Source organism: Eschrichtius robustus, chromosome 2 (genome assembly GCF_028021215.1).
Source record: "Eschrichtius robustus isolate mEscRob2 chromosome 2, mEscRob2.pri, whole genome shotgun sequence".
Taxonomy (NCBI): Eukaryota; Metazoa; Chordata; class Mammalia; order Artiodactyla; family Eschrichtiidae; genus Eschrichtius; species Eschrichtius robustus.
Genome location: NC_090825.1, coordinates 39,622,365 through 39,910,722, shown reverse-complemented (window position 1 = coordinate 39,910,722; position 288,358 = coordinate 39,622,365). Strand labels below are relative to the sequence as shown.

At 34.9% G+C, this 288,358-nt stretch overlaps 1 pseudogene; it reads left to right on the top strand.

Annotated features, from left to right (window-relative positions):
• Nucleotides 1-144,658: 144,658 nt before the first annotated feature.
• On the top strand, nt 144,659-145,053 carry LOC137756458 (small ribosomal subunit protein eS17 pseudogene; annotated as a pseudogene).
• The last annotated feature ends 143,305 nt before the right edge of the window (nt 145,054-288,358 follow it).

Below are 288,358 nucleotides of genomic sequence, written 5' to 3'. Positions count from 1 at the left end.
AGCTTCTTACGCCGCAGCTTAGTGGTGCATGGGATCATTGGCTTCTGTCAGCCTGTACTCGTCCAGCTCTGCCCCATCTTCATAGCACCCTAATCCTAAAAGAGCATATTCCCTTAGGACCTATCTGCTAGTCACACGCAAGCCTATAAAACACCCAACACAGAAGAGCCACAGACAGTGAAAGGTTAACGAATTCCTATCTTTTGTTATTATGAATGTGAATGAATCAAAGAACAATGATATAGTAATAAGTAGTCTGTTAACTTGTGGAATATATTGTAGTTTATAAATTCTCTAGAGAGAATGTTGGAGAAGAGAGGTCACTTTGAGTTCAGGGTAGTTGAGGAAGTCGCGCCCTCCATCTAGAAGCCCCTTTTCTAACATCCACAGCATCATGATCCAACCCAGCAGACAGAACTGCTGGATAAAGACTCCCGCTCTTTAGCATACCAGTGACTAATTCCATATCTCTGCTTTTTTCCAACTATCCATGTAAGTGTTTTCAGTCAACCATAGTACTTATTATTTAAGTGGTAAATGACACCTTTACAATTCTAAGTTTTATAATTGATCCTACTTGTCATAATCCAGATTTACAGATTATTTAAACAACAATCAGCAACGAGTTCTTCAGAATACGAGCTTGTATTCTGCCTTTTAAAATAAGTAGATGAATATGTACTCATTTCCGCAAATGCCACTTGTTCCCCTCTGCTGCCATTTCTGTGACAGCAGCATGCAGGACTGTTCTTTAAGTGATTATATTCTGATGGGAAAACAGCCAAACAAAAACTGTCAGCTATTTCATATACTTTCTAAAGCTATTTCGAAATACAAATTAACATTTAATGTGAAGATCTATAAATATGGGTGAGTAATGTGCTATAAACATGCATTTTATTTTCTTAGCTTCTCTAAGCTTCTGGCAAAACAGACTGAAATTTGCCCGCTGAATCTTTTTTTGTTAGGTTACGTGGCTTTATGGCATTGATATGTGGATTGAATCATAATAAATTGAAATACCTAATAATTAAAATAAACAAAGGAAAAGGACATAGAAGAAGGACAATGACACCCGCCCCCCCGCATTTTTATTGTCTGTTGGAACAGTTACATTTTAGTTAAATTTTTTCTTAATTTATGAACTCAGACAAGATTTTCTATTGAAAAAAAAAAATAGCCAGATCATCACTCAGGGTCTTAAAGGTCTCATAGCTCAACTTCTGACAACACTAATGTCAACTGGAGAGTGCCTTGTCTTTGTTCTTTCTGGATGTGGGAGAGGCAAGTTTCTGACAGAGACAAGTTTCAATGTTCTATTGTCATTTTGGGCTTTCAATGGGTGTAATTTATAAATAGCAAATCATTAATATGCTGAGTAGTTTAAAGAGCTTTTAAAACCACTTGAGAATGGTATAAGGAGGCTGTTCTTGTTTTCTTGCTGTGAAAGAGAAGTGAGGGGAAAATATTAGTTACTGGCATGTTGCAAGAGATATCATGCACTTTTTATGTTTTCTTTAAATGGATGGGTTGTTGCACTGCAAAGAGGAGTGGAAATCGTCATTCCTAGGTCACATAATGAAACACAATTCTCTGGTTTCTGATAAACAATCCTTGTATGTTTTTCATAAAATTTAATGCTTTCAGATAAGGTGGCATAACTAACATTTAATGAGCTATGCAATTTAAAAGTGCTTGCCCTTACATTCCTAGGATTGTAGTGGTATATTCAGGTATATATTTCTACTGGCAAAAAAAATCAATTATTTTTTTGGTTCAGTGCTGGATGATAAAACTGTGACTGTGTTGATTATGAAGAAGAAGCTCTTCTTTTCTGTAGTGAAAGTTATAGGCGTAATCCAGGAACACTATTAGAGGAGACTTTGTCTCCCTTCTCTAGAGAATAATTGTGGCTTCCTGGAAGCTCACATTACTTTGTCTAGTAGGATTCTTGATCTGTGTGGTAACAGGAAGTTTTCTAAGTTTCCTGGCTATCTGATTTTGAAATGGAAAGAAACCTGTGAAATATATGAGAACACCTCTGAGCTCAGGATGCTATATTAAATTTTGTTAATTTTACCTCTTACTTGTTTCACCTGTTTCTCTCCACTGCACTACCTTAGCCTAATTTACCAATGTTTCACTTAACTGGACTTCCCACACTAACTCTAACCCCATATCCAATATGTGCTAGAGTGGGTTCGTAATGCAAATCTGATCACATCACCCTCCATTCCCCCATCCTCCACCCCTTGATCAAAGGTCTTCAATAATTGTTTATTGCTCTTGGGACAAAGATCAAAATCTCACAGGTCGTACATGGCCTGATACCTGGTTTGGCCCAGGTCTTCAGTCCTGTGTTTCACGTACACGTCCTTTACCTATGTCCAGTCACACTGGGCTTCTTTTAGTTCACCTTTTTAGGGGAATCAGTATATCCCAGTCTCTCTTCCTGGAACACTTTTCCTTTTGCTCTTTGTCTAGTTATCTCCTAATCATTCATCATTTAGCTCTATCAGGACTATCTCTGGCAAGTCTTCCCTCACTCCCAGTTGAGGCTAGGTCCTCTCATTGAATGTTCTCATTCTTCAAAGCACGTATCTGAATATGTCATTATTCATTCAGTTCTGCAACTATTTGATTCCTGTCCACGTACCCATCTGGGATGCTGGAACATAAGTTGCATGGTGAAAAAGCCATGCCTCTGTGCCATTTTCTTCCTTGCATCCAGCATACCATGCTTTGTACAATAGTAGGAACTAAGTAAATATTTGTTGAATGAATGAATAAATGACTATGGATACATAAATGTCTGAACCAAGGGTAAATTAGGCTAAGGTAGTGAGGTGGAGAGAAACAGGTGAAAGAAGTAAGAGGTAAAATTAACAAAATTTAATATAGCATCCTGAGCTCAGAGGTGTTCTCATATATTTCATGGGTTTAGAAACCAAGGTGTTTCTCATATATCTCAGATCCCTTGTCTCAGAAGAAGGTAGCCAGACAAGAGATATATTTTGGTGTAATTTTGGAATAGGTTGTGCTGTGAGACTTATTCTAAGATTTGTGGGAAGCACTAAGCAGTTAGGTGAAGAATTCAGCAGATATTGTGCCAAGAGCTGTCCCCAGCATTATTGAGGAAGGAATGACATTGAGTTCTCCAGAGACCAAGGGATGAATATTTGCTTGAGAAAAGACCACCAAGTGAATTTTGAGCATAGGTGTCTTTGGGAAGAGCCTTGCTCATTTGGGATAGATGGATGAAAATCTGAAGCTGAGCAATTGCCATGGAAGAGAGAAACCAGAAGAGAGGGGTGGTGTGCTGAGAGCATCTGCCAGAACTGAGCAGTGGAAAGCTTGGAACAGAAGAGCAGAAATGTGTGTGTGTGTGCGTGTGGGGGGGCTGTCTCTGAAGAGACAGGAATGGGGCAGAATTTTGTTAAACTAGCAGGAGGAACTATTCATCTTTTTTTAGTTTTCAAGCCAAGAATAGGGTCAGAGAACTAGGGATAACAAAGTGAAAAATCCAAACAGCACAGTCTCCATTGTTTATTCATCTTGAAAGTCCTTCATATGATGGGATTTTCCTGATGACTTTCCCATGATATGCCTGCCTGCAGAAAACTTTATATTATCTGTGAGGCAGTCCTAGAATTAAGGATAGCATATCTGAGGCCATGGAGACAGTAAAAAAACATAGCATTGTGATCAGCATAGGGGGTAAAACCAAGTTACCAGTGGAAGTTCCTCCCCTGAGGGAAAGTGATACATGATAATTTCTGCTCATGCCAATAGAAGCCCCTCAATCCCCATGAAATAAATGAGCTCCATTTTGAACACTGGAATATGTCTATTAGATATCATTATGACAGTTGGATATACTAGTGGGCCACTGAATATTCTAGACTGGCATTCAGGGAGAGGGCTAGTCTAGAGAAATACATTTTGGAATCACTGGCATATACATAGGTATTTAAAACAATGGGACTAGATAGGATAACCTAAGAAAAGTATATACTTGGAAAAGGAGAGTCAGAAATGAGCCTTGAGGAAGAGCTTGAAATGAAGGCTAAAAAAAAAAGAAAAAAGTGCCATTTGCAGCAACATGGATGGACCTAGAGATTATCATACTAAGTGAAGTCAGAAAGAGAAAGACAAACACCATATAATATCACTTATATGTGGAATCTAAAATATGACACAGTGAAATTATTTATGAAACAGAAACAGACTCATAGACATAAAAACAAACTTATGGTTACCAATGGGGAAAGGGGGTAGGGGAGGGATAAATTAGGAGTTTGGGATTAGTAGATACAAACTACTATACATAAAATTGATAAGCAGCAAGGTCCTATTGTACAGTACAGGGAACTATACTCAATATCCTGTAATAAACCATAATGGAAAAAAATATTAAAAAGAATATTCATATATGTATAACTGAGTCACTTTGCTGTACACCAGAAACTAGCACAGCATTGTAAATCGACTAGACTTCAATTAAAAAAAAAAAAAAAATAGAAGGCTGAGAGAAATCTGTGAGTGTATAAGAGGAGAAACAGGAAAAGGTAGTGTCACAGGTCTCAAAAGAGAAGTACCATGCAGGTCAAAAAGACGGGTGTGGACAAATATGTTAAATGCAGCAGGAAGTCCAATAAGGTGCAGACAGAGAAGGGTGCCTGAAATTTGTCAACAGGAATGCTAGTGATGATCCTGGAAAGGACTGTTTTAGTGTGTACTGATGAGGATAGATACTAGAATTGGGTAAATATGGAGATCTTAGTCTGCTTGGGATGCTATAACATAATACCATAGACTGGGTAGCTTAAAAACAACAACAACAACATATTTATTTCTCATAATTTGGAATCGGGGAAGGTGCCTGTGACTCGGTACTTGGTAAGCCCTCTATTCCTGGCTTACAGACAGCCATCTTATCTCTGTGTCCTCACATGACCTTCCCTCAGTGGGTGGAGAGAGAGAGAGAGGGAGGGAGAGAGAGAGGAAGGGAGAGAGAGGGAGAGAACAAACGAAAGGGAGGGAGAGAGAGATCTTTCTCTCTTCTTCTTATAAAGCCACTAATCTCATGATGAGGACTCAATCTAACCCTAGTCTCCCAAAAGCCCCATCTCCAAATACCATCACATTGGATGTTAGGGCTTCAGCATATGCATTTTAGGGGGACACAAACATTTAGGTCTTAAAAATGGACAACTTATTTGAGAAGTTTTACTGTAGAGGAAAGCAGATAATTTGAGTATTGGATAGAGAGGATGTAGGAGTCAAGAGACAGTTTTTTTGTTTTGCTTTTTTTTGTTTGTGTGTATGTTTTTAAGGTGGAGAACAAAAGAATGTTGACATGCCAGTGGACTTAACTCAGGAGAAAAGAAAGCATTAGATAACACAGTAGAGATGAAGAGCCTTTGAGAAAAAAGAAGTTGTCTCAGGGAGTGGAAACTCTAACTGAAGTGTTGTAGGATTGCTTGCAGTCCGGAATTCCCAGTTGAGATTCTAATTGTCCCAGCTGAGACACTAATTTAAAATGAAACTAATCCATGAGCCCAGCTGCCTTGCTTTTAATTTCAGCTCTGCTACATATTAGGTTTATGCTTTGGAAAAGTTGCCTAGTCGCAGTTTCCTCTACTCTAATATGGGAATAATAATAATGAAAAACAGCAGCCTGTCTCATATGGGTGTACCTCCTAGAGTATCTTACCGGTGTCTGATCATGAAGACTGAAGCTCATGTAACTTGGGGTCCATTCTTTTGGCAGTGCCTGCAGTAGGCATTGACCAGTGCTCTTGGCTAACCTGATTTTTCTTGGTATGTCATTCCCTAAGCACCTACCACTTAGTCCACCCCACGGCCTGAACTAGTGATCTACCCAGAGCCTTTCCGGGGGCTCAACTTGTTCCTCTGTGATGGGCCAGTCAGGCCATCTGGTTTCAACTCAGCATTCTTGTCAAATACAAGCTAAGAGAGATTCTAAAATATTCTAGATCAGAGCTCCCTCTAACTGTCCATGACGCACCTCTCTCTTCTGGTTGAGGCAGGGCCACTTGAAAGTGGACCCCTCTCTGAGCCCCAAAGCAGTTAGTAGCACACGAACCCTCTTCTCTCTGTATTCAGCTCAACTCACTCAAAGGGCCTTGTCTTCTCAGGCTAAACCCTTCCTTCACCTCTTCTTCACAAAATTTCCCTTGGAAAACACCCCCCATCCAACCAAAGGATCTTTTATTTTTATTTCCCATCTCTTAGGCTCCTTTTTCTGGACTCCTCTAAGCTTTAATGGTGGACTGTACCTGAAGGGAGAACACAATGAGCACGACGTTCAAAACATAGTATTGATAGGGCACCGTAGGAGAGAACTGAAAGAACCAAGAGGTCCTATCTCAACAGTAACCTAGATTGCAAAGCTATGATTGTGCCGTGTAATCCTATTTTTCAAGTGATGGTCCGTGAATATTTTCTCAGCCATCTCCCCAATTTCTTCTGTAACATGGTCTCATCTCTATCTTGGTGAATGGATACTTAAGGTAGACTACAGTATCTAGAAAAATAAGAAAGGGAAGCAAATTGATATTTTTTAAACATCACCCCTGTTAATTCAACTAAAACTTATGGATCATTTAACTATGTATTGAGCAAAATGAAAGCAAATTGAAGCAAACTGGTGTTTTTTAAACATCACCCCTGTTAATTCAACTAAAACTTATGGATCACTTAACTATGTATTGAGCAAAATGAAAGGAAATGGGATACAAATATGCTTAAAATATTTTCTGGGGCAGGGGCAAGTGAAAAGGGCAGTGCAGAATATGGCAGAGGGATGCCCTGGTTGGTTGTGTCAGAGCATAGCCGAAGACAAATGTGCACAGAGCCCACAGAAGGGTTATACTAGCAGGATACAGGTTTAGTCCTTCTCTGGCCTATCATTTAGGCAAGTTAGGTCTGTCTACTTTGATCCAATTGAATATATCTCCCTAATAATTGAATATGTGCTTAAACACACCAATACCTAGACACATAAAGTATATAACTAATATAATATTCAGCAGAATTATACACATTTCCAGAGATTGTAGTCATAAAATAAATCAGCCCAATCAATTCTGGCGCATAATAAATGTGAAGAAAGTTTTATTTATTTATTTTTTCATTAACTAAACTGTCCTTACCTAAAGGGTACATGTGTTCCTCTGATGTTTTGACTTTTGCTAACTATACAGTATTAGAAAACTGGACATTACTCAGAAAATTTCAAACAGCCTATATTGACTACTAACTGTAACAGACACATATGCACAGACATAGGCACACACACAAATGCAGTTTTGCAAAATGGACATGGGCCAAAATAATTTTAAATTAGGCAGCATCACTTACCAGCTGTGTTTTAAAAAATAATGTGACCTTAGTGTGAGTGTATGTGTTTAACGAGCTAAGGTTTTTTTTTTTTAACTTTTTGATTAACATTAGTCAGGATTTTAACATTAGCAGCTCTTAAGACTGATTATGCTTTGGACACCTTAGGATGTCAATCCTCTCCTCAGGCAGTCTGATGTATACCAGGGAGCCAAGAGGAAATACCTTGATTATAAAGTTATCCAGGTTATTTTCAAATAATTGCAAGTAAACAGGAAGCAATGAACTGACATTCTCAAATATTAAAAAAAAATTGTAGTCCTATTGTTTCTGTGATTTGCAAAGTTACTATAGCAATTACTGCTTGTTTATTCAAGAGCTGCTTAATTTCTACAAGCAAACTTTCCTTTCTGCTTGATGAGTGTTTTCTCCTACTTTTGGCCATACCAAGTAATTTGTAGTCAGCCCTTCCTATGTAAAGGGATGCCATAAAGTAGAGTCTGTGCATATCATGCAGGGCTAGTCTATCCACCAAATCCTGTATCTCTTGAAAGAGGGTGCACCTGCTGTTAAGGTTAGATGGCTTAGATTTATAATGGGGGGAAAAAGCCTGTGGAATTTAATCTAAGTGATGGCTCACCATCTCCCCTGTGTTTAATGCCTGTCTGTGAGATGATATTGACATTGCTGCCAGACATGTAAGTTTATCTGTGACAGGAAGACAGGAAATATAAAACCACACCGAAACATTGTACTTAGTCTTGACTATTTCATCACGAGAATGAAGTATACAATCTTCAAAAATGCTTGGAAGATCAACAAACATTATTAAGAACCAAACTTCTAAGGACATAAATATTTAAAATCTTTAGTCATGGGAGATAAACTCTGCTGTTAAAACATCTTTAAAAGACATGGTGTTCAGATGAAAATAAAGTTCTAGTGTCCATCTTTGGTTGCTCAGGACCCAGCAACCTGCTGACACTAACATTGTCAAACTTCAGGTTCATTCTGCCCTGTTCTTGACTAAACTGAGCCATCCTAGACAAATATTGGGATCTCCAGTTATACCAGCCTGTAGGCATCTGGAGTAATCAGATCTGGTAAGCCTGGGGGAATACAGAACTTCTTCACTCTGTCTCCTGCTTTTCATTTAATCCTCCACTTCTACTGGGCTTAATCTGTTTGAATATGCCCTGGCTTCTAGCCCAGTATTGGTTTGCTCTACAGATCCTTGCTGTAAATTTGAGTTTTATCCTGAATCACAATTAAGTAGCCTCTATTCTAATTAATATTTAACTTTTCTAAGTTTCATCTTCTCCATCGTAAAGTGGAGATGATCATAAGACTAGTATTTCCCAACTCATGTGTTCTGAGAAATACATGGGATGAAATACAATGTGCCTAATATAGTACATGCTACACAGTAGTTGTTTAAGTTATGCTCTGTCTGTAAAGACTTAGTGTGACTCTCACTGAAGGCCTAATTCAGCTGCTTCTTCACAGCACTCAAAGGAAGGAACTGTTGGGTAAGTAGGAGGTCTGCCTTATACAAAGACATTAAAGTCATTTTGCATTGACAACAAGAGGTTTCAGTGGTATTGCACCACCGTTCTTACAAGGAGTGAGCGAAATACAAAAATATTTGTTGCCTTTGACAGTGGAACTTAGTTCTTTTATATTTTACATTCCTCTTACTCATACTGAATCTGGAATAGCAGGAAAAATAAAGACAACACTCTTTACTGACAGCATGGTGTAATAGATTGTGTGTAAATTATATATAAATACTGTTGCTGTGGATCTATATGATTCAAACTTAGGATAATGTTGTAATCAAAGAACCACATTTCAACAGCCACCTCCTTCTGCCACTATCTCCAAATGAAAGAGGCAGTTTCATTTTTTAATTACACATCTTGAGGACCCAGATGGTAAATTCTAGTAATGCCTTCCCATTTTCTATTCTCCTCTCTCCATTTTTTTCGCACTCCTTCCACGTTCTCCGGAGATCAGTTTGCTACAACTCCCCAGGAATACAATGCCTTTACTCTTTTTCCCTCCTCTTGTTTTCTCTCTCCCTCTTTACTTAGATTGTCACTATTTATTTTTGCATAATTATTTCTCCCATCTCCTGCCTCCTGGGTTCTGGCCTCCTTTGTCCATTCAATAAGTCTTCATCATCAAAGTCTAGTGTCTAGTCCTGTTACGGAGTCCAAGCTCGCTCTGCTCGCTGCACAACAGGCCAGTAAATCGGGAGTTGAGGTGTTGAGGCAAAGAACATGACTTATTCGGAAAGCTGGCAGACCGAGAAGATGGCAGACTAATGTCTCCAAAAAACCATATTATCGGGATTTGGATGCCAGTTTCTTTTATAGAACAGAGAGGGGGAGGAGATGAGGAAGTAAAGTAAAGAGGCCATAAGTTTTGCAAATGTCCCCTGGAATGGCCAGCCTCGGGGAGGGGATGTGTTCATTTCTTCTTTCTTGCAGCCGTCCACAGGTGGATGGGGTCAGGATGCTTCCCTGAACAAAAGCACTTTGGTTTAACATTCAGGCAGAGGGGCAGGGTTCCCCGAGGCAGGCCATTACATACAGACAGTATCCTTTTAGTGAACAGAAGCAGCGGAGAGCAAAGGTTAAAGTAAAAGAAACAGATCCAATGTGTAAGTCAGATTTGGCTCTTCCCTGTTACGGTCCTACAAAGACAGATTCACCCTGAGGTCACAAGGCAGACCAGGTTCAAGTAGGGAAAACCAGGCTATTAACGTCAGTACTAGTCTAGTCTAGTAGACAATGAGGGGAGGGGTTTGGAGGGATGGGGAAAAATGGGGAGAAATGGAGATGGCTGGGGAGTTGTGACATCTTTACCACATCAATAATTTTTAGTCCTTATTACAAAAATTGATGTCTATAAGGTAGGCATTAATATTTAATTTGTACAGGTGAAAAAATTGAGACTCAGAAAATTTAGATTATTAGCCAATGCAAACACAATTGATATTTTTCCAAGTCAAGTCTTGTCCAATTCTCTGGTCTTTGCTTTTTCCCATCATTGTGAAATTTCCATGTTTGTGATATTCAGGATTCGGTTATAAGAGCTGTTATGTAAGCATTGTAGTCTATCAGCTTACCATACTATTCCATTATGTAAGGACATGTTCTGGACAATCTCAGAACTGGACTTACTTTATTTTAATTATAAGAAAGCCACTAAATAAAATATTAGTGCCAAAGTAAAAATAATGGAAATATTAATAAATGAATAAAATTAACACAGTTAATCAGGAGTTCTTTTGTCCCTTGAGTAAAGGAAATTTGTCAGAATGCAGAAAGATGTTATGGGCATCAAAGTAAGAAGCAGAGCCAGAGTCCATGGAAAATGGAATGATAGTAGGCATTCTCTCTCTTGGCTTCTGTGTCTCCCTTTTGGGCTTTACATGTCTCTTGTCAAGACTTATGTGTCTGCTTCATTTTTATCTGTCCAAAAACTGAATTCTTGCTATTCTGTGTGTGTATATCTCACCATGACAACCTTCAAATGGTATTCTCAGTCTTCCGGTCAATATGACCTTTCAGCACAACCTCACAACAATAAAAATAGCGCTTCCTGGGTCTTGTTTCCAAGATCCTTGGCTGGACAGTAGGGTTGGCTGGGCTCTTTTTAGTTGTTTACCCCAGCCCAAATAACTGTGGCCTGTAGGGCAGAGTTTTTTGCTAGATAGATGCTCCTTCTGAGCCTATGTGAACATGTTTCACTAAAAAGTGTGGACAGAAGTAAAATGATTGACAACTCTTGTACGATAGTGTCAGAAGAATAATCATACTTATGAGAAACCAGGCAGCCCTATGACCTAACTGAACCCTGGATATCAATTTGGGCAATTTTAGTTGCTTAGCTAAATATGCCAGGTTTTATTAGCTGGACTCTGGTGAAAGTTTACTATGATAGTATCTTCTTGGTCACTGAGTATGGGAATGTCTTAGATTTAATAAGTTTTTTTCTGGTAACTCATCAATGGAATTCAGTGATAGAAAATATTGAGAAAGAGCATTTATATTATCCTTCTATCAGGCATTTTTATTGTCAAGAATTGTGACAAATCTAAAATTCTACCCTATTTGTACACTAACAAGTTAGCCCACCATAGTTTCATGGGTGGTGATAGAAGGAATGAGACTCCTGGATCAGAGTCAAAGAACTTTACTACTCAGTGGCAACAGCAGTACCCAGAGTATCAGCATTTGCACTAGTTTTCTGAGCCCCAGTTGCAGTAGGGCATTGCAGAGAGGGATAGATGACATCTGCTCATGTAGTGGGCTGTGTGATGGGGGGGAATTCTGAGCTTAGAGAACCCAACTCTTTTATAATAAGCAGTAAGCCTAGTTGACCTTTGCCCTAGAGGGAGATATTATCTTTATTATACAGGGCTGAAACAAACCTGCCCTTTTCCCCAGAAAGGAGTACTATCTTTATTTTCAAGACTGTTTTTTATGAAAATACTCTTGGAATATTGTTCATAACAAAGGCAGTTAGTATCTCTACTTGTAAGATAAGTAGCTAAAGGAGAAAACCATAGAGAATTGTCTTCTAACAGTTATGGGACTGTCATTTTGAAAGAATCATAAAGGTGCAAATTCATGTGAAAGAGTGGACAGAATATTTCAAATACTAGGAAATAAACTTATGCCTGTTTTCATTCAAGTAATTCTTAAGATTTTCTTCTTAGTCAGTAAAGAGTTTAGAAAAAGACAACATGAGGAAATACAACTTTAAAAGACTGGTTTTGTATGTTATTTAGTGGTTAAATGAAATCAAATTAATCTTGAAAGAAGTCTATATGATATAAATAAATCAACCTTTTTTCCATTGATTTTATTTCATTCCCAAGACAGAACTTTCATAACATGAGAGGTAGGAAGCTTTACTGATTTTACTGTCAGGGTTTTAGATGTCATCAGGGTTGTACTTAATCCTTTAATATCAGAGTTCCTATCAGTTTCTGATTCATAAATGTTTGTAAATTAGTCAGAATATATGTAATGAAAATGACAATACTTTCTTTCATGATTATATTGCATAGAATTCATTACATGTGCCCACAATATTTGGAACCTCACAGCAACCTGAGAGATAGACAGGGCAGGCATTTTTTCTTGACTTGAGGGTTGAGGAAGGAAGCAGAGTATCAAGTGGTCTAACTGCCCAGGTCCACAGGACTAATTAGAGACCTAGATCCAAAGTCTCCTTCGAGTCTAGTTCTCTTTCTACCACCTGCAGTATCATTCCCTCAGAAGCCCAGTGGAAGTGGAAACTAAACTATATACAGGAACAAAGAGAATGTCCCTGTAGTTAGGGTTTGAAACACATTTGTTCAGCAGCGTGTTGATAACTATGTTGAATTGGAAACTTCACCTGAAGAGGCTCAAGAATATAATCTCCCTCCCTCACAGAGAACCTACTGAGGAAATAATGCTTTATGCTCAAAAGATCCAATGACGGAAAGCACAAAAGAACTCACTGGAACTTCTAGTTAGACTTGAAGTAGGGGACTAGGAAAAGGGTTGTTAGAGCAGCCCTCCTGTAGTTTTAACATAAAGCTTTAGGGGCGTTGAACAGACAAGAGCTTTCCAGGAGGTTTTCTGAAGTAGTACCATGGTTTTTTTTTTTTTTTTTTTTTTTTTTTTTTTTTTGAAGCTACTATGCATCTTACCAGTTTTAATTCCTTAAAGTAAATGTTAATAGAGATAACTTTAAATGATTTTTAGCTGAAGCACTACAGTTTATTTCACTGAATAAGGTATTTTACATTTGTTGATAACTCTCTACTTTGTTCCAAGTTACTTATGTGGCTTACAAAAATATATATAAGATAAAAAAAAGAATCAGTGGAGACAAAAAAAGAGCATGTTAAAATGTAACTATAATACAGTTGACCCTTGAACAACACAGGCTTGAACTGGGCAGGTCCACTTAAGTACCATGGTTTTTACTAAGCGTTATTACCCATGAAACTCTTGCGGAAAATGTGCAAATAGTTTTGGTATCCCTCAAGCTTTAATATTATGAATTACTTAGATTTACCTACAGGATATAAAATATACAGCTATTTAATAGTTAAACTGATGTACTGAAAAATATTTTAAAATGAACAGATATTTATGTTACTAAATTCAATAGCTAATCCTAGATGAAGCAGAAAAAGCTTTAATTAGAAAACACACTACAGAGTAATCAGGACACTTACTCTTTAAAATTAAATATGCGGTAACAAAAAAATGGTTAGCTACATGTGCCTGTGTGAGTGTGTGTGTCCCAGTCACAACTGTTTTGGGTTCAGTGTGAAAATTGCTCATCTTCTGATATTTGTAAAAATGAATTTGTCAAATTATTCGTTCTACACCTTAAAAGGAAGAGAAAGCCAGACCTAAGCTTGAGGGGATAATTACATAACTAGACAGTAATCTTCTATCTGGAGATAAAATGCTAGAAGCTTTATGGTGACTGGACTCAGGACTTCAGAGCAGTTATCCAGAGCACCTCAGCTCAGAGACACAAAGGCAAAGGCTACGCTTGGGCAGTGGGCCTCTGGGCGGATAGGAATGTGCTGAAAGGGAGCAGTGAACATCATGCTAGCTTTCTAATTTTTCTTCAGGTTGAGCTTGACAGGTTGTCAGAAAAGCTAGGTATGCTTTTATATTTCTTTTCTCATTTAATTATCACAATAGCCCAGTGAGAAAGATATTATTCTTATTCTTGAATATACTGAAACCTCAGAGAGTGAAAAGGTATGTGATGTGCTCAGGGTTTGAAATTTGCATCCAAATCCAGTGCTCAATTCAAAATCCTCTATTGATTTCACTTCACTAGTACTTGGATTGAGTACTAGCTCTGATCTTTCATGGATCAGAAAACTTGGGCTATACCTTTTAATTTACTTTTTAAATTATGCTTAACTTAAAGTCTTGACCCTGGAAAAACAATGTTGACAAAAGGATTATTTTTTAAGTGGGGTGGCATGGTGTGTGAGTGTGTGTTTATGTGTGTATGCATGTGTGAGAGAGAGAGGGGGAGAGAGAATTTGCTTTTCTTTTTTCTTTTCCATCGTGTATTGTATTAATGTCACCACTGACTCGATCCGGAAATTAATATATGTCATATGATATACAGAAATTAATATATGTCATATGATATATAACAAATTTATTTTTTCACAGTTCTGAAGTCTGGAAGTCTAAGATCAAGGTGTTGTCAGGATTGGCTTCTGGTGAAGTTTCTCTTCCTGGCTTGCAGATGGCCACCTTCTCATTATGTCCTCACATGACCTTTCCTGTGTGTTTGTGTGTGTGTGTGTGTGTGTGTGTGTGTGTGTGTGTGTGTGTGTGTGTGTGTAGAAAAATAGGGAGCTCTAGTATCTCTTCCTCTTCTTATAAGGACACCAGTCCTATCAAATTAGGGCCTGACCCTTAGGACTTCATTTAACCTTAATTACCTTCTTAAAGACCCTATCTCCAAATACAGTCATATTTGGGGTATGAATTCAACATATGAGTTTTGGTGAGACAGAATTCAGTCCATAACAATTGTTCATGCTCAAATATTTACCAGATGAATGAAAGAATACTAATTGTGATGTGTGTATGTGTCCATATATGTTGTTTTTATATAGAATTTACGTCTGATGTTTGAAAAATCTAAGTAGATTTTAACATGTAAAAATGGAAATAATTTGAAATTATTCTGAGATTCAAAAACAGTTTCAAAACTCCACTATTGATATGTAACAAGATAAACTTGAGCTACAAACAAAACTCCATTTCAAACTTCCAAGAAAAGCTGAAAAAATGGTTAGGATAAGAAATATGCGTAAAATAACGTTATGAGTTTTCTGCTCTTACATCTAAGCCTTCTTCTTGTGAGCACTCAGAAATTGGAATGCCATGAACACTTTATTTAAAATGCATATAACTGTTAGCAAATATTGTATGATTCTCTGATGTCTTAATATTCAAAATAAATTTCAAATATTTCAAATATATGTATTCAGTTTTCAAAATACATTTACCCTTTAGTGTCAGTGTACTGTGGTATTTGAAAACATAGGCTGAGACTTGAACTTTGGGTTCAGATCCTGGTTTCAAGACTTACTAGCTATGCAACCCTGGGAAATTAACTGTTTTGTGTTTTCATTTTCTCATCTGTAAAGTGAGGATAATGTAAATGCCTATCTCTGTGTTGTTGTGAAAATTCAATGGAATAATCTCTGTTAAGCACTTAAGTATAGTACCTGGTTAATAAATGTTAGTTCCTATTGTTATCCCCCAATGAGTACATGTGCCCATTGGCTTTCCTGAACTGCTTAGAATTGGCTGAGGGAAGCAAGTGAATTTGTAAAATTTGCAGTTCTCTAAGTGTTATTTGCGGACTCCTACTTGAGACCCTTTCACTGTGTTCTGGAGGTCAAAACTGTTTTCCCAATAACACTAGATATCCTTTGCCTTTTTCACCGTGTTGACATTTGCCCTGATGATACAAAAGAAACTGTGAGTGAAACTGCTGGTACCATAGTATAAATCAAGGCAGTGATGACAAACTGTATGGCCAGTTTCACTTAAAGTATCCTGGATGCTGTATAACAAAGTGAATCAGCTATACGTATACATATATCTCCATATCCGCTCCCTCTTGCGTCAACTAACACAACAATGTAAAGCAATTATACTCCAATAAAGATGTTAAAAAAATTAAAATTAAAATTAAAAAAAAATAAAAATAAAAATAGGTATTTCAGGAAAAAAAATATCCTGGGTGAAGGGATAAAAATTAATAATATTATTAAATCCTTATCCTTAAGACTTTTTAAATATTCTATGTGACAAACTGAGAAATTCATGGAAAGTACTTCCGCTACATACATTATGACAGTTCTTTTGTGAAAAGAATTTATGTGATTGCTCAAGTTACAAGCCAAATTAGCCACTTTTTTTCTGGGAGTACCATTTATACTTTAAAGAGCAACTGACAAACTATGGTTATGCAGACTTAGGCATTTGACAGATATTTTCTCAAAAACCAACAAAGTAAGCCTGTCACTTCAAGGGAAAAAACTGAGAGTATTTGTTGCCAATGATAAAATCTGAGCTTTCAAACAAAATTTTGAATTTAAAACTTGTATCCCCACCTTGGATTTGATGCCATCTCAACACTTAAAGACTTTTCTAATGTGATCTGCAGTGATATTTATGAATGGAATTTTTTGATATTATATAATTAAATGTGTCAATATTTGTAACATCTATGTAAGTCAGTGGACTAATATTTTCCAAAGACCAGTTTATGATGTTACAATATTATGCATGGTTAAAAGATTCATTCAAAGTAAAAAAATAAAAAAAAATTAGACTAGTGACTTTAATATAACGTATAAAAAGTTTTTCTGCGTTCAGAGTCCACACTGAAATCAACCATTAAGAAATTACCACAAGTTGAGTTTTGGAATAGTGTCAATGAAAAATGTACAGAATTATCTGAAATGGCTATTAATATACTCCTCACTTTTCCAACTACATATCTGTGTGAGACCAGATTTCCTTCATATAGTTCAAAAAAGTCAACACATTGAATCAGACCAAGTGCTGAAGCAGATAAGAGAATCTAGCTGTCTTCTATTAACCCAGGCATTAAAATGATTCTTAAAAAAATGCCATTCTTCTCACTAATTCTTTTGTTTGGGAAAATAGTTATTTTTCATAAATAACATGTTGTTTATATTAACATATAGGTTTATTACTATTACTTTTAAAGTAATAAATAAGCATTAAAATATTCTGCTTTAATTTCTAATGCATTTAATATCAATAGATATAATCCATATTAACCAAGGCTCTTTGGGGTGTTAAACATATTTTAAAAGTAAAAGGGGTTCTGAGACTAAAATGTTGGTAAACCTCTAGTAAAATCTGAACCTCTCCTGGAAGTTGGTCCCTCAGTGTGGGTGATGGCTGCTAGTTGGTCTCATCTGTATTGTTCTGTTGTGTTTTGTCATCTGCAGAGCCAACCACTGTGTGCTAGTAGTACATGCCAGATCTCAATGGAAGATGTCCCATGGCAACTGGCATACAGCTGGACTTTCAGAACTTTCTCTCCCTAAAAAAAGTAGATACATTCTTTTTACTCTCTACATCCATCAAAGCGGTCCTCAATATTTACCACACCGGTACACCTAACAAAACGTAAGCTCATATAATGTAACGACTTGGTACTTTTTGTTGTTACCCTATATAGCTGTCAGAACATTCTTGCACATCATGAAGATTTAGTTTTAAAATTTTAAATTAAGAAATCTACAAAAGACATTAATTAGGGGAAATCTTTGGGGTGCTCCTCCAGCATCAGTAGATAATGATATTTCCCCTTTTAGAGAAAAAATATTCAATCTGTATGATTTTTACAAGTTGTATTGGAACACGTGTGCTTGTTTCTTTATCAACATACATTGTAACTGAAATAAGGAGAGGGGATATGGAATGTTCAAAAACTTCTTGTGAGAGTTCCCCTTGCCCAGAAATTATGCTTGTTTATTGTTGTCACCATTGAATGTATCATACATGAGGTAAGAAAGCTGTTGATTGGAAACCACCTCTGATCCAAAGCAAGTGGTACTCCCCTCCCCATATTGAGGCAGTCATCCAGCTTTGTTTCCACTTACAGGTAAATCCTTTACTAGCTACTCATCCAAATGATCAGAGGGGTGCTAGACTACTTTGTTGTTCAAAGAAATAAAAGAAAAATCAGGTAGAGAGTAGAGTTATTTCAGGTAACATCTGAATGTCTGGGATAGAAAATGAAGACACAGTTAACCCTCGCTTATCCTTCGTGTCTCAAAACATCCATTTTATTGCCAAGAAAACAATCAAATTAAGGCATAAGCACAGGAAGAGGAGTCACTTCTAATTTTGCCAGGTCCTAAAACAGCATTACTACCTACTAAAAATCTATAATTTAACTTCTTCAAAAATAAAGTTTTGCTATTTTTATGTCTAAAATACAGGATATTTGTTTTAAGGAGGATTAACTCAAGTTGTAAATAAAGATTGACAAAATATTAGGGTTTTTTTTGTCAATTGTACGGATGATTTTATTTTACTTCATTTTTATTGAATTGGGTGCATTGATTAGGGGTGTTTTTTAAATAAAATTTACATTTTAAAAAATGAGCAATTTTTGTTTTTCTTCTGCACAGTCAAGAAATTTTTAGTGGAGGGAAAAATTTTGAAATCTGGCATTTAGAAGTTGCCTCTTCCAAAGTTATGAACAATGTTGTATTTCAAACAGGAGGATCTGGGTGACAGGGTCTTAAGGAGTAGGGAAATGCCCTGCGTCAGAATGCTTTGTGGGGGGTCTCCCAAGAAGGTCAGAAGCACTGAGTGTGTAATAAGCAGGGGGCACTGCAACAGCCATTATCTTCCCTCTGACAGAGCAGCTCACTGACCTGGCATGCTGGCAAATGGAGAGGAAAACTCTGCTCGGAGATGTAAATGCCCCATCCAGGTCCCTCATGAATATCTTGTCTCCAGGATTCAAGCAAGTGACCTGGAAAACAAGGTTCCTCCCCAGTCAAAATGACAGGCAGAGCTGGTTTCCTGTTAGGAAGACTATGAGGTGTGTAAAAAAATTATGATTTCTGAGGGGAAAAAAATGAGATGTCACACAGAGCAAAATATTACTTTCAAATGGTCCTCCGCAGTTCTTTTGAATGGCAGCTGTTAAGAATTCAATTGTGTGTATGACACGCTGGAATCCAGAATGGAAGTTCTGTTGGGGGGCAGGAATGAATAGAAATGTTCGATTTAAATACTCATTTGAGAATATTTGAATATCTGTCATTCTTTATCGCCTAAAGGTTAATTCTTGAAAAAATAATTTCCATTAGCAACACAAATTCTAACCTTGTCAACTCCTCTTATGTAATGCATCAGTGCTGAAAAGCATACTCTTGCAAAACTGTACCATTAAATATATAATCCTGGTTTATAGACAATATTTTCCTCTAGAAGTTTCATTGGTTTATCAGTTGTTTGCTTATGGGGGATTTATTAAGATATGTTCACTTTTATGTCCAACATAAAATAATCATGAATCATCAATTTTTTTTAATTATGGAAAATATTGAAATTACAAAAAATACCCAGTGTTATACATTTCGATGAAGAAGTCTAAAATTCATATAGAAAATATGACCATTTTAAAGTATTTTATTATATAATACTACATATAGTAAAACAATGCCTTAGAGTTTGGTTAAATTTTGGAAAGCATATTTATTTAAAATATTCTGCTTATTTCAAGTAATATATTTTCCTACTTTTATGATAATTTATAAAACTACAACTCAATTAAGACAAATGAATGTTTGTACAACACCATGATCAACTTGAAAGAATTAATCATCTGTCAGATATGGCAGGCAAACGTGTGTAAATCATAGTTAAGCCTGTTTTGTCTTCCCAAGAACAACATTTACACTTATACCCATTAAAATAAGATTTAAAAAAGAAATTTGGGGATTTCTAGTTCATACACATATATAAAATTTTCCTTAGAAAAATAATAGTTTAATGTTATTTGTTTTAAAAAGTTTTTGCTAATGTGATGATATATAAATCAATTTTAAAAATCTACTTTGAAGTTAAAAAAATTACTATCTGAAAGAGAAAATAGAAACAAATATTTTGGGATTTGTCACCAGGAATTTTATACACACATACACATTTTCCCCCTTGTTACTCCCGCGTGAAATTTCTGTTTCTTTATTGCAGTTTTCTTTTCCTTTTTTTTTTTACTTTTGTATTCAACATAATCTGAATGTAAATATATTTTGTATTGTTAGGATCTTTTTCCCAGAGCTAGGAATTATCTTCCAAAATATTTGCTTATCATGTGGAGGTTTTCAGACTCCACCATTGGTGCTGAGAATGGCTGGTTTTGATGTTTTGGAGTTGTTATGAGCCATTTTTGGAAAACTACAGTTTAAATTTGCACACAGAGCTGAGACAGAATGTATATGTTAATGAACTCCAGCCATGGATTGCACACTCAAATTATCGTCAATTGTGCATGAAATTTTTCCAGGCTATTTGTTCTGAAAATAAGTACTAAATTATGCATTCAACTTAGATTCAGGCATAACATAGGTTTTCACAAATATTGTCAGATAGCAATTTTTGTGTGTGCAAATACTATACAATTTTGTTATAAGGCATTTTCACTTTACTAGATTAAAATCAACATACTGGTGCCTTCATTGCCACAGAAACACAGGCAGATTTTTTTGCCACTCTTAAATTATACCTTGCAATAATAAAATTCACTATTTATTAAAACTACCATAAGCTGTCTTCTGTTCATTTCTGTGTCACTACTGAATATACCTTCAATCTAAGGAAACAACAGTTAAGCATTCGTTTTCAGTAAGCATTATAGTGGTGATAGTGAGTTCCTCTGGATTTTGCATTCAGATTTTGAAAGGACTTTAATATGTTAGAACTACATTTATCTTCTTGACTTCTACAATAAAATAATAGTTTCAGATCTAAAGATAATTTTGTATTCGTAATTATAGCAAAATTTAATATCAGAAGAATAAAAAGGTAAATGAATGACTTTCTGTGGCTAGCACTAAAAATTTCCTTATCCAAGATTATTAATTTTACTAATGAACTTATCAATTGATCATAGCCAAATAAGAAAAAGTCCAAATAGCAGATTGCAAGGCATTCTTCATTCTGTACCACAAGGATCAGAGTTAGAGAGAATATTCTCGTTTGGGGCTAAGGAAACTAAGCATGAGCTTGAAGGAATCTTGTCTCTTCTTCATTACTGCCTCTGTTGTGCATTTAAGAGGACTGAACTTGAAAGCAGATGCAGGGGAACAAAGACCTTTGTTGTGGTGTGAGACAAGGGTGGGAGATCTATAGTAAGAACATGAATAACTGGGTATTTTCTTAGGGTCAGAGTTACAGAACCCACATACTCACTCTTGGAGTATCTGAATTGACTTCTTCTGCAGCTTAGGAATCTGTTAGCGAGTGTTTGAGCTAAAAAGAACCAAAAGGAATGCAGTCTGATCTTACAATGCCTACTGAGAGCTGCGTGGGCTCTAAAGTGGTTGCAGCATGGTTGAGTCACACATAGGACTTCAGTGGCTTCCAAATAAGCTTGTTTATACTTCAGATTATACTTCGAAGTTCATCATAGCTAAAATGTCAAAAATAAAACGGTCTTTTGGTAATGTTTTAGAAACATCTAAATAAGTAAACACAGTCTTTGCAATGGTCTATTTCAGTTAGGGAGCCTGTTAAATAATTTAGTGGATGAAATACCCCCAATCTTGCATCTTCTGATGGCCTTGAAAAGATATTTCATTCTTTTGGCAGACATGAATGATCCAAATTTTTTGCATTAGAAGGAAAAAGTGTTTCATAGGCTCAGGGATAACGTCTGTTAAAACTATGAAGTAGGTAAAATTTGTCCTTGCTATCATCACTTTCATAACCTGCACCTTCCTCTGTCCAAATTTTCTTTTCATGAGAATGAATCTTTCCTTTTGATTTTCCCAATTCACTCCTCCTGGCTCCCACAAATCCATTGCTTCCAAGCCCTCCTAGTGACCCCACTATCTACGGATATGCACACTCTGGACTGAGCTCCAAACTCGACCTCTCTGCACTAACCTAACTGTCTTCTATGATTGAAGTTTATCCCTAGGTGGCTGTGTTTTCCAGGGATTGTTTGGTTGCAAGAAACTTAAACCCAATGTGTACAACTAATCTAAGCAGATGAGAATGGCCATCTGTCCAAAGCCAAGAACAGAAATTGTAGCCATGCCTTATGTGGAATTGGAAACAGGACCTGGGAGTTCTCTATAATAAAGGCAATTATCCTCTCCATCTGTTTTTCTCTGGGGCTGTATGTGTGTACATCTCTTCTCTCCATGGCTCTTTTCCTCTTTATGTTTAGAGAATATAGCCTGCTTATTTGCAGAGGCAGTCTAATCTTGACTTGCCCCACAAAGTGACCTCTACTCACTTTACAAGTCTAGTACCTGGATTTAATTGATCGGATTGTACCAATTACAGTTTTCTAAGAGAGAGAATCCGACAGACCGGATGCAGCCCCTGGATTAGGTGTCCCGCCCTGAATTAGTCAGCTAGCTATGCCTAGAGAGAAAGAGGTATCTGGTACAAAGAAGGCTGAAGAGTGGAGAGTGGAGAAAGGTAGCCTGGCTATGAAAGGTACCCTGAGGTTTATTTGTTGTTGTTGTTCTGGCAGCTTTGTTACCAGCTTTGTTTTCTTTTTAAAATCAAGAAATTGTTAGGTAATTTGATTAAATAATCTGCGTTAATGTGTTCAGAAGGTGCTAGTGAGTTACCCTCTGGTAAAGCTTTTTGCCTTTTAATGGCTCTTTTGCACCTAGGTCATAACTCGAATACTTTCAAGAGGGTGGACCAAATATTTATATAAAGGAAACATCTGGGCATAGAATAATTGTGGAGCATCTTTTAGACAATTGGAGAGGGCATGTGCAGTGTAAAAGCATTACAAACCATTTTAAAAATTATGTGTAGTATAAGTGAAACAGCTTGGCAGCCAGAAGCTGCCCACAGCCTGCTATTTTGTGATTCCTGATCTGAAGCTCTGCTGTAATTCAAAAGGATGATTCTAATGGTTTCTCTGATTGGCATCATGAAAAAGCCAGTGGAAAAGGTAGTACCGCCTTATGTAATTCCCTAAATCCATTAGGAAAAGTTCTGTCTGGGGAGTAAGAAGATCTGGGTTCTGGTTCTACTTTTGTCATTTATTGATTTTAAGGTTTTAAAGATATGAGTTTCTCCTCTTTGAGCTCACAGAAGAAGGGGTGACTACTGAGAGGTTTACAAACTTAGTATCATCAGAATAACATGGTGAAGATGATGACCAGGGCAGTGTGTCAAAGCAAAGAAGAAAATTCCTAGGTTCTATCCTAGACCAACGATTGCAAAATGTCTGAGTGCGGTGCCCAGGAATGTGTATTTTCTAAAACTCCCCAGATGGTTTTAATGCAGTTGTGGTGGTGACTGCCATTTAGGAAGCTGACCTAGCTGCTCTCTCAGCTCTGACAGTCTAAGAGACTAATGTTCGAAGACTGACCTTTTTTCATGGGCTGCTGTTCTTGAAACAGAATCTGGGATTGCCATATTGAGTAAAACCAGACTTCCCTTGGGATAGATTAACACATCTGCCATTATTTTCTTCTCAGAGGCTAATATGAGGGATTTCTGTTTTCCCACATGTTAAAGCATGCCTCTGCTAGGGATCAATCATTCAACCATTAATTCTTGATTCCTGGTTTTGTAGTGCTGTTTTGATTTTACTATTTTGTGTGTTTGTATCTTTATACTGTCTACAGTTTCCTACTCTTCAAGAAGTTAACTTTAGTTTTGAGTTTAGAAAGATTTCATACACTTTGACCTCTCCCAGTTAGATTTCTCTAAATGCTCAGTCTAATTTATGCAATTCTCTTGTATGTTTCTGTCATATCTTGCATATAGTTATACATATTTCTTATATTGAACTGCAGAACTTGGTTTATTTTGCCTTTTCTTTTGCTTTCATGCAGCAAAAACTCTACCTTACTTATTTACTATTACTAGTACTTACAATTACTAGCGTCTAACACATTGACTGAGTAAAAATGCATGTCTGTGTAATGAGTGAATTAGTGACATGAAAACTGCTGCCACCATTGCTTGTCTCACCATCACCACCACCACCATCACCGTTGTCATCATAATCATTGTCATCAGCACTATATGTGAGTAAGAGCTTTATACACGTTTTGGTTTTCACAGGAACACAATGACATGTAGTTGCTCATTTCTGTCTCCTTTTTCTTCTTCCAGATGAGAGATCTGGGTACAGCATAAAATAAATGGGCCAAGGTCAATATGTTGCTAAGCAGCAGAGCCAGCGTCTAAATCTAGTCTGACTTTGGAGCCCAAGGTCTTAACCACAAAGATCTACTCCCTCCACCATTTATTACAGTTGCTCTAAAGTCTGGAGTAAAGATTTGTTAGGCTGCTTTATTTAGAGTCAGGGTCACCAGCTTATTCACAAGAAGAGGAGTGATAGGGACATTTATTGCTTCCCAATAATTGCTCACACAACCCTAGATTTTGTCTTTTCTCCTTTTTTTTTTTTCCCCTGCATCTGCATGACTGCATCTTTGTGCAAGCTCTGGTCAAGGCAGTGCCAGTGATTCTGGTTTACAAGGTGAAAGCCAGGAAGAAAATGCACTATTCTGTTGGTTCAGGGAAAACAAAACAAAGCAAAGTAAACGAACAAAAACTTCAATTCTTCATAACCATCACAGTTTACTGGCATCCCCACAGTTTATTTAGCATCCCGTGTCACCATGTACAAATTGACGCATATACTACTATTGGTAATTTCTTACGAGTGCTGGTTAGCTTTGTTTATTGTAATCTCAAATACATTTTATAACCGAGGCAGGACTTTATTTTTGAACTGCCCACCATGTGTTCCTGCCTCTGGTTATTTCTAACAGTCTGACACAAACACAATAACATCAGTAGCAGCTAAAATGCTTTGAAAGTTTACTTTGCATCATGTACTTTACATACATGGTTTTAGTTCATCCTGAAAACAACCCTGTGAGTAGCAACTTAATACTTTTCCCACTTCACAAAGGCAGAACCTGAGGCCTAGCAAGAGCAAGTAAATTAGCATTAACATGTAGCTAATAAATAGAAGAAATGGTATTCAAATAAAATTCTGTTTGAGTTTAAAGCCTATGATATATGATAGTGACTACCCCTGTGCCCTAACTCTCACTGTTCTGCCAAGTGTTCCACACTTTCATGTCTCTGCCTGTGCTGTTCCCTCTACCTGGGTTGCCTTCCCCACTCATCTACCTGGATTTCTTCTGCTCACCCTTCAAAAATCAGCCCAAGCATCAGCACATCTGGAAGACCTTCCTTGCCCACCCTTCCACTACCACCCTTTGCACTGAGTCAAGTGACTTGTTATATCTTCTTATTTAGCAACACTCCATTATTGCATTTATAAAATCATACTTAATTTTTCCTACAGTGTATTGTGAAGGTGTTCCCTTATACTTCCAAAGCCCAGCAAAGTGTTTGGCTTGCTGTGAACATATAAGACATACTCAATGGATAAATAAATGAGCTCCATTGCCGATTTTATTTTTCTTAGAAAAATATTTTTTAACTTCCAACTAACAGAAAAGTTGCAAAAATAGGGTAAAGAATTCAAGTCTACCTTTCATCCAGATTCATCAAATATTGTTTGCTATATTTGTTATTCCTCCCTCCCTCCCTCCCTTCCTTCCTCTCTCTCTATATAAATTTTCTCATGTATCTCTCATACATATATGAGAGAATTATATATATGTATATATAGATAGACCTAGATCTAGATACCATTCTCATATGTATGTATATAGAACAAGTTGAAAATATCATGTCCTCATTCTTAAATATTCAGTGTGTATTATCTGAGAATAAGAACATTCTCTTACATAACCACAATCAAAATCATCAAAATAAAGAAATTTAACAATGATTTTGAAGTGCTTTTGCACAGCAAAGGAAACCATAAACAAAACAAAAAGACAACCCACAGAATGGGAGAAAATATTTGCAAATGATGTGACCAACAAAGGATTAGTCTCCAAAATTTACAAACAGCTCATACACCTCAATATCAAAAACAAGCAAACAACCCAATCAGAAAATGGGCAGAAGACCTAAATAGACATTTCTCCAAAGAAGACATACAGATGGCCAAGAGGCACGTGAAAAGATGCTCAACATTGCTAATTATTAGAGAAATGCAAATCAAAACTACATTGAGATATCACCTCACACCAGTCAGAATGGCCATCATCAAAAAATCTGCAAACAATAAAAGCTGGAGAGGGTGTAGAGAAAAGGAAACCCTCTTGCACTGTTGATGGGAATGTAGATTGGTTACAGCCACTATGGAGGACAGTATGGCGGTTCCTTAAAAAACTAAAAATAGAGCTACCATGTGATCCAGCAATCCCACTCTTGGGCATGTATCTAGAGAAAAACATGGTTCGAAAGGATACATGCACCCCACTGTTCATTGCAGCACCGTTTACAATAGCCAAGACATGGAAGCAACCCAAATGTCCATTGACAGATTAGTGGATAAAGAAGATGTGGTACATATAGACAATGGAATATTATTCAGCCATTAAAAAAGAATGAAATAATGCCATTTGCAGCTACATGGATGGACCTGGAGATTATCATACTAGGTGAAATAAGTCAGAGAGAGAAAGACAAATATCATATGATATCACTTATTTGCTGGAGTCTAAAAAAAACAGATACAAATGACCTTATTTACAAAACAGAAACAGACTCACAGACTTAGAGAATGAACTTATGGTTACTGGGGGGGAAGGGTGGGGAGGGGAGAGGGATAGATTGGGAGTTTGGGATTGACATGTACACACAGCTATATTTAAAATAACACGCCTTTCCATAAAAAAAGATGCATTAATTACCCAATTTATGTCGATTTTCAAATGTCACTAGTTGTCCCAATAATGTCCTTTTAGCTTTTCTTTTCCAGTGCAAGATCACTCATTGTGTTTAGTCATCATCTCTCTTTTAGACTCATGTAATCTGGAATAGTTCTTCACTCTTCTTTTTTTCCTCTCACTCATTCTTTGACATACTTTAGAGTACATGCCAGTTATATTGTAGAATAACTGAAGGCTTTGTCTGATGTTTTGTCTGATTTTTCCTCATGATTTGATTCAATTTATGCATTTGTCAAGAATTTCACAGAAGTCATACTGTATCCTTCACAGTGCATCACATCTAGGGCATATCTTGTTTTTGTTGTTGTCTATTTGTTTGTTTTGCTTTTATCTATATTATTGGTGATGTAAACTTTTGATCATTCCTTTAGGATGGTATCCTTTGTTCACTTTAAAAAGTGGGTCATTAATATGTCATATGTGAGAAGATATTTTGAGACAATGTAAATATTCCTTCCACAGATTTTTCGTTCTTCCTCAATCAGTGACCATGGTTATTGGATGGAGGTGATTTTCTAATTCCATCATTTCTTATGCATTTATCAGTTGGTGTTCTACCGTAAGGAAGATCTTTCCCTTCTCCCTCATTATTTATTTATTTCAATATGGACTCATGGCTTTTTATTTTATTCAGTGGTTTATAACCCCATACAAAAACAAACATTTTATAAAATTGTAAAATGGTCTTACATTTGGCCAGCAGGGCCCTCTTAAAGCTCTGTTGCTATTGCATGTTCTATTGATGCTATTTTATACAAATTTCTTTTTGTTACTTCTCATATAGAAATTTTCGGAGTCAACCAGGTTTTGATGTTCAGAAATAAGGAACTTTGGGATGGAAGTGAATGGTTTCCTGCATTGTTGGAGTTATAGTCAGTGGTGCTTGGCAGCTGGCTTGAGAGCCAATTGCTTGCATCTTTTCTCAGCTCCCAGTGACATCATCAAGTTGGTAGTTTGAAATCAGCCATATCACAGAAATTGTCAGGCTTCCCCTGACTCCCACACCCCGGAGAGATGGTTGTTAAACATTTCATCGCACACTGCTAGCTATATTCAAGCTCTAATTTGCCATCACTTTCTTCAGATTGGCTAAGCATCCTGAGCAGAAGTTGGTGTAGCTTTCCTTGAAATCCCGAATGTCGCACACCAGTCTCCTGCCTTAGAACAGAGTGCCGAGGAGAGGGATGGCAATGAATGAGAGATAAACAGTAACTGGGAGTGAATTTCCCTATTGGTTATCCCCACCACATGTGAAAGAGGCATCATAACCCTCGAGTCATCTGGTAAAAAGAGGTCATTCCAATTCCATGAGCTTGGCTCTTTGCAGTCTCAGAGGGGTGTGTGCCTGGAGCTGAGGAGGTCCCTTCTGAATGGGCAAATACAATTACCCAGCTTCAATGGATGTTGCTGCCATTTTAGGTTCACTGATTCCTCTTCCCCTCAACCTGGCAGCCCCACACCATGTCTTTGTCTCACTGCAGCCCATCACAGAGAGCTGCCCCAGATAACTACAAGTTAAAAATGCTTGGGTGAATTTCTTCTAGAAAGCGGGGTCTCTATCAAATTCTTATTTAAAATGTGTGTGCCCAGCTGGAACATTTATTTATCTCAGATTGATAAGCAAGCCAGGCTTGTTTTCATCAGCTCCAAATTTGCTTTGACATGGGAATGTTGACACTACCAACCTGGGCTTAAATCTGATCACATGCTTTTATCGAAAGGGTGGCCAGCAGGCTAGGATTCCTCTAATGTGACAGTACTTGAATGTACTATCCAGCTTTAAATGTAATAACATTTGAAAGGCTTCCTCTAACACTAAGAGGGGTTGTAGCATTCTTGAACAGATGCAGTTTTAAGTGCTGTGCTGTTCTCAGAAAAGTAACCAGGAATATGGAAGCTTTACTTACTATCCTCCAATCCAAAAAAAAAAAAAAAAAAAAAAAATTTCTCTCGGTCTGCTGCTTCCAAAGGAAAGTAGAGAGTATAAAGGGTATATATAAAATTTTTATTTTTCCTCTTTGCCTTGTGTCATATGAGCTGTATTTTATTTTTCAATAATAATTCATAAAGTAAAGATGGAAAAATAAAAATTTTCTCCAATTTGCTTTATTATTTGTAGGATTTTTTTTCTGACAGATCTGATTGTGACAGAGGAATATTAAAGGCTGACGCCTGCTATTAAGTTGGAATTTTTGATGAGGTTCAAAGATGGATCTCCATGACCTGGAAAAATAAATCAAGGTCACTGATTGACTCATACAAAGTCTCTTCAGCCATTTATATTACAATGTAATTATAGCAAACTGATGTACAAGCCTGGAAGAGCTCTAACCTACTCATATTGATACATATGCATTGTACGATGAATAAATGAAAAGAGAAAAAAACAATATGCAAAGGAAATTGTCTATATTCTTCATTATAAGGAGGTTCTAAGTACTGCACAGCTACCGTAAAGATTAGTTTCTGGATCCCCATCCTTCAGTGATGTTCAGATTGTCTTGATTTACTATAATTTTTCTAGTATTCACTTATTATTATTATTTGAATTTAACACATAGTCTTATTATTTTACTTGATCTTAGAAATGAGCATTATTTCAGAACTGAAACACTCTCTGACTATAATATTGAAGAAAATCTAAACATCCATTATCTTGAAGAAACATCAAAGTGTGTATTGAGGTTTCCTATGCTGCAGTGACTTTGGGAAATTGTAGGAGGAGAGAAATGCTCATACTTCCAGAAGCTTCTTCCTCATTTATTTCAGGGTTAGATTCAGTCCTATTAAGTCAGCTTTTAGCTCTCTTGTCAAGGAGTGGTAGGATAAACATACAAAGAGAAGTACTGTATGTGGCTATGTGCGTTGGGGATGCAACTTTTTCTTTGCAATGTTTTCTTCCTTGGATGAAGAGGGAAGGGTTGATTGGCAGCTACATTGCCTGAAGTATGAAAGAGGGTAGTCAGAAATGTCTTGGTTCAAAAAGTACAACAAAGGATTGCTTAGCCTTTTCCTTGGTCTTAATCAAGAGCAATTCTTTTCATTAGCTCTTCTTTCAAGGAAATTGAAAAAAAAAAACACCACACACACAGAAAAGGTAGAAAAGATCAAGCTGTGGCTATGAAGTATTGTGACAAAATTCCTGTACCAGAGAAAATGGAAAATAGAGACACAGGTAGATTTTTTTTCTTTCTAATTCCAGGAGATTCCAGTATACTGTTGAATCTCACTTAGTCACTAGGTGAATGCAATGCTTAAACGCAGTGTACGTATTTAATTATCAAATCAAACTCTTTTTTATAGGAACAGGTAAAATATATAATTTACAGCAAAGTTTCACTATTGTTTGAAACGGATTCCTCCTTTCAGTATGCATGAATCTCGTGAATCTTCCCATCTCAGAGTTTTTGATTATGTTCCTTTGGGCTGTGTCCCCTAGATGTTCTACCTGGCATCCCCTTCATCCAAGATTGAATTAAGCTTTTCTTTACCTAGTTGGTATTATTGAAACTATCTCTATCTCTCTATAGCTGGTCTAGCTATATAGCTTTCTATATATTTACTACATTATAATGCTGGGAATACCCTAACATGACCTCCTTCTTCTAGAATATATTATTTATCATTCTGGGGATATTTTTTCATGTTTACTTTAAAACCTCAACCAAGAGTCGCTGAATTCATCTTCTTATGTCTCTTTTTGTAAAGGCATTTTTAAAATTAAAAATTTACTATTTAATTTACAAAGTAATCATCTAAATATTTTCAAAGAGAAGTTGGAGTTTTTAAGATCATTTCTGGAAATTATATAGACATCAAAGTTATCTTCTATGGAACATTACTACCAAACTCAGAAGTTATGAAAATAGAAAAATAATTTATCTTTTATTTCCTGCTGATTAAAATTTTATGTCATGTCAACCTTAATTAAGACTATAATCTCAAATTTGTGTTTGCAGTCTCAAGAAGACTACTGGTAACTATGTATGTCACAAAGGTAATCTAGCTACACTTGACTAAATAAAGGAGACAACGTATTTTCTCAAGAAAATTTGTAATTCAATGGATACCACATTAGACACAGGAATAAAAGAAACGTATGAGCCAGTGAAATAAAATGAATTCTCATGTCTCTAAATATTTACATTTGCAGAATGTATGATGTAGAATGTCCTGAAAGTTGACTGAAAGGAGCATTTGTCTCCAGGTATGTGGGAGTGGGGCATAGCAACACATTTAAAAAGCTGAAGAGATTGCAAACCTAAATCACATCAGATGCTGCAGGGTAGCATAAATAGGATTGTATCTCTGTGCATTTTCAGTACTTAATATGCAGATAGAGCACTTCTGTGGAATTAGTTTGGCTCCTGTTCAGCTCCCAGCAATATCAATATTAAATCTCTAGTACAGTTGAATAAGTAGAGGATTAACATATTTCCAGATTCATTTTATTATGTTCCTTGATGGTTGATTTCTTGTACTGAAAAAAATTACTTCTGAAGTTACTCCATCGACAAATGGTTTTATTCTAAAGATGTGGAAAATTGTAGGCATTTTAGGTGTAACAAATCTATTTAGTAGCTTTAAGAAAAATTAAAAGGAAAAGGATTCCCTTCTGCATCATTTTAACATGACTAGTCGTTGATATTTTTGTACAAATAGCATTTTCTAGATACAGTTGATTAATATTAGCTTTGTTGCTAATTTATTAAAATATCACATTTAAAATGCTATTAATTACCCACTTTCTCTCTTTTTTTTCTCTTCTTTTTGTGTAGGTAGGTATAACAAAAAAGTGTATAGCTGCTATCCCTAATGTTCCCTATAGTGAGTTCTATTTTTCTTGTGCTTTGTCTGCAATTTTCCTCTTGAAATTTGTATACATAAAAATTAGAATATCAACCACTAGTATTGTAGATTCTGCCAGACAGAACCATCAATAAGAAAAAGGGGGGAAAAAACCCCACTGCCTTTCATAGATCGCCCTTCAACCATTACAGTGACAAAATAATTGTAGGACCAGTAAGATTAGTCAGACCACATGGGCACAGGACACCGAATCTGTGACAGAAGCAAATGTGCTATTAAGAAAGTAGCCAAGTAAGGGCATGCTGTTCTGACACTTCGAGTGCTGCCTTTGAATATAGAATGCCTTCTTTGAGTGAATGTCAGGGCACGGTGATTACCATAATTAAAACATACGTATATGGCACATTTGTAACTGTTTAAAGTTCCAACAAGTAAAGATTACTCACAACTGGAAATCTGCCACAGTGACTGTGGCCTAAGGACACCGCAGAGTTCAGGTGTTATAGGTAACACCCATCTAAAGAAAGCACAGCCCTACACTCAAGGGTTTTGTTTGCCTCATGGAAACATGCTACCAGAGTCGATTTATGCCTGCTATGGTTTAAAAGAACAAATAAACTCATTGGCTCCAACCAATTCTATTTTTCTTACCAGGCAGCAGAAACTGAGAAGTTGTGGGTCTTATGTTTTATAGGGAAGCCAGAAAACATTTCTCCCTTTGTGAAAGCCTAGCAATAGAACAGTCTGGAAAGTCACATTAATTATTATGCTTTGAAGGTTGAACTGATGAGCATTCCATCAGTTAGTGTCAGGGTGTATGCTAACTTTTAAAATGCACTAATATCATGAACGGCTATGTGTGGTTATATGTACCCAGTAGATTATAGGGGTTTATGTACTTACAGCACCTGGTTGACTTATTTTAAAAAAATCCACTGTTTAACTCACTGCTTTGCCTCTAACATTAGCTTTTTGGCACAAAATAAATGGTTTAATAACAGGCCAGTCTAATAGGAGATGATGGTAGTATAACACAGAAAATCATTTAATAACCCAGGTAAAGATATAGTTTTATTTTCTAAGAATGAGTATTGCCAAGGAATCTTCTAGCCTATTTTTTAAATAACTTAAACTTGGGGAAGAACTGTGGACACTAAATTCAGGCAGTTACTTGCTTTAAAAAAAAAATCTCCTCTAAACTGTACTTCATATAAAATGTAAATTAATTTCATTCACAAAACATTTTATACTAGAATTTTAAAAGAAGATATTGGAGAGACAAAAAAAATTCCTCGTTTATGCTAATTAACTGACTCATTCAGCGAATACTTATTATTAAATAGTTGTACAATATTGATCAACTATTTATTAACCAAGGGGGTGCTAACTTACCTTAGGACATATTTTGAAAATTTTGGGGCACCTTTCTTGAAGTCGCAATGAATTGGGGGCACCACTGGCATTTAGTGTGTGGAGCCAGCCCTAGTTATCTTGCAATGCATGTATTATCTGCCTCTTCCCACCTAAAGTAGGCAGTTTCCACCTCAGACATCTCTGTCTCTTCTTCTCTGGCTGAGAGTTTTCTCCAGCATCACAGGAGCTTACTCAGCCACAAACAGGGGCAACCCCGAGGTGGGGAGTAGTTAAAGACCCCAGTGGGTCATAGGAATCCATGGATAAATGTCCCAGCCTTCCCGTCCTTGGACAGAAGATACTTCTGAGGCATGTTCTGCCTGGTCTCTCAGAGGCGGTCCCGTGGGCTGGGTCCCATTTACCCACAGCAACATCCCACAGGTTAACTTACCCTGTATTCGCTTTTTTTCCTGCCTTATACCCGTGTCCGTTTCTCATTGTATGTTTTGGGGAGATGCCAGCCTATGACATAATCCCTCACAAAGAAGGATCGTTCTCAATCCCTTACAACTATTGAATGTCCTAAGTATTCTGTTGCTTGTATATGCACACATACCACTCTTATATAATGTTTTATATACATTTATATATTTATATATATATTTAATAAGTCTAGAATCTACCTATAAATATAAAGCAGACTTTGGATGTTTTCAATATATATTAAAATTTTCAGGAATACAATTATGTATGATAGGAAAAATGGGAAGATTTTACTTAATTTTGTTTCCGTCTTCACCAAGAACTTTTCAGCATTTTGGGAAATCTTGTTACCGGTGGTAGAAATTTGTCTTTTGATCAGAACATTGTGGCTGCAATGTAGAGAACTTAACAAACAGGACAGGGTTGGTGCTATAGACCAATTAGGCAGAATTGGCAATTTTTACAAAGGAAATAAGGGTAACTTGGACTAGAGATATAGTCACGGATCTGAAATAATTATATATATAATATATATTATGTATAATAATATAATATAATATATAACAATTTGGTTTGGGCAGATGGAGTTGAGCTGTCATTGAGATACTCAAAGGGAGATGTCAGGTAGGCACCTGAATATGTGAGAAAATACTGAAGAACGGGAAATTGGAGAACAGGTCAGGGTTAAAGATATAAATGTCGTATATCATCATCCTATAGATAGTAATTAATTCTGATAGCATAGCTGAGATGGCCCAGGGTGAGAATGTAGGGTGAGACAAGAAGCCTGAAAGGGAGCTCAAAGGATCTCTGATACTTAATTTTTGGGTAGTGTTCAAAACAAACTGTAAAGCAGAAGCCAGCAAGGCCGAGGAAACCAGAAAAATTGTAATCACAGCAGCCAAGGGAAGAGAGTGCTTCCAGAAAGATTAAATGTCAAATTCTGCTGAAGGGACACAATAACAACTAAAAATTACTGTGGGTGATTTTGGCTCCACCATAGAATACTTCCTCTGTAAATTTGGGAAGTTACTTAAAATTCCCCCATCTATATGGTCTAGATAGAATTACTGACCTCATAGGAATATTGTCAGGATTAAGTGAGATAGTGTTTGTCTAGGACTTAGCAAACAGTCTCAATTTATGGAAATTTCAGCAAGGAGGAGGAGGACCCTGGTTGAGTTTACAATGTCCCTATAACCTGCTCTGCACTCACTGTAACCAAGAGAAACTGAATTGCTGATTCCTAGCTTAAAAGGAAGGTGGCAAATCCAGATAGTATAAAGTGATCCCTAAAGCAATTCCAGTAGCTAAAAATTCAGAGAGCCGAGGTTGTTACAGAACCTAATTACAGTTAAACCACATTTATTGAGCATCATTGGGAAATGATGGGATCTACGTCAGGGCATTTTTCAGGTGCTATACTGTTTCATGTTACTTCAGTTACTGTGTCTGCTTTTTAAAGTGTTTCTTGTCATCTCCTCTCTCTGGTAGTCCATGGTGATTTCAAGTTGTGGTCAGGATGCCTGTGACTAACAATCATTCCTTTCTTCCCCACACAGTCACTAATTTACTGCTTTAATCAGTTATGAGGCTATTGCCTTTTCTTTTTCCCATGATATGGCTTAAGTTTGGGGTAATGAGTAGGTTCTTTATGCAAATATCAAATGCAGGTGTGTATTAAATTTATATACCAGGCAAATTTGCTGATGGTCATCTCTGGTTGATATTAAGAATTTTCACCCATGTCTTCAAAGGAACATCTTACTTTAGTTGGTCTCTTTACCTTTTGTGTACATATGAATCATCTGGGGAGCTTGCTAAAAATGCTAAAGCCCAGCCTTTGCTGCCACAGATTCTGATTCAGTAGGTCTTGTCTGGCACTCAGAAGTCTTAATTATTAAAAAGCCACCAACATAATTCTGACATATATCGAGCAGTTTGTGAAGGAGGTGTAGTGACTTAACATTGTAGAGAGTCTAACTAGATGTACTGGATTTGAATCCTAGCTCTGTCACTTACTAGCTGTGAGAACTTAAGCAATTAAGCTTGTTTCCTTATTTGCAAAATGAGACTCATAATAGTAGCTGCATTATAGGTTTATTGTGAGGATTAAATGAGTCAATCATAAAAGTACTTAGCACAGTGACTGGCATATATTATGTGCTTGTCTTAGGTTGAGTTCCTTGGAAAGCAGAGCCTAAAATAAGGACTTGGGCATAGTTGTTTATTTGAGAATTAATCTTAGGAAACGAAGTGAGGGATGAAGGAGAGAGAGAGGGAAGGGAGAAAAGCCAGTAGAGGGTAAATTAATGGGCTGGTTATGACGTGACCAGCTGGGGTTCAATACCATGGGGGCCTTCCAAGGGGCACCCTAGAATTGTCCCACCAGGAAAGAAGGAGACTGGGGAATTAATCCACTATCTCCTGTCCCCCATTGGTTGAAAGTTACGACAGGGAGGAAACTTCATTCAGTTATGGGCTGATCTGTCTTCCTTGGCTTTAGAGAAAGCTTTGAGGCTCAAAGCAGAAACACCACTGGCAATTTGAGAGGGTCCTGGCGTTATGCATGGAACTGAAACGGGGGTGGGTTATGTGATGGGTTTCATCACAGGCATCTGCTACAATTGGTAAATCCAAATGGCATGTTATGTGCTCAATGTTGATGGTTGTTATCAGATTTTAGACATAGTGCCAAGTTCTTTACATGCTTATTCCACTTACTTTCATGAAACCCTCTGTGGTATTACTATGTCCATTTCACAGAAACTGATAACTGGGAGAGGAACAAAAATTAAAATGCACAATATCATACCAAGAGGAGGTAGACAGGTTTTAAAACTAAGTTGTCTTTTGCCATAATTATCTCAGCCTCACTAGGGATAAGGCTGAACTGTGATAAGAGAGAAGAAATATATATTCCCAGAATTTAAGTTCTTGAAGGACTTGTAGGAATGGCAGCAACTTTGTATGCCTTAAGATTCCAAAAGTTAAAGAAAAACTTTACATATTTATTTATAAAACACTGGATCACTGCCAGTTTGGATTCGTGCTCTTTATAGTCAACTGAATTATTCGTGGATTAGGTTGTGTATAGCTAAACTAAGTTTTTCTTTTTTCCTCATTCCTCTTGGCATTTTGCCATTAAGCAGTTACTCTATAGAAGTCTGGTTGTGAAATCTTGGCCAGGTGAGTTTTATAACTTATGGGTAGGTCCTATCTCAGTTTGATGGAAAGGAATTTGAAGATTATGGTATGACTGGATGAATTATTTAACTAGTCAAATAATCCATGATTTATAGAATTTCAGAATTAAGTATTGCCTTAAAAGTTATCTAATTGGTTTAATTTCCTAATAGGCGAGTTGTTATTTTTGTCAACATGTTTAAGAACACAGCCTAAAATGACTGATAAAATTATTTTTGAAGCTAACAAAACCCAGAAAAGTACAGAAATAACCTATCAGTCATTAACGTCTAATGATTTTTGGCAGATATTGGTAAGAAAATAATTCTTATTATGTCCATTTTGCACAAAACACAATTCATGTAATTAAAGAAATTATGTGATGAGTTCTGGACCTACCGACTGATCATCTTGAATTAAAAACAATTACTTGAAAATTTCAGCTTGGTGTTTAATTAATACAATGAAATGATATAATGCAATATATTCCTTGTAAAACTCTTGTCTGTTCCAGCATAGAGTTGAAACAATACCTCAAAGGGAACCTTTTTTTTTTTTTCCGAAGACTATTTTGGTAAGATTGAAACGTGAAATCTCTGGTATGCTGAGGAGTGATTTTGAAGTGGGGCCGGGTGCTGTGCCTGCACTTGGGCTGAGCAGACCAGCTGTGCTAGTTGTTCTGTAGGAGGGAATACCTGCTGAGAGACTAGCCTGCATGTGTTCCTTAATTTCCTGAATTATCATATCCTTATAATCAGTACCTGAGCCGTGACGCCATTATGAAGACTGAAATACTAGGTTCCAGGAGAGTTTCTTTCTAGGAGATGTAGTTTGAAGTGGAATATTTTATTTGGCCTCTTATCACTCAATGTGTGTGTGTGTGTGTGTATGTGTGCATGTGTGCATGTGTATGAATTTATACATATATGTATATACACATAGATTTCTATGTTTGCCTTACCTAAGCCATGAGCCACTTATGTTAATTTATCATAATGAGGTTTCAGATCCCCAGATGGTCTTCAAGTAGTTAAGTAAGAAATATTATCTCACTTAAGGCTGAACCAGACAAAATATATTTGGATTATGCATACACAGAGAGAAGAAAAAAATCATGTCTTACAGACACGCTGCAGGGTCCAAAATAATGGATACACTTTTAATTGAAAATGACAGTGATATTCTTTGCAGTTTAGTGATTAACTTCTCTTTGCATGAGAGTGGATACATGAAGTAAATTGATCCATAATAACCACAGTTTTGAGGCTTCATTATTCCTTGTTTATCTTTTAAATATTCTTAAACCATGAGCTGCCATTTTTATTCCATGAAGTTGAGCACTTCATACAGACATTATGGGCTTTTGCAATTAGTAAGAATTTAAAGTTTTAAATTCAGAAAACAAATGATTGTTACTATTAGGAATACTAATTCATTTTTTAATAGAATATTTTGATAGGATTAAAGAGTCAAACGCGTCTTCCTTTATACTTTTCAATTGCAATTATCGATAAGACTAAGTATACATTGTTTGAAACTCAAAGCTTTCAAGCATGGGTGAGATGGAGGATGGTGTAATAATATAGACAACAAGATAGGGTGTCCAGGAGAGAAGCCCATGTTCAGGGAAAATTAGATGCTTAGATTAGGGCATGTTGGGTCTGAAGTGGTGAAGAGACATTCATGTGGAAGAATCAGCAGGTCATTTTTGCATGCTCTACTGAGCCAAATGCTCCGATTTCCTCAAGCAAATTAATAATGTTTACTTCATGTTTGAAGTGACCCTATGAATTCATAAAAAAAAGCAAGTGCAAATTAATTTGGTGATAAGAATCAAGCGTGAGCAACAGTAAATAGCTCAAAATAAAAAGGCTCAAAAATGTGGGCATCTGGCTTAGAGTGGGTGCAACTCTGGGCTAAGCATGAAGGCTACAGCATTAAATTGTCTAGGCCCAAACTGCACCCTGTGCTGATGACTCACACATCTATCTTTCCAGACTAGATTTCTTTGTGAAACCCCCTGGATTAGTTCACTTAAATGACCATAGAACACATTCTAAATATGCTAAAGGAAGAAGTCATACTTTCCCCATCCAGCGTCTGCTTGCCCTGCATTCTTTATGTCAGTGAAGAGCATCTCAGGCCTATAAAATTAACATCCTAGAATTTGTGTATTCTCTAGGACTTTCTTTTTTATTTTAAAAATAGTATGAATGGAATATTCCTTTATCTCTCTCAGCTTCATTTGAAGACGGTCCCCAAATAAGACTGTAGTTTATAATGTGTCATTTTTACCATATGTTGTTATTATAGCTGTGTTATTGGATTTAAAAACACACGAATAAACATCTTATTATTCTCTTCCACTATAAACCACCCCCCAAACAAACAAATCCCTCAGACTGAATTAAGTTACTCTCTACTTATGAGTAACCAGGGGTTAGTAGCTCTTGGTTCATGATAGCAGTACATTTCCCCAGAATATGTCTCCACCATATTCAATGAACAAAAACTTTCATTTCATACCTGATGATATTGGTCATGTGCTCTTCTGTGAAAAGGATTGGGGTGACAGAGGGGGTGAGGAAAACTCTTATCTGGCTTATTTATTTATTTATTTCCATGTTGTACTCGCACAATTCTTTCTGAATGTGTTCAAGCATCTTGATAAATTACGAGTTGCACAGTGCAAAATTTAAGTGCCAGGCTGCTGCCGTTCTAAGGCAACTTATGGAGGCGTCAGAGCAACAGGTCTACTTCCCACTTCAAACTTATTTCATTGCAAAAATTGGCTGCTAAAACCAGACAAATTGTAAAAAGGAAAACATTCTTAAAATTATAATTAAAAAATTATATACTGAAAACATTCCTCATCCAAATCTGCTGAGATCTTGGTCTTTATTTATTTTTGCGAGACATGATTGCTGTATGGTGAAGTACTTTAATAACTAAATTCAAAGAATGACATCTGAGTTATCACATTATTATAGTGATTTTTTAAATTAGTAAATATTTGTATTATAATGAAAACCTATGAATCAATAAACGAAATTATTCCTGTTTAATACCTTGAGTTATCAACCTAATCTTCCATTTACGTGAAAAATGACAACCACTTTCATCAAGTCAGCTAGAGCTTAAAAATGGGGTTTGGAGAGTTTGGCCAAATGTTGCATTCTTCCAAAGTTTGCTTTTTAAAATTCCCCATTTTCATATTAATATTAAAACAAGAACAAAAGTATTTGACATACTAATAGTCCCTGTCTATACATATGTTGGAGTCATTGAAAACATAGTCTAATATAGTATCTCTTGGGGTTGGAGTTATAATTTTTAATTCATTATTGGCCAAAGCATTTCCAAGACATTAATGTTGAAGATTTCCCTAGCCAGAACATCAGTACCCTAACCAGCTTGTCAGAGTGACTGAGGGTTAAAGATAGTGCATATACACACCGATTCCTTCACCAGCATCTCCAATCTAACTTCCCTAGGGAGGTGGCAGTCATGCTCTAGCTAAGCTAGTTTTCTCCTAGGCTCCATTTTCCTAGCATGTTACAAGGCCTTGGAGATGCCTTCTGTATTTGCTCCATGTCTTGTTATTATATTCCAAGAGATTCAGTGTCCTAATACAAAAAGATCCCTGGACTTGCTGCTCCTGTGACTGTTGATTTGGTAGCTTTTGTTTTCTGAGCTATACTTACCCTACTTCTTAATTTCTCTGCACAGTACCGTGCATGATATTGCTATATTATTTTTTTTAAGATTTTTTTGATGTGGACCATTTTTGAAGTCTTTATTGAATTTATTCCAATATTGCTTCTGTTTTATGTGTTTTGGTGTTTTTGGCCACGAGGCATGTGGGATCTCAGCTCCCCAACCAGGGATCGAACCCACCTCCTGTGCATGGGCAGGTGAAGTCTTAACCACTGGACCGCCGGGGAAGTCCCGATATTGCTAGATTGAATTCAAGTTTGTTTTCTTTCTTCAACTACTTATAAATTTGAGCTTTCTTCCTTTTGTTTATGTTTTCTTTTTGAATTTGGCAACTACTTTCAAGCTGATTTTTGTTTTCTTTTGTTTTATTGAAGGACATGCTTGTTCTAAAAATCTAATAATACAGAAAAATAAAAGAATATAATAATCAACCTAATTCACATCAATCACCCAGGAATACCAGTTTTAATATTAGATCTCCTCACATATATGCATATTAGTATAATTATTATGTATGATTAATAAATAATAACAATAATAAATTAACTAATATTAGTTATCCTCACATATATACATATATACAAAAAGGAAGATCATAACAAAATTTGATATATAGACAGCAAAAAGAATTTTATAAAAATTAAATCATATTATAAAAGCTTTAAAAATAAAGCATTAATATAACATAGAAACAAAACCAAAGAAAAACTGAAGGAAATTCTGTACCTCATAAATGTTTTATTTTGATTTTTTGTGTCAAAAATATATTGCTTCTATAAAGTTCTAATATTAATATGCAATACCATTAAAAAGATGGAGTCTTTTTCTTTTTAAAAACTACTTATTTCCTAGTGGACTCCTCGTAGAGTTTTTCTAGCATATTTTTCCGCTGAGCATTTAGCCCTTTGAAACTTCTGTCTTTTTGCAATTGTCTCTTTTCTACCTCATCAAGGATCTAGGCCTTATCTCATTCCCCTAAAGACATTTAAAAATCCTAGGTTCCCCAAATTTGTAACAGCTTCAGTTTGTCATTTTGGTTATCATTCATTCAGTCTGTTTTGCTTTCAGTAATACATTAAAAAGTGCTTTTAAAATAATTTAAAACACTCCTTTGTGTTTTAGAACAGGAGAATTTTTCTGAATATTTAGCTTGCCATATTGGTAGAAGTGAGATCCCCCATTGCATTTTCATCTCAGCTTTGTTTCCCCCCCTAGATTTTGGGTCCTATTTTTGTTTAGTTTCATTGATTCATAAGCTTGTTCGCTTGTTCATGTTATCTTGTATTCTCTTTCTTTCTTCCTTTTTTTTTTTTTTTTTTTTTGCTTTTGTGGTAGAATAATCTTTAAGTTTTCAGGGTATTGATCCATTTCCTTTAAGTCTCAATTAATTTTTTTTTAATTAAGATGATCTTGACTAAAAGTATCAGAGATGCAAAATAACAGTGCCTTAAATAAGATAATGTTTCTCTCTCTCGTTGAGTGGGTGGTCTAGGCTTGCCATCGTAATTCAAGTCCAAGAGACCCTTGTTTCTTTCAGTTCATCACTTCTAGCAAAAGATAGTGGGTACTGCTCCAGCCACCACTTCCAGTTTTAAGCCATAGACTAGAACAAGGGACAAAGAATTTTTAAAATGTGGAAAAGGCATACACCAGTAATTTCATAAGAAAGGTTCAAAGAAGTGACCAAATGACACTTGGTATACATATTATGGACCAAAACTTATTCATATCTTGCTGCAAGGAAGACAGACAAGTGTGTTCTTTAGTCACTGTCTAGATAAAAATCAGAGTTCTGTTCCTGGAGAAAACAGATTTTGGAAGTAGTGACTTTTTTCTGTCCCATTACTCTGATGAGAATGAATGGTTTGCAAGAGAAAGAGTAAAGAGATCCCCACAACATTCTACGGTAGGTGCTATTATCATCCTCATGTTAGAGGTGAAGAAACTAAGATGTAGAGGGATTAACTTGTTGAAAGCCACAGTGGTAATAAATGGCTCAACTGGCACTCATTCCAGAAAGTCTGGAGCCCAGGCTTTTAATACCCATATGATCCTGCCTCCTTTTACAAAATGTGACTATTCCAAGGTCTACAAAATAATAATGAGAATTCTCCATATATTTTGAACATATTAAATTTCATAACCATGAAGATTAACATGTCATTATTTTCTAAATTTATATAATACGTGAGAAACCCAGTGTTTACTCACTCAGCTTCCTGGCTGCAAGCAGGAAAAAACAAACAAACAAAAAACCCAAAAAACAAAAAAAAACAAAAACCAAACAAAAAACCTTTCAGTTTTGATTAGTCAACTAGAGGCAGCTTAAAGAGAACATCTACTCAGGGGGCCTTTTTTAATGTACCATCTTCAAATGATTTAATGTGTTTTCCATGATTATCTTTGACACTTTGAATAATTAACGAAGACATTTATAATTTTTGAAAAAGCTAGGATACTCTTCTTCCTGGATGATGAGAAAATTCAAAAGATTTAAAATTATGACCATCATCTGACTTGTGAGTGACCATGAAGTCATCTACTTACGCATCATTTGATAGAGGAAAAAATCTACCAAAATGTTTCTTCAGATAGTTGATTGACAAAGATTATGCAAAACCTTATTTTTACTTACAAGTTGTAAATATTTGGAAGCTTTATTAGCCCCTTCAAATAATCAAGATATTGCTTATTAAATAGGTACAATCACAATATTATATATAGGTATACACACATACATACATATATATATGTGTATATAATGTATATAACAAATATATGTATCATATATAATATTCAATATATATAACGTATGTATGAAATAAGATTTGGTAATGAACTGAAATGGTTAGCTTAATCAATATAATATGATAATCTTGCTCTTCTGTGCAAATGATGCTAAGGATGTTCATATAGCTACTATGTGCTCATTCTCTTATTCACAAGTCTGTCTCCCTTCATAGCATTAGGAAACTTAACTGTCTTGTTCTCCACTCTATTTCTTGCACATGTCTCTGGCTTGTAGTAAGATTTCAATAAATACTACTGATTGAATGTTTTTGTTTCCCAGCCAAAGGTCTGTAAGAAGTACATGTTTGTATTCATTCCATATTTGTAAAATCTGCCTTGTTTTTTAAAAAAGTATTTTCATATGGCTCAGAATTTAAAACAGCATATCATGAAGTATCTCTCCTATCCTTGTGTCCAAGACTTTTAATTTCCCTCCCTAGACTCAGCCCACATTACCAGTTCTCATGGGTTTTCAAGAGGTATTTTATGTACACACAAGAGAACAACTTTACATATACCTTTAAAAAAGCTTTTTCATACAAACCTGGTGGCATATTCTATATGTCAGCATGTAGTTACAGACAGTAGAAACTAGCTACATAGCTTAAAGAGAAAGTTTCTTCCAAAAAGTTATAAATAGCTCATAGAACTATTGGGACATTTAAGAAGCAGACTTTAGGCTGAAATCCAGGGATACTATGAAAACTACACCTCATCTAGGACTGGAACTGCAGGAGAAAGTTCTGTTGGCTAACTATTCAGCCACATCCATGATTGTTGACAGGAGATCCACAGTGCCTCTGTCTGGATTCACACCACAACATAGACGCCTTACATTTTGCCTCTCCCTCTCCCTAGGAAATTTCAGGTTATATTCATGTCTCACAAGATCGTTTCTTTCTCCATGTGGGTTGGTTCTGAGCAAAGGTTGAGGTGGATCTGTCTCACTGGTAGGACCCAGACCATATTTGGAACTCTAGCTCTTAGGTGTCAACAAAACACATTTTTCCCAGGTATATATATTCTGTTTCTTGTTTTTTTCTTTTCCACTTAACATACCTTGCAGCTTATTTTATGTAGTAATAAAGATAGTATAGCTTTTTTTTAATGGATACAACAATAGTCTAATACGGCCTTACTGTGATTTACTCATTCTGCTCCAGTTAATGGACAATTGGGTCATTCTAGTCTTTTGCAATTGTAAACAAAGCTGCAGTAAATAACTTTGTATCTACATTACTTTTGTCTTTTCGTTTGCATTTGAGAATATCTTTGGATAAAATGCAAAAAGTGGCATTCCTGAGTTCAAGAGCAGTCTTATAATGTGCACATGTATCTTCAGCTCAGGAGTGGAGAGAAATCAGTGTTCTGTGGGATGAAACTTTGATCAGTGGGAGAAGAAGCCAGCGGAGAAAGTCGTCTCTCTCCTTTCCCAGCATGGGCTGATCTGAGAAGCAGCTGTTTACATGGTCTGTGTGATGGTCTCAGGAGATTGAGCAGTTATGCTTGATTCCAGGTGGTTGCTGGTTTGCTAATTCACTTGGTGTTGGCTCTCCCTCACTTCTCAGTCCTATTTCCCTTTAACCTAATCCTTGTTCTCTGGGGTTGCACTCTTTAAGAAAGCAGTTGGCTCATGTTCTTCTTTTGGGACAATCCTGTATCCTGTATAAGCAAGGAGACACATAATCAACAAAATGCATAAATAAAATACATACTATGTTATATGATGTAAGTGCAGGGGAGAGAAAAAACAAACAGGGAAAGAATAGAGCTGATATTCGGCAGGTACACACTAGGGCAGTGCAATAAGTGTTGTGGTTTGCTGTTCAAATCCCTCCTTCCGGACTGAGGATTCATCTGCACTGATGGGAGTGTTGTCAGTTTTTGGGTCTCACCTGAATCTCTTTCTGAGAATTGCCCTCAGTTGAAGAGAGCCCCTTCCATAGTAATGTTCCTTTTCCTAGGGCAGCCTGTATGCAATAAATGGTTCATGTGGAATGTAAAACTTAGCCCCCCGTTGCCTTAGTTGTGGACAGTACTAAAGGGACATCTCAACTTCTGAGTTTGTGGGATCTGCCTACACCTTTGCTGGAATTGCTTTACAGTTCAACTCATCCCTTTGTTCCATCCTATTTTATTCACTTTCTCATAGGTGTTGCTCCTGTGGGCACTCCCTGATAAATTTGCTTCATGCTAGTCTCTGTTCCAAATTCTGTTTCCCAGGGAACCCTACATAAGATATTAGGCCATATGATTTGGTAGAGTATTGGAATATGGATAAGATGACTCCCTCACCGTGGGATGACTCCCATCCCATGCTGCCACCCTGAGCTCTCTCCTCTGCTGCCCTGGTCATGCCAGGACCTTCCTCAGGATCTCCAACCTCCCTTACTCTCTAGAAGTTCTGAAATTCAGAAGGAACCTAGAATAGTAAAATACGCACAGCTGCAAAACAAAGTTTGAATATAAATTTTGACTTTCAAATTCTAAATTCTTATAACATCATGTTTAGATCGTGGCATCTCCATTGCCACACCCATCCACAATTATGTGTAAATGACAATGTAAACCAATGAAAAGGCACATTCTCTTATATTTATGCAATTTACAGAATAAGAAGATAAACTATTTTATAAAGCCTGCTGATGAAGTATTTTTTTACTATCAGTAAATATATGGATAAAATATATGGATGAATGGACAAATGGATAAATGGACTGATAATAGAGACATACATGCAAATAATCATAATAGCTGTACTTTTGATTGAAAACAGAAAGATCTCATCAATTAAGTCACTAAGTATCCAGCTCTTTGATTATCTTTGTGAGAGTATGACCTTAAAGGTACTGTGTTAAAAAATTGGACCACAAAATAACCCATGACATATTTAATAATAGCAAATTTTCAGTCTTCAAAATTTAAATATGGTCAATATGATATAGCAAATATTTATTGATTTGCATAATGCTTATGTATTTAGATAGGTATTATGCAAATCCAGAAACACTAACAGAAGAGTGAGTGGTTCTGGGTTTCAACCCCCTTTAAAGTATATGAAGCCACTTCTAAGGTTCATTTTTATTAAGATTAGTAATTTACTCAGTTAAAAGGCCTATCCTTTAAGAGCATGTCTGTCCCAAATTTAGTGTTAAAATTAAAATTAGAGGATGTTCCTTTATTAAAATGATAGTAGAAGTCACTTAAAACATACTAACACTTGGCAAAATTAAAGTTGGCAATCCTGTGTCTGCCCTAGTATTGTCGTTATTGACCTTTACTCTTTTTGAAATCCCAGAAGTCTAGGCATTTGGAGTGACAAGACTCTGCTTCTTTTTCAGATGCAAATCCAACCTCAAAAGAGTATAATAATCATAACAAGAATGGTCACTTACTGGATGATTCCTCATGTAAAGCTGTATAACTTCTTTATTTGAAATATGTAAAGGGCAAGATGTATAAATTGATGCAAATATGAGATTTTAGAGACTTGAGGTATTCTCTGCGTCACCACAGGGTTAATTTGAAATTCACTCAGCTTAGGTGGATGTTCTTAGCATTAATGCCACTGATTATTTTAGGTTAAGAGAGAAAGAAGTGGATTTATGACACAATAAACACAAATGGGAAAAGAAACATGTAACAGACAGAAATGCAGCAGGGCAGTTGTTTTGTCCTTGTAATCTTGATAGTGTCTTCCAGGAGACTTCCTGGGGTTAAACTCCTCTGGAATCGGCTTTCAACTGTGGGACCTGGCAACAGATTGTGGCAAAGTCTGACAAGGCTCCCTGGAGGCCATAGCACTCTTCATCACCATATGGCCTGAAAGGGCTTTTCACATGTTACAATATTCTGAAGTAGGGTCTCTTGGCTAATCTTCAGAGTACATTCTTAATCTCATGAACCTAATTATCTGTAAAGAACAGTTTAAGGGGTCCTTCTTAGAATTATTCATACTAGTCCATGTACTTTTATCTGGGGGCGTATGTAACTCTCATTATGCAGTGATTACATTGTGGTTTTGAAAATGTATTCTAAGAAGGATTAAAAGGATTATTCATCTCCATGGTGATCCGTGCACCCATTGTTGATCATAAACACAAATGTATCTGACTCATTCAGATACATTTTCAGAATACCTTCGCTTTCACAGGCATGTTAAATACTCATGTTTCACATAGGTAAAGAAGAAGCTGTATGGAAATACTGAATTTCCTGCTAGAGACCAATATAAAATTTATATGAAATTACTTTTTAAATTTTATATGAAAATATTTGTTCTCATGTTGTATTTCAGAAACATATAATTGAGAGATGCATTGTTGATTATATTTCACCTCTTCTTCACAACTCTGCTCTGAATACCCTTTCCTTATAACAAGCATGGGCTCCAAGGTGATTGTCTTTATGGGATATTCATGGCTGTTGCTGTAATTTTAGTTTAGTTGCCATAAACTGTGCCATGTGAAATGAAGAGAGACTGGATAACATATTGTGAGCTTGTTTATTGAGAAGGGTGTTTTCTACCCCATCATGGATAGTCACATTCCAAGGAACAACACAATGACAAATGACCCTATTCCTTAACATGCAAACGTTCTAATAATAAAAAGACAAAAATAACAATCTATTATTCATGAAATGCTTAATTAAGTTTAATACAATTAAAACTTCAAAAAATCTATTACTTTAACAGATACACACGCAATACACTATTTCTAGTAAACTTTGTTCACTAAAAGTAAGTTCTCATTCTTTCCATGATATATTGAGCTGGGATGATAATGTAAGTCAAAATACATCCCCCCAAATAAAATAAGAACATTTGTAAAAATAAATGTCAAATAGCAAATAGTTCTAGCTAAATGCCTCTAGTAGCCTTAAGACCGAATTAAATAACCAATATTATTATTATTTTTTGGCTTGTAATAGCTTACCAGGAAATAACACTTTTAGAATACGTTATATTAAAAATTAAATCTTCAGCTATTTGGGCTAAGAAATACGCTTGAAGAAAATGCATGTTAATAAACTGGTAGTGCAACATTTAAACTTTCAGAATATCTTCTTAATAGCTGGACAGCCACAAGCAGAATAGTTACATCAGAGATTCCATCAAATGAAATACAGAATTGAACAGGAGGACAGTTAGTAACAGTTGTGGAACTAAATTACTGAAGACATCACTTAGACACATTGTCCCACCTCTACTCCTTTAAGTGAACCTTTAATAGGTTCATTTGGTAATAAGCTGAAAGGGGAGAAAAGTCTTGCACCCCAGCTGCACTGCTCATTCACCTGTGCAAACAACTTGAACTCGACTTCTCTCCCAACGGTTTCCTAGTAATCTTTCCAACATAAAGCTGCTATATATAAAGCATGAATTATAGTAGAGAAGGTCCTGCTGTGTTGTGAATCACAGTGCATTCGACCACACTTCAGCAGGTTATGGGATGAAAAGAATAAAATGTCTGCAGAGACCTTATTCTATCCCCTTTTCCAGCTGGTAAAGTCAACGCACAGCAGCTTCTTGGAATGCTTTATTCTGTATCCAGCTGTACTAGACGTGACCTGTCCCATTCCCTTGCCATCCTTTAGTATAAAAATAAATGGTGAGAGCATCTTTCCTTTCTTGAGGCACTGGGGGCCAAATCAATTGCCTAATCAAGTGAAAGCAAAACATCTGCGATGTATGAAATGGGAGGGTGGCTTTCTCCGGAGATTTTTATAAACTGATTAAGTCAGGGCACCGCTAATCCTCTATGCCGCACTTCAGATGTTACATTGACAAGGAAGATTAGAGTGAAAAGATAATGGTTATGTCACCAGTGTGCAATAAACAACCTGTGAAGAGCCAGCAGAGGTCCAGAAATGTTCCCATTACAAATGTAAATGTGAACCTTAGCAACTGGGCTGGAGAACGCTGTGAGAGACGCCTGCCTCTGTGTCAAGGAGATACAAAGGAGAGCAGAACAGAAAAGGAGTTTATTCTAATAACATAAGACAGCAACCTCCACGTGCTTATCAAATGCAGTTTAGGATATATGAATTTGGTATGATAACATCTGTGCTACTTAATCATAGAGTTGTTTTGGACATTAAGTGACACTTTGAAAGTGCTTTTTAATTAAAAGGAATCCCAAGCAGTGTTATTGGTAAACTGGCAGAATATTGCCTATACAAAACCAAGTTCCAGAGAAAGTAATCTTTAGAGAATAAAGCTGTGATTAGAGCTGCTCAGAGGGTCCAAGTTATGCATTGGAAGGAATCATGGAGTAAATGAGACCTTAGGGTTTCCGTTCACACACACCGGTTCATCTGTAAACCTGAGCACATACTGCTCTGTACACAAACTCCTCAGGTAACAAAGTCCATTTCAATGTTACTTCCATATTTGAAGTTACTTCCAATGTTGGAGTTACTTCTACCTTTTAATCTTACACACAGCATACGTATGAAAGGTGTTGTTTAGAAAAATTTTAAACTTGTAGCAAGCAAGAAAATATAAGAACAAAATGACATGATTATAAAAAAAAAAAAGATTATCAGGTGAGATAATTGCCTGCCTTCTGGTAAAAGGATAATTAAAAGTAAAAGTAAATGCATCTCAAAAAAGTCCTGTGCTAATTTGTACTTTTTTCTGGTCATTCAGTATTGATGGAAACAAGAAAACTAGCATTGTTAACATACTAAGAACAAAAACTAAAATACATACGATGGAAAATGATAAATGTTTTTGAGAACAATAGATATTTTCCTCAGGATAAAAGGTGATTATGGAATATCTGCTATGAGGGAATGGACACAAGGATTAAAAAGTTATTCTTCCTGTGTCTGAGAACTTTACAACCAGGCAAAAAAGAAATATGAGTAAATGTATAATAGCCACACAATGTGAAAAGCGCTCTGGAAACTAGAAACCTGTTCTCCCATAGGAGAGCATAGGAGAAACAAAATAACTGAGATAGTGGGTGGGTGGGGGGTGGATTGGGAAGGGAGGAGATGAGTTTTGATGTTAGTTTTTTTTTTTTTTTAACTTTTATTTATTTATTTTTTAACATCTTTATTGGAGTATAATTGCTTTATAATGGTGTGTTAGTTTCTGCTGTATAACAAAGTGAATCAGCTATACATATACATATATCCCCATATCTCCTCCCTCTTGCGTCTCCCTCCCACCCTCCCTATCCCACCCCTCTAGGTGGTTACAAAGCACAGAGCTGATCTCCCTGTGCTATGCTGCTGCTTCCCACTAGCTATCTGTTTTACATTTATTTGGTAGTGTATATATGTCCATGCCACTCTCTCACTTCGTCCCAACTTACCCTTCCCCCTCCCCGTGTCCTCAAGTCCATTCTCTACATCTGCGTCTTTATTCCTGTCCTGCCCCTAGGCTCTTCAGAACCATTTGCTTTCTTTAGATTCCATATATATGTGTTAGCATACGGTATTTGTTTTTCTCTTTCTCACTGATGTTGTTAGTTTTTAAATATAGAGCAAAATTATTGGAGAAAAGGTGGGAGGCATTTCAGACAGAGAATAACATGTACAAAACTGTGGATGTGTGAGATGTCATGACTCCTTCAATAGTTCAGGGTAAGAGGTTCCCAGAAAGTGAGGAGGGATTGAAGAAAAAATAAGGCTGCATATATAAGCAAGGGTCAGATCTGAAGAGCTGTGTTTTCTTCCTATGGAATTTAGACTTCTGCTTGAGGACTCAGGTATCATCTAGCAAGTACTTTAAAATATTTGCTGAATGAGTATGTGACATTTTTTGGACAGGTTTTTGGTGACATTTGTTTAGATGAGCAGTTTAGAAAGATCAGTCTGTTAGCAGTGTGGAGATTGAACTAGAGGGTTGATGCTTTAAGCAAGAGGACCAGTTAGGAGTCTTGCATGATATAGGCAAGGAGTGATGAGGACCTGAACTGAAGAGGAGGGCATGGGGTTGAAGAATAGGTCATTGATTGTACCGGAGGCAGAATCAACAGGATCTGTGGTGGATTACATTGGTGAGCTCAGAGTTCAGTGCCGTTTTGTAAATTAAAAAAAAAAAAGATGCTTATTCTAGACAGATGCAGCTCCTGTAGGCTGGCAAGCAGGAGACCACCTTGTGAAAAAGATGTCATAGCCCTCTGCCTGACAGAGCACAGGGCTTGGGAAGCAGATGGTAGTCTAGATTTCAACCCCTACTTATCATCGTAGCTGGACACCTTTGTGTGGTCCACAAACTGCACAGTCTTACATAGCACAGGGGGACTGTTCTCAGATTTCTGACTTGAATAACTTCATCACTGAGATACAATTTGCTGAACTAAGAAAATTGTCTGGAAGGGTAGATGGTGGGGAAAGAAAAATGTTTTAGACTTACTGAATTTGGTATGTCTGGGGACATTCAAAGGAAGGTATCTTGATTTCCATTCAAAATATGGGTCTGCAGTTTAGAAAATGGATTGGAAACAATTTATAAGTGGCAGAAAAATGCTGGGGTGAGGTGGCTTCAATATTTCTCTTCAGGACGATCTTTGGGATGAGAATATAGTTGGAAGTGGAGGGGGTGAGGACTTAGAGATATGGTTATTGGAACAATCAAAATCAAAAATGGAACAAGTCCCATAATGTGGTATCGAGGAAGGTCAGGGTCAAAAGCGTTTTAGGGCATTTGCCATGTAAGAAGTAATTGTGACCTTTCTAGGCAAATAAATACTTAGTGTGATGATAGAAGCAGTGGGTATGTTGGGGTGAGTTTATTTTGTTTTGTTTTTAGATAGGAGAGTTCAGATTACTCTGTCTGCTAAAAGTCCATTTTTCTTCATTCCTTTGCATTAGTAACACATATTAAAACATCATGTTTACTGTGCTTTCTTAATAGAATTTTCTCTTCAGTTTCGTCTTCTACATGTTTCAGTTCCAGCTACGTGATAGACTCTGACCTTTATTTTGGGAAATACAGCAATAAAAACATAAAACAATGGGATATTTGATATTAAGCATTTCTTCATAAATTCATGCATTTATTAATCTATCATATTCTACTTATTTATATATTTATATGACTTAGGAAGCAAATGAGGGTTAAGGATTTTGTGGTAGTCAGCCTCCAAGGTGGCTTTCAATGAATCTCACTTCCTAATATTCACATCCTTATGCAGTCCCCTCCCATATTGTACCAGGGTGGTCTGTATAAACAATACGATGTGGAAGAAGTGATGAAATGTCATTTTCGGGATGAGGTTATGAAAGACTGTGGCTCCCATTTTGGCGTTCTCTCTTTCTTGGATTGCTCCTTTTGGGGGATGCTACCTACTGTGTCATGAGCAGCCCTAAGATGAGGAACTGGGGGTTGTCAGCAACCACTATGATTGAACTTGGCAGTGGATCCTTCACTCCTCGTTGAGCTTTTCTGTGACTGCAGCCAGGCTGACAGCTTCACTGCAACACCATGGGTGACCTTGACCTAGAACCAGCCAGCAGATCAGCTTGTGGACTCTTGAACTTCAAAAGTTATGTAATAAAACAAATATTTGTTGTTTAAAACTGTGACATTTTTGGAGTAATTTGTTGCATAGCATAAAATATTTAATACATATTTGGATCATCTCAATTTGATGTTTACCGATTTCTTTCTTAAAAAATGAAAACTAGAGAATACATAATGTAGATATATTGTACATGGTTATTTTTTACTCAGTTTATTCTTCAAGACTGAAGTACAGTTTTTTATCCTCAGAATACTGAGATTTAGGTAATCCAGTTTGAGGATTCAGGTTAGTCTACCTGCAAGGTCTTAATCTTCTTAAGTTAGATAATTGATTAGTGCTTCAACAATGATCTAGAACTTAGGACTCTACAGAGTCTCTCTCCACATTGGCTGTACATGATGTTCTCCCAGCTATTCTCCTTCTCTCCAGGTTTGTAAATGGCACTATCCCTTCGGCTGGTTGTGGGGTTAAGAAGGGTGGGCACGGATCTCAGCTGATTCAAGCTCAGGCAGAAGGAATTCCCTCATCATTTTTTTTCTCTCCTACTCAACCTTTTATCTAGACTTTCTTTCCTTTTCCTTCCTCTTCTCCTTTTCCTCTCTGCTGCCCTTCCTGGCCTCTTGTTTCTCCTCTCAAATTATAAAATATTTTTGGAGTGAAGTCAGCAGTCCACGCTTGCCGTTAGGCAAGTCACACTTTCAGGTGATCGATGAGAAGACCATGAAAAAGCATTCAGCCTTTGCCTCCTCTGGTCTTTTTCAGTGAAGACAGCTACTTGCAGAGGGGGAACCAGGGACTTTCTGAGAAGTTTTAAACCTCTGGGTGGTGAAACAAACAAACAGACAATCAAATCCTTATAGGACTGTGTATATACAATGTAGATACAGATTTATACACACATACACACTCAGACACGTATATCTATATTGTATATCTATATCTACATATTTGATTTCAGAATACTTTTCATGCAAATATGAAAACATGCAAAAATTATATGACTCAATGTCTTAAATAACTGTACCATTCCATTTGATTTGAGTTTATAGAACAATATGAACTACTTAAAGTTCTTATCAAGCTAACTGTATTTTGCCCAAAAAAAAATCCTTTCTGATTGGTGACTTGGGTTAAGTACAGTTTTTAAATGCTAGGTTCAAATCAATGCAAGTGTATCATGTGCAGAGTAATTCTCAATTGTTATAAAAATTATGTCCACTGTGCTACTTGCTGGGATTCTAGTAATCATCTAAATTCCATAAAACTTAAAATTTTCAAATTATCCTCAGTAATTTAAATGTGTTATTAGGCCTTTCATGAAGCATTTTTCTTCTTTGAAGAAAACAAGCTAAGTTTCTCAAAAGCACTGCAGGATAAGTTATAAGTGACTTTCACTTGTAATTTGCAGATGCTGTAGTAGGAATTTTCCTTTTACCACCGTCTAAGTCCAACTATTTTGCATTCTAATTTGCAAGTAAAAATTTGCTTTAAAAGTTGGTATAGAAGTTTGTGCGGATTTTAAGAGATTTAAGGTATATTTTTGTAAAAGAGTCAGAAATTAGTTATGAAACTGAAGATGTGACTCCTGAAAAAGATGGTAAAGAATATCTAGAAAGGAATAAACGAGGGAATATAAGTATCTTTTATTTGACATCTTACTTTTTAGAAGCAGAAGACATCCTTAGGAGTTTGCATACGTCATATAAAACAAGCATGTTGTAGGCTCTAACTTTCCTTATTTTTTATAAGAGAAGTGAGGAAATATCAATAGACACCCTACGGAGGGAAAAAAATATCCAGATTTCTACCCCTAGTGATATTGGCCATTCAGATGTGACATTTGAGACAGAGAGTGTCCTAGTGATATTGGCCATTCAGATGTGACATTTGAGACAGAGAGTGTCTCAGTGTTACCAAAAGGATGCTATGTCGCTAGAGAGGTTGTCATCTTTTTTTTTTTTTTTAATTAACCATTTTAATTAATTAATTAATTTATTTTTGGCCATGTTGGGTCTTCGTTTCTGTGCGAGGGCTTTCTCTAGTTGTGGCAAGCGGGGGCCACTCTTCATCGCGGTGCGCGGGCCTCTCGCTATCGCGGCCTCTCTTGTTGCGGAGCACAGGCTCCAGACGCGCAGGCTCAGTAGTTGTGGCTCACGGGCCTAGCTGCTCTGCGGCATGTGGGATCTTCCCAGACCAGGGCTCGAACCCGTGTCCCCTGCATTGGCAGGCAGATTCTTAACCACTGCGCCACCAGGGAAGCCCAAGATGTTGTCATCTTAATAGGGCATACACAAGGTCCATGGCTTTGGTACTCAACCCTAAGAAAAACTGATTTCCTTCACTAGGAGTCTTAGAGATTCATATAAGAAGGTTGAATGAAAGAACATAGCCGCCACTTTGTTTGGAGTCTTTATTGCCATTAGAAAAAGGCTACTTACGGATTAAGTTAGTAATGCTTAACATTAGCAGTTCTTCAATGAGCATTAGGCTAAGAATTAATTGGTTTGAGTTGTTACCACCCTTCAAGCAATAGTTCAAAGTACTGCAATGGATTAGTTATTTCAAATGCCTGAAAATTCAGTGAATGCTGAGAATTTCATAAGAATCATAAATGCCAGCGTTGGAAGGTACCTTGTGTATTCCCAGGTCTAGTCCTGTCATTCGGGAATGGAAGCTAAATCCAAGAGGTGAAATGAGTACTACAAGAACATGTGGCTAACGAATTATTCAGCTTTCCAGACCTGTTTCGGGCCACGTGCAGAGATCCCCGATTTCTTTGGAAGAAACAAAATCCAAATAAATGTACATGGAATGAACATATAAATCAGAGAAAGATAGCATATCTTCCTCACACCTCTAATCCTTTTAAAAAGTAGGTAGGATAAAAATCCTATATAAATACAGACATCATCCCTATACGCTGCATAGACCTCAATAAACATCTCAAATTAGAAATGCCATTACCATATTAAAACTCAGGAGGCTTGAAAAAGCTGAAATTTTCTTTAATTGGTTGTGTAGTTAGTTCACTGAATTTGGTAAATAGTAAGTTTATTGTGTTGCAAGAAATGTGGTATAATGCAGTGACTTAGGACCCAGGGTCTAGAACCGTAACTTCAGGTCTATGATGACATGAGAAATTTCTGTACCTTGGGAGAAGGTATGGGACCTCCTCTCTCATTTCATCTTTTCTAAATTTATTTATTTATTTTATTTTTTGGCTGTGTTGGTCTTCGTTGCTGCACAGGGGCTTTCTCTAGTTGGGGTGAGCGGGGGCTACTCTTCACTGTGGTGTGTGAGCTTCTCATTGCAGTGGCTTCTCTTGTTGCAGAGCATGGGCTCTAGGCACGTGGGTTTCAGTAGTTGTGGCGCACGGGCTTAGTTGCTCCGCGGCAATGTGAGATCGTCCCGGACCAGGGCTTGAACCCGTGTACCCTGCATTAGCAGGCGGATTCTTAACCATTGTGCCACCAGGGACGCCCTCATCTTTTCTAAGATGGGGCAAGTGATGATATTTGCCTCATAAGGCTGTTATGGGGAGTAAGAAGCAGATGTATAAGCATAGTATATGCTGCTATATATGTATTAGTCTTATTAGCAAATAATCAATACGTTGTCACACTTTATTATTTAGAAAGATCCTTTTAATCACTAATAAAAAAGGCCACATTTAAGGGAGAGTAGAGGATTTTTACTTTGCCTTATTGCTATACTTAATCAACATAATTAAAATAGTTTTCTATAGTTTGAAAATAGGCATCATTTTAGGGAAAGAAATAATTGATTGGTGCTATTTATCAGAAATATACTTTTTGATTGCTATAAAATATAATGTAGAATAGGAAATCAGTATATATACATATAAATAAGAAATGAATATATATATGTATATATATATCCACATATATTTACAAACACACACATTTCTTATATAGTGGAGAAAGATTTGTCAAAGTTTTCTTCCTGGAATGCTTTGCCTTTAAAGGTAAACTGTAAAATCTGTTGCAAGAAAATTTTCTAAACTATGAGCCATATTATATTAAAAGGAAAACATATATGAATGTGGGCTGAAAACCCCACAATAATTGCCATGTTAATAATGACTGTATCTATGGCTATAACATGCAATATTTAGTAGCTGTGATGCAGTAGATTAACAAAAGAAAACTCTAAATGAATCAATTAGCTTTTTAACAAAGGAAATATATTTCTGCTTTTTGCACTGTAGCAATTTCCATAGATGGTAGCAATTTCCATAGATGGTAGCAATTTACAAGGATTAATAATACAAATCTGAGTTTCGTGGAAGGGGTCCACAATGCAGAGTGTTTCTTTGCCACACGGTTCTCAGAAACAATAGGTAACTATTCATTACTTTTACTGTGCATTATTATTACTTCAGCTTAAGATGGGGACAGAAAGATCCTCCACATTGGATATGGACTAAGAGGCTTGAAAGAACAATGCTTCCAAATGATCCTTACTGTGTATCAGAAGTCATGGTATGTCCAAGGAGAGTGTGTAGCTGAAGGTGGGCTGGTAAAGAGCCCCAGGAGAACGCTCAGCATCACATCGCCCACTGACATACAATTACAAGGCTTTGAATCCAATCCATGACACAATCCATGGTGATTACTCAGAGAAGCCAAAAGACAGATAAAAATGCTTAATTTGCTTGTTCTCAAATGTGGCAATTTGCCTAATGAATGAAATTGACTTCATAGAATGCCAAGGTTATCTTTTCATTTCAAATCTGGAATACAAACATACCCAGATCCCAGTGCTCGCAGCTACAGTGGATTCAAAGTGCAGCACATGGAGAGCCACGTGGCTGCAATCCTACAGAAACAGGTCAAAATAAACAGGAGTGGTCAGCACAAAGATTTTGCTAATAGAATAAGAGAGAATCTCAAATCCTGGTCAACCAAGATTATCTCTAAACACTTGCACGTAAGGATATAGAGCTGTAATTTATCAAGGCATTTTCTTTCATTTCAGCATCTTCCAACGACATATTATATTGTCTGAGTGACACATGAGTACTGTGAGGTAAGCACAAAAAGGAAGATTAACCTTTCTGTTTTACATGACAGAAAAGTCCCGGGATGTAGGGGGGGGGATCTGTGGACCTCGTGGGTAGTGCTGGTGGTGCTGCTGGTGGTGGTGGTGATGACAGTGTGCCTGAAGAAGGAGGAGTTTTGCACTTAAGCCCAGGGGATTGTTTCTGGAGCACAGAGCTGAAGGTAGAGTACTAACTGCCCAAGGTCACATACTTCATCAGGGGCAGAAACAGAGCTTGAACCTGGACCTTTAGACTTATATTCTAAGGTTCTGTATGGAATGTGCTCTCTTAAAGTTGACTCTGAATGTAGCTGCTCTTTGTAGTGTGTTCTCCACAGTTAACTGCCATAGATGGGTCCAGCTGGATGACATCTTTTCTGTAGAGATTCATTCATATGGTTTTAGGGTCTCAGAAAGATGGCTGGGAAGTATTTATATTACAAGACCGAATGACATCAATCTATTATATTATTTTAGAATTCATTTTGCAGAGTTCAAAAGAGAATAAATGAGACATAGGGCCTCTTTGAAAAATTATTGTTTTGGACAGAAATCAAAAGTGCCGAAGATTTTAGAAAATTCAGTTTTATGTATTTGTTAAGCAGAAAGAATAAGTTAAAAAGTGTAGAAGTGTAGAAAGTAGGAAACATTTAAGAGACTGAGTCATTCAGATAACTATCACCTGATTGATTCTTAAAACTGGTGAAACTAAAGGGTGGGTACTCGGCATTCATCAGTGGGTAGAGTTTCTTATAAATCAGAAAAGATGAAGCCCCCAAAACAAGGGCTGAGAAGCAATGGTGGGAACAGACTCAAAATATGCAGGTGCTGCTTTTAATTTTAATCAGCTAGCAGGTGTTTTTTTGCATAGACATTAAGTGAATTTCTTTAAGATAAAGAAAAGGACTAGACATTTCTGATTATTATTTTAAAACTTAGGTCAATAGATGAGCATCTAAATCAGGGACTGGTGATATTTTCTTTTTTTCAGTAAAGGACCAAATGGTAAATATTTTCAGCTCTGTGGGTCACTTCGTTTCTGTTGTAACAACTCAGACCTGCCATTGTAACTCCAAAGCAGCCATAGACCCAGTGTAAGTGAATGAATATGGCTGTTTTCAATAAAACTTTATTTACAAAATTGGAAGTGGATCCAATTTCACCTGCCAGCCATGGCCATAGTTCGCCAACCCCTAGTTTAACTCTTTATTAGCATTGATTCTTATTAATACTAGAAAACCAAAATTAAAGTCCTGGCAATAAGAGCATCTTTTTTTTCCTTGCCAATTATTTCCCTTTTAAATGTCCCATACATACCAACCTTCCTAAAGTAATAAGTGTACTGAGTAGAAAATAATTAGTGTGTCTCCTCTCCCTTAAGATATGAGGAATATAGTTGAAAAAGTAATATACACTTAGAGGTTCACCAGCTCAAAACATTATTTCTGTTGTAAATATGTATCAGGATGACTGAAACCCCACATACTATATTTTCTGAATATTCAGTAGGGAATTAACTAGTAGTTCTACATCATACTTAGAAAATTGAATAATATCCATATACAGTCATAAGGCAAAAGCTGAAAAAAGAAGACTAGGATTAACTTTCCCTTTCCCATGTGCAATCAGACCATGTTGGAATCAGTATCCTCATTACTTGCCCACAACACGCATAAGCATATGTATGAATACATGTGTGTTTGTAGATTTATGTATAATGCATAACTTTATAAAAATGCTCCCACTCACATAATTGTAGAAACAAACTAGTTAGATAAATGTTAATTCCATAAGCACTTTCTTTTCCTACCTAATCAGACATGGGCTTTACAAAAATTTTATGAAGAAAACTTACATGTGCTTTCTCAATTTAGAATGGCAAAAAACCAAAAAAAATCCACAATCATCTTTAGTCAAATGTGGCAGAAGACATGATTCTAAAATGACAGTGTAGGAAAAGTAAGAAGTAAAGACTAACGGCCTATATTTCAAAGTATAAAAGGCTTATTACTCTAAGTCTGTTTTCTGTCAAATGCTTCCCTGCTCATTCTTATCCATTTTTCAATTTGGCATTCCCTTATGTTGCCAAAGCAGGTGCCTTGCTCACAATAGCAGGAGTATGTGTTTCAAAAGGTCCCACAGGGAATAATTTAACATGCAAGATTACTTCATGACTAATGATGATCTCTATAAACATTCAGGTGCTGTTTGACTGCCTGGATGGTGGTGGTCCAACCTGGTGACAGTCGCCATGTGTTTTATCTCATCTCTCCTTCCACAGTCTCAACATAGTCTAATATATGTTGGAAAGAAGCTCTGGGATGTTATAAGGAATAAAGTGATGAATAGAAGCTATTAAAATTACTACGAATAAAACACTGAACGTAGAACTTTAATCATCTCTGGTTTTATCAGTGACATAGGAGGTCCTTTTAAGCTGTATTACAAACCTGAAATACTGACTGCTGGACCCCGTAAGATAACAAGAATCTCATTCCAGCCAAGCTTAGGATTGGGAATGTTGGTGGGGAGGAGGAAACTGGTAAGATCAATATGCTACCCTAGCTAAAGCTTCCAAGCTACAGATAATAATGCGTGTGAAATGCTGCATAAACACTCTATGAATATGAGGTGTTTTTTGTATTACTGTAATATTTAAATCATATATTTTTATTAGATAAATATTTTAAACGACCTAAGTTTATATTTTTTAATTTTGATGATTGACTCTAGTCATTTTGAGCTCATCCAGCAGCATCAGCAAAGGAGCAAACACAAAAAGCAAATGTGTTTCTGACCTAAAACGACACAAAGTATATTTTGATATTAGCATGTACAACATAAGAGAATACAATTTATAAACATGCTCTAAAACTGATCATTTTACTTCTTAGCATAATTAAAGCTAAAAAATAACATTTTAGTAGTAAAAATTTGACTTCTACACAATTTCCAGAAATATATCTGAAGCTGTAAACATTTTAGCTGCAGATAAATCACTATGGAAATATTTTAACCAAAACAGAAACGTTCTCCACCACCATCCCCTTATAACATCCAGCATAGTCTGGTGACCTATGCAAGCAAGTAAAATAAAATTTTCAGTTTTCTACATTTTTGGTAGATGGATTAGCGTTTTTCTACATGACTAAAATTTACCGCAAGCTCATTGTTTCTTCCCTCTTTTCATATAGATATTGAAACTACAAAGCTCTTTAAAACTTCCTAATAAATAGGAGAATTGCAGTTAAGAGCATTGATTTAGGAGTGACACTGCCTGGCTATGGACCCTAGATCTCCTACACCAGCTGCCTCATCTTGGGCAAATGACTTGGTGTCTTTGTCACCCAACTGCTTCAACTCTAAGCTAGGGGAAACAATAGTGCCCGCTTTCTGGAATTACTTTGAGCATTAGAAGTAATGCATGTAGAGAACTGGCAGTGATTTTTGACACACAGGGTGTATTCAAAATTACTTTATGTTAATATTATTATCCCTTTAATTTATTTTTAAACATATAGTTCAGTTTTGAAAAAAAAAATGGCATCAGAACTTGGCAACTTGATGAGTTGTTGTGTGGCAGCAACTGTTCAGCTCCACACAGACTTGATTAGTCTCTTTCTCACTCACCACAGCGACGCCGGGACCCAGCACAGTGCCTGACACTAAGGTGCATCAGTACCTGTCAGCTGCATGAACAAATGAATGCAGTAATGAACTTGACCTCAAGGCCAAGGGAAAAGACCGGGTTGTTTTCTCTTTGGCCAAGAACAGCCAAGGAAGCATCTGTAAACTAAGTCCTGCTTAATCTCAGATGCCTTCTGTCACTGTGTCCCATCTGTTTTGGCCTCAGAGGCTTGCTCTAACATTGAGTAAATGTTCTAATTTGGTATCCCACTACTTCAGAATATTATTTACAAACTTCTGTGTTGATTTTCCCAGCCAAGTTTGAGAACCTGGATTAAGTAGGACATGGCTTAAGAAAGAAGATATGTGCAGACCTCCAGAATGCTAATGTTAATTATAATAGCACCTATGTGTATATACTGCTATAGGCTAGGTATAAAAATATATACTCTCATTTAATCCTCATGCAAATCCTGCAAGGTTATTATTTCCATTGTACATAGAATTAAAAAATGAACACTACAAAAATTAAATACATTTTCTGAGATCCTACAGCTCAGTTAAATATCAATCACCACTACCAGCTAATATTTATTGAATGTTAAGTGCCACACATTCTTCTATGCCTTCTATATGTGTGTATTTATTTGCAGTACTCTGACCTGGGTGCTATTGTAGTTGGAGAAACTGAGGGTAAGAAAGATTATGTAATTGGACACAGGTCACACATTTAATGAATGGCACAGCTAGAATTCAAATCTAGGCAATTTCACTCTCAACCCCACATACTTAACCACTACAATGCAAGGATTGCCACTATGAGGTCAGTATTAAAACTGATTTCTGTTTTATTTCAAAGCCTATTGTTTTCTTTTATAGTGAAGTTCAACCTTGATCTCAGTTACAAATATGTTATGGACTTTAAAATATATATTCCCTTATTCATTCTGGTAATGGAATCTTTGCAAAGGCAATTTAGAGATTGATTGAATATAAAGATGAGGTTACATTATTTAGTTTTCTTATACATTATTACATTTATTATTTTTAAATTTAAGCTGAAATTAAATCATATTGGTTAAAAATTTCAAGCGTGATGGAATTTCTAACTGGCATTCCCAGCAATACCATAATCTAAAGTTAGAAATGGAGGTAGTCCAAAGCAATCTACAGATTCAATGCAATCCCTATCAAAGTACCACTGGCATTTTTCACAGAACTAGAACAAAAAAATTTCACAATTTGTATGGAAACACAAAAGACCCTGAATAGCCAAAGCAATCTTGAGAAAGAAAAGTGGAACTGGAGGAATCAGGCTCCTGGACTTCAGACTATACTACAAAGCTACAGTAATCAAGACAGTATGGTACTGGCACAAAAACAGAAATATAGATCAATGGAACAGGATAGAAAGCCCAGAGATAAACCCATGCACATATGGTCACCTTATTTTTGATAAAGGAGGCAAGATTACAATGGAGAAAAGGCAGCCTCTTCGCTAAGTGGTGCTGGGAAAACGGGACAGCTACATGTAAAAGAATGAAATTAGAACACTCCCTAACAGCATACAAAAAAATAAACTCAAAATGGATTAAAACCTAAATGTAAGGCCAGACACTATAAAAATCTTAGAGGAAAACATAGGCAGAACACTGTATGACATAAATCACAGCAAGATCCTTTTTGACCCACCTCCTAGAGAAATGGAAATAAAAACAAAAATAAACAAATGGGACCTAATGAAACTTCAAAGCTTTTGCACTGCAAAGGAAACATAAACAAGACAAAAAGACAGCCCTCAGAATCGGAGAAAATATTTGCAAATGAAGCAACTGACAAAAGATTAATCTCCAAAATTTACAAGCAGCTCATGTAGCTCAATATCAAAAAAACAAACAACCCAATCCAAAAATGGGCAGAAGACCTAAATAGACATTTCTCCAAAGAAGATATACAGATTGCCAACAAACACGTGAAAGAATGCTCAACATCACTAATCATTAGAGAAATGCAAATCAAAACTACAATGAAATATCACCTCACACCTGTCAGAATGGCCATCATCAAAAAATCTACAAACAATAAATGCTGGAGAGGGTGTGGAGAAAAGGGAACCCTCCTGCACTGTTGGTGGGAATGTAAATTGATACAACCACGATGGAGAACAGTATGGAGGTTCCTTAAAAAACTAAAAATAAAACTACCATGTGACCCAGCAATCCCACTCCTGGGCATATACCCTGAGAAAACCATAATTCAAAAAGAGTCATGCACCACAATGTTCATTGCAGCTCTATTTACAGTAGCCAGGACATGGAAGCAACCTAAGTGTCCATCGACAGATGAATGGATAAAGAAGATGTGGCACATATATACAGTGGAATATTACTCAGCCATAAAAAGAAACGAAATTGAGTTATTTGTAGTGAGGTGGATGGACCTAGAGTCTGTCATACAGAGTGAAGTAAGTCAGAAAGAGAAAAACAAATACTGTATGCTAACACATATATATGGAATCTAAAAAAATAATAATAATAATGGTTCTGAAGAGCCTAGGGGCAGGACAGGAATTGAAGATGCAAATGTAGAGAATGCACTTGAGGACATGGGGAGGGGGAAGGGTAAGCTGGGATGAAGTGAGAGAGTGGCATGGACTTATATACACTACCAAATGTAAAATAGATAGCTACTGGGAAGCAGCCACATAGCACAGGGAGATCAGCTCCGTGCTTTGTGACCACCTAGAGGGGTGGGATAGGGAGGGTGGGAGGGAGATGCAAGAGGGAGGAGATATGGGGATATATGTATATGTATAGCTGATTCACTTTGTTATAAAGCAGAAACTAACACACCATTGTGAAGCAATTATACTCCAATAAAGATGTTAAAAAAAATAATAAATGAAGGTAGTGTTCTTTGACAGACTCCTTTAATAAACTAAATGAGATGAGTATATGACATAAAATTGCATATAACTTGTGCCTTTTACTTAACCATTGTTCTTCATAGAAAACTGTCTCTGCTCCACCTCTACTCATCACCTTGTTTGGTTGACACACAGTAGTCTTTTTATTTACAAATGTGGAGCTCTGTAAAATAAAATATTCTTTTTATGAGAATACTTAACCTCATTCATACGTCTTAGAGTTTAGGTTAAGCAATAATTTAGTTCAGTTAGAGAGTAACACCTTTGTGAGACATCACAAGGAACTAAGTGAAATAAAGTAAAATTGTGCTTTCCAGAAGAATCAAAATCAAGTAGACAATCTGGGTTTGGATAAGGAATTTATATGTTTAGTTAAATTTTAAATTATTTAAATAAAACAAAATTGTCAGTCACGTTATACAGTAAAATTAACTTTTTGGTAAATCCCAATTCAAGGATTTAAGAAGGGGGAAACACTTCTTAGGTAGAACATTAAGATTAAATGTGTTTTAAATCAACATCCAAAACATCTTTTAGTGTGATATGGGATATAATGTAATTCCCCCTCCCCCCCCCCCTCCAAATTGTCCCTGGACATGTTTAAGGTTGATGAAAGCAAGTTGGGAAAATCCTAAGATACCAACGATCAATAAGAATTCCCCAACGTAGGACTGTTCATCCCCCAAAAAGGTACTTAGAAGTTTGACGTAAGTTAGATACTTATATTAAATGCTACAACCTGATAAAAGTAGGCATTATTATTACCATTCTACAAATGAACAAATCAAGCCTTTGAGATATTATAACTTCCCAGTGGGTCCACAGCTAGGCAGTGGTGGAGCTGGCATCTAATTCCAGGCTCTCTTTACTCGACAGCTTGAACTATTTATCCACATTATATTGTGTTGGCACACCAAGCAGCTGCATTCATTAACTATGTAAATAAAAACACTAATCGAACACAAATTATGTGGTGTAAGTCATGATATGTTCTTTAGATGGGAAAATAAGACAAGGCATTCTAGTTTCAGCTCTCAAGGAGTTCAAATCTAGGAAAAGAAAAAAAGCTTCTTGGACAGATACTTGTAAAGCAGTGAGATCAGTGTAACCCCAGAGATGATTGCACTGTGGAGTGAGAGCATAGATGACGAATAAGCTGTCTTAAGTGATGAGTTGAAAAATTTTCCAGATAGACCATAAGGAAAAAGATATTCCACATAAGGAAAATCATATGTAAGTCATGAAACATGGGATGCCGTGGTATATTAGGGAACAGCAAGTGACCTGTCATGGGCTGGTGTAAAGGCAGTAAAGTGAGGCGGGTAAAATCATTGGCTCTTCACACTCAAAACAGCAGTAATGTGTGTTTTACCCCCATTTTCCAACAGGATGTCCAGTCTCTTTAGAAAAATATTTAAGGCTCTTCATCCTCTGGCCCCTGCTTACACACCCCAAGTAATCTCCTTTCCCTGTTCTCTTTGTAGACAAAGATCTATCCTTTATCCCAAATAATGATCTTAAGGAGTGCATACAATGACTCAATCACTCTTTTAAGTACTTAAAATATACTAACTCATTTATTCTTTTTAGTTTGAAACAATTTTAAACTTACAGAAAAGTTGCATGAGAAAAGTACAAAACACAACTTCTTTACACCCTTCATCCAGAGGGCCCATGCGGGTTTTGATAACCAAGACTATGTGTTCTTTACAGAAAAAAAAAAAAAAAAAAAAAAAATCCAATTCAGGATCAAGCATCATCTTTTGCCATGTATCTCTAGTCACCTTCAATGTAAAACATTTCCTTTGTCATTCTATGACTTCTACAACCTGTGTATGTATGGATATTAAAGGGTCCTATTTATAAAATGTCCCATCATTTCGGTCTTTCTGATGTTTCCTCATGATTAGTTGCATGTTACTCATTTTTAGTCAGAATATTGTGGTGGTACTATGTTCTTATCATGTGATAAAATCATGCTTAAGAAGCAAGATGCTAGCATAAAAAATTTCCACTAGATTTCATGATTCAGTCACTATTGGTGATTTGATTCTATACTTCACATTATTTACTAGCAATCTGTCTGTATAACTGGAAGATGGTGAAAACACTTCAAGAGTAACGGCATATAATTTACCTACTTGGAAACCTCATACTATTCTCTGTGTAGAGCAAGTACTCAATATGAAGCTAACAAATTTATCAAAGGAAATTGAGATGAACTTGAGTCACTTAGGTAACTTTACAAAAGAGCAATTCTAGAACAGGACAGCAAAGGATAGAAATTGAGAGAGAAATGTTATAGGAGTTTGAATTCAAAAGAGAAAAGTGAGAGGAGATAGGATTTTTAGGTCTTTTGGGGAATGTCTTGGTAAAGAAAGAATCACTTTGAGGCTGCCTAATTTGCTTCCAAGCAAAAACAAATTAAGTGTTTTACTAGCAATCTGAAAAATGGTAATTTATTTAATCTTAAAAAGTACCTCAGGGTGTAAATATTGTTATTTTCTCATTTTGTAGACAAAGAAGTTATGACAAATTAAGGATCTTGTCTAAAGTCACACAACCAGAGAGTGGCAGACACAAGTTCCAAAACTACTGACCTTTCATTCTAGTTCCCTGGTTCTCTGCAAGGGGGCTTTAAGCTACATGATATTTAATACCATTTGTAGTTCAAAAGTATATGATTAATGAATCTGAATGATTTATACCTATGAGAACAGAGAAGAGAGATGGGAACTGAGGGAGAAGATCATATCTCATAGAGATGGCACAATTTGTTATTCAGGGGGTCCTTTAAGTTAAGATGAAAATCTTCCAGCAAAAATAGTAGTACTAGGTAGAGGAAGAGGAGTGGGAGGGACAGTAAAGGCAGCAGTAGTATTTGTCATAGTTGTAGTAGCTACTGAGGGTATCCACTATGTACCATGCATTGCTTTATATCATTATATAATGTTTGCTTACAAATTTTCCTTTCTGGAAGGAATTCCTATATTTTCAGACTTTGGACTGCTTTTAACTACCATTTATTTTCATGCAGGCCTGTGGCATTTGAAATGAGATGGACAAGAAAATTTTTCCTCTTTCTTTTCAAATTCTCCCCACAAAATGACCTTTAGGGCTCTAGTTCAGTTTTAATGGCAGGCAGGATGTAGCTGCTCTCATCCATGTCAAACATCCCTGAATTGTCATTGTTTTCTCTCTCCATTATCATTTAGACAATCAATACGTATTTAGCTTCTTTAGTAGATAAGTCAATGATTCCAAGCCTTCACCATTATTTGAACTCATTCTAATTTGTGTCTTTCTGGTAATGAAAGGATGAAAAACAATCATATGGTTTTTCCAGAAACAGATCATTAGTTGTGTAAGAGAAGGATTATCACCTTTTTTATGGTGCAATACCTTTTTGAACCCCACTCAGAATAGTTTGTGTGTGTGTGTGTATACTATAATAAAATTGTGTTTAATGGTGCCATATTGATACATATTACAACTTTATCTCCTAATAGTCATTTCTTTACTTTTCCGCTTGTGTATCTCTGCTTATTCCCCCCCCCGCCCAATACACACACCAGTGATAAGGGGGTAAGGTAAGTATTAGCATGTACTAAGTATAATAGAATTTCCAAAGTATACGTAGGACAAAAATAAAGTAGATATTTAAACACAAAGTTGTTTTGAAGAAAAATTTAAACAGGATAAGTCATATGTGCAATACAGTTAGCTTTTGCTACAATAAAACTTACTCAAAAGCTAATGGTTTATGATCACTTATTTATTTCATAATTTTGTGGAATGGTGGTTTTGGCTGGCCTCTGCTGGCTAGTTCTTTTGGTCTGGGACCAGCTTGGTTGATCTCAACTGGACTCATTCATGCATCTCTCAGCAGCTGGCTGTTTGGCTGTGGGCTAGCTGGTTTATAATGTCCTTGGCTGTGACAGCTGCGATGACTGGGGTCTCTCTCTAAAAGGTTTCTCACCCCTCAGCAGGCTAGGCAGGTATTCATATGATGGCAGAGTTACAGAGCTGTATGAAGTTGCATACCAATGGGCAAGTGATTTTTCTGTTCACTGTCTTATATCACATTTGTCAAACTGTGTCAGATTTGCTATTACCCATTGGTTAAAGCAAGTCTCATGGCCAACCCTAAAGTCACCATGGGAAAGCAACCACCAAAGTGTGAGGATAAAGAGGAGATGTAAACAAATTTACCATATTAAATATGGTGAATTTGTGAAAGTTGCATACAAATGCCCAATATAGGCAGCATGTTATATATAATTATAAACAGCAGTACTTCAGAAATTATGATCAAACTATATTCTACAATTTTTGTAAACCAAGAAGTGATTAAAAAAACAAATCTTACTTTCGTTATTTTTCAGGGAATCTGCAACTATTAGAGATTAAAATGTTCTAAGAACTGTAAAGACTCTAAGTGAATTATAAGACATGAACTTAGCTTGAAGAACTGTATATATTTTGGAACCAATAAGAGTGATATCCTTAAGCAAAATGTGACAGTTTATAAGAAAAAAATAGTAATAAAACATTTAATTAATTTACTAAAAATAGATTCTAATGTGGATATTTTGAGGAAAATAATATGCTTTCCTCTATTGCCTTTCTAAATACATATAATTGTTCCTATTCTACTGGTATCTGTATCTTCACGATAGATCAGTTGTTAAGACAATAGGCAATTTTAGGAAATTTAATACCTGTGAGATGAGTAGATGGAACAGCCACAGATTAGCAAAATCTACCATCCAGGGCTAAAGGTATAAAAGCTGGAAATAGTATTACCTTGATCTAGAAACCTGGGCTGTCTGGTAAGAGCTAGAACCATAGCAGGCACTGCTGATGGAGGGAAGAAAAGGAGATACCAAAGAATATGTCCCCCAAAAGAGGGAAGGAGAGGGGAAAAGTACCCTGACTTTTCCCTGTCTTCTGCTCTCCAGTTTCCTATCAGTGCTTCTGTTTGACTGAACTTAGCCAAACTTGGAAAGGGAGCTTGGGAAACTGTTTGTAGAACAAGGGAAAGGAACGGATGTGAGAAATAGGCAATGAGGTGAGTATTCTATCTGGACTGAAGAAGGGATAAGGGAATGAGAGCAGAATTTTGTTACAGGAGAAATACAAGGAGTAAAAAGGTATAGATTTTCAACCTCTGACATACAAAATAGACTTATGCAGCATGACAGAATTCTTGTAAGCCGGGCCAATGTATTAAGAGATTTTCCAGGCCTCATTATCTTTCCTTCAGCTTATTGAGGGTCAAGGCTTGAGTATGCAACCCTAGAATTCTCCAGAATTGTACAGAATATTACTACTGTTGTCGTTATGATTTGACTATGATGTTGAGGTTGGAAGAAAGGAGGATAAATCAATATACATCATATTTTCTTATTCCTCTATCATTTGCCACAACTTTATTTTTTTTCCCACAGATGAGGTACCTATAATATAAGTAAAATATTTTTATAGGATAATTTCACTTCTCAGAGACTATATATAAAAAGTAATAGCCAGTTTTCTGTCTTAAATAAACTGGAGAAATGATAGTACCATTTACTGAGAAAGAAAAGCAAAAGCGTGTGATATTCAGATGGTCTATGCTTACAAGCTCAGTTTTAGACATATTGAGTTTGAGGGGCTTGAGTCATCCAGTAGGAAATGTCATATAGGCCAGGGGTCCCCAGCCCCTGAGCCATGGACCGGTACTGGTCCTTGGCCTGTTAGGAACAGGGCTGCACAGCAGGAGGTGAGTGGCAGGCGAGCAAGCGAAGATTCATCTGTGTTTACAGCCGCTCCCCATCGCTCGCATTACCGCCTGAGCTCCACCTCCTGTCAGATCAGCAGTGGCATTAGATTCTTATAGGAGCATGAACCCTACTGTGAATTGCACATGTGAGGGATCTAGGTTGCACGCTCCTTATGAGAATCTAATGCCTGGTGATCTGAGGTGGAGCTGAGGTGGTTATGCTAGTGCTGCAAATACAGATTATCATCAGCAGAGAGGTTAGACTGCACAGAGACCATAATAAATCAACTGCTTGCAGACTCATATCAAAACCCTATCAGTGAGTGGCAAGTGATAAGCTGCATCTGGTGGCAGGCTTTTTAGTGGCAAGTGAGTTGATGTACTTCAATTGTACAGCTGCATCTGGTGGCAGGCTTTAAGTCAGAATCCGACACTTATTTTAGTCTGTGCATGGCCCACCCATTATTTTATTTGCCACTTCCATCCGTGCCTCTTTCCTGCACTGTGCACTTGTCTCAGTCACAGTTTTGGTAAGCCCACAACCTAACCCTAGCCAAAATGAGTAAAAAACAAATGTCGCTGGAGAGCTTCTTTGAAAAGGGGGGAAAGACCCAATGATGAGACAGGAGAAGAATCTAAGACTGCCCACAAAAAGAAAGCTGCATTTAAAAGAAAATACCAAGAGTTCTACTTAAATTATGAGTTCATCGCAACAGGTGATTCACATTCTCTAAGCCCACTTTGTATAATATGTGGCTATCCAACGAAGCCATGAAACCTTCAAAACTGCTTCGCCACATGGAGACCAAGCACCCTGCCTTAAAAGACAAGGCTTTGGAATTTTTCAAAAGGAAAAAAACATGAACACGAACAGAAGCAATTGCTGAAGGTCACCACTTCATCAAATGTGTCTGCACTGAGAGCATCATTCTTAGTGGCTGACCGCATTGCTAAAGCTAAGAAGCCCTTTACTACTGGTGAAGAGTTGATCCTGCCTGCTGCTATGGACATTGGTTGTGAAGTTTTAGGAGAGGCTGCAGTTCAAAAGGTGGCATGTGTTCCTCTTCTGGCTAGCACCATAACTAGACCAGTTGATGAAATAGCAGAGGATATTGAGGCACAATTGTTAGAGAGGATTAGTGAGTCACTGTGGTACACAATCCAGGTTGACCAGTCTACCGATGTTGACAACAAGGCAACAATGCTTGTTTTTGTGTGATATATTTTTCAGGAGGATGTTCATGAGGATATGTTACGTGCACTTTTGTTGCCAACACCACAGCTGAAGAACTATTCAAGTCTTTGAATGATTACGTATCAGGAAAACTGAATTGGTCATTTTGTGTCAATATATGCACGGGTGGAGTGGCTGCCATGACTCCACGGCTTTCTGGTTTCACTACTCGGGTCAAAGAGGCCGCTTCTGAATGTGAGTCTATGCACTGAGTCATCCATAGAGGAATTCTGGCTAGCCGAAAATGTCACCTGAACTTAACAACGTTTTGCAGGATGCAATTAAAATTATCAGCCACATTAAAGAACCTGCTCTTAACTCAGGTCTGTTCGCGCAGCTCTGTGAGGAGAAGGACGCAGAGCACACACGTCTTCTCTTATACACAGAAGTGAGATGGCTTTCTAGAGGTAGATCACTGGCCAGAGTTTTTGAGTTACGAGAGCCACTCCAGAGATTTCTTTTAGAAAAACAGTCACCACTGGCAGCACATTTCAGTGACATAGAATGGGTCACAAAACTTGCTTACTTGTGTGACATATTCAACTTGCTCAATGAAGTCAATCTGTCACTTCAGGGGAGAACAACAACTGTATTCAAGTCGGCAGATAAAGTGGCTGCGTTCAAAGCCAAACTGGAATTATGGGGTCGACGAGTGAACATTGGGATTTTTGACATGTTTCAAACATTAGCAGAGATTTTGAAAGAAACTGAGCCAGGACCTTCTTCCTCCCAGCTGGTGCATGATCACTTTTCTCAGCTTTCAAAAGAGTTTGAGCATTACTTCCCAACCACAAAAGATCCCCAAACTGGGAAGGAATGGATCCGTGACCCATTTGTGAATAAGCCAGGCGAATCGACTTTATCCCTGCTAGAAGAGGATCAGCTGCTTGAGATCGCAAATGACGGTGGCCTTAAAAGTATGTTTGAGACAACTTCAAATCTCCATACGTTCTGGATTAAAGTCAAGGCAGAGTATCCTGAGATTGCCACAAAAGCACTGAAAAGCCTGCTTCCATTTCCAACATCCTATCTTTGTGAAGCAGGGTTTTCTGCAGTGACAGCAGCCAAAACGAGATCATGGAGACTGGACACACTTCGGGTGTCACTGTCTCCCATCACCCCCAGATGGGACCACCTAGTTGCAGGAAAACAAGCTCAGGGCTCCCACTGATTCTGCATTATGGTGAGTTGTATAATTATTTCATTATATACTACAGTGTAATAATAATAGAAATAAAGTGCACAATAAATGTAATGTGCTTGAATCATCCTGAAACCACCCTCCCCCAATCTGTGGAAGAATTGTCTTCCATGAAACCGGTCCCTGGTGCCAAAAAAGTTGGGGACCGCTGATATAGGCTACTGGATTTATAGTTCTAAAAATATTAGGATGGGGTTCTAATTCACAGGATTAAAAAATGATTTCTGTTCAAGATTTGCATTTATTTAGACTTAAAGTGATTTCATCAAAAACAGTGCAATGATCAATACTGTTTAATTTCCAGGGGTAATTAGTGCAGAATTCAGTGCTTTGATCTTTTTGTTAGACAATTTAATCATATATGTTTTTAAGGTATATATCTTTTTTTTTTTTTGAGCATGAATCATTTATGTTTATTTATTTATTTATTTTTTTAAACATCTTTATTGGAGTATAATTGCTTTACAATGGTGTGTTAGTTTCTGCTTTATAACAAAGTGAATCAGTTATACATATACATATGTTCCCATATCTCTTCCCTCTTGCATCTCCCTCCCTCCCACCCTTCCTATCCCACCCCTCTAGGTGGTCACAAAGCACAGAGCTGATCTCCCTGTGCTATGCGGTTGCTTCCCACTAGCTATCTATTTTACGTTTGGTAGTGTATATATGTCCATGCCACTCTCTCACCTTGTCACATCTTACCCTTCCCCCTCCCCATGTCCTCAAGTCCATTCTCTAGTAGGTCTGTGTCTTTATTCCCGTCTTGCCGCTAGGTTCTTCATGACCTTTTTTTTTTCCCCTTAGATTCCATATATATTTGTTAGCATACTGTATTTGTTTTTCTCTTTCTGACTTACTTCACTCTGTATAACAGACTCTTAACTCCATCCACCTCACTACAAATAACTCCATTTTGTTTCTTTTTATGGCTGAGTAATATTCCATTATATATATGTGCCACATCTTCTTTATCCATTCATCCAATGATGGACATTTAGGCTGCTTCCATGTCCTGGCTATTGTAAATAGAGCTGCAGTGAACATTGTGGTACATGACTCTTTTTGAATTATGGTTTTCTCAGGGTATATGCCCAATAGTGGGATTGCTGGGTCGTATGGTAGTTCTATTTTTAGTTTTTTAAGGAACCTCCATACTGTTCTCCATTAGTGGCTGTATCAATTTACATTCCCACCAACAGTGCAAGAGTGTTCCCTTTTCTCCATACCCTCTCCAGCATTTATTGTTTGTAGATTTTTTGATGATGGCCATTCTGACCGGTGTGAGATGATATCTCATTGCAGTTTTGATTTGCATTTCTCTAATGATTAGTGATGTTGAGCATTCTTTCATGTGTTTGTTGGCAATCTGTATATCTTCTTTGGAGAAATGTCTATTTAGGTCTTCTGCCCATTTTTGGATTGGGTTGTTTGTTTTTTTGATATTGAGCTGCATGAGCTGCTTGTATGTCTTTTTTTTTTTTAATTGATTTTTCTTTTGGTGCAATTCAGTGCTTGCTAATGTCTGTTCCTTGTATTCCGTGCCCTCTAACCATAGGCTCTTGGACTGGCTGCCCCCACCCCGTCCTTCCAAATCTTTCCCTCCACTCCCTATTATCAAACATAGTTTTTAGGTTTCTCAAGGAGTCCTTTACTACTTTCCTGATGGAGAGATGCTCCTTATCAAACACTCAGAGCATAAGATAGCTTTCTTTGGGAGCATTTACCATACTTGCAGTGTCACTCTCTTTGTGCTTATTTGGCTAATAACTTATATTCTCTTAAGAATGTTGTATTCACCTTGGCCTACTTCAATACCCAATTCAAAGTCTGACACGTAGTAGTGCTCAATAAATATTTGTGAAAGAAAAACTAAATGAATCAATTAGAGAATAGCTGTTAAAATGCAAAGTATTTAAGTAAAGTACTTAATAAGTTCAATTTATTAGTTCATAATTTTTCCTATACATAAGAACTACTGATACCACTAGATATCTCTTTTAAGAATGCTGGCTTTAAAATATGATTTCTCAAGGGCTCTTTCTACAATTTACTTAAGTCTTTGTTTTATTTCATGGAGAAAACTAAAATTATGTTAATCTTTTCTTGTTGACTTGGAGTCATTATGAGCATGCTTAATTATCCTGTATATTATTAGAGTTGGTGTTTACCTTTGGTTTTTTTCTTAGGCATCCTTTAAATCTAATGTATAATTCTTCCATGTGTCACATTCCACCTCTTCTCATAGACTCTTTGACTCTAACCAACCTTTCTTCTCATCCCTTAAATTGTTCTCCTCATCTATTGTTGTCAAGGAAACAAACTAACCAAGCTTTTTAAAAAGATAGTTAAAATCTGAGTCAACAAGGAACTGAGTATAACTTTTAGGACTGAAGTAGAAAACATTAAAGCCAGGATTTATTGAATTATTTCAAACCACAAGAAACTTTTCACTTATATTTGAGTTTACAGATTTATTAAGGGCATTGTTTTTTCTCCAATCCAAACCCTCAAGAAGTGAGGTATTCTCAAAAGGGAAATGATGCAGAGGTGGTTTGGTGGAGCTTGCCTGTATAAAGTCTAGCTGTTTGGACCATGAGAATATAATCCAGACACCACTTCACATACGGCATCATGAATCCAAACTGGAGATAGTAGATCTATGATGACGTAAAAAACTTTGTGAGTATAAGCTGCTAGAACGCAAACTTATAAAGATATACCAAATCTGATGCACTCAGACTTTTGTCTAGAGTGCATGCTCTAGAACTAAGAGTATGAGATCTCAATTCAGGACGTACATCGTAATCTCTTACAGAGGTTTGAATAATTTTTCCAGTCTTATTTTCAGAGAGGTGCAAAATTCAAGAGCTAGTAGATCTGGAACTGAGTCTCACATGTCTTTGTGTATATGAAGTCCCACCAGTTATTCTGTTGCATGGCTGGATCAAGAAAGAGCATTATCAACCAGGCAACTGCTGAATTTCTAAATGTTTACAGTGTAATTTCACCCTAAATTTTCATTCTTGGCTCTGAAATAATCAGCGCTACTGTACTGTGGTGAAAATCTCTCTGGCACTCATATTATAGAGATTGAGTTGAATGTTTCCCAAGAGTAAGTGCAGAGGACTTTATTCCACACATTTATGATATTGTGCTCAGTGTGTTAGAATCAAACTTACATTCTTACCATTTTTTGTTATGGTCAGTTTTAGAACTTCAGTCAGTTATAGGGCTACCGTATGATTTGTCACTTGTATCAACCTCTTAAATTGGGTAAACCAACAGTTTAAACCTCTCAATTCCAGTTCTAGGAAGTAAATAGATTTATGTACTACAAGAAAGTTGAGAATATAGAGAGAAAATATAGCTAAACTAGGGCATTCTCTAAATGAGCACACACGTGACAGTAGACTGGAGGAACCTTTTAAAACACCATGGAAATGGGTGTCTATGATTGAGATATTCAATACTGGTCAACATCTACATTTCATCTGGAAAACTTCTGCTCAATCTGTGCTATTGATTAATTTAGGCACAGTGATATATGGTTTTTTAATATACCCATGACAATATGAATCAATTTGGGAAGAACAGGACTATGTTTGTATCTTTTTAGCTTCCTAATTATTTTACATTTTAATGTAACAGAATTATTTTTCTTAGTTAATTAAATTTTACATTAATACATAAGTGCAGACATCAAAATGGTACTAGTAAACATGTAAGGAGAGTGTCGTCCAGGAAGGGTAACCCTGACTTTGGCATCTTAATTCTATCTTTAGATTCCACTGGTGAGAAACTGGTAATCTATATATCACTTAGTTCAATGAATAGTCACCTTTCCCCTAAAATTATTATAATATATGTTATTATAAAATTCTATCAATAAAGTGAACCATAGTCTGGACTCTGGATGCAGACCTTCTGGATTCAAATTCTGGCTCTCTCTTTATTTGCTCTGTGATTAGGAGCAAGTTACTTAATTGTTCTGTGCCTTGGTTTCTCTAAAATAAGTACAAAAGTAACGATACCTTATAGGGTTATAATGAAGATTAAATAAGTTTCTATATATAAAATGATTAACAGATAATTAAGTAACAAATAAATATTAGTTCGTATTGTAGTTTGTACATTAGTTCAAATAATAGTTGTAATAGTAGTACTAGTGCTAACACCATAGTTTTACTTGGAATGGAGAGGAATTAGTTAACTCTATGATAGACATCATAAAATATTGAATTGAATTTAGTTTCTTCATCCTAAAATCAAGGGAAGATACTTTTTAGGAAAGTGAGTACCAGTTTGTAAAGATACTATGGGAAAAAATTCTATCTGGACTTTTCTTGTCTCTGATTTTTGGAGATCATTTGAAAATGGATCTGAATAGAAATATATGTAGCTTACCAGAGGAGCAATATACGTTTGTAGGTTGCAAAAAACAAAGCACAGTGTGGAAACTACAAGGTAACTTCAATGAAAAGTAGAAACACAAAGTTATTTTGTATGTAATGTAAGAAGTTCTCTGGAAAGTTCTTTTAATTCCCAAGTTAGAGGCATCATGAGTACTCAGAGTTGAGAAACTCTTCCATTGAATCATGTCGAGGAAAAGAAATATCAATGTAAGTGGACTGCTTTACAGCCTTTGTCAATTAGCAGGCTGAAGAAGACTACAGTAGACTGCATTAGAAGTCCTCATGAAACTGAAGATTCTCAGCGTATACACTGGGTCAAAAGCTAATCTGTTTGATGTTCCATAGTATGCTAAATGACAAAGAAAAACCTTGATCACATTTAGAGAGAACTAAAAAATACAGAATAGTGCCAACTTAGAATCTAACTACAGAACTGAAATCTACTGATTACTGACATGAGCAAGTTTCTGTGAATCTTACTTTATTTCTACTCAATGCCCAAGAAAACTGACATTTCAGAAATTGTGTAAAAAGGTTAAATTAATTTTAGCCTCCTTTAAGGTTAATCTTCATAAATACGTACTAAATAATATTTACAGAGTGCTTACTATATGACAGACACTATTCTAAACATTTTACAAAAATTAAATCATTTAATTCTCACAACCATATGAAGTAGACACTAATAATCTCCCTATTTTACCGGTGAGGAAACTGAGGCACAGAGAGGTAAAGTCAGAATCCAATGCCTCTATTCCTACCTACCTAGTTAAAAGAATTTGTGTTTTATCTGCTTGTTCTGATATCATACAGATATGAAAATAGCAGACAACAGTAATAAGAGTGACAGCAAATTTTTCTGATTATTTGAAAAATATTGCTTATTATTTATTAGTTTTTCAGTCATTCTCAGAGAAGCTAGAAAGAATTACCAGTAGGATTTTTGAATGTGAATAAAAAAAGGCTATAGCAGATGCATTTCTACATGTGGAATTTTATTGGGGTCAAGAGTGAATAAGGAAATGAACACAAGAAAATAAAATTCCACATATTAAAAGGACAATTTACACCCATAGATTCATTTATGTGTTCCAGATTAGGCACAACTCTGAATATTTATTTTCAAAGTGGAAAGAGTCAAAGGGAAGAAGCTATGTTTTTTTTTTGTCTCAGGGTACAGTCATTTTACAAAGTGGAGAAAATTATATTTTAAAATTTGAATCTGTTTACATCTATTTCTCTGGTACTTTCATACAAGAAAATAAATTTCCTCCCTTCCTTTAGGTGTGGGTGAAAAGTTCCCATTTTAGAGAAAAGCAGCACAAACTTGTGAGCTCTGAATCATCACTGTTGTTCTACGTCGTGGGGATCAGTTTGAGACATGAACACTGCCCAGTTGAGCTATGTCTCTGCAACTGTGTGATTTACTTAGGGTGCTGCTACTGAAAGCATCGTAGTTGCTTAATTTGTCTTTTGCCTTATCATCTTTTCTTTTACCTTCTTTATTGTGGTCCTATCTAGTTTAACTGAGCATGCTCTTCCCATGATTCTTTGCTCATTTTTTAGGGTTCTGGGGAAACAGCATACATATTTATAAAGTTAGGACCTTACTGTAATTTCACAGTGCTTAATATTGCCATAGATAACAATAAGACTTGCTACATACTTTGAAAGCCATGGACCACCATTTCTGAAAGGTAATCCTGTGGACTTCTTTCAGGTTAGTCACCTAATCAGAATTCTTTACAGCCCGATTCAAATATGGGATTCAGACTCACTACCTCACAATGTCTGCCCTGATTATTAATGTCAAGTCACTCTAGCTCTCTTTTAGTGCAGTCTCATTAACACTTCTGGATCCAACTGAGTCTATGTCACTTCACCCTGGCTGGCATGTGTATGGCAATAATGTGAATGTCCATTCACCTAAGTGAAAATGTCCTCTTTTCTTTCACACTTCCTTTCTAGAATCCCTAGTTATGAATGCAATTCAATAGAATTACTCAGTGCAGTTCCCTTATATGGTTCACATATTCTCTATTAAATACAGTGAACAATTTGTTTCTTCCATTATTGAGTAACTACTGTTTGCCAGACATCATGCTAGAACCCAGATGTACAATGGAGAGCTTATGTCTAGATAGAAGAGACAGATAATAAAGAAGGAAATACATGATAAACAGGAAAATTAGAGATTTTGGAGAGTGATGCAAAGCCAACAGGGTGTTATGATATGGAGTATTGGAGGGTGGGGTTATTGATGGAGGGAAGGAATTTAAGTGGCATGGGTCAGCAGCAGAGAGGGTGTGTCCTTTTTCTGAGAGAAGAGAAGGAACCAGCAGAGTGATGAGCTTGGGGACAATACAGAGGGCAGAGGGCACAGCAAGTGCAACAGGAAGCCTGAGGAGATTCTTTGATGACATATTGAAGGTATTGAAACACAAGATGAGGCTGAAGAGGTTGGAAGGCACCTTATTGTGGAGAACTCTGCAGTAAATGATACAGCAGTGTTTCTGTTCTTTTTAATAGTGATGAGAAGCCACAACGAATTATCAACTCTCCCCCGGGCTCTCCTGTAATAAAGGGCCTGCATAGGTAAAATGTTTTATGCGGGTTAGAGTCTGGTCAAAGAACAGTGTATTCGTGTGAAAAAACAGGCTGTTAAGATGATCAGTTCACATCTCTGATTATTGGTATCCTATTCTTCCCAACTGGATCAAGTCGACCAGGTTACCTAACATATTATGACATACATAAAAGACATGGTCCTTGTAAATATAATGAATCTATTTATTCGGGACTTTGCAGTACTTTTGGTAATAATAATTGAGTTAGTGTTGCTATATCTGTTTTGTATCCTTTACTTTTATGAGAAAGATAAGTACATTTGTTAAAATATATGTAGTGTGCTTGATGTAAATGTACCTTTTACAAAGAGAGACTATGCCTCTTATTAGCATCTTGTTTAGGCATTTAAGCAGTATTGCAAATATAGTCCCTATCCTTAAGATAAAGAAAATACAGCAGGGCTTTGAAAATCACGTTGAACAATATTTTGCAAATGATCATGAACATATATCAAGGCTTATCTGTACAGGTGGTTCTTGTACAGGAAACAGCATTATACACAGTTTGACTAGAGGTCACAAAGGAATAAATACAGTTCTTTTTGAACTTGACAATAATTTATTGGAACGTAGCTTGCTTTAAGTAACAAAGTAGCAGCCTAAGCCTCAAAATTCTCCATTGTGTACACTAATTTCACTGACGTGATTCATTCTGGGGATAAACTGGTCCTGAGTGAAGGAGAAGGAAGTTTGTGTTCAAAGATGCAATGTTAACCCTTTAGTTAATACTAGAGTAAGAGGCTTCCAAGAACACTGATCTTAATTTTTATTATCTTTGGGAGATTGACTGAAATCCAACAGTCAGTGATTCAAGAGTCTATCTTCTATCTATCAATCAATCTATTTATCTAATCTATCTGTTAAAATTAAGTCTAATGTAGAATTTGGGCACAATCTCAGTATATCTAACTAAGATGTATAAACACATAAACCTCAAATTATACCTTAACTATAAAGTGCTAACTTTGGTTTCTTAAATTCTCTTAGAGTCCTCTGTCCAATTATGGCTTATTAGATTTTTCTCTGCTTCCTGAATCGATATTTTTTCCCCTTTATCCTTTCTCTTGATAAGGTAGGCAGGGTAGCAAAGATGTCAGAAAAAAATAATTTTTATAGAATTTTATTCTACCTGGGGATAGAAAATATGTTCACAAAATAGTGAACTTATTATTATTCTATCTATATTTTGAAAAATTGATTTTCTAATTTGCTAAGTATATATTGAACAAGTAATTCATGCATCACCTTGCACTAGGAATTGCCCATGTACTTCATTCCGTGTGTGTTCCAGGATTTATCTAACCACTTCGCTCTGGCAAACCACAGTCTATTTCAGTTTCTTCATTAATTAAAATGCTTCAATGGATATTCTTGTCCACGTGTTTTTGTAAAAGCCCATGCTCTTAAGCATTGTAATATATGCTCTAAAACTGGGAGGAATCATCTTTTTAACATAGGTATTTTGCACTTGGCAGAAAGTAAAAAATGACTTAGGCTCAAACAGAGAGACAACGTGAGGAGCAGGGCTGAGGTTTGGAAGATTATTTTTAAGGAGATAAGCATCTCATCAAACACTGCAGAAAATTCTGATCCTGAGTCAGTGATGACAATTTCCCCAGACCACATCTACATTGATCTTTGTGGAATTTGTAAGTAGTCTATGAGGTCTGAGTTGGTGTATCAATTTTTCTACCTATTTAACTACTATTTATCTTCCCATAGAGGTTGCTTTCTATATGCTCCTCTTCTTTTCTTTTTTTTACAACACTTATTGTTAGTCTAAATTTTAAAATTTAGACTAACTCCCAATTGAACTCTAAATACTCTTCCTTGTATGAAGGATAGACAATAAAACTGCCACCCATGGCTTTGAATTTTCTTTTGTCTCTGCTCTCTACAGCTATACTCCCTCATAGTTTCAATGATGACTGAGATGTCAATTTTTAGATAAGGTAAAAAGGCTTTATTGCCCTTTTGGTTGGTCAGAGCAGAAATGGAAAGAAAATTATTTTTGATTTTAAAGGTGATTTGCTTAAAATAAATTAGTTCAAAGTGTTTTTTTCTTTTCTTACAGCTAAATGTTTAAAAGACTGGTGAAAAGGAAGTGTGGTAATTTAGTAACTATAAGAGGACAAACCCCTTAACCCTCTGTAGATGTTACTTCAACATGATTTCTTGTGTTAATTTTTATAATTTAATATAAATTCAAAAAGATACAATTGCTTTAGATATTTATATTTAAGTTACAAGTATAAAAGCTCTACGGATAGTTGTAAGTCCAACCTCCCAAAATGTACTAATAATATCCAAATAAGGGTTAAAATGAGGATAAATTGCTTTTAAACATATAAGTGTATATTAAAAAAATTCTCTCCTTTTACAAAAAAGCATCGAATTGTAGGCAGCTAGATTGGAAGAGTTGCTTACATTATAAATAAATTATGCCTCCTGAATTTTAAATTAAAAAACCTTTTTTTTTTTGTTCTCTAATGCATGACACAATAATGTATAAGTGACAAACTTTGTTAATAGAAAATCCAGTTTTATAAGTACACAGTTTAATAAGGTAAGCATGAATGGGGGTATAATATTTTAAATGGAATAATACACTTATCTATTAAATAAATATAGTATTCCTTCACACTAAGAAGAGTAGGTAAAATAACATATATCCTTTCCAAGGTTTATAGTTAAAATTATCCAAAATGTCAGCAGTCAACTCAATTAGAAAATACCTCAACTGAATTAATTGAAAATAAATAGTTTAATGGATATGTGATTAGAACTTTAAGGAGGAACTCTCTTCTTCACAATCTAGCATCCACACAGAGGTCTCAGGGGTAACCACAATTTTATAGGCTGAAACAAAAAGTTTCTGATAATCAATTTATCAGAACTGAACAGTAGGGGACGATATTTCACCAGCTTGTGCAAAATCTTTCAACATTAAAACAGAAAAAAAGCCTTTAAGCGCGTGATATAGCTAGCCAAAAGTAAAACAAATCTGACAGATGATGATTAAATTAAACTACTTTTATTTAAAAATGTTTCCTTTTACTTGTTTATCAAAATCAGCTTTTGTTACTTGTAGAATGTTTGGCTCTATCTCATCAGCTTTTTTTTTTATATTTAGATTTTATTGGAAAGAAACACTTATCATTAGTGCTATTTCCACTACATCTTCCCAATTAGAATTCTCCATAGAGGAAGAATTTACATTAAAAGAGATTGATTTATATTGGAAATGTTTTATCCTCTAGCTTTGCCAAGAAAAAAAAAGCCAAGAGTTAAAAACATATCAGGAGGGGCAATGTCACTGATGACGTTTCAATGGAGTTTATATCAGTGCTTTCAATTCTATTCTATGTAATGCTCTGGGCAAAAATTAACCTTATCAAAATTACATTTTTTTAAATTGCGTTCCCAATAACAGAGAGAATTCAGGCAAAGAATGGTTCTAGAATTTTCACTGACTAGGTTGAATTTCACAAAATAAATGGCAGAACATAAATCCATATTTATATACAGATAAAAAGCAAGTGTATTATAGTAAAATATTCCCGAGTAGTTTTTGCATGCTTTTGAGGTTTGCTACATATTTCTAGCATGACATTGTCATGAAAACCAGAATTGGGAAATATATATGTTATTTTAAGTAGAGTGTATTTATTGGTTACAATTATGTGGTTTTGATATCAAGCATTTTAACTATATATAAATGAATAATTAAAATTAATTAGTAAAAGGTTTTAGCAGGAAATTTCATAATTCATATTTCTGTATTTTTTCTAGAAATAGGATTTCTATTTAATACTCCAAGAAATAATGCTGAAGTAATTGGAGTATGAAGCCTAATATATATCTTAGTTTTTTATCCATTTACTTAATGTGGATTAGAATCCTACTTTAAAAAATTACAAAATATAATGCATTGAGTGACTATATGAAGGCAAGTTCAGTAAATTGTTGTTAAAACAATGTTTCTGAGAGTTTAATTAATCATGGAATAATGAACAAATCGCATAATCTCTGTAAATCTTAATTTCTGTGATTGTCAAAGGCCCAGAAAACCAAATACAAATTTTACCCCCTTTATAAGTTTCTCAATGATTGGATTGATTTGTAGAGAGTATTTTCTTAGGAGATCTGATTTGGCTAAAAGAGAATTTTGCTGAAACAAATCATAGTACAATGCAAAGATCATTTACAGTACAAAAGTAGGATATGGTTTGAGAGGAATATCTCATACTGATCTGAGCTTAGCTGGAAAATAAACTAGACCTTAGAATTCGTTCTGAGTTTCACAATTAATGACACTTATATATGACTTGGATAATGAAAGGGATATAAAAGATCAATAAGGGTAAAAGATGATTAAACAAGGAAGAAAAAATATCTGGGCAGATGAATTAAGCAGTCCTCAAATGGCATGCCGTCCCTAACTTCTCTCATACCCGAGGATTTTGCAAACCAAGAAAAAAGATCCTGGACTAATAGTATTACATATAGGATTGATTTTAGACCTTGTCATCACAAAGATTTTATATACAACACAGTAGTAGATTGTGCTTTATCTTTGAAGATCTTTTCAACATACCAAACACAAAAGAACAACTACCTGGCATAATGAAGTTCATGGTCTCATTGAGCACCCATCAAATTCAAGGTGTTTGTCTAGTCCTACAGAAACCATCTGGCCCAAAACAACAACACAATAGAATCCCCTTCGCTATCCTAGGAGCATGTGAGCTTTGTTTTCTGAGCCACATGTGAATGTATGTGAAGAAGTTTAAAGGCACTAAAATAGAACTTTTAAATTACTATGAGTAAAAAATGAGTCATAGATTTAGTGCAGTTTTTCTCCATGGGAACAATTTTGCCCCTTACGGGACATTTAGCAATGTCTGGAAACATTTTTGGTTGCCATGACTTGAGAGGGGTGATGCTACTGGAAATTGGTGGGTAGAGTCCCAAGGATGGTACTAAATATCCTACAATGCACAAGACACCCCCTCCTTTCTCATAACAAAGTATTATCTGACCTACATATCAGTAGTGCCAGGGCTGAGAAATCCTGATTTACAGGGAAGAGAAGAATAGTCAGGAAAAAGATAATTCTCTCTGCTACCTTTGAGGTCAAGTGGAACAAAGGAGTAAAGAAATATGAACGACTCTTTGGCTGGAGACAGGTTGGTGAGCCCTGAGAAAAGCCCTATGGAGATTTTTCAAACAAACACTATGTGCTAAGAGATGTGATCCCGTACTGTGACTTACAAATCTTCAATAAAAGTACAATGTATCTGTTGTGCTTGATATCCCTCTAAAATCCTGTGCAGGGACTGAGTGTTGCAATTAAGGCTGTTGAGTCCATGAAGATGCAAGAGAACAAATGCTATTTTAGTCGATATTTAGTTGGTGCATGCTAACTCACTGATAGTTCAAGTATTGTTGTATTTTCACAATATTTGATAAATAATAACTATCTTGTACTCCCTAAGTGTTCTTGATGCTCTGACTACCCTCCATACCTCTCACAATCCAGCAAATAAAGGGATGATGTCTGACCCAGTTGGGGGCCCAAACTGGGCTCCAACACTAGGCCAGTGTCTTTTCAGATGGTTTTGTGTCCCTACTATACTGCGGTTAAATATTTTGAACTTCACTTGTTATACTCTTAATACAATCAAACCTCAGTCCTCCAAAGTAGGCACCTAAAGGACAACCTATGTAGGGGGTCATGGGGAGGGCAGTAAAAACCAGTTACTCTTTTATAAGTTTAGATTTTTCTTTCTATTGCAAGGTTGGAAGTAGAGTTTTAAATTTATTAATGAAGGTGGCGTATTTCTGATGAGAGATTTAGTGTGTGAATCTTGTCAATATGCTAATTTTCTAAGTAAAGCTAGGATATTTTAAATAGCATAATATTTATTTGCTTAGTTTAGGACGCTTGAAGTGAAAATGCTTTGAGAAAACTGGCTCAGTGTCAAAATAATAAACATGTCAAGGAATGGAAATCTCCTTAAAAGCAAAATGAAGATGGGAATGGAAATGTCACATTTGGACTGTACAAGTTCTCAAATCAGTGATCTCAAATGCATTTTCGTTATCTGAATTTACTTGCTATATTTATTTTTAAGAAATGTTTATGGTTGCTATAATACTCATGGCACAGCAACTTGGATTGGTTTGCATTTTTCTCTAAAGGGAGATCTCTGAAGTAATGTTGTGCATAGCCAAAGTAAGACAGAGGTCCTGGATACTGAAAGGCTATGGAACTCTACATTTGTGTGTAGGAATACAAGATCAAAATGTAGCCTGAGCCAGAAAGTTGTATAGTAGTAGATATCTTACTGTGGCATTTGAACAGGTATTTTTCTTTTTTTTTAAATCTTTCTTTTTTTACTGAATTATAGTTGATTTACAATGTTTCAGGTGTACAGCAAAGTGATTCAGTTATACATATATATAGATATGTATTCTTTTTCAGATTGTTTTCCATTCTAAGTTATTACAAAGTGTCGAATATAATTCCTTGTGCTATACAGTAGGTTCTTTTTGTTTATCTATTTTATATATAGTAGTGTGTATCTGTTAATTCCAAATTCCTAATTTGTCCTTCCCCCCTTCCCCTTTGGTAAGCATAAGTTTGTTTTCTATGTTTGTGAGTCTATTTCTGTTTTATAAATAAGTTCATTTGTATCATTTCTTTAGATTATACATATAAGTCATCATATGATATTTGTCTTTCTCTGTCTGACTTACTTCACTTAGTATGATAATCTCTAGGTCCATCCATGGAAAATCCTAAAGGTGCCACCAGAAAACTGCTAGAGCTCATCAAGAAATTCAGTAAAGTTGCAGGATACAAAATTAATATACAGAAATCTGTTGCATTTCTATACACTAACAATGAAATATCAATTAAGCAAATAATCCCACCAATATACCATGTTCTTGGATTGGAAGAATGAATATTGTGAAAATGACTATACGACCCAAGGCAACCTACAGTTTCAATGCAATCCCTATCAAATTACCAATGACATTTTTTACAGATCTAGAACAAAAAATTTTTTAATTTTTATGGAAACACAAAATACCCCAATTAGCCAAAGCAATATTGAGAACGAAAAACAGAGCTGGAGAAATCAGGCTCCCTGACTTCAGACTAAACTACAAAGCTGCAGTAATCAAGATAGTATGGTACTGGCCCCAAAACAGACCCATAGATCAATGGTACAGGACGGAAAGCCCAGAAATGAACCTGCTCACTTATGGTTAATTAATTTATGACAAAGGAGTTAAGAATATACAATGGAGAAATGACAGTCTCTTCAATAAGTGGTGCTGGGAAAACTGGACAGCTACATGTAAAAGAATAAAATTAGAAATTCTGTAACATCATATATAAAAATAAACTCAAAATGGATTAAAGGCCTAAAGGTAAGACCGGGTACTATAGAACTCTTAGAGGAAAACGTAGGCAGGACATTCTTTGATATAAAACACAGCAATATCTTTTTGGATCTGTCTCCTAGAGTAATGGAAACAAAAGCAAAAATAAACAAATAGGACCTAATCAAACTTATAAGCTTTTTCACAGCAAAGAAAACTGTAAACAAAATGGAAAGACAAGCTATGGAATGAGAGAAAATATTTGCAAACTATGCAACCAATAGGGGATTAATTTCCAAAATATACAAACAGCTCCTACAGCTCGATATTAAAACAAAAAACAAAAAATTAAAACAAACAAACAAAACCACAACCCAATAAAAAAATGGACAGAAGACCTAAATAGATATTTCTCTAAAGAAGACATACAGATGGCCAACAGGCACATGAAAAGATGCTCAACATTGCTTATTATTAGAGAAATGCAAATCAAAACCACAGTGAAGTATCACCTCACACCGGTCAGAATGGCCATGATCAAAAAGTCTACAAATAATAAATTCTGGAGAGGGTGTGGAGAAAAGGGAACCCTCCTACACTGTTGGTGGGAATGTAAATTGGTGCAGCCACTATGGATAACAGTATGGAGGTTCCTTAAAAAACTGAAAATAGAGTTACAATATGATCCAGGATTCCCACTCCTGGGCATATATGCAGAGAAAATGCTAACTCAGAAATATACCTGCACCCCAGTATTCACAGCAGCACTATTTACAATAGCCAAGACATGGATGCAACCTAAATGTCTATTGACAGAGGAATGGATATATATATGTTATATATATAATATATATATATTATATATATATACACACACGCACACAAAATGGATTAAATGGAATATTACTCAGCCATAAAAAAGAATGAAATAATGCCATCTGCAGCAATATGGATGGATCCAGTTATTTTTCTTAAATGAGTAGAAAGTATCAGTTATTACCTTCATGAGATGTTCTTCCAGATGCATTATATTGTAAGGCTAAATGACATTTCAGTGAAATACCAGCCTACGTAGCATATTGTTTTGAAGAGTGTCAAATTCTGTTACAGAGGTTTAGTAAAGAAAAAGGTATCTGATTTAAAGAAATGGATATTTAGATGATGAGCTTCACAGCATGGAAAATGGCAGTGTACCAAAACCAGAAAGATCAGATGGCTTTGATAATGAATATTTGTATTAAAATAATTTTCTATTGCTTACACTGATAAGAACTAAATAAACTTTGCGTTCAGCCCACATGTATACCCAGCTCTATATCCACACCCATCCAGTTTGCTCTCATGAAAACACTCACATATGCACACAGATACATGTCACTTTGCTTGTTTTCAAAGAATCAAAAATCCAGTGCCATCAAGACACATTATAATCAAATTGTCAAAATCAAAGACTAAGCAGATTTTACAAGCAGCAAGAGAAAAGTGACTCACCAAGTACAAAGAACCACCATAAGTCTGTAAATGGATTTCTCAGCAGAAACCTTACAGGCCAAAAGAAAGTGGGATGATATAATCAATGTGCTGAAAGGAAAAACTACCAGCCAAGGATACTATATCTGGCAAAATTATCCTTCAAAAACATAAGATAAATAAAAATATTCTCAGGTAAACAAAAGCTGAGGGAATTTATCACTACTAGAGCTGACTTGCAAGAATTGCTAAAGGGAATCTTTCAAGCTGAAATGAATAGATGCCAAACAGCAATATGAAACCATATGAAAATATAAAGCTTGCTGGCAAAGGTAAATATATAGACAAATACAGAATAATATAATACTGTAATGGTGATGCATAAATCACTTTTAATTCTATTTAAAAGTTAAAAACAAAAGTATAAAAATAACTATAACTAAAATATGTTCATGGATACACAATATAAAGGGATGAAATTTGTGATATCAATAGTATAAAGTGGGGGAATGAAAAAGCGTAGAGTATTTGTATGTGGTTGAAGTTAAGTTGTTTTCAGCTCTAAAGAGATTATTATAACTATAAGATGCTTTATGTAAGTCTGATGGTAACCATAAAGAAAATAGAGAAGATATACAAAGAAAGTGAGAAAGAAATCAAAGCATGTCACTACAAAAAAATCAACAAAACATAATGGAAGACAGCAAGAGAGGAAAAGAGAGGAAAAAAAGCAGCAAGACAGACAGAAAACAATTAACAAAATGGCAATAGTAACTTCTTCCCTATCAATAATTACTTTAAATATAAATGGATTAAACTCCCTGTTATGATGTATGTGATTTTTTGATGTGATTCTTGTGAATATACATATGTTTGTATATATTCATATATATATATATTCATATATATATATGATACAATAGGAAAGGAGTTCTTTGAGGCATGGTGTTAGCTCCATCAAGCATGAACTAAAGCCTAGACTGGAGATTGACTCCATGCCTTATGAGGTTTCACTTTTTGTTATTGTTGTAACTTAGCCAAGATTGATCTGTGTGTGCTGATACAAATAAATGGAAAGATACCCAGTGTTCGTGGATTGGAAGATTTAATATTGTTAAAATGTCCATACTATCTGTGTGGCTGAACCACACTGACTCCATTTTGTCGGCTCCATCTTAGGCCTGCAGTACTACCTGCTCCCCTTTCTGTGTGACTGAACTTTAGCCTACTCACACAGAATGCACCCTAGCCAGATAAACTCCCTGCCAACTTTTACCCTTGCCTTTGTCTGATATGAAAACTGGAAGTGTGCCGTTTGCTGCTGCATAGATAGTGAATGGTCAGGAGATCCCCACATGGTGAAGAAAAATCCCCAGTTACGGTCAGTGCAGATGTGCTTCTCACTTAGTCAGATTCTATTTTTAGCTTTGTTCCCTTAAATCTCCCTATGCCCCTTTGGGTGGTGTGGAGTGCAGCTATGAATGCCTCTAGTTTGTTCATCCACTCACTCTTTCCTGCCTATATATAAGTTGCCCACAATAAAATTCATAGTTGCACTTTATGGAATTGCCCACTGCATATTTTGGCCTCCTTCTCAGTTCAGAGGATATTATTCAATATCTCCACCTTCCAACACTATCCAAAGTAGTGTACACGTTCAATGCAATCCTTATCAAAATCCCAATAGCATTCTTTAAAGAAATAGAAAAATTAATTCTAAAATTCATATGGAACCACAAAGGACCCCAAATGGCCAAACCAATCTTGAGAAAGAAGAACAAAGCTGGAAGCCTCACACTTCCTGATTTCAAAACATATTATAAAGCTACAGTAATCAAAACAGCATGGCACTGGCATAAAAATGGACATATAGGTCAATAGAACAGAATAGAGAGTCCAGAAATAAACCCATACATATATGGTCAGACCTGATCATGGACAAGTGTTCCTAGACTACATAATGGGGAAAAGATAGTCTCTTCAAAAAATGGTGAAGGGAAAACTAGATATCCACACACAAAAGAAAGAAATTGCATCTTTATTTTATGTCATACACAAAAATAAAGTCAAAATAGATTAAAGACATAAACATAAGACCTGAAACAATAAAACTCTTAAAATAAATCATAGGGGAAAACTTTCACAATGTTGGTCTTGGCAGTGATTTCTTGGATATAACACCAAAAGCACAGGTGATAAAGCAAATAGACAAATGAAGTATACCAAACTAAAAAGTTTGATTCACAGGAAAGGAAACAATCAATACAATGAAAAGCCACCTACAGAATGTGAGATATTGTTAAACCATATACCCAATAAGGGGTTAATATCCAAAATATATTTGGTACTCTTACACCTCAATAGTAAAAAATAGACAAATAACCCTGCTGAAAATGGGCAAAGAACTTGAATAGAAATTCCTCTAAAGAAGACATACAAATGGCTAAGAGGCATATGAAAAGATGTCAACATCACTAATGTCAAGGAAATGCAAATCTAAATCACAGTGAGGTATCACCTCACTCCTGTTAAGATGCTTATTATCAAAAAATGAGAAAATAGCAAGTGTTGTCAAGAATGTGGAGAAATTGAAACTCTTGTGCACTGTTAGTGGGAATATAAAATTGTGTAGCTGCTATGGAAAACAGTATGGAGGTTCCTCAAAAAATTAAAAATAGAATTACTGTATTATTTAGAAATCTTGCTTCTGAATATTTTCCCCAAAATAATTAAATCAGGATCTCAGAGATACAGTTACATTACCAAATTCATTGCAGCAATTTTAACAATAGCCAAGAGGTGGAAAGAATGTAAATGTCCATGGATGAATGAATAAGGAAAATGTGAGATATATGTGTGTGCACACATATATATATTAGAATATTATTCGGCCTTAAAAAGATATCCTGCCATTTGCAACAACATGGATGAACCTTGACTATATTATGCTATGTGAAATAAGCGAATGACTAAAGGAGGACAGATTTTACATGATTCCACCTTTATGAGGTATCTAAAGTAGTCAAACCTGTAGGAAAAAAAGCTGAATGATGGTTGCCAGGGGCTGGGGAAAGGAAGAAATGGGGAGTTGCTATCTAGAGATCAGTCATACTAAATAAAAAAGTTCTAGAAGTCTGTTGTACAACATTGTGTTTATAGTTAAAAATAGTGTACTGTACACTTAAAAATTATTAAGAGGGTAGATCTCATGTTATGGATTTTTTACCACTATAAAATAAAAAAAGAAAATAAGGAGGAAAGCCATAAATACGGAAGACAGAAAAATAGTGGACTATTGGGTCTATGTGGGCAGGGGTTCTGCCATCTTGTTCACTGATGTACTCCCAAGGCTTCGAATAGAAGTATCACAGTTGTTTGACTCAAAAACTGTATTGACTAAAGGAAATTTAAGATCTGCATTGTTCCTAGGGGGAAAAAGGAAGAAAGGACAACCAAAACCCAAAGCATTTGCAAAAAAAATTATCTAGAACTGGAAAAATAACATGCTCAAAATATTCTTGAGAAATACAATGAAACCTTAAAAATTAAAAATGTACTGACAACATTTGAATTAGCATGGTGAAAGAGAGTGAGAAAATGGAGAAACGCTCCCAGTGCTAGTAAGATAAAACGCTGACATATCTTTACATATATTCTTTTTAGGTGTTAGAATGTTGATGTTGAATAAAATATATTAAAACTATGATAAATGTAATAAAAATATAAATCATAAAATATAATAAATGTTAATGCAAATCTTTTGGCAAAGGGGAAAAAATGAGAAAACACATGGGAAGCCCTCAAACTAACACTAATTTCCCTTAATGTGTAGAAGGTTATTACCCCCCATTTGTCTACAACTTCATGTTTTAAAGACTAAATGAATAAGGAACAAGGCTTTAACCATTGGGTGAAGTAAGGAGTTTAAATTGAGACCCCCCCATTCAAACTTGGGCCTTGGAAATTGTGCTCCTAAGAGACATGATAAAAACTCTGTTCTCTGGCATAGTGGATTTGAGAAATTAAAACTCTTGACCTGTGCTCTCCATAGGTTTAGGATTTAGATTTATACTTCTCACTTAGTTCAGCACCCCAGATAAAAAATTAACGACAACAAAAAATGGATCTTTAACTGATGATGCCTCTCAGGTGCTTGGAAGAAACAAATGCAAAACCATTCTGGAAGGAACTCATACATATTTCTTAAAAATATATACATTTTTTAAAAAAAACTTCCTTAAAGGTGAGCTCACAAACATACATAAATATATAAATACATACATGAAAGTATATAAACAATATGCTAGCAACAGATTCCAAAAGTTCTGAGAACTTGAGGCTCCATGACAACAATGTCCCATGACCTTATATAGCATCTATATAATGACAAATCATAAATGTGTATCTCCAGCTTGACCTCTACTCTGAATGTTCATATATATGAGAATAATAATATATGAATAGTAATAATATATCACTACACTTATAAATATACAAATATATTATGAACTCAACATCTCCAATTGGATATCTAATGGCCATCTCAAACTTAGTATGCCCAAAATTATTAATTTCTTTAAACTGCTCTTTTCCCTGTCTTTACCATCCTTAATTTCTAATTTTCTTTCACATCCTTTGTCCAAATATTTGTACATCTTCTAAGTCAACCTTTAAAATGCATTCTAAGTTTGATAACCTTTTACCACTCGCTCCAAGCTTACCCTAGACCAAGCCATTGTTAGCTCCTTGTACTCCTGCAGTAACCTTCTAAGTGGCTTCTTGTCTTCTACTCTTATCTGTCTTTCAGTTTGTTCTTTACATATAAACCATTCATTCAGCAAGTATTTATTGAACATCTACTATGACCCAAGTACTCTTCTAGGTTCTTAACATACATTAGCGAATGAAAGGGACACATTTTCTATACTTGCAGTGTACATATTTGGCGAGAATTTTTTTTTTTTTTAAGTCAGATCATGTCATTCTTCTCAAAATACTCTGATAGTTCCTATCTCACTCAAGGCAAAATCTAGACTCCCTATAGGCATGAGGTCTAAAACAGTCTAAACCCCTTTGGAAAATTCCTGATCTCACTCATCTCCTACTGTTTCCCCTTACAATTCAATTTCATCTACACTGTTTTTGTTTTTAATCTTCCTCTTGTATGTGAACCATGCTTCTCCCTCAGAACATTTATGCTTCTGTTCTCTCTGTGAAGAGTACTATTCCTTTTTGTTCCTTCACACCATTCAAGTCTGATCCAATTTCACCACTCTCAGTGCTTCCATGATAACCATTTTAAATTGCGCTCATATCTACCTCTTGATCCTGATTTATTTTTCTTTAGATAATTCATAATGTACTAGTATTTTATATATTTACTTGTCATACCTCCCTACGCCTGCAGTTTATAAACTGCACCAGAGAGCACTGGGCCACCACAGTGAACTCACAGGGGCACTGCCGGATATTGTAAATATGTGAGGGCAACATCGTTATACTTAGTATGTTTCAGAAGCCACATAAACTGCTAATTTGAGGAATATTAGTTTTAACGTTAGATCAATTACATTCTTTTGGGGTGTCATATTTTACAAAACTGGGTTTTTGTTGGGGTGACAGTGCTAAAAATGCAAGTACCATGAAAAAAATCAATATGAACTAATAAATGAGGATGGTGGGTTCTAATGTAATTCCAAAGTCTGGGCAGTGCCCAACAGCTGCACACTTCCCATTACTAATTCATTGTGGTCGTTAAAGAATAGGATAAAATATTTTTTCAACTTACGTGTACTATTGTTTTAAGTGATGTATTAGGACATAAATACGTTGTTTAGACCTAAATACTTTTTTTTTTTTTTTAATTTATTTGGCTGTGTTGGGTCTTGGTTGCTGCGCGCGGGCTTTCTCTAGTTGAGTTGAGCGGGGGCTACTCTCCGTTGCGGTGCTCAGGCTTCTCACTGCGGTGGCTTCTCTCGCTGTAGGGCACGGGCTCTAGGTGCGCAGACTTCAGTAGTTGTGGCACGTGGGCTCAGTAGTTGTGGCTCACGGGCTCTAGAGCACAGGCTCAGTAGTTGTGGCACACAGGCTTAGTTGCTCCACGGCATGTGGGATCTTCCCATACCAGTGATCGAATCCGTGTCCCCTGCATCGGCAAGCAGATTCTCAACCACTGCACCACCAGGGAAGTCCCTAGACCTAAATATTTAATAAATGGAACTGTTAGGTATTTCTTTTGGCCTAGGGCTGCTGCAAAAAATTACTGAGAAACTAAGGGTGCTGTGAACCAAGACAGTTTGGGAACATGTGCCCTAAACTATTAGGTTCATGCAGGCAGGGACTTTGTCTCTTTTGGCTTTTTCCTCAGTACCTAAAAGAGAATTGACATATAACAGTACTATAGCATTACTCAGAGGTAGCATTGAAAGACAGTAGTAAAAGGAAGTCTTCCTAGGGAGAAGGATTTTAGATATTTCTGGTGGTTCACTTTATGTGAAAGAGATGGCCTGAGGCTTGGATTGATACTGACTTACAGTGGCTAATAGTTTAGGTGGTTGATAAGATAAAACTGGAAAAAAGTGATAATTAAGAAATCCAGGTGAGAAGTATGTGCTTGGACCTCTCATAAGTGGAACAGGGTGTGGAGATAATAATACCTCACAGAATGCCCACCAGAGGCCATTCATTAAAAGGAGACTCTCATTAAACAGATAGACAAGATGACCTATCCTTAAGGTATCAGTTGGCTTCTTTCCCTAGACAACCTTGATCAAAAGGCTTATGTACAAAGGCCTATGGACACAGGGATTGAAGCTATACATTGACTCAGCAACATGGACTTCTTTTCACGAAGATTGTTCTGGCTTCTTTCCCAGTTGAGTTTTCGACTTGCCAACATCAGAGGACATTCCTGATCCCCTAACAGGGCACCATTCACTACTGGCAGGTAAATTACGTTGTCCCCTTGTCCCATGGATGGGAGCAGAGATTGACACATTTTATGCAAATTAGGTTTCTTCCCTTTGGGTGGTGCTTCTGTCAAAACAACCATTCAAGAACATTAAGAATGCCTTACCTATCACCGTGATAAAATTCCCTACAGCATCACGTCTAATCAGATGATTCATTTTATGCAAAAGAATTTCAACAGTGGGCTCTCCCATAAAATTATCTAGAAGCTTTATGAGGCTCAGTGGAACCTGGCTTTCATCACTCAGTAGCAACAGCTTTGATAGGATGAATAAATAGCCTGCTGAAGACTTAGTTGTGGTGCCAGCTGGGAGAAAACATGGGGCATTTTCCTACTGGATATGCCATATGCTATAAACTTGTGGTCGATAATTGCTGGGACCATCTCATACCCAGAATTTGTTGTTCTAAGGACAAAAGGGTAAAGATGGAAGTGGTCCATTCATTATTCCACTAAATTACACACTGGAAAACATTTTGCTTATCTTCTCTGCTACCTTGGACTTTGTGTGTTTGGAAGTCCTACTTACTACTCAGGAGAGGAATCCTATCTGAGAACACTGTCATAGGTCAGATGAATTGGAAGTTGAGGGCTTTCCTGGGCTGTTTTGGGTATGTTGTTTAAACAAAAGGCTGAGAGAGGGGGGTCACGTAAAGTCAGGGAGAGTGATCCTAATTATCAATGGGGATATTGATTTTCAGCTATACATTTGAGGCAAGGAGGAACAAGAGCCCAGGGGATTTACTTAGGTACCCCTTAGCACTCTCTTGCCTAATACTCCTGTCAGTGGAAAGCTATAGCAACCCCATAAAGATAAGATCACCAAGGACTCAGATCCTAGGAAAATGAAGGTTTGGTTCACACCAGTAGGGAAAGGACACTATCCAGTTTAGATGATGGATGACTAAAGCTAAGGGGAGCATGGAATATGTGATGGGAAACAAAAACTGAAATTATCAATTTGGGTCTCATGATCAGTTATAGAAGCAGGATTATAGCAGTGATTTTTTTCCTTCCTTCCTTCCTTCCTTCCTTCCTTCCTTCCTTCCTTCCTTCCTTCCTTCCTTCCTTCCTTCCTTCCTTCCTTCCTTTCTTTCCTTTTTTTGTTTTTCCCTCTTTTTTCATTTTTTCTGTTATTTTGCTATTTATTTTTTCCTTTTCTTCTTATTTGCTCACGACCTTTAGAAAAGAATACAATAAATTGTGAACTGAAATTACACAGCCATGATCTGAAAACAGAAAAAGAATACATTTTACAAGGCAAAATGTGTGGATTTTACAGGATATTTTCATTTTTCCCCTTCATATCTCTACCATTTGACTCCTTGCTTATTTCTTTGCGAGACAAAACTGTATGGACTTCATTATAGGTTTCCCTTGCCTTTGGCTTCTGGTTGGGTTAGGCCAATGTGGGGTACCAGCAGGAGGCTGCGGGGCAGGTGATGAGTGAGGTCCTGTCTCCTTCCTTGTCTGCATTGGCAGTAGCTCCAACCCTCTATTTTAAGGCTGCATCTGCTGTGAGTCGTCCTTCCCTGTTTTACAACTACTCTCTGAGTTCCAGTAAACGCTCCCTCTACTTGTCCATTCAGATCTTGCGCTAGGAACTGCACCAGTCCTTGTTAATTTCATTTTTTTTCCCCACCCACCCACTTACAAATGGTTCTTTTATTAAATTCTCAACTGTGCTATTTAAATGTGCTATATCTTACATGACAGGACCCCAACTGCTAAAAATAAATAAACTTAAGCAATAGTCTTTGTGGATATACATTGAGGGCTGTTTAGAAAACTTTGGGTGTTGTGGGTAGACAGTCCTACTCCAGAGCCTCTCTTAACTACTCTATATCATCTTCAGGAAGTTTGAAAACACTTTTTTGAAGTCTTTGCCCTGATTCTTTAACTCAGACTAAAGTTTGGTTACATTGTCTCATCCTTTCCTTCTATTTGCAAACAATTTCTCTGTTGTCTGCTGTCTTACTCAAGATGATACAGTGAAACTGTACCCCATCTTACAAGGTCAGCAAGTGCCGGTCCATTTATCTGTGTAAAGCTTAGCCGAAACATAAAATGATTAACAACTTATTTACAGATGTTTATATTTGAATCTTGTACGTATAAATATTATTTAGGCATACACAGTGTACTGATTATTGTATTTCAGCTAAACCAACAGCCAAAAATAATTATCTCCTGGAGAATAATCAATAATCTCACTTCTCATCCATCTGCTAATGAACCTATATACTTTCCAATTAGATTTCCAATTAGTATTCCATTCTACACAGCAAAATAATTACCTTTTCTCTGACTTGTTCCATATTCTCAATGGAAAAAAATCCCTTTCATGTTCTCTTTATCCAAAATCTGAGTTTGAAACAAACTTTAAGCTCAAACAAATGGTACAATGGTTATTGGCAAGAAAAGAAAGAATGGTACAATGGTGCGCAGCAATAATGAAACACAAAATACTCAAAAGCATTTCAAGCAGGTGGTGCCACCTGTACCCATCTAATTCCTATCCTGACAGTCTGCCACCCACTTGTTAAAAGGATGGAGAACTTGATACTGGTTCAGTTTTGGTGGGGAACGGGGCCTGTGGCTCTAGCTCAAGTACTAAGTCAGATATGGAGGAGGGGATTATTACTATTAGTGCCAGTGGATAATTTTCTTTCTGTGAAACAAGTGTGGGGATCCCCCCAACAAATCTAGCTTTGATATTGGCAAGCTATCAAATGCGAGGCTGGACACCTGTGGGCCAGGAATTCCCAGCTGTGCTTTTGTCCTGCTGTTCCAGCTGGCTGGCATTTCCCGACAAAGAGTATAGAAGAGGGTCTGGATGAGGGGGGAGATAATCCATTAGAGAAGCTCAGCCTGCTCTGAAATCAAGAAATATATTAGGAGATCATTTTAAGGGGTGTCATCTTTGGGGAACCCATAGAAGAAGAGTGAACCCAAATAAAGGAGTATCTTTTAAGAAATTCCTAGGGTGTTCTTTGTTTCAATACCGTTATGGTAGGGATGCTATGTGATCGCCTCTGGAAAGAAATAATGTGAAGCATGTTGAATGAATAAACACATGACTAATTGAATCAATCAATGAGTGTCATAGTTTTTTTTTTTTTTTTCCCACATTCAAACACCGTAATCAGGCTATACATGCAGAGTTCACTTTTGCATCTTTTTACTGAAGATGCTGTTGTTAAAGATGTTATTGTGTCTGCCTTGTGTTGGGATATAAAATTCATCACAACTATTTCTGGCTCTGTTTGTGTTTGGTCATAGATGAATCACTTTACAATAAACCTTAGATTCCCCACCATCTAATACTTCTGCACATCATTGCAAAGAAATTGGACTAATATTGTAAGAAAACATAGTGGTAACTTCCCCAGTCATAGGAAAATCCAAGCTTCTCTGATAGATAATCCTAATCTGAGCGTTTCTTTTTTAAAGAAGTAAGACCATGTGCCTTTGAGAAAGTCTGTCTATAGATATTATTCCTCAGCAAATGATAGTTTGCTTCAAGTTACTTTATATTGATTTTCTTCAAGTTGTACTTCTTGAGTAAAATCACCAAGATAGGCCATGTCTTAGCATAACCCTATGATCTGTGGCCATTGTTTTCTTTCTGGTCAATGACAGCAGAGGAAGAGAGTCATAATGGTGGTGATATCTTTAGATTCAAACTCAGCCCTTAATTTATCCATTTCCCAAACATGCGGTCACTGATGGACAAGAGTATTTACGTCATATTCTCCATCTACCTAGGTGTTGCATCTGAAATCCCTTCTGGTTTGTGTGGCCATAATTATCTAACAATAGTAGGTAATCTATGGAATTATCTCATCTCCCGTAATAGGGGGAAGTAACAGGCAAAAGATGTCTCTTGGAGAAACTAAAGTAGCTAGCATTATAACAGCAATTATTGAGAGCTAACATGAGTTATCCAGGTTTGAAGTAGTTAAAATTGTCTTTTATAAGGTAATGTGTTCTTCCGCTATTAAGTCATTTTGTTATTACCTGTATTCCAATCTCAGAGAAGGAAGAGCCTGACAGCCCTGGTGGTGTGAGGTCCAAAGTAGGATCCTGTTACTAAATTCCTTTTAGAAGCCTAGAATTTCTTCAAGAAAATGAATGTCTTATGCTGCTATATCTTAATGGATCAAAGGGGCCTGTAATTTGTGTAAAACATCTATGTACATGGCAACATATCAGAGTTCCATGTTAAAAAAAAATCTTTCTAGTAGGGATATAAAGCGACTAAAAACCTAAGAAAAATAACAATGGAAACTTTATATTCATTTTCTAGGCAACCTATTCAGATTGTCATGTGAAACAGCATTCAGCACCATACTTAAATCTCACACCAAGCAGAGTAACTAATCTCAGTACAGTGGTGACAGGTGCAAGCCTTATGGCTTTTTACTGTAGGTTCACTGGGAAAAGGCACCTAATAATGCTGCCCAGGTTCATACTGATTCAGAGAATCTGCTTTCTTACATCTTTAAGTCACAGATTTTCTAATTTTTTAGAATGATGTTTATTTTTATTAGTAATCATTCAGCTTGGTAAAAATATTTCCACTTTTCTTTTTTTTCTGCTCACCCTGTTGCAAAGAATTTTTGTTGTTGTTGTTGTTTCCTTTTACTGCTAAAGGAACAAGACTGGTTTAGAGGAATGTGTGAAATGGTTATATGCAAACCACTCTGAATTCGAATGTATTTAACATTTCTGCCAAAGAGCAATACTACCTAAAGCAAATGTTTATTTAACATTATGCATAGAAAAGATCAGGTGTGCACTATGACATATGCAAACAGATCCAATTATGTGTGTTATATTTGCAAATGGCCATGATGCCATCATTTATTTCTCATATCATTCCTGCTATAGTGGTTCATTTGTATTTTTAAAGACATGAAAATTGTAGGATGAGGCTCTTCTTTTGGCCAGGTACAGATTTAGTCTCGTTTACTGGCTCTTTTAAATCATAAGATACCTTTGTAATTTTGAAGAAGAGGAAATATCATTCATAAACTCCTTTTACTTCACAATCCAAACAAATGAATAGTGACCGTCACCCCACCCACGCCAACACACACACACACACACACACACACACACACAGAGAGAGAACAACATTATAATTTAACAGGAATTCACATTATTTCATAGTTAATGAATATTTTCACATTTGTTTACTTATGGAGTCACAGGGGTTGGGTGGAGGGGCTTAGGGAGGAAGAGGGTGTACTTGACTTATTATGACTGCTGTCCCCTCGTCCATCCTAAATTATTCTCCTACTGGAATCTCACCCTTAATTTTACCTATCAACAAAGATTCTAAATAACCTATACTCATACATCCTTGATGGTCTGAAGAAAGCTCACCAAATTACTAACATAGATACTCTTTTAATGCTGCCAATTAATGAGTGAAGAAACTGAGGCATAAAGAGGTTAGGGGACATTCTTTAGGACCAGGGTTGGCTTCATGGGCATGAGACCTGCTGTTGTATAGGGCCTCATGCTCAGAAGGGTCCTGTACTTGAATTAGTGCTCAGTTGTTACCCACTTAATAATTTTTGAAAAAGGGTTTATGTGTTTTAACTTTGCACTGGGCCCCAAATATTATATAGCTGATCCTGTATGGGATACATAACCAGTTAAGTGTAAATTGGATTCACTACTCTTACAACAATATGATTTGAACTCAGACTCTTAAAATTTAAAATCTATTGTTCATTGTTATCCTTGTAGCAGTTAGTATGAGCTGCATGGAATAGAAAACACAATTAGGACTCTGTATCAAGGCAGGATCACTGAGTGGCTTGATCTAATCTGGACTTAGCTTCAGGAACTGCTTATGGACCAGCTTTTGCCAAGGCATGTGGACATGTAGGAGTAAATTAAATTGCTGAGCAAAATCAGAACTTGTGAAGAAAGGAGGAAAGAGACTGTATATTAACGAACAACAGTATTTATCTCAACTCTGAATTTTTTACTTAGTAGGTTATTAGTGCTTTTAATTGCTGTAATTATTGCAATACATTATTTAGAGAAATGTTTTTCCAAGAGTAGAGTCTGTAGATTAATTTCACAAGTCTGCTATGGAATGAAATAATAATTTAGTAAATTTTTCATAACACTAAATTTAATTTCAAATCTACTCTTTTCTCAATATCTGTCCAAATTTTAGTGTCACAACATTTTTCTTTTATAGAAATAACAGTAGATAACAGATAAAAAACGTACTTGACAAAATTGAGTTTGGTAATAATAAAGCAATTCTCTTATTATGATTATTATCATTGGAGTTATTTTTTGTTACTTTTACTGTTTATTGAAATCTTTGAAATTTAATTAGAAAAATTTAAAAATTTAAAGTAATAAATATTTCTGAGACAAAATTTGGACCTCAAATGTGGTAATTAAGTGAATAATAATAATAAAAATAGCTAAAGTTTCTTGAATTCTTGAATGCTTCCTCTTTGCCTGGTGTTATTCTAAGTTTTTATATGGCATGGAACTCTGGACACTGGGTGTTATAGTTCTGATCAAATGCTTGAGTAGGTGATATATTGATAATAGAGGTGATACCTCTATTTAAAGGTAGTGAAGCCAACGCTAGCAGAGAGGAATAAGTGCATGGTTAAGAATGTAATCTATCTGGATTCACATTGTGCCACCACCACTTACTACCTGTGTGAACATTGGCAATTAATAAAAATTCTCAGTGCTTGAGCTTTTTCATAAATTTAGATAATATTAATAACCTCCCTAGTACCATTATGTGAAGATTAACTGATTTAGTAAACATAAAGCACTTTGAAGGAAGTCAGTCATGTCATATTGTAAACATTATAAATGTGTTAACTACTACACAAGTCAGGGTTCAACCAGGGAAACAAATACTACCCTGCATGTTTCAAACAGAGAGAATTTAACGCAGGAATTGATTACAGTGGTGATGACAGCTGCCACCTATGGCACAGTGAGGCAACAGAGAGATTAGGAACAGCAGGAAGCTGCTCTCATAAGGCTGAAGGGATATGGATAGGAAGAGAGGTTAAGGGAATTTAGAGATAATTCACCCAAGAGAAACTGTAACTAGACCAGAAACTCTGGAGGAAGTTGAAGTTATGCAGGGGATGTGGTTGCAGCTGGAGTCACTGTCCGAAGGAGGAGTTGGAACTATTCTAGCTTCTCCCGTTCTCCTAATCGCCAGTTTTCCACCTGTGTCCCTCCTGAGCCACACCTAGCTAGAAGTCAGCAATGCAGGCACCTAGGGAGCCTACAGAAGCTAGCCCTCCTACCATACAGAGCAGAGCAGCTGAACTGTGAAAAACTAATCTGTGAGCAAACAGAGCCAGTGCTGGTGTAGATACTGCTGTTATCACCTCTTTAGGTGAAAAGTGCCTTTGGAAAATTATAACCCTACTTGTGGTCTATTTTTTGTGATAAAAAAAGATAAATAAGATATTCATGTTTATCAGTTTATACAATTTCACATGTAAATTTATTTTTTCTTTAAATTGCCTTTAAGTTTTTTTTCTTTCAGGATGTATTCATGTCTGTTATGTCTTGGTAGAACATGAGGTAAAATAAAAGGCAACTATTATATTCTCTTTGCAACTGAAAAAGTTGAGTGTTCAAGTTTATATATCCAATTATTTAAGGCTCCTTAGTGGGAAATGGGATGGATTCCTTTCATTTCTGTAAAGTTTAGTCCATTAGTTCTAATAAGAGTACAACTGTAGATTGTTATTTTAGATTACATATTAAAGTGTTCTTTCTGCTAAGTAACCTCTATTCCTACAGATATTTAGCATTCTGAAGAGCTGTAGCCTGGAGACGTATCTAAATAACTATCTATCTATCTATCTATCTATCTATCTCTGGTGTATGCAGCTGTTATTTTTTTCCTAAGGATTCTGGTAGTATAGTTTTGCAAAATCATGTTTTTTGTTTTGTTTTTAAATTTAACTTTATACATGAGTATATGATGGATTCCTTACATATTGGGTTCTATGATTTTTATAAATTTGTTTTTCAAATTCAAGTGTATTATCTTCAAATAGCCCAATTTTCGACCTCTCAAATTCTACTGAAGTATTTTATTTGCTCTCTTAACAATGGCTCTTTATATTGGAAAGACTTTAATGGAGCAGAAAATCTGGTAAATTACTTTAAGATTTAGTATAGCATTTTATTATTTTTAATTTTTTTATTTTTAAAATTAAAAAAAAATTTAAATCGAAGTATAGTTGATTTACAATATTGTGTTAGTTTCAGGTGTGTGAATCAGTTTTATATGTATATTTTTTCCCAGTTATTTTCTATTATAGCTTATTACAAGATATTGAATATTGTTTCCTGTGTAATACAGTAAATCCTTGTTGCTTATCTATTTTATATGTAGTAGTATCTGTTAGTTCCATACTTCTAATTTATCCCCCGCTTCCTTTCCCATTTGGTCACCATAATTTTTTTTTCAATGTCTGTGAGTCTGTTTCTGTTTTGTAAATAGATTCATTTGTATTATTTTTTAGATTCCACGTATAAGTGATGTCATATAATATTTGTCTTCCTCTGTCTGACTTCCTTCACTTAATATGATAATTTCTAGGTCCATCCATGTTGCTGCAAATGGCAATATTTTATTCTTTTTTGTGGCTAATATTCCATTGTGTGTGTATATATATATATATATATATATATATATATACACACACACACACACACGCCATATATTCTTTATCCATTCTTATGTTGATGGACACTTAGGTTGCTTCCATGTCTTGGCTACTGTAAATAGTGGTGCTGTGAACACTGGGGTGCATATATCTTTTTGAATTAGAGTTTTCGTCTTTTCTGGATATAGGCCCAGGGGTGAGATTGCTGGATCATACAGTAACAGTTTTTAGTTTTTAAGGAGACCCCATATTGTTTTTCCATAGTGGCTGCACCAATTTACATTCCCACCAACAGGGTAGGAGAGTTTCTTTTTCTCCATACCCTCTCCAGCATTTATTATTTTAGACTTTTTGATGATAACCATTCTGACCAGTGTGAGGTGATACCTCATTGTGGTTTTGATTTGCATTTCTCTGATAATTAGCAATGCTGAGCATCTTTTCCAGTGCTTATTGGTCATGTATGTCTCCTTTAGAGAAATGTCTATTGAGGTCTTCTGCCCATTTTTTGATTGGGTTGTTTGTTTTTTTGATATTGAGTTGTATGAGCTGTTTGTATATTTTGGAAATTAACCCCTCATTGGTTGCATCATTTGCAAATATTTCCATAGGGTGTCTTTTCATTTTGTTTATTGTTTCCTCTGCTGTGCAAAAGCTTTTAAGTTTGACTAGTTTATTTGTTTATTTTTTTTATTAGTCATCAGTTTTATACACATCAGTGTATACATGTCAGTCCCAATCGCCCAATTCATCACACCACCATCCCCACCCTCCCATGACTTTCCCCCCTTGGTGTCCATACTTTTGTTCTCTACATCTGTGTCTCAATTTCTGCCCTGCAAACCGGTTCATCTGTACCACCTTTCTAGGTTCCACATACATGCGTTAATATACGATATTTGTTTTTCTCTTTCTGACTTACTTCACTCTGTATGACGGTCTCTAGATCCATCCACGTCTCAACAAATGACCCAATTTTGTTCCCTTTTATGGCTGAGTAATATTCCATTGTATATATGTACCACAACTTCTTTATCCATTCACCTGTCAATGAGCATTGAGATTGCTTCCATGACTTGGCTATTGTAAATAGCGCTGCAATGAATATTGGGGTACATGTGTCTTTTTGAATTATGCTTTTCTCTGGGTATATGCCCAGTAGTGGGATTGCTGGATCATGTGGTAACTCTATTTTTAGTTTTTTAGGGAACCTCCATACTGTTCTCCATAGTGGCTGTATCAATTTACCTTCCCACCAACGGTGCAAGAGGGTTCCCTTTTCTCCACACCCTCTCCAGCATTTGTTGTTTGTAGATTTTCTGATGATGCCCATTCTAACAGGGGTGAGGTGATACCTCATTGTAATTTTGATTTGCATTTCTCTAATAATTAGTGATGTTGAACAGCTTTTCATGTACTTCTTGGCCATCTGTATGTCTTCTCTGGAGAAATGTCTATTTAGGTCTTCTGCCCATTTTTGGATTGGGTTGTTTGTTTTTTTAATATTGAGCTGCATGAGCTGTTTGTATATTTTGGAGATTAATCCTTTGTTCGTTGATTCATTTGCAAATATTTTCTCCCATTCTGAGGGTTGTCTTTTCGTCTTGTTTATGGTTTCCTTTGCTGTGCAAAAGCTTTGAAGTTTCATTCGCCCCATTTGTTTATTTTTGTTTTTATTTCCATTACTCTAGGAGGTGGATCAAAAAAGATCTTGCTGTGATTTATGTCAAGGAGTGTTCTTCCTATGTTTTCCTCTAAGAGTTTTATACTGTCTGGTCTTACATTTAGGTCTCTAATCCATTTTGAGTTTATTTTTGTGTATGGTGTTAGGGAGTGTTCTAATTTCATTCTTTTGTAGGTAGCGGTCCAGTTTTCCCAGCACCACTTATTGAAGAGACTGTCTTTTCTCCATTGTATATCCTTGCCTCCTTTGTCATAGATTAGTTGACCAGAGGTGTGTGGGTTTATCTCTGGGCTTTCTATCTTGTTCCATTGATCTATGTTTCTGTTTTTGTGCCAGTACCATATTGTCTTGATTACTGTAGCTTTGTAGTATACTCTGAAGTCAGGGAGTCTGATTCCTCCAGCTCAGTTTTTTTCCCTCAAGACTGCTTTGGCTATTCGGGGTCTTTTGTGTCTCCATAGAAATTTTAAGATTTTTTTGTTCTAGTTCTGTAAAAAATGCCATTGGTAATTTGATAGGGATTGCATTGAATCTGTAGATTGCTTTGGGTGGTATAGTCATTTACACAATACTGATTCTTCCAATCCAAGAACATGGTATATCTCTCCATCTGTTGGTATCATCTTTAAGTCCTTTCATCAGTGTCTTATAGTTTTCTGCATACAGGTCTTTGTCTCCCTAGGTAGGTTTATTCCTAGGTATTTTATACTTTTTGTTGCTATGGCAAATGGGAGTATTTCCTTAATTTCTCTTTCAGATTTTTCATCATTAGTGTATAGGAATGCAAGAGATTTCTGTGCATTAATTTTGTATCCTGCAACTTTACCAAATTCATTGATTAGCTCTAGTAGTTTTCTGGTGGCATCTATATTATACTATGTATGTACTATTTTTATATTTGTTTATTTTTGCTTTTATTTCATTTACCTTGGGAGACTGATCTAAGAATGTGTTGCTATGATTTATGTCAGAGACTCTTCTGCATATGTTCTCTTCTTGGAGTTTTATGGTGTCATGTCTTATATTTAGGTCCTTAAACCATTCTGAGTTTACTTTTGTATATGGTGTGGGGGACTGTTCTAATTTCATTGATTTACATGAGGCTGTCCAGTTTTCCCAACACCACTTGCTGAGGAGACTGTCTTTTCTCTGTTGTATATTCTTGCCTCCTTTGTTGAAGATAAATTGACTGCAGGTGTATGGGTTTATTTCTGGGCTCTTTATTCTGTTCCATTGATCTATGTTTGTTTTTGTGACAATACCATGTTGTTTTGATTACTGTAGTTTTGTAGTATTGACTAAAGTCTGAGAGAGTTATGCCTCCAGCTTTGTTCTTTTTCCTCAGAATTGCTTTGGCAATTCTGGGTCCACATAAATTTTAGAATTATTTGTTCTAGTTCTATGAACAATGTCATGGGTAATTTGATAGGGATCACATTAAATCTTTAGATTGCTTTGGGTGGTATGGCCATTTTAACAGTATTAATTCTTTCAATCCAAGAGCCTGGGTAGTATAGTATTTTAATGGTTAAACAAATAATAGGCTAGAAAATGTAAATTTCTGATAAGACACCAGTTTAGCTACCTTCAATTTTTTCCATTAACATTTCAGTCTTAGGAATTGAATAAAAAGGCCCTAAGCCAATGTAGCATTTTTAGTTATGCCAGAAGGTTAGGATTTAACCTTCATAGACTCTTGATTTTATTTGAAGGTAGATAATGACCTCTACAAATTTGAAGGCTTCCCTTTAGAATATGAATTTTTCTACCAAATCAGCCCCCACCTGTGAGAATACAAGGCCTTCAGGATCCATTCCAAGGATCCCTTTTTGATATAAATAAGTTCAGTATATTTAAGATACAATTACATTTTAGATTCTTAAAACATTATCTTAAATAATTATTCTCTCAATTATCATAGAGCTGTGCTAATTCTAAATTTATTTCACAGTAAGAAGAGGAAAGGTTCCTTTTATTCAATATTACACATTTATAGGGATCCCATAGCAGGGTTGCTTGGACACAAAGTAGTACAAGTGTTCAATGAGATGGCTTATGCACAGTATGTCACACAGTGTCACAGAGTCACAATGTCACTCTTTCATTCTTAGGATGCATAACATGTCCAGTGTGCCTGGGTCAAGAAGACTTTAAATAACAGCCACTAAGCTTTACCCTACTGACTTTCATGCTTTATTACTGAACCCCCCATTTTAGGTCTGCTCGGTCTTTATTTTAATATTAATTTTTTCTCCCAGAGGCACAGTTTCCCTCATGGTAGATTCTATCATTGCTTTTTCTGCATCCTTTTATCCCAGTTAACTTTAAGCCAGTGCAACAATCATGAACAGAATTAGTTTACTTTAGGAAAATCCATATCATTACATATACCAGGAGAAACAAATCTTACGAGAAGGTGTAAATAGTAGTTGTAATGGGGTTAAACCAGTGCTAAGCACATTGTATGCACCAAGTGCTTTCTATTAAATGAGTGCATGTATAAATGAATGAACAAGTTAATGAATAAATAAATTGAACTCCATCCCAGATTTATTTGAATCTTCACTCCTAGACCAGTAAGTAACCATAACAATACCAAATAATTATTTATATATTTTCTCTCAAAATAAAAATTATTTTCCTTAGGAAGTTGATCTGGTTTAAATTTGGTAAATAAGCCCCAGTCTTTCTCCCACTCATAGACCCAGACTGGTTTTTGACATCTGCAACTCTCCTGGGATGGAACTTAATGCTGGTCCACATGGTTACACCAGTGTTGAAGTTGCAACCTGGAAGCTGGTTATTTCCAGACATAGCCCACCGTCCATAGTTAATACTGTTATTCATAAATATGTCTGATTAGCCCACTACAGTTTACATGCTTTAGAGGGAGAAACTAAGCGTTATATATCTCTTTACTAGAAATTTGCATCATAATGATTTGTACATAGTTAATAAAATGATTTTCTAATTATACAAATAAAACAAGGAATGATAGCTTTTTATATTTCAAATTTTTATCTTTAAGAATAACCTATCATTAGTGGAATATTTGTACTTAACCTATTGACAATGAAATAATTGTTTTATAGGTAATGAAATTGTCTCCTGAAGTTCTGTTTTCTACTTTTATATTTAAATCCTCAGATATGAGACTTGATAATGAGAAAATATTCAAATCCTTGAAGAAATTTTCATGAAAAATTCCACAAAATATAAATTACTTTTATGAATCTTTATCTATAAATTAAAATTTTTATGCATATTTAAGACTTTTCAAAGACACATGACAAGAATTGCAAGTTAAACAAAAGAAACACTCGAATACAGTTTAAAATTTGGTGGCAAAAGTGCTTCTGTCTAAAGGTGCTAATCTTGCATGCATGTCTAAATAAACAGAAGGTATTTTCCAAGTTTTCATGATGGACTCTTTTCAGTTTCTGTTTGAAAAAAAAATGGAAATATCCTAAGCTTTCAGGAAGTAAAAAAAAAAAAGGAGTTTAAGCTCATAAAAAAAAAAAAGTATTTGTGGCCCTGCTTAATGTTCATGTCATCAGTTAAATTAGATGTGACAGGACCAGTAAGCCTGGAGATTTTCATCACTACTCTGATTGCCTTGAAGTATTTTGTCTCCTTAGAATCTCTTTGGCTCCATTTCCCAAGGAAGTTGACTCCATGTTAATCCTGTTGACTCTTTCACAGCGGTTTTAAACAGTCTGCATCCAGCCCCAGGGAAGAGAATGCTTCTCTGAAGACTGCTAGCCCATTTAGACACCCAACCATCATCCTTCTCCTTGGAAAGAATGCTAATTACAAGAGATTGCTTATATCTTAACACAGCGGTGAGAGGTGAAAGAGTCAATTACTTATTTAGGGATTGTGTATGAGGTTAAAGAGTATGCCCTCTCAAAGGCCTTTAAACTGAGAATTGCCACATTCAAAGAAGAAATGACTTAAAATGGTGATGAAGCAAGGCAACATATTTTCATCACTCATAACACAAGCATACTTCATAAGCAAGCTGGTGTTTGGTTGACTTCTAGGGATCTGAACTCTTTACCATAATACACAAGACACTTGTTCAGTAGGTTGACCTTCAATTCTTAATTTAACTATTATCACCTTAAAAGTACCATTTGAGTAACTTGCTGTTAAATTACACATAGGTGAAGATTTAAACTTTACCCTGTTTTTGCTTCTATGATGAAAATATTGGTGTTTGCTTTTATGCCTCTTCACCATTTATATAACTTTTAAGGTAGATGATTTATTTAAATAGTAAGGAACAAGAACCTCGAAGGAAATGAATGAATAATTTTGAAATAAATTACTACTAAGAAAACATGTTTTATTAATAACCTAGATCAGAGCTTTGGATGATGAGTGACAAAAGACTACAACTTAGTAGGAAAGAATTGCTTTTGAAGGGTAGAAAATGTTCCTTGAGAGATATTCAGCTAGAAGGAGAAGTATACACTTTATAGCAATACTCCTATATTACCTAGGATTTAAATACATTTAATTTTTATATTTTTTTATCATGATTATAATTCAGTTATCTGATTTCTCTAATTGTATTTCCAGTATGAATGTGAAGTAGTTATTGAGTAAGATAAAATTATTACTCTGTAAAATATTAACCCAGGTTTGTAGAGCTTTCATCAGTTTTACAGATCATTGATAGACCATCCAGTTTCTAACAGATTTCTACTCAAGATGGTTATGTTTCTCATCTTTAATTGTTATCCCTTCTAATGTAACAAAATAAAACTGAAAAACATTCTCATGGGATGTATTCATAGAAGGCCTTTTAGTAAATAGTAATAATAGCAACTTAGACTAAACTATTTGTAGGGAAAGGTAAAAGCTGACATTCCTTCCCAGGAGCTACTTTTAAGCAAGGGGCAATTTGAGATACTGTCGGTACATTCCAGAACTCCCCTTGGTCTTAATTAGAACAATTGAAAGAAACTGTTAATTTTGATCAGCTGGTGAAAAGCCCTGCTGTTGCAGTCAGTCATTTCTATGGATTCAACTTTCAAGTTCATAAGCAAAAGGGTTAGATTAAAGGATTTTTCCTCCTGGTAAATCATTAGCACAAATGCATCATTTCAAAATTAATACTTTAAGATTGAGTTGTATTTTAAGGTTATAGAGTTGCTAGTTTAAAATGTGACACGCAATGTATGAGTAATTCATTTCACAGTGGGTCGTATATTTTTAGTTTCCATATTTAGAGCTAAATAGATATTTTAATTTGTGGAAAATCCATCTTTGGGGAACATGTGCTGATATTCATGCTATACATCTACATGATAATAAAAAATATTTTTAGGAAAAAAAGGGACTGTAGAAAGGCCACACAATATGTTAGAAGGGGCTACAGTGAAGGGAAAAATAAAGCAGGAATGTGATGGTGACGTGCCTTCAACAACTTTTATGTTTGTAACATAAAACTAAACCATGGGATAGTGAGAAGAGAAAGCAAGATAAGACACCACACACAATTACCCACAGGAAAAATTGCAACACAAGATTTCTCATTTGTATACAGGTTCAATATCTAAATAACTTTATATCTATATTTTATATTGCGCAGAGGGAAGGTTTTCTGTTAACTACTTAGTAACATCAATTAAATACAAGTATTTACGTACACACCTCCACTATCTGGCCTGCAACTTGGGTGCATATCTCATCTCATCTTTGAACACTACGATTCTTGATTAATCTCTATTGAGAGGGAGCATTTCTTAAGAAGTTATAGACATAGTTTCATTTGCCTACAAAGTTCAAAAAGCATAGGATATTAGGACAATTGTTAAATATCCATTTGTATCTCTGTAAGCATCCTTAATTGGTAATAAGTAAGGAAGATCCAATGTAAAAAGCAACAGCAGCTGGATGAATTCACCAAGTATAGAGGCTGAGGGGAACTAGAGGCTGGGAACCAGAAGAAAGTGTACAAAACTGCTCAACCCTAATTCGCAGGGAGTTCATCACTGGGCGGTCTCAAGAATTGTACTGGTGGAAGCCAGCCTCAAAAGTTAATCAACCGCGATGAAGAGTGACCCCCGCTTGCCACAACTAGAGAAAGCCCTCGCACAGAAACGAAGACCCAACACAGCCAAAAAAAAAAGAAAAAAAAAAAGTTAATCAATACACATACTTTAGTTTTTCAGTTGGGGCAATGCAGGAAAGAATAGGCTATCTCCTCCCTTTTCCCCAGATGGATACTTACCAGAACATAGGCTTTTGTGTAGCAAATTAATAAGAACTTTCTGGAATGGTCAGTTCACTGCTTCTCTATGTGCATTTAGGAGAGTAGCCACTAAGGTATATGTGGCCCCTTTTGCTTTCTAGTGGATAGAAGAGGGTGGTTCTTAAGCCAAGCAACAGGCATTACCTGGGGAGATTGTTTAATAATGCTGGAGCTCAGGCCATTTCCCCAGATTCTGAAATCTCTAGTGTCACCCAGGAGTCTTCCCTTTGAAAAAGCAATCCAGGGGATTCAAAAAATTCTACAAAAATACTTTTCTCTAATCCCTTATTCACATTTTTAAGCATTAGAAGTATTTTGGAATTCTCAAGTTTTTGAATTTTAGAATAGTAATATGACATATGGCATATATCATATATTACACAATATACCCAGTCGGTCCTGGGGTAACGTGCCAGTATCAGTCAGGGTCCAGTCAAGAAAAGAGAAATCTCACTAGGTACTTCAATACTGGAAGTTTCATGTACAAGATGGGTTATACAAGCATTGAAGAGATGAAAGAACAAAACAAATCTCTAGATCCAGAGAAAATAACAGCAAGAAGAGTTTATGGGAACTTAGAAGGTTAGAAAAGGGCATTGCCCAGCTGGAGCTATGAGGCTGATTCTGGAGATGCCAGAAGAAACTGGAGGTTGGAACCAACCGTGGAAGTCGTTCTGTTGGAGCAGGAAACCACAGAAAGAAGCAAGGCTCCTCCCCCATTTCTGCCTCACATTAGTGCCACTTACCAGTAAAACAGAATGAGAAACCAGTTGGCAAAGGAGAAAATCTCAGCCCCAGATTTTCAGAGCCAAATATGGAAGGGTGGATTGGAGGATGAGACAATAGCTTAATGACAGGTTACTATGTCTATAACAAAAATCATGACTATTCACCCCAAGTAGGAACAATAAATAAATGGTGTAACATCTGTTCAGTTGATGTTTTGTAGCCAAATGAGTTGGCTGCAAATAAAAAAATAAATTAGAGCTTTTTGGATTCTGAAGTTATGGATAAAGCAGCGTGGACTTGTACTAGTATTCTGGGTTAGTGGGAAGCACCTTCTCTGAAATTCTTCCTGAAAGATTTTTCCCTAAGCACACATTTTGCTCCTTTACTGACTGTAAACTCAAGAGAGGTAGCGTGACTTCTTTGAGAAGAATAACTAGGCACACTCAGATCATATCTGGCCTTTTCCTTCCTCCTGAGTACAAGCTTGACTCCAGAAACAACGAGTTCCCTTCTCCTCCTTCACGTCATAAATTGGACCCAAGAAGGCTCCTTCTATGTGGGAAATCTTGTCCTAGTTCAGCTTTGCCAGTCACTGGAATTTAATAGTGCAAGTACGTGTGGCAAAGAGATCTAAAGCCACATCTACCATTTGGCCCCAGACAGTAATAAAGGTGATATTTTTGCCTCCTGATTTACTTAGTAGAGAAGGTAGAAAATAGTGGTATAAATATTTGGGGATCTCTAAGAGAATTTATTGTTTTATATAGTAATGCAAATTGCAAAGCTCATGATAGAGAAGGCACTTTGCAAATACTTTCTACCTCTTGATGGTAGTAGCTAATACTGTCCTTAAAAATTGTTGGTTCTTGGGAGATGTATGCAATGAGGTTCTGTCTTACAAGTAAAATATAGTCAAATAGGTTATCAGGTGTGTTGAAATTTATACTGATGAGGAAATCTAATCTGGTTGGCCTTGACTCACTCTGGAATCTTTTAAAACATGGAGCCCCCAAGCTTCGTCCCATCCAGCACTTATTGTGCTGCTGATATTCTGAGATAATATCTAGAATTAATGATTCACACTTGGGAAATGTAAAAATAGGATAAGAGAGATAGATCCAGGATGAGGTCCTAGCCTATGAATGGAGTGAAGTTTCAGGTAAGGAATTTTGAAGAAGGAGTTGGGGGGCAGTGCCAAATCTGAAAGCAGGGAAAGGTGATTAGGAACTGTAGGCCCATGGGGAAGCAACACCTTTGTGAGGAAGAGCTGAACCTCTCAGCTGGTAGTCCTTTGGATCCTAGAGGAAAAATCTATTTATATTATAACCTTGAACCTTTGACCAACTTCAGCCATTCACCACCTTTGCTAAAATCCCACTTATAAATAGCCCTAACCCCCAAGTTTAAAAATTGTGTACTGTATTTATTTTTCAAGAGCGTCACCTTGGATTAACTGAGGGGATGGTTTATAATCTTGAAGTGTGACTTTCTTATCTATATTCATCTGCTGTTGCCTGTTAATTCTGCCTTCTTGCACTCTACACTGCTACCAAACTCAGGTTCGGCAGCTCACTGCTCAAAAGCCAATACATGAGAGGGAAGTGTTGGTAGAAATGAAAGTTCGCTTTAATCAGAAGCCTGGAAATCTGGGGAGAAGGCAGACCCATGTCCCCAAAACCAACTCCAAACTGCTCAGACATGACAGTTTTTAAAGGGAAAAAGGGGAAGTGAACTCAGTTAATCATTGAGGCAGAAGGTTAGGCTCTGCCTCATTTTCCATTGCGTGCAGGCTGGCTGACTCCTCATGATCTTTCTTCAGATGTTATCTCGTCCCTTCATGGGCTTCCTGCAGGATTGCTAAGGGGGCTGTTGGGAGATAGAGAGATAGTCATTCTAGCTCATTAACTACTAATTCTTCATTTCTACTTCTTTTAATCTACGGAAAGAATCAACAGGTTAGGCAAGATATTGTGTGCAATTAGTAGAGCATAAGTCAGGAGTTAGGTTAAATGTTACCTAGTGATCGCATTTTTATAATTAAGGTTTAAGGGGAACAGAAATAGGCAAACAGGAAAGGGGCGAAAGGGCTGTTTACAAACCCTCAACTGTCAGACATCATTCCATTTCTATGGGATTAGGGGTGAAGGTCCATCTTCTGTAACTTCTTCATGATGACATAGGGCACCTTATTCTTAGAGTGGAAGGTGTCAACATGAGTTGGTCGCATCTCCTTGCTGACATTTTTAGATGCCTGCTCACATACATGGGCAGAGCAAGCTGCAGTTATTTTGATGCCCACAAAGATATAGATTATTATTGCTCATAATGTTAATGCCATTATCTTGAGGCCAGTTCTTGGAATTGTGCTAGCCATAGATTTAGTACTGGTCAAGATGGAGCAGCTTATGTCATGGCTACAGTCTGGTCATCATGCAGTTAGCTTCTTCCCTCTTGTGGCAGTTATAGTATCTGTAAAACAACTCAGAAATGTGCATCAGACACTGAAAGGTTCTGTAACTGTATTTTCCTAATCATTAACTGCTTGAGCTTGCTTTTTTGTGACTCAGGGAGGCTTGGGAGACTTCAACTTTTCTACAAACAAGAGGCAGGGGGCATAGAAGGGCTTTTGCCCTTGAGGGAGGGTGGCTGTGGTGTTCTGTTTGGCTTCAACACTACTGCTAGTTTGTACTGCATGATGTTCTTCTACTGCTTTCTTGTACCTACATGCCTTTATGAGACTCTCTCTCTAGGAATTCTTTCTTTGTATCTTCACATGATCAATTTGTCAATTGTTACTTAGCTCTAAAAATTTTTCCCATCTCCCACGCTTGAGTCTTAACATCCTTAGATTTGACTATAATAACCTGTGCTTCCTCATGTTATAGCACTGACTTCTGGTTTCTGCCCTAACGTGGAAAGAGATTAGAATTCATCACTCCTTTCCTTACAAGAGGAAAAAAATTGGACAAACTGAAAATCAGTGACATATTGGTTCTATCAAATAACTGAGGTACAGGGCAAACTGCCACTCCAAAATCTGGAGAGATAGACTCACACCAAGAAACATGGTTGAGATCTGCTTATATGGAGCATAAGTTTGTTGGAGCCTTACACTGGTAGGAAAACTTAGATGGTAATTTTAACAAATTATTGGAATCTGAGTGTTGACTGGCGTGAGAAGAAGCTCCTGCGGTCACAGTCTTACGGGAGCCATCCCTTTTTCATTGGCTTTACCTACCCAAATTTTCATGGTGAAGATCTGAGAAAGATCCCCTTATGATTCTGACAGGGAGTAGAAAGAAGCAATCATTGTGAAATATGCTCAGAACCTTTTCCATATAAATTGGGCTATGATGAAAGAAAATCCATGCAAATGTCTACTAATTCCTTTTGTAACCTAGTAGAAATATGGGAAGATCGATTGACGGGCGAATTGAATGTGTACCTTGTATTTCTTATATTACCTTTCTTAGGAATCTGCCTTGATTGTAGTTATCTATTTCAATAATAGCAGTAGAGAGATATGATTTCTAAAACTTGTGTTGTGATAAAAACAAAGCAAATCTCTACTTATTTTCATGAAGATTTGGTCATTAAATACCATACTGTTTATCAAGGGTAGTGATGAAAGGACATGAGCTTTTTGAGAAAAATTAAAATAAAGCATCATTCACTTGATGTAAGATTCATAGTTAATTCATTTAAGTGTCCTCTAATGCATGTCTCACTGGGTATTCTGAGCTTGACAGCTCCTAGAAATGTGCCCACATTACATAGCAAACTTTGCTTACAGGTTATGGGGTTAGAAATGATGAGTCAGGTCTCAGAGCTTTTTAAATTTAAAGTTTGTTGGAACTGAGACAGTAACACATAAGTTTGGTTGGCTGAATTACAGAGTGAACGCAGGGAAACCTACTCAACCACGTTTAGGTAGATCAGATAGTATCTGTTGCTTACCACCCCGGTCACTGCTTACCCCAAGTCTTCCCTATAGAATGATAACTAACTTTCCTCATTACTCAGTTTCACATTCAATTCTTCATAACTTTCTAATGTAATCCTATGATGACATACAATTTGTAGAAAGCACTTTGGATTGCTTTGCTTATTTTTCTTTTACTGGCACCAGCATAGTTTCTCTAGGCCCTTTCAACATCGTTTCTCTGAACCTGCTTCTGGACTGGATTATTCCCTATAATGCAAGAATACCACTAAAAACGCTTCACTGAAAATAGAGAATGGGCAAAACACTTAACAAATAATAATGGGAAGGTAGGTAATATTACACAAATTTTGTGACAGGCTTTGCGTGTTTATTGTAAAATAATAATTATTTTCCTTATTTTAATTTTATTAGACAAACTGTTCCTTCAGCTTAGAATTTCCTATTGAAATAGGAAATATTTATCTTTGGAGACCTGTTGTAAAAGAAAATATTTTTGAAGTAGATAGATTACTCTCCAGTGATAAAAGCTACATGATTACCATTTAGATTTTCTCTGTCATTGATTTTTGAGCAGCAGAGCCTTACAGAAGAGCATTGTAACTAAGAGTATTGTGACTTAGTTAACTGGATGAATTTCCATAGGAATTTCAAGTGCTCTCAAATGAACTCATTTTATTTTAACTAGAGTATGTAAAAACCTACTTTTCTTGGATATTTGTACTCACAGGACATTATTAGCAATGACCTGAATCCGTAATAAGACAACACATTTCCTTAAATATCTTCTCTTGAGCTAGACTAAAAACTTACCATCTTCCATGAATGCCAGTACTAACATAAATTTATTTCTCAAGCAGAATAATATAAACTCGGCCCAGTGGGTCGGGGGAAATTGATGTTCTGCCCTGCCATTAAGTAACAAAGAAAAAATTCCTAATCAGCATTAGAGTGTAGGCCTATGCAAAGTAAATAATATGAACCTCCAGTCAGTAACAGGTAATATACAAGGTATTATCAAAGGTGAATTCATTTGGGACTGACAGGAAACTGAGAAAGCTGTAAGTATAGATTTATTTTATATCAATGTTTGTATTATAATATCTATATGCCAAAGTATAGTGACAGAAAAATACATCACTCACAGAATGACATTTAGGACAGATACCAACATATACCTCTAAGTTTCACTTACTCTTAAATCAGAGACCTTCCTATACCTATATCATTCAAGAGGAGGATGTATTTTGTCACATAACAAAATCTGTGGGAAAAATGTTATATGAATTAAGGTTTTCTCAAATTGGTTTTAAAATAGAACATACCATATTTTGCATAGGAAAACTTCTTTACTTTCATTTTCTCCAGCAATTATTTGCCAAAGCTAATTTATACTTCCAAAATAAAGTGAGGAACTTCAAAGACTACCCACAGAATATTTATGCAACATATGCTTTTTACAGGGTTTACGTAAGAATGTTCTTGCAGTGGAAGTGGGTGGGGAAGCAGGGACAGGGAGGGAAAGAGTAGAATTTTATATGTGGTCTAAAAAGCACTTCCATTTCCCACTTTTCCCCCTCATAAATGAAGACAGGATGAACAGCTAAAATTACTAATTGGTTTACTGATCAGTTGTACTTTGTTCGATTGATTTGCAATTAATTCTGGTTTGTGGTGCGCTGAAGAAGAAGGTTGGCGCCAACCTTTGAGGCAGCTGATACTTAATACCCTGCTGGAGACGGCAGGCCAGGGTATCAATATTCGGTCTGGAGACAGCTCCTAGACCCTCGTGTGAAGAATTGCTCTGCTCCCTCTTTCTAGGGAGGCTGAACTCATGTTATTTGTTCCAAGAAACAATAAAATGTAAGCTTTATAATTTTATGTTTAATCTTGCATAATTAAGAACGAAAACACCACATACAAACACAATTTGGGAGTATAAATCCTTTTGCTCATTGTCTTTCCTCTTATCTGTATCCACATCCAGTCATACAGTCACACACAGGCGCACTCGCAATTGGCTAAAGAGAATCTGATGAACTGATTTCTACTAAGTAAAACAGGATTAATAAAAGCTTAAGTATTAACCTTCCTAGGTTAATTTTAAATGTCATTTCCATTTTAAATATCAGAGTCAGAGGGCTGAAGAAATAAAGCTCTAATACTGAAATTACCATTATTAGACAATCAATGGGTTAAAAGTGTGGAAGGCAAAAATACCATATTGGTCTTCATGACATTGTGCATTTGCTGACTCTGCTAATATTAGTCCCTCTCTCTCCACCCCCTACTAAGAAAATTATGAGTTTGGTGCCTTCTGTTCTTTTTTTTTTAACTTATATAGATATTTATGAAGATTGATATTTTTAATTGAAGTATAGTTGATTTACAATGTCCTGTTAGTTTCAGGTATACAGCAAAGTGATTCAGTTATATACATATATATATATTTCAGATTCTTTTCCATTATAGGTTATTACCAGATATTGAATATAGTTCCCTACGCAATACAGTAAATTCTTTTTATTTATCTCTTTTATGTATAGCAGCGTGTATCTGTTAATCCCATACTCCTCATTTATCCTCACCACCGCCCCCCGCATTCCTCCCGTAAGTTTGTTTTCTACGTCTGTGAGTCAGCTCCTGTTTTGTAAATAAATTCATTTGTATTACTTTTTAGATTCCACATATAAGTAATATCATATAATATTTGTCTTTCTCTGTCTGACTTACTTCGCTGAGTATGATAATCTCTAGGTCCGTCCATGTTGCTGCAAATGGCAATATTTCATTGTTTTTTTATGTCATGCCTTCGGTTCTTAAGTGATATTTTTTCTGTCCATGTCCAATCTTTTATAAGACTTTTAACAGGGTCATTTGTTTACTGTATTGTTTTATAATCAGGAATATATTAATATCAATATTATAAAACTATATGATCTTGTTTAATAAGAATTGAAATCATAATTAATACATATTTTTCTGGCCCTAAAATCTAAAATCCTCCTATATAGATACAAAATGTAAAGTTTCACGAAAGAATTTTAAACATTACTTGTATATTTTCATAATGGTAAAATATGTCACATTAACTGCTGACTCTCTGAAGCATGTGCACACATTTTTCTTCCACTTATACCTGAATAACCACTGTGTCAATTAGGATTGCATTGGGGCGCACTTAACAGAAACCTAACTAAGTGGCTTAATACATGTCTGCTTGTTGGTTTATTTTTCTTACCCGACACGGAGCCTAGAGTTAGGCAAGCCATGGCTGATACTGCTACTTAAGAACTAGGCTCTTCTCTTCCTACTTTGCATCCTTAGGGCATGACTGATTTTCATGGTTGATAATCATCTGTTCCACTCTTCAAGTAGGAGGATGGATAAAGAAAAGAAGGCGAAAAGCAAAAACAGCCTTGGCTGGCCCATCCAGTAACTTGAGCTCATTGGTTAGGAGTGCCTCACATGGACATACCTAATTACAAGGAATTCTTAAAAGTGAATAGGTTGAATGACACATTGCCATCTTAAAACAAAGATGGAGTTCTCTTAAAAAAATGAGAATTGATATTAAATATAATATTTACTTATTTAATATCTGTATTTAAGGCTCCAAGATTTTATATTCTTTCGTTTGTTTACCTTACTCTATTTGAAGTTACATATTTAATGTTTATTTCTATCTCTTCCTAGTAAGATAAAAGCTCCGAAAGAGTGGAGACTTTGTTTTCTTTTAGCTCATTTTATTTTTAGGGCCTAGACCAGTTCTCGAAATATAGTAGTCATTTAATATGTATTTGTTGAATGAATGAGTGAATAAATTTATTCATTCATCAGTTCAGTACAAATATATTAAACATCTACTTTGCATCCCAATGCTAACCAGAATGCTAAGTATTAAAAATACAAACTCAAATAATGTCAGTTTCGTAACATCAAAGTGCTTAAAGTTTATGAAGAAGTCAGTCATGGAAACAGGTGAAATGATATGTGATAAAGGCCACCATCAAGGTTTGTACAGAGAAGTTTTCCTGGAGACAGGGCATCTAAATCCAGGTTCAAAACAAAAGGTTCTATGAGCTGGGGGAAGTATGGTGGGGATTAGATGGACAAGAGAGGGAGGAGATATGTTAGTCAATAGGACAGAAGAATAGTATATGAAGTCAGGAGCTCCTGGTACAGTCAGGAAACCCTAAGTAGGCTAATATAACCAGACAAGAGTTTGTGTGTGTTGGGCAAGGGGGAGAGGGTGATGGGGGTCTGTTGATTGTGTGAAGAAGGTTAGAGTTGGAAAACAAAGGCCAGGTTATAAAAGGCTTATTAGTCAAGCTAAGGAGTTTGATCTTGAAGGCAAATAGAAAGTTTGACACTGGTGTATGACATGATTTGATTTTTAAAAGTACATAAGGTAAATTAGAGGTAAGGAAAAAGTCAAGAGCAAAAAGACAGTTTAAAACGAGTTGGATGAGGGAATAAGGGAGATGGATTCCTAAAGAAGAGAGAAATTACATGACATGGCAGCAGTTTAGGTGGTGGGTTAGTGTAACAAAGGGAAGGAAGAGTCATGGATGACATGATTTCTGAACTGGTTACACAGAAATACAGAAGGTTTACATCTTAGTGGGGGACAAAGTGGAGAGTTCGGTTTTACAGTGTTCAATTGCATTTTCATTTCTTAATAATGTTTCTTTACCCTTTGTTTTCCTCTCTCATGGTAATTAATTGAAAATAATTTAAATTCTCCAGTTTGTAACACCCACTGAATACGCTATTAGCAACATTAGAATCTTTTCTTACCTTTTCAAGTTAGACTTCACAGGGTTTTCTGTATGTAGTCCCTTATATAAAAAAAAAATGCCTAAATTAACTTGAAGCAACTTGTGGAATTAATTTTAAGTATGACATAACTTCTTTTTTTCCCCACATATTACTTCAGAAAATTTATCCTGCTATAAAGCAAGTTTCAATGAGTAAACAAAGAACGTATTCAGCTTACTCCGTTGTAAGTTTCACTTGGCAATGAGAACAGTCCGATCTCACCTGGAATCTATTTTACAAAAGAGGTACCTATTTGCATTACTATAGTTTTAATATCAGCACAGATGAGTTCTGATTCCCAACAATCCTAATCTTGAATCTTGTTCTTGTGTAATTTATTAACACCTGATAATGGAGGCCCTGTTTATAAATGGACATTTGTTTCTTTTCAGTAAGAATGTGATGGCATGCCACAGATGTATAACCAAGAGAGAACAAAATAGGGCAAATAATAAGTTGGTCAGACTCCGTAGAACTAATAAATTAGGTGCGTGATTTGAAATATTGAAGAGCAGTGATCAGAAAATGAATCTCAGACTACATATTACTCTGGAGTGCCCTTTTCACTCTATTGTGATCTTGCTTCTGCTTCTGAATGAGTTTCCAGCTCCATTTATAATCAGCTACATTAGGGACACTATAGTCATCACAGAGCATCCCCATGAGAATGGTGAGAGCGTTTCTTGACTCCAGTGTAAGAAAGTTATCTGTCACTTTATCTGATTGAGCGCTTTTAACTGATGCCAAGCCTGCTTATATAAAGGCATCCATACTTTCTCAGAGAAGCTTGTGTGGTTAGCAAGGATGTGAGGCAAGATGGAGGGGGGGAAGAGAATGCCTTTGCTGAATGAATAAGTTGATCCATGTGACTTTTTTAATCCGATCTATTCATTGTGATATTTAGTTGTACAGCTTCTCAATTGGGAGAACATGAATCCTTATGGGACAATTTCATGACTTACAATTTAGTCAGCGTGACACACTATTTATGTGTTATAAATCAGGAACCCTGATGTTGAGTCTAAGAAATCTATAGATCTAGTGCTTGATAAAGAGAAAGCTACATGTTCTAGTATTCAAACTCTCAAATCAATCACTTACTGTTAATTGAGCACTAGTCCAATGACAGTAGTTGGTAGAGAGGATGTTGATGAGGCATAAGATGCAATTCTTAAGTTCACAGATAAATAATTATCATACCACATGACATTGGTGATGAATCTACAGGGTAAGAAAATGGAGAAAACCACCATGAGGAGAAAGGGAGAGAAGCACAGAAATACAGGAGTTGAATTAAATTGTGAGAGACAGTGGAGAGGGGGGGAAAATAAATCATTGTATCTTTTTTGTTCGTTTTTTATATCACATCCTTTTTTTTTTAACATCTTTATTGGAGTATAATTGCTTTACAATGGTGTGTTAGTTTCTGCTTTATAACAAAGTGAATCAGTTATACATATACATATGTTCCCATATCTCTTCCCTCTTGCACCTCCCTCCCTCTATCACATCCTTTTTAAAAGTACATTCTCAAAAAATAGATGTGGTGCTTTAAGACAGCATCATCTGCACGAACCACACCGCAGGTCTGTGGTTCCCTACAACAGGAATAACAAATAAAAGTTGTGCTTATTAAAAACCATTTGAAGGGAAGAGGAAGAGTTTGAGTGGAAAAGAGTTCAAAAGATGCATTCTCAAAAAGCAAGCTTATGAGAAATGTGCTGTTTGGGTCTAAAGTAATTGTCAAGGTGCAACCATACCCCAAGGGACGAATAACTTCATCACAGGTCGAGAAGCAGGTAAAGAAGACGTGGGCAAGTCTTATAGACAGGGAAAAGGAGTAAATTTTATGTATGATTTGGGAAGAAGGAGTAGGAAGAACATTGCAAACAGAACAGAAGATAGGAGATTGATGAGGTTGTTAATAAATTAAACATTATGACACGGCCAGTGTTCAAATGCTGTACAATAGAATGGGCATTGTGATTGATAAAATGCTGGGATACTACCATGTAGATGGTAAACACTGAGTGCCTCAGACCCTCCAAGTGTCTCTGCTGTTCTAGTCCCTTCCATGAAACTCTCAAGAGTTTTCCCAAATCCTCAATTAAGTGCTTAAACCTGGAGCAGCAGGGTCTTTAGAACCCTGTCCCAGATCTAAGGTCACCTTCCATTCTGATTGCAGCACTAGTGCTAGTGGCTTACTATTATTCCAGCATTGGGACATCAAAAAAATACTTTAAAAATGTATTTTAGTGTTTTTCTATACCAAAATGAGGATAATGCCTTAGGAAATTTAGAAGTGGGACACAAATTTATAGACTTGTACAGTTATAGTGGTGCAGATGTATTGTTCTTAACAGAAATTAATTTGAAATAGGGCTCTATAGCAGAAGCACCACAATCACATAGAAAACAGAAAATTTTCATCAGTATTTATAAGCACTCTGTGTCTGTCATTGGACTAAGTTTTGGGAGTAATGGGGATGGATATAAAACATGTGTAGAAAAATTTAGAAATCTTACAGCTGCAAGGGGTTTTATTTTTCTCATTTTCATAATAGTTAAGCATACCGGGTAACAGGTACTAACAGGAAAATGACTATTGGATATTTTCTTTGTATTGTTTTCATGCAACATTTTTCATATGGGTAACAAAGTGTACGTATTTGACAGTAATGGAATTTAACTTTTTCTTTCCAAATTCTGAAAGATTGTATTTCATCTCTTATACATGTTACAGCTACCAAAAACATCAGGCCATACTTCTATCATTTTTTCCCCTAAGATCTTAACATATTTTACTTTTATTTTTGTTTTTACAATCTTCCTCCAGGAAATATTTATCTATTTAACTTTTTTCCCTCCAATCCTCTTTTCTCAAAGTTATTTTAATCCATTTTCCACATAGCCAACAGTTGGGTTTAATGTGGTGGTTGTTATTATCATTATTTTATATTACATTCTGCTTAAAAACCCTCTGTGGTTTTTCATTGTCTTTAGGATAAAAACAGAAGTTTTCCACAATCTATCCTGCCTACTTACCTTTCCAATTTTTCCTTGTGCATCTTACTCTCCTATGTCTTCAGCCTTCCACCCTTCCACAGACACACATTCTGCTTCAGCCAACTTCTTTTACTTTTTGAAAGTGTCACGTGATCCTCAAACTTTAAGACTTTATACCAGACATTCCTTCTGTCCGAAATCCTTTTATCCCCTCTAGTCTTCCTCACTCAGCCAACTCTTACTGATTCTTCAGATCTCAACCATTTCATCTTGAATTATCTTCCCTACGCATGTATAGACTATGTAACACTGATCACCATGTCTTGCACATCGTAGATGCTTGGCAAATATTAGTTACATAAATACATAAAGAACACCCCTCAACTTCCTATCCTCTTTTTAAATCAGTTTAGAACATGACTTGACTGAATTTTTTTTTCCTGTACTTGAAGAGGAGATGTCCTTTTTGCCATCCAAGGCTAATTCCTCCACAGGAACTCTCATCACCATTTCCTAAAACCCCTTACACAAAACCATCTTTCATCACTTATCCCTTCCTACTTAGATATTGTCAAATTTTCCCTATTTTCATTGAATAGGTTTTTGGCATCTTAAATGTAAGTATAAAAATAAGGATACTTATTACTTACATGTAAAAGGAGACATTATAAATTTCCTAAGAGTAAATTAAAACAAAATAAATCTCACCATCCATATTTTCTTTATATTTCTATAATTCTGTGGTTGATGCCAAGCATGCTACGTTACAGGACCAAATTAAGCTACTCAAATTACATTGTTTATTGATTGAATCCATTTGAAACATACAGCAGGAAGTAAGGGAAAAGAGATGAGGTAGGTTTACACACTTCGAAAAGGGTATAGTGGGATGGACTAAGCACACTACCCAAATCCTATGGTATTTAATGTTCATATGGAAAGTAGGTGAAACTAAGTACAGAAGCAAGTAGCTTGTGAGACATTTTAGACAAGATAAAATAAGTAAAGTATATGTGTGATCATAGATAGGAAGGGATAGAAGGACCAAATAAATGATAAATGTTCATATACTCATCACTTCCCCCATTGAATGTGGATATCAGGACCAGAGTTGAAGGCATGCAAAGGCACTCAGCACATGAAACTTTCTTGGAGCCAAACACGCTTGCTCTATTAGAGAGATGCATGGCTCACAAGACAGCACCCACTTCTGCACTACCACTCCTCATGCAGCTTCTGCCTGGGATATCTGTCTTGCTTCCATCTCTGTTTGAGAGATCCTCACCACGTTTCAAATTCCTGGTCAAGCCATCTGCCTCTAAGAATCCTTGATCTCCGCTTTTGAAATTCTAGGTGCTATTGTAGCAGAAGAATACCCTCTACGTTGCTAAATAGAAAATATTTTAATGTAGAAAATGTCCTTATCATATGTTATACATAATTATATATCTGTAATATGTATATCTGTAATACATATATGTAATAATATGTTTGCAGATAGTTTGAATTATTGTTGAATTTGTCTTCTGTGGACCACCTGTCAAAATGCTGCTCCTTGTCAAAGATATATATTTTTCCAGGACATCGCTAGCAAATATTAATATTTGGATTTTAGAGAAAGCGATACGTACAGTTTTATTTCTAGTAGTGATGCCTGCTAATTCAATTTTGTGTGCATATTTCCTCATTTATAAACATGTATCTATATATTATAAATAATTGGATTAATTATAAAAATATGCAGTTATTTTTTATGTTCTTTGCTCTAGAGAGCTAGAATAGTTATTTTAACTTTGATTAAAGCTAGAATGAATATTTGTTAAAAAGGGAATCCTAGTGAAGGGGGGGAATCAAGGGTACTTTCGATATTTAAACATTCAGTAAAAATTGTTAAAGTGAAAGATTATTACCAGTATCTTCGCTTTAAAAAAATCATGCAAGTATTTCATGTTTTCTTTTTATTAGAGAGAACTATTACTTCAATAAAAAATTGTGAGTTTCAGAAATAGTACTTAGTGACTCAAAACGTAGAAAGTTAATTGCATGGTTAAATATATGTACCCAGGACCCTCTGAAAAGTTATGGTGCTAAGACCCATGTAGCGTGTTCCTCTTTTCCTAGTACTTGCTTATCTGCTTTTTATCAACAGGAGTTTTACAAGGTCCTTATTTTCGCAGGCAATTTAAGAGTGAGTTGTTGTAAAGAAATCTCAGCTAGGCACTTTGACTTCCCAACATTCTAGGTTACATTCTCATTCTTGTTTTTTACTAAGTTTTTTGCTTTCAAATAATTAAACAGAATTTTATTTTTTAAGGGCTTCTTGAGTTCCTTAAGTCAATCACCTATTCTCTACTTATGGCTTCCATATGATTGCTTCTATCATTTTAGGTAAAGAAATGGAACAATTTTAGAAAAATTATTATATGTACTTCAGTTCTGAATCTGTTGCTTTCACATATTACTACTTGTTCAAAATTCTTTAACACGCATGTGTGCTGTGTGTTGCGTGCCAATTGCAAAATGTATGAAATTATTTTCTAAACTTTTCTTTTCCTTAACAACAAATAGATTATTTTAAATTTAAATTTGATTAACATTGGGTTATTTTCTAGTGAAACAATAATAATAAATTATAACAAAGGGAGAATCAAAGGCCAAAAAGTGTTTTGCCTTCCATATTCAAAGATTCAGTAAATATTTGTTAAAGTGAAAGATCATTAAAATAGAAAATATCTTTCTATTCAATTTCCCATAAAGGTAGGGGGTGGGCAGTGGGATTAGTAGTCTGGGGTTTCTTGAATTTAATTGCCTGAGAGACTTAATATGCTACTTAGTTACTTCTTTTACCTGAAACAAATACCTTCTCTGTTTCTCTCTACATAGAGATGTAGAGTTGAGCTCACCAACTGTCTGTATTTTGTATTCCTCACTCATTCTTTTACATGTTTAACGTGTTGAGAACACAAAAATAATTCACGAACCTCAGTCTTTGAAAAGTTGTTTTTTACCCCAACAAAACCATCATTCTTCTGAATCCACTAGCTCTTAGGGGAGAGAAGTAGAAGGTTTGGAGAAGGATGTTCTAAAATACAACAGATTTTTAAGAAGCATCTGAATATTGCCCTAATTAGTCATATGACACGAGATGAGAGGGTTATTTGTTTTTGCTCTTTTATTTATTTTGGAGCAAATTGAAGTTAAGAGGCAGGTCAGTATTTAATTACTGGATGAGAAAAGAGGTAATTATGGTTAAGAACTGAAAATATTACATATATTTGTTTAATTTCCTACTATTAATAAAAAGTAAAATCTCCCCTATTATGTGGATTATGGCATGTGGACATTGTTTCCCCAATTGTTCATAGAAGATCAGTTGATAAATAAATATAACAAAAGACCGACCAGGCATCAGTGAGCTTTGAAAAATGGTGATAAAAATGAGAGGATGAGATTTGGGGTAAAACAGACTGAACTTCCCTTCCTACTTGTAGCATTTAGTGGTCATTAACACTCTGTCACTTGATGTTCCCTTATGTTTTTAGAAAGGTTAAATGGGAAATGACATATAAGAAAATTATTTTCAGTCTCTAGTTGAGTATGCTTTAATTACCCCTGCTGTCATTTTCCTACTTTGGCCATATTCCCCCCTTCTCCTTTACCTGTTTCCACATATATACATATATATTAGATTTCTCCCCAAGGTCTTCCCCTTGTACCTCTTTTCTTTTGTCTTAATTCTGAGGTGTAATCAGCTCAGATGTCTTTAACTGTCAACTGTGCAAATGACTCCCAAGTCTCCATCTTTTACAGTGAAACTGCTCCAAATCTGACATTTTCTTCCTTTTAATTTTTTTCTCATTTTTCTCCATAAGTACTGTTTCTTCACCTACCCTATTTTACATAAAATTCTTGAGGTACAACCTTTATTTTCATCCATACTTTGTAGATAGTTTCTTTGTCTTTTTAATCTTTTATTATTGCAAAGCTGCTCTAGTTTTATTTCCCAGCCACTAGTGCTCATTAGAATTTCTTGTCTTTATCTTTGTAATTAATAAGTAGGTATCTGTTTTCATTAATTTACTTAGAACACAGTGAACCCACGAGGAGTTTAATTTGAATTGTTATTATAAACAAACTATATTATTCAAAATTTGTATCACTAATCCATGCAGCATTTTAGAATTCTACTTTTTAAAATTCAGGCTCAAATGTTTGTATATCAAGCTTCCTGACTTGAATTTAAAGATAAAAATATGTTAAATAATACCCACTGATTAATTAAAAACTAATTCAGAAGAAACAGGGACCATAAATTTTAACCTAGAAATTTTACAGTCTCTTGTTTCAAAGGAACAGTATAATTCTTAATTTTGAACAATGTACAGTTCTGTGAGGTTTGGCAAACACAGCCAAGATTTAAATGGCTCCATCATCCCTCCAAATGTCCTCCTAACCTTTTGTAGTCTCCTCCTGCCAACCCTAGGCCCTGGCAACCACGATCTGTTTTTTGTCTCTATTGTATTGCCTTTTTCCAAACGTCATGTAAATGGAACCATCCGGGTGTAGGCGTGTACTCTTTTGGGCCTGGCTTCCTTCACTTAACAAAATGCGTTTGCAATTCATCCACGTTGTTGCATGTATCAATCATTTTGTTACTTCTTCCTGCTGATTAGTATTCCATTATAGTGTTAGTATTCCATTACCTGAGGGTATCAGTTTGTTTAACCATCACCAGTTAAAGGACATTTGAGTTATTTCCAGGTTTTGACAATCATGAGTAAAGCTGCTCTAAACATTTGCATATAGATTTTTGTGTGAACAGGAGTTTTCATTTCTCTTCAGTAAGTATCTAGAATTGCTGGGTCATATGGTAAATATGTGCTTAATTTTAAAAGACAAGCCTGTTTTCTAAAGTGACTCTACAGTGTATGTTTCCACAGGCAATGCATTGATGTCCAGTTGTTTTAAATCCTTGCAGCTACATTGTAATTTCTTCTTCTTTAAAAAAAAAATAAATATTTTTGGTCATTCTGTTAGATGTGTAGTGGCATCTTGTACCACTACAATGGTGGTACAAAATTGATTTAATTTGCATTTCCTTAAAGACAAATAATTATGAGTATCTTTTCATGTGCTTATTTGCCATCTGTCTATCTTTTTTGGTGAACTGTCTCCCCAAAGTTTTGTCCATTTTTTATTGGATTGCTTTCTTATTCTTGAATTTATGCATGTATGTATGTATACATACACAAATATCGACATATTGATATATATTTTTTCCTGGATACATATCCTTTGTCTCATGGATTTTTCAAATATTTTCTCCTAGTCTATGAATTATCCTTTTTTTTTTTTTTTTTTTTTTGCACTGCTCTAAGTGCACTTAGAGCACTTCTGCCCCTGATTTATAGTAAAACTTGCCTTTTTTTAAAAGGACTATTTTTTTAGAGTACTTTTAGGTTTACCACACAATTGAGAGGAAGATACAGAAATTTCCTATATACGTTCTGCCCCCATGCCTGCATAGCCTCCCCCATTATCACTCACCAGAATGGTACATTTTTTAACCAAGGATGATCCTACATTGACATATCCTAATCACCCAAAGTCTGTAGTTTACCTTAGCGTTCACTCTTGGTTGTTCTGTAAGCCTCCAGGACCTGTGGTTTGGTGTCTGACGTTAGTTTATGGGAATTCTCAGTCATTATGGTTTCAAATATTTCTTCTGTTTCTCTCTCTTTTTCTCCTTCTGATATTCTGTTTACATGTATGTTATCCTTTTTGTAGTTGTCCCACAGTCCTTGGATATTCTGTTCTGGTTTTTGCCAGTCTTTGTTCTCTTTGCTTTTTGGTTTTGAGGGTTCTAGTGATATATCCTCTAGCTCAGGGATTCTTTCCTCAGCTGTGTCCAATCTACTTATACGTCCTTCAAAGTCATTCTTCATTTCTGTTACAGAGTTTCATCTCTAGCGTTTCTTGTTTTTGATTCTTTCTTCAGATTCATATCACTCTGCTTAGATTACCCATGTGATCTTGCATGCTGTCAACGTTATCCATTAGAGCCCTTAGCATATTAATCACAGTTTTTAAATTCTCTATCTGATAATTCTAACATCCCTGCCTCCAGGTCTGCTTCTGATGCTTGCTCTGTCTCTTCAAGTTGTGCTTTTTGGCCTTTTAAGCCTTGTAAGTTTTGATTGATAGCCAGACATGCTATACCAGGAAAATGGAACTGCTGTTAGAGGCCTTTAGTAACGTGGTGGTGAGGCGTGAGGGGGGAGGGCAAGTGTTTTATAGTCCTATGATTAGGTATCAGTCTTTTAGTGAGCCTGTGCCTCTGTACTGTGAGCTTCACAGGGTTTCCTTTTTTCTCCCCCCTTGGGTGGGACCGGATGGCTAGAGTGGGCTGGAGTTTGTTACGTATTTCCCTTCTCCCAAGGAGAAGGCTAGAGTCAGCTGGAGTTGGGTAGTTCTCTTCCCCTTGGTTAGTTAACTAGTTTCACCTGAAGGTAGGCCTCGTTAAAAGGAATGGAACGCTCTGCAGTCTTTCGAAATGGTTCCTTTTCCCTCCCACCTGCCAGGAGGCTGAGGGGATTTCTCTTCCATATTTACCGTGGGAGTTCAGTTTACCACTCCTGGTGGCAAATCTCACGATACTGATGATTGAGTCTTCCTGGAGTTTTTAATCTCTCGAGTTGTCTGCACTGAGCCTTCAGCAATTTGTCAATTAAAGTTCAAGTTTTCCTACCCACCCGTGGTTCCCGTGGAGGTTTCTTTTTGTGAATCTCTGCTCTGGTAAGCCAAGACTCCCTTTATCTGTCTGTTTGTGTCCAAACTTGGGAGTAGTGTTTTGCTCTGTGTCCTCCCCTATCTTATGGATGCAAGAAGAATTGTAGATTTCTTAATCTATTCAGCTTTTTACTTGTTATTAGGACAGCATGGTGACATCTAAGCTCCTTTCATGTGGAACCAGTGAATTATTTTTTCATTCTCTTAACAGTGTCTTTCACAGAGCAAACTATTTTAATTTTGACAAAGTCCAATTAATCATTTTTTTTTCTCTGAAAGGTCATATTTTTGGTGATGTAGCTAAGAACTCTTTGTTTAACCTAAGGTCAAAAAGATTTTCTCTTCTGTTTTCTTATGCAAATTTTATAGCTTTATGTCTTTTGGTAGATCTTTAAATTATTTAGGGCTAATTTTTGTTAATAGGTGAGGTTTAGATTAAATTTTTTGTTTTTTGTTTACAAAATGGGTGACCAGTTGTTGTCAGCAACATTATCTGAAAAAATCTCTTCTTTTTCGCTTAAATTGTATTTGCATTTTGTCAAAAATCAATTGCCAGTATTTGTGTGGGTACATTATTGGATGTTCTATTCTGCTAAATTGATCTATGGGCCAACCTTGACAACAATACCACACTGTAGTCTGGAAATCAATTAGTGTGAGCCTTTCAACTTTATTCTTTTTTCACAATTTTTTTTTGACAATTCTAGTTCCTTTCTTTCCATATAAATTTTTGAATCAGGTTGTTCATCTCTCCAAAAAGTTCTGTTTGGATTTTGATTGAGATTTCTTCAAATGTATAGATCAATAGAGGAGAATTGTCATCTTAAGAATATTGTCTTCCAATCCATGAATGAGGTATATCTCTCCATTTATTTAGGCCTTGTTTGATTTCTTTCATCAATATTCTGTAGTTTTCAACCTAAAGTTAGTAAATATATTTTGCTGGATTTAATTCTATGTATTTTATTATTATCAGTGCTATTATAAATGGTACTTTACATTTGAATTCCAATATTTTATTGTTAGTATATTCAATTGATTTTAATGTACTGACCTTGAAACTTGTAACTTTTCTAAACTCACTTATTAGTTCTATGATAGTGTTTTTTAGATTGAGGTGTTTTTTTTTTTTTTTATGTAGACAATCGTCATTTGCGAAGGGACAGAATTTTATTTCTTCTTTTCTAATTTATATTTATTAAATTTCTTCTTTATGCCTTATTGAACTGGTGTTAGGACCCTAGTACAATGGTGGATAAGAGTGGAAAGAGAGAACAATCTTACCTTTTCCCAATCTTAAGTGTAAAATGTTCAGGTTTTCATCATTAAAAGATTTTATAAAAAGATTGAATTAAAACTATTTGTTCATTAAATGTGTGATAAATTGTGCAGTAAAATCATCTGGGCCTTAAGTTTTCTGTTGGAAGGTTTTTAACTATGAATTCAATTTCTACAGTAGATATTGTCAACTGAAGGGACCATGAACTATAAAAAGGCAAAAAGGCAATTTATTAATCTGGGGTCTTAGAACTGCAATTTATGAATCACAGATTCCTGAGGAACCCAGAATATTGTCCCAACAGAGGAAAATGGGTGAGGGCTTTTATGAGAAAACAGGGAAAGTTCATGCAGGGTTATACAAATTGTTTACCAAATATTTGGTTTGGAGTGTAAATTTTTTCTGTACATATAATTGGGTTATAGAACACATCTCATTTGTCCCTAGGGAAAGGTATATTTTCTTTGTCCAGAAAAAGTCCCATTCTCAGCATTATTATTTCCTTTTGGCAACTCACCAACTATTCAGCAGTTTTATTTCAGAGTCTTTAGCAAAGGTGCAGCTCAGGCAGTAAATATAGAGGTCCTTAGGTCACGTCTCATTCATTCCTGGCATAGCTCCTTTCACAATATAATACTATTCAGATTATCTGTTTCTTCTTGAGTAACTTTGGTAGTTTGTGTCTTTCAAGGTATTGATCTATTTCATCCATGTTTTCAAATTTATCTGAATACAATACTATTCCCTTATTTTTCTTTTAATATCTGTTGGGTGTTGAATGATGCATCTTCTCTTGTTCCTAATATTGATAATTTGAGTTTTTTCTTTTTCTTTTTTTCTTGGTCAGTCTGGGTAGAAGTTCATCAATTTTATTGATTTTTTTCAAGGAACTGATTTTTGTTTTTATTAATTTTTTCAATTAATTTTCTTATTTTAATTTCATTGATTTCTGCACTTATTATTTTCTCCTCTTTGTTTCGTATTTATTTAGAAGTCCATTTTCAAATATTAGAATATTTTAAGAATATATTTTTGTTATCAATTTTTAAAATTTTAATTTGATTTTATATGGATAGAGTATAACCTTTGTATGATTTGTATTTTCTTTAAGCTAACGAGGTTGATTTTATGGTACAAACTATTATCTATCTTAATTAATGTTCCATGTGCACTTGTTAAGAATGTGTATAAGAAGAAGAGCTGTCGTTGTAAAAATTTTATATATGTAAGTTAGATGAATTTGATAGGGAGTGCTTTTCTGGTCTTCAATATTTTAACTTTCATTTTCTGCCAATTAGTTCTATCTAGTACTGAGAGAGGAATGTTGAGGTCTCCAACTGTAGTTGCGGATTTGTCTATTTCTCTTCCAGTTTTGCTTTATGTATTATGAAACCCTGTTGTGGGTGCACACATATTTAGGATTTCTCTGTTTTCTTTGAGAATTGAGTCCATTATCATTATGTCATAGCTCCCTTTATCTGTGGTAGCATTTCTTCTTCCAAGTCTTTTTTTGTCTAATATTAATATAGCTACTCCAGCTTTTAAAAAATTTGTTTCCATGTTATATCATTTCCCATCCTTTAACTGTATATGTAAAATGTGTTTATTGTTGACAACAGTCAGATCTTGCATTTTAATCTAATCTTACAATTTCTCTTTTAATTGGTGTGACTATTAAAATGACTGGTAAAAATTTTACCATCATGGTACCTGTTTCTGCTTATTCAGTTGCTTTTTTTTGGGTGGGAGGGGAGCTATTTGCTTTCTTTTCCCCTCCCTTCCTTTGGGTTGATTAAGCATTTATTTATGATTTATGTTTTTCTACTTTTTTATTATTCATACATTTTTAACTATTCTAGGAATTTCCTAAGTTTTACAACATACAACTTAATTTAATTAGAGTCTGCCTTTAAATAATATTACATTGCTTCACATGTTGTGTAATGACCTTAAATACATATATTTTTAAAATTTCCACCTCCCAACCTCTGGGCTATTTTTGTCACATATATTACTTTTACATATTCTATAAACACAAAAGACATTGCTACTATTTTTGCTTTAGATAGTGTGATGGTTAATTCTGTGTCAACTTTGAGAGTGTTTTTGTATGAGATTAACATTTAAATTGGTGAACTTTGGGTAACACAGTCTGCCCTCCATAATGTGGGTAGACCCCATCCAGCTGAAGGGCTGAATAGAAAAAATGACTGGCCTTCCTGAGTATGGAAAAAAATTCTCTGGCAGATTACTTTTAGACTAGAGCTGCACCATTGGCTCTCATGGGTCTTGAGCCTACTGGCCCATCCTGCAGATTTTGGACTTCCCGGCCGCTATAATCACATGAGCCAATTCTTTACAGTAAATCTGTCTCTCTCTGTACCTGTCTCTCTTTCCATATCTCTCTGTCTCTCTCCCTCTCCACCCCCCTCTCTTCATATGTATACCTGGAGACCTCTGACTATTACAGGTAGTTACCTTTCAGAGTAATTAAAGGAAGAAAAAAATTTATTTTATTTTATTTTTTTTTACCTTTGTTTATTTTGTTTTACCTTCCATGTTCAGTAAACTTCATTTCTTCGTACAAATTCAAGTTTCAGTCTGGTATAACTTTCTTCAACCTGATAAACTTCCTTAATATTTCCTTTAGTGCTGGTCTTCTAGCAATAATTTTTCTCTTTGTTTCTCTGAAAGAGTCTTTATTTTAAATGCATTTGTGAAGTATATTTGTGGAAAGTGAATTTTTTCTTTTTAGCACTTTTAAATATCACTCCATTGTCTTCACATGCGTGGATTCTGATAAGTGTAATGTAATTTATGTCATTCTTATTTCTCCATTGGTAATGTATCATTTTTCTTTTTTTTCAAGAAGTTCTTCCTTTTTCTCTGGCTTTGGTAATATATACGTGTGTGTGTGTTTAAATTTATCTTGCTCAGTGTCTCTGAGCTCTTGGATCTTTGGTTTGTTATTGTAAACTTTGGAAAATTATTGGCAATTATTTCTTCAAATATTTTTTCTTCCCATTCTGTAATTCTAATTTTATGTAAGTTATCTCATTTGATATTGGCTCAAAGTTCTTAAATCCTTTAGTCTTTTATTCTATTATTGTCATCATTATTATTATTAATTTATTTTATCTTTAGTTTGGGTCACCTCTTTTGACTTATCTTCAAGTTAGGTCTTTTATTCTTTCCTTAGCTAAGTTGCGTCTACTTTCTTTAACTGAATCTATGAGCCTGTTGAAGGCATTCTTCTTTTCTATTACATGCTTTCGTTTTCTGTTTCTAGCCTTTCCATTTAATTCTTGTAGTTTCCATCTCTGCTGAAATTATCCATCTGATTTTTCATTTTGCCCACCTTTTCTATTAGAACCTTTAACACATTGATTATATTTATTAAAAAATTTTCTCTCAGTTGCAACATATGTGTTATATCTGAGTTTTTCTTTATTAACCTCTTGGCAGTGAGTTGTTTTTTTCCTTTTTTTTTTTTCTCTACTTCATAATTTTTTGTTGTGGTTGAGTGCTATATATTTTGTGTAGAATAATAGAGACTGAAATAAATAGTTGTAATGTCTGCAAATGGGAACAGCATTCTTTTTGTTATTCCTTTAGTATCAGGGTTTAATTTAATCGAATGAGGAGATGAAGTGGATTTGAGGTTTGTCATTGCTATGGTTACCCTCAGTGAAAACAGGGTTCAAAAGTTTCTAATGATACTGTGTTTACGTTGAGGGCTTGTATGCCAAGGAGATTTTCTCAATGCTTGCTCCATCCTCAGCTTTTATTCTTTTCTTTGTTTTAAAGCTCAGAGATTGTCTCTCTCCATGTTCTTGTGTGTCTCTCAGCAGCATTACCCTCTTAATTGTTACTCAATGCTTATTTGCCTGGTAGCAGGAGTTATTCTCTGTTGTTCTGGTTAAACCTCAGTCTTAGGCAGTCACTGTTTCCAAGAGGGAGAGAAATCAGAGAGACTAAGAATGTTAAAAACACTTGACCCACCGTTGGTGGCTTCGAAGATGGAGAAAGGGACCCCTTGATTTTAATGCCCTTTTGATTGCCTTAATTCACCTGCTTGTTATCTCTGGGCTGGATGTGGATAAACTCTACATGAACTTCCTTGACATTAGATTGACCCTCTTTTAATCCATTGTTCACATTGTCAAATTTATTTTTTAAAGCACTGATAAGACTTTGGCACATCCATGCTTAAAAGCATTTCATGGTTTTTTAGTGCAATGATTCATGCATTTATTCTTTCATTCATTTGTAAAAATCGAAAATGTTTTTTGAGAATTTACTATATACCAGTTATTATTGTAAGTGATCAATCTGTACCAATTCATATAATAGTCATAACAACTTTATGAGGAAGATAGAGTTAGTATTTTGTTTTAAATGAGAAAGGTAAAATTTCCAAAAGATAGATTTTAAAAGCCTGATATAAAATTCTGGCACCCTGATTTTCAGAACTCATGAACTTAACCACCATATTATTCATTCAACTAATATCCTCTGGCTGCTAACTAAATGCTAGTTATGCATTATGCTACATGCCAGGTCTATTTGAAAAAAGAAGATAGAGAGTCTTACAGAAACAAAATTATACAACAAGAGGACTATGGCAAAGGAAATGGAAAAAAAAAAGATTAAAATGAGAGAAATATTATGAAAGAAGTTTACCAAGAGTTAATAATTAATTTTGAAGAAAAAGAAGTAAAAATATTAAATAATAATTCTGAGATTTCAAAGATGCAGACCAGTAAAATGATGGTATCATAAACATAGATGAGGAAATCAAAAATGATCAAGTGAAATAGTGCTATATTAAGCCATTGAAGCTAGCTATTTCTTCTTGAGTGAACTTTGGTAGTTTGTGTCTTTGAAGGATTTTTTTCATTTCATCTAAGTTGTCTAATTTATTGGCATAAAGTTGTTCATTATTTTCAATATTAGTAGAATCAGTAGTGATAGTACCTGTCACATTCCCAGGTCAGGGATCAATGACATTCATTGACAAATATTCAGTGTCTTAAAAAAAATTGTTTTCCATTTATTTTGTTTATTTATTGGCTGTTTTAGGCAGGAGGTAAAGTCAATTTCTTTCCATCTTTCTTGGTAGAGAGCAGAGATACATAACATAAATTGGATTTGGAAAATGTCAAGAAATTTGCATTAAAATAATTTAGTAATTAGAGAGAAGGAAATAGAATTCAAGAAAAATTCTGGATCAATATGTAATCATTGTATCTATAAATGGATGAACTGTTTAATGAAAGAGTATATAGGTGTAGAAAATAAAGTGAAGAACTCAGGAGTAGTCTTTGGAGATAAAGATTTAGAATGGAAATATTCTTTAGAGATGTTTAAATCAGTGATTTTGAGGGAAAAGCATGCCCCACTCCCATCTCATCTCCCAAGGAAGTATGGTAAAATCTCTTTGGGTGAGAAGAATTTTGTTTGAAAACATAAAGTAGGATCTATCTAACCTCCTTGTTTTACAAATAAGAAACCTAAGGTTAAATTTTTTTAAAAAATCACCAATTAGGAGTTTGGGATTAACAGATGCAAACTACTATACATAAAATTGATCAACAACAATGCCGTACTTTATAGCACAGGAAACTATATTCAATATCTTGTAATAAACTATAATGGAAAAGACTCTGAAAAAGAATATATATATACACATAAATATATATGTATAAAACTGAATCACTTTGCAGAAACTAACACAACATTGCAAATCAACTATACTTCAATTAAAAAATTAAAATTAAAAAAATCACATGACTTATCACAAACATGAAGCTACTTGGCAGCAGAAATAATTTGAAGCACAAAAATTATATTGAAGCAAGTATTTGCTTGATGCTGAATCCCCATTTTGGTTGATTGGGGTTGAAATATGTGGATATACAAATTCTTTTATTCCTCCAAGTATCTGTACCTTTTGAAATGTTATTTTGTAGCTCCTGACCTCAAGATGTGGAATTTATCATTTACTCTTTTATATCTGGTCTGGTTGTGTGAATTGTGTTGGCAAACCTGTGTCAGAAGTGATGATATGCTAGTTCTGAGCTTAGCTTTCAAGAGGCATTACATTCTTCCACTCACTCTTTCTCTTCCTCTCTGCACCCTTGTCCAGAATGAGAATAAATTCAGGCTAACCTCCTGAAGGGTGGTAGAACACATGCAATTCAGACAAGTTGTCCCAGCTGAGGTTATTCTGGACAAGCTTGTCAAAACTTACCTGTCAACTGACCCCAGAATCATAAGCAAACCCAGTCAAGATCAGCTGAGTCTGATTCTTTTCAGAACTGCCTAAAAATCTGCAGAATTGTATGATAAACAAACATTTACTGGTTTAAGCCATGCAGTTTTGGAGTGGTTTGTTATACAGCAATTGCTAACTGATGCATCCATTTAGTGTTCTACCAAAAAAAAAATAATAACTATAGTTTTGTTCCTGTCTCTTGACTAACAAAGATTTTTACATTATTTCCCTCTTTAGCATAGTAAGAAAAATCGAGTTCATTGTTTAAAGATTTTCTGATTTAATCATGCACATTGGCAGTTTTACATGTTATGAGGAAGATAACATGCATGTTTTGATCCATGCTCATAGTTTTGCATCTCCAACATTAACAATACACTTCTAAAGCAGATTGAAAAAAAACCAGATTAAACTTATTTATTTCCTTTAATTCAGATATGAATTTCTAGGAGTAACTCAACTTTTCTTAAAAGTCAGCTAGAAGTTTTTGGCAGAGAAAATGTTATCTCCTAAACCATAGCCCATTGTGAATTAATCTGTCACACTAACCTGTCATAGATTTGAAAATGTTAGTGCTATCCAGAGAGATTTGGCAACCTCTACTACATTTAATTGCAGAGTTATTCTGTATATATGATAAGGCTTTTGTATCAGCTCTGCATCATAGAGTTATTTTCTTGAAGACATTTGGAAGAAGAATTTAAGATTTATTTTTAAGTTCAATCAATTCTAGAACTACCAATAAAAATATCTCAACTGAGATGACAAGCAGGCACCTTCTAAGCATTTCTAAATTTACACAAAAACAAGCAATGACAACTATATCATAACCTAATCCATTGCCTGACAGATGACACATTTCTCTGAGAATTCCCATCTTAGAGAAGATAGAATGTGATAAAAGTATGTGATAGAATTGAAGAAAATTAGTACCTACCATTTATTGAAGGCATTCTATATGCAAGATCTTTCTAGGTCCAAGCATTTTTATAGGGGCTTTATGTGTATCATGCCATTTAATCGTTATAAAATACCCTATGAGGAATATAGAATTATACCCCTTTTCAGATGATGACACTAAAATTAACAACCAGAAACCCAAGTCTGTGATCCCATAATCCATCAGTGGTGAGGCATGAGGCCTTGAGAAAAATCATGCTCACTCCCGGGACATCTTACCTGACCACAAAAGCTAAGCACTGTGACTCTCAAATGGGTTTGGGCACCCTGTCTCTATGATCATGCAATCACACCTATATAAATATATCACTATGTTTTTCACATTGTATTATAATTATCTATTTATGTGTTTATCAAAAACCCAAGAGTCTGAGCTTCTTGAAAGCAAGAACTATATTTATTTAACTCTGTTGACCGATGAAGCAGAACAGAGAGTTCTAGCTGAGGATATATTTGACCTTTTTGGTTTAACTCTAGAGAGGCCCAGCACTAGGGAATATCAGGTTTACGAAAGGGTGGATATAATATGTGGGTGGAAAAAATAGAGGATATTTTACAAGTCCATATATGGAAGAGTAGACTGGCTTGTACCTTCCAATAGAACAGCAGCAGCTGAGGCCTCTCCCCTAGGCTCAAAATGCAAGTATTCTTACCTAAACAAAGTGAATGAGACATCTGGAGGAGAGCTAGGCAGCTAGCATAGGTGACAGACCCCTAGAGTCAAGACCTTTGCATTCTGGCATTTAGAGCACCCCTATATGATGTTGGCTCCCAGATAACCATCAGAGCCTCTCACCTATACATTAGCAAACCCACCTATGTGCACAGAGCTTTGTAAAACTTTATTTGGGGGTAAGTTTATTATTAAATATGAACGAATACCTATGGGTCACCAAAGATTTGAGAAAAGCCTACAACATAGGCAAGAAAAATTAAGAGAAATAAACAACATAACCCTAGGAGAAAAAAGAAATGATTTGAAGTACAGTATAGAACTTAAAACAAAACTCTAAGTAGAATCCTCACACAGAGTTGAAAAAAATATTTCTGAAACTCTGGAATAAGATGCCAATATAAAGGAGCCAGTAAAAAGAACTCTTAGAAACTGAACACTAGCTTCCAAAATCTAACACCAAATAGAAGGAGTATAAGTACAATTGAGGAAAACTCCTAAACAAAAGCAAAAAAGCAATGAGATTCAAAAATTGAAAGAAAAAAAAGTACAGAATTTAAACTCTGGATGGCCAAAATCTGATCAATAGAGGTTTGACAAAGACAGAGTAGAGAAAATGAAGAGATTTTCAAAGAAAGAGTGCAAGAAAATAATAGAGATTTCTGCAAACTAAAATGGCCAACAAAATATTAAACAAGATTAATGAACAAGACCTAATTAAACCTATCGTGAAGTGGTAGAACAATAAATTAGCAGTCACCACAACAATAATAATAATCACAAGCAGCAAGGATTGAGTGCTTACCGTAACGTGCTATTTTACAAAGATCCTCTCTGTTTTTGCCCATCCGTATACCTCTTTCCTGATTTCATTTGTCCTGGATCTTTAAATCTTTCTTCCTTCTGGTTTCTGCCCAACTGACTAAAGACATTTGCCCCTACACGTTATTCCAAGTATACACTTACCTCGGGATACTTCTCTCTTAACAGAAGGGTGATGAAATGTACTGTCTGAAGCCCTGCCCTTTGGAAGGATTTCCACTTACCAATGAGGACCACCTTTGAGTGGGTCTGTGGTTCATGAGTAGTTTATATTTAGCTTGTCCTCACATGCCAAGTTGACCCATCTGAGAACAAAGTTCAAACTATATTCTCTTTGTTAGTTGGTCTTGGCAATCTTTCATGAAGCCATATATATATATATATACATACACCAAGGGAGAGGCATTATTTCAATTGTGGCAGATTATAGGGGTTCTAGGCCACCTCTTCATGCAAACTTACTTGTACAACATGAACCTTCTCAAGGTTGATTCCAGGTGCACTGCTTCCACTTTGAAATTGATTGCTATTGGACCTACCTAACAGAATGACTTGGTAGGTCTGACAGAGTTCAACTCATGATGGACAGTTCTAGTCACATGGTCAATTAGTGTCCCCATGATTTGGTAACATATTCACAGGTTCAGGGAGTAGGATACAGACATCTTTGAGGGAACGTTATTTGTCCTACCCCAGGTTAAAATAGTTTCAGACCACAGTACTATTCCAGAAAGGTTTTGGCTAGGCTAGTGGGAAGTCCTTAGGCCACAGTTGTTCATGAAAGGATCTTGCATCTTGCAGGAATGGGACTACATTAGTACTCTTGCTGTTCTCAGTCATTGACTGGGAGCAGTTTGTGGGAGGTGTGGACTCAGTGCAAGCATGGTAGTGGATCCAAAAGTGGAACAGCCAGTGCCATTAGTCAATTATGATCCCTGAAGAGGTGTGTGTTTCATGGCTTCTATAGAGGCCTATCAAATATTGCAATTCTTTCTGATTATTGGTTGACTTTTCAATTGCCTACTCTTATCCACCATAATTCACATAGGTTTTTCAGATTCCTTACTGATGAATTAAATGGGACTTATTATGGACAGATTAACACAGAGGTTTGCCACCCAGATCCCCTCTGAGGAAGAACTTGCTGCCTACTTGTATGGAGTGTGGTCAGAAGAGAGTATCCAACTATGAGCTCCTTCAGAATCTGTTTAGCTTCAGAGAATTGCTTTGCTGAAGTCATGCTCATCCAACAGTTGATCAGGGCAGGGTATAAAAGGCCAGTCACTTACCAATGTGGGACATTCAGAAAAACATACTAAGTCCAGAACTCCCAGCTGGAGTGGCCAAAATTTATAAGCTCTGCATTGAATTTTGACTTCTGCCCATATTGCTTTATCCTCCTTCTTTCCTTAGGTGCTGGTATCTAATAAATATTTTACACCAAACTCCATTTCAACCTGGTTCCGGAGAACCCAACCTACATCAGACAAGAGCCACTACCCCTTCATTCTTTAAGGATTCGAAGGTATCATAATCACTGCTACTTTACCCCCATCCCTGGACAAATATTGTTTTTTATTTACTGTATCAGATGGGGAAGGTGGGAAGAATTTCCTACTATAGTAATTCTTACTGTGCAGGTGAAGGAACTCTTAAGAGTGTTTTGCCAGTTGTTAAGATTTATATACTGTAAGATTCTTTCAGGCAAGTTTATCTATACTTTCTCTCTGCAGCACAAGCTGCTGGTATATTTCATGACACATATAAGACACTCAATACCTGCATGTTGAATGGGTAACTGAATAAACACTTGAAAGAGTGCAGGTACAGTAAATAGTGTTTCCTACTTGGGCAATCATTCTATTATAACTTTACTTCTCGCTATCTACTTAGAGTAGAATGGGCCTACCCCTTTGAAATATTTTTCAGCAGAAAGGCACTATATACAGAAGTCTGACCGTTAGCCTTTGGTGATTCTGCATGTGTTCTTTTTGAAAGGCAATGTGACATTATATAGTAATTCCTGTTAAGTTCCAGGATTAATTATTGGAATTCTAATTGTAGATTTGCCACTAACTAATTAAGTGACTCATTTGATTTTTCTGAACTGCAGAATACTCATCTTTAAAATGAAGATGTTAAGACTTGCTTTCCTTATGTCATAGATTTCTTGAAAATAACAAATGTATTAATCTATGCAAATCAGTTACAAAGCATTTGGCTGCAAGTAACAGAACAGTCAGTTTTAAATAGTCTATTGTCTCAAATAATGAGGATTTAGGAAGAGAGTGGCTCCAGGTTTGACTAATTCAGTGACTTGACAATGTAATTGAGTCATTGAAACAATGGTCTTTCCCTTTTCCTCTCTGCCATCCCAAGCATGACTCTTTAATCTATGACTCTCGATATGGTACCAAGGTGGTTGCTGCACTTCCATGTCTCACATGCAGTTATGACAACATCTGGAAGCAAGAGACAATAAACTATTTCTCTTTTAATGCCTCTTTTTAAGATTTAAGAAAATAAATCCCCACTGATTGCCCTCATGATTTACTGACAAATAGGACTACCATGGTTTTCCTTATAACAGTGATTCTTAAGCTTTATGCATAACGATTAAGATCTTTCCATTTCTGCTTCTTCTCTGTAAGCTCAGCATTTACATTACATGGCACACTGTACACAGATGAGCAAAAGTAGTGAATAAACACCCATGAATTTATTTTCAAAGATCTAATCTTAGTTGAGTAGTAAAAAGACGAAGTAGTACAGGCTTCTTATAATACTGTTGAAGAATGACCCACCATCTGTGACACATTGCTGAGTTACAGTTATCTTATGTCAAGGTATAAAGCTCCTAATCAGGATCAAATTCTACCGTGCTGAGAACAATGAACTAAATGCTGACACTAACTTCGATTTCTACCAGAGTACTCCTTTAAACTCTTGCTCTCAATAATGTTTTTCCTTCTCATGTGTACCTAATCTTGCTACTCTGAAAATTGCAACAGTGTACATCAAATCTATTACATCCACATTGTGATCCCAGTGGATAGGCTCAATCTCTGTTTTCTGATAAAGACATATTTTGTCACCTGCTGGTACATCTAATAGATAAATGCAACTTCTAATAAGGCAGTAGGAAATGAAGTAACAAAAGAAGACCCTTTTACCAGGCACCCAGCAACATGGGCAGCATTTGCATCAAAACTGTGAAGAAGGTGGCCTAGGCCTTTATAAAGAAGTACTACATGTGCCTGGGCAACAATTTCCACATGAATAAGCACATGTGCAAGGAGATTGCCATTATTTTCAGCAAGAATTTCCACAAGACAGCAGGCATCTGATGAAGGGGGTTCAGAGTGGTCCCATGAGAGGTATCTCCATCATGCTGCAGAAGGAGGAGAGAGAAAGGAAAGGTAATTTTGTTCCTGAGATCTCAGCCCTGGATCAGGAAATCATTGAAGTAGATCCTGACACTAAGAAAATGCTGAAGCTCTCAGACTTTGGCAGTCTGTCCAACCTGCAGCTCGCTCAGCTCACAGTTGGAATGGATTTTAAAATACTGCATGGAGCCATTTGACTCTTTCTGTAATGTTGTAATTTTGTCAGAAACCCAGGACAACAACAGCAACAAAGGAGACCAAGCAGTGAATCTAGTTCTCCAAGAATTTTACCCAGTGTGACCGTTCTTCTCACAAAGATGCAAAAGAGAACCATTGTGTTAAATGAATAGCAAATGTTGATTAGGACGAGCAAGTTCAAAAAGGACAAAAAAAAAAGAGGAGCAGAAGCACTGAAAATGAAAGTTCAAGAACTGGGTCCAAAAGGAGAAGTTAGAACAATGTATTTGCTCTTGTACAATTGCGCGTATGAGTATTTGTGTGTGTGTACACATACAATTTTATGTGAGCATATACACACACATATGTACATATACACATATATACACATACATATATAAATTTATGAATAGATTACTTATTAAAGATTGTGTTTGATAGAATTGATCTGATTCTCCTTTGAGAGACTAAATGAGAGACATGGAAAATAAAATCAGTTGGTGGTTAGAGGCAGAGACAAAGAGGAGCTAAATCAACAAGCTCATGGTGGATGAGCAGTGCTTCTCAACAATGGGTCATGGGCAAGTGCCCACTGAACAACATGACCAGAACTAGGAGAGGTTTTTGAATACCAGCTTCAGGGCGTCACTCATGAAGAATCTGATTCAGAGGGGAGGCCAAGGAAATACATATATGTGACCAATCCCAGTGTCCATGTCAGATTATGAAATAAAGTACAAAGAAGGACTAGATAATCCATACCATCTTCATTTGTACTGTTCTCAAAAGGACCTTTCGGTTCCATCATTCTATTAAGCCTGGCAGTGTGGCTTTTCCTCTTTCCCTTAATTCTGTATGCATCCTTAAAATACATTGCTTCACTTGAGGAAACATGAGTTTGTTTTTTTGCAACAGAATAAAGTCCAACTCACTATAACACATCTCACCTTTCATTTACTTTACACTGATTCAAAAGAATTGCTTCTACAACTACTTATATTGAAGATGGTAATTATTCATAGAATAAGAAAAGTAGACCTTGAATTGTAAATTTATAATCCAGTTCAATTTTTGAGAAAGAAATAACCTGGTCTCCAGGTGTCATAGTGTCTATAAGATCATTTTTTTTTACAAAGGTACACATTATTGTTTCATAACTCTAATATTTAAGAAGTTCTAACACATGCCCTATTGAAAATCCAGTGCCCAAATTATTAAGCTATACAAAAAAATTCTGTATGACTTAAAAAGTTAAATAATACTGAAATCCACATTATAAAGTATTACAAGAAAATATGTAAGAAAATATATAAAGGTAAAAAAAAAAAATATATATATATATGGGCTATAGCTATTGAGTGCTTACTCTGTGCCTGGTATTGTTTTCAGCTTTAAGTGTTACACACAGACTAATTCATTTAATTTTCAAAAGTACTATGTGAACAAGTGCTATTATTACCTCATTTTTCAGCTGAGGAAACTGAGACATAGAGAGGTCAAGTAAAATGTTCAAGGTCACACAACTAGTAAGTGGCTGGATTGTGAAACAGACAGCTGGACTCCAGAACATGCACACTTAACCAACATCTAAGAAGGATAAAACTTAACAGCATGTCAAGTGAGCAGACTATTTTCCCAAAAATGTAATCCATGTTTTGAATGTATATACTTTCGCCATTTATGCATAGGTTTTTCATGATCAGTAAACAAATCTGTAATGATTGGATTATTTTGAATAGCCTTTCCCAAATTTACTGCCAGAGCTCTAGTGACCATTTGCTGACCTGGAACTTGGGTGTCAAAAGTTCTTACTGATCTTTAACCATGCATACATTATAGATTCCCAGACAAGCAAAGGGGCTTTATTTTCTGCCTTGATAGATTTATGGATTTATTTATTGTAAATTACTCACTAGAGAGAGACATTTCATTGTAAAACACCCCCTGGTATTGATTCAGTAAAATGAGGGTGTCATCATTAAACAAATTTTCCCGAAAACTCATACTATTAAAACTAATTGACCATGTCTCTTCTTTAACGTTAGCTGTGCATTTCATGTGCTTTCTAAGGAAGGTTTTATCTGACATTCCTACCGCATACATACAGCATCTCAGGATTATACCTCTTACTCAAGTCCTCGTGAAGGTTTTCTTCATCTTTGGATAAAAGGAAAATCTTCTAGAAATGCTAAAAACAACTATGACTTTTAAAATTATTTTCACTTAATGTATCCGTATCTATTTGAAAATTTATGTATCGAAACCACTAGAATCTGAATTTTAAGAAAGAAACACCAAAGTTTATGTATAGTATTTTCTGTGGAACATGTTAGAATTTTCTTTTCAGTGTTTTTAACTTTTCTCAGTTACCCTGTATTAATTCTTTTATTTGACTAATGACTTAGAGGAGAGGTCATCGTCCTCCTTGCTCTTGATAGCTTCTTCAGATAGTTATTCCCCAAATCACCTGCTTAAAATAAAGTAAGAATATCTGTTCACTAGAGCTAGTGCTCTATAGCCAAACCATTAGCTCCTTCTTCATAAAGTGTAAATTTTGGCGCATGATTCATGGTTTTCTCTATCATCTGTGGACACGTCAGTATCCACATGACAGACTCACCCAATTCCCTGACTTCCAAGTTTCTTGATTTGTTTAACTCTACTTCATCCACACTACCAGTGTCACATGCTGAACACTGTCTACACCAGAGATTACTCTACTACTCCAGATCTTTGAAACAAACATGAAAGTCTCTGATAAGATTTTCCTGCTATTACTGCTTGAGAGCTCAACTATTCCTACTGGGACTTTTTCTTGACTTCTTGGGGACTGTCTTCTTTCTATGGATCTAGTCCCCTCCTCTTTTTATTTTTATTCACATCCATCTTAGGCTCCATTGTCTATCATTTCAGTAACAATTGCGTCTTAATTTTATATTGTCAATTTGGCAAAACCTCCACCCTGGGTGAACAAAAATATTCACTTTCTCTCTATAACCTTGCAGCTGATTGTTGCACGGAAAATTATGCATTAGCATAGATTGGTACCACTGTTAATGTGTGAATAACGAATGCCAAATACCCCTAAGTCAGCACGGAAATTCTATTATGTTTCTCTAGTTGACTCACTGTCCTGGCACTCACTTGCAAAAACTGTTTTAAACCTTCCTGATGCTCTTCAAAACTCTGATTTTGCCAATCCATTGCAATTACTCTCAACAAATGGGCATGTTTTCTCCATCACAAAGAAAATAGAAAGCATAAGACAAGAATTCACTCAAATGTTCTTTAATTTTTGGACACCTGCACATATTTTTTCCTTGTTTCCTTCTTTGGGAGAAGGTGTTTATCTTCTCTCTATAGCCAACTTTTCCACCATTGCTCTGGATCCTGTACATTCTAAATTTCTCAAAGATTAAGAAGGATAGTGGTTTTGAAACCACCCTGCCCTCATTCTGTGTAAGGAGAGATTTAGAGGGCTAAGAAAGAGCTGTTTGCACTAGTATGGTGAGACCTATACTATACTACCAAAGAAAAATACAAATATTCATTTGCAATAATGCTCATGTAATTATTCCACAAAGGTCAAAGTCAAAATCATGTTCAAAGCAGGAACTCAAGTGAGATTAGACTGTATTACCACTGAAATAACATTCGTATTGGTTAAAATGGGTTTTATTTTTAGTTAAACAAGTGAAAAACTTAGTCCCTGATTAAAAAAAAAAGGAAGCTAGAATGGGAGCCTCTACTTTTACTCTCACTCCTGGGCCTACAGGACACAGCACTTCCTATTTACAATCACAAGAACTAAGAGAAATCCTCATGATCATCTGGACTACGTTGAAATACTTTACTTGGTAAGGCACAAAAAGAGACTAAGGTTGAATCCCGGAATGGTAGGGAAGGGAGAAACGCAGAATAGATTTCTCTTGGGCAGGTAAGGGGGTAGATATGAAAACTTGAAAATGGAAATTAGAGAAAAAGAGATGGTATACCCTCACAGTGAAAGTCCAAGTCTATGAATCAGGAGGGAATAGAAAAAGGCAAAAGTACCTTCTTTTCATTCTCTATGCTCTATTTTTCTGAGAACACTTGCTTCTTCAGTGAAGAACTTGGTTTTCTGCCTGATAACTGAGGCTGTGTTAGGTCCAGAGAAAAATAGCCTAATAAGAAACATTTAGGAATAGGGCAGTGATTACCTTTTAACCGTATTGAGGGGGCTCCAGTGGAGACAGAGGCAAAGTTTGATTGACTTGAGAATTACTACATAATTTTTACTGGTCATCACAGTTATAGTGTGACCCGAGTGCCATGAGCATCAGAGAAATCCTTCAGAGATGTTTAAATATGAAGAACAAATTTACTGCCTCTTCACACCCTCACTGCCCCCAAATACTACCATCAAACATAGCATGAAACTCTTTAGGACAAGAAAGAAGGCCCTGTAATAATAATTACAGTGCCCATACCTGGGCACTCTTCATTTACTTATATCACTCTTATCTTTTTGTCTACTAGAATCTTCTCGACTCCCTTACCTTCTAAGACAGTAATATCAGCAACAAAAGGAAGCCCTCCAGCTACCGTCAGATTTCTCCTCTGTAATTACAACATTTAATAAAGAAGGGAGTAGTTGTTCCCACTCACCTTCCATATTTCTTATTTATTTACTCAACTCACTCAGATTTGTCTTCTATCCATCCTCATCACTCTCTTGGAATTGTTATGCTAATCTTCCTACTGTGTTTTTTCAGTTCTAATAATACTTGGTCTTTTGATGGCATTTAAGATGTCTTTTCCATTTTTCAAAACTCCTTTCCCTTGGCATTGGCAATGGCATTTTTCCCTCATACTCTTTGGCCAATACTTGCCAGTCTTCTTTCCACTTCAACTTCTTTCTACTTGATTCTTAAATGTTGAAACTCCTCAAAGTTTGTTCCTCATTTTCACTCTTCTTTCATGTTCTACTCTCTCTTTAGAATATCTTATCCATGCTAATGGCTTCAATTACTGTCTCTAGGACAATGACTCTGAAATTTCTGTTTCTAGCTCTGAGTTCTCTGAATTCCATACCACTACCCACCTGACTACTACGTCTTCACTTGGATGTCTCAAAGGCACCTAAACTCTACATACTAGAATCTAACTACGGCTTTCTTTTTAAACTTTGTCATCTTCCAGTGTTTCCTCTTTGGGTAAATTGACATAACGATACTGAAAATTTATATTCAGAATTTGTGATGATATAGATTTGAGCTACCTTTAAGGAACAATTCTTTTAAACAGAATTATACATGGAAACAATTTCTAGAGTGCGTGGTCTCATTTCAATAAGGTGGCTTCTCAACTGTTATTGCAGATTATTCTGGGCTGTTGAATTTAAAGCAATTTTATTATGTTTATAATATATTGCTACCGTGTTAGTTTTTTTAAAAAAAACTTTGCCACTTGTGTCATCAGAAAAATTTAATTTTTTAAAGTCACACAATGATGTGAATATAGTACATTTCCATTTTGGATAAAATTCTCATGATAGGAATTATTATAATTCCTATATTATAATTATTATAATGACTGCAAGTGGATTTTGAAAAATGTATATCACATTGTATCATGCCATTTTGTTCAAAAGTAATTTTTAGTAAAATTGAAGGAAATGAAAAGTTGCCATCATTTTGGATATTACATTTTGGATTTCCCAAGCAGAATCATAGTATAATCTCTACTATTAAGACTAAGTATGATGTTCCATCAATTTTAATTAAGGAAACCTTTCTGTGGGTTGTCTTTTGAAAAAACTTAAGAATTTTATATCTCCCTTCAAATTACTGACACAGACAGAGGTGTGAGGTCATTCCTTAGACTCTTTCATCACACCCAAAGTGAAAGAGAAATGGAAGCATGATGAGAATTAGCCTCATTTGCCCATTTTGAGCTTAATAAGGCCCTTTTACACAGATACTTAGGGCTCTCCTGTACCTGCACTAGTTCTAATTAATGCTTGCCACCTCTCATCCCTGGGCTGAAGAACGAACCCAAGAGAACCAGCCCCCTTAGAAAGAGGAAAATAATTTTGTTTAAAAAAAGGTCTCTCTGAAAGATTGAATATACTTACTTTATGGAATAATATGAGATGATTTTAAAAATGTCGACATGTTTTTCATTAATATGCTCACATTCATGCTGTATTGGTTGAATGATTGACAGAAATAGATGAACGTTTCTTTCTATGTATGATGCAAACATCATGGGCTAGTCCACACTTTAATTTCATACTTGGTGCTTCAGCTTATGCTATGTTTTTATTAGTGCTGGCCTATTAAGCTGCTAATTTATCTGCTGTTGTGAAGGCCTCTGGAAACACTACTCCAAAAATAATAGAGCAGTGATCCATAGCCACCTCCCATGTAACAGCATCAAGTCCACTGAGGCTAATAGGAACCAACTGCCGGTTGCTAGGTGCCAAAATGCTGCTTGCCTATTTAGGAAGTGATACAGTTTTGTCTCCCTGCTAAGATGACAAAACTGTAATTAGAGACTAATCAAGAGCTACATTAGTGCCACAGTTTCCTGCAGTCTGACTTTTGTTGCCCACCAGCAGTTAAGTGCATCTGCCTGTATTTACCAGTTCTCTGGAGATTTAGAAATTTATTGTAATGTTCACAGGAACAGCTGCCGTGCAAGTTGTCAAATCATAAAGAACTAACTCAAGAGAATGCATAGAATTAACTACTCTGTCTTTATTTATTTTAAAAATGAGGCTTTATTTAGAAAGATTAAATACCATGTTACGTAACCAGCTAGTTTTTTCATCCTTGGATTTTGTTATTTTTCATTAAAACATCTCTACCAACTATACAGTGATTTATACTGGATAAATGAAGATCAATTCAAATATTGGAAGGCAGACAAGTACATGCTGGTAGCAAAGGAAACATGAATCTTGTGATTATTCTGGGAGCGGGGTTGGTGATGTATGTTAACATCACTTAAAGGTCTACGGTGCTATAGTGTTCTTAAGAAAAATAATATTAAGACTTACTGTGGAACTGATCTTTATTTAAATTCCACTTGATATTCCTTTAGAATTTTTGCTATATCTGCTTTGGGGCAAATTATTTTCTCTTTTATATTTACATATGTTGCCCTTTGTTTTTTTCAAATGCTATAGCATAGGGGCATGTTAACCACAACCATTTTTTTTTTTTGTAGAAAACCTGGTATCCTAGATAGTGGCTTCTTTGTTTTAGTTGATTACTATAGCAAAGATAGTGTCAAAATTAAGACTATTGGAGTACCTTTAATCCTAAATTGTAAAGTTATGAGTAATAATAAATAATAAATGACTTAGCATTTTCATTGATATGAAATTATCTTAAAAGTTGAAGTGTAATTAAATATAAAATGTATTTTTATTGTTCTAGTTGTATAAAAGGTAGTTGTAAATCAAATCAGTGGAAGCTGTATTCTTCTGAGTACACTTTATAAAATTATATACATATCACATGCACAGACACAAGCAACCATGTTTAAGCACATCCATAGTATGTATATTATTTTGTATTTAAAGGAAATAGACTTAGATTCCATTTTGATTCTTCTAGCTTACAGCAGAATTTTAGAGCAGTTGTAACTCATTCTAATACTAACTCTGTTGATACAATACTAGAACCATTAGAACTTACAAGTCTTCAATAACATTGCAAAACTAAAAGCTATTTCAAAATGAGTTGAGGTTTTGTATTCAGATTTTTAATCACAGTACCATATTTCAAGTATAAAATGCTCTTGGAATCACTAAGTTTTGGCTCCATGGGAAAAATATAATTTTCTCAGAGTACTTGATACTTTATTTTTCCTCCCTAAAAGCAAGGAAGAAAAAATTGACTGTTACCGCCGTTATTGTTTCTAAAAAATGTGTGATGTACATATATGTACATATATTTATATGTAGTCAGATAAAAGTTTGTCAGTCATCAGAATTATAATAAAAGAAATTATAAGATCAATTACAGAGCAATTTGTGCTAAAGCATGTCAGATTTACTTTGGAGTTTGTGTTTCCGTTTTCTCTTCGGTCTAATGTGACAAATTTCTGTATATTTGAGAAATATCATTAATTTAGAAATGAAAGGTGAAATAGAAGAAATAAAATATAGAAGGAAACTCAGCATCTGTTAACTGAAAGTGCCCTGCAGGGACTAGTTAGGAAACTGAAATGGATCCTGCCTGCCCTCCATACTTTTGTCGGGGGAGTGTCCGTGCTCTAGAGCCAAGTCCCGCACTGGCAGTAGATAAACACCTGGTCATTAACAAATTCTGAAATCAGATTTTTGCTGACAATTTATACATATTAGATTATGGTATTATATAATTTTTAAAGAATATGAAACTTTGATTGAAGCAGGTGAGTTTATTTTTGGAAATACCAGAGACTTCATTGACATTTTTTTTGTAATAATTAATTTAGCTAACATAGAAAGAATTAGTTTTGAATAAAAAAGACAATGTCCTTCTTATGTGGAGAGTTACTTACAGATATTTTTTAAACACTAATAATATACACTTCAAATAACTTAAATTTTTAATCACACTGATTCAGTCTATTAATAAATATATATTAAAATGTAGAACAATATAAAATGAAGACACTATTAACTAGAGTCTCATGGAAGTAAAGTGTTACTAAGCTATTAAAAATAATTAATAGGAATTTTTCTCCCTCCACAATGTGTTCCCTTCAGTTGAAAACATGGTTAGGACTGAGAGTTCTTAATGTTAATTACAGGCAGACCAGTTATAAGCTAAGGCCAAAAATTTATTTTACATAACATGTCATTATTGATGTAGAAAAGCATGTCTGGGCAATAAAAGAAATGTGTTAGCAGCTAGTCACTAGACTTTGTTTCATTATTACTATATTATTTGTTCTCCAAGGCTATTTAAGAAACATCAACAATAACAACAATAAAACTTGTTTTTTTCTCTTAGGAAGAAATCCAATACAAATATTAAAACTAAGAATTGTCCATGAGCCTTGAATTATCAAATTCCAGTGATTTAGAGTAAACTGAGGCTGAACATCCTACTTAACTCTGATGTACTAGGTACTTTATTTATTAATTCATTTATGTGTGAAGTGTTAAATAAATTATTACTGCTATAATTCAGTGGATTAGACTAAATTCATCAGAGTGAAATATGTCTTGGAACTAAGTGCCATTCTGCTATATTTTTGTTTTACGGGCTCAGGCAAATTAATTGTCTGTGCCTCAAATTTCCCATATGAAAAAAAAGGAGAAAAAAAAATCTACCACACAGGGTGGTTTGAGGTTTATATTATTTGCAACATGAAATGCTTAAGGTGGTACATATTACTGTTTCAAATATCCATTTTAGGAAATCAGGTAAACATAAATATGTTTAGAGAAGAAGCTGAGATGTATTTTCACCACCATCTCTCAACTATATCACTGTTAATATTCTAATTCGATTTATTTTTAGAATACACTCACACAAATGTAGAGTGTATTTACTTACATAAAAATTCAAATTATGCAATTACGCAATTTGTAATCTGTTTTGTCCCTTTGTCCCATTTAATATACTTTGAGCATTTTAAATGTCATTAAAGAGCTTTAAAAATGGACTTCCCTGGTGGCACAGTGGTTAAGCATCCGCCTGCCAATGCAGGGGACATGGGTTCGAGCCCTAGTCCGGGAAGATCCCACATGCTGCGGAGCAACTAAGCCTGTGCGCCACAACTAATGAACCTGTGCTCTAGAGCCTGCGAGCCACAACTACTGAGGCCCACGTGCCTAGAGCCCGTGCTCTGAAACAAGAGAAGCCCGCGCACCTCAATGAAGAGTAGCCCCTGATCACTGCAACTAGAGAAAGCCAGCACGTAGCAACAAAGACCCAACACAGCCAAAAATAAATAATAAATAAATAAATTTATTTTAAAAAGAAAAAAAAGAGCTTTAAAAATAATTTTGATATATACATAATAATTCAATTAATGGATATATATTATTTAACAATTTCATCATCATAATTAAATTACTATTATTATCACAAAAGCACTGCAATGAATATTATTCTACATATATCTTTGTTACCCCTCTCTTTAGGATAGAAATATGGCAACAACTATTATTATTGGAAAAACACAATGAAAAAGATGAAAGTTGTCTTTTTCCAAATTACTTACCCAAAAGACTATGCCAATTTCTACTTTTCTAAGTACCTTGTGGAAATCCTTGTGTTATCACACCAACTTCTATATTGGAATTTTTTTTCATACTTGCCAATTTTGTGAAAGTTAATGGCATCTTTTAAAATTTTGCAATTCTTTATTCTTTATATTTGAATCATGATACCGAGCCGCATTTTTCACTTTTGGTCACAAGAGGAAACGTGGTATCTATGGCAACAGAAAAGTTGAAGTGTGGTTCCTGACAGGGTTTTCATGTGACAGAAATGACAGTCATCTTTGTTAAGTAGTACTATGTTAAGATGGTATCTTTTGTGTCAAATTTACTGTGATATCCAAAATTGGGGAATTACAACTTTAAAGGCAAAGACAGCTCAGCAATTAAAGAGAGTCTTTAGACAGAGTCCTTGTGACCTGCCTTTTGGTTCAATGCTTGATTTATAAAGGCATGGACTAATGTTCCAAAATCATGATTAGAGAATTAAAAGATGTCAGCATTGAGCCTGGACTGAATATGTTTCTCATTCAGCCTGGACTGAAATTACACATGTGGGTAATTTTGGCTTCTTCCTTATCCAACATATTGTAAAAATGGAAAATTCAAGCTATTCAAAAGCTGGTTAGCAAAATTTAATTAATATTATTTGAAATGGCCTTTTTTCCTTCCCTTTTCATTTTTTTAAAAAGTGTGCTTCCTCGAGTTCCCTAAGACACACGCAGACACACACACCCTACACCACACTTTTAAAAAAATTCGCTTTTGCTTTGTTTTTAATTATAGTAAAATACATATAAGATAAATTTATCATTTTTAAGTGTATTGTTTGGTGGCATTAAGTACGTTCACATTGTTGTACTACCATCACCACTATCCATCCATAGAACTCTTCGTTTTACAAAACTGAAACTCCCCCTTCTTCCCTGACCCCAGCCCCTTGAAACCACCATTCTATTATCTGTGTCTATAAATTTTACTCTGGTAGGTACTTCATATGAGTGGAATTGTATAGAACTTATTTTGTGTCTTGTTTCACTTAGCATAATATCCTCAAGTTTCATCTATTTTGTAGCATTTGCCAGAATGTCCTTCCTTATTAAGTCTGAATAATATTCCATTGTATGTTTATACCACATTTTTGTTTATCCATTCTGCCACCAATGGATACTTGTGTTCCTTTCTCCTTTTGGCTATTGCAAATAATGCTGCTGCAATAAACATGAGTGTATAATATCTCTTCAAAACCCTACTTTCAATTCTTTTGGGTATATGCCCAGAGGTGGAATTGCTGGATAATACGGTAATTTTTATTTTTAATTTTTGAGGAGCTGCCATACAGTTTTGCATAGTGACTACACATACCATTTTACATTCTTACCAACAGTGTGCAATGTTCTAATTTCTCTACATCTTCACAAGTCCTCAACAATACAGCTAGCTAATATATTTTAAAGATGAATTTCAGAGAGATTGAGTACGTAGCCCAATGACATGGAGCTAATAAATGGTGGAAAAGAGATTCAAACTCAAAGGTATATCCTTGGTTCACTATGTTACACTGTCTCAATTTTGTAAGTGAAAGCAAACAAAGTGTCTTAGTTCAGAGTGCTATAACAGAATACTACAGACTGGGTGGCTTAAACAACAAACATTAATTTCTCACAATTCTGGAATATGGAAGTCCAAAATCAAGATGCCAGCGTGGTTGAATTTTTGGTAAAGGCTCTCTTTCTGGCTACAGACAGCCATTTTCTCATTGCATCTTCACGTGGCAGAGGGATGGAGAGGGAGAGAAAGAGAGGGAGGGAGAGAGGAAGGGGGAGGGAGAAGGAGAGACAGAGATAGAGAATTAGAATATGAGAGAGACAGGCCTAGCTCTCTTCCTGTTCTTGTAAAGACATTAGATTCCATCTCAGGGGCTCCACCCTCTGAGCTAATTGCTTTCCAGTGGTCTCACCTCCAAATGCCATCATGTTAGGGCTTCATCATGAATTTTGAGGGGCCACAAATATTCAGTTCAGGGCATGAGCGTTTACTGTATGAAGGTCCCAGTTCCACATAACAAACAACTAGAGTGAATAATTATATTTCATTTTATTCATCCAAATCCTTTTTTTTCAAAGTCCCAGCTCCTCCATTACCACATGAGGACTCAATAGTCAACCTCTTCTCACTACAGATTTCTTTCCTATTGTCTATATCATTCCTTGTATTCCAATCAGTTCATCAAATATTTTTTATTAATTCAATTTTTGTATGTACATCATCTTACTACGTTATTAGATTCTTAAGGGCAGGAATCATTCGATATATTTTTTTCTTCCCTGATTCTTTACTTTTGAATATAACATTGTTATTGACCAATTTGCATCTCATAGTTTGCTAGTAATAGAATTTGACTAGTCCTAGTAAAACCCTGCTGCTTTTATAACATTTGCATGTATTTTTTAAAAGGCCATTTAGTAGATTGAATGTTTATATTCAGAAAGAGGAGTTTTACTGATTATCCTATATATACATACATGTGTATATTTATATTTATATTATCCTAAATATGCATATATATGTATATTTCAATACATATATATATATTTCAGTACATATATATATTGGACTCTCTGTTATGTTTCAGTCATATAACACTGGATGGGTTCTAAAGTTGGATGAACCTGGATTAGAATATTGGAATACCAACTCTAAAAATTGCTAGCTACCTTATCTTTGAAAAGTATACTAAACTTTGATTATTTACATGGAAAACGAGAATAATCCAACCCATAGAATTGTAAGGATTTAAAAGGGTAACACATACAAAAACTCAGGACAATACCTACCATACAGTAGGCTCAGAATGAATGTTAGTCATTACAATTGTAATTATGAATGCTTTCTAATGATAGGTTTCTCTAAATCTAGACTTCTGTATCTGTAGGTTGGATTGTATTAGCATTTTAGGAGCTTTGATTCTTTAAATTAGCAATAATAATTTTACTGAGAAAATACACCCTGTAGTTTTGCTACTACAATACTATTGCTATTACGACTGCTCCTATTACACTATTACTGCTACTGCTTGGTTTTTTCATGGGGAGAACAACTAACTGTCCACACAAAGGCAAAGACAGTATTTGGAAGACAAGCAATTAAAAAGTTAGCGTGGGCACTACTGAGGGAGGGAGGAGTGTTTATGGCAGCTGAGAACAACCCCGGACACACCCTGTCCACTGTGGCTCAATGCAAGTCTAAGGCCAGGCAAAGCAGAGGACACAAGTGGTGGAGCTCATTCCGGGAACCCTTTTGCACTGTTGGTGGGAATGTAAATTGATACAGCCACTATGGAGAACAGTATGGAGGTTCCTTAAAAAACTAAAAATAGAACTACCATGTGACCCAGCAATCCCACTGCTGGGCATACACCCAGAGAAAACCTTAATTCAAAAAGACACATGCACCCCAATGTTCATTGCAGCACTATTTACAGTAGCCAGGACATGGAAACAACCTAAATGTCCATCGGTAGAGGAATGGATAAATAAGATGTGGTACATATATACAATGGAATATTACTCATCCATAAAAAGGAACGAAATTGGGTCATTTGTAGAGACGTGGATGGACCTAAAGACTGTTATACAGAGTGAAGTAAGTGAGAAAGAGAAAAATAAATATCATATATTAATGCATATATGGAGAATCTGAAAAAATTGGTATAGACGATCTTATTTACAAAGCAGAAATAGAGACACAGACGTAGAGAACAAATATATGGATACCAAGGGGGAAAGGGGGATGGGATGAATTAGGAGATTGGGATTGACATATATACACTACTGATACTATGTATAAAATAGATAACTAATGAGAACCTACTGTATAGCCCAGGGAACACTACTCAGTGCTCTGTGGTGACCTAAGTGGGAAGGGAATCCAAAAAAGAAGAGATATATGTATACATATAGCTGATTCACTTTGCTGTACAGTAGAAACTAACACAAAATTGTAAAGCCACTCCAATAAAAATTTTTTAAAAAAAAGGATTCAAAGTGTGAGAAGCAGATAGTTTTATACTCATGAAATAAACATTGACTAAAATTTTTAAAAATATAAATGTATGCTTTTTTTACTTATTAATTTGAAGATTTATAAATGATAAAGGAATTGTTATATGTGATAAACATATATAAAATCAAGGCAAAAACTATGAATTTAGAAAATATGTTAATTTTTCAAGGATTATTTGTTAAAAGGCCTTCACCAGTAATGGCAAAAGGTACTTTTTCCACTGGGGGAAAATATCCAAGTAAAGCAGAAAACTCCCATAAATTGTCTCTTCTTAGTATCTCCAGGTTGAGCTGTCTCTCAAATAGTTCTAAAGGAGAAAAATTGAAAATGTCTTTAGTAATGGCAACATTTTACATCAAAAAACATTTGAAGAAATGGATTAAGATACAGAATTTAACTTTAGCCAATTGAATGCCATCAATACATGATAGATATTCTGATAGATTATCCAGAATATCAAATAGGTAGACTCAAGATAAGAAAAAATGGGTATAAATTTTTACACATTCAGCCACACTAAAAGATATAAAATTCAAAGAGCCACATTTTAAAACTGGTAATATTATTTCTATGTCTTCAATGAAGTGTCCAATTCTAAGTCAAAATTTCATAATATGACTTAATTACACATATATTCAAAATATTTTCCTAGTATACAAAGATTCTTAACTAAGTGTTAAGAAGCCAGAACATTTACAACTGAATTGAAGGCACAAAATATTTTGAATATTTATAGAAAATTAGTAAGAATTATTTGCAGCATCAAATTATCCTGCATTTTTTTAAATGCTGTAAGATTTATGTGTTATCTACTGAGTTTTTGGTTATTCATGTATAAATCTGCAAGGAAGAATGAAGAAGTCAAAACAAGTTTTTAAAAAGTGATTTTTAAAGTAAAAAAGTTCCCCTGGATTAGAGAAGGACACTTTATAGTTGTAACTTCAGCAGTCACTTGGGATCAAACGCTAAATCCAAAAGGCAGCTGCACAGCACAGATGAACAATTTTGTTCTCCACAATTAACTTGATTGTAGATAATCTGATTTGGACCGCTGTGTGTGTGTGTGTGTGTGTGTGTGTGTGTGTGTGTGTATCTAATCTTATATAAGAGTTGATGCCTTTGGTGGCTGAATTAGGTCAAAATACAAAAGACAAAATAGCTAATAAGTAAGAAACATCATCAAGATTTTAAATCCACAATTGTACTCTATTTCCCCAAACCCAGAGCTTTGATGAAAATTGTTTATTGCATGGCTAAGTTCTTATCTGGAAGACATCTTCTGGGCTTTGAAGATTTTACCATAGTCCTAGAAATAAAAAATTGAGCAAATTGCAGTGCTTTTCTGTAATTTTGTAAAACAGGGTGTTTCAAGATAAATTATACCAGTGGACTGTATCTGTCTTGTACCACAAAACACATGTAAAATACCTGTAATTTAGTCATTTCAAGGCATGCATGAAAAAGGTAATAAACACAAATACAGACATCCTAGTTTGCAGACATGCAGACTTCACAAGTTAGAAAGATCTCAGACTTACTAAATATCAAAGATGAAATCTGTACTGCACACTAAACTACTGAAAATTGCCTTCAAATTTAAGGTGCAATTTATTTCAAACGGGGTAAAGTTGTAGCTGGAAGAATTGAAGCATAGAGAGCTGCACCTAGATTTATTATTTTATATTTACAATACAAACCCACAAACACATACATGCAAACAACATATGTCCAAAATTATGTTCTTTTTCATTTTGAATGGCTTGATAGTTTTAATATTTAATTTATGTCAAAAACCTTTATTTTAAAGCATAATATTTGTCCTTCAAAACTTTCTGATTTCCAGATTTTCTCAAGATTTTTTGGGATGCTTGGAAATTTTTTCTTAGAATAAAATTTTGTTCATGACACTAAATTATAAAACCATCTTGTCCTTGTAGTAAATTAATGTCAATAGTAAAAATGTTACTTTATTAATAAAATAAATATTTTTTTCTCTTTCAATTGACCCTGGTCTCATTTTCCTAAGAAATATATGCAACTCTAGGCAGAAAGGACACCCAAAAAATGTATAAACACAGTACAAGTATAACTGCAATATTTAGGTTTTACTTAACCTTCCCATTACAAGATACTAATGTAAAGGAGATAAAAGTATTGAGATATTCTTTTTTTTTTTTAAGAATGCAGGCAAGTTCTCCCATGCTCACTTGCATCAGATTGTGAGTAGATTAAAACTCTATTTTCCTCGCTATTTCAGCAACAGATACAGGTAAATAGGTGGAAAATTCCACAACTGCAATATGGACACAGTTTCACTGGACAACTTGCAGTTGATCTCAGGAAAACAAATGTTTTGTCTTTTATCTGTTCAAAAGTCTAAATGAGGGCTTCCCTGGTGGCGCAGTGGTTGAGAGTCTGCCTGCCGATGCACGGGACACGGATTCGAGCCCTGGTCTGGGAAGATCCCACATGCCGCGGAGCAAATGGGCCCGTGAGCCACAACTACTGAGCCTGCGCGTCTGGAGCCTGAGCTCCGCAACAAGAGAGGCCGCGATAGTGAGAGGCCCGCGCACCGCGATGAAGAGTGGCCCCCGCTCGCCGCAACTAGAGAAAGCCCTCGCACAGAAACGAAGACCCAACACAGCCAAAAATAAATTAAAAAAAAAAAAAAGTCTAAATGAACTTGACCTCTCAATTGACCTTTGCAAGTATGAGAATTCAGTCTCACTGTGATGATAAGACTTGTCCTATCTATGTCAATTTAGGGAAAGACATAAGATAATCAGTAAAACTCATCTTTTGGTGAAAAGTAAAAAGCTAAGAGTAGTAATGTACATGCAGGAGTAGAAGAGTTTTTACTTAGAGTGACAATAATTGTGCAGGATGTAATTGGGTAGGTGTCAGAGGACTTCTGGTTAGAGTCAGTTTTATAGAGTACTTTCTGGCATTTTTGTGTTCCTTTTGCAACCTTGGTTACTTCAAAGGCTCTACCTTTCCTTAACAGTCTTGTTTATTGCCATGATACTTATGGTAGACTCAGGAAAGCTTCTCTATACTTCCATAAGGCCAGCTGCATGGGCTTATGACCTGTGATATTGGACAGGGCCTGTCATTCAGAGGGCTTTAAGGTCACTTGGTTTGACATCACTGTGTTGAAATTCTTTTTTTTTTTTTTTTTAACATCTTTATTGGAGTATAATTGCTTTACAATGGTGTGTTAGTTTCTGCTTTATAACAAAGTGAATCAGTTATACATATGTTCCCATATCTCTTCCCTCTTGCGTCTCCCTCCCTCCCACCCTCCCTATCCCACCCCTCTAGGTGGTCACAAAGCACAGAGCTGATCTCCCTGTGCTATGCGGCTGCTTCCCACTAGCTATCTATTTTACATTTGGTAGTGCATATATGTCCATGCCACTCTCTCACTTTGTCACAGCTTACCCTTCCCCCTCCCCATATCCTCAAGTCCATTCTCTAGTAGGTCTGTGTCTTTATTCCCGTCTTACCCCTAGGTTCTTCATGACCTTTTTTTTTTCTTTCTTAGGTTCCATATATATGTGTTAGCATACGGTATTTGTTTTTCTCTTTCTGACTTACTTCACTCTGTATGACAGACTCTAGGTCCATCCACCTTACTACATAATATAATCTTTGAACTTGTGTTTGTAAGTGAAATCCAGTGAGACAATGGAACGTGCAGGCGAGCAGAGGAGAGGCTCGCATTATGCGTCTGCCCCAGTTCTTGCTGTGTCATATGCATAGAGCATTTCTGATGCCCAGGAGCACAGAATTCCTATGGATCCATGATTGTGGGAGTTCAGTCAGGCTCAGAGTACAACATCAACATGCTACATTTCCACTCAGTTCATGAGGGCACTGACAGGAAACCACCTGTGCTGTTACTTGAGCCAGACTTGCTTTGAATACAGAAGGAAGGCATTGGCCTTCTAAAAACCCAATGACCAAGGAACCCTCTTATATCTTTTAACCTGTGTTACTTCTCTATATTTGCCAGCCACTTAGTTTGAAAATGATGATGTAAAAAGAAAGGAAAAGAGGGCAACCCATAGTTCCTTTTCCTTTCAGTTCTTCCTTACTCATGATAGAATATATGTGTATCAAGTGAAATAAAACCAGTTAGTTAGTTTTGTGCACTTTTCTCACTGTTCTGGAAAGAATGAAATATATGTGCAAGCATGAGCTAAGGAATACAAGTGTGTAATTTTGGTGATTCTGTATATGAGTGAAATGCTATTTTCTTTGTAGTTAAAACTGGCGTTGCACAGTATAAAGGTGATTGGCAAAATCCATGTTAATGATTTTAACATTTAATTTGTCTTTACTTATAATATTAGATAGAAAACTACATTATGACACATTGAGAGGGAGTGTCTGTGGAAGAGAGAAAAGGCTTTATATTTTAGTGCTTTTAATAGTAGTTTTTCATGTTTTTTGAACAAGAGACTCTGCATTTTTATTTTTCATTGGGTCCCACAAATTATGTAGCTGGCAGTATCTTTCTAAGTATTAACAAATATGTACTGAGTGTCTACTATGTGTCTACAATGGTGCCAGTCACCTGGGGTGAGGTGTGGGAGGGCAAAGCATTTTGCAAACCCTTCACTTTATCTTCACAATTAGGTAATTATGTGGTAATATACCTGTTTACCAGATGAAGAAAATGAGATCCAATGTCACAGAATAGGTAAAAGGCAAAGTCAGGATTTAATCTGAAATCTGTCTGACTCCAGACACATACTCTTTCCCCTCTCTTGTGACCATATAATTAACATTCCAAACTGGTATACTTTTGACAATAAAATGGGATGATATTAGTAAATACTCCAGGACTATTGACATAAACTGACTGTGTGAAGTAAACCAGGATGTGTCATCTCTCAAGCTATAATTCTTCCTCATATGTAGTTGGCCACTGATTTATCTTGTATATTCCCCCTGTATCTGTAGGACAGGTCTTGTTCGGCACTGGATAGCTGCCTCATAAATTATTTGCTGAATAAACAATTCTTTGCTGAGTAGATCCTAAATATCATGTGGTTAAGATTTTTCCAGTGGCAAAGTACACAAATAAGTGTAGAAGTTGAAAATAAAAAGAAAAGAATTAAATAGAATTATAAGATGTTTCATTTTATTTCATTTAGTTTCATGCCTGATAAACTTCAGGTATTATTTCAAATTTAATAAGATATTGGTTTACAAAACAAATGGAAAAATTAAGACTCTTTCTAGTCTTCACATGTTCAAAAATTTTAGATAGTATCATACTTAGAAAAGTTGTCATAGGAGTTTTTTTTTTTTTTTTTTTTTTTCTCTAAGGGATTAAATTGGATATAATCCCAACACAGTCGAAAGCCAAGTGCACATATGTAAATTAGTGGGGGAATTTAATCCACCATCCAATGTGCAGTGGACTGAGAAAGAAAACTTTTTGGGTATTTATGATGCTTGGATTGTTGATGACCAAATCACTTGTCCCATTATGAGTTTATTTTTACTAGATCGTTCACTATTTGGAGACAGAAAGTATCTTGTCTTATTTACCTGTGCATCCTACACAACAATCAGTGCAAGTCTCAGGGCAAAATTAGGACTTAATCAGTGTTTATGAATGAAACTAGCTATCAGAACATTTATGGAAGCTATGGGTACAATTCTAAGAGTAATTGTTAAGAACCTTCTTATTAAAATGTAATTGGGGGAAGAATTAAGATACTTCCTTGATAATAAAAGATGTGATTTTCATGTTCTGGAGGAGGGGAATAGAAGTTACATACTCTGCTAGATGGAGCCTACAATATATTTAAATTTGAGGTATTTTAAAGAAATTTGGATGGTCATAAAAGTTTCTTGAGACTTAAAATATTTAAAGCATGACTGTCCTTTTTCGTTCTATTTCTATCTCTTGTCCTAAAATTATTGATGAGAAAACTTCCTGTCCTTCACTCTGGTAATGATTACCATTTCTGGGAACATTGTCTCTGAATTCAGGACATACAGAAAGGACATCTCACTGCTGGATGTGCTGATTCACTGGCTCTAATATGTCATTTTCAGAAGCGTTCCCTCTCACAGATATTTCAGCATAGCAGATTCGTGGGTCGAAGGGTAAAAGCAGGTTACCTATGGGTAGAAGCAGATAATGGGCATTTTATTACCCAGACGTCTCTCATTTTAAAGCTGCTATTCTCAAGGATTAGACAGATGACCTCCAGTCATGATTTTGATTCCATAAATTGATATTGGTTGTAATACTGTTCATTGCTCACATGTGATTATGCATGAAGTTCATGTTATGGGATTTTCTATCTGAGGTGATTTCTTAACCTTTTTTCTGCCTCACTCCCCTTAAGTGCACTGTATTCAAGTTCCCACAGGAATCTGCTAAATTCCATAAAACTCCTGAATGAAAGCAATGAGCCCATTTAAGAAAATAGCATATATTTATTTTTAGGACTCAGAAAGCTCGAATTTAATAATATCATTTTTATAGTTAGGCACCTGGCTAGGTGCTGAGTGGTACACATGGTCCCCACCTGGAAAAAGATAGCTAATTATAATAGCAATGTTGACAGTACTTGTGATTATAACAGCAAACCCTTCTGTAGTGCTTACTGTATACGCTTTGTTGTTCTAAATGTTCAAATATATTAATTCATATAAGAAATTTGCATTGTTTCTGGTAAAATAAAACAAGTGCACAAGTAATTAAAACATAAGTAGTTTTGCATTAAATATATAAAAACATGTACAGAAATGCCATATAAATTTGGAAGGAGGACCACTACCTAGCTGCTATAATCAAGAAAACCTATAAGAGGTTGCTTATTGGATGTCTTCTATATGCTACCACTGTGCTAGGTATATCAGAAACCTCCAAGAAGAACATGAGATTGACCTACGCCTCAAAGAAGTTCAGGAAGCAAGACTCATACATAACACATAATTAGAGAAGCAAAGAAGGTAACATATACTTTTAAATTCCTTATATTTTTATGTTTTTGCATTTTTAAAGCATTCTCATATGTTTTATTCTATTTGTTCCGCTCCTCAAGCTTACAAAATAGGTATGGTTATTTTTTTTTAACAGCAAAAGCTGTTAAAAAAAAACTGAAACTGCAGAATGAATCTGCCTGATTTAAAACACATGCCCATTTAAATAGAAGACCCAAAACGACTAGTAAATGTAGCCAACACTTATTGAATACTTACTATGTATCAAGCACTTAAATCCAAAATGGTACTATGATATAGGCATATTACCAGGAAACTCGAATGTAAAGAAGTTATGCAGTTCGTCCAAAATAGTGTAGTTTTTAGTAGCAGAACTGACGTTGAACCAGGCTGAATTACTTGAGCGGTCTCCCTCATGACCAGTCTGAAATTCCCTATGTTGGTGTTGTCTAAATGTAAATGAAGACAGAACGTAATGACCCAGTAAAAGTGATGACTCTGTGTTGCTGGAAACTAGACTATCGACATGGAGGAAAGTCTATCATTCCAGACAATAAAATAATTCCTAAAACTTTGTCTTGTACCCTGATACTCATCATATAACAAGTCCTTTCAGCTTAAATATTCTTTTCTTTCAGAAGCCTTCCCTTGTATGACCATGTCAGTTGTCACCATTATGAACAAAGCACCTTGAATTTCAAGCATTTGATATGCTATATGGCATTTTTTAAATTAAAAGAATGGACTTTCTATCAAACACAAATGAGAAGACTAGTCTAAAGATTATCAGCCAATGTGGTTATTAGCATACCTTGATGATTCATCTGAGTGGTTTGTTAGTAGATATTTCTTGCTTATGGAAATAGGAAAATCACCACAATTTTGAAGGTCCGTCAACAATACGATTTAAATTCCCACTTTAACCGTCCATCAACATTATTTAAAAGCTGATTCTGCGCAGGAAAATGTGGTAGTCCATAGTGGTGATAGGAACAGTATATGGATTATTGTTTAACACCAAGAAAATTAATAAAATTCAGAAGTATAATTTCTCTTTGTATGAAATGGGTACACTAATAATATTTACCTTATAGATTCACGGTGTTTATATTTTTATTAAATGAGATAGTTTGATTGAAGTAATTTGGAATCACTGCCTCATAATAAGCATGGTATTTTTATTATAATACTACTTCTAGAATAAAGTTTTATGCTTCTATATAAATGTGGTATCTTATACGACAAACATAACAATTAATCTTGCCCAGAGATGATAAGGTCCTAATGACATCATTATAAATAAAAATCTCATGGAACTGGAGACTGGTTTGCAATTTATTAATTTACAGTGGAAAACCTAACTGTCATGCCAACTACACTATTTATGTCACCATGGTCTGTAAATGGTGGTTGAAAGCAAATTTGTTAATGTGTCATCAGATGTTAAGCCATATTTGGGCAGGAATTGACTGTCATCATATCCCCTGCAAGTAGCCCAATGATTAACATTGATGCATATTTTTTGAAAGAATTAATAGAATGGGTTTAATGTAACTTAGATAAAAATAACTGTCATATGGACTGTGTTAGATAAGTATTGCACTCAAAAGAACTACTAGTTCATTACCCAGAAAAACAATTTAAATTTTACAACATACAGTATAATATCGAAATATCATCTTCTTTTCGTTTGGCAATTGCTAAAAGAAATTATCTCTTTCTTACCATCTCATTATAAATTCTTGCTCAAATTCCTAACCTTAATGTTTTCCCCATTATTTTCCTACTTGCTTTTGTTTTTTTCTTAATTTTATTTATTCATTTATTTTATATGTTTTTGGCCGCATTGGGTCTTCGTTGCTGTGCGTGGGTTTTTCTCTAGTTGCCACAAGCAGGGACTACTCTTCATTGCAGTGCGCAGGCTTCTCATTGCAGTGGCTTCTCTTGGTGGCTGCTCTTGTTGTGGAACACTGGCTCTAGGCACACGGGCTTAAGTAGTTGTGACACGTGGGCTTCAGTAGTTGTGTCTCGTGGGCTGCACAGCGCAGGCTTAGTAGTTGTGGTGCATGGGCTTAGTTGCTCCTTGGCATGTGGGATCTTCCCAGACCAGGGATCAAACCCGTGTCTCCTGCATTGGCAGGCAGACTCTTAACCACTGCGCCACCAGAGGAGTCCCGATTTTCCTACTTTCTCTCTTCTCATTCTCTTACCTTCTGAAGTTGTCTTTTTTCCCCCCCCTTTTTTTTTTGAAGAGCTGGTCTTAATATTTCTAATAGGAAAGAACTCTATAATGCTTATTTTCTGTCTCTGTTAAATAACTGTTGTCTGCTGCAATTCACAGAACCAGTTGTATTTTTTGCCACCCGGAAGTCCTCCACAGCCAAGATGCTCCTCCTCCTCCTCCTTCCCTACTCCTTCCTCCTCCTCCTCCTGGTCCAGGATGGAGTGGGGTTCCTCCCAGATGGGGGGAATGGGGAAATTGTACAATTCATCTTGCTGGTTTTTATCCTTTCATAATCCAGCCAAAGCAGATATTGGTGAATTTGAATTCTCAGAGTAACAAACATATCTGAAACTGGGTTTAATGCTTCCTAAACTCACTAGAACTGATTCTTCTGCAAATAAAGATAGAAAGAATGAAATAGGATTCTTTTTTATCATGAATGAAGTTGGCTACTAATTATCCTTCTTTTTACAACTGAATTGAACAGGGACTTTTACATTCTAACCCACAAAATGTCTAGGAAGTTCCAGTGTCTAATTCAATCTTTTTTACATGATCTGGGGGTTTCCTAAAACATTATGAGATTAGCATCCCATTAACTAAAGTGATTCCTTTGTGGTAAGTGTTGTCCCTCAATAAAAAAACCCAAATGAACAAACAAATCAGGGGGTGCAATTCCTAACCCAAAATGGTTCTGAGCTTATCTTTTGGTTGACTTTGAGCATCAGCCTTTATTCTTGCCTATTCCAACCTTGATTGTTGACATCTGATATAAGGAGAGTGAATTGTCTACATTCATTTTGGGTCCTAGAGAATTCGGACATTTCAAGTCCATGATTCCTTCTGATATCTCATTCTCTGAGAGTCTCCATGAGAGTAACTTTCTTTTCATCCTCTCTAACTGGCTTTAGTAATGTTTGACATATAAGTGTCCCTTTGCTGCTGTTGACTTTTAAGCCCCATTAAAATAATTGGCCAACCAGCTCTCTTTCTTACCTGAATTCTTTGTTTTTTTAAAAAATCATTTTGCTTTTGTTTTAGTTCTCAAAACAGTGCCCATCACTGTAGCTGACCTGCTACAAATCCTTAAGACCTAAATCACTTAGAACAATAATTTTCATTCTTAAATGCAGTTGTAAGCATCATATCAGAATCCCAGAAATACTCCCTCCTGAAACATACTTTTCTTGGGCAGTCAAGCTGTCCAGCAGAGAAACGGAATTCTTTGGGCATTTGAGTAAATATTATATATTCTAATGCTAGAAGTACAAACTCTCACTTACCCACATATTTCAAAAGACCTGCTCTTTAACCACTTCAATAGCATTTTTCAATCAGTTACAAAGTTCTTTCTTTTCATTCATAGAAGAGTGTTCTTCATGAATTTTTTTTTAGGTCTCGTAACAAGGTGACAATGTGACCTGTGGTTGTAAGGGCTGCACAATCTATTGTTTCTCAGTGACAGTCTATTTCCGCAGTTCTAGACTCATCCAGAAAAAATGAGTAAAATGCCTTGAATTAGACTGAGCATGACAGCTACTATTTACTTTTCTTAGGAAAAATGGGAGTCCATGGAGGTTAGGCTAAAATTCAATTTCTAATTGAAAATGCTATAGGATATTCTCATGGACTTTCTCAATTATGTGAATTAATATAACTCTACATAAATTTAATATTTCATGTGGTATACTCTATTCTGAACAGAGAATTTTCCCAAAATCATAAGTTTAAACACAAAGTCTCCACTTCATCTCTGACTTGGAGGTGCTATTCTAAGAGCCACAATGCTTGTGTTTCCTCCACTGCAACTGCTGCACTGTAAGTCTAGCCTCCATTTGATCGTGGTGCAAGTGTGCTCTTGGCTTCTTGTCGTGGTCAGAAAATTATCTGTGGATCAGTGAAATGTTATATATTAGGTGCAAAATTCAGAATAATAACTTCTAAAATGTGCCCTACATAAAAGTGGACAATCTGTATACTCTCCAAATACTGGATCGCATTAAAAATGCACAAGTTTATTATTTAAAGAGTATTTTAAGTGATTTTAAGACTTAAACTCTTGCGGATGGTGAATTAGCTTATATCAGATTAACCCTCCTACTGATAGCAATTATAAAGTCTGGATGAATATCTTTTAAAAAAAAAGAAACCCATCTCTTTTGAGGTACTAGAGAGCAACCTGTGGAAGATAGAAACAGGAAGACATAAACCTTTGAATTCCACATTTGGTTAGCTTCTCTAGTGAGGGCATTTGTCAGTTCTTTTCTTACATGGAAAATTAACCTCAAACATAAAATAGGGTTTTATGGGATAAGAAGTCAGAGACTGGGACTTCCAGAGCCAATATAAGTTAGGGTCAAAATCCTGAAAAGGAGGGAGACACAGAGAAAGGAGGCACCCAAACCTGCAAACAAACACCTGCAAATCCTTGATTGACTTCTGAATTATACATATGTGGAGTGAGACTCACAGGTGAAAGCAGCAGTGGGAAAGATGACAGACTAAACACAAATCTGAACAACTTCTCATAAGAGTTTGGAGTTCAGATCATGTCAAGGTAGACAGCCTTGCTAAATATCTTGGGCTATCTGTTGAAATTCCAGAAGGATAATATCTTACAGTTAAGATCCCTAAGGACCAGGAATAATAACTATTGCCTACTATTAAGAAAAAGTATCAGTAGATATGCCCTGAAGACACCTAAAACCAAACCTTCTACAAGATTAAAGTGACCAACAGTAGTTTAACTGCCTAGTAGCACAAAACTCAATCCTATTCAGTATATAGTGATATATCCAGTATAAAATAATAATTATTATGTATTTATATATCAATCATGTAAGGAAGCCCCAAAACATGGCTTATAATGATGAGAAAAATTAGTCAATAGAAACAGATCTAGAGATGACATGTTGGAATTAGCAGAAAAGAACTAAAATTTACCATTGTAGATATGTTAAAGTATCTACAGAAAACAGTTAATGAAAGTGGTGAAGAGATAAGAAAATTCAGAATATATAGAAAAACTCTATTAATAAGGCCAAAGGAAAATTCAAGGATGGGGCTATGTAATATCTGAAATCAAAGTTCATGGAGTATAATTAACACAAGATTGGACAGTACAGAAAAAAGGATAAGAATTTAAAGAGCCCTCACAAAAAATTATCCTAACTGAAGCAAGCAAAAATAAATAAATAAAAGATAGTAAAGAGAGACTAAAAATGTGTAGGACATCATCAAGTGATTTAATATGAAGTTCATTTGGAATTTTGAGAAGAATGGAGAGAAATAATTGTTAGAAAAAGACTTTGAATAAATATTGGCCAACACTTTCCCAAGGATAAAAGGAACCATCCACAACTTTAAGAAATCCAGCAACTTGCCAACAAGAGAAATTCAAAAGAAAAAATGCACATAGGTGCATCACAGTCAAGTTGCTAAAACAAAATAAAAGTCAATCAAAAAATCTTAAAAACACTGAGGGAAAAACAATAAAAATGATGATTGGCTTTACATCAGACACAAGGAAGTCTAGAGAAAATGAAATGGCACCTTGACATCTTTAAAATGCTTAGAGGAAAACTAACATTTAGCCCGTAATTTGAGATCCATAGTTTTTTTTAAGAAAAAAATTATGAAAAAATGAAAGTGATATAAAGATACATTCAGGTAAACAAAAGCTGAGAAAACATGTTGCCAGAAGACCCATAATAAAAGAAATGCAAAAAAGAACACATTTAGGCTGAAGAGAAATGATCCAGATGGAAATTCAGATCCAAAAGAAGACATGAGAAGAACTAGAAATGGTAAACCTATGGGTAAATATAGGTTTATTTTTCTTTTCAAAAATTATTTAATGATTCATTCACTGTTTAAAAAAAGATAAAAATATATAGTGATGTTTATAAAATGTATGGACATAATATTGCATAAAGTCTGGAAGAGCATAAAAAGAATTATGGTCTTTTAAGGTTCTTATGGTGGTATAAAATGAGTTTATGGTAGACTGTGATGAGTGAAGGATATATAATATAATCACTAGAGCAATCATTAAAGATGCAAAAAGTTCAGGTAAAAATCCAATAAAAGTGATAGAATGAATTATTTAAATTGTTAATGAGCCCAAAGAAAAATAGGGAAGGACCTATAACCCGAGATATTTAGCAAGGCTGTCTATCTTGACATGATCTGAACACTAAACTCTTATGAGAAGTTGTTCAAATTTGTGTTCTGTCTGTCATCTTTCCCACTGCTGCCTTCACCTGTGAGTCTCACTCCACATATGTACAATTCAGGGGAAGAAAAATAGGGAAGGACCTAACAAGCATACAAAAGTAAGACAAAAAGCAAATAGCAAACTGATAAGCTTAAACTGAACTGTATCAAATAACCACGTTAAATATAATTGAAAGAATTATTCTAATAAAAAACCAGGATTGTAAGAGCGAACTGAAAGAAATGCTAAGCATGGAAACACTGATGTGGATGCAATACATCAAATAAAGTAGACTTTACCAGTAGTAAAGAGAGTCATTTCATAATGATAGAAATATCATGAACTCATCAAAATAACAATAATAATAATCCTACGTAAGTATGTACAAAATGACATACTTATGTCAAAGCTTCAAAAATACTTGATGCAGTCTGAGAAGATAATAGTTATAAATACACAAATCTATAATTATGGTTAAGATACTAATACTCTTCTTTCAGTAACTGATGGAACAACGTGTAAAAGTAAATATATTGAAGATTTAAACAATACTCTCAAACAACTTGACATAATTAGCACAATTAATATGTATAGACACTCCACCCAATAACACCAGAATATTCATTCACCAAGAGAGACCGTATACTGTATAGTAATAGTGTGGGTAGACAGAGACAAAGTATATATACAAGTACATATATAAGTATATACCATAGTGTGTGTGTGTAAATATATATATATATTATACTATACTAGATATGTAGTATTGTATATATATCTCTATATATCTCTACATAAGTGTATATGTAACAGATATTCATAAAAATATACATGTATATGTATAAGAGATATATACTTATAGGTATAATAGAATATGTTTACAACTATAATAGGTATATTCTTATGTCTATAATAGGTATATTCTTATATCTATAATCAATATATACTTATGTCTATATAGGTGTATATATGTATATATGAGTATATATATCTATATATGTGTATGGATATCTATCTCTGTCTCTCTATATATCCGTCTATAGAGAAAGAGAAGGAAAGAGACAGAGGGAGAGAATTTTCTCACACTACAATAAAATTAAATTAGAAAATCATACTTAAAATACCTAGAAATTCTCAAATATTTGAAAAATAAACAACATATTTCTAGATAATACATATGAAAGACCAGAAAGCACAAAGGTAATTAGGCAATATTTCAAAATTAAAGATAATTAAAATCCAGTATTTCATATTTGTGAGATGCATGAAAATTTTTTCTTAAAGAGAAATTTTATTTAAATGCTCTTATTAGAGGAGAAGAAAGATTTCAGATGCATTATGTGGCTACTCACCTTAGAGAGCAAAACATTAATAAAAGAAAATCAAATCTGAAGAAAGCAAATAACAAAGACGAGTATAAATTAATAAAACATGAAACAAAAAAACAATAGAGAAAATGAGGCATATGTTAATCCTCAACATATTAACAAAATTGGTAAATTCTTAGCTAGACTGACTTTAAGAAAGGCACAGAGAGAGAAAACATACAATGCCAATATCAGGAACACAAGAAAAGATAACACAATTTTTAGTAATATTAAATTGATTATAAAGGAATACATTGAACAACATTATGCCAACAATTTGACAACAGATAAAATTGACAAATTTCTCGAAAGACTAAAATTACCAAAACTCACGTGAGATTAAACATAAAATCTGAATGGTTCTATATCTATGAATAAAATTGAATTTGTAATTAAAAATATTCCCCCGAAATATCTTCAGGCCAGGATTATTTCACTGGTGATGTTTATCAAATATTGATGAAAGAAGCAGTGCCAATCTTACATAAACTGTTTTAGAAAATAATAGATTTTAGAGCATTCTCTAATGCTTTATGAGACCAGCAGAACCTTGATACCAATACCTAACAGGGAATTTACAACAAGAGAAAATTGTAGGTAGCATCCTTTATGAACAGATACAAAAAATACTTAACAAAACTTTTCTAAACCATATCTGGCAACATAAATAAAGGATAATAAGTCCTGACAAGTGGATTTCATTCCAGAAATGCAAATTAGGTTTATCTTGTGAAAAATAATTATTAAAAATCAACAAATTTATAGACTATTTGAAAAAAATATGATCATCTCAAAATATGCCAAAAAATCATTTGACAGAATTTAATACTCATTCATAATAATAATAATAATTCCTAGTAAATTAGGGAAAAAAGTAACTTAATTGAATAAAGTGCATCTATGAAAAACCTATAGTTAACATTATACTGAGAGGTCAGGAAGAAGCTGAGGATATTTGGTCTTATCAGCTGTAGTCAACATTGTACTAGAAGTCCTAGCTAGATCTTCAAGACAAAAGAAAGAAAAAGCCTAAAAGCAGGAAAGGGGGTAACTCCTCATTAACAAAGAAAATACTACAAAATAATCACGACCATACTACTGAAACTGATAAAACATTTAGGAAGGTCAGAGGATGATGGTCACTATAGAAATACCAACCACATTCCATGTATCAGCAACATACAATTAGAAGGTGAATTTATTTGTCTTTCTCTGTCTGATTTACTTCATTCAGTACAACAATCTCTAGGGCCATCCATGTTGCTGCAAATGGCATTATTTTGTTCTTTTTTATGGCTGAGTAATATTCCATTGTATATATGTATCACATCTTCTTTATCCATTCCTCTGTTGATGGACATTTAGGCTGCTTCCATGTCCTGGCTATTGTAAATAGTGCTGCAATGAGCATTGTGGTGCATGTATCTTTTCGAATTATGATTTTCTCCAGGTATATGCCCAGGAGTGGGATTGCTGGGTCATATGGTAGCTCTATTTTGAGTTTTTTAAGGAACCTCCATACTGTTCTCCATAGTGGCTATACCAATTTACATTCCCACCAACAGTGTTGGAGGGTTCCTCTGAAGTAAGTCAAACACAGAAAGACAAACATCATATGATAATGCTTATATGTGGAATCTAAAATAAGGGTATAAATGAACTTACTTACAAAATAGAAGTAGAGTCATGGATGTGGAAAACAAACTTATGGTTACCAAGGGATAAGGAGGGGGGAGGGATAAATTGGGAGATTGGGGATGACATATACACATTACTATATATACAATAGATAGCTAATAAGAACCTGCTGTATAGCATAGGGAACTCTACTCAATACTCTGCAATGGCCTATATGGGAAAAGAATCTAAAAAAAAAAGACTGGATATATGTATATGTATAACTGATTCACTTTGCTGTGCATCTGAAACTAACACACCATTGTAAATCGACTATACTCCAATAAAAATTTAATGAAAGAAAGAAAGAAAGAAAGAAAGAAAGAAAGAGAAAGAAAGAAAGAAAGAATTTAAAATACTGTTTACAGTAGCCTCAAAAACATAAAATACTTAAGGATTGATTTAACAAATATGTGCAGGACCTCTGCATTGACACCTCTTAAAGACTACAGAACAAATTTAAATGAGTCCTAAGTAAATGGAGAGATATGTAATGATAAGGTATTGGAAGATTCAATATTGTTAAGATCATTTCCCCCAAACTGATGTACACATTCAGAGTAATCTGAGTCAAAATTCTACTGGGCTTTTATTTTTGCAGAATTTGACAAGCTAAATTTATAATTTGTATAGAAGTATATAAAAGCTCAAAAGACTGACAACAGTCAAAATATACCTTAAAAAGAACAAACTTAGAAGATGTATACAACTGATTTTAGGACTTACTATATAACTACAGTAATCAAAACACCATTAGTATTGGCACAAGGATATAGAAATAGATCAATGGGACAGAATAGAGAATTCAGAGATAGACCTAAATATATACATAATCAATTGATTTTTTTAAAAAGTACTGAGGTAATTCAATGTGGAAAAGGAAACATTTTCATCAAAAGATTTTAAAACAACTGCCTATTGTCTGAGAAAAATTAAACCTAGATCCATACCTCATGCCATAAATAAAAAGTAGTTTGAGATGAATCATGACTCTAAATCTAAAAGGTGAAAATACAAAGTTTTTGCATAGAAATAGATCTTTGCTACATATTGTAGGAAAATATATAGTACAAGACATCAAAAGCAATAAAACAAGAGAAAGTAATTGACAATTTGACTTACTCAAAATTAAAAATTTCTGCTCATTAAAAGGCCATTAAGAAAATAACAAGTCATGCCACAAGACTGAGAAAATACAATACATATATCTGACAAAGGTCTGTGTCCAATATAGATAACCCCAACAAATCTGTAATAAAAAGTTAAAATCTCAGTATAAAAATGGGCAAAACAAATAGCTACTTCACCAAATAAGATATAGTTATGACCAATAAACACAGAAAAGAGTGCTCTCATCAGCATTTGTCGTCAGGGAAGTACAAAATTAAATTTTTAAATGTTTTGTTATACATTGTGATATCATTGTATACTTGCTAAAACAGTGAAAATTTAGATTGACAAATTCAAGCCTTGGCAAGGATGAGGAGGAGCTTTGGATCTCTCGTACATGGTTGATGGGATGTGAGTTGTTTAGCAGTAATGCACTTGGCATATATTTATAAAATTAAATTGACAAGTACTCAGTGGCCCATCTATTTTATTCGTAGGTATTTTCCCAAAGTGAAAGGGAAATATAAGTCCACCAAAAATTTGTATAAAAATATTCATAGCAGTTTTAGTCTAATTAGCCCCAAACTTGAAATTGTATATTCACATATGTAATTCATTGTCTGTAAGAAGATATCAATTAGTGATATATGCAACAGTCTCAATGCAAAAAAAGGAACCAGGCACAAAATAGTACCTTACTGTATAATTCCCTTTATATAAAGTTCTGGGATAGGCAGTTAGAGAAATCAGTTATAGAAGTCAGAACTCTGGTCAGTTCTGTAGAAGGTGACAGGAATTGGACATGATGAAAGAATCTGGGAAGAATGGAAATTTTCTATATCTTGATTTGGATAGTGGATAGATGGTTGTATACCTTTGTCAAAACTCATTAAACTGTACTCAAAATCTGTACATTTTTGTGAGTTATACCACAATAAAAAGATTTCTGGAAAAAATATTTTAAAAAATTAGTTTTACAATTCTCTTTTTTTATATTATAGGTAGAATATGTTATCTTTTTAAAAATTTTTATTTTATCTATTTATTTTTATACAACAGGTTCTTATTAGTCATCTATTTTATACATATTAGTGTATACATGTCAATCCCAATCTCCCAATTCATCCCACCTCCAACCCACCCCCCCCCCCCCCGCTTTACCCACTTGGTGTCCATACATTTGTTCTCTACTTCTGTGTATCTATTTCTGCCTTGCAAACCTGTTCATCTGTACCATTTTTCTAGATTTCGCATATATGCGTTAATATACGATATTTCTTTTTCCCTTTCTGACTTACTTCATGCTGTATGACAGTCTCTAGGTCCATCCATATTTCTACAAATGACCCAATTTCATTCCTTGTTATGGCTGAGTAACATTCTATTGTATATATGTACCACATCTTCTTTATCAATTTGTCTGTCGATGGACACGGTTGTTTCCATGACCTGGCTATTGTAAATAGTGCTGCAGTGAACATTGGGGTGCATGTGTCTTTTTGAATTGTGGTTTTCTCTGGGTATATGCCCAGTAGTGGGATTGCTGGGTCATATGGTAATTCTATTTTTAGTTTTTTAAGGAACCTCCATACTGTTCTCCATAGTGGCTGTATCAATTTACATTCCCACCAAGAGTGCAAGAGGGTTTCCTTTTCTCCACACCCTGTCCAGCATTTGCTGTTTGTAGATTTTCAGATGATGTCCATTCTAGGCACTGTGAGGTGATAACTCATTGTAGTTTTGATTTGCACTTCTCTAATGATTAGTGACGTTGAGCTCTTTTCATGTGCCTCTTGGCCATCTGTATGTCTTCTTTGGAGAAATGTCTGTTTAGGTCTTCTGCACATTTTTGGATTGGGTTTTTTTTTTTTTTTTTTTTAATATTGAGCTGCATGAGCTGTTTATATATTTTGGAGACTAATCCTTTGTCCATTGATTCATTTGCAAATATTTTCTCCCATTCTGAGGGTTGTCTTTTCGTCTTGTCTATAGCTTCCTTTGCTGTGCAAAAGCTTTTACGTTTCATTAGGTCCCATTTGTTTATTTTGTTTTATTTCCATAAATCTAGGAGGTGGGTCAAAAAAGATCTTGTGATTTATGTCAAAGAATGTTCTTCCTATGTTTTCCTCTAAGAGTTTTATAGTGTCTGGTCTTACAGTTATGTCTTTAATTCATTTTGAGTTTATTTCTGTGTATGGTGTTAGGGAGTGTTCTAATTTCATTCTTTTACATGTAGCTGTCCAGTTTTCCCAGCGCCACTTATTGAAGAGGCTGTCTTTTCTCCATTGTATATTCTTGCCTCCTATATCAAAAATAAGGTGACCATATGTACGTGGGTTTATCTCTGGGCTTTCTATCCTGTTCCATAGATCTATATTTCTGTTTTTGTGCCAGTACCATACTGTTTTGATTACTGTAGCTTTGTAGTATAGTCTGAAGTCAGGGAGTCTGATTCCTCCAGCTCCGTTTTTTTCCCTCAAGACTGCTTTGGCTATTTGAGGTCTTTTGTGTCTCCATACAAATTTTAAGATTTTTTTGTTCTAGTTCTGTAAAAAAATGCCATTGGTAATTTGATAAGACTGTTTTGGGTAGTATAGTCATTTTCACGATACTGATTCTTCCAATCCAAAAACGTGGTATATCGCTCCATCTGTTTGTGTCATCTGATTTCTTTCATCAGTGTCTTATAGTTTTCTGAGTACAGGTCTTTTACCTCTTTAGGTAGGTTTATTCCTAGGTATTTTATTCTTTTTTTGCAATGGTGAATGGGACTGTTTCCTTAATTTCTCTTTCTGATCTTTCGTTGTTAGTGTAGAGGAATGCAAGAGATTTCTGTGCGTTAATTTTGTATCCTGCAACTTTACCAAATTCATTGATTTGCTCTAGTAGTTTTCTGGTGGTATCTTTAGGATTTTCTATGTATAGTATCATGTCATCTGCAAACAGTGACAGTTTTACTTCTTCTTTCCCAGTTTTTATTCCTTTTATTTATTTTTCTTCTCTGATTGCCATGCCTAGGACTTCCAAAACTATGTTGAATTATAGTTTTGAGAGAGTGGGCATCCTTGTCTTTTTTCTGATCTTAGAGGAAATGCTTTCAGTTTTTCTCCATGAAATGGAGAATGATGAGAACCATGGGAATGATGTTTGCTGTGGGTTGGTCGTATATGGCCTTTATGATGTTGAGGTAGGTTCCCTCTATGCCCACTTTCTGGAGAGTTTTTATCATAAATAGTAGTTGAATTTTGTCAAAAGCTTTTTCTGCGTCTATTGAGATGATTATATGGTTTTTATTCTTCAGTTTGTTAATATGGTGTATCACATTGATTGATTTGCATATATTGAAGAATCCTTGCATCCCTGGGATAAACCCCACTTGATCATGGTGTATGATCCTTTTAATGTGTTGTTGGATTCTGTTTGCTAGTATTATGTTGAGGATTTTTGCATCTATATTTATCAGTGATATTGGTCTGTAATTTTCTTTTTTTGTAGTATCTCTGTCTGGTTTTGGTATCAGGGTGATGGTGGCCTCGTAGAATGAGTTTGGGAGTTTTCTTTCCTCTGCAATTTTTTGGAAGAGTTTGAGAAGGATAGGTGTTAGCTCTTCTCTAAATGTTTGATAGAATTCACCTGTGAAGCCATCTGGTCCTGGACTTTTGTTTGTTGGAATATTTTAAATTACAGTTTCAATTTCATTACTTGTGATCAGTCTGTTCGTATTTTCTATTTCTTCCTGGTTCAGTCTCGGAAGGTTATACCTTTCTAAGAATTTGTCCATTTCTTCCAGGCTGTCCATGTTACTGGCATAGAGTTGCTTGTAGTAGTCTCTTAGGATGCTTTGTATTTCTGCGGCGTCCATTGTATCTTCTCCATTGTCATTTTTAATTTTATTGATTTGCATCTTCTCCCTCTTTTTCTTGATGAGTCTGGCTAAAGGTTTATCAATTTTGCTTATCTTCTCAAAGAACGCACTTTTAATTTTATTGATCTTTCCTATTGTTTTCTTTGTTTCTATTTCATTTATTTCTGCTCTGATCTTTATGATTTCTTTCCTTCTGCTAACTTTGGGTTTTGTTTTTTCTTCTTTCTCTAGTTCCTTTAGGTGTAAGATTAGATAGTTTATTTGAGATTTTTCTTGTTTCTTGAGGTAGGATTGTATTGCTATAAACTTCCCTCTTAGAACTGCTTTTGCTGCATCCCGTAGGTTTTGCATCATCGTGTTTTCTTTGTCATTTGTCTATAGGTATTTTTTGATTTCCTCTTTGATTTCTTCAGTGATCTCTTGGTTATTTAGTAATGTATTGTTTAGCCTCCATGTGTTTGTGTTCTTTACGGTTTTTTTTCGCTGCAATTGATTTCTAAAATCATAGCGTTGTGGTCAGGAAAAAATGCTTGATATGAGTTCAGTTTTCTTAAATTTACTGAGGCTTGATTTGTGACCCAAGATGTGATCTGTCCTGGAGAATGTTCCGTGTGCACTTGAGAAGAAAGTGTAATCTGCTGTTTTTGGATGGAATGTCCTATAAATATCAATTAAATCTATCTGGTCTATTGTGTCATTTATAGCTTGTGTTTCCTTATTAATTTCCTCTCTGGATGATCTGTCCATTGGTGTAAGTGAGGTGTTAAAGTCCCCTACTATTATTGTGTTACTATTGATTTCCTCTTTTATGGCTCTTAGCATTTGCCTTATGTATTGAGGTGCTCCTATGTTGGGTGCATATATATTCATAATTGTTATATCTTCTTCTTGGATTGATCCCTTGATCATTATGTAGTGTCCTTCCTTGTCTCTTGTAACATTCTTTATTTTAAAGTCTATTTTATCTGATATGAGTATTGCTACTTCAGCGTTCTTTCTTTTTTTTTTTCTTAATAAATTTATTTGTTTTTGGCTGCATTGGGTCTTCGTTGCTGCACACAGGCTTTCTTCTAGTTGCGGAGAGTGGGGGTTACTCTTTGTTGTGGTGCACGGTCTTCTCATTGCAGTGTCTTCTCTTGTTGCGGAGCATGGGCTCTACGTGCGTGGGCTTCAGTAGTTGTGGCACGTGGGCTCAGTAGTTGTGGCTTGCAGGCTGTAGAGTGCCGGCTCTGTAGTGGCGGCGCACGGGCTTAGTTGCTCCATGGCATGTGGAATCTTCCTAGACCAGGTTCAGCTTTCTTTTGATTTCCATTTGCATGGAATATCTTTTTCCATCCCCCCACTTTCAGTCTGTATGTGTCCCTAGGTCTGAAGTGGGTCTCTTGTAGACAGCATATATATGGGTCTTCTTCTCGTATCCATTCAGTGAGCCTGTGTCTTTTTGTTGGAGGATTTAATCCATTCACATTTAAGGTAATTATCTATATTTATGTTCCTATTACCATTTTCTTAACTGTTTTGTTTTTGTTTTTGTAGGTCCTTTTCTTCTCTTGTGTTTCCCACTAGATAAGTTTCTTTAACATTTGTTTTAGAGCTGGTTTGGTGGTGCTGAATTCTCTTAGCTTTTGCTTGTCTGAAGAGCTTTTGATTTCTTCATCAAATCTGAATGAGATCCTTGCCAGGTATAGTAATCTTAATTGTAGGTTCTTCCCTTTCATTGCTTTAAATATACCCTGCCACTCCCTTCTGGCTTGTAGAGTTTCTGCTGAGAAATCAGCTGTTAAACTTACAGGAGTTCCCTCATATGTTATTTGTCGTTTTTCCCTTGTTACTTTTAATAATTTTTCTTTGTCTTTTATTTTTGTCAGTTTGATTACTATGTGTCTTGGAATGTTTCTCCTTGGGTTTATCCTGCCTGGGACTCTCTGTGATTCCTGGACTTGGGTGGCATTTTCCTTTCCCATGTTAGGGAAGTTTTTGACTATTATCTCTTCAAATATTTTCTTGGTTTCTTACTCTCTCTCTTCTCCTTATGGGACCCCTATAATGCGAACGTTGACGTGTTTAACATTGTCCCAGAGGTCTCTTAGGCTGTCTTCATTTCTTTTCATTCTTTTTTCTTTATTCTGTTCCACAGCAGTGAATTCCACCATTCTGTCTTCCAGATCACTTATCTGTTCTTCTGCCTCAGTTATTCTGCTATTGATTCCTTCTAGTATATATTTTTTTCAGTTATTGTATTATTCATCTCTGTTTATTTGTTCTTTAATTCTTCTAATTGTTTGTTCCTTAATTCTTCTAGGTCTTTGTTAAACATTTCTTGCATCTTCTCAATATTTGCCTCCATTCTTTTTCTGAGGGCCTGGATCATCTTCACTATCATTATTCTGAATTCTTTTTCTGGAAGGTTGCCTATCTCCACTTCATTTAGTTGTTTTTCTGGGATTTATCTTGTTCCTTCATCTGGTACATAGTCCTCTGCCTTTTCATTTTGTCTATCTTTCTGTGAATGTGTTTTTCGTTCCACAGACTGCAGGATTGTAGTTCTTCTTGCTTCTGCTGTCTGCCCTCTGGTGGATGAGGCTATCTAAGAGGCTTATGCAGGCTTCCTGATGGGAGGTCCTGGCAGTGGGTAGAGCTGGGTGTTGCTCTGGTGGGCAGAGCTCAGTAAAACTTTAATCCTTTTGTCAGCTGATGGGTGGGGCTGAGTTCCCTCCCTGTTGGTTGTTTGGCCTGAGGTGACCCAGCACTGTAGCCTGCAGGCTCTTTGGTGGGGCTAATGGCAGACTCTGGGAGGGCTCACGCCAAGGAGTACTTCCCAGAACTTCTGCTGCCAGTGTCCTTGTCCCTGTGGTGAGCCATAGCCACCAACCACCTCTGTAGGAGACCCTCCAACACTAGCAGATAGGTTTGGTTCAGTCTCCTATGGTGTCACTGCTCCTTCCCCCTAGGTCCTGATGTGCACACTACTTTGTGTGTGCCCTTCAAGATTGGAGTCTCTGTTTTCCCCAGTTCTGTCAAAGTCCTGCAGTCAACTCCTGATAACCTTCAAAGTCTGTTTCTCTAGGAATTCCTCCTCCCATTGCTGGACCCCCAGGTTGGGAAGACTCACATGGAGCTCAGAACCTTCACTCCAGTGGGTGGACTTCTGTGGTATAGTCATTCTCCAGTTTGTGAGTCACCCACCCAGCGGTTATGGGATTTGATTTTATTGTGATTGTACCCCTCCTACCGTCTCATTGCAGCTTCTCCTTTGTCTTTGGATGTAGGGTATCTTTTTTGGTGAGTTCCAGCGTCTTCCTGTTGATGATTGTTCAGCAGTTAGTTGTGATTCCAGTGCTTTCGCTAGAGGGAGTGAGCGCGTGTTCTTCTACTCTGCCATCTTGAACCAATCTCCAAAAATAAGTTTTACAATTCTATATCCAAGTCTTCCAAGGGGATCCAAAGAATAACATAATACCATTAAGGATCTTTCCCACTTATCCATATTCCTAAACTCCTCAGAGCATCTGATTAAAATCTTCTCATTTTCCCAGATCTTTCTAAGTCAAAATTCCATCATATACCCTTCTTCCCCCTTTTTTAAAGAATTCTTGTCCATCATTCCTACTTTTCTGATGTTATTTTTATCCATAAGCAGCTCTGTAGTCTTTCTCATAGTAATGATTATAATTTAGTCTTCCTTGAATCTTTCCATTTTGAAGCTCTGTTCTTTAGCACAACAAAAGAACATGCCTATAATTTTGTTCAAACAGCCAAGAAATCTTTCCCCACAGGAAACTGGGCCAGAAGAATGGTTTGGATGTTCCACTCAGGCACAGATAGAACAGAATCAAAATGGTGCTTGTGAAATGTCTTGTCAGAATAAAAGACTTTTAATGAATATAATGGTTAATGGCTTTAGGCTCAGAACATCCATAAGAGGAGTTAAGACTGAAAAGATTCCAAGGCAGTATCCAAAGCTTTCTCCAGAGTTTTAGAGAAGATGTGGCTGGGCACCACCAATATTTATCTGCATGATTCTCATTTTTCTAAATGCCGTGACTGAAACACCACTTTGGAGATGGATATTTTCTTTTTTATTTTTTTGAGGGGGTCATTTTCTGTGTGTTCATTCTGTGTTTTTTTCCCCCAGGTCTATCACTAGCTTATACAATGAGAAGAAGAAAAGTGTTTCCCTTGGTAGATGCAGCCTAGGAAGTTCCTGGTTTGGTGAACAGTGACATCGCAATGGTAAGTGCAGACCTGTATCCAGGCACAAGGTACCTGTGGATTATGTGCTAAATTTCACCCCCCATGTCCTTTCATCAAGGCCCTTTGTGCACAAACTACACAGACATTCATAGTGACTTTGCCTTTTCTCTTTCAAGAACATGTCTATTTTTCTTCTATCCTGATATTAATGCACTACAGCTCTTTATGCCCTCTGTATCAATTTGAGTTCTTAGTTGCAAATAAGAGAAATAACCTAGTGGAAGCAGGTTATTTCTATTTGTTCAAATTAATGGCTGCACTGCTGGTTGAAAACACACGTGTATATGTCCTTTCTGCTAATTTATTTCCATGGGGCTGAATTAAATTCATGTCCATGTATCAAATGGATCTTTCCCTTTACTACTTTGCCTTTCCTAATTTAGAGTAGTTGTTTGTGCTTTAAGAATGGGAGATCCAAGCTTCTCCCTTATGCTCTCATGTATCACCTTTTCCTCAGATAAAGTTGTCTTGATTCTAAATGGTATTGGAAATAAAGATTATGATTTTTAGACCTAACTTCACTGTTTTGCACTTTAAACGATTTTTCTATGTAAATATTTTCCTCTTCTGTCTAAAAAGACTTTGAACTTTATGTTTGTCAGAATTAAATGTTGCCTAACTATACCTAACTTTATTTTAAAAAGTCAAAATCTCAAGACATATAATGCCATTAAAGTCAAAGATAGAAGCCTGCCTGTGTGAGTTCCTACATATCAGGCCTGCTAATGCTTCAGATGTGGGGCAGGGATGTATCTGTAGACTCTGCTGCTGGGGTGGATTGGGCAGCAATGTCCTGGATATGTGACAGGATGTGGGTCCCTTGTCTGTTTCTGCTGCTGCTCTGGCCAGGTCTGTCACTGCCCCAGGTTTGGGGGCAAGGGATGAGTCTCTGCCCTAGCTCTGCTGCTGTGGTCAATTGGACCCTCTGCGCCCTGGGTGGGGACGGTGGGATGTTTCTCCCAGCTAGGTCTCTGATGCGCTGTCTCTTTCCTGGCCTTTTCACCAAAGAGAACAGGGGTTTTTGTTTGTTTGTTTGCCTGTTTTTTGATCTACACATGTTGTGCTTCCAGGTTGTGGGCCCCTCAGGTGCCCAGTTGGAGATCTATGGAAGAGGAAAAGAAAACCCAGGGAACTCAGGGCTGTGAGGCTACCTTTTTCTTCACAGCTTTCAGAGTTTTGAGTCCATTTATGATTGTGGAATTATTTCAGGACACAGATGTTTTTAGAGAGGAGGAGCCAGGAAAAGTGAGTCCACGACATCTCACAACAACATATTTAAATAAGGTTCAGTTTACAGTACTCAGTTGAGCAATTCCAAGGACTCTGGTGCCTTCCATAGTGGCCATTCTTCATTACCCATATTTTATCAGTGATTTATTTCTAAAAAGTTAGTTCTTCTGAATTTTTGTTCATTAAAATATTCCAAACCCTTTTATCTAATTACAGAATATTTTGCTAGCCTAAATTCATCCTTTTCTGCTACAGTTGTCCATATGTATACCAATATTTCATTATCCGATTTAAGCAAACGTTGTGATAATTACATGCTTCATAATTAAATGTCTTCTTAAGTAAGCCCTAGCAGTTATAATAAATTCAGCTGAGTGACTCTGGGATGGGTAAATATGTAGGAGAAGACCATTTGGCTTTGTTTATTAATACATCAGATAAGCTGCCTTTTGACATCCTAATAGAGACAATATTTCTCTTTTGCTTTAAAAATGAGTCATTTAACCTCCTACAGCATAAAAGATTACACTGACTTTGAGCTGACCTAGGTAGCAAAAGATCAACATATTTGCTTTGTAAATTCAATCAAGTATGAGGACAAATTTTACTTAAGGCACAAATGGCTTTACTAATATTGAGGCCAATGCAGTTTGCCTTCAAGCTTTGCCAAAGCTTTAAAGTCAACTTTTAAACAATGAAGTTTTCCTACTGTAAAACACCTTTGGATGCAAGTGTCAGATACAGATAAGCCAGAAGAGTTTACCATTAGAAAGTTTGACTCAGTCCTTATATTTCCAGTAATTAATATATATTAATTTTATTTGTGTGCACACTTATATGCAAATATTATATATTTACATATGTGGGTTAATATTTTTGCTTTTATTTTTTTACTTTCCTATAGATTTCAATTTTCTATTTTGAGCATATTTTTGTTTTTATAAATAGAAAAAGTGTTATTTTAATGCTTAAAACTGAAAGAATATTTGAGACTTATGGGGGTGTATCAGTTATGGAAACATGAAATAAGGAATCTTGTTTAATGGTATTTAAATATAATCATTTATCTTTGGAAAGGGCGACCCTAATGTCATGAAGCACTTTGTACAAGTATGTCTATAGTGGCACTGTTGCAAATGCAAGTGTCTGGGCACTACCCAAATAACCATCAACAGAAAAATAGGTAGATCAGCTCTGATATAGATTATTGTGCAGCAGCAAAAATGAATTCACTTCAGCTAAACACAACCAGAGAATGATGAAAAGTGAAAAGGGCAAGTCAGGGATTTTGTATGAGTCCATTTATACAATGTTCAGTACATGCACAGCAAAATATATCATTTGGAATACCAATCTGTGCAGTTAAAAATATTCAGAAGTTAGGGAATGATAAACAAAAGACTTAATATAGTGGTTAATGGAGAGAAAAGGAGAAGAAGCTAAATGAAGGATCAGGGAAGGTTACCCAAGAGAATTCACATGTAAAGTTAATTTTCTCCCTTAAATTAATGCATACTACTGTATTGTTAGCCTTACACTTCACACATAGGTTATGAGCAATTTTTGTCTACTCAATATTTAATAAAATATTTATATAAAAACCTTAAATAGTTAAAACTATAGGATCCACAGACATAAGCTAGTTTGGTGAAATGCAGTAACCTCTAAACACGTATTTAAAAAATTTTGATCCCAAGGCCTTGCTGTAGTTATTCTTTTTTGTTTTGCTTTACTTTGTTTTAGAAGAAGACAATGTTTTAAAAATTTAAATGGATTTTCAAGTAATTTTTTAATGTTTTTAGTTTTTTAATGTTTTGGGATTCAGGTTCTATTATATAGTGGTACAACTATGTAAACTTATATTTGCTCTTCAACATTTATTGATGTATTTCTTTTAGGTTAATACAGGATTGATCTTTCACATACTTTTCCATGAGGCTGTTATTTTGGGGATACAAAATATATTTTATATACTTGTTAAATCAAATTTTAATTGTATTTCCAGTTGATCTACATCTATATTTAATTATGAAATCAGTTAAGACTCAGTGAAATGTCCTAAGACTTCTACATCTATGATGTTTTTTAGTTTCTTTTAATTTCTAGCACCTTTAGATATTTAGGTATTTTGTTAATTTATACATAAAATTTCATGACTGCTATAGCATCCTCTTGTATCTTATTTTTTGTCCATTTTTATGTTTAATATTTTGACCTTAGTTCTAAGGTAACTGTCAGTTTTAAACACCATTTGTGCTTCCCTTAAGTATTTCTGTTTGCCCATATTTTTTTCCTTTAGTATTTATAAATCACTTTATTTTAGTTTTATCTCAAATTGACAGTTTTTTTGGAGAGTGAATTATAAATTGGATTCTGTGCCTTTTATCAATTTGTTACTCAGTATTCACTAAATCTATCAAAAATATTCTTAAGTTTCTGGCATGTAAATTTAACTTTAATATCCATTGTAAGTTTTCTATTTTCCCTTTCCTCTCCACTCTTTTTGTCATATCATTTGGATTTGAGTGTGGACTTATCAGTAAGTCTACATAAATATTAAGTTAACTGAAGAAAGTCCAATAAATGGCAAGACTTGTATTTGGGTATCCACTTCACTTGCTGGACACTATATGCAATCTGGAATAATTAAAATATTAATCTTGCCTCACCTACCTGGCAGTGGACATATAAGTATCATCTCACTTATGAAGCCTTTGAGATAAAGTTTAAATATATGCTGGAAATCAATACTAGATTCATGACTCAATCATTAGCGGTTATGAAAAGAAATTGTCCTTGACCACAATAGCTAGAATTATTTATTTTTCAACCTCTTAGTTTTGTTGAAGACAACTCTGATCCTTTGTAGATCTCCAGATGAACATGCTTTTTCTCCACCAAATTTCTCTTTCTTCTTAAGTCTTTCTCAGTCCTACTCTAACTGTATCCAGTTATTTTAGTAAAAGCAACAAACCTCTTAGTTTTCTCTAATTACTCCCGCATCCTGTTCATGTGCTTATATTTATTTTTTAGGCTTCTTATTGCTTTAAAATTGGTTGTTTGAATCCATAATCTACAGAGATAAGAGCTACATCATTCCTTCTGTCTAATAGTTTACCAAATTGTGTTTGGGGTGATACTGATTTGGATGCACTGAGTTAAGCATATCTGGAAGTACAAATCAGGTTTAATTATCTCTCTCTGTTTCTCTCTGTATCATCTCTATCTTACCTTTTCTCTCTAGCCTTCTCTCAGGCTCAATTCCCATTCAGACCATGACCCATATTAATTGACATTAGATGTTCAAGGAAACATCAAATATGGTTTATTGATATTCATTCCAAAGAGAATCTAAACACTTCAGAAAAGCAAACCTGGGGTGTTCCCTGGATGTCCAGTGGTTAGGACTAGGTGCTTTCATTGCTGTGGTCCCGGGTTCAATCCATGGTCACAGAACTAAGATCCCACAAGCCGTGCGGCACAGCCAAAAATAAATAAATAAATAAATGAAAGAAGGAAAGAAAGAAAGAAAAGAAAGAAAGAAAGAAAACTGTGTCTTTGATTGAGATTCCATCCCTATAAATGAATGAGAAAGAGAAAGTTCTGAAATTTTATGGTGTAGCCCTCTTCACAGAAATGAGAAATGGCTGCCAGCTCAGCTGGAGAGTATTGCACAAAGTAAGTAGAACTTTTTCCTTCTCTACTTTTATATATAGTTTCTGCAGTCTATAAAAAGGGACCTTCTCATGCAGCAAGTTACAGTGGAGTTACTACAGTCACTTACATGTTTAGTGTCATTTTTTAATTGAAACTCTTAAGGTAGAAAACAGTCGACTTTGTTGTTAAAAGACAGAATATCCTAAAATGTAAGAAAAATAAATAAATAAAATAAAATGTAGCTAAATATAGGTAATTCCTCACTTTTTTAAAAATATGGTGAAATAACGTGTGCTTTCCATATTAACCTATGCGCCCCCTCTAGTGACATCAAACTCTGGCAAAATTAATTGTCCCACTTGATGTTTACAATTTATATATTGAATACAAAACATCCACAGCATATTGACAAGCTTGTCACTTGTATCTCCGCTGAACAGTGTATAAAGCCTTTAACTAATCCTTCTCATGAAGAACAAACTGCAAGAAATCAGTCAATATTTTGTCATTTCAATATTACTACATTTGCCCACAAAATCCTATACAGATGGAGATAAAAGCTCTACTACAAGCAAAGAGGGCATTTTTTTTTTTCCTTTGCCACAAAATATTGATGAAGTGCTTTATTGAGGTGGAGATCTCATTAATTATTTGATTTACAGAAAAAGAAGGCAGAGGGAAATGAGTGCCCTGGCTAATACCATGATGTACCATCTTGAGACTTAAGATCTTTTTAATGTATTCATCAGGGGTACATCTGAAAGAGGAAAGAGTGAGCTGAATGGGTCCATTAATTTAATTGAAGCAAGCTCAGACAAGAGATAAAACATCCCAGCCGGCTTCTTTTCATGCAGCATGAATGCTGTAGTAAACAGGCAGAGATCCAAACACACCAAAAAGAAATAAAGGTACATGGAGACTCTAGAGACTTCAAGGCCACATAATATCAACAGATGCAGGGGTGAATACACCCTGAAGCGCCCCTGTCTTCATACACCACCATGTCAGTGTTCCGTGGGCACTGTCTAGGCTTTCTTGTGAAACTCTGAACGACTCTGAGGTTACATGTGAGTAATTTAGGCTTCCTAAGGCAAAGTTGGATTTGTTCTTTTTTTTTTTTTTCAAACTTCTGAGAAATAGACTCCCATCTCCTGCTCTTGAAAAGAAGAGATGGAAGCAGGGAAATGGACTTCCACTGCTCTCAGAAGCAGTTTTAAATGATATTGCTCTCTTTCAGCTATCTGTTTTTGAAATGTAGCAGTCAGAAAATTCTTTTAGTCCTGAAGAGGTTAGAGCCTCTCAGGGCACTCAGCATTTGTCTTTCAATGGTCAGCATGACTGTACAGAGCACATTAATTCAGTCCCAGGCTGTGCACGGGAACACAAAACAACCAAAGAAAGTCTCCCAGTGAACACAAAGCCTGTCTATTGCAAGTTATTTCATCTGATAAAAAACACTTTCATCTGATAAAAACAATTTAGTGTGTTTAATCAAAATTGTATTACATTCAGACGTGCATGAAGTCCTTAATACCGTCATTTAGAGGCAAACCATGATGTAGGCATTAAAAATCATTAGTGAATATCAAACTAAATGTATAGTTTTCATAAAAGTGTTAGAAAAAAATTACCATTAAAAAGTGCTGCCAACTAGTTTTCAATGTGTGAAAATAAATGAACAATTTGTAAGAGAAATAAAGTGTCTTTTTGTCAAATTAGATTCTACCCAATATTATAATTTTAATGACAATAATAAGCATGATGAATGAAAATGCTTTGGTGTCTTGGCATGCAAATTTTAAATGGTGACAAAATACAGGTATTTTCATGTTAACAACTAAGAGATATTTTCAGACTTATAAATCATGATTAAATTTTGGATACCAATTTTACAGCTCAGTAAAAACACTAGAAATCCTTAAAAACAAGTAGTTTTAGGAAAATGAGACTTACACTGTAATGATTAAAGTAATTGATTTTTTCATATTTTTTTACAGTGTCGATGAGGCATTTCTGTTTTTGTTTTAGTTTTCTTTTTTTTTTTATTCTTCAAATGTGGACAGTATTTTCTTTTCAAAACATGGTAAACATTTCTCTTGTTTAGAAAGTTACTTCATCAAAAGAACTCATTTCTTATCAAATAAATGTTTATGTGGATTACCAGTACATAAAATAGTTGAAAATAATATTTATTATGGAATTATATAAATGTATTTTATAAGTTCAATAACATCACAAGGGAGTTCTAATGAGTTAAATACATATTCTATATTTGGGTATATAAGTAACTTTTCAAATCATCAAAACAAGAGGGACAAACTAAGAAGCAGCTAATACCATGCTATTTTAGACCCAGATGGGGTTCAACAGAACCCTGTCCCAGAAGAACAAGGGCAAAACAGCACATGCGCAATGCTGACCAGAGCAAGTGCACCCCCCCCCCCTTTCAAATGACGTCTCTCAGAACCAAGCAGCTTCCCTCTCACAGACACAACCACTGAACAATTCCTGATACATTTTATACTGACAGTTATTTTATTCAAATTGGTGGTTCCACTTAAGTGTAAGATTTTCTTCTACCTGGCCTTGAGTCACCAGAAATTTAAAAAGGGAGAACTCCTGTGCATCCATCTAAAAGTTGGCATATATTTAGCATTTATCCAACATTGCATTTGAGAGTGAAATAAGTAAGTGCATTCTACAAGTAGCATAGGTTTTATTACTCATAAAACTAGGGTATTCAATTTGATTTTACAAAATGTACGAATAAATTAGTAACTTAGTATTGAATTATTAATAGAGATTCTATACCATATGAGGCAATAGATAAATTAAATCATCTCAGTAAATCTTTTCTCTGTTCACAGTTATTTAAATAAGTATTATTGTATATGACTCCTTTCTTGAGAATATTATATTTAAAAATAAATTTACATAGATTTCTTGATCATAGCTTATAAACATTATTGTGATAAGTATGTAAAAATATAAAGCATGAAGACTATGAATTATTTTAATTATTTGCACAGTTAATCCAGTTTGCTACAAAACAGTGTGACTAGAGCACAGCAATGAGTATTGGCTGAATAAATGGCCAAAACATAATTTTCTTTGGACTTACTCTCAAGTTCCTTGGCAAATTCTTCCTAAATCATCAATGTCATCATCATAATCTGCATTAATAATAGATGTAGAAGAAAACAGTCATTTATATAATGCTTAAGTATTTTTTTTTGTTGTTAGATATTATGTGAAAAAAAACCCCAATATAATGGTTGAGAGAATAGGCCTTAGAATCAGCCTGCCTGAGTGAAAACTAGGCCAAATTACTTAGTTTTTGTGTATCTTGGTTTTCTCATTTATAAAATAGGGATTGTATTATGTACCACATAGGATTGTTGTAAGGATTAAATGAGGTGAAATATGCAAAACTTTCATGGCTCTTTTTTATGGAACACACACACATATACACACACATACACACATATTCACGCACACACTGGTTTCTTGGATTTCCATGACACACTAAAATGCTGATTCTAAAATTATTCTGTTATAATAACGCTATAGTGATACATTACTAACTATTTTTGTTTGAGTATTTTTATTCCGTACCAGAAAATGAGTGTATTTGCTTCCAGGATCTTTAATCTACATTTTGGAAGAAATAATATTATACATAGTTTGGAAAAGATGTTATCACAAAAGATATTCTGTCAGTATGCATATTTAAATATTATTCAAACCTCTGGCCAATTTTATAGCTGTATCATTAAGTTTATATATATGACTGTGTATACATAGTACTAAAAAGCAGAGTAGTAGAGCAGTTAGGTGCATATACTTTGAAGAAAGCCACCACTTGTTAGCTATAGAATAGGTGGAGTTTAAGATGTCCAGTATCAAAATAATAATTCAAGTAGTCAATTGGATGCATTCTTCTAGAGCTTAGGAGAAAGGTCTGAGCTGGAGATATAAATTTGGGAGTGCTTTACAAATAGATGGCATTTAGAATTATAATCTTGGATAAGATCACCAAGAGAGTAAGTACAGAACTGAGCACTGAGCCCTCGATCACTCCAACATTTAAAGGTTGGGGAGAATAAGAGGAAGGAAGGGAAAAAGACTGAGAAAGAACTGAAGGAAAAGAAAACCAAGTGAAGAAGGTATATCAAAGAGGAAAGACATCAGCCCACCTAAATATTAGTAGGAACAGAAGAAGAATGGCTAGTGACCATTAGATTTAACATAGGGATATTGTTGGTCACTTTGGCAAAAGCAATTTTGGTAGAATGTTACTGGTGAAAATTTGATTTGATTGAATTTAAGAGTGAGTGGGTGAGGGATAAATTAAGAGTTTGGGATTAACATATACACACTACTATATATAAAATAGATAAACAACAAGGACCTACTGTATAGCACAGGGAACTATATTCAATACCTTGTGATAACCTACAATGGAAAAGAATCTGAAAAAGAATATATATATATGTGTATATATATCTGAATTACTTTGCTGTACACCTGAAATGAACACAGCATTGTAAATCAACTACAATAAAAAAATTTTCTAAATTTTAAAATTTGAAATATAAAATCTTAAACTGGCAGCTTTGCCATAGCGATTGAATAGCCATGGAAAAATGAAAAATAAACAGTATATGTGCACAAAAAAAAGAGTGAGTGGGTGCTAGTTTGTATAGATAAATACTTCAAGGCAATGGAATTCTCTTTACCAAAGCAAAACAACAAAAACAAAGACAGCAAATATTATAATACCCTAAGAATAAAGCTCTAAATAATTGCAATTAAAAATCAGGAATGAAATAGGACTACTCTCTCAGCACTGGTATTTGATATTGTCTTCTAGTTTTAGCAAAGCAATAGGAAAAGAAAATGAAATAATTAGCAAAACATTGGTGAAGAAGATACAAATTTATTTTTCTGATGATATGATTAAATCCCTGAAAACCCAAGAGGTTCAAAGTGAAATTTTACAAAAATTACTGAATTACGTGAGCTACTTTGACTCAAGATAAGTACAGAAAATGAATATCTTTTCTATAGTCTAGCAATTAGCACTCAAAGATGTAAATGGAAAAGAATTATTCATAGTAACTTAAAAATTAATAAAGCATATAGAAATAATTTTAATTCAAAAATCATTGTATCTCTAATAAAGAAAACTTTAAAAAGACTAAAGTATAACTAAAAAATGGAAAGAGAGGCCATAATCTTAGAAAGGAAGACATCATAAAAATGACAATTCTCCAAATATTTTTCTGTAAAGTCAAAGCATAAAATTTTTAATCAAGTATATTTTTTCAAGCTCATAGTAAGAATAATTTTTTTAATGATTTTCAATTAAGAGAAAGTACAACTATGGGTCTTTGTCTTACCAGGTAATTCTGTAAAGCTACTGTAATGATTCTATTTGATATTGCCATAGCTTCTAGGAATAGAGAGAGAATTTAGAAACAGATCCCACTATAAGTGAAAATGTAACTGGTAGTGAAGTAAAGCAAGAACATGTACTATTTTCTTTTAAAATCTGAGGATAAAGGAAATATTCAAAATGAAGTCTGGAAGCACTAACAGTATAAAAGAAAAAAGTGTATATACATATACACACACGACACATATATGTGAAGTATGTTATACTTCATACATATGAAGTATATGTAATGTATATAATTTTGTAGAGCAAATGATAGCATTAACAGATCTAATAGATAATAGATTTGGAGGGAAAGTATTTGCAACATGTTGAGAATTTCTGTGATAACCAAATATCTTTTATAAATTAGGAAAAAAATTCAATAAAATACGAGCAAAGCGAATAAAGAATTTTACAGAAGAGGAAATCCAAATAGCCAACAAACATATGAAAAGCTATTCAAATACAATAGCAGTCAGGAAAACACAAATAAAGGAAGAATGAGGTATTAACTTACAGACAGTTTAGGAGAAATTGAAGTGTAATTGATACAGATGTGAGGAAGCCAGCATCCTTATAAATTGCTACAAGATGTGTGGGTTGTTGGAGATTTTTTTTAAAAAAACCAAATTGTTAACATCTATTGCAATTAACCATGTAATGATGTAAATAATTTTTGACTCGTCAGTCGTACTCCTGGGATTCTATACCTCAGAAATAAAAAACTATTAGAACTCAATCGCAAAGGACATGTATAGTAACATTTTTTGTAGGAGAACAAGTGGAACACATGAACACAAACACACACATCATAAACAAAAATGAAAAGATTTAGGAAATGTCCACAACATTCACACTATAGAATAAAAGGCTGCCATTAAAAAGAATGAATTGCAAATAAGTCAGTTACTTTGAAAAATTCTCACCAGATATTGTTGATGGAGGAAAAAAATCAGAAAACATGTATATGATAAGGCTTCATTTTGTAAAACAAACTGACAGAAATATTAGTGGTGTGCGTGTGTGTGTGTCTCAAATAAACTTAGAGAAAAATTATGACGGTTGTTACCACAGTGAGGTAAAGGAAGGCGGTTTTTTTTGTTTGTTTTGGAGGAAAAGACTGAAAAAGAGTCAGAAGTGCAACAGTATGTATAATATGATCATATTAATCCAGTTTTGTAAAATTTTCTGTAAATGTATAGGTAAGAATTTTTTAATAAAATAAAATAAAAACTCTGTACCAAATTAATTGATGCAGTTTGAGGAATAACTCAGATAGATTTGAAGTATATTTTACTTCTAATCCTTTAAGAGTTTTATAAGCCCACTCTTTTGTTTTCCTTATGAATCTGCTTGATTATGTAGATAAAAAGGTAATGTTAAACCTGGCTTTGTGGAATTAATTATCTTGAATTGTCTGATTGAGAATATTATACTTTCTGACCATTTGTGTAATTCAACATTGGGGTTCCTTTGGCTCTGATCCCTTTGGCAGTCTCTTAGCATAATAATCTCAGAAATCTGGAATATTCATAGGCTAAAATATTTTTAGCCAGAAGACAGAAGCTATTATTAATAAATTAGTGCCCTGTTAGGCTGCTATTACAGACAAATACATGGGAGTGAATAACTAAATTGTAGTGTTATAAACAAATTTTCTTTTGCTCTCATTTAGAATATCCCCAAAACTTGGGACAGTTGACTAGTTTTAAGACTGTATATCAGAAAACCTGGATTCTAATTTCCTTTCTACTACCAACTGACTATGAACCTGGATTCTAATTATCCTTCTACTACTAACTAGTTATTTATGTCAATTTATTTTTCACATTTATTGTGCAGGATTACTAATATTTAAGCTACATAAGTTCACAGGGATTTTTGGAGTGTGGCATCTTTGAAAAGGAAGAGATGTCTGGTGCAGTTCTTATTAAAAGAGTCATCATAATTAGTCATAAAAATAAAAGTAGAAAATTTATTTTTATACAGCAAAAGAGAGACACTTGTGTTCAAATAGTCAATATTATACTAGCAAAGGTGATTTTTATATATTTTATATAAAAATGTATGATCTACAGTATTTTATAATATATTTTATATAAAGCACAATTTCTTTGGGATATTAGATATTTACGGTAGAGAAAAAGTGGTTTGTAATCAAATATATTTATAGTAATCCCTGAGTAAATCCATATTGAATAGGCATAATTTTTGTAGGAATTCTCTGAATTTTTATCATGCTTACACTTTCTGTAATTTTCTCAGAGGAAGATAGAGGATGTACTACACAAACATGCTTCACGACCAAAATTTTCTCCTCCAAGAATTTCCAGGTTAAGCATTTTTTTGAATGACATATGAGGAAATGTTGAGCAAGATGTCACATTTTCAAAGTAGAGTTTAAAGTAAATAGAAATAAGCCAACAACAAAAACAAACTTTTTAAAGACTCAGATACAATCCCAAACTGTTTCCGTATTTAAGAACAATTATTTCGGCAAAGCTACACATTTTAAATAATATCAGTTTCTTTACCAAAAACACCACTTGAATAGTTTTTTAACTTCTATACAAAGATAGAGGCTAAAAAATGAATAGTAGTAGTTTAACATTTTTTTTCTAAATCCCTTCTGTGAGAGAAAATCTTTCATAAATTAATCTAGGTATTTAAAATTCATTAGTAATTTTATATATTTTCTTTGTTACCCAGAAGTGTTTAGCTTAACAGACATCATAATTTATGCCTCATATATATTACAAGCCAGGGCTCCACATAAAATTATAATAATGAAGAACCTGAATATTATAAAGATAATTCAAGATTAGAAAATAGAATAAAAATTATTAATCTTATAATTTCAAAAATATTATTATTGAGTGCTATAATTATTTATTTAAGGAAATAAAGATAATATACCCATATTTTAAGTGGAGTTAGGGGAAAATGAGAGCAGAACAATTGAGAAATTTAAATTTCTTTTCCACGCTCAGAAATACTATATAGAACGGATATTTTTGGCTTAGAGGTTGTAAAGATACAACCACCTGGGACCACAACTTTTCCTTCCAAGAACTGCTTTAAAATTATTTTAGGAAAAAGAAATTATTCGTGGATTAACCCGAAGTATTTCTTCCTTATTTTGCAAAGTGCCTTTCAAAGATAATGGGGTGAAACAAGGATCATAATATTGAAATATAAAAAGCAAGTGCGTGCATGCTGGTAAATTTACCTCTTGGAGATGTAATCACCCTCTCATTTGGCATTTTCATTTCTGCTTTTCTGTCTTCAATTGTCACTATATCTTTATATCTTGCACTGTTTTAAAGGCACTGTGGGTGCTCAGAAAGTCATGAATAGCAGTAATAAGAAAACTAATAATACAGAAAGAGATTTTTCTATAGGTTAAGCTGTGAGAAGGAATATTGAGATTAATCAGAAATCAAACGTATCAGAATTATGAAGCCTTCATTTTGGAAAGAGAAAAAAGAAAACAAGTCTGTGGTACTTGAGTTATCTCATTTAACACCATTGTGTTGAGAGGGTCAAGGCTGGAGAAAGCTGCTTGGAGGAGGATGTTGAAGCTTGCCTTTTTTATGTTGTCTGTACTTAAGTCAAGGCATGACATTGGGCCCCCTTGTTAGTCAACCAGGTATTGATGGAAAATCTTGACATATTCTTGGTGCATTCTAAAAAGAAAAAAATAATTACACCATTAAACATAAACCCTAACAGAACTGTATTCACAGTGGCATTACTAATGAACATTTTCATTTCCAGCGTTGTAAATATATTGAAAGTAGAAGCTAAGGCATTGATATAAAGATTTGTTACTATTAAATGAGCATACCATGTGGCTCATTATAGTCTTTTAAAAGTAAAATCAAATTAGTTTTCCAGCTGTTATTTTCTCACAAACTACTGATTTGGAGATAGCCTAGCTAGAGATGGCAGAGATGGCATCTGATGACTAGAAGAAGGCTTCATAGTGACACAGATGCCCAGAGAATGAGAATGGGCAGTTATGGGAGTTGACAAGGACATGGAAAGGGATGTCATAAGACATGTTAATGGAAGAGTTTTTTCATGAAATAACACTCATCAATTTTCTCTTTCTATTTTGTATGTTATGACATATTTAAGGTTTTTTTGCACTATTAGCATATAACCTAGAATTATGGTCCGGAACTTACACTTCTGATTTCATAAATAACCATACTCATGGTCCATCGAAATGTTGAATATTAAAACATTTTTATTTTGGGGTGATATTGAGGAATTATCTTAGCATTATATTATAATATTTTATTGGGAGAGAGATGTCTTTTTTGATGAGAGTAGAGCAAGTTTCAGGTCTTTGACTAAGATGCCGTGCTTATATAAGAAATGTTTCTATTAATTTTTAAGGAATAAATTTATGTGCTATTTCATCAAGGAATTGAAACAATTCTCATGAAATATTATGTACAATGGAATCCATAACCAAACATCTTAGTGTTCATGTTTCAATATTTCCTTGAACTGAATAAACTCTGTGACTCCTTAATCTTGGGTTCTTTCCATCTGGTTTTCTTGCTAATCACTCTTCTAATGAGAATCTATCACATTCTCATAATGAACGCAACATAATGAATTAAACTACAGCTTCCTTGAAACACATTTTTCTGAAACTGTATTTTATTTATCTAATGCCACCTGACATTTCTGAGATCTGGGTGTTAGCTGGCTGTTAACTGATCTAGGATAGCCTTAGCTGGAATTACCTGGAAGACTTAGGTGTGTCCCATGTGCATCTCCTCTTTCAACAGGTAACTGGGGCATGTTCTCATTGTTATGGCAGAAGGTAAGAGAAAGTAAGCTCAATTGTGCAAAAGCTTCTCAAGAGTCTACATTTCCTGCCATTCCATTAGCCAAAACAAGTCACATGAGTGAATTTAGAGTTAAAATATAGTCTTTTTTATAGTCATGCTGCCCGCTCCTCTCACAGTGCACAGGGCACTGTAAAGTCACTTAGAAAATGGATTAGACACAGAAAGTAGTGAAGAGCTGGGGCCATTTGTATAAGTTACTCCCAACTCTTCTAGTTTTACTCCATTCATGGTAATTTGCAAAAATCAGATATTAGGACTAATGTTTAATTAATATATGTTGCATTCTTCCTGGCAGATCTTTTTTTTCTCAAAATATAAATGTTTCTAAAACTACATGCTAAATATACACTTCCCCTTTTAAAAACATTAGTTATTGAAGGAAAGAACTCCTTTAGATATCCATATTGACCCTGCTGCTACTAAAATGAGCATATTGCTATAATACCATATTACTATTTTGTTAAATGGTTAAGATAATGATTTTCAAATTTTAAACATTAGTTTATGGGCACTTATGCAAGGTGGAGGTGAAACTAGACAAGTATGAAAGTATAAGATAATCAACAAAAAAGATTATTATTTTGGCAGTGAACATTATGCAACAATTTACAAAGTAATTTTCACTCATTGCATAGAACATTAATAAATTTGTGTCAATACAAATGATATCTATTTTTATATATAATTGCAGTACTAAAGCATACTTAAATGGTACTAAATAACTAAAATTAAAACTATATAAGTGTAATTTGTCATGGACTATTCTGCCCTTGAGGAAAAAAAGTTGCAATGATTCTGATGTTCTGTTGGAATTTAGCATTCTATGACATTTTTATCTTCCATAAATTATGACTCTTTAAGCCTCTAAAAAGGCAATGTGATAGTGTTCATCTGTTAAAACAAACCACCAAAGACAAACAACAAATAGAAAAAAATTGTGAAAGGTAAGGATAACTATTCAAATTATTATAGAGAGCTATTAGAAAGAATTCAGATGTTAAGGACAAATATAGCCCACACACGGAGGGATTTTCTTACTAATAAAATGACATTTTAAAAGAGCATAAAAATTTGTATCTTACAAGACATCTCTGGCTTAACTGAATTTATATCTAGGAACATTTTCTCTTGTAGGCATTGTTGGCTCCACACATGCCCCAGAAAGCACTGAGTCTAAAGCATTGAGGCTAACATAATTAGACTCTGGTTTCAATCTACCTTAAAAAACAAATACATTGGTTATGCTATCTGTCTATATCTACTTATACCTTAGAGAAATTTCCATCCTAAGAGAAACGTATCCAGCATAAATAAAACTTCTACTAAAATAGAGCTTATTTACATATAATAACACTGCAAATATTATGCATAATTTATTTAAATATTTTGTCACTCTCTAGATTAGAGGTATTTATAGAGGAAGTTGAAAAGTATTTTAAAGTGTTTGTTATAGGTATTTACAAAAGCATACTTTTTAGAAGACAAAATAATGGAGGGAAAAAAATAATAGGAACTTAATGAATAGAATAGAAAGGAAAGTGTGATACAGAAAGGAAAGTATATTGAATAAAAGTAACCAGTAAACATACAAAAGCATGAGATCGTGAAGTACCAACGTGTGCTACGTTATTCTTTCATGAATAGTTATATATCCTGTTGAGTATAGCTGAATAGGGAAAAATTGTAAATGCTTAAATAATTATAGAGTAATACTTTCATATGTCTAAAACACTCTGGGCTACCAAAGAGAAACACACACACACAAACACACATTTGACTAAGACAATATTTTTAAAGGAGTTTATGTAAAGAAAATAACTCCTATACATCTCATGGTCTAGCATTTGTTTTATAAAGGTTTTACAGATGCAGTGAAGATTTCTTGTTATGCCCTTAATTATTAAATCAACGTTTGAAATGTGTCAAATTATTTACTCTGGAAGGTAAATTAAATCACAAATAAAAGTATTTTCCCTACTGACAGTTCCTTTCTATACAGTCATTGATTTGAAATTAGGAAAGATCATGGTTTTGAATGTGTTATATAAATTTAGATATTTTGTCCTATCAAATCTAAATGTGCTATACAACAGTGTAATTTAGACATCTTGGCTCCTCTTTGATTTCACAAAGTAAATATTATCATGCTTTGTACACTATAGGACACTCAATAAATCCATGATAAATTAATAGAAGAAAGAAAGCAAGGAATAAGTAGGCAAACAAAAAATGTTTGCATCAATAAAATCTAAACAAACCTTTGAAAATGTGCTTGTATGAGACAGAGTTAGTAGGATAACTTTAAATATGAGATTTAAAATCCATTCAACAACGGAAACTAATGTGCAAGAATGAGTACTATCTATTTTTATTTCAAATAATAAAATGGATTGTGTAGCAAATCTGTAGGAAGTCATATTTCCATTATAATTTATTCTGGTAAAAAATTCATAGTTGTCAAGGTACTCAAGGTCTACTTTTTTTTTTATAAAACCTTTCTTAGTCTCTCTTTTATTATTCAAATAGGTTGCTATGGAATCATTGATTTCTGATACTTTATTATCAAAACACATCCTTTGACACTACAAAGAAAATGCATAAAGTTTCAGCGAAAAAATAAAGGTTTGAGATAAAATTAAAATATCTAGTAGACATTATAAAATATACGATTTAAAATTTAAGTTGTTTTTAAAATATAAATGAAAATATTATGGTGTTTGACCCCAAATGCAAAATTCTTGTTATGCAAATGTATATCATATTAAAATAGGTAACATTACCCAGACATACACACACAGACACATGGAGTTTTTTTTCTGTACTTAATTACAGGAAAGTTAAGTCTGCTGCTTCAATTAAACATGTATTTAAAATAGTTACAAGCAAATTGCATAGGTCCTGTATGAATGAAATAAATCATTTTTATAGAAAAACAAATAAAATAACTAAGAAAACATATCCCATGAAGTAAAAATTATAACAAATCAAATAACTGGATAAATGGAAGGTACAGTTGATTCAGTTAATTATATTCAGCTAGCTACTATTCATCATCAAAGACTTAGAACATTATGCTTGCCTCAAAATATCTATTTTTAAACTAAATGCATTTTTTTGGAAATTATTTACTTGAGATCCCTTATCTTTCCCCCACCCTGCCCCAGCTTTATTGAAATATAATTGACAATGAAAAAGTGTACATATTTAAGATATACAACCTGATGATCAGATATAGGTAAATATTCACCATAGCCAAGCCAATCAACATATCCATCACTTCACATGTTTACCATTTTCTTTTTCTTTTTTTTTATGGTAAGAACATTCAAGATGTGATCCCTTAACACAACACTTCATTTGTCCATATGTTATTTTGAAACTTTCAGGATAATGCCTCATGCTTTTACTTATTTTCCCCAGGTAAATATTTTTAATTCCTTTATTAATAGGCCAACTGAGGAAAAGCAATTTTACTGAAAGTAAATTTATGAAAATGGGAACAATATTTTATTTTCTGAATTGTTCTAGTTGTAATTTTAGAGCCAGTTGTCATTATAAGTAATATAGATACTCCGTTTTTGATATACTATTCACACTGTAAGGTTTTCTTCTGTAAGTGGTAAAATAAGAATATATCAAGGGTTTTGTAGACAAATCTTTAGTCATTAAAACGTCTACCTATATCTTCCCAAAGATATTTTTTGGAGAAAATCAGCATACACTTTTCCTTTCTGAGTACTTGAAATAGAAAAAAAAATTAAGATATAGATATAGCTTTCTACAGGTTTTAAACAATGAAAACATTTTAATAAACATACTTAAATGGCAAAATAATTTTAAAATAAAATGTGTATGACTATCAAGTGTTGACTAGGATACAGAGAAATGGGTATGTCCTAAAAATGCAGATGGCTTAGCCACTTTGACAATTATTTGAAAGTATTTAGTAAAACTGAAAGTGTGCAAACTGTGTAAGTTTTCAATTTTACTTTTAAATATTTATCATCCCATACATGCACAAGGAAATATGTACAATGGTTAATTGGAGTGGCAAAAGAACAGATAATTAGAAAACAATATAAGTGTCCCTCAATAGGGGAACAGATAAATTAACTGTTATTTTTGTACAATGAAAAATCTTCAAAGCAGTGGGAGAAAAATGACACTTCACCTATATGGGAAAAACAATTCAAATGGCAGCAAATTTCTCCTAAGAAACTGTGAGAGCCAGAAGGAAGTGGCACATTTTTCCAATGCTGAAAGGAAAATTCTGTCAACCTAAGTATAGTTAAAGAAGCTCTCTAAACAGAAAGGAAGTGAAAAAAGAAGAACTCTTGGAAAATCAGTAAAAAAGAGCAACAGAAAAGAAAAACATGGGTAAATTCATGTCCTTCTCCTCTTGAGTTTTCTAAATTATGTCTGAGAGTTGAAGCAAAAGTTATAATACTGTCTTAAGTGGTAATAAATATATATAGAAAAATATTTAAGAAAATTATACCAAATGTAAGGGAGGGTAAAAGTAGGTACGATTTTCATATTCCCTGAAACTGCCAAAATAACAACAGTAGACTATGAGAAGCTATGTATATATTATGTAATACTTAAAACAAAGCAAGGCTATACAAAAAGATACTCTCAAAAACACTATGAAGAAATTAAGATGATATCCTAAAACATGTTGAAATAACAAACAGTAATATAAAGATAAATAGATGAATGAGTCACAGAAGCAAAACATCAGTCACTAATTGATAAAATGAAAACTTATGCCCTAGTATATTATAATCACATCAAATACAAATGGTCTAAATATACCAATTAAAAGGGATTAGCTGAATGGATTAAAAAATAACGTAATATATGTCTGCAAGAAACTTGCTTCAAGTATAACAATATAGAAGCTTGAGATTAAATAGGTGGAAAAATATATGCTATACAAATATTAGTAAAAGAAATCAGGGAAGATTATATTAATATCAGATAATATAGACTTTAGGGCAAAGAAAATTACCAGAGACAGAGTGAGGACATTGCGTAATGATAAAAGACTCAATCCACCAAAAATACATAGCAATTCTAAATCTGTATTAATCACAAAACAGAGCTGTAAAATATATGAAGCAAAACTGATAGAACTGAAAGGAGAAATAGACAAATCTATAATTATAGTTGATGGCTTCAAAACCGATCTCTCAAAAATCAACGGAACAACTAGATACAAAATTAGCAAGGACAGAGAACTCAAAAAACAAAACAAAAGTCCAATAGCCATAAGGATCTAATGAGCACTTATAGAACACTCCACCCCAAAACATCAGAATACATTTAAAAAAAAATTGTCCACAGAACATATACGAAGGTAAACCATATCATGGGACATAAAATACACCTAAATACATTTTTAAGAGCTGAATTCATATGTACATACTGCATTCTCTGACCACATGGGATCAAACTAGAAATCAATAACTGAAAGATAATAAGATTATCTCCACACACTTGGAATCTAAGCAACACACTTATAAAGAGTCTTTTGGTCAAAACAAAAGTCTCAAGGGAAATTAAAAAAAACATTGAACTGAAAGAAAATGAAAATAAAACATGTCAAAATTTGTGGGGCACGGTTAAAGCAGTGTTGAGAGGGAAACTTATAGTACTAAAATGCTTACATTAAAAAAGAGGAAAAGTCTCAAATCAGTACTATAAGCTCCTGCCTCAAGAAACTAGGAAAATAAAACCAAAGTAGTCAAGAGGAAGGAAATCATAAAGATAAGAGCAGAAATCAATGAAACTGAAAATAGAGAAAATAAATGAAGCAAAAACCTAGTTCTGGAGGAGCTTCAAGATGCCAGAAGAGTAAGACCTGGAGATCACCTCCCTCCCCACAAATACATCAGAAATACATCTACATGTGGAACAACTCCTACAGAACACCTACTGAACGCTGGCAGAAGACCTCAGACCTCCCAAAAGGCAAGAAACTCCCCACGTACCTGGGTAGGGCAAAAGAAAAAAGAAAAAACACAGACAAAAGAATAGGGACAGGACGTACACCAGTGGGAGGGAGCTGTGAAGGAGGAAAGGTTTCCACACACTAGGAAGCCCCTTCACGGGCGGAGACTGCGGGTAGCAGAGGGGGAAGCTTCAGAGCCACGGAGGAGAGCGCAGCCACAGGGGTGCGGAGGGCAAAGCGGAGAGATTCCCGCACGGAGGATCGGTGCCGACCAGCACTCACCAGCCCGAGAGGCTCTTGTCTGCTCACCCACCGGGTCGGGCGGGGGCTGGGAGCTGAGGATCGGGCTTCGGTCGGATCGTAGGGAGAGGACTGGGGTTGGCGGCGTGAACACAGCCTGAAGGGGCTAGTGCGCCACAGCTAGCTGGGAGGGAGTCCAGGAAAAAGTCTGGAGCTGCCGAAGAGGCAAGAGACTTTTTCTTGCCTCTTTGTTTCCTGGTGCTTGAGGAAAAGGGATTAAGTGCGCCGCTTAAAGGAGCTCCAGAGACGGGCACGAGCTGCCGCTATCAGCGCGGACCCCAGAGATGGGCATGAGACGCTAAGGCTGCTGCTGCCGCCACCAAGAAGGCTGTGTGCGAGCACAGGTCACTCTCCACACCGCCCCTCCCGGGACCCTGTGCAGCTCGCCACTGCCAGGGTCCCGTCATCCAGGGACAACTTCCCCGGGAGAATGCACAGCGCGCCTCAGGCTGCAGCAACGTCACGCTGGCCTCTGCCGCCGCAGGCTCGCCCCACATCGGTACCCCTCCCTCCCCCCCGGCCTGAGTGAGCCAGAGCCCATGAAGCAGCTGCTGCTTTAACCCTGTCCTGTGTGAGCGAAGAACAGACGCCCTCAGGCAACCTACACGCAGAGGTGGGGCCAAATCCAAAGCTGAACCCCAGGAGCTGTAAGAACAAAGAAGAGAAAGGGAAATCTCTCCCAGCAGCCTCAGGAGCAGTGGATTAAGCCTCCACAATCAGCTTGATGTACCCTGCATCTGTGGAATACCTGAATAGACAATGAATCATCCCAAATTGAGGAGGTGGACTTTGGGAGCCATGATATATATATTTTTTTTCCCTTTTTCTTTTTTTGTGAGTGTGTAGATGTATGCTTCTGTGTGTGATTTTGTCTGTATAGCTTTGCTTTTACCATTTGTCCTAGGGTTCTGTCTCTCCGTTTTTGTTTTTTTTTTTTTTAAGTATAGTTTTTAGCGCTTGTTATCGTTAGTGGATTAGTTTTTTGGTTTGGTTGCTCTCCTCTTTCTTTTTTTTTTAATTACTTTTTAAAAATGTTCTTTTTAATAATTATTTTTTATTTTAATAAATTTGTTTTATTTTATTTTATCTTCTTTCTTTCTTTCTTTCTTTCTTTTTTCTCCCTTTTATTCTGAGCCATGTGGATGACAGGCTCTTGGTGCTCTAGCCAGGCATCAGGGCTGTGCCTCTGAGGTGGGAGAGCAAAGTTCAGGACATTGGTCCACAAGAGACCTCCCAGCTCCACGTAATATCAAATGGCAAAAATCTCCCAGAAATCTCCATCTCAACACCAAGACCTAACTCCACTCAACGACCAGCAAGCTCCAGTGCTGCACACCCTATGCCACACAACTGGCAAGACAGGAACACAACCCCACCCATTAGCAGAGAGGCTGCCTAAAATCATAATAAGGCCACAGACACCCCAAAACACACCACCAGACGTGGACCTGCCCACCAGAAGGCAAGATCCAGCCTCGTCCACCAGAACACAGGCACCAGTCCCCTCCACCAGGAAGCCTACACAACCCACTGAACCAACCTTAGGCACTGGGGGCAGACACCAAAAACAACGGGAACTACGAACCTGAAGCCTGCGAAAAGGAGACCCCAAACACAGTAAGTTAAGCCAAATGAGAAGACAGAGAAACACACAGCAGATGAAGGAGCAAGGTAAAAACCCAACAGACCTAACAAATGAAGAGGAAATAGGCAGTTTACCTGAAAAAGAATTCAGAATAATGATAGTAAAGATGATCCAAAATCTTGGAAATAGAATGGAGAAAATAAAAGAAACGTTTAAAAAGGACCTTGAAGAACTAAAGAGCAAACAAACAGTGATGAACAACACAATAAATGAAATTAAAAATTCTCTACAAGGGATCAATAGCAGAATAAGTGAGGCAGAAGAACGGATAAGTGACCTGGAAGATAAAATAGTGGAAATAACTACTGCAGAGGAGAATAAAGAAAAAAGAATGAAAAGAATTGAGGACAGTCTCAGGGACCTCTGGGACAATATTAAATGCACTGACATTCGAATTATAGGGGTCCCAGAAGAAGAAGAGAAAAAGAAAGGTAATGAGAAAATATTTGAAGACATTATATTGAAAACTTCCCTAATATGGGAAAGGAAATAGTTAATCAAGTCCAGGAAACACAGAGAGTCCCATACAGGATAAATCCAAGGAGAAACATGCCAAGACACATATTAATCAAACTATCAAAACTTAAATACAAAGAAAAAATATTAAAAACAGCAAGGGAAAAACAACAAATAACATACAAGGGAATCCCCATAAAGTTAACAGCTGATCTTTCAGCAGAAACTGTGCAAGCCAGAAGGGAGTGGCAGGACATATTTAAAGTGATGAAGGGGAAAAACCTACAACCAAGATTACTCTACCCAGCAAGGATCTCATTCAGATTTGATGGAGAAATTAAAACCTTTACAGACACGCAAAAGCTGAGAGAGTTCAGCACCACCAAACCAGCTTTAGAACAAATGCTAAAGGAACTTCTCTAGGCAAGAAACACAAGAGAAGGAAAACACCTACAATAACAAACCCAAAATGTTTAAGAAAATGGGGATAGGAACATACATATCGATAATTATGTTAAATGTAAATGGATTAAATGCTCGAACCAAAAGACATAGACTGGCTGAATGGACACAAAAACAAGACCCGTATATATGCTGTGTACAAGAGACCCACATCAGACCTAGAGACACACACAGACTGAAAGTCAGGGGATGGAAAAAGATATTCCTTGCAAATGGAAATCAAAAGAAAGGTGGAGTAGCAATTCTCATATCAGACAAAATAGACTTTAAAATAAAGACTATTACAAGAGACAAAGAAGGACACTACCTAATGATCAAGGGATCAATCCAAGAAGAAGATATAACAATTGTAAATATTTATGCACCCAACATAGGAGCACCTCAGTACATAAGGCAAATACTAACAGCCATAAAAGGGGAAATCGACAGTAACACAGTAATAGTAGGGGACTTTACCACCCCACTTTTACAAATGGACAGGTCATCCAAAATGAAAATAAATAAGGAAACAAAAGCTTTAAATGATACATTAAACAAGATGGACTTAATTGATAGTTATAGGACATTCCATTCAGAAACAACAGAATACACTTTCTCGTCAAGTGCTCATGGAACATTCTCCAGGATAGGTCATATCTTGGGTCACAAATCAAGCCTTGGTAAATTTAAGAAAATTGAAATCGTATCAAGTATCTTTTCTGACCACAACGCTATAAGACTAGATATCAATTACATGAAAATCTCTGTAAAATATACAAACACATGGAGGCTAAACAATACACTACTTAATAACCAAGAGATCACTGAAGATATCAAAGAGTAAATCAAAAAATACCTAGAAACAAATGACAATGAAAACACGATGACCCAAAACCTATGGGATGCAGCAAAAGCATTTCTAAGAGGGAAGTTTATAGCAATACAATCCTACCTTAAGAAACAAGAAACATCTCAAATAAACAACCTAACCTTACACCTAAAGCAATTAGAGAAAGAACAAAAAAACCCCAAAGTTAGCAGGAGGAAAGAAATCAGAAAAATCAGATCAGAAAAAATGAAACAGAAATGAAGGAAAGTATAGCAAAGATCAATAAAACTAAAAACTGGTTCTTTGAGAAGATAAACAAAATTGATAAGCCATTAGCCAGACTCATCAAGAAAAAAAGGGAGAAGACTCAAATCAATAGAATTAGAAATGAAAAAGGAGAAGTAGCAACTGACACTGCAGAAATACAAAGGATCATGAGAGATTACTACAAGCAACTATATGCCAATAAAATGGACAACCTGGAAGAAATGGACAAATTCTTAGAAATGCACTACCTTCCGAGACTGAACCAGGAAGAAATAGAAAATATGAACAGACCAATCACAGGAACTGAAATTGAAATTGTGACTAAAATTCTTCCAACATACAAAAGCCCAGGACCAGATGGCTTCACGGGAGAATTCTATCAAACATTTAGAGAAGAGCTAATACCTATCCTTCTCAAACTCTTCCAAAATATAGCAGAGGGAGGAACCTCCATAACTCATTCTACGAGGCCACCATCACCCTGGTACCAAAACCAGACAAAGTTGTCACAAAGAAAGAAAACTACAGGCCAATATCACTGATGAACATAGGTGCAAAATACTGGCAAACAGAATCCAACAGCACATTAAAAGGATCATACACCATGATCAAGTGGGGTTTATCCAGAGAATGCAAGGATTCTTCAATGTACGCAAATCAATCAATGTGATACACCATATTAACAAATTGAAGGAGAAAAACCATATGATCATCTCAGTAGATGCAAAGAAAGCTTTTGACAAATTTCAACACCCATTTATGATAAAAACCTTCCAGAAAGTAGGCATAGAGGGAAATTACCTCAACATAATAAAGGCCATATATGACAAACCCACAGCCAACATCATCCTCAATGGTGACAAACTGAAACCATTTCCGCTAAGATTAGGAAAAAGACAAGGTTGCCCACTCTCACCACTGTTAGTCAACATAGTTTTGGAAGTTTTAGCCACAGCAGTCAGAGAAGAAAAAGAAATAAAAGCAATCCAAATTGGAAAAGAAGAAGTAAAGCTGTCACTCTTTGCAGATGATATGATACTATACATAGAGAATGCTAAAGATGCTACCAGAAAACTACTAGATGTAATCAATGAATTTGGTAAAGTAGCAGGATACAAAATTAATGCACAGAAATGCCTTGCATTCCTATACACTATGGATGAAAAATCTGAAAGTGAAATTAAGAAAACACTCCCATTTACCACTGCAACAAAAAGAATAAAATATCTAGGAATAAACCTACCGAAGGAGACAAAAGACCTGTATGCAGAAAATTATAAGACACTGTTGAAAGAAATTAAAGATGATACAAATAGATGGAGTGATATACCATGTCCTTGGATTGGAAGAATCAACATTGTGAAAATGACTATACTGCCCAAAGCAATCTACAAATTCAATGCAATCCCTATCAAACTACCACTGGCATTTTTCACAGAACTAGTACATAAAAATCTCACAATTTATATGGAAACAGAAAAGACCCCGAACAGCCAAAGCAATCTTGAGAAAGAAAAACGGAGCTGGAGGAATCAGGCTCCCAGACTTCAGACTATACTACAAAGCTACAGTAATCAAGACAGTATGGTACTGGCACAAAAACAGAAATATAGATCAATGGAACAGGATAGAAAGCCCAGAGATAAACCCACGCACATATGGTCAACTTATCTTTGAGAAAGGAGGCAAGAATATACAGTAGAGAAAAGACAGCCTCTTCAATAAGTGGTGCTGGGAAAACTGGACAGGTACATGTAAAAGAATGAAATTAGAACACTCCCTAACACCATACACAAAAATAAACTCAAAACAGATTAAAAACCTAAATGTAAGGCCAGACACTATTAAACTCTTAGAGGAAAACATAGGCAGAACACTCCATGACATAAATCACAGCAAGATCCTTTTTGACCCAGCTCCTAGAAAAATGGAAATAAAAACAAAAATAAACAAATAGGATGTAATGAAACTTAAAATATTTTGCACAGCAACGGAAACCATAAACAAGACGAAAAGACAACCCTCAGAATGGGAGAAAATATTTGCAAATGTAGCAACTGACAAAGGATTAATCTCCAAAATTTAAAAGCAGCTCATAGAGCTCAATATCAGAAAAACAAAGAACCCAATCCAAAAATGGACAGAAGACCTAAATAGACATTTCTCCAAAGAAGACATACAGATTGCCAACAAACACATGAAAGAATGCTCAACATCATTAATCATTTGAGAAATTCAAATCAAAACTGCAAGAAGATATCATCTCACACTGGTCAGAGTGGCCATCACCAAAAAATCTACAAACAATAAATGTTCGAGAGGGTGTGGAGAGAAGGGAACCCTCTTGATCCTCTTGCACTGTTGGTGGGAATGTAAATTGATACAGCCACTATGGAGAACAGTATGGAGGTTCCTTAAAAAGCTAAAAATACAACTACTGTACAACCCAGCAATCCCACTACCGGGCATATACCCTGAGAAAACCCTAATTCAAAAAGAGTCATGTACCACAATGTTCATTGCAGCTCTATTTACAATAGCCAGGACATGGAAGCAACCTAAGTGTCCATCGACAGATGAATGGATAAAGAGGATGTGGCACATATATACAATGGAATATTACTCAGCCTTAAAAAGAAACAAGATTGAGTTATTTGTAGTGAGGTGGATGGACCTAGAGTCTGGCATACAGAGTGAAGGAAGTCAGAAAGAGAAAAACAAATACCGTATGCTAACACATATATATTAGAATCTAAGAAAATAAAAAAATGGTCATGAAGAACCTAGGGGCAAGATGGGAATAAAAACGCAGACCTACTAGGGAATGGACTTGAGCATATGGGGAGGGGGAAGGGTAAGCTGAGACAAAGTGAGAGAGTGACATGGACATATATACACTACCAAATGTAAAATAGATAGCTAGTGGGAAGCAGCTGCATAGCACAGGGAAATCAGCTCTGTGCTTTGTGACCACCTAGAGGAGTGGGATAGGGAGGGTGGGAGGGAGGGAGACGCAAGATGGAAGAGTATATGTATAAGTGATTCACTTTGTTATAAAGCAGAAACAAACACGCCATTGGAAAGCAATTATACTCCAATAAAGATGTTAATAAATAAATAAATAAATATATATATATAATAGGAAAAAAACCCAAACAAACTAGTTCTCTGAAAGATCAATAAAATTTTAATACTGACCAAGAAAAAAAGAAGACACAAGTATCCAATATCAGGTATGAACAGGGGTTATCACTTACAGGTGCTGTAGAGGGAGAAAAAAATAAAAAGATCAATAAGAGAATGCTATGAATAACTACATACATAAACTTGACAAACTAGAAGAAATGGACCAATTCCTCAACAAACACAAACTACCACAACTCAAACAAGAAAAATAGGTAATTTGAATAGTTCTATAGCAAGTGAGAAAATTGAATTTGAATTTAAAAATCTTTTTCTCCCCATCTCAAAAAAGAAATCCAGGCCCAGGTACACCCAGACTAAGATAGTTTAAAAAACACAAATAAATATCCCTTATGAATATAGGTGCAAAATCTTTAACACAGTACTAGCAAATAAAATTCAGCAATATATAAAAAGAATTATATTCTCTGACCAAGTGAACTTTATTCCAGGGATGCGAACCTGATTCAATATGCAAAGGTCCTCCAGTGCAATCATTTGATAAAAATGCAACACTAATTAATGTTAAAAGGAAACAACTTAGAAAAATAGAAATAGAGAAGAACTTTCTCAACTTGATTTAAAAACTCTACAAAAGGCTATAGCAAACATTATAATTAATGGTGAAAGATTGAATGCTTTCTCGCTCATATAGGAAGTCTCCTATTACTCTTATTTAACAGAGCGTTGGAAGTTTTATAAGACAAGAAAGGGAGATGAAAGGTATGCAGCTTGGAAAGACAGAAATAAAAATGTATCAATTTTCAAATGATACAAATTCTTTGTAGAAAATCCTGTGAAACCTACAAAAACTCCTAGATAGTTAGTGGATTCAGCATGTTTGGCGGATACAAATTAAATATACAAAAATCATTTGTTCTTCTGTATATTAACAGTGAACACTGACAATGAAAATACAATATCATTTACAGTCACTCAAAATATGAGTATTGAAGTATAAATCTAAGCATGTTTGAACAGAACTTCTATGCCAAACACTACAAAATGCTAATGAAAGAAATCAAAGATTCAAATGAATGGAGAGATACATTGTATCCATAGATTGGAAAATAACGAAACAAAGATGTCAGCTCTCCCCAGTAGGTTTAATGTAATTCCTCTCAAAATCACAGCAAGGGTTTTTTTTTTTATAGACCTAGTTAAGGCTTTTCTAAAATTTATATAGAAATGCTAAAGGAATTAGAAAAGCAAAATTATTTTGGAAAGAAGGAACAACGAAGGAATCAGTCTATCAATTTCAAAACATTATATAGCTACAGTAATCTAGATTGTGGTATTGAAAGAAAGATAGACACGTAGATTATTGGAACAGAATAAAGAACCAGAACTAGAACCACATAAATATCCCTAAATTGTATTTTGACAGAGTTGCAAAAGCGATTCAGTAAATCATTCTGGGCAACTGGGACTCCATAGGTTAAACAAATAAACAAGCAAACAAACATATTTTACTACAGCTCATAACTTATAAAAATGAGCTCAAAATAAATCAGAGACTTAAATGTAAACATAAAATTATAACATTTTTAGAACAAAATAGAAAAATACTAAGGATTTAGAAGAAGGCAAATAGTTATTAAACTTGACACCAAAAGCCTAATCCATAAAAAGAAAACTTGATAAATTGGACTTCATCAGAATTAAAAACTTTTGATCTATAAAAGACCCTTCTAATAAAGTGGAAAGACAAACTACAGACTAGATGAAAATATTTGCGAACTACATATACAACATACAACTGAGTATTTAGACTATTTAAAGAGCTCCCAAACTTAGCAGTAAAACAAAATAACAACCAATTAGAAAATGAGCAAAAAACATAAAGAGACATTTCATGATATATAGGATATACTGAGCTATACAAGATCGTAAATAAGCATATCAAAAGATATTAAACATTAGCTTTTAGAGTAATGCAAATTAAAACCACAATGAGATATCACTACCTACCTATCAGAATTGCTAAAATGAAAAAAAAAATAGTAACAACACCAAACCATGACAATGATGTGGAGAACATGTATTATTCATATATTATTGATAGGACTGTAAAGTTGTACAGCCACCTGGAAGATAGTTTTGTAGTTTCTTAAAAAAACTGAACATGCAACCACCATATGGCCCAGCTATTATACTCCTGAGCTTTTATGCTAGAGAAATGAAAACTTATGTTCACAAAGAAACCTGTACATAAATGTTGATAGAAGCTTTATTCATAATAGTCATAAGCTGGAAATAATCCACATGTACGTAGATAAGTGAATGGTTAAACAATTTGTTCCTTACATACCAGGGAATACTACTTATCAATACAAAGGAATGAACAATTGATACAGACCACAACCTGGATGAATCTCTAGAGAATCATACTGAGCGCAGAGAAGTCAATCCCAAAAGTTTACATACTGTATGATTCTATTTATATAGCATTTCCAAAATGACAAAATTATAGAGAAATAACATGTCATTAGAGCCTCACAGTGGTTACAAGATGTTAGGCGATTGTGGGAAGACTGCAGTGGGTGTGGCCTAGCAAGGGATCTTTGCAGTGATGGAAATACTATTTTGATTGTATCAATATCCATACCCTGGGTCTGATATTGTAATAAGTTTTACAAGACGTTACCATTGGGGGAAACTGAGTAAAGCGTACATGGAGTCTTCCTACATTATTCTTGCAACTGCCATTTGAATCTGCAGTTATGTCAAAAACATTTAATTAAAAATATCTAACCCAGAGATATTTTCCCATATGTACTCAAAGAGATATGAACAATATTATTAATTGAAATGGCAATAAAGCAAACCACCAGGGAACAATCTATATACTCTACTGTAGAGGAGTAGATTAGTAGTGTTATATTTACACAATGGAATATTATCTAGTAGTTAAAATGAATTATATCTACATGTATCCAGATGGATGTGTTGAAAAGTTATCAAATGAAAAATAGTATGATGCAGAAAAAATGTCTTACATATAAATATATTATCAACTTCCACAAAAATTAATTTTTATTGCTTCTAGGAACATATACATGTATATATATGTAAAAACATATGACATTAAGTATGTAATACATATAATATGTATTATGTATATGTACATAATTTCCATATGTCATGTATTACATAATAATCCATGTATTACAATAATGGTACAGAGCAATTTTTTAAAAATTAGTTCAGTCATCAGTTGAAGATGATGGGATGGTGGTTTTATGGACAAGACTTCAAGTATTTCTAAGATGTTTAATTCTAACCAGTGGTTCTCAATTGTTGGCATTACTCTCTTACTCAGGGCATGTTTGAAATTATTTTGGGGTGTATTTATTTGTTTTAATAACTAAGGATGCTGTTGAAATTTAATGTCCTGGAGCTAGGGTTTCTACATGTACAAAGTGCCCAATGAATAATTGTCCTGTTCTAAGTGCCAATAATGCCCATTGATATGTACAATCTCAATTGTCCTCATAGACGAAATAGGTAACATAAGTTTGTGTAACACCTGGGATTACAACAGTTCATGCTGATGAATGCGTAGAAATCTAGATTAACTAAGGCATTCATATTTTTTAAAATAGGCAAATAAGTAAAATATGATTACTCTTGGTCACCCACTTTGCTGTCTTAGGGGCATTAGGGAAAAGTTGACAATGTTAAGCAGGATAGTAACATTTTCAGATTTGTTTAAAATTAATTTAAGGATCATTTCAAATGCAATGTAGATAAATTGGAAGGTAAAAAAGTAAAGCACAAGCAATTTCATGCATCTAGGTGAGCAATAATGAAGACAAATAAAGACAGTGGCAGTAGAAAGTGTGGAGAATAGGACAGACTTATGAGATTCAAGAGATTCTTAATAGGTGGAATTTATTGGCCTTGGAAACCAAAGTGAATGTTCCTAATGTTATTAGCAGCCTTTATTATCTTTGGTGGGAATGGTCAACATTTTAGCCAGAGACAACCGCATATTTTCCTCCAACCAAAGGCTTTCTCTGGCAGGACAATTAAGACTTGGATGAGTACTGATTCTGGGACATGATTTTTATTATTGATGTTGTTCTGGGTTGTTGTTTGGTTTGCTTTCCTTTCTTATGATAAAATTCCCTACATGTTGTCACTGGGTGACCAGCGGACCCAATTGGCCTGGTACTATCCTGGTTCCCCCTCAGTCACGGGCAAATTGGAATGGTTGGCACCATACTAGAATATAATATTCAGCAGTTAGCAATAATTTCTTTATGGCATAAAGGTTATATTACATCCTGTAATTCTATCTGTATTGAGAGACATACATAAGTATTCCATATAAATTGTATAGTTACTATTTGCATTAACTAAGTAGATTTATAAGGGAAAGCTCCAGATTTAGGTGGTACAGAGCCATTTGCTGAAGTAAGTTTGCTCTTTTATTGACTTGAAATGTGCATCTTTCATTATCCCCCATGGATATTTAAATAATAAACTTTCTTAGAGAAGACAGTAAGTATAAGTTTTTGAAAATTTCTTAATGGTATACAAAACATTTTAGCGACAAGCTTATAACAAAGTACTTAAATATCACTTTAAAATTTTATTTTTGTGAAGTGTGGGTGTTACTGCTTTAGTTAATCAACACCATAAAGATGAAACATTATATATTTCTTGAGTGAGCTTTTGTGACAGACTGTGCTTATGACTTACAGTTTGATATAAAAACAATTGTTTTCAAATCCCATTTGAGAGATTGTTTACTTTGTATTAAAAAAGAAAGGCTTTTTTCAAAATCAGCCGGACTGCTCCTGTTTTTCTGACTTTTCTAAAGTGTAATTGTAAGCTCATCTCTGATGTGGGATTTTGTTTATGCCTCTTAGACTGGTCTACTTCATCCTTCTTTCATTGGCCAACACATGGGCTTTGTCAAGTTCATCTGCTGTCATGATCCCATTGACTAGAAAGCATTCGTAAGAGAGAAAGTGCTCTCCACTGGAACATGTGACTGGTAGAGCTCAGGAAATGCAGGGTCAGTTATATATGCATACATACAAACATTTAGTATATTTAATATATAACATACTGTATCTTTAGTAATTTGAATGGCTTTCTACCAAATTGGAGATTCATGATTCTAAATGTTTGTGTTACTAATTTAATATTGTCATTCTATATTTCATCTATAAGACTATTGATTTAGAATTACAACACATCTATAACTGAGTGCTTCATTATGGAAAATATAACTCAGTTTGCTCTAGAGTTTTGTTTAGCTGTACCTGTATATACAATTGTCCACGACATATTTTTAATAAAATGCTTACTTTGGATTGTGGTTTATTTGTAACGTTTGCTTCGAAGAATTGCTTTATTATCATTTTCACAATCCAGAAATTTTTAAAATCATCAACTTTTAAAATCAACAGTAACCTTTATGTCTGTTTTTGATTATATTTCTATTTTGCAACCGAGAAGACAAAATTAGGATTTACAAGTACAATTTATAGACTCCAATAAAAGTAGAATGGCTAAAACTTCATAAGACTATAAGGTATTATTTAGTTTAGATAAAGAGCAGCTACTGAATATTTATCTTAAATAGCTAGATTAAGTTAGTAAATAAGCCACATGTAATCGAGACATTACAGAAAAAGAACTTCATTCTTAAGTTTCTCTCATTAATAGGTCAGCTGTTTATTCATTTATTCAACCAGTGTTTATTAAGGGTCTACCATGTATCAGCACAGGGATGAGCACTGGCAAAATCATGAATATGTGACTATCCACATGGGTCTTAGAATTTAGCTGCTTTCATGGCAGTCCTAGAAAATTTAAACAATATCTATATCTGTATCCATACCTTTAATTTTATCTATATATTCATATCTAATTTAACCTATATGCTCTGATGGCAGGAAAAGCCTGGAGAGTTCTCTGAAGAGTTCAACCCACAATATTTCAAATTCAGGAGGCAGCCACAACACAGAGAATTCTGTCTTTGTGCTGCTGTTTTGTTTTTCGCTTTTTACTTCTTTGAAAAATAATAAGCTTTTGATTTAGACGTGAGAAAGTTTACCCTCGCATAAGCATGTCTTCTTTGTTTTTTTAAAGTAAAAGTAGGGAGCTTGATAAAACATGTTATTTTTCCTTTGGAATTTCCTAGTTCTGTGACCTTCTTAATCGATACAATTTCTGTAGAAATATAAAATATAACGAGTCAAAATATTTTAGTTACTTTAGGGTTTCTTTTTCTTAATTACTTGGTGAGGTAAGAATGGGATTTGTTGAACGAATGGAGGAATCAGGATTATTAGCAAGATTAGAAAGAAACATAGCTCAACAAAATGACCTCTCATCTTGCACATAGATCATTGCAAGATTTTCCCTCCTGAGCCCCTACTTTCATTATTGCCCCTCTACAACTGATCCTTCATGTCAGTGTTAATCTATTTCTATATATTCAACTATATCTTTAAACATATTAAAGTAAAAAGAAGAAAATTAAAATATGTTCAATTACCTTTCTGCCCCAATGATACCTGTTAGGTGGAAAAAAAAAAAAAAAAAAGGCAAGTGTGGCCAGAGAGATTCAGATACAGAAAGACTGACAAATTTTTGATGATTTTTAACCTTAGTGATGGGTTGAAACAGTTCAGTTTATTATTCTACTTTGTGTATGTCTGAAGTTTTTCAGAATAAATTTAAAATATTAAATATAGTATATAGTTAAGATTAGAATAATCAAGTATTTTAAAGAGATGAAATATGAAAAGTCTCCCATTGCCCCAAACACTCCAGACATCAATTTCATGTAATTCCTAATGTAAAAATGTATATAATTACATGTATGTAGCCATCTATATGTTCCTTTTATAATAATTACACAAAGGGAAATTTAGGATACATATTTTTCTGTGTTTTGCCATAATTACATGTTATTTTGGGCTTTGTTTGCTTATTCACACATATAGAGTTATCACTATATGTTAAATATAACGGCATCATGATTTTTTTATGGATGTATCATGCTTAACTGAAACAGTTCTCAATTATTTGTAGTGTCGCTATTAAAGGCTATGATGTAATAAACTTTCTTCTGCCTATAAATCAGTGAAATTCTGTGAGTATATTCTTTAGTTTAGTTCATAACAGTGAGGTTGCTAGACATATACATTTTGAATTTTGATGGATGTCATTAATTTTTCTCCATGTTGAGACTACACATGGGTAAGGGAAAATATCAGAAGAAGGGAGCTTCACACTGCAAATCTCCAGGAAAGAGATGATGGTGTCTTGGACTAGAGTGCAGGTCATGGTAGTATTAAGAAGTGATTGGAATCTGTAAAATCAAAGTTTTCAAGAGACAAGAATTGTGCTAGCTTCCGGACTGTGAACAGCAGAAAATAATAGTTTCTTCAGAAGGTCCTTTAAAGAGTGCGTTAGATCAAACCAGTTTTTATCCTTGGATTATTGGGCTCAATTTTCAAATTTTGGGCTCAATTTTATGATTGCCAGGAGACATTAGGGAACTTAGGTTTACCTGTACTGCATTCAATTAAATTTTCCCAAAAGGAATATTAAGGCTTTTTCCTGACAAAAGAAGGCAAAAAGGCTAGCTGGGCAAAAACTTAAGATGTAAATTACAGCTTTATATTTTACTCTGAGTACACTCTAAACACCTTAAGATAATCTACAAGGCCCTAATAAGCTAAAGCATGCCTTCCTTGATTTTTCTCATGTAATTCTGGGCCCTCACGCTATGATCTAGTCACACTGGCCATTTTATGTTTCTTCTTTTATGTTTTAAGAATCTTTGGGACTTCCCTGATGGCGCAGTGGTTAAGAATCCGCCTGCCAATGCAGGGGACACGGGTTCGAGCCCTGGTCCGGGAAGATCCCACATGCCGCGGAGCAGCTAAGCCCGTGCGTCACAACTACTGAGCTGGCGCTGTAGAGCCCGCGAGCCACAACTAGAGAAAGCCCGTGTGCAGCAACGAAGACCCAACACAGCCAAAAATACATAAATAAAATAAATAAATTAAAAAAAAAATTTAGAGGGAAGAGAAATGGGAACACATTGTATATGTATAACTGATTCACTTTGTTATAAAGCAGAAGCTAACACACCATTGTAAGGCAATTATACTTCAATAAAGATGTTTAAAAAAAAAAAAAAAAAGAATCTTTATATCCACCTCCTTGAATTCCAGGGCTCAACTAAAATACCATCCTTTTCTGTGAATCCTATCTAACGTAGCTAGTCCCCTCCCCACAGTTTCTCTTATATTATGTTTCAATTTCCATGCTCATGGATTGACAGAATTAATATTGTTAAATTGTTCATACTATCCAAATCAATCTACAAATTCCATCCAATCCTTATCAAAATGTCAATGGCATATTTCACACAACTAGAACAAAGAATTCTAAAATTTGTGTAGATCCACAAAAGACCCCAGATAGCCAAAACAATCTTGAGAAAAAAGAACAAAGCTGGAGGTAACACACTTTCTGATTTCAAACTATACTACAAAGCTATAGTAGTCAAAGCACATTATGGTACTAGCACAAAAACAGACACAGATCAGTGGAAGATAATTGAGAGCCCAGAGATATACCACACATATGTGGACAATTAATCTATGACAAAGGAGCAAAGAACATACACTGGAGAAAGGACAGTCTCTTCAATGCATGGTGCTGAGAGGACTGGACAGCCACACACAAAAGAAGGAAACTAGACCACTATCTTACCTCCTACACAAAAATTAACTCGAGGTCGATTAAAGATTGAATTTAAGACCTGAAATCTGAGAAAAAAATGTAGACAGTATGCTCTTTGACATCAATCTTAGCAATATTTTTGTGAATCTGACTCCAAAGGCAAGGGAAGCAATTGCAAAAACAAACAAATGTGACTAAAGCGAAATAAAAAACTTCTGCATAGTGAAGAAAACCATCATCAAAACAAAGACAACCTCCTGAATGGGAGAAAATATTTGAAAATTATATATCCAATACGGGATTAATATCTGAAATATATTTAAAAACTCATAAAATTCAACAACAAAAAACAAGCAGCTTGATTAAAAAATAGCCAGAGTTTCTGAATAGACATTTTTCCATAGAAGACATACAGATGACCAACAGGCATATGAAAAGATGTTCAACATCACTAATTACCAGGGAAATGCAAATCAAAACCACAGTGAGCATCACCTTTCACCTGTTTGAATGGCTGTTATCAAGAAGACGAGGAATAACAAACGCTGGGGAGGATGTGGAGAAAAGAGAATTGTTGTACACTTTGGTGGGTCTGTAAATTGATGCTGCCACTATGGAAAACAATACAGATGTTCTTCAAAATATCAATGATAGAACTTCAATATGACCCAGCTATTTCACTTCTGGGTATTTATTTGAAAAACACTTGAAGAACATTTGAAAAGATATATGCACCCCTATGTTCACTGCAGCATTATTTATAACAGTAATGGCCAAGATACATAAACAACATAAATGTTCATTGATGGATGAATAGATAAAGAAGATGTGATGTGATATATACACACACACACACCCGCCACACACACACAAAGGAATATTACTCAGCCATAAAAAAGAATGAAATTCTGCCATTTGTGACAATGTTAATGGACCTTGAGGGTACTGAGTGAAATAAGTCAGAAACAGAAAGACAAATACTGTATTTTTTCACTCAAATTTGGAATCTAAAAAACAAATGAACATACAAAAACCAAAAGGAAAACAAACTCCTAGATACAGACATCAGATCAGTGGTTACCAGAAGGGAAGAGGGTCATCTGTATGGTGATGGATAGTGACTAGACCCGTAGTTGTGATCTCTCTGTAGTGCATAGAGATGTTGAGCTACAATGTTGTATACTCAAAACTTACTTAATAAAAAAATACATATAGTTTATTTAAGTAAATGTATTTAAAATATTACCATTTCACTATGTAATCATTACTAAATTATTATTACTGAGATATTTTAAATTCTTTTTTTTTATACTAACGCCTTGTTGTCCAATGTGATTTTTCACACTTACAGCACATCTCAATTTGGATGAGCCACATTTCAAGTGCTCAATAGCCAAATGTAGCTACTATATTGGACAGCAGAACTCTAGAACCTCACCTTTAATTTTAAAACATTCTGTTGTTAGACTTTTTCTATTACATGTTACTTTTGGGTAGAACTTGTTTTGAAAAAATATCAATCGAACCTAGATTGAATGAAACACTAAGTTATAAGCATATTTTTATTCCAATAGTATAACACCCATAGCTGGGTATTATGAATTTTAATCCTCTCCGTCATAGGTAAAAAATGTGGAAATCTTTTTTATTTTCCATATATGATATTACCTTGATCTTGAGTCACCCTCTGTCATTGACCATGACATCAAAAACACAGACACATGCAGATATACACAACATACAACCAAAATCTGATATTTGAAGACTATTTTGGCACTTTCTACTTCAAAATATTTTCTTTCTAGCTCACTCAAAGTTAACTCAGTTTCTTCAGGATTTATTCTTGACACCCTATTCTTTTCCCCTGAGGTCATTCAAGGCTGCATGTAGCTTACGTTTCTCATGGTGAAGAAAGTGAACTGCTCCTTTTGTGTTGTTCTTTAATCTCCACTTTATCCACTATCTAAATGTCCTTAGCCAAGTTACCTTCTGCTGTATTACCAGAGTATGGCTGAGTCCCATTTGTTCCACTTGCTTCCTTGTTTCTTGCCTTGGCTTTTGCTGACTATCCTTTATATTGTTAGGCCCAGTATAACTCCCACTTGATCATCAGCTAAGAAGTCAAGCCTCACCCCTCTCCACGGCCTTTTTCCTGATGAACTTGGTGGAAATATCCCATAACTTCCTCATTACTCTGGGGCATGCAAGAACCTTAGAATTCCACACCTGACACACCAAAGCAATGAAAGGCTGCAGCACTATTTCAGATCCTGCATAGGAACCTCCTTCAGCCACTGAAGATGCCACATTAAAGGCAGATTTCTACTAAAAGTGGGCTTTTGCTCTAAAGAAATAAATTGAGGGGGAAATGAGAAGGGAGAATACATAAGACATCATTTAAAAATATTTTCCTAGTACAGAATTTAATTGGACGGTTATAAGAATTAGTAGACACAAGTTCCATGGGCAAAAGGAGTATGTTTCCATAACGCCATTAAGAATGCATTTTAAAAATTATTTTGAAAACGTTTCATGTTATTTAATTTTTTTCTCAAAGTATTATTTTTATGATTAAATAAGGTTTTAAGAATAAATAACACCAGAGAGACAGAGAAAGAGAGAGAGAAAGAACTTTTTTTTTTTTTTGATGCATGCTCTTAGAGGTCTTATTAACCTCAAGCCATTTTGGGCTTTAGTAATACCCCTAACATTTTTCTTAAAATGAAGATATTCTTCCATTTAAAATTATCTTTTAGTGCTGTGGGACAAAAATAAATCAATCCCTAGCTATAATGATTGAAAGTCTTTGAACTTTTCAAACTGAATCAAATGTCACATGAGTTATCTTTCATCTTATAGCTATTATTCTAACACAGTTCACTTAAATGACACTCTGTCCACAGAATCATCATCTATTTTTGACCCTTTAACTTAGAACTTACTCATTTCTTACCAGAAAATTATTCCCCCTCTTCCAAATGATTATTTCTAGAACTAGTATTTTCCTTTTTTTAGAAGCCTGTGTAAAAAAAAGGGAAGCCTGTTTGCCTCCAACTCCCATAAGCTTTAACTTTGTTATTACAACTCAAAGCAATAACAAATCCAGAAAAATTTTATGACATTTTTATATATAGAAAATATTATTAGTGCTTTAAATATTTTCAGTATATGAATAAACAGAATTATAATTATTTTACTACATTTTATTTGTTCAATTTTGATTAATAAATTTTATATATTTTTATACTAGCCATTCTTTTTCTTTCCCAACTTCACTGAGGTATAACTGACAAATAAAATTGTAAGATTTAAAGTGCATAATGTGATGATTTGATATACATATATATCATGAAAGGATTCCCCTCATTGAGCTAGCATATCCATCACCTCACATATTTATCTTTTTTTTTTGGTGATCACATTTAATTTCCACTCTTTTAGTAAATTTCATGTATTTTAAATGTATATTTTTTTATATACAGAAAAATATTAATGATCAACTCATTCTAAAATAAGGCATGGATGGCTCTATTTCCTCTCATTTAGGATCTTAAATAAATGATATCACTGTAATGAAGACCATTATCACAGAGCTGTTTCATAAAGTTCATATAGTTAAAAAAATATATATGTTTTGTTTACCATTAGTTATCACTTGAACCACAGCAAAACCTCAACTTTAAAAGGAAAGTGGTTAATAAATACACATACATACCACTAGACCTAACATAACATTTTATAAACTAAACTTTATTACATTCCATTGTCATTACAGAAATGCCAAATAACCTATTGATTCAGTTTTACCAATATGACACTAATATTGAAAATGATAGTAGAGTTGTTCTTATGTTTACACAGAAAAAAGATGATGAGGAGACTATAAGTAAGGCAGATCATTTACATGTTAAACCCGTGAAGAGCTATCTCATTACTTTATAACATCTATTCAAGGTGGGAAAAAAAACATGATTTTGAGTAAAATTGTTCCACTTGTTTAATAAAACTTACACATGGAAAATATTAGGATTTATATAGTATGCTTTACAAATAATTCAGTTTTTTTCAAATGATATATCTCCTTACTATATTCAAGATTAGACTAATGCCTGCTTCTAACCTTCACCAGAAGGCAAGCATATGCAAAGTCATTATTACTTCTGAGCTTCGTCATCACCTAGTTGGATCTTTGACATTTACTGGACTAAATAATTCAAATTATTTCTTTTCTTTTTTTAAATTTTATTTATTTATTTTGGCTGCGTTGAGTCTTCATTGCTGCACGCAGGCTTTCTCTAGTTGTGGTGAGCAGGGGCTATTCTCCGTTGCGGTGCGCGGCCTTCTCATTGTGGTGGCTTCTCTTGTTGCGGAGCACGGGCTATAGGCACCTGGGCTTCGGTAGTTGCAGTATGCGGGTTCAGTAATTGTGGCTCATGGGCTCTAGAGCGCAGGCTCAGTAGCTATGGCACACAGGCTTAGTTGCTCTACGGCATGTGGGATCTTCCCGGACCAGGGCTCAAACCCATGTCCACTGCGTTGGCAGGCGGATTCTTAACCACTGCATCACCAGGGAAGCCCCAGATTATTTCTTTACTTAAGTATAATCTGTCATTTACTCTATTAGAGTATCTGTCCAAACTGTGTAAGAGTCAGCATACAGTTACAATCAGTGCTTATTTCGTTATATGATTGACTCTAGAACGTCAGGAGAATACTGTTCTCAGACACGTAACACTTGAAGGTGAAACACTGACAGAAAAGATACTCTTAATTTTAAGATTGTTCCAACTCATCCGATTCTAAGTGAGGTTAAGTATCTTTATTCGTTGACTAGGCTCACTGTAAGCACTTCATAACTTCCTTGTCACTCTGTAAAGCATGCAAATTTTAATTGTGAAAAGTTTGATTAATTTTAAAAATAAAATTACTAATAAAGGGACTAATACTAATTTGTACTATTTTGAAAGTATCAGATATTTATACATGATCTTAAAAGTTCTTATTCCTGTCGTCTTTAAGACTGTTCTCTACAGTTGAATTTCATGCAAATATCCTTTGACCGTTTTCAATAAAGAGGCCAATCTGGCGAGCATAGAGCTCCTATGACCCCTGAGTTATTAATAGCTTTTATCTTTCTGTATAATTCCTCTGATAAATGTTTTTGTCATTCTCCTTAGGCTCCTTAACCTTCATTCAGACTTGAACAATATTAGAGGTTCAGTCTTCTTGGTGGCAATATCCTGTCTCTCTAATTTTATGCTTTCTCAGATACATTGACACATTTGAGGATGCAGTATTTTTTTAAAATTTCAGTGTCACACTCTTATTATAAAATATTATGTGCTTTCACCTATGTGTTTTTCCAAATGAATGTACTTTAAGTACTTTTTTAACTATAGTGTCTCTTTGCCTCTACTTAAACAGATGTGATCATTTATTGAGTAGGACATACCTGGAAATAGCTCTTCTATCATTTCCCTATTGAGTTCGATTTCCCACATGCTGAAGCAATGGACATGTCGGATTTTTTTCATTCACTCCTTTTCACCAATGTGAAATTTGCACTTGATGTCATTCTATACTATTATCTCAACCCAATTGGTATTTTTAATAGTTCTTAATATTTTAATAATTAAAGATCAAATTGTACAAAGATATCATTAAACATGTTCTTGAGATAATTCCCATTACGTACACAAAGAAAGATGTACGGATTTAGTCTGATCTTTGCTTTTAAACATTGGATTTAAGTATTTTGTGAGTTCATATGGAATTGCTGCCCAATTGTGCAGCAGTCAGAAGAGTGACTTCATTGTGCTATGAGTGCAGTCAGAAGAGTGGTCAGCTGTCAGCTTTTGTGTCAGTAGCAGAGAGCTGTTTTGCCTGAGGTCACATCCCTTCCTGGGACAACCTGCATTCAATAACTCATCAATGGGTGGAATAAAATTTCAGTTTTCTTGGTCCAACGCAGTCTGAACTGCAGTTTGACTTCTCTCTCTGCCCAGTTCTGTCAGTCATCCCCTACTCCCTACCCCGCACAGCTGCAACACTTGGTAAAGCCCAATTTCATGACTTTTGTATGCAAAGTGTAAGAGTATGGTGGAGACTTACTTCACTGGAATGGCACAAAAAGGAGTCAAGATTGTATTCATATTACATTTTCTGTATGTTTTTCCTCTTGGAGCAAACTCAAGTTTAGACATATAAGAATGAGCTATAACAGGTCTCTCTGTAGACAGACATCTGGGGTAGAGGGAAAACCAGGCAGGTGGTATATTTGAATGGCATATCTAAATACTAGAAGAGTGAAGTGATAGAATCCAACAGATAATCTTTGCAAAGCCACCTTATAAATACAAGAAGTTAGTTCTTTGAGAATGACCTCTTTCAACTTCAGTTACTACCAGCCACCAATAGATATATAGTATTTTACAGTCTTATAATAATAAATTACCATTCAAGGGCTTTTCGTTTCCAGGTTTCTACGGCAACCTCTGTACCACATACTCATTAGAAAGAAGTTCTATTTAATTGATCTACTAATGTATTGCTTAATAGTAACTGTTAAGCAGTCTTTTGTTTCCAGGTCATATTTAGGGTTCACATATTTGCATAAAAGCATTTCGTTAGCTGAAACCAATCATTACTAGTAATTTTCTTCCTTTAGTTTAAAATAACTAAACCCTCATTGAGATTTTCTGAATAGCAAATATTTATATCTTGGAGAATAGGCTTTCTGTATGAGCTTGGCTTGCTTTGTTTCTGTGAGCAGCAAGAAAATTGCAGAGCCTGAAAATGTTAATCAGTGAAGACAAAAAGAAGGTGTCTTTTTCTCCGGTTGAAATGCAAATTTACAGTGCCGCTAACTATAGGCCATATCCAATATTTGATGACAAAGTTGTAACAGATAAATATAATTTAGAATACACAGTAGTTATCCACTGCATAACTTTCACTAATTAGAATTTTCACATGTTCCTTTCAATGCAGTTGAGACATCCTTAGCTGAGTTGTTTCTTGTATTTCAAGCCCACCCAAAGAACCAAGCTTAAGAATGCACTGGTCATAAGCTTTACATTAGACTAGAAATAAACACTAATACACATGATAAGCCCCTAAGTTAACTGAGGGTTTAGGGCAGGGTAGGGAGCTAACACTTACTGGAATACAGAACCAAGTATATTCTAAACACTAGACTAGGAATTTGAAATGTTAAGGCGCTCAGTTATCAGAAACATTATTTCCATTGCAGAGACAAGGAAGATAAGTATCTGAAAAATTTTAAATCAACTGATTAGTTCATTCAATAAATATGAATTAGATACATACAGTATGCCAGTTAAATTAAAATTAATTAAAATTAAACTACTAAAAAAGACAAGCAAGCATTTATACTCATGAAATATACATACTAGCTCTATTGCATTCAAAAAAATAAGCAAATATTTGAATGCTGTTATGTGCCAGACAGGTGCTGGGCAATGTGACATCATATCACAATGTGATATTCTATGTGATTATGCTAATTAATTGTGGAACCAGGTTTTATACTCAAGTCTCTGATTCCATATCCTATTCTCTTTCCATTGTGATCTCTATGTTAGAATGTTTATTTTATCCGAAAAGAAGAGACATCACCATCTCTGGTCCATCTCTATTACTACTAATGTTAGTAGTTGTTCTTCCAGAGACCTCACTTGCCAAAGCTCATATTGCTACCTTCCATTGGGGGGAGAATAGTTTCCCACACCATTGGCTCCATTGTTCAGAATTGCCTGAGATACCAATTACAATATAAAACAACTAGTTACCAGGAGGAAAGAAGATAAAGTGAAGGGAGAAGTAGTTTAGGGCATGGACTTTGGGGTTCACTAACTCTGAGATCAAATGTGTGTTCTTTAGCTGTACAAACTAGAAAAAATTGCTCAATTTCTTGTATCTAAAAAATGGCAGTAATTAATACTATTTATTATAGTGCCTGGAATATCATGAGCATTGCACAACATTTTTTTTGTTGTTTTTATTATTTTTGTTATCATTATCCTTCCCTTAGACTTATGAGCAGGAGTAGAGTATATATATAGAAGGAAATTCTATATCTCCATTTTCCTTGGGAAACAAATTATAAAGAAATATCAAATCATACATCTATAAAAATACCTAAAAAGACAAAATAAGTTTTGAAAGGTGATCAAAATATTTATGTGTCACACTAAGTTTGGGTAACAAAGAATAAAAGGAGCAAAACTGGATGAGTTGGACAGGAACAAGGGTACCTGAGTGACTCATGGAGAGCTGAAAAGTGATTATAGTTATTAACTTGCTTCTTCTGAATCTTGTCTCTGGCAAGCGGAGTGAAATTTTTCTCCTATCAATTGAGGGAATGACAAGAGAAAACATAAAATATTGTATAGGTATCACAGGAATTATTTTAAGAGTAGTGGACCATCCTGCATCCTGCATGATGTTATCATTGAGGAGGTAGATGTGGGAAATGCCTGCAGTAATAATTTTAGAACAATGGGTAGATAATGTTCTAAACATTCTTCTACCAACCACAAAACCATGTCCAATGTGTTGTCAGTTTCATCTCTCCAATATCTGGTGTTTGTGTGTAATTACTCATAAAATTGAAATAGAAAAAGTACTATTACTTTTTCTACTTTTTAAGAGCCTATTTCAGGCACTTACTGTCAATATTCTGGTCTATGGCAACTGCCTCTTTCTTGAAAGTTCTGACTCTAGTTTATCTCCTTTTCAATTCATTCTTCAGGGATTTCAAAAGTGTGTTTCTTTTTGGAAGTTGTGATTAGGGAAATTCTATTTTTCATCAAAGTTCAATCCTATTACCAAGAGGGTATTTTTTTCCAAAATGGATTTTGTTTTCTAATTTTAAAAGTAATGCATGTTCATAATATATTTGGAAGGTATAAAGAAACAAAAAGCATAAGAGCACCACATCTAATTTCGTCATCCAGACATAAATATAATTAACAGTTTTAAATATATTTTTCAGACTAGCATATGCTGCCTTACATCTTGAATACAATTATATGTTCAATATAACTATTTTTAAACAAAATGTGATATAAATGCATGATGTTTTACAATCTCCTTTTTCTCTTAACTATACATCAGGGGCAAATTTGCATGTCAATAAATATACATCATTATTTAATAGTTGCATATTTATTCAATGGATATTCAATGATTATGACCTCTGTGCTATGCTCCAGTGAACAAATAGTGAATAAATTAAACAGAGTTCCTGTCCCTGGTAAATTTGTCATGCATATAAATTAGTATTCTTATTTTCTAGAAGAAACATACTATTGGATTTGTTCAAATTACTTCAATTTCTGCCCTCATGAAATTTATAGAGTCTGGGAGAGGCAGACATAATTACACAAACATTAATTACAGTTCTTTTAGATTCCATAGAGGCAAAGTATAGGGCTCTCTGCGAATATGCAACTAAGGGGTTTGAGCTCCCGTTGTGTGGTGAGGGGGTTTGCTCTGAAAGCTGAAGGATTAGTAGCAGTTAGGTACAGGGTTAGAGAGGATGGTCTGCAGGGGGAGGACAGAGAAAGTGTGAAAGAACAGCACAAGCGCAGTCATCTTGTGATTTTTCAGAGGTGTTACTTAAGATTTGTGAAATCAAATAGAGGAGAGGCACCACCATTGAACTCAACATGTTTAGTCACAGACTCATTAGCATTGAATATTCTCCCCAGCTCTCCTTTCCTCCAGATCCATTCTGCTCCAACTTTGCTTTTCTTCAAAAAGTCCTTATTTTTATTATATAATTCTCCCAGGAATGTTTGTCATCCTGGAACATTCAGGATAGTCTCTAACTCTGATTTTCTCACAGGGAAAATGGGAATTTCAACTTATTAAAGAGACTATGTTTTGACTATGTTTAATTAGATTGGTGTTATTAAAGAATCATTTTGGAAACTTTAAATATTATTACTCCTTTGTTTTGAAATTATTTCTCAAAATACTGGAGAAAATTAAAATCAGTAAAAAAGAGACAAAAAGCAAATTGGAAAAAAAAAAAATATGAAAACATGTTAAACAGACAAAAGGATAACACCAAAAAACCTTTTCGTAAAAGTGAGTTACATTTTCCTGTTAAGAGACAATGAATCTTAGATTAGCTGAAAATATGTCAAAGTTTATGATATTTACAAGCAAAATGATGCAAAATAACTGAAAACAATTTTAAAAGGAATGATATCTAAGGTGTATGTGGCAAAAAAGGAGGAACTGCAACATCTGTATCAAAGTAAATGGAAACAAAATATCATTCTATATCAATAGAGAAAAATGCATAATGAAAATATAACTGTCAAAAAAATCCCACATGCTAAATAGCATTATATTTCAACATATAAATGAAAATTATTAGAAAAACAAAGTTGATCAAAACACAGTAGTTGCAGCAGAGTTAACAATTCCTCTAAGATTTTGATATATGAAGACTATAAAGATGGTTTGAATATTATAATTAATGCCCCTGATTAAAAAGGTACCTACCCACCTACATGTTATGCTCTACTGTATGTACACATACAAAAATGCACATATATACACATATATCTGCATAACCCATGATACATATTACATATTATATACATATTACATAATAATGTATATACATTTCTGGTTTCATTTTCTATTATATATATTTTCTTATATTATTATATGTTATAATATACTATGTATTATGTTCTCTATTTCTTATTTGGAATCATGATTTGAAAAGTGTCTTCTCTTAATAAGTTATATATTAATGATTATATAATACATAAGTGATTAGCTGAAAACAATTATATATTTATGAGTATGTGCTTGTAATTATATGTACATACATATGAAAAAGAAAGAGGCGGCCTTACAAATAATTATTTAAAAAGAGAAAAAACATAATAGAATGATACAGAATGTGATTATAGGCGTCTCCTCACAACTAGAGAACCTGCAGGACTCTGGTGGGGGACCTTGACGCCCAAGGTGACAGGAGGAACCCCCAACCGAACTGGTAGGATGTGGGGGGACTGAGGGGGGAGGAGAAGTGGAGACAGGACAGGACCAGCACCCCTGAGGGGTGGCTGAGAGGGGGGAGGGGTTCCCACTCCTCTAGACACCCTTGGGCTCTGGGATTGGGGGAAGCATGGCCAGAACATCCCCTGCCCAATTGGCCAGAGAAGTCCGCTCAGCTCTAGGGCTGGGTCTTATGCCCTCAATGGCCCCCTCTGGGCTGCGTAGGTCCTGCGGGCATAGGAGGGAGGCTGGGGAGATTGGGAGAGGCAGGCAGGAGGGACCCTCCAGGACCAGAGGAGCAGGAGAGGAGCAGAGGACATTTGTCCTGCACACTCAAGCCTGGGAAACCTGCTGAGCTCCCAGGCCAGTCCTCAGCCTTCCAAACCCCCTCCAGGCCTCATGGGTCCTGGGGACATAGGAGGGAGGCTGGGGGAGAGCAGGAGAGACAGGCAGGAGGGGCCCCCCAGGACCAGAGGGGTAGGAGAGGAATGGAGGGCGTTTCCCCCCACACTCGAGCCCAGGAAGCCTGCTGAGCTCCCAAGTGGGGTCCCCTGCCCTCTGAGACCAGAGGCGAGAGGCACACCTGGGTCCCTTTTGTTCCGTTGAGCCTAAGCGCCACCCCCCACACCCCCCCAGGGCCTTTTCCAGCCCTGTCGGTCCTAAGCATAGGTTCCGCCCAGCACCCAAACCCCGCCACTGCTTGGGCCATGCCCTCCACAGCCAAGGCCTTTTCCACCTTTTTTTTTTTTTCTCCTCCTCTTTTTTACTACCGTGGTTCTGTTTTACCTTCTGGTTGTTGTTTCATCTATATTTTTATTTTTATATTCTTTCTAACATATCTGTTAGTTTCCTAGTCTAATTTTATTTTTTAATTTGTTATTGTTCTCCCCCCACCTTTTTTTTCTTACCACTTCACGTGGATTGCGGGATCTTGGTTCATGAGCCAGGGGTCAGGCCATAGCTCCTGCAGTGGGAGCTCCAAGTCCGAACCACTGGACTAACAGAGAACCTCAGACCCCAGGGAATATTCATCGGAGTGAGGTCTCACAGAGCTCCTCATCTCAGCACCAAGACCCAACTCTACCCAACAGCCTACAAACTCCAGTGTTGGAAGCCTCAGGCCAAACAACCAGTAAAACAGGAACACAATCCCACTCATCAAAAAAAAAAAAAAAAAAATGAGATGGCAAAAAAATGTCACAGATGAAGGAGCAAGATAAAAACCCACAAGACCAAATAAATCAAGAGGAAATAGGCAATCTACCTGAAAAAGAATTCAGAATAATGATAGTAAAGATGACCCAGAATCTTGGAAATAGAATGGAGGCACAGATTGAGAAAATACAAGAAATGTTTAACAAAGATCTAGAATAACTAAAGGACAAACAAACAGATGAACAACACAATAACTGAAATGAAATATACACTAGAAGGAGTCAATAACAGAATAACTGAGACAGAAGAGTGAATAAGTGAGCTGGAAGACAGAATGGTGGAAATAACTGCCAAGGAGCAGAATAAAGAAAAAAGAACGAAAAGAATTAAAGACAATCTCAGAGACCTCTGGGACAAGACTAAATGCACAACATTCGAATTATAGGGGTCCCAGAAGAAGAAGAGAAAAAGAAAGGGAATGAGAAAATATTTGAAGAGATTATAGTGGAAAACTTCCATAACATGGGAAAGGAAATAGTCACCCAAGTCCAGGAAGCACAGAGAATTCCATACAGGATAAACCCTAGGAGAAACACACCAAGATTAATCAAACTAACAAAAATTAAATTCAAAGAAAAAATATTAAAAGCAGCAAGGGAAAAACAAAAAATAACATACAAAGGAAACCCCATAAGGTTATCAGCTGACTTGTCAGCAGAAACTCTGCAGGCCAAAAGGAAGTGGCAGGATATACTTAAAGTGAAAAGAGAAAAACCTACAACAAAGATTACTCTACCCAGCAAGGATGCATTCAGGTTCGACAGAGAAATCAAAAGCTTTTCAGACGAGCAAAAGCTAAGAGAATTCAGCACCACCAAACCAGCTTTACAACAAATGCTAAAGAAACTTCTCTAGGCGGGAAACACAAGAAAAGAAAAAGGCCCAGAAAAACAAACCTAAAACAATTAAGAAAATGGTAATAGGAACATACATATCGATTATAACCTTGAATGTAAATGAACTAAATGCCTCAACCAAAAGACACAGACTGGCTGAATGGATATAAAAACAAGACCTGTGTATATATTGTTTACAAGAGACCAACTTCAGATCTAGAGACACATACAGACTGAAAGTGAACATATGGAAAATGTTATTCCATGCAAATGGAAATCAGAAGAAAGCTGGAGTAGCAATACTAGTATCAGATAAAACAGACTTTAAAATGAAGACTGTTATGAGAGATTAGGAAGGACACTACATAATGATCAAGGCATCAATCCAAGAAGAAGATAACAATTATAAATGTTTATGCACCCAACATAGGAGCACTTCAATACATAAGGCAAATGCTAACAACCATGAAAGGGGAAATTGACAGTAACACAGTAATAGTAGGGGACTTTAACACCCCATGTACACCAATGGACAGATCATCCAAACAGAAAATAAATAAGGAAACACAAGCTTTAAATGACACAATAGACCAGATAGATTGAATTGATATTTATAGAACATTCCACCCAAAAGTGGCAGAATACACTTTCTTCTCAAGTGCACATGGAACATTCTCCAGGAGAGATCACATCTTGGGTCACAAATCAAGCCTCGGAAAATTTAAGAAAATTGAAATCATGTCAAGCATATTTTCTGACCACAGTGCTATGAGACTGGAAATCAATTACAGAAAAAAACTGTAAAAAACACAAATATATGGAGGCTAAACAGTGCACTACTAAATAACCAAGAGATCACTGAAGAAATCAAAGAAGAAATAAAAAAATACATAGAAACAAATGACAATGAAAACACGACGGCACAAAACCTACGGGATGCAGAAAAAAGAAGTTCTAAGAGGGAAGTTTATAGCAATTTCATCTCAATTCAAGAAACAAGAAAAAATCTCAAATAAACAATCTAAACCTACACCTAAAGCAACTAGAGAAAGAAGATAAAAGAAAACCCAAAGTCAGTAGAAGGAAAGAAATCATAAAGATCAGAGCAGAAATAAATGAAATAGAAACAAAGAATACAATAGCAAAGATCAATAAAACTAAAAGCTGGTTCTTTGAGAAGATAAACAAAATTGATAAACCCTTAGCCAGATTCATCAAGAAAAAAAGGGAGAGGATGCAAATCAATAAAATTAGAAATGAAAAAGGAGAAATCAAAACTGACACCGCAGAAATACAAAGAATTATAAGAGAGTACTACAAACAACTATATGCCAAAAAAATGGACAACCACGAGGAAATGGACAAATTCTTGGAAAGGTACAATTTTCCAAGACTGAACAGAAAGAATTAGAAAATATAAACAGAGCTATCACAAGTAATGAAACTGAAACTGTAATTAAAAATCTTCCAACAAACAAAAGTCCAGGACCAGATGGCTTCACAGGCGAATTCTACCCAACATTTAGAGAAGGGCTAACACCTATCCTTCTCAAACTCTTCCAAAAATATTGCAGAGGGAGGAAGACTCCCAAATTCATTCTATGAAGCCACCATCACCCTGATACCATAAACAGAAAATGATATGACAAAAAAAGAAAATTATAGACCAATATCACTGATGGACATAGATGCAAAAATCCTGAACAAAATACTAGCAAACAGAATCCAAAACATATTAAAAGGATCATACACCATTATCAAGCGGGATTTATCCCAGGGATGCAAGGATTCTTCAATATATGCAAATCAATCAATGTGATACACCATATTACAGCTTAAGGAATAAAAACCATATGATCATCTCAACAGATGCAGAAAAAGCTTTTGACAAAATTCAGTACCCATTTATGATAAAAACTCTCTAGAAAATGGGCATAGAGTGAACCTACCTCAACATCATAAAGGCCATATATGACAAACTCACAGCAAACATCATACTCAATGGTGAAAAACTGAAAGCATTTCCTCTAAGATCAGGAAAAAGACAAGGATGTCCACTCTCACCACTATTATTCAACATAGTTTTGGAAATCCTAGCCATGGCAATCAGAGAAGAAAAAGAGATAAAAGGAATCCAAATCTGAAAAGAAGAAGTAAAACTGTCACTGTTTGCAGATGACATGATACTATACATAAAATTCGGATAAAGATGCCACCAGAAAACTACTAGAAATATTCAGTGAATTTGGTAAGGTTGCAAATACAAAATTAATGCACAGAAATCTCTGGCATTCCTATACACTAAGAATGAAAAATCAGAAAGAGAAATTAAGGAAACAATCCCATTTACCATCACAACAAAAAGAATAAAATATCTAGGAATAAACCTACCTAAGGAGATGAAAGACTTGTACTCAGAAAACTATAAAACATTGATGAAAGAAATCAAAGATGACATGAACAGATGGAGAAATATACCGTGTTCTTGGATTGAAAGAATCAATATTGTGAAAATGACTATACTACACAAAGCAAACTACAGATTCAATGCAATCCCTATCAAGCTACCAATGGCATTCTTCACAGAATTAGGACAAAAAATTTTACAATTTATATTATAAAAGCCCCCAAATATCCAAAGCATTCTTAAGAAAGAAAAACGGGGCTGGAGGAATCAGGCACCCTGACTTCAAACTATACAACAAAGCTACAGTAATCAAGACAGTATGGTACTGGCACAAAAAACAGAAATATAGATCAATGGTACAGGATACAATGCCCAGAGATATACCTATGCACATATGGTCACCTAATTTAAGAAAAAGGAGGGAAGAACATACAATGGAGAAAAGACAGCCTCTTCAATAAGTGGTGCTGGGAATACTGGACAGCTACAAGTAAAAGAATAAAATTAGAACACTCCCTAACACCATACACAAAAATAAACTCAAAGTGGATTAGAGACCTAAATGTAAGACTGGACACTATAAAACTAAGGTTAGAGGTTAGAGGAAAACATAGGAAAAACTCTTTGACATAAACCACAGCAAGATCTTTTTTGACCTACCTCCTAGAGTAACAGAAATAAAAACAAAAATAAAATAAAAATGGGACCTAATGAAACTTAAATCTTTTGCACAGCAAAGGAAACCATAAATAAGACAAAAAGACAACCCTCAGAATGGGAGAAAATACTTGCAAATGAAACAACGGACAAAGGATTAATCTCCAAAATATACAAACAGCTCATGGAAGTCAATATCAAAAAAAAAAAAATCCAATTAAAAAATGGGTGGAAGACCTAAATAGACATTTCACCAAAGAAGACATACAGATGGCCAAAAGGCACATGAAAAGATGCTCAACATCACTAATTATTAGAGAAATGCAAATCAAAACTACAATGAGGTATCACCTCGCACTGGTCAGAATGGCCAGTATCAAAAAATCTAGAAAGAATAAATGCTGGAAAGGGTGTGGTGAAAAGGGAACCCTCCTGCACTATAGGTAGGAATGTAAATTGATACAACCACTATGGAGAACAGTATGGAGGTTCCTTAAAAAACTAAAATAGAACTACCATATGACCCATCAATCCCACTACTGGGCCTATACCCTGAGAAAACCATAATTCAAAAAGAGTCACGTACCACAATGTTCACTGCAGCACTCTTTACAATAGCCAGGACATGGAAGCAGCCTAAATGTCCATCGACAGATGAATGGATAAAGAAGATGTGACATATGTACAATGGAATATTACTCGGCCATAAAAAGAAACAAAATTGAGTTATTTGTAGTGAGGTGGATGGACCTAGAGTCTGTCATACAGAGTGAGGTAAGTCAGAAAGAGAAAAACAAATACCGTATGCTAACGCATATATATGTAACCTAAGAAAAAAAATGGCAGTGATGAACATAGTAGCAGGGCAGGAATATAGACATAGACACAGAGAATGGACTTGAGGACACGCAGGGGAGGGAGAAGCTGGGGTGACGTGAGAGTAGCATCGATATATATACACTACCAAATGTAAAATAGTTAGCCAGTGGGAAGCAGCAGCATAGCACAGGGAGATCAGCTCGGTGCTTTGCGACAGCTTAGAGGGGTGGGATAGGGAGGGTGGGAGGGAGGCTCAAGAGGGTAGCACAGTATCGTGAAGCAGTTATACTCCAATAAAGATTAAAAAAAGAAAAGAATATGATTATATTATGATGTCGTATATATGGAAATGAAACAATTATAGATGGTAGTACATATTGCTATATATTATTATATTATGTTATTTATATAATTATATAGTATTATAAGTTATAAATAACCTAAGTAATATAATTGAACATTCTATACTTGTTAAATATATGTAAATATGTAGTAGATGTATGCATTTATATGAATGTATTATATATGTACATATACATTAAAATATATCATGATAGTAATTTTACTCATTATGAATAATTGCCGTTATGAATGAATGATATATTTATTCATTTATTTGCCTATTCATTTTTCAAGGGAAATAGCTTCTTAAATCATGATTTTAAAACTGAGAAAGAAGCCATAATCATAAACACTAGCTTTGTAACTACATTGTCACAAACAACATTAAAATTTGAAAATGAGATAAAAATAAAAACATATATGATGATATAAATGTAGGGATTTCACAGTAAATCCTTAATATAAAGTGTTATCTTTAAAATCAATATTTAAAAACCAATAATCCAGTATAAAATTGGATAATATTTACATACCTGCTTCTAGGTGAAGCAGTTAATTTGAATACACCTGTTTACTTTCTAGCCTTACTGAATACTTCTATATGCTCATATAGGTATCCTGCGCTTGTGCACTTCATAGTGTTTCTGATGTTGAATTGTAATTCATTTTTCTTCCTTCTCCATTAGACTATTAACTTCTTTAAGTTGTGGTCTGTATTTGAATCATCATTTTATCTGAATGGCCTTGCCTGGTATCTACTCTACTAATGTAAAAAAGAGAGAGAGATGAAAACGATATGAGGAAAAGAGAGAGATGGAAAAGATGAGATTGTGATGAGAAGTTATTGATCATTGTTCTTTTTAATTTTAAATGTCTTTTTAAAAATTGGAGCGTAGTTGCTTTACACTGCTGTCAGTTTCTGCTGTACGGCAAAGTGAATCAGCCATACCTGTACATACATCCCCTCTTTTTTGGATTTCCTTCCCATTTAGTTAGGTCACCACAGAGCACCGAGTAGAGTTCCCTGTGCTATACAGTAGGTTCTCATTATCTGTTTTATACATAGCATTGTATGTATGTCAATCCCAATCTCCCACTTCATCCCACCCCCCCCCCACCCTTGGTATCCATACATTTGTTCTCTACATCTGTGTCTCTGTTTCTGCTTTGGAAAAAGATCATCTTTACCATTTTCTAGATTCCACTTATATGTGTTAATATACAATATTTGTTTTTCTCTTTCTGATTTACTTCACTCTGTATGACAGTCTCTAGGTCCTTCCTCATCTCTGCAAATGACACCATTTTGTTCCCTTTTATGGCTGAGTAATATTCCATTGTATATATGTACCACATCTTATTTATCCATTCCTCTGCTGATGGGCATTTAGGTTGCTTCCATGTCCTGGCTACTGTAAATAGTGCTGCAATGAACATTGATTGGGGTGCATGTATGTTTTTGAATTATGGTTTTCTCTGGGTATACGCCCAGTACTGGGATTGCTGGGTCATGTGGTAGTTCTATTTTTAGTGTTTTAAGGAACCTCCATCCTGTTCTCCATAGTGGCTGTATCAATTTACATTCCCACCAATAGTGTAAAAGGGTTCCCTTTTCTCCACACCCTCTCCAGCATTTATTGTTTGTAGATTTTCTGATGATGGCCATTCTGACCAGTAAGAGGTGTCTGAATAGAACACAAGTGAGCTCAAAATTAAAAGTATGTGAAAGTAATATTTCAGATATGCTTTTTATTTTCTCTTTTTCTTCTTACATATATATAAGAAATATATATATATTTATATATACATATATGTATTTAGGTCCAGTGCCTAATTTACTATGCATATAAATTAGATTCTTCAGTCACTGGTAGAAGTGTACTATTGGTTTCAGTTGAATTACTTCAATTTCTGGAAATAAATGTATTTTTACATTTAAATTCAAATTGTTATTGACTTAGTTGTGATGGATTCAAAAAGAAATTGAAATAAGCCTTTAAATGTCTATCTTCCAATCTGTCCCTAATAGAACAATCTTTATTCCTGGAATTGAATCATCTAACTACTCACAACCCCTAGATACTTTTCCACCCCATTTCTAAAACATTATGTTTGTATCTTCCTTATTCTAAAAAAAGAAAATATATTCTTTAAAGACAATTCAGCATACTTTCCAGTAAAAGTATACTAAAAAATGAAGGAAATGTGTAGCATATATCAACTTGCTTGACTATTTAGAAGTTTTTCCAAAAACATGTTTTAAAAAACCTTTTAAAAAATTATTAGAACTTCACATAGTTATAGACTGTCTACTATTTCAATTTTTTTCTTTTATTTTATCAAAGTGTTATTTCAAGACTGTTCTTTAAAATATTCTTTAAAAATCTAACTAGTTCTCTATAGTGGCCTTGGAACATGAATTATGTTATAGCATAATTCCATTTCAAATTATTAAAACTAGATATTATATATCTAATTGTAGGTATTAATTATATGCAATTATACATCTAAATACAGTATAATAATTATTTCCTTTACTTTTTTAATTTAAAAGAACATCTTTTATATTACTTAGGATGTCAATATATTCATATAAACGTATGTTTCCTCTCCGTGCACAATAAATCATTTTTTTTACCCTTTACATCCTTAAAAAATTTATTGTTTGTAACGAATATTTATTTGCTTGATTTATAGCAATACCATTCATAGTATATACAAAAGGAGTTCAAACAAGTAGTTTAATTTTAAAAGATGATTTTTTTCACATTCAAAAAGTGAAATTCCTTATTATATGGAAAAACATAATGTTATTTGGTATAAATTATCCTATTTAAATAAGCTGTTGAAAAGAAATCTACATAATATCTGCTTTTTCTATTACTTTATGTTTGATGATCTCCCTATTCAGAGATGACTAGGTAAAAACTCAAGTTCTTAAGGAATCATTTAATATAAATCTAACATGTGTTAATTTTAAAAATCTATAACAATGGAAAAGAGTATCAACCAAAAAGCAAACCTCTTTTTCCCTGTGCTCCTTAATCCCATTCTCCCATTATAACCACTGTAAATATTTATCTCTGTATTTCTTTAAATCATAGCTAGTTTAAAAGTGAATCGTCTTTGTTCCTTAAACCATAGATAAGAATTCTTGGAATTATTAATTTTGCAGCCTGGTTAAGGACAAAAGTAAAGCCTAGTTAATGGAAAATGCCAGGATTTATAATCTCATGATGTCCTCTTTGGGCTACTGTGCCTCTACCTACCTGTGCCTGTTTTTTTACACATCATATTTTTTATTATTGATTGTATAGATACTATCAGAAGGTCTGAGCTAATGAGAAATATGATTTGACTAACGATTTAGAATTACTCTGACAGATTGACAAGAATTTGAAGGGACAAAGGCAGAACCAGGGAGACAAATCCGGAGACCACTGCAATAACCCAGTCGAGATATAAGGGACGGTGTCAGCAGGAGGTGCTCTGCGCTGGTCAGACACTGTGTATCTCCTGAAGTTAATCCCCAAGGATGCTGCTGCTGGTTTGGTTGTGGAGTGTGTGAGCGAGACAAGAGTCGGGGATGACATACATTTATTATCGCAGTTATAATAGTGCCAAAATCTAAGTACAGTATGATTCAGCTGGTTCTTCTTTCCTGGGTCTCACAAGACCAAAATGAAGGGGTTAGCAGGCAAAGCTACCTTCTGTATAGGAGGCTCTCGGGAATAATCCACTTGCAAGTTCTTTCAACTTGTTGGCAGAATTCAGTTGCTTGCAGTTGAGGTCTCCATTTCCCTGCTGGCAATGCGCTGAGAGCCACCCTTAACTTTTAAAGCCCTTCCTGAACTTTGCATATTGCCCACTACATTGAAACCAGAAATGTCCTTCTTTTTCACACTTGAAATCTCTCAGACTTCTCGTTCTGCTGCATAGCTCTGTGCTCTGCCAGAAAAAAAGAAAGTTTTCTGCTTTTAAGGGCTCATGTGATTAGATTGGGGCCACCTGGGTAATTGAAGACCTATCTTATGATGTCATCTTAATTACATCTTCAGAATCCCTTTTGCCATGTAATGCAACATATTCACAGATTTGAATGAAAGAAGTTGACATGAGGGGGAGAGGTCATTCTGCCCACCACACCATCCAAATGGATATTTTAAATAAGCGATCAGACATATCATGAATGGTATTTATGGGAACAAACATTAAAAAATGGAGAGGAGAGTCATCAGCCTATAGATGGTATATCAAGCCGCGACACTGGATAAAATCACACACACACACACACACACACACACACACACACACACAAAGGTAGGTAGATAGAAAAGAAAAGAGGTATAAGGACTGAACACAGAATTACTCCAGTGCTAAGAAGTTTGGCAACCAGGAAAAAATCGCAAACGAGGAAAGGAAGAACATATGGGCAGAGAGGCAGGTAAAAGACAGTACATGAGAAATGTCTCTTCTGATTGTTTCTATTGAATATATTCTCAGTGAATTAGCGAAGTCATGGCCTAAAAGGGAGGGTAGAAAAGGAGGTGTTACAGATTAGAAAAGAGAGGAAAAGGAATAAAATAGAGAACTAAGTAGAGTGGAAGTATAAATGGATTAGAAAAATGCAGCTTAATTGTTTAAAATTATTAAATCAGTTGATGACATTTAACCAGTGTTAATGTTTTATATTGCTTTGCAATATCTCTATATTTTCAACAGGGTTTTTGCATAAATACCTTACCTTTTCCCCCATTTTAGCTTATTTATCCTTGCATAGTTCTCCAAGGATACCTCTGAACTCTGATACAAAATGTGTCCGTTCCAGTTTCTTCTGTTCTTCAAGTTTGCCCAAATGTCAACTTCTCAACAAGACCAACCACAAACATCCTCTTCATCCCTCCTCATTTTTATTACCCTGCTCTAGTGTCCCTTATTTTCATAGCACTTACTTTCTTACATACTAATTTAATTATATATTGTTCTTACTATTCATTGCCCTCCCACCCAGCTCTATAATATAAACCCTACAAGGGTAGAGATCATTGTTCACTGATGTGTCCAAAAATCCCTGAATAATGCTTAACACATGGAAGACAATTGACACATATCTTTTGAACGAAGGGATAAATTTTGAGTTGCCTGTGAAGTCTCTAAGATGAGCTTGGATTACAGAATTTGGATACATATTTACTTATGCAACTCTGGAGTGCCTAAGACTAGTTTGGACTTTCCTATATTTTTACAAGTCATCAGTGTATTGTTACTACTTGAAGCCATTTAGATTGGTGCAAAACTATTAAACATGGAAAATAAAATGAAATCTAAGCATAAATATGGAAAGCAAAATAAAGTCTAGTATTCAATTTCAGAATTCTGGATAGCATCAGCATTTATGGATGGGAAGTGGAAGAAGACCCCAGTGACATCACATCAGAGTTACTGTGCTGAATCCTGCAGGCTATATCTCCAAACGATATTGGTATAGCAGAGAAGTTCCATCAGAGGATGAGCAGGGCAATGAAGAGTCTAGAAACAAGTTCAAGAAAGTGTAGACATTAAGCCTGAATGAAATAAAATTCCCCAAGAAGAAAATAAAGTGGTTTAAAATTTTAGGTAAAAGGAGGACTCTTAGAACCAGTCGGTGATGATTCATGGGATTCAGATATGGGGTTAAGAAAAGGAAGATCTTGATAGCAATTGGAGATACCCAACTATGGAAGAGGTTTCCAAATGCAGTGTCCACTATCACTGGCTGTTTGAGTTAGTGACAAATTATTGGCTGGGTCAGGGGTATTATTTGACTGGTTGAGAGTTTGCACTAAGTAACCTCTAAGATCCTTTGTACATTGTAGATTGACACCTATGTAGCACAAAAGTTAGCTTTATGTAATGAGTCAACCTATCCTAATTTTTAAATCAAAACAAAACAATGCCTTAAAATAAAGCAGTCCACATTTCTTCATAAGTAAAACTTATTTTCTTCTTTTTTATGCTCCTTTACATACATGGTTTTTTATATTTTAAAATATTTCTTTTCATTGAGATATTTTCAGCATCACATAAAAACTGCATAACCTTACATTTACTAGTATTAGTTATATAACTATAAACTGAGTTTTTCTTTCCCTGCATGAATTCTTAAAATTGGAAATGTCAATTAAATTTTACTTCAGTAAATTTGTTAAGTTGGGCAAATATCTTGCTCTTCAGTTGTGCATGTACTTTTCATAGAAATCCACCGCTTTCAAATAGCACCTATATGACTGTTACTAGCCACATAAACTATGATATTTACCCACCACTTGCATCATTCTCTGACAATCTTGCAGTAGTGGCAAATGTGATTCAAATCTGGATTTCAAACCTCCATTTTGGTAAGAATTTCTTGTGGAATTACTAACAACTCGTAGAATCAAAACAAAATAAGACATCACAAAACCCCCTGCAATCTGGCTGTGGTAACTGTGTTTTACTCTGCATTCCTATACCCATTAGCCATGAAGTTAAACTAGATTTTAAACCTTCCTTTTTTTTTTTTTTTTTTTACATCTTTATTGGAGTATAATTGCTTTACAATGGTGTGTTAGTTTCTGCTTTATAACAAAGTGAATCAGTTATACATATACATATGTTCCCATATCTCTTCCCTCTGCATCTCCCTCCCTCCCACACTCCCTATCCCACCCCTCTAGGTGGTCACAAAACACTGAGCTGATCTCCCTGTGCTATGCGGCTGCTTCCCACTCCTTTTGAAATTAAGGTAGAATTAATAGAATCTGCTCCTGGGGAAGTGTCAAATGTGAACATTTTTTTCTAATTGTTTTAGGATCTTATCTTTGCCCATAAGGTAAGTTCATCAGCATCTGAAGCATTAAGTTCTCCTAAGCACTGTAGGAGAAAAAAGTTTTTAAAAAGTTTTCAAAATTTTGGGTGACTTTTTCTTGAATAAAATACAAGTTTCTGTTATATCTCTTACACGTGATACACTAGGCATATTTCTTTCTTTTTTTTTTTTAAGAAAAATATCAGCCACAGAAAACTGAGTGATGAGCAATATCTGGGCATTTTTTTTCTTCTTAGTTCGTTAATGAAAAAGGTTTTGAATCTTCATGTGCCCAGCATTGTGGTGAATACTGGGGAATCGAACATGACTGCCTGAGGAGTTAAACATTGGCCATAAGCCCAGTTACTAAGAGCCACATCCTTGCTCCACCTCATCCCATCTGCCTTTACCAACTGACAAGCAGAAGAAAATAAACCTACCTGCCTTAGTCTGCTCAGTGTTCCAAAAACATTAGTTAAAATACAAATTTTGATAAAAAGACATTAAAAAAAAAAGGATAAAGTGGCATGGTGAGAGATACCCTGGACACAGACATCAGTGAAGCCTCAGCCCTTGGGCAATAAGTGCAGAGTAAAAACTCTGTGCTGACTTCATGATAAGCTTCAAGGTGAAGATTGTTGGCACTTTTATCTTTCTATTGCAAGCTGCCTTAAATCATTTTAGAAACACGTTGAGCACAAATAATGGCATTATAATATTTGTCTTATATGTATCTAGTTCTAAGTAATAATATTTATTTTTGAGTATTACATTGAAAACATCAAATTCTGCCTGCTGCTCATTCCAGGAATATCATTTTTATGTGGCTCAAACTATGCGTGGCTACTAAGTTCAACAGAGCATTCCATCTTGGTTATTAAATTAATCCATCTTACTTCATCTGGAATAATTTTTTATTCACTTTTTAAAGCATGTGGTTCAATAGCAAGGATTGAAGTCAAAGATTTTTCATTTTATTGTCACATGAGATCTATTTAACACTACTAGGCATTTAGTCTAACTTGTTTGCTGAAGCAGTATATTAATGGTAGAATCATCAATTGTAACCTTGATTTTTAAATTAACTAAGGAAATATTGTTTAAAATACAGAAAAAAGTTACATTAAACAGTGCCATTCCATTCATTACAGTTGGATGTAAATTGGGTGGCAGTCATTTGAAATATTGCTGATATGTCTTTAACTCTTTTCCATTTTCTGGTTTGATATTGTGCACATCTGGAGAGCTGGCAGAAACCAGTTGTGTAGCCTGAGCGAGCCTAATGATGCCCTAGTACACTCTCTCTGTGTCTTAGCTTTTGTATAGCTTCAGTCCCCTTTAGAGAAACAATTCAATAAGCACTGTTGTTTTGAAACAGTTCAATTTAATGAACTGCTTAGAAACCCTTTTCCTATTGCTTGTTTTTATCTCTGTTTCTTTCTTAACCATCACACTTCCATCGTGAGATAAAAGTGAAATATGTTCAGTAGCTACAGCTGAGAGAAAGGCTCTGCCAAGTGGGTTCAGGATGTGCTCACTGGTACTTTTAGAAGGTTTGGATGGAGAGGCTGTAGCCTGATCAACAGTAAATGTCATCTCGGTCACAGTTTTGCTGCTGCTGCTGGCACAAAGATATTGATTCTCTACTTCCATATCTCTTTGATGTCACCTAAGAGCATTGATGCAGAAAAAAATGTATATCGACAGATTTGCCCAGACATGCAGTGCAAGGTGTTTCTCTTGGTGGCAAGTGTAGCCATGGAATTTTCTTTTTATTCCAGTCTTGAAAAATAACCTGTCCTCTGATGCTATATGGTTGTTTTAGATTAATGTCGTTCAAATTTTGTGGGTGTGAGAATCTGTATAGACTCTGTAACCTGTACAGTATTAATGTTTTCCTAGTAAGAAGATTAAGTTCTTAAAACCCCCAGGACTCTAAGATTGGATTTTTTCACTCTATTTAAAAATCTAGGAGAAACATTACTGCCATGAATGTTTCCATGTCCTTTAAAAGAAATCATAGTACATTTGGCAGAAATTCCTGAAAAGTTTGAATTATACAAAGCTCTCATACCATAGTTTACATGGGAGCCCATTTCTGTTGAAATGCATTAGGCTTTTGGGCTTGTTTATGTTAATGAAATTGTTTTTACTGCCTCTCTTCTGCATTTTATGGACAAGCACACACGTATAGTTTTACATGTATCAGAAAATACTTTGTCAGACGAGCCTGAGAATTTATTTATGAACACTTTCCACAGACGGGTTAAATCTCACTGATGTGCTCTTAATTTCAGGATGCAATAATTCAATGCTGTGTCTCAACCTTTGTTAATCAAGACTGCTTAGCTGTCTTTTTGCAAAACAGAAGCAAATGTTATACTTTTATTAGAACAAGCTACTTAAGAGATTTACATTTTCTCTAGTCAATGCTTAAAATCATCTTGAAGACTGAGAAATCTATCAAAAAAGATCATCCAATATAAACAGACTTGGATATTTTTATAAAACTAATTGGCCTCTATCTTGTCCTGACTGGAATTTGCACCCTGATAAATACTGAGCTGCTAATCTAGTCAACAGATGCTTAAAAAGATCCCTCGGAAGAAGCATGGCTTTTCACTTCCTACTTGTTCTATGACAAATTAAATTCAATTGAAATTTTGGCTTCTGGAAACACAGTTGAAAGAGATCATGTGACTTTCAGCTCTATATCACAACTGTCTGACCATCATTTAATCATAGGCAAGTTTTCTAAATTACTATTTGACTATGTTTTTCACATTTGTGGCATTTTGACCCTAAAGCATTTTACTATTTGTCAATGTCTTCCTCTTTAAATTGAGATACCATGCTTGAATCACCTGAATTCTATTTGAATTGCCTCATGAAAGGAAAAAGTTAAACTATCTAGCAACAGAAAACAACTTGTGACCCAGCTCTGTGATAGCACTGTGGTAACAGCACTATGATGCGAGTTGCAAACACTGGAGAGAAAATAAAATCTCACAGTGGGCTGTATCCCTGGAATCCCCAACATGTAATTATATCATAATAATTCATGTTTTAAGTTTCATCTAAGGGCTCATATTAAGCGTTATTGGTATAATTTGCTGAAGAGTAAAATTTTAGAGAAGTATATCAGGGCCCTAAGGACCTAGATACTAGTAGATAAAGTACTGGAAATACTGTTTCTAAAGTGTTCTTCTTAATTTGTTTTTAATTAAGATTATATTATCACCATTTGATTAGATTTTGAAAACTAATGTGCTGAGAAAATTCTCTGACTTTGCAAACTCTTCAGTGTTCTCTTCGAACAAGGAAAATATGCTTATGAGCAGTTTAAATTAACTGAAATTTATAATTCATAATTGGGCACCCCTTGAGGGTAGTCACTTTGAGATGTTCAACAATAGCATAAATGATGGACATTAATACTATTGATTTTCCAAATGCAGAATGAACTACTGTATTTTGTGGTCAAAAAGTTAACAGTGATTTCCTGAGAGGCAATTTTGTTTTCTTATTTGAAAAAAAAGCTATATATATTTTTTCTTCATTGAAACGGAATGATAAGTATATATACATGTAGATGGTGGTATAAAGATGTCGTCCATCTGGTTTTATAAACCATAGTTATGTTATCATGGATAGAACCAATTTCGAAATCATGAAAATCATGAGCTCTGATTCATCCTTGGGCAAAATAATTGTCCTCCAACATTTTTATTTTCAAGGACATAAAGAATACCCTGGTGTGAACCTTAAAGAATTATATTCTATACTCTCTAAGAAATGTATCAATAGATGTTTTCTGGAGAGGTTCATTAGTTGTCTTTCATGAGGTTGTTAATATGTTATGTGACCACTGTGGGCCATTTTGATTTGGCAACATTCACAACACAAAGCAGGGACCTATTTGCAATCATTTGGGTGACATCTTAACCCCTAGCTTGTACAGTGACTGGACACTTGACATTTGTTACACAATTAAATTAGGGTGTTTTTAATTGTTTACATTATATTCTCATAAGTAAAAATAGAAAACAAAGACAAAATTCTAAAATTATTGTAGAATTATAGAATACAAAATTGAGCCACAAAATGAAGAAACGTAGAGTTTAATAATACATATGTAACATGCCAAATAGCCTATAAATAAATGTAAAATAATAAAGATAAAAGGGAAGAAAAAAGTTTAAATTCTGATGTGATTTTGAGATTTCCAAAACCATAGGTTATAGATATATATCTGATTATTATAAAGTAGAATTCACTGTAAGAAAACAATATATTATTTCTTCTGCAAAAGGTTGAAAGGAAATGGACAATGGCTAGCAACACTGAGACAAGAATTTTATTTCTTGATTTTGTCATTGGCTAATCAACTAGCTAAACTCATCAAATTCAGTTATCTAAATGGTGAATACACATCCATATCCAAGCGGGGATTCTAATCTAAAAGCAGTTAACAACTTAATGTCTACCTCATACTTAGAATTTATAAAGTTTAAATTTATAATCGAAAAGTTTCATTTTGATCTGGATGAAAAGATATATCAGGGAATTACATGAGGCAAGTACCTTAATATATGTCTAAATATTACACTTTTTAAAAAAATCAAAGCACTGATTAGACAATAAACCTATGATGGAAAGGTGACTTTCCCCTGGTCATTTAATCTGAATAGCCAACGCCCAGATGTGTAACCCCAAAGCTGGTTGTTATTATCTTAATCATATTTTCTTGATTCAAAACAACCTAATAGAGGATTTGTGGCATCTCAAGGATGACTAATTTTTAATGCTAATTCTCATTTAAACATGTTAAATCTTCAGTCTGTTAAGGAAGAAACATTTTGTAGCAGATTAAAAACAAGCCCCCAAATTAGGAATTCTAAGCTTTAAACCTCCCATCTTTGGTCTCTTTTGTGACCTTCTTGTGGTAAAGAAAAGCATAAGCTTCATAGTTGCAATATTAAGCATATATTGTGAATTTTTGTTAACTCTTTAATTGGCTGTACTGAAGAGTACTTGATAATTTCAGAATTATATATTTTTTAAAAGTCAAATCTATTAAAGTGTAATTCATATGTGTTCATATGTGATAAAATTTACCCTGTTTAGATGTATAGTTTGATGAGTCTTTACAAATGTACACAGTCATATACTCATATTTCTATCACCCCTAATAATTAGCTCATGCTCCTACCCTTAGACTCTGGGCACAACTAATCTATTTCCTGTCCTTTATAAGCCTGCCTTTTCCAGAATGTCATGTAAATGGAAACATACAATATATAACCATTTGAGTGTGAATACTTTCCGCTAGCTCAATATATTTGAGATGTATCCATCTTGCTGCACTTCAGTAGTTTGTTAGCTTTCATTGCTTAGTAGTATTGTATCATATGGATGTACAACATATGTGTTTTTAGACCAGTACTTGTGTTCTAGTTTTCAAATAGACCCTAAATATAAAATAGTGTTTTAAGAACATAGCAGGACGCTAGAAAGTTTTTTTTTTTTCTTTTCATGTTGTATATTTTAAGAAGGTCTTCAGAATAGAAAATTGCATATGTTCACCCTCTAAAAACATGAGCATCAGTACTTTTGTAGAAAAGCTCTATAATAAATAGAAAGTGCATAGGCTTTCTAATCAACATCAAAATTCGCTCTGAGTATGCTTAACTTTGAGTCCATCAGAAATGACTTTGGCTTGGCCACTGCCAGCGAAATATGTAATCTAATCAGGGAGAAGCTGATTCAGCACAGATAACTCCAGAAAAGACTGTCCAAGACCTTTCTGTATACTTGCAGGCATCATAAGTAAGATTTCTTGGCTCTGGCCTCTGTGATTTTTCCAGTGCCAGTGCTCTTGCTTCTTCCCTTTGGCATTATTCCATTTTGTAGATTTGTTAAAATCTCTGGCTCAAAAATATTTTTTTCCAACTTCTTACTGTGTTTACACCTGAACTGCTAAACACAGCTACCACTTAAATATTGTTAAAGGAACAGTGATCTGTAATGGCCATTTTATACCATGAAAGCCCTGAAAAACACTAGTGATCACTGCCAAGTTTGACTCTCCCTGTAGAGCCTACTGTGTGAATTACCAAGCTGAAGACTGCACACTCCAAATTAAATTCTCCAGCTACATTAATCCACAGCTAGAGAGACTCCATTTACCTAGTTCAGCTCTATGCCAATGTCCCTTATGTTTAAATGCACAGCACAGACATAATTCCTCATCCCATAACAATTTTACAATTTCAAAGAAGGATTTTCCTTCCTACTTACAGCGTTAATATTACTATTTATTAGGACTGTGTAAGGCATTGACCTTGATCTGCTAAGAGTGTTTTTTTACATTGTATTGATTATTGTGAATGCTTATTTGTGTCACGGATGATAGAGGATATCTATCACACAACTTGTGCCCCGTACCACCAAAGATATGACATTGTACAATTTCAGATTAAGTCTGAAAGGCAGGTTACCTTTAGACACAGCTATTTAAATTATGGAAGTAAAGACACAGTAGGTTTGGAATGAGAGAAAAACAAAAGAAGGAATTTCAGAATTTCTCAGTGGGTTGCAGCTTATAGCAATTGATAAATCCTGTGATTCCTTTAAACCCAAGAAATAAACCACTAGGAGGTTAACGATTTTGATAGACTCTTCCATGCTCTACTTTTAAAAAAATATAATACTAAATCTTCTTACCTATAGGGATATTGATCAATTACATATCATTGTTATCAATTAACAACTTGATAAATTTAAATTTTAATAAAAGTACTTGCATGTTATTTCCACCCTAACTTCAGGAGATTTTCTTGATATTTGCAAAAATTCCTGATCCTACCAGTATTGTTTATTGCAACTCCAGTTTCCATGGATAACTCTAAGTCAAGTTTTATCATAGTTAAATCAGTATTAACTTCTTAAATTAACTTATTATTACAAGACTGGTGGGCATAATGAAAGATAAGGGTGGCTCTAGAAGAGAAATATTAGAGGATCGCTGATTGCATTCATGGCAATCTACTCAATGTTCCAAAATTCCCAAACAAAAATGGGGCAATGGAAATGTGAAATCTGGTTTTTGTTCCTAGGTTAGCCTTGGCTCAGTAATTTTCCAGAGCATTTCTGGGCATTGTTTAAATGTGGCAAAATGCAGAGATATATGTGTTACATTAATATACTAGTGAATTTAGGGAATTAACAGCACATCTTTAGAAAATTCCTTAAAGGGAGAAGAGATACAGAGAGAGCAGTATTTCAGGGGAAGTATTTAATTTTGTGTTTTTTCATACATTAAAAAAACCTCAGTGAAATAACTATATATCTACGTACACCACAGCAGCTTTTCCATAACCATAAAATCAAGTAGAGTGTAAAGGTTAGAAAATATTTTGCAAATTTAAAATAAAACTCAAAGGTTAAGGAAATAATGACACATGAATATTTTTGTCTAAAATATTCAAGTCAATAATTGATTTTGGATGAGTTTCATGATGAAATTGCTCAGTCTTCATACTGTCAAGATTATAAATTTTTATTTGTACCTTTACTATAAAGTTGCTTATATATGCATACATAAGTAGAGAAATTTTTAAAGAGGAGATGAAGGAAGTCATCTTGTAAATAAGCTGATTCAGCATATTTGCATCAAGTGTTTGACAAATTGCTGGCAGACTAACGAGCAGAGGAATGTAAATTTAGATCTAACTAAGGCTTCCATAAATATACCAAGAGAGAAATCAAATGAGAAAACACAGTTGATATGGACATGGGCATGCTTATGTTAATAAGATATCAGGAACTTCTTGTATAATACACAGAGCACATCAGCAATGTCCGTATGTCATGCAGAATGCTTTAAATATAATATCCATACTTTATGTGTAAAAGATTGTACGTAGGTATTTTGTCCATATTAGTTTATTAATTATTTGTATAAACATTTACTGTATTAGTGTTTAGAGTAAAGCAAAGTTATTACATTGTTTATTTTTCCTCTATCAAATCTATTAATTTAAAATAATTAATAATTAATAAATAATAATAATTAATTTTATAATTATTTTTAATAAGAAAACTGCCTTAACAGTAATTACTTTGTTACTCATTCTTTTCATTTTATACATTTAAAAAATGCAATAATAATTGACAAATATTAGGTAAAATGTCAGTCTTAATAAAGTATCGATATTAGTGATTATTTAATTCTTTTTTTTTTTCACGTAAAATTAGATATGTTAACTTAACATAAGGCAATAACATGATCTGGCTTATTGTTAGCCAAGCTGTGTCCTATAAAATATTAATAGGTGTTCCTTTAAAATAATTATATTTCAGCATTTTTCTTCTAAAATTTATTTTAAATCCATTGTAAATATTATATTACACCCAGATCTTAGTTTCTAATAGTATTCTCCAAATAAAGGAAGTCAGAGTTCCTTGGACAAATGGCTGATTCTGGGACTAAGATAGTTAATTTCAAAGATGATCTTAGAGCATCTTGTAGAGAAAAAAAACTAAGAAAATTGCTGTAAACACACACACACACACAAATAATGTCAAAAGAACGAGAAACATAAAAACCAACTGAAAAAGCTCCTAAGAGCCAAAGCTAGAAAAAATTTAGCAACAAATTAAGTAATACTGGATTACAACCCGAAGTATAATACTGATATAAATAAATGAATTTATATACTGATATAAAGAAATTATTGAATAAATAGGCTAAAAAATTCCAATCCCTTCACATGGGTTAAAAAAATAATTCTAACAAAAAACATTAAAAGCAAAAATGATAAAACTCTTAGGAGAAAATATAATTAATTTAAAAAAATACTGAAGTGGGAAATATCGATATCTTCCAAAACACAAACACATCTCAGAGATGATAAAGAAAAAATATTGATTTCTTTATGTAAAAATGAAAAAGAAAAAACCCAACAGATAGAGCTCCCAATATAAAAATAACAACTAAATGTAGAAGTAAAAGTGTATGCCAAATCAATGTTCACCTTCACTACGGTTTAAACAAATGAGTTTTACAAAACAGTATAAAATCATTATGCCCCATCAGATTAACACACACACACATACTCACACACACAGTCACACAAAATATGAGAATAGGGTGTAGAGCAATGACCACTTATATATAGTTGTAAGCTGATTCAGTCTCTTGAAAGTGCTATTTGGAGATACTGTTTATAATTTTAAATGAACACGTCTAGGAACCAAATAAACTTCTTCTAGTAATTTACCTAAAGAAATAAGTAATATTTGAACTCAATGATACATCCTCAAGAATAGTCATGCATCATGTTTTACAACCAAAATTTTAATAAATAAATAAAACACTACTTATGTGTCCTTCAATGGAAATAGAATAGAGAACATAATAGAAAACCGCCTTTAGAAAATATTCTGTAGCTCTTAAAATGTCTTAGATTTATATGACATAGAAAGAACTCTCTAGTAATTGAAAAAAAATTTTCAGAAAAACCATTTTAAGTGTAAGAAACTAATTATTAGGAATGGTTACCTTTGTAGAGAGATGTGGAATTGTGCAGGTGAACAGTTTATAGAACTCACTTTTGAATCTTCTATTTCTTCAGATCTGGAAGTTGTTTTGTATTGCATATGCAACTAACTGATAAGGCAATAACATAAAACATGAATTATTATATACTTCCATACCTGGTTCTTTTACTCTTATTTATATAATAAGGATAAATAATTAAATATTAGACAATTTTTGTTTTTAATGATCCAATTTAGATGATTATAAGAAAGGTATCAGCTTACAAGGTGTTTCTCTTTCTGACAAAGAAAAGCACAGACTGTTCTTGTCAATTAAATTCAGAAGCCAAAAAGAGTCTTGTTTTAAAATAAATAATGGTACTGTGTTAATTTTATGTTGATCACAATTTATTCAAAAATATTTTCATTCTATTATTGATACTGTAGTTCCTAAAAGTTTATTCAAAACCCCTTGAATACTTTTGTGCATTTTAATTAAAACAACTCCTACCAATAGCACAACTCTGTATTAATCTATATTAATCTTTGTAAGAATCACACATCCAAACAAATAACATTTGCATGCATATTAAAGTCATTTTGCCATTCTAGGCCTAGATAACTGCTTGTCTTTCCTATCTTAAAAATGCCATGAAAAATATGAATTTTTGATACTAATGACCCTGCATTATTCTAGTGTACAAGCTTAAATAAAGAACTTTGGAATGAGTAGAGTATCAAGTCCCCAAATACTCCATTACTCCTCTACCTAACTCACTGTTTATTTTGTCTTTAAGCATTATAAAAATCCAAAGAAACAACCTTACATTAAAGATTAAATTTTAATGAATCAGAAGCAATTATATCTACCAAAATAGTGAACACCATTATAACACAGGTATAGAACTCCTCCAAACAGACTCTGGGGAAGAACAGAAACATCTATCAGTTACTCATCTGCCATTAAAATCTGTGCCTTTCTACATTCAGGTGTCTTGCTAATGTTTTTAAATAAAATATAAATGTACATGTATGGTATGGGTTATCCATTATTACTGAAGAGTCTTGTCAATATGTTACAATGAAGAAAGCAAATTATAAATATACATAGACTAAAAAGGGACATAAGTTACACCTTTCATGCTTTGTATTTTGATTTACTGACACCTCTGAAGTATTGGCAGTGACCAAGAAAGAAAATACACACTAAATTAAAAGCATCCCTTGAAATTAAAAGCATAATGACAAAGACTAATAGATTTCATTCCTGTTTGGTCTCTGAGCTGACATCATATTTAGCTTGGTAATTTTAGCAAGGGACATTGATTCAATAACTCAATGATCTCAGCTTTGTTGATGAACAATTTTATCTTACATCATCTATAAAACATTTATCAGCAACAATTTATAATATGAATGTTTGAATATGAAGCATTTGGGTATAATATCTATTAAAATGATAAACAGCTGTTAGTTCATATATCTCTGTTAAGTAATGTTAAAAGTAAACTAAATGAATACTGCAGAATCATTCAACACCATATGCAGAGTACGTCACTTCATTATATTTTTGGCAGTCGCAACACCAGGCTAATTCAAATTCATGAGAAGTCAACCACACATCTATCCAAACTCGGATTTTTATTAAAATGAAGCATTGAGTGATTCTTTTTTTTTTTTTTTTTTTTTTAAATAATTCTTTATTTTATTTATTTATTTTTGGCTGTGTTGGGTCTTCGTTTCTGTGCGAGGGCCTTCTCTAGTTGTGGCAAGCGGGGGCCACTCTTCATCGCCGTGCGCGGGCCTCTCACTATCGCGGCCTCTCCTGCTGCGGAGCACAGGCTCCAGATGCGCAGGCTCAGTAGTTGTGGCTCACGGGCCTAGCTGCTCCGCGGCATGTGGGATCTTCCCAGACCAGGGCTCGAACCCGTGTCCCCTGCACTGGCAGGCAGACTCTCAACGACTGCGCCACCAGGGAAGCCCACATTGAGTGATTCTTGAAGAAAAAGAAAAAAAAACAAACAAAGAAGATGAAAAAGAATAAGCAGTAGCATTATATTTTTGTAAAATTCTTAAACATTATATTCTGATTCTAATTTGGACATAACTTACCTTAAAGATATATACATGCCCCCCGATTCTAAATACAATATCATTTTTCCATTTGTTTATATCATCATTCCAAAGATGTATGTTTTCACTTTTGATTTTCTTCAATTATCAATGCTTTTTAAACACTTTTTCTATAAGACTCGTTTTCCCCCAACCAGTAATAAATGTTACACACTTTATAAATTTTCCTAAATGTTTATTATTTTACTTATTTACCTTTCCATTATAGTATACCAATATTCATTTCTATTTAATAGTAAAAGAGCAGAATTGGACATTTTAAAATTATAAATATAAATTGTAAATATATTTATATTGTGAATTTGTTTCAAATGTAAATATGTTTTATAATTTGTTGAATAAAATTAATATTTGTAATCTTGATTTAAAAAAACAGGGCAAAATAGGCAAGGCTTTATTTCCCATTAATTTTGCTATCTCTAGAAAAAAGTAAATTGTGTGCCAACTTTAAAAAAAGGCTTTTGATAGCAAGAGGATTAAAAATAGATTGCTGGGAGAATCAGATGAAGCAAAAAAAATAGAGGGCTGGGTTTGTGACATAAGTAAAGGCTCTAATATTTCATGATAAATTAGAGAATTGATCTAAAGCCATATAAGAATGGGACACACATATCAAAGAGGTAGAGTGAACTCACGTACAGGAAATTTAATAAAACCTCTTAAATGAATACTTAATAGCCATCAACATAGTCTCCCATTCATCTATGCTCTCCCAACCTATTCCCATACCCATCAGTGCTCAAATGATGATTTTCCACAGAGGGAGAACAGTCTCAGAGCCAGAGATAGACACAGAAAGTCACCCACATTATATCTGAGCAATTAAAAAGCAACTTCATGGTTATTCTGGAAATAACCTTTAACAATTAAAAGTGAAAAGAATCATTACATGAGCTATCAAAAAATGCTCAACACAGAATATCATATGCCTAAAACTAAAAGAAATTTCCCACAAATCTTTCAGCTATAGAACAACTAAAGAACAACATTTTTTAATGCAATACAAAGATGAAAAATATAGGAATCAAGTATGGAACCACAAAATAACAAATACTGGAATAAAAAGTACAGTAGAAGTACTAAGGAAAGGAGAGAACTGGAGAGAATATAGAACAAGAATACAAGGAGATAGACAATATAAAATAGAGGTTGAGATGCAAAGAATTATATCATGGCAGAACAGAGAAGGTTGGAGAATGAATCAGGAGAACACACAGAAGATTCCAGGACTATGTAGTAATTCTAAATAATGTTTTATAGCCTATACTACTACAACCAATAATAATATTAATAATAATAACCTTAGCTAATTTTAGGGTAAATAGGATAGAAATAAAATGTGGGGCAAATATAGCACATAAAATGGGTGATGAGAGGTAAAGGGGTCCTATATCCTTACTGTGATTAGAGGACAGATTAAGAAAAATTAAAATTAAAATTATAAGCCATCTCACTCATGAAAATAGATGCAAAAAATTTAAACAATATGTTAGCAAAGCCATTCCAGCAATGTATAAAAAATACATATTGGCATATTGTGATTATGAGAGGATTGAAAATTTTAGAATATCAATTATTATGATTAAAAATGTAAGATATTGAAAGAGAAAATATATATAAATATTTGAAATTTGCAGAAAGAAGCATATGATGAAATTCAACTTTTAGTTATATTTAAAAAAACCCTTTTGGTAAACTAAAAAGAGAATTCCTCAAATAGATAAAGTAAGGCATTCTATTTGAGTTTCTGATCAAGACTATGAAACATGCTATTTTAATTTATTAATTTTTCATTTTATACATTCAGAAATTATAGAACTTATTCCTAAATAATCTCATACATCAAAGAGAAACTCATAATGAAAATTATAAATAGTTATTAGTATAGACAGTAATGAGAACACCACATGGTTCTTGATGTCTTAGCACAGGAAGACAACAAAAAAAATTTCTGTTTGTAAAACAGTAATTAAAACTAGTTATGAAGATGATATAATTGACTGCATAGAGAATACTGAAAATTTTATGGAAATCTCTTTACAAATATTAAGAAAATTTAGCAGGATGACTGGATTCAAGAAAACTGATAAAAATCAATTGCCCTTTTGTACATTATCTATAAACCATTAAGAAAAATTAGGAACATCATCAACTAAAATATCAATTACTTAGACATAATATTTACAAACATTAAAAGAACTTTGTTTAAAAAAATAGAAAACTTTATTAATAGACATCAAAGGAAACCCACACAAACAGAAAACCTTACCATAAACTGAAAGAAGAAGACTCGTATATAGTAAATGCATTAAATTCTGTAAAAACTGGTCAAAAATTCACAGTGGTTGCTGTGAGAATCCCAACAGGGATTTGCATGGAAGCCAATAAGCTGATTCAAAAACTTACATGGAAACTCAAAGATCCAAGAATAGTCAAGATTTCCTGAAAATAAATGGATAAGGTGAGGGAATGCCTTACCACACAGCAATTTCTTATAAACCAGTAGTTATCAAAGCAGAGATATACTGGCACAAGAAGAAACAAATTAACAAGTAAACACTAACAGAAAACTAAGAAACAAGGGTAGAGGGAAAAGAAAATAATTTTTCAATAAGTTGACAAATAGTTACCTATTCGGAGAAGAAAATATGTGCCTACTTCATACCCCCCAGAACAATAAATTGACTTCAAAAATATTTTTTACTTAAATGTAAAAGAAAAAATGTAGAAAATTAGCAGAAATTGGAAAAAATATTTAAAGAATTTCTTAAACAAGACACAAAATGCATAACCTTTGGGGAAAAAAGTACAGTTTCACAATGTTAAAACAATGATTTTTTATCTTAAAAGCAGCACAAAAATTTTAACAGGCTGCATATTGTAAATACCTCCTTCATTCCCTGCATACTTTCCTTGCTTTATATTTCTTCAAAATAATTATCATCTTCAAGTTACTATTAGTTCACACATTTATTTTGTGTATTGTCTATAACCCTTCACTAACTGTATAATCTATGAAGGAGGCATTTTTGCCTACTTTGTTTTATATTGTGTTCCAGTAATGAGAAGAGTGTCTGGCAAGTAGTATAGGATCAATAAATATTTGTTGAATGATTACATTAATGAATCAATACAAAAAAATAAAAAGGCAAACATCTCAATAGAGAAATGACCAAAAGAAATGAGTGGCATTTAATAGAAGATGAAAGGTACACAAGGCATATAAATCAACAATGGAAAAATGTTCAAACCTACTAATAATCAGAGAAATGTGAATTGGAATTACAATGACATATAACATTTTATACTCACTATATTTGTTAAATATAAATAGTATATTATTACAAACATTGGTGAGGAGGAGTGTCAATGGGAATCCTATAAACTGCTCACTGCACTATGAATAAGTGTGACCATTTGGAAAATAGTTGGGCACTTTCCTGAAAAGCTGAACTGTCATAAACTTTACAAATGAGCAATTCAATTTCAAGGCATGTACCATAGACAATGTCCTGCAAAAGTACCATAAACAAACTGCTAACATAGTTGTAACAACATTGCTCACAAGAGTAAAACAATAAAGGAAGAAACTCAAACGTCTTGACAAAAGAATACATATATTGATTTTGTTATATTCACAGAATGGAATACTAGACAACTGTTACAATAGTTATTGAGTTGCAGCCATACACAACAACAATCATAATGTAAACAAAATATTGAGAGAAAAAAACAAATTGCAGAAATCTGCTGATTTAATGTTCTCCAGAGAAAAAGAACCAATAGGATGGATTTTTTTTTAATACTTTTTGAAGAGAAATATCCTTTTTTAGATATATATTATGTATATGTAATTACTATATTTATTATTTATTATAAGGAATTGGCTCATGCAATTATGGAAACTGGCAAGTCCAAAACTGCAGAGCCAATGTCCCTTTTTGAGTCTGGTGGCCTGAAGCTTCTTTAGAACCAGGAAGAGCCAGTGCCCCAGCTTGGAGGCCATGAAGCAGAAGAATTCTCTCAGGGAAAGGTCAGCTTTTTTTCTATTCAGGCCTTCAGTTGATTGGATGAGGCCACTAAATTAGGGAAGGTAATCGGCTTTACTCTGTCCACCAATTTAACTGCTAATCTCACCCAAAACACCCTCATAGAAACACCCAGAATAATGTTTGACCAAATATCTGGGCACCTTGTGCCACAGTCAAATTAACACATAAAATTAAACATCATACCTGCATATGGTAAAACTCCTTTTTAATGAAACTTAAAACAAAGAAATATTAACCATTCAACTCTTTAGAAAAACATTTATATGTCATAAAACTATAACTGTAAAATCACTACAATAGTCAACACCAACAGGCAACGGATCAACACCTACACAAATCTGAAGGGAAACATTGTGATCCAAATTTGGGGAGCAGGAGGAGGGAGTCCAAAAGCTGGGGAAACTGCACTGTGCCAAATCTACAAATTTTCTATTAATTTTTAAAGCATGACATTGGTACAGAGATCAATAAGGAGACTAATGGAACGAAATTGAGAAACAAGAAAGAATTTGGTAACCCCCCAATTTACACATATTACATATATACAGATACATACATATATACATATATGTGTACATACTTATATATGCACACAAATAATTTCATGTATTTTACATTTATTAAATATTCTTGGGGAAAAAGGAAGAAGTAAGTCCACATCTGTTCCTTCTGTGAGGTTTATAATCTATCAGAACTGTTAACAAATAAACATTGTTTAATAGACATCATGAGGGAAATAAATTGTTACATGTAATCATATTCAGGAGTAATTAAGTAATGGCATCACACAGCTTGGGAGGCATTTATCAGTAACACTGAAAATTAAGTATAAAAGGCTAGCTGTAGTCACTTAGGTAATTGAATATAGAGGAGTATTACATGTCAAAAAAAAAAAAAAAAAGAATGTTTTTCTGGAGAAAATTATTTCACTCTTTTTTTTTCCTCCAGATAAGATATATATTATTTATAATGTAGCCATTTTTAGATTAATATGAAGTTTCAAGTCCAATGTTAATGCTGGAAAAATAAGCATGGATACCTGATTGTACAGTTTTGGTTCCCAGCAGTCACAATTATAACAACTATGTGAAAGCAAAAAATGTTTTATCATTAATAATAGCTTTGATGCCAGACTATATTTGGGTACAAAACAACTATAATCTCCATCAATTTACTATCTGCTGTTAAACTATGGTCCTTGCAAGACATGATGTCAGTATTTAAATGAAGAAAATATATTCCAGAAAATAATGAAATAGAAAATTCTTGAAATAGCAAAAATATTTAAGGGAAAATGAATATAACTTAGGGACAAAAGATATTTCCTTATCTATAAACCATCTGTTTGTAGTTATACATGTATGCAGAGTGACTATAGACCCTACTAACTTAAAGTATTGGAGTTGTTCAGTGGTTAATCAGCATTTTAAATCTTTTCAATGAGATATTTTTTGATCAGTTCGTTCCTTATTTTCACTTAAAATGTTTATTATTAATAAAGGTGTTCTGCGACTTGTTTACCATTTGGAATATATAAAAATGGACTTGACCTCAGAGTACCTTGTGTAAGAATCATCTACATTTTTTTATGTAGAATAAAATGACAAGCACACATCAAAGGATATGCTTAATTCACTGAGCACATGTATGTAAAGATACAAATACACACATATATCTTCAAGTTTCAGTCAGAAAGCATTTGCTTAATGCTTACATATGACAAAGTACACTGTGGAGAGTTCATTAGAGATAACAGTTGTGAACAAAATAAAACTGATGTTTATGTGTCTATTTACTTTTAACTATTTCTGAAATTTGTGTGGTGATTAATATATTCCAGGTGCTTTATCTCTTATCACCTTGAGGTTGGTACTATCATTATCCTTATCAGAAAGAGAGGAAACTGAGGCACAGAGTGATTAAACAACTTTCCCAATGTTGGACAGTGTCAGTAGTGAAATTTGAATCAAGTCTCACTTGGAACCTGCACTATGAACAATGGTATGCATTATTACTTATATTACTGTTATAATAATGGTTATTGGTACTTATAATAATGCATATTATTCCTCTTTATTAAGATAATATTTGAAAAAAAGATACAAAAACAAGCAAAAAGTATGTATAAGTTCAGCACTGAAGAAAATATTCTTAGAATTTTGCTTTGTGGCTTCCAAATTTTTATATTAATAAAATCAAATTATATCAATTTATAACTTTAAAGTTGGCATTATAATCTATTCAGATTTTGTTACCTATCTTTTTCTGTAAATATTTACCATTATATCAAATCCAGACCCACATCATCCTTTTAATGACTGTCAAGTGTTTAATTGTATGGATACATACTGTATTTTCTAACCCACATTGTTAGACATTAGGTTGATTCTTATTTTTTAGTATTATAAACAATGTTTTCAAAGATTCAGCACTAAAAGTTTAGTTTGAACAAATTATTCTCTGCTTATCTTTTTTTCTAGTGCCCAGATAACTAATCTTACAAATGCTCAGACACAAAGAATGGCATGTGCTGCTTCTAACAGCCTATACCTAGACTGGATATACGTCTCCAGTCTTCTTATTTTCACATTCTTGTCATATCTAAACTGCAGTGATCAATAACTACCAAAAAAATTACGTTTTGGTTCTAAGGGCTTTAGAGAATGCTAATAAGAATCAGTTAAGTCTGTACACTAAATGAGATTTTAAAAATATCTACACAGAAAGATAATTAATGATACAGCGTGTTTAATTACAAATCACTGTTGGTAAAGACTATACACCTTCCAGTAAAATATAGTATAGCCCTTTGCATGTAGCAGTTATCCATTAAATGCTGTTGAACTAGATTATAAATTAAAACATAAGTTGCCATACATAAAATAAGCAATATTAAGTATTACTAGTGTTTACACAAAAAGAAAAATCAGAATTTTTGTTAAATGCCTCAAATGTCAAACCATGAAACTCAGACTTCATGCTACAAAAATGGAGAGCAACTAAAATATTTTGAGCAGATGAAACCGGCCATAATATTCAGGTTAAATCCACTGAATAATTGCCTAGACACAGGGTTTATTATAACTGTGAAGTATTTAATCATACTGCACCCATTCAAAATTTTAAAATCAAGCAGTAAATAAAGCCATATGGAAAGGCATTAAGCAGGAATAATCAACAAGAAAGATACATGGAAGATGGCAGAATCAAAGATGGTTGTCAAGGAGGGTGATAGTCCTTGCAGGTGGTAAACAAGGAAACAAGATAACCCCAAACAGTAAGTTAAGGCTCTTCCTCTTTCTGAACCCCAGGGCATTTGTCAGAGCATGTACTTGTTCAACATGTCATCCCAGTGGCTTCAAATATAGAGGTTCTTCATTGTTCTAACATTCATTACCCAAGTCCCTGCCATCTTGATAAACAGAAGCAAACTACTTATTAATGAGCTAATTCCTTTAGAAAATTAATTCTTATGCAAATGTGTCTCCTGGTTAATAATAGAATTTATGCATACACATTATGTTAATTTTGTCCATTCTTTTGATGATTATTAATATTATAAACACCCAATAATGCAATATGCAAAGCTGTGCCATATATACTCTAAACACTCATAAATTTTTTTGACAATCCTGTATCACTCTTTTGAATCCCAGAATCTGGTATCCAATGTGTCTTTTGCATGTCTGTTTAGACTTTGTTGTAAAAATTCCAAACTCATAATACTTTTCCTTACAAGTCAATTCCTCTTCCATTTTTGCCAATCTTGTTGATTAAAACCATTATCAACACGATGGCTCATGTCAGAAATCTAGGAATCCTACTTGACACTTTCCTCTTTCTTTCAGGCCCCACATCCTATTCATCACAGAGCTTTGCCTATTGCTAAAATATTTCAGATTTATATACATATTTCCATTACACCACCACCATGCTACTCCAAGTTACTGTTATCTTTTCCCTGAACATCTGCAGTAGGCTTGTACCAGACATGTCACCGCCACTCTAAATCCCTCTACTCAAAACTTTCTCAACACAGGATGACACATTGAAAACACAAGTCTGATTGTGTAAACCCCAGCTTCTCACTACCAGATTTTCAAAAGCTATAATTGCACTAGGATAAAATATAAATACCCATTGCAAATTTAAAAACTCTTCATCTAACCCTTAAACTTACCCTTTCTCTTCCTCTTCCTATTCTTTATTCTGCAAGCTCACAGGCCTTCTTACCCTTCCTACTAATAACCATGCTCTTTTCTGCTTCAGAGCTTTCCCACATGAAATCTCTCACCCCTTCCCCACAAAATAGCCACACAATACACTCAACACATGGATAGTTTCTGCTCGGGCCTAACATTTAATGTACCTTTTCTTTGAAGAATTTTCTGATTAGTTAGTGTAGGTATGTCTCTCCTGTTATGGGTAATCTCTTATCTCCCCATTTATTTTTTATTGATGAAACTTACTGCAATTTATAGTCATGTAATATTTGTATACTGTATTAGTTTAAAATGTTTTGTCTGCTTAAAATAGAATATCTTCTAAAAGTGAATTAAAACATAAGAACATTTGGAGTTTGCTTAACAAGAGTCTGGAAGTGGTGAGTCCTAAGTAAAATTTGGTAACTCAAGATATTAAGGCTCTGGAGCCACATCTCTGCAATTCCCTTGACCATTCCTTCAATTTCCAAGAATGGTAGTCACAATTACAAACACTGTGGCCACACGTCAGCTATCCTTCATAGCTATATGCTAAGAAAGAAAATGATATTCTTCTGACAAAACTTTCTCCTTACCAGGGAAGAAAATAACTCCTTCCCTTTATGTAAGAATCTTTCCCTTTCAATCTTCTTGGTAGGAACTGGTCACATGCTCATCCCTAGACTAATCAATGGCAAAGAGCAATGAGAACATCACAGTTGGCCTAGTTCCAAACATGATGGTAGCGTTCTACATAGGAACTTCTAAAAATGTCTAGCTAGCCTTAGATAACTCTCTTGTCACTCTACAACTGCACAATTTCTAAGTGAAAAATTCCATAGGAAGAGAAGGAACTGGTACCAGAAGAAACAATGTGAGATAATTGCTTAGTGTATTAAATTCGAGAAGATGGCCGTGGGTTAAACAAGTGAAAATCATAGAAAGGAATTTGAGATTTTCTAAATCACCTCCCGGTTAAGTAACTCATTCTACAACATTCTTAACTGACAATCATGTATTCTCTGCTTAAACACTTCCAGAGATGAAAATCTCATTATTTTCCATACCACTTATTTTACTTTTGAACTAAATTAATTGTTTTGAGATTATTTTTTAAATTATTGTTCTTATTTTTTTCAGAAGAAGTAATAGAATTTCAACACAGATCTGTTAACTAGTTCTGATGTGATATACTTTTGAGAAGAGTTTCTTTTCTTGATGCTTTGTTTCTGTATACTCTAGTCAATTAATGCCTATCATTAAAAATGTGATTCCTGTAATGCACACAGACAAAAAGGAATTACCTCTTTTTTTCATGAAAGTTTTCTGTATAAAGCCTCAATCATAAATCTACATTAGTTCCACTTTGATTTTCATAGGTGCTTTACACTATTAGCTTACATTGAACTTGTATCCACCTCAACACTTAGCCATCTTTTACATAAACTGCGTGTAAGCCAGGTTTCAGGACTACTTTTTTGTTGGTGGTTTTGTTTTGTTTATTTTTAATAGATATTTATACAGTTCATGTATATTGAAATTATGATCAACTAACCTCTACCTATCTTTCATAATCCCCATTCATGCCAATTTTCTCATTATTAGCAGCTGTTTCTGGAATTTACAAAAATCTCAAGAGATTTTTAGATACAAAATCTATCATCAAGTATGTTTATAATCTAGTTTTGAATAAAATCTGATAAGCAGCACCTTTTTAAACATTAAGGAAACCATTGATTAGATGTTGACAAGATAGGGACAATGTCTTGTTTTAAATCACTTGAGACCACTCTCCTAAGTGAGTGAGATTCATTAATCAATACCAAATGGGCACTGCTTTTCAATAAGCTTTGAACTCGCAATCTGTACTATTAATCATCTACATTTTCCCCATTTTTCTATAATTAAGGTACTTGATCATTTGACTTGCTGAAATGAAAATACATGCATTTTAGACCTTTCCTTAGATGTGCAAGTTTAGTAAAGTTACTGTAAACAAAAAGAGAAGGAGATTTGGCTGGACTGGATGTTAATGAATTTCTCTGTTAGAGATCCACTTTACTAATTCTTCCAGAGATTAGTGTTAGGTAACCTTAGCAATGTACAGAATTTACCTCTTTGATATTGAGAGACAGAGACAGAGAGAGAGAGAGGATTCTATCTCGGTTTTTCTGCTATAGTTCCAAAACATTACCATTCTCAAAAATTATTGATAATGGCTTCAAACCAACATCTATAAATTCTTTCAGAATTCTAGGGTTTGAAAGCCTAGGTCTGGCAGTTCCAACCCATTATGAATTTATTAAAATTGTTTGCTTCACCCCTTGTAAAAGAAGCCAAAACATGTTGACAAATCTCCCCTTTATAATGAGTGGAAGTGATTCTCTCTGCAAAAAAAATATTCAGTTGTATCTAAAAATCATGTCTCCTATTCCTTCTTACTTCGTACCCGTAAATATATGCAAATCTAGACTGTCAAACTCCCTTTCTTAAATGAGACATTATAAAAACATTGGCCCATCAAAGTGCAAAGACATTGTTAGTCTATAAACCTATTAATATTTTCTTTGTCCCTGATTTAGGAAAATATAGAAAAGACATCTGAATAGGGTAGAAGCGTAAGAACAGATTAAAAAAACAGATTAAAAAAATGTAGCTTACCTATAGTTTATCTGACTGTGACCAAATTCAACCACTGCCAAAACATATTATATGACTGAAAGCATACCACACCATTCTACAGGTTACAAACATTTCTAGGATACTAATAAACTCGAGAAATGAACTGCAGTAATTTAGATGGAGGGAACGTGAGAGTCCTTTACGATCTGTTGCTCTGTTCGTAAACAGCAATAATGGAGTTTGGGATGATAATTAAGCTCCAGATAGACTGGGGAGAAGGAAAAAATAGAATCAAAGGTGTATTCCTAACTCTACCGCTACCACCCAAGCATAAAGCCAAATATGGCACTCCAAGACCCCAATCACTTTGTTTTCAAAATGTGAGGTCGGTAAAAATAATTCTAACCTTCCTTCTGTCTCTAAAATCTGATAATTCTAAGTTCTCAGCTCCCTTCACGTTTAGTTCTCTGATCTGTTCGTTGGATTATATTGACTCTCTGAATAATAAAAAAAAAAAATGTAGCTGGTTAAATATTATGTATAAAAACATCGATACATCCTGTTCTTGACTTCTTTTTTTTCCCGTATTTGGCCACTACATATCTGAACTGATGAACTGAATTTAATCTATGGTACCTAACACATTCTTGCAATGACTAATCTTTATCAATTACCAAGGTTTGTTGTGCTAACTTTGAAATAGCTGTTGATAGTGTAGTTATTTCATCCAATTGTAACAAAGAGAATTTAATGAGTGTTTGAAGTGTGTGTGATTATGCTATTTGAAAATTATACATTTTCCGAGATAAGGATTAAATACAAATCAAAGGAACTCAACATTTCATTATGAATGGAAGTGATTATATGCAATCGGCAAACTTTGAAGCTTTCTGCACTGGCATACTGAATAATCAGCACTCTTGTTTTGTCATTATCAGTAGGATTGCACTTTTGCAGCTTTTGAAATGCCTGATGTTTGCATAGTTGAAGGTAAAGAGGAAAGTTTGTTTTCCCACTAACACTTCATTGATTGTTTGCTCTTCATTGATAGTTTGTGACACTTTATCTCCCCAGCAGCTGGACTTTTTACCTGGCTTATATGGAGTGTTTTCATTAGGGCCTAATTGCATTTGCAATTGATGAACTCAGTGCTAGTATGTCTCTTATAAACTATTTTCTACATGGACCTTCTTCCCCCTAGTGATATTAGAATAATTGGCTCAGTATTTAAATGGCAGCATACTGAAAAAGTAAAAAGTTACTTTGAACCAATTCCGATGTGGTATTTATCCCTATCTAAAGCAAAGATTTCCTCCATCACTCCTCGCCAAGTTTTACCTCACGAAAGTTGATCATTAAAAGAAGTGATGAATGTTTATGTAACTCATTTCAGATGTCAAACAATGGCTTTACAAAATGGGAGACAATCTCAAAGCATGCAATCTAAAAACAGTCTTATAAACACTTTGATGAGTTTCAGTTCAATGTTTTCTATTAGGTAAACCATAAAGTTTGTTTCTATGTCTCTAACTCTTACCTCTAAATATTTTGTGTGTGTGTTTATTTTTTAAGTTTGGACTTTTCCTTGGTGACTTTTCAGCGCTTAGACAATATTTTTGGCTCTTTTCTTTATGAAAAATGGTCTTTAAGTCAAAATTACAACTTGATATAGGTGGTAGTTCTTTTATCAAACTCAGTATACCTACTGCCCTATTGTAAGAAAAATACAGCATGTTTGACTTTCCATAAGAAAACCCCAAGACTTAATGAGCTAAAGAAAGTCCTAAGTGAAATCCACTGGCCTATTATTTTGTTGTCCATGGGATTTAATAACCATGTGGAAAGCATTGTTCAGCCTACTAGAGGGTGGCCCCTTCAGGTGAAATCTTAAATGTACCAGGAAAGCAGGATGGGAACCTCCTCCCTCCATTCAGTCTTAATCTCTTTCTTTCAGGGGCACTAAATCCACAGCTTCAAGTTGATTAAATTAAAAATTCGATTAAATACATATTTTTTAAGTGGACACACTTGCTTTGAATGGAACAGCATGTTTTGAATTATAATCAGTTTTCAGAAGAAATATTCATCAGATATAACCTTGGCCATTTTTAATAAAAAGTTATGTAGCATGTTTTGAATTAGAAAATTTAATATGCACTCCAGAGATCAAAAGACCAATAGTTAAAAGCTAAGTATGAATATCTTAGTATAATTTTCTATTATTCTGTTATATCGAGAATAAAAGACTATCCAGCATGTTATGTCCAAAGAAGTATCCTTTTATCATTTCTATATTTTTAAACTTTCCCCCCCTGAATGAATTATTCTGTAACGCTTTGCCCTTATTTTTCATTTTAAATCAAAGTACATGATATGTAATTGTTTTACAAAATTCTTCATTATAGGAGAATATCCTGCACTTCTAACGTCAGGAATTATGTTGAAACTAGCTGAGCATTATTATTATCTTGGCATCTGAAGTAAATATGTATCTAAGAGGAAAAAATACTCAGAAAAAAACCAAATAGGTCCTAAAGCTGTCTTTTAGTATCTTAGACATGAAGCAGCTTTTAATAAAATATATTTGAAACTGTGTGGAGATTGTGTTTTTCAAGCATGTAAATTAAGCGTAGTCTTTCCATAATTAAGTATAAAGCCAAACTAACAAATAAAAAAAAATGTTAACATTGAACTTGTCTGAGGGTTATGTTCCCAGATCTGATAACATAAATTAAACTAAGGTTTTCAGGTACTTGGATGAACAAACAGCATTCTGAAATATATCCTCAATCAATCACCTCCATCTGGGAGATGGAAAGCTCTAGCTTTCATCACACCCTGTCAAGTGGCTTGGTTTATTGAAAAGTCTAAAGTAGATATACTACAAAGTTAACACCCTGAAATACATAGAATTTAGTCACTGAGATGATCAAAAATTATAATTGAACTTTACATTTTTTAAGGACAAGAGTTATCTCCCCTGTGAGACTTCTAGCACTTAGTTTATTACTTAGGATTTGCTATGTGGTCAATGGTTAGTATGCACTTATTATGTTTGTTTTGTTGAATTAGTAGCATTTCTTTTCCATTCTCTCACATATTCTTAGAGCAGATGAAATGTTTCTCTTCCTTTAAAAGAAATATTTTAATAGAATCTTCTCTATCTTATTTCTTAAAGATTTTTAACAGAAGTTTCTTGATTATATAATTAAGAGAAAATACGATGTATTATTTTTAGCTTTCTTAAATATTGTTGACTTTTAAGAGTTTTGGTTGTTATCATATATACTAAGCCTTATTAGATACTCAAATAATTTCTTTTTTTTTTTTTTTTATTGGGATAGAGTTGTTTTACAACATCGTGTTAGTTTCTACTGTACAGAGAAGTGGAATTCCTTGTGCTATACAGCAGGTTCTTATTAGTTATCTATTTTACACATATTAGTGTCTATATGTCAATCCCAATCTCCCAGTTCATCCCACCTCAACCCCCCATCCCCCGCTTTCCCCCCTTGGTGTCCATATATTTGTTCGCTACATCTGTGTCTCAATTTCGGTTCTTCTGTAACATTTTTCTAGATTCCACATATATGTGTTAATATACGATATTTGTTTTTCTCTTTCTGACTTACTTCACTCTGTATGACAGTCTCTAAGCCCATCCACGTCTCTGCAAATGACACAGTTTCATTTCTTTTTATGGCTGAGATAATTCCTTTTGTGAAAAGTTAGAATAAATATTTTATTAAAATTAATAACATTTTCCTTCTCGCTTTTTCACTGTTACTTCTTGTTTCCCTGCATATCTGACTTTGCCAACTGAGGCCTCAATGTCTAGGTTCTCTCTTCCCAAAGATTAAACAATTCTGACAACAGAATTTATATAAACTCCTATTGAAAATTTCTTAAATGTATTATTTTTGTTAGAATTTAGGTGGTAATTTTAAGTACTAGTTAAATTTTTTTGAAAATTAAAATAACTTTTTACAGTAGGATTGAGCAATTTTTAAAAAATTATTGGGCTCTGTTTTATAGAACACTTCAAACTTTACAGAAAAATTGAGTAGAAAATACAAAATCTGTATACTCACTCCCCACTCACCCCAATATAGTTTCCGCTATTGTGAACCTCTTGAATTGGTACATTTGTTGTAATTTATGAACTGATACTGATACATTATTATTAACTTAAAGTCCAGTGTTTACATTAGAGCTCACTGTTCATATTTATAGTTCTACGGATTTCTCCAAATGCATCATGTCATATATCCATCATTATCATACTATAGTCTCAACAAAATAGTTTCACATCCCTAAAACTCCCCTGTATTCCAGAACCTTTTCCCCAAACCCTGGCAATTACTGATTTTTTTCTTAACATCTTTATTAGAGTATAATTACTTTACAATGTTGCGTTAGTTGCTGCTGTATAACAAAGTGAATCAGCTATACGTATCCATATATCCCCATATCTCCTCCCTCTTACATCTCCCTCCCACCCTCCCTGTGCCACCCCTCTAGGTGGACACAAAGCACAGAACTGATCTCCCTGTGCTATGCAGCTGCTTCCCACTAGCTATCTATTTTACATTTCGTAGTGTATATATGTCCATGCCACTCTCTCACTTTGTCCCAGCTTACCTTTCCCCCGCCCTGTGTCCTCAAGTCCATTCTCTACATCTGCATCTTTATTCCTGTCCTGCCCCTAGGTTCTTCAGAACTGGTTTTTTTTTTTTTTTTTTTTTTTTAGATTTCATATATATGTGTTAGCATACGGTATTTGTTTTTCTCTTTCTGACTTATACTTCACTCTGTATGACAGACTCTAACTCCATCCACCTCATTACAAGTAACTCAATTTCACTTCTTTTTATGGCTGAGTAATATTCCATTGTATGTATGTGCAACATCTTCTTCATCCATTCATCTGTCGATGGACACGTAGGTTGCTTCCATGTCCTGGCTATGGTAAATGGTGCTGCAATGAACATTGTCGTACGTGACTCTTTTTGAATTATGGTTTTCTCAGGATATATGCCCAGTAGTGGAATTGCTGGGTCATGTGGTAATTCTATTTTTAGTTTTTTAAGGAACTTCCATACTGTTCTCCATAGTGGCTGTATCAATTTACATTCCCACCATCAGTGCAAGAGGGTTCCCTTACCTCCACACCCTCTCCAACATTTATTGTTTGTAGATTTTTTGATGTTGGCCATTCTCACTGCTGTGAGGTAATAACTTATTATAGTCTTGCTTTCCATTTCTCTAATGATTAGTGATATTGAGCATCCTTTTCATGTGTTTGCAACCTGTATATCTTCTTTGGAGAAATGTCTATTTAGGTCTTCTGCCCATTTTTGGATTGGGTTGTTTACTTTTTGATATTGAGCTGCATGAGCTGCTTGTATATTTTGGAGATTAATCCTTTGTCAGTTGCTTCATTTGCAAATATTTTCTCCCATTCTGAGGGTTGTCTTTTCGCAGACCCCGCCCGTCCCGGCGGGTGAGCAGACAAGCCTCTCGGGCTGGTGAGTGCTGGTCGGCACCTATCCTCTGTGCGGGAATCTCTCCCCTTTGCCCTCTGCACCCCTGTTGCTGCGCTCTCCTCCGTGGCTCCGAAGCTTTCCTCCCCCACCACCACCCCCCCCCCCGTCTCCGCCCATGAAGGGGCTTCCTAGTGTGTGGAAACCTTTCCTCCTTCACAGCTCCCTCCCACTGGTGCAGGTCCCATCCCTATTCTTTTGTCTCTTCTTTTTTCTTATTTCTTTTGCCCTACCCAGGTACGTGGGGAGTTTCTTGCCTTTTGGGAGGTCTGAGGTCTTCTGCCAGCGTTCAGTAGGTGTTCTGTAGGAGTTGTTCCACATGTAGATGTATTTCTGATGTATTTGTAGGGAGGAAGGTGATCTCCACGTCTTACTCCTCTGCCATCTTGAAGGTCCCCCCTCTACTGATCTTTCTACTGTCTCTATAGTTTGCCTTTTCCAAGACGTCATACAGTTGAAACCATACAGTATCTAGTCTCCTCAGGCTAGTTTATTTCAAATAGCAATAAGAATAGCATTAAGGTTCTTCCATGTCTTCTTGTGGCTTGATAGCTCATTTATTTCTATTGCCCAGTAATTTGCCATTTTATGGATGTTCCACAATATTTTATCCATTCACCCATTGAAGGCCATCCTGCTTACTTCTGATTTTGTCATGAATAAAGCTGTTACAAACATTTGTGTGCAGGTTTTTGTATGGACATAAATTTTCAGCTCCTTTGGAGTTACAGCTCTTCCAGGCAATTGCTGGATAGTGTGGTAGACTGCGTTTAGCTTTGTTAAGAAACTGACAATATTCTTTTCATAGTCTGTACCCTTTTGCATCCCGCGAGCAGTGAATGAGGCTTTTTTCTGCTCCACATCCTCACCAGCATTTGGTGTTGTCAGTGTTTGGAATTTTAGTCATTGTCACAAGTATGTAGTGGTATCTCTTGTTTTATTTTGCAATTCCCTAATCACAGATGATGTTAACTTTCTTTCCATATGTTTATTTGCCAACGTATGTCTTCTTTAGTGAGATATTTGTTCTGACACCAAAAGTGTGTGCTCCATGAAAAAATTGTAAGTCAGGCTTCATTAAAATTAAACATTTCTGCTTTGTGAAAGACACTGTTAAAAGAATGAAAATACAAGCTCCAGATTGGGAGAAAAATTTGCAAAGCACATATCTGATAAAGGCGTTCTATCCAAAATATACAAAGAACTCTTAAAACTCACAATAGGGATACAAACAACCTAATTAAAAAGTGGGTAGGGCTTCCCTGGTGGCGCAGTGGTTAAGAATCCGCCTGCCAATGCAGGGGACACGGGTTTGAGCCCTGGTCTGGGAAGATCCCACATGCCGCGGAGCAACTGGGCCCGTGAGCCACAACTACTGAGCCTGCGCGTCTGGAGCCTGTGCTCCGCAACAAGAGAGGCCGCGACAGTGAGAGGCCCGCGCACCGCGATGAAGAGAGTGGCCCCCGCTCGCCGCAACTAGAGAAAGCCCTCGCACAGAAACGAAGACCCAACACGGCCCAAAATAAATAAATAAATAAATAAATTATTTTAAAAAGTGGGTAAAACATCTGAGCAATCAAGTTTTTGAATAACAATAAACATTCTATACTCGTGAATGTAAAATTCATTATATCACTTCACACAACTACAGACCTACTTAGTTTTGCACATTTGTTTATCAGTCCTTAATTTTAAAAAGATTATTTTCAAGCTAATAGAGGATTAAATAAGTCACTCAAAATTCATTAACTGGAAGAAACAACTCTAACACAGCATTAATAGAAACTAGAAAAAATGCCTTAGTATATATTATTATAAATATAGATTAAGACCAGAAGATATTGTTGATTTTTAAATTATTTTTAAATAACAGCTTTATTGAGATATAATTTACCTATCAAAAAATTCACCCTTTCAAAGTGTACAGTTCAGTGTTTTTTAGTATACTCACAGAGTTGTGCAACATCACTGCCTAATTCTAGGACATTTAATCACGCCCCCCAAAACCCCATATCCATTAGCAGTCACTCCCTACCTACTTTCTCCGAGTCTCTGACAACTACTAACATACTTTCTGTCTCTATGATTTGCTTATTCCAGAAATTTCATATAAATGGAATTATACACCATGTGGTCTTTTGTGACTGGCTTCTTTCACTTATCATAATGTTTTGATGTTCATCCACGTTGAAACATGTATAAGTACTTCATTCCTTCTGTTACCAAATAATATTCTATTGTGGTGATTTATCATTGACTTAGAAGCATTTCATGCTCTCATGCAAGTTATCTATTGAGTACTTACTGCGTTATAGAAGTTTCTCTTCAGACAGTTGGTAATTCATTAAAAAGGAATGACAATTAATTTTCAAATTAGAAGTATTGTTATAAGGGCCAGTTGTCTCTCTGATGGGACAAAAAGCAGTCTTCTCAATATGTTAATATTATTCAAGGATGCAGCAGGTATCATGGAAGGACCCAGTGAGCCTTCTTTCATACAATTTACACAAAGACACTGCATGAGAAAACACACACAAAATGTGTAAATATCTATGGTTATATGTATGACTGGTGAAAATAAAGCTAATTATTGCAAAAGTGTTGGAATTATTTTTTCAATAATGTGGTAAAAGCATAAAATTATTCAAAATAATTTTAAATGTTTTCATAAATAAAGTATTGAATTTTTATAAAAAATAAATATTAAATATGTTAGGGCTATACATATATTTTTTTGATATTTATATACAGTTTTAAGTTTTCTCTAATCTTTAGGGAAAGCCTGTTAGGAACTCTTATGCACTAACTTGATAACTTATCTGGGTAATTTGAGTGCTATTATTCTGAAATACAAATGTGATTTTAAATGATATACATATAATTATTTTAGCAGATCAAAGACATTTATTTACTGGACCAGTATTATTAAAATAATTTGTTTAATGTATTTAATGCATAGAAACTGCATCTTTCCCCTCAGTCTCTATCCATTAATGACAAATATAAATTCCAAAGAGAATAAAGTTGGTATGAAATCTGCACTAAAGCCAATTTTGGCATTCATAAGAAAAGTTGTTAAATTACACAGAAATGGGCTTTATTGAGAACAAACTAATCAGGAACTATGTTAATTCTTTCCCCGGTGGACCCTGTCTTTAGATCATTTGAACAGTGTGTTGATTTGACACCTTTATCTGTTTTCATAGGTTTTTATCTGGTGATATTATTGGCTGATAATTCTAGCTTACTTTAGGGAATTTAACACTGAGAAGTCTTACTGCCACTATAGCTCTCTTGGTGTGACCTTAACTTGCCCACATTATGGAAATGTGTCACCCTAAATCAACAGATAGCAGATTAACCTTTAACATTTACATTGCTAATTACAGCTAGTTAGCAACCATGCCTAGTGATCCAGGGGTTTAATATTCATCTTATTTTATATTTGTCTATAATTTTATCATTAGAAAAAAAACAAACTGCCATGTGATTTGTACCATAGTACAACAAATCATTAGTGCTTTGCAGATAAAGTGAAGAATGATGATTATCAGGACTTTGAAATCTAATATCTGAAAATCATACATTTTATATGGCCCTTATAATACAGGTTTGTTCCTCTCAGATAAAAGTAATTTAATTTACTGATTCTCCATTGTTTGATTAGCAAAATTATTTTATTGCAAGTAATTTAGGAAAAAAGTTCTGAACTAAATAGAGTACTAAATTCCTTATGAAAAACATTGTAAATAACTTATTGAAGATCAATTATCATTATTATAATAACATTCTGCATAAATCAAAATAGTTCTGAAAACAATAGCAGAAAATAACCATTGATGCTGAGGTTTAAGAAAAAGACATTTGATGGAAATGGCATGAGATCTACTTAATAGTTTATATCAGAACAGTCCTTGATAGATCCATGAACTTCCAGAAAAATGTAGCTCAGTCAGTAACGACTCCTGGGCAATGCACTGTTGTAAAACAAACATCTAAAAACATATCGAAAGTCAAAAGCCTACAATAGATTCTAAATTCTATGTCTTGACATTCCTTTATATATCTATAGATTTTTAAATTATATTCATATTCTCATAGTACCAAGTGTTAACTTGGAATCATTTTATAAATCGGTTTTTCCATTATAATTATATCAATAATATTTAACTGAATGTATATACAAGTTCAAGTAGACAATTAAATGCTGGTAATGATTGACTTCCACAAAGGAAACTCTTTTGATAACAACTGCCAATCACGTATCTTTCTGTATCGCTGAGATTTCCCAGGCTTAATTCCCCCAAACCAAAATTATGTTATTTAGACAAGGGTTGCAGATTGTTTATCAGATTATTTGAATGCACATAGAATTACTCTATTGCTCTGGATTTTAACTGCTTTGCTGTGTATCCTCCTAGGCACAAAATAAAACTTGTGGATTTTTTCATTTGCCAGTTTTGCTAATTCTGCAAATACGTACAAATTTTATCTGCAACCTTGACCTGTATACTAAGTTCCAAATTGTGTAGCCAAAACAAACTTGGCATTTTAGTTGATCCTGACTTTGGCTGAGACTTTCTAATATTTAGGTCTCACTTGAAGCATCATCGTCAGATCAAGGGTCTTCCTTAATCCCCCATTTTAAGTTAATCCCTCCCACATGGTCACTTGCCATCACATTAACCTGCTTGCATTGTATTCATATCTTTTATAACAATCTGATATTATTTGTTTTCTTATTTTTTTTTATTTGTCTGTCTTTTCCAACAGGAAGTAACTTTCCCAATAGCAGGCATCTCTTCTGTCTGGTTCAACATTTTATTCCCAGAATCTAGAACAATGTGTGATATGGAGAAGGTGCTCTTCAGTTACTTGTGGCATGAATAATTTTCTCCTCTCACATGTCTAGCCACCACACTACTCAACCCATTTATTTTCATAGAGATGCTCCCAAACTAATTTCTATTCCAGATTTATGACCTACCTATTCGATACAACCTCTGCACCAGGTAAATTGTTGTGGGGTCTGTTACATGCATTGTGGGATATTTAGCAACACCCTTGGCCTCTATCTACTAGATGTCAGTGGCACACAGATTCCTCCATGTGTTCTCATACTCCCACCTTAAACCAAATTATGTTCATGGTCTTTCCATAATGTCTTTCCATTCCCATTGACAGTTTATGTGCTCAAGCTCTTTTCAACATTTTTCTGGATTACTGTATTTCCTTAGCACAATTGATTGATTTGCTGGATAAAAATCCAGTACCCAGTTTTTTTCGTTAACCGTGTTTCGGCAAGCTTAGGTAACGTGACTACCAGAAGAGTCTGAGACATGTTGATGCAGTCTGTCCTTTCTGAAGGAGTGTCCTATTCTCTTTTCTAACATGAAGCTGATGATTTGTCCCTTTGACTCTTGAATGGCTGACATGAGCTATTTCTTCATATGAATGTTATTATTCTCTTTTATTGTAAATGACTGTCACATCACCCACCGAGTCATATACTTCTTGGTCTTCTGTCAGTAATTTTCATCTCTATGCTTGCCACTGTTGGGATTTCCCACATATCTTGAAGCCAGAGAGTCAATATAATTGGTTTTATTTTATCTAACCAAGTAATAATTTCAATTTAACTCTTTAAATTCCATCTTGTGGCAACAGATTTTGGCTGATTCATTGTTAATCACATAAAGGGTGATGCCCTGAGATGGTAAGTGAAAGCATATTGAATGTCTCATACTGACTTTCTGTATTGGGGTTTGAAAAAACAGTCTGTGTTTACACAGAAATATTTAATATTTTTAATTGCACAAAGAAGTATGTTCAGAATATTTTTAATTGCACAAAGAAATATAGCATTTTCAAATCCTTGATAACTACCCATGTCCCCATGCATAAACAAACATACACATATATAACTATTTTTATACCAAAAAAGTTGAAATATATATTTAAATGGTTATTTTCTTCAACTCTAAGACAAAAAAAAATTTTAAATGGTTGTACCAAATTGTCTTGTACTTATAAGGGCAAAATTAAGTTTATTATTCTATAACGATGGATGTATGTAGCAGTTGTTTCTTTAACTTAATTCTTCACTTTTTCTTGTTACATGTACAACTTTATAGACATTATTATATAGTGGGAAGCACATTCATAAAGTTCTTCATTTTGTATATATAAATAATTTATTACAAAATAAAATTTAACATTAATTTACTAAAGGAAAAATAAGTCAAATTATATTTTCCTTTTTAAAGACATTTCTCTAGGTAGAAATTAAAATATCTTTTAAAATTTTACAAACAAGTGCATAATGAAATGACCTACAGAAAGCATAAATTCATAATATATTTGAAGTTAGGTTTATGTCATTTAACTTTGTATCATTTATCAATTAAATATTTTAATCTGAATCATTTAATTAAAATAAGGCTAGGAAGTGGATTTCTCCAATTTTTGTGGAGATCACTTCTATCATATAGTAAAAAGTCAATGACTGTTTTTTCAGCTATTAGATTTAGTATGGTTTTAGATTTTTGTGCTCATTTTAAAATTTATATTCAAATAATATTTTAAATTAAAGAAAAAATCAGTTGTTAAATTCCTATCCCAATAAAGATGAAATATACCCAACTATTTTAAAAGGAAAATAATTGCATGTTTAATTTAATAAGGTAATTAAATGTATGAAAATTTATATAAATGTGAATATTTTAGAGCATAACTTATCAAATTAAGATTTTGTGTGTTATACTAATAATTTATTATATATGATTAATTTCCCATTTGCATAAATGATATTTTCTTTGGTTAATGTTCCATATAGTTACGCAAATGGACAGGTGTACATTTCTTATTTTTATTAACACATCTGTTTGCAAATTAAAATTTTATTCCAAAGACTTGAGTTCCATCAAATAGATACTTTTCTGACAACAGATAATAAGATAGGTTAATTACAAATCAAAATCAAGTTATATCCATTCCATTCAAGCCCACTATGTTATAACTTTATCAAAAGATTTATCAAATATGAAAATGTTTTATTTATAAAATGGGAGATAATCCAATAAAAATGCATTTATATTCTCATAGCTAATTTTTAAAATAAAGAACCCTCAAATTCCTAAATCTCCTACTTAGTTTTCCTTTTTTTAGATTGTCCTTTCAGGCTTCCTAACAGTTTGTATCTTTTGATTTAACATTAACATGGAAATTGAGTCAAGAGAAATAATTTAAAGTAGCAATTATATAACTAGAAAGGTAAATAGTTTTTCTTTTCCACAATTAGAAAAGGTTATAAACGTGATCTACCAAATAATATTTGTCCTGAATAAATATATCATATCAGTTTATTCAACTTTTGCAAAATTAATTATGGTCATTTTCTATCAGCTGTTTTCCACCTTATTTTTATTTATAATTTAAATGTTCTGTAGAATTTCTTTACTACACAAACATGAGTGTAATTAATTAAGTAAAGTTCTTTGAAAATAGTTTTTTGGCAGATACAAGCAGGCCTTCAATTTGAAAAGCGCACTTGAACAATAATTATAAATAATGGTTTAGTGTCCCAGAGGGTCTTGTCAGTGCAATCATTTATCTGTGTAAGAGTCTGTCGTAAATTTTGAATGAAAATCAAGGCACTAAATGTCTGGCTTAAATGCTGACTTCTCTGAAGCTAAAAAGACATGTCTCCTGAATTTAGTTGCCTTTCTTTTATTTGGCTTTCATACACTATTTCGCCTTCATGTGACTGTCTAAAGCAGACAAAGAAAAATAGGTGCTACACTTTGAGAGAGCACAAGTGACAGACATTAGGACCTCTCGACTGCATGTCTTGTGGTCTGGGGCATCCAGTGTACTGCAGGTGGGGATTATACAAGGCTGAGGAACATCTGCTTTGCCCTGATGAGAGCTGATGATAGCGCTCTGTGCTACCCTGTAACAAGCCTACCGGTATAAAAAAATATATATATGGTTGGAGAAATTTCTATTACAAGCAGAGCTAGTATGCCAGCAGGTGAGAGTGTAGCCCATCTGTGCATGAAGGGCTACCCAATCGAATACAATCATATTTTTCTTTCATGTAATCCACAAAGCTGAAGGGCAAAAAGTGTCATCTTGGATAAGAACATGAAAAAGAAATAGCACAAACCTGATATATCCTAAGTAGCACTACCCTATCACTTCTCAGAATATGTATTAAATACTTCATTTCAGCTAGGCACGGACTGAGCTATCACTAAAGTGCTGCCATGAACTGGTTTGTTGTAAATATTACACTTCACAAATTGATTAATAGTAGAGACTTATCTCAGAACTTTAAAATAATATGTTGGCTTTCTGAATGTTGTCACCTCTTGGCATATTAACCTTATGATTGCTTGGATTTATTTATTGTGACCCATGCAGATTTCCCTTTCTCGATAGACTGTAGCACTTTTGAGGCTTGGAAGGTGTTTTAGAAATCTCTAGTCACTAATGTTTATGCCTGACAAATAAGTATTTGTTAAGTGAGTCTAATAATCTCAGAGGAAAGTGCTCATATTTCTCAGTGACTTTGGTTTGTTCATCAAAAAGTCAATACAAATAACCGAAAATGTGAGCCTGAAAAGATTTTGTTTTATTTTACTGGAAAACTGATGGCAAAATCTATTAAAGATTTAATTTTATTAAAATACGGCACTTTGTTAGTGTTCTTATTACAACTAACTTGGGTTTCTATGAGGAGGCAAAGGGCATGATATTTTGAGTCAGAATGTACTGATCATCTATTGGCAGCTTCCAAAAATATGAGAAATGTTCTTGTCAAAACTGACCTTGTAAAAGTGAATTCCATGTGTCTTGGAGACGCATATGAAATTCCAGCGAACATCTGCACGTCCTATTTTAGCGGTCTTGCACACTGATAAAGAACTGAAAGTGAAGACTGAAGAATTTTCTCTAAATTGATAAAAATAGGTAAAAACTCATTATAGATTTTCAAACTATATTAATACTTTAATACTCAAAATAAGGTATTTATGGATTTTAAATTAAGGTAGCATAGCAGCATTTAAAATTTTACACTGACCAACATATTTTTTTTCTCATATTACAACTTCATAGAGACATTGTATTCTTTCAAAACTAATATTGAACAATTTGGTTCAGCCGATATTGTTATACAGGATAAAATTTACGAATTGTTTTAACTTATGAATATCTTTTGTTTTTATTTTTTAATTGCTTGTTTAATATTTTAAATCAAAGTTCCCAAAACAGATCTTAATTTTAGGGGGGTTGATGAGGAGGTACTGATTCTGAATATTTCTGTAAGTCTTTGTACATATTACAGTGCCACTCATGCTGAAATGCACTCTCTGAGCTTTTTAAGCCAATTATGAATCAAGGAGGCCAGGCTCTGCTTCCTGACCAAGAGGAAGTCACCCAAGCACAATATTCTAACTCCTTAGAGAGTAATTTTTCCTTAATGGGTTTTACTTCAGTGACTCATGCTGATTATGTAAGATGCAACACAATTAAATATGCTTCTGTGTGGCTTTGCGTGCGTGTACATGTGTATCTGGAACAATGCAACGACGTTTGCAGTTGCTTCTTTAAATAGCTTTAGAAAAGGAACAAGCAACAGCATAGAGATTACCAAGAGCCACTTGAGTGGAGAAGAGCAGGAAAGGCTGGCTAGGACAAGAAGAACTTTAGCAGAGGGAAACAGCCAGGCTCCGGAGAAGAGGTTGATTGTTTCTGTAAGGTTAGGAATCATAAGGCGGACAGGAGAGATGGGGGCTAGAGATGCAATTTGAAAAGAGTCAATTAAGTCCAGAGAGGCAGGGAAGTGGTTCCAGATGGCAGGTAAAACACAGAAGAAAGAGAAAGTGGTGGAGTGGATAGAGGTGAAGAGGGCGAGGGCTACCTGGAGAAGGAGCTTAGGGAGGCTTTTAAATCTGAATTTAATGATAGAAGAAAATAAGTACAAGGAAGAGAATGTTCTGAAACAACTTTCATTGAGAATCTAGTGTAATTCAAGATCAGAGTTTTAAGTATATTTGCAGCTATTGATGGGATCCAATAGCATTAGTCTTCACAGGAACCTTCTCCTTTCTGCCCTACCATCACCCGTCACCACTGGAGGCTATGACCTCTGTACGAAGAAACTCACGGATTATAGGTTTATAGTCCACATTTCAAAATTTCCCAGTATACTTTTCAAAATTATTTAACTCTATAATCATTAGTTTACATGTATTAACAGAAAATAGAAAACTAAGTTATAAACTTATATTTTCCAGAATTTTCCATGCCAACCTAACAATTTTCTTTATGGGGTTTAAGAGGTAGGAGAGTAAGAGACCTCTTATAAAAATGCTCTTGATTTCTGTCTTCTATTCAGATAATGGCGATGGCAACTCTTAGAATGGCAGAGCTTTCTCCAGTACAATTCGCAATCTGTTACTCCAAACAACAGATTGGAAGCAGTGGGAAGCAAATACCTCTTTGTTCCTCCTCTTGTGTGAGGAGCTCTATCAGCAGCACTGAGTAAATTTGGTTCTCGTTGAGACATTATTTATTTATTAAATACTTAGCTGGTTTGAATTTTTATTGAGCATCTATTATGGATTAGGAACTGTGCTGTGTACTAAGAATATAATGATTAATTAGGCAAAGTCTCTACTCTTTAGAAGTGTATACACAAGTGATGGCATTGACTTCAGAAGATAACTACAAAGTCAAATTTAAAAAAAACTTCTGTGGAAATACAGGAGGACATACAAAAACCAATGCCTCATTAGTTGTTAAGACATCAAAGATGGCTCCCATGGTAAATGGATCCCAGAGCTGTAAGTAGTCATATCATGCCCAAAGCATTGTCATGTGGTTTCCTCTAAGGGGAGAAGCAATAGCTCCAATGAGTTCCCTGTAACTATTCAAGATGTCTAGTCTCACAACAGTGTATTTTAGCTCCTTAAAAAAATTTAAGGCCTTGGTAGTGTTACTGAAAGTGGGGTCCAGCTGCTCGCTGCTCGAAAGCCAATACTCGAGAGGCAAGGTTGGTGGAAAGGAAAGTTTGCTTTGTTCTGGAGGCCGGCAACTGTGAAGAGGGTGGACTTGTGTCCAAAGGCCAACTCCCCCAGTGACAATCAGTGGGAATGAGCTTTTAAAGGGGAGTTTCAGGGGTGTATAGACAGAGGGAGGGGCCTACATGCAGAAACAGCACAGTCAGCTCTGAAATTGATCATGCGGTGGTCTGATCAGTGTCATCTTGATTGTTTTAAGTACAGTTAGTCTTCAGTTTCCAGGGTTGGTTTGTTCTCATTTCTTTGAGGCCAGTTCTCGGAATTGTGGCAGCATATGTCATGGCTACAGTCTGGTCATCATGTACTTAACTTTTTCCACCTGGTGGGGGTTTCAGTATCTATCAGACGGCTCAAAAGATACGGCTCAGAATATTATCTGTAGCCCTTGAGGAGGAACTAAAGGTCCTTGTCTTTGCTTAATGGCTAAATTATTATTATTTTGTCCTATTTGACTGCTTTCCTTTGATTCTGATTTTTCTCACTTCTCTGATTAAACTTATTCTTTGACTAAAGTTTTTCTACAGACAGAAGTCAGGCAGAGGACATGGCGGGGAAGGACCACAGCGTCCTGCTCTGTTTCAGTAACTGGTCAGTGCATCTTATTATGTCACTCTCAGAATCACCCTCTCAGTACTGCTGCTGGAGTCCAGGATGCTAGAACTTGTCTGAGAAGCCCTTGAATAACAAAAATAGTACTACAACCAAGGTAACAAAGCTTTCCTTAAAGAAATAATCTTGTGTAAGGCAGGGTAATATCATCATTTTAAAAGATCTATCAATTCCCTTTTTGTGTGGTCTAGATCAATGGTTCCCAGACACAGTTTCACCATGTAATTGTCTGGGGAGATTTTTGTAAGAAGACAGACTTGCACACGCATCCCAGCCATCACTTGGAGACCTATCATTTAGCAGTGGTCAGTGATGAAGCAATTCCTGTGCGTATATATACATATGTTAGATTCCATATATATTAAGTTCCCCAGATGATTTTCTTATATAAGACCAGTTTGAGATTTGGGAAACACTAGTTTAGAGGGAAACAGTTGGCCTTTGGAGCCAATGATAAGTCCTTCGTCTATCAGTAAATAGCTGTGTTCCCTTCCCTGTGACTCATGACCTACCATTCAGCCCTGGCACAAGACCACCCTGCCCAGAACCATTCGCTCTCCTGATCCACATGGTTTAGGTTCCAGGGCACTGCTTCTCCACATCTCTTGCCCAATACGCTTAAAACAAAAGGAAACTGCATCCAAATGCCATCCATGAAGGTCTGTGAGTTTTGCTGCTGCCAACATCAGAGATCAATCATGCTCCAGAGTGCAGGGAGGACTTGAGCGGCAGAAGAGCTTGGGTAGGAGAAAAGACAAGTTAATTAACCTGTCAAACCATTCCTTTCAGAAAGCATAAATTCAATAGAAACTTGCATAATGAGATGTCATTTCCATTTTCTTGTATCTTTTTGTGTTCTGATTCATTGTTCAAGAGGTACCTGCAAATCAGTATGGTTTTTGCAAAAATCACATATGTCTAGGAACTTTACAATATAAAACAATTTATATTATTCTTAAATTTGTATGTGCTGAGGTCTAGCATGAAATGTAATTCTGATCCTTTGCATTGACTACTAGGTTGATATTGAATACTAGAACTCACTAGAAGACATACATGAAAAATGTAAAAAATTGTTTACATTTACTAAATTACATTCCTAATAACAATGTATAAAACTTTGTAAATTTTGAATACAATTACATTTTCATTGTTTAATCTGTTAGATCAGAGATTGGCAAACTATGGCCCACTGACTGCTTTGGTAAATAAAGTTTTATTAAAACACAGCTGGGTTTACTTTTTTGTTGATAGCTGCTTTTGTGCTATAATAGCAAAGCTGAGTCACTATGAAAGACTATATGCCTTTCAAAGCTAAAATATATACTATCTGGCCCTTCATAGAAAAAGTTTGTTGACTCTGCTTATAGAATGCAAAGTATGTTAAAATTTTAATAAAACAATGCAATATTTGCATTGGAATTAAGTAAATACAGTACATATTATGGAAAATACAATAATTGATGAATTTTCTGTTTTTTTTTTTTTTCTCATACAAACATTGCCAATCAAAAGCCTCCCCAGCCATGGACAAGAATAATTAAATTAAAACCTCTTTAAGAATTTTCTGAATCATATAATGTCTGACACATCTGTTTTTGGTTGCTTGTTTTCTAAGTTTGACAGGTTAAGATGATGGACTGCATTTTATTTAACAACTGATTTTTGATATAACCTTAAATATTAAGAAATACGCTATAGGCCCCATTTGTATTATATCATGGCCTCCACAAAGTTACCACAGGGCCTCTGGGCTGTATTTCACCCCTCACTCATACAGGGAAGTGTGCCATTGTACAGAATGAGCCAGTTGTTAACTTCTGTCAAGTCCAGAGAGCAAGGTTTCCAGATTTCCAGAGCATTATCAACCAACTATGACCTGTCCTTCCCTTCCTACTCCAATTCTGTATGGAACTTGAAATCAATTTCACTAAACTGGGGACACAGGTAGGGAAAGAAGACAATGGTGGGCCATGAATGACTTCCTCCCAGGCCATCTGCACACACAGCAGACAGCTAGGGTCTGATGAGGGTGAAGGCAAGAAGCCTCCACTTTAATCAAATTTTGAGTCCTGATTTTTACCTGAGATTGGGAATTTTAATTACTGAATTGAGACTCTATTATGCAACTTAAAAGAAATGAACATTTTTTTTTTGTTACTCAAGAATGACTAGAAAAGTAATGGGGCCTTACGGAATAAAATTAATGGAGAGGCTGAGTGACATAAATAAAAGTGTTTTATGATTAACAACCCATAAGTCGTGTTCATGAAACCTAAGTGTCACACATAGACATTAGCACTTTTATAACTCCCAGTGACTTTCTATAATGTAGGCTATAGTACAGTGTTTACGATTCCAGACTCAGGCAATCTTGCCTGGGTTTATGCCCCAGCCTCACTTAACTGTGGGGTCTTTGGCAAGATATGCGTTCTCCCT